This window comes from Trematomus bernacchii, unplaced genomic scaffold (genome assembly GCF_902827165.1).
Source record: "Trematomus bernacchii unplaced genomic scaffold, fTreBer1.1, whole genome shotgun sequence".
NCBI lineage: Eukaryota > Metazoa > Chordata > Actinopteri > Perciformes > Nototheniidae > Trematomus > Trematomus bernacchii.
In genome coordinates, this window is record NW_022987689.1 from 7051284 (window position 1) to 7322597 (window position 271314).

The following is a 271314-nucleotide window of genomic DNA, read 5'->3' on the forward strand; positions in this document are numbered from 1 at the left end:
TAACATTTTTAATTTTTGAATTAAAATGATCTACTAGCTCATTTACTGAGATGTTAGCAGGGGCAAGTGTGGATGAAAAATTATGAGTAAACATTTCCCTAGTATTTTCAGTTAAATATCGCTTTGTGGTTACCTCTTTCTGAACATTTTTGTGAACAGAAATAGAGCTCTCAAAGAAAACACAGGAATGATCAGAGAGTGCAACATCAGTCACCACAACTTTTGAGATATTCAGAGCCTTTGAGATAATTAAGTCCAGAGTGTGCCCCTTATTGTGCGTGGGCTCCGCCACATGCTGAGTCAGTCCATAGTTATCAAGAACACAAAACAGTTCTTTAGCCCCTCTGTCCTGGGGGTTGTCAACATGGATGTTAAAATCACCAACAATGACTAGACGGTCAAAGTCAATACACACTATAGACAGCAGTTCAGTAAAGTCATCAAAAAAGCTTGCACAGTATTTGGGTGGTCTATAGATATTTAGGAACAGAGCTCGAGAGGAGCATTTCAGCTGAAGGGCCACATATTCAAAAGAAGCAAAGTTCCCATAAGATGTCTTCCTGCATTGAATGGAATCATTGAACAAAATAGCAACTCCACCCCCTTTCTTATGCATTCTTTCCTGACTCATAAAACTAAAGTTGGGAGGGGTTGATTCGATAAGAACAGCTGCACTGTTATTTTGTTCAATCCAAATTAAGGAGAACTTTCTAGACAGGGAGGCCGTTATCTTGTGTTTTTGATGTTTGAGATTAATTGGGAATAAAAATGTGCTGAGAGCTAACATAATGTATTGGCTCGTTGTTAATCTTTATTTACTAAATGTAGGTTTTACAAGTTAAGAAGACCTCTGAGCTTGAGCTACATATTTTCCTTTATAGACTTGCCTTTGTTTCCTCAAACACACTCTCTGCTTAACCTGCATGTGACAAACATCATCTCAGCTTTAATTTATCTTCACACCCACCAGATCAACCTATAGTATTTTAACATGGGCCTTTTCAATTTGGTAGCTCGCTGTCAAGTAAATGAGATTTTGTGCGGGCACTATAATTTCACAGTTTTTCTGGCCCCATAAAATCGAGGTTCTTTCCGGGCCAACAACCAGGCTGAGTCGGGCTGAGTATGCTAAACTAGAGAGAGAATCGCTGGCAAGGGGGCTACAACTACAACAAAATGAACATATTTGACCGTGATTTAATTGTAATACACGTTTCAAAATGATGCCGAAGTAACAACATACTGATACCGGTTAGTAAAAACCATGAATTAATGCTTTGACAAGTCTGCAGACAGACGGCAGGCGAAAAACCTTTTAAAATGCGCGTTGTCTAAATGGAGATCGGCTAAGCTAACGCAGTATATGCTCCGACCGTCCACACTCACAACAACGGCCTATACAGACATAAATAAACCAGCGACTGTATTCGCCATGACACAGACAGTCTGTGTTTTGTACTTGTTTAACTTTTGTCTAGTTTCTGAACAGATATGAGGAGCTGTGAGCTTGAGTGCTAACAGCTAACGGCTGATGTTGTTTTTCTGTGGTTCTCATTGAAGATGACGTCACGGCTCCGCCTACACTGCGTTACTTACTATAGATACTACCCCAGCTACTAAACTGTAATTGAAACGCAGCATAAAGTGAGCCAGTCCTAACAAGGCCTAACGAGGCCTAGCCATACCGGGCGAGGCCGAGCGAGGCCCTGTAGTGGAAATGCGCTATAATACGTATAAGTGCTGGTCTAATCAAACCATGGAGGAAAATTCAGGAGCGTGACTGTGTTTTTTGGTGAGTCACATCCAGAAATGTCATAAATCTATCCTTTCCCTAAATATTAAATACACCTATGAGTGAATGTAACTCTTCTTGACCATCAGTCAGTCACGTGCATCCGAATACACCACATTCATGATGATACAGTATGATATCATCAGCAATCTGCAATAACACAGCAATGATCTGTACTGAGCTGTAACCTATTACTGATATCCAGAGATGTGGTTCTTAGATAATATCTGCATGTACTTTGAAACTCTATAATCTAAGATAGAACAACAATAAAGATAGCAGAGCTCCGCTGCCATGCAATTATGCTTATTACAGTATACTGACTATCTGCCATAGATAAGTGGATATAATGCAACAAATGCACATAAGGTAAGGGCTAGAAACACTGAGGAAGATCACAAAGGGTTTGTAATGGGGACGCAGTGTATGAATTATTTCTGTTTCTGATCCTTCTGGCTTGTACCCTCATGAAACCATAATGCACAGGCTCCAAGCAAATTCACTTGGCTGACTTTTAACCTTTCCCTTATATATTAAAAACATATATATGAGGATTTTTTTAACAGTTTAGAGATTCTCAAATTGTATTTTTGTTCACCAAAAACCCTGAGCTGTCACCACAAAGTGTTGAAATCCCTTCAGAGCAGCTTCAGGGGGTTAGATTTATCCACAGAATACACTAAAACAACAACATGAAAATGACTTATTCAGTTATTTTACCATACCTGTGGGTGGGGGTTAAATGAAAAAAAAAAAAAAAAACTGTAAACAAGGACTCTCTACGAACCCTGAAGTGAATATGGAGCAATACATCCCTTTATTTTATTTTCAAGGAGGTCCTGTAATGATCCCCATTGTCTTCATTTGCTAATTGTAACATCTGTACTGTTTTGTATTGATTATTACTGTTCTTACTTCTTGTCATTTCCTGGATTATGACTTGTTTGCAATAAAAAGATTTGTAAAAAAAAAAAAGAATCCAATGAAAATCAAAAAAAAATATATAATGACTTTGTTTCCTTCAGATTATTTATTTTAACATAAATTAGGAGGGAGAAAATAAAATTAATTTTCTTATTTATTTATTTGATGGTTTGAGCAACAAGATTTACATGTGAGATTTTCCCGTATAAGTGTTACAACACAACACAGTGGTGAGAGTGACGGAAGGACTGTGTTGATGAAAGTCATTCTCAAAACAAGACGACAAACCATTGATTATAGTTATTCTGTGCTGAAGGAGGTATAACAGCTCCGCCATTCAACAGTTCTTCCCCAGTGTGATGATGGTTATTTATGTGTGTGTGCATGTTTATCTTGTATTACTGCTTGGAGAACATATTACGTAATGTCTGCCCTTTATGGTGAGTATTATTCAAATAGTACAAAATAGATGTCCCTAATTATTGCAATAAAGATAAGAAACTGTGAGGCACGGTGAGGTCGTTCTGCAACATCGTTCTTCAACATTGGTAATAGATGGAACGGCACAGAGTTCTTTTATAAAGACATAAAAAAAAAACTGTGAAGATTGTCGAGAAGGACCACTTCGACCATTATGGAGAAAATTGAAAGTGAATTCAGTAAAAGTTTGGCAGACTCAGTTAGAAGTGTGGAAGGATAGTTTCCCAAAATGTTATTGCTTTTGTCCCTTTACAACAAGGCAGTGTTCATTGGCAAACTCAATTAATGACAATGCAACCCTGAACACATTTAACTCAAACCACTTTTTTCAACCTCAGACTGCAGCTATATCACAGGGTACACCAACATCAAATCCAATAAACCTGGTCTTTCTTCTGACAGTGACAGATGAGATTTAAAGTGTGACTCCCTCCATCTGCTGCCTTTGAAGCCAATAAAAGAGATTATCTCAAAAGAAAATACCCTGCCCAACAACAAATGAATGTGAAACCACACAGGGAATCAAACCCTTATCTTGATGACATCAAAGGTCACTCTCTGCTACCTGTGAGCAACTCTGAGTAATGAATATGTCTTCCTTTTGTGGCAATTGGCTCTCTCAGTTGACTGCTAAGCAGCTGATTGGACAGTGATCGGCTGGGCCTGGGGAATACAGTTGCGTGATAAGACCTTTCGACTTTGTCCCTTGCAAAAGTCTCAGACATTCTTACTAGACGTCAAAGACACATAGAGGAACGTGGTGATCTGGTTGTGTGTTTTCAATCCTGCAGGATAGTTTCACGTTCATTTCATCAGCTGCTGCTTTTATATTGGAATTATGATGCTGAATACAGGCAAGGTGAGAGACTTTAACTTGACAATTGGGTGCAGCTATTGGTTTGTGTGTAAGACAATATTTCAGTCTGAGTGGTTTAAAAAAATTGTTTTAAAAGGACAGTTCTCCCAAAAATCAAATATATAAATGTTTCCTCTTATCTATAGTGCTATTGATCAATTAGTAGCCTATGGGTTAGGTGTGATTTGCTGAGGTATTCGCCGTAAAGATGTTTGTTTTCTTTTTACTCATGGAAGTAGATGGCTCTCTGCGTATGGTGCTCAAAGAAGAAGAACAAATATTAATTTCAAAACTCATCAGCAAATTGTCTTTTCCGAAATCATGTCCGGGGTACTCAAGATAAAACACAGGCCTTGTTCGGAGCAGTTTCGTGTAGGAACTATTTTCTTTCAAACGCAATACACGAAATTGAGTGAACTGTGTTTTGTATTGAGTAACTGGGTACTGATTTATGGAAAGAGATACTGTTGTTGAATTTTTGGCCAAAGTATTTTTTGGCACTTTGAATACCACAAGCCTAGTGTCATCTACTATTATATTTAAGAAAAGGCAGACCTTTTTAAGGCCAATATCTCCAACACTTGGCAACCAAAACACCAGACATCTAGATTGATAAATAGCACTACAGGAATGAGTCAATTGTGTATTTATAATTCAGAGGTTGAATCATCTCTTAAATAGATGTTTAATTCATATTAAAGGTAGGGTAGGTAAGTTTGAGAAACCGGCTCGAGATACACTTTTTGTTATATTCCATGGAATGCTCTTAACATCCCGATAGCAATGAATATCTTAAGTGCTTTGACAAAAAATCCATAAAGAAATGTCATCTGTGGAAGCCGTAATACTGTAAAAAGCACGACCAATCATTTTAGCCGGCCCGGCTAAAATAACTGGATGGCCTACCTGCCTGTCAGCCTTCCATCTGTGCACAAACTTATCTCGTGCCTTCATTGGTCATGTGTTCGTGTGTGTTGGAGGAGGGGCTCTGTAAGGAAGTGGCAGATTTTCTCCGGTTGTGTATTTTCAAATTCTAGCAATCTCGAGCCGGTTTCTCAAACTTACCTACCCTACCTTTAAGGTAAGAAGTCTTGAATTGGCCATAACTGAAGATATTATAGTTATTTGACAGTAAGCAGTAAAAGCACACAGGCTATAAATACAGCTTTTCCTCAGAGAAACAATGAACACCTCCACTTCCAACACATTACTCAGAGCCTTTATTTGATTCAGGTGCACGGCGGGATTGACCTCATTGACCTGCTGCTCAGGAACACGGATGAAACCACCGGTTGTCACAGCAACCAACCATGGACTATCGAAAATAATGAAGTGAGTATGGAGGTCATCCTTTTGGCTACAGGGCAAACCACTCCGGAGAAAGCGTGATCCCAGCCACAAATATCATTATGAAAATATGAACATGGTCTGTATTCTCGATAAGGGCCGATAAGGGCTCCCCGATCTGTTATCTGGGGAGCTCGTTCAGTTTCATTATGTCTCCCTTTATGGTTGAAACTGAGACTGGTATGAACAAAAATGGCTGGTATGTTTACGTCGTGTCTGTGCTCATCTGTGTCAATTTGATTATCTGATTAAATAAGCTATCGAAAAGTGGTGTTGCCATGGGATGAAGCTTACATACCCTCCTCCTCCTCCTCCTCCTTAGACCCAGAGCCCCAGGGGAAGTTCTGCTGATGACTTCCTGGACGCCCTGCTGGGGGGGAGCGACTCCTCCTCGGCTCCAGCGTCCCCCCTGTGGTCACCCTGCACCATCGACAGCGGCATCAACGAGGACGCCTCGACAGAGCACAGAGAGGGCCTTCCCCCCCACTTATGCACAGCTTTCCCAGCCTTTGACCTGTCGTCTTTCCCACAGCCTGCACTTCCAGAGAACCAGCCATCACCAAATGAAAGAAACTCGGACGTTTCCATTGATCTAGGTAAGACAAGATCAGATAAAATGATTTTTATGAATACTGATAATTAATACCAAAAGAAAGTCTGTTGAACTTGAAAATACAGTGAGCCGTGAAATAATTAGATTGTCTCAAAAGCGAGTTTAAATATCACGTGATGATAAAAACCAGGGTGAACCAGGGCATTGGACAGATAAGAATAAATGAATTTGTGTTACTATTAAAGAATAATGAGAGCTAATTAAAGATAATAGTTTTTTCAGAGAGCAATCATTTGGTTTTCCCATTTTTTTTACTTCATCACGTAAGGAGTTTGTCTTTTGAGAACAGCTAATTGAGAACAGCTTTTGAGAACAGCTTTTGAATGATAGTCCCCTTTCACAATGCTGAATATTGAAGCTTCAGTGCTAAAATACTTTGAAATCGACTGAATAAACCAATTCAGCCCCAACACAAATATATCAAACACAGAAAAAACTGTGACACAACAGCAATCAAAGAGTTATAATTCAAGACAAAGACAAAACCTAAAAATGTTGTGCTTTGTTTGATACACATGGGGCAATTTTGTGAACCACCTGCTGTTTTATTGCTTCAATCTGCAGGCTGGGAGTCCGATGACCTTCAAGAGCAGTTTGGCATTGCACACTACCTCACTACGAGCCAAACCTCCACTCAGACTCTCACAGTGAAGGACCTGCTGCTCTCTAGCCCAGGACAGACAGTAAGCAATGTGCCCCCCAGGGGAAACCCTTGTGTGTTGCATTCTCATAATATTCTGTGTGGTGTTTTAAAGGGGCCCTATTGTGCTAAATGTCAGGTTCATATTTGTATTTTGTGCCTCTACTGTGACATGTTTACCTACTTTAATGTTCAAAAAGCTCTTTATTTTTCTCATACTGCCTGTGCTGCAGCAGCTCTTTTCACCCTCTGTCTGAAACCAGAGCCCAGTCTGCTCTGATTGGTTAGCTGGCCGGCTCTGTTGTGATTGGTGAACAGCTTAGAGATGTCCCGCCCCTCAGCCACGTACAATGTGTTGAAGCACTAGGCAATAGAAGCGCAAGTGTAACGTAGTGATGTCACTATGTTATTGAAGTAAACAAAGGAGTTTGTGGGAGGGAAACTCCCTCTGGAGGGAACTTTGGGATTGTTTACATGCCAAAAAAAAACAATATAACACGCTACATGAAACTTGCAACCCGGTATCACGGCAAGACGTGAACATGTGACGATCTACCATGCTGGGAGACGTGAATATGTCACGGTTTCGTCCCTTCAAACGTGAGAGTTACACGGTATTGTTAACATGGCCCAACCAGTGGAGAAATACCCGGAAGTGCCAAGCAAATGGTCTACCGCGCCTATTGGTCGGTTTTTATTGTCAAAATGAGATGTTTTTAATTTATTTTTTAATCGTCACACTTGATTTCGCCGATTTTCTTGTTGCCCTAGCTGGTCGACACCTCTTTTAGCAGAAACAAAGGCTACATTAATGTATTAAATCGATGTTAATCCATGTGTGTGGAGGTGAGGATGTGGAATTAACGGACGTGACGTTGTGCGATTGCGTTGCCAGGCAACGCAATTTACAAACTCTTCAACTACAACCCTAATTATATTTAAAAACATTTTAGAAGGCCTCACGAAATACTTTAATGTAAATTAAATGTAAATGTGAAGGGGTGTGTGTAATGTGGTGATTGACATTATTCACCCACGGATCTATGGGTTGGGGGTATTGTTCCGCACGGACATTTTAGTTAAACGGACTTACTGTTGATGTGAAATCCGGAAAAAAAAACGTTATACACACCATAACGGTGCACAGCTGATATAAAAGGACTTGTCGTTTTTAAAGATATTACTGATTTTCTTTGAATATAAGAATGTAAATACTGAGTTGAGAGAATAGTCAGGGGATTTGGGTGATGGGAGACACATCTATGGATTCAGAATTCCAATAGCTTACTGTTAAATGACGGATATACCTTTCTGTCTGTGATGTTTTACAAATCAGATATTATAAGTAAAACATGTGAAATAATATAGCAATATCCTGTACAATTATGTGAAAACATGAATAAAACTACACATCTTCAGATGTTATACATACACAAGTGTCCTACACTAATAATACAAAGTTATTATGGCTGTGTGTACCTTGTGTGCACCGCCTAGTGGTTAAAGCACGTTATTGAATTAGTTGTGTATATGATATGTCAATGATCCTTAGAAAATCTTGAAATCTTGAAAGGGATATGCAAAATAGCCATTATATACAGTCTTTCATTAACTATTAGTAGAGAATAACGAGTAATGAATATACTTTATAGGGATCTGCAGATAAATGTTTAGTCTTCTCAAGCAGCAACTATCAAATATCTCTCCTGATTGTTGGCACTTGACAATCACCTTTCCCTGAATTTTACTCAGGTGTAACTAAAGCCTGATTTAAGGGTTGTTTATATTTCACATCATTAATCAGAATCTGCAAAGTAACTCAAATAAATGTAGTGGAGTAAAAATACCAGGTTAACCTCTGAATTGTAGTGGAGTAGAATTGCTGTTTTGTTTAGTAATGGATATTGAACATGGAATAAAGGTTTTGACAAGACCTGGTGTAACAATAATCAAAAAGGACATTAAAAGAGCTCCAGATGTCAATGATCTAAACAAAACAGCACACATGAAATGTATATTTAAATACTTTATTAAGGGCAGTGAATTAGTTTTTTCTGTATGTTTTTCAAATCAATGTTATACAGTAAGTGTCATAGACAGTGTTACATTGCTATTATTATCCTTAAAATATATATAAAACAAAACCATTTATGATCTTTTTTTTTGGGTGGTTTACTAATGACAGTTAATTCTGTTTCTGCTATTGATGGTTTCATTTTTGTGAAAAATAATAAAATAATAAAATTCAATAACGTGCTTTAACCACTAGATGTGCCTTTCTATCAGCTGTGCACCGTTATTGTGTAAATACAGCCTATCTACCAATTGGATCAAATATAAAAGTCAGCCGAATTAGTATTGATACTGCAAGGAGACGTATTGTGTGAAAATAAATGTAAGATGTTGTTTAATTGCTGATATATTTATGATCCACGTCACGTTTTCAGTTTTGGCGGCAGTGCTTCCTGTTTGTCCAGAAGTCTTCTCATCAGGGCTCTATAAATACAGAACTACGGCAGATATGTAATATTTAATGCAGCCGAACCGTGTATTACAATGCCGTTATGTGATGACCTCCAAAGAGAAAAGCAAGCAAACTCGGAATAAAGTATTATTTTATTTTTTTTAAATGTTTTCGGATTTCACATCAACAGGAGTCCGGTTAACTAAAATGTCCGTGCGGAACAATACCCCCAACCCATAGATCCGTGGGTGAATAATGTCAATCACCACATTACACACATTCCTTCACATTTACATTTTAATTTACATTAAAGTATTTCGTGAGGCCGTCTAAAATGTTTTTAAATATAATTAGGGTTGTAGTTGAAGAGTTTGTAAATTGCGTTGCCTGGCAACGCAATCGCACAACGTCACATCCGTTAATTCCACATCCTCACCTCCACACACATGGATTAACATCGATTTAATACATTAATGTAGCCTTTGTTTCTGCTAAAAGAGGTGTCGACCAGCTAGGGCAACAAGAAAATCGGCAAAATCGAGTGTGACGATTAAAAAATAAATTAAAAACATCTAATTTTGACAATAAAAACCGACCAATAGGCGCGGTAGACCATTTGCTAGGCACTTCCGGGTATTTCTCCACTGGTTGGGCCATGTTAACAATACCGTGTAACTGTCACGTTTGAAGGGACGAAACCGTGACATATTCACGTCTCCCAGCATGGTAGATCGTCACATGTTCACGCCTTGCCGTGATACCGGGTTGGAAACTTGAGTAGTCTCATTCCCGGTAAATTTTTATAACCAATGTAACCCTTCAAAAGTATATCGTCTTTTTGGAGAAAAATACAATTAGCCTATTTTAAAAACAACACATTTCATTACACAATTAATTGTAATTAAGAAGTATTGTACATGCAATTTCCCTACTGTCATAACAACATTGTTTTCAGCAAGCCTATAATATACTCCAACAGCAAAAAATAATTAATTAAATTCAGTTAGCTTTTGGTTTTGATGTGCTAGCTCAAGATTTTCAGCAAGCAATAAGAAAGAGTTAAATATGTCTGTGAAATAATGACTTTTTGAAAACTTTCTAACCAATGGGAATATTGAGTAAAAAGTCTCAGTGTTAACAACAAAGGAATAATAACTAATTGAACAGTTCACTGCTATTCTTTGTAATTTGACTAGAGACATGTCTAACTTCGAGTAAAGAGCATCCTTTGCACCAAATATTTTATGAACTGGTCCAGTGTCTTGTCTAGGTAAACTGTCCAGAGAGTCACCTTAAGTGGTATATTCTGTCATCTGGTTCACAGGCGCTGCGATTTCCCCAGCATTGCCTGCATGAGCTTATACTAAATGAGGATGAGAAGAAGCTTCTGGCTAGAGAAGGGGTGAATTTACCCGGAAAACTGCCCCTGTCCAAGGTACATGAGCAAGAAACATACAGTACTGTATGTAGGGCAGACATCTTTCCACATTCACTGCCTCCTCTGTTTCTGGCACACACATGCATGACTCAAAATCTAAATCTGTACAACGTTTGAAAACCTCTGCCAGTTTCTTCCTGCTAACCCAGTTTCCCATCACTTACTCGTTCCTCTTTATTCTCTCGTATCCCTATCCACCCATATGTTTCATCACCCTGACAAGTTTGAAGAGAGGATTTTGAAGAAAATCCGTCGGAAGATCCGCAACAAGCGCTCAGCTCAAGAGAGTCGGAAGAAGAAGAGGGAATATGTTGATAGTCTGGAGGGAAGGTAGGAGCCAGCTGCACTAAAGCAACATCACTTGTTTTCTCAGAGTACATTGGCCTAGAAATTGAACTTTGATCTGTAATAATTTGTTGTGCTCTGTAGCACTCTATAATGAGCCTGGTTTTTCACAACATTACCAAACTGCTGCATGGATTGGATTGGAACATTTCCATGAAAAGCTTCTCAGACTCGCGGAGAAACTCAAAGCAACAGCATTTGCTGGTTGGGAATTTTAAAATAGACAAAAAGCTGAATGGCAGTAGCTGTGATGGCTGAACTAACCTAAGAGACTCAGATACTTACACAAGGTTTTTCAAGAGAAAAGGGTAATAAAGCTGTACCCAAAGTAAATGGATAACTGGGGAATTCAGCACAGAAATATCAGACTTATGTTGCCAAAAGCAAAACACAAGAGATATGGAACAATATTTGTTCTAAAGTATCCACATATATTTTTAACAGACACTATAAATGTAAATTAATTCAAAGCATACTCTGGTACAACTGAAAAGCTGTGTACTGTCCCTGCCAACATCTTTTAATTATAGCTCTAGAGCCACAAAAAGGCAGATGTTTCCAAAACAAACCACACATGTATTATATCAAGTGCTGAATAAAATAAGTGAGAGAATATAATGAGTACAAAGGCCTGTTTGTACTAGGGCACATTGTTAAACGCAACTTATTTTAGTATTTATTTAAGGGAAATAGAACATGTTGTGGATTGATATATCTATAATACAAACTAACAGAAAAAGATTGTTCAGTCTGAGTCTAGTGAGGCCAACATATTCATACTTCTGAATGTGGAGGAAACTTCTGTGTAGTAATGCATGGAGTCACCGACTCAGGAAGGAGACACGGTGAGAGTTGGAGCTTTGATGTCAAACACTGATGGGTTTATTCAGAGTATTCGGCCGGAGGATTCACATCACAAATCAAAGAGTCAGAGGTTCTGACCACACGGTAGAGTTGCCACGTCAATTCTGAAGAACCTCTCTCTATGCTAGACCTTTTAACAGGTTCACAGAGAATCAACATCTCTGAAGGAGTAGACTAAACACTGAATCATCTGCGTCCAACGCTCATGGCCTCAAGGATTTCACATCCGAGAGCCCACAAACACCGATAAAGAAATGCTTCAGTGTTCTCACAACAATTACCCTACGTGCCAGTCAAGTTGACCGGTCTCACACTGGGGACAACAACACATATGGCACCAAGGCCTTTCCTTAGAGGAGATAACATATGTCAGAGTAAAAGGTTAGATATCTAGAAGAATTATTCCTTAACAGTTCCTCTCTTTTTATCATTTTTGATAACCTTAAAACATTAGTCTAATAATTCTGGTCAATACTTAAATCAATAGGCGTCTTCAGATTCGAGTGTGGTCTCACCTTACATTCAATTACATCACAAAGTAGAATAAGATTGAAACATTCAATCACAATGATTGATACAGGCAATCATAATAGGAAAAATTATCTCTCATCAGTGTTTGGAGCATCTTTTGTCAAAAGCATAATAATGAACACACATAAAACACAGATACATAATAGCAAAATATTTGTTTTAAACTAATATCTTTTATCATTTAAACCATTAGTTAATGTCATTTATCAAACTATAAAATCAAAACCAGAAACAGCTTAAAGATTTGCTTTAAGGCAATCACTAGTCAAAAGCATTTAAAACTTAGGATCATAAGAGATCCAGCTAAGGCATAAAATTCACAGTGGTGATTTGATCAATCTGTAATCCACAAAGTTGCAGTGTCCTCAATTTTAGGATTACTTTACGTTTACTTCATTACGCTTTAGTCAAGAGTAAGGCACTTAGTCTTAGAAAAATCAATACATTCATTTTAATCAAATACATTGTTCAAAATCTGAAAAGGAAAAGTCAGATATTTGTCGTGTAGTGTAACAACCTGAAAGGGAAAAATTAAACATTCTTAAAACTTTAATTCATACATTTGTAAATGCTACAACTGATCTGTACCAAATTAAGTCTATCAATTATTCTTATTAGCCATACTTACCTGAACATCTACTTATGGTACTTGGAAAGGGTTCTTCTGTGTTTATCTAATGTTGAATATAGAATATCAATTTCTTTAAATTATAATTCTCTAATTTGAGGATCAAATATGCTACATAATTGTTATATGAATTATTATAAATATTTGTTTTGGGCCAAAACTGAAATTAATCTAGTACTTGAAACATCATTTTATGTCTGTCTGTGCATGGGTAATACATTACAGAGTTGTGTTGTTAAGCCTGATTGCTGGATGATTAAGGATATTAACATTATCTGTTATAATATTAGAAATACCTTATTCTTCAATACCTTATAATCTGAGAATATTTATTTATTAATTTTGTTTAGTGTGAAAATCTAATCTGATCTGACTAAATATATTTATCACCACTACTTAACACATGTCTGGTCATTGGAAATATAAAAAACAATCATTAATTGTACATCTTTAAACATCTGGTCATTCAATTCAAAGTTCATCTTTGTACGAGAGCTGGAAGAACATGTCCGTCAGGCTTCCTGACTCGTTCTCCTCCTCCCTTTATGACACCGAGTGTCTGGTGTGTAAAGGTATCCTGATACTGTAGATTAGCACTGAGGTGCTGATTGGCTCAAACTCTTCTTCATCAGAGCGCCATATTTCAACCCCCCAATTGCTCTGCTTTTGTGTGGCTCATTCAGTGAGCACTGTAGCTGACCCCCCAGTGAGACGGAGGCTCATCTGCCGGTATTCCTTCTGCTATCTGCTTGAGTACAACTGCGTATTCCTGATGCATCCAGGTGTCCCCCCCGTGATGGGAGAGGTTAGGAAGACATCAAACTCCTCCAAGAAACATGGAACATTGTATTATAGAAGCCTCTGAAGCCCTCGCTCGTCCTGCAGGGTTGTCTGCTAGAGCCCACCGAGCAGAAAGATGAAGAGAAGAACCCCCTCTTAGCAGAAAGGTGAAGAGAAGCATCCCATCTTATCAGAAAGGTGAAGAGAAGCATCCCATCTCGAACGACCTCGTGCTTCCTTGCACGTGGCTGGGGGTGCTCTCTGCACCCGGAGAGTGTGACCCTCTCTCTCTGACCCTTGGCCTTGAGAGCTGTCCTAGTTATTGGGTTAACACTTGATAGGGATGTTTTCTGAGTGAAGACAACTCAAAGTAATGGATTAGTACATTATCATTTAATTACAAAAATAGGATAGGCCCCTCAGAATTATTTGGGAGCCTTCCTGACACATGCACATTATCATTTTGAAGGTTTGTGTTAGTCATTGAACATGCAAGAATCATATACTCATCAGTCCATAGCAGAGAAATGTTATTGTAAGTTAAAGGTGAGCTAGTCCCTGTGGATATAACCCCTTCTCAATGATTCTAAAAGGTATATTAATTCACCATTTACCTTTTGATAAAATATTAGTTTATCAGAAATATTTAGTCTCTTCCATAAAACATAGGTTTGAGAAATAAATTACCCAATATAAAATCAATTACTCAATATAATTGACTCTTCCCTCCCTTTTCTTACATATGGTACATATGAAATAATAACTTAGGAGTCTATTTAAACATGGTATAGTTTATAATCTATTAATCGAGAAGACTCAGTATCACCTGTGTGCAGCTTACAAAAACCCATTGTGAGAAACATATATTATGCAGGAAATTGATACATTTGTTGAAAAACAAAGCATATCTGATTTGGGAGGAAAGGTTTCATCCCTTTAACATCTGAGTTATTACTGAAGGCATAGCAGGAATGATAGTGGGTGTCTGAGGGTGTCATTACTGAGAAATGTCAAACAAAATCAAAACCTTACATTTGAAAACAGGTTTGCATTCCTCCACTGAAGGTGACGTTATCATTGGAAACAATAAAAGCTAATTGTTTTGATGTAGAATCTATATATTGAATCGATAGAGCAGAACAGAATGGTTGTATTGTAGCCTGAGTTTTGTGCAGCCTTCAGTTTTACCAGGTGGAAACATTGTCTATATAATGTGAATACATGTAGAACTAGACATTAAGAGACCCCTGACATTAGGCCTATTTGAAACAATAGTAGGGGCTTTTACCAGCTGGCCAATTTACAGGCATCCTCTGCATGGTAGTATGAATAGCCTTAAAAACAACCCACTCTGCGGTAACGAGAGTCATGTATCTGAACCAAATGCCCTAAGTGAAGCCGTTAGTCTCATCTGACTGACCCAAGGGTTGGTGCTGGTGTGACAGGGAGGCTTCCAAGTGTTCATAGCAGATGTCATGCTTTCAGGTCATGGCTCAGTGGGGGGGGAGCAGACCCATGTGAGACAGTATCAACGGCTGTAATGTTCAGTTTGAGGAGTGTCATTCTCTCTGGGAGCAGGAAATGGTGTCCATTCAGACCAGACCATTAATGTCATGTAGAGCAGCCATAGCATCTCTGTGACTGCACTCAGCCGGACTGCAGCAGGGCAGAACTGGGTGACTTTTAGTGAAGCCGTCCAAGGCCATAGACAAAATGGAACCACGTACTAACAAAAGGGACACAAGGTCATCAATGTCTCTCTTTACCTTTGGCCTAATTGTAAAACAAATTAGTGGAAGAAATGTGGAACACTAATCCATCATCATGTGACATTTAGAGTTAATTTAAATAATTACTTATGGGTTGAAGTCAAATTAACATTAACATTAGAACTAAAGTCAGTCAGAATTGGACTTGCACGGATCAGAATCTAATCAATACACCATTTCCCCAGCTCTGTAATGAAAAAGATATCAAGATTAGGTACATTACAGGAGTGTTAAAACATCCAAACATGCACACTTATCTTATTCTAGTAGAGATTAGAGGACAGGTCTAATGTTGTGAACAAAATGATCAAGTCAAGTTATTTTATTTATTTTATCTTATGTACCACATTTAATTTAATAATTAATCTTAAATTACTAATAACTTTAAAGAAGGCAACAATTTACAATGTGGATAAGGTGACTACTTATCCAAAGTGTGTGTGTGGGTGTGTGTGGGTGTGTGGGTGTGTGAACAGCTTGTCTGCCCAAGGTTAAAACATTTGGGACAGCAGTGAGAATGTTATGAGAAACAATTTGTTGCTTCGACTGAACTCGCAAGAAGCTGAGATTAGAACATTTGAAATAAATCAAAACACTTGTACATTAATTAAATACATTTGACATTTAGCTTGAGCTGGGTTCAATACTTTCTTTATGGTATTTAAATTGGGCTCAAGTAGAACCTTTACATGGATTTGGCTTGCAACACAAAGTGATACCGATCTCTGTCTGTTATGATTTGAAAGTCTCATGATTTAAAGTGTAGGGCTGTGAAGGAGAGGCCCTTGGAAAACAACCTCTACTTCTTTGTTAACTGTAATTACTTATTGTAAAGAGATTGCAACATTATACTTTTTAAAGAATTGCTCAATTCATTTAACACATTTATTATGCACACTGTAATGAAAACGTCAACAAATATATTGATCCTGGCTTAACCAGCGACCTTTACTCTTTTGTTCATAAATCGGTTTCAGAAAACTTGTCAGTAGTTTAACAACTATTATAATTTTAGTAATGTCTCTGGAGACCAATTGGTTGATACGAGAAATCATTTGAAGCAGTTTAATAAAGAATGTTAAACTATATTTAAAACTGTAATTAAACTTCAACTTATATTAATTATCTGAATCCAGTGGCCAGTTGGAATAGATAATCAACAAAGTTTCCATTTTGCAGCAACAGCGCAAAAGGTTTCAACAATAATTTGTATTATGTCTGAGTCAAGTTCTGTCTTATCAGCTTTGTTTCGGAATGTGTTCAATACATTACGTTTTTATTACCATACAATACATAGATTTAAGAATAAATTAAACAAATAATACAATATTGACCTAAAACAGCAGACAGATTTTGCAACCCTGACCTCCTCAGGCAGGGTTTTTTACGACCAGCAGTGATGCCTCTTAGGGTCTCAGGGTGCAGGACGGGGCATAGGGTTTATAAAAGGTCACAAACATATCTTAACATACCAGCAATACAATTTAAGAATGTATTCTTAAAGTAATATAATCTTCTCTTCTTCTTACACCTACAGCGCACACCCTGAACAGTGTGCTCCTTGTTTACATTTCCTCTGCACACTCAGATGCAGCGCACACCCTGAACAGTGTGCTTCTTGTTTACATTTCCTCTGCACACTCAGATGCAGGACATAAAACACTCTTTTGCTATTTATTTTCATTTTGCAGCACATCTATACTACCAGAATTTTGCAAAACACTATATATTATTTATCTTTCTGAAGTCATTTACTTTTGGTGAGTTAACTAAAGCTTAGTTTATTTTACCCTGGCTATGGACTGATTCATTATTAGTTGTTACAAAACATGCACAAGACGGCGGTTAGACAAACCAATATAGACCCCTGATACAAACAATCAGACAAACAAACATGATGAACTCATAATAAACACCAGCGTGACAGCAAAAATTCATCCAGCTCAATTTAGTCCGGATTAAAGAGGTTTCAGAGGGGGTAGGGACCATTTGATCTCTCCCAATGGGAACCCAGTGGGGCACCTTGACTCGTGCCTCCACCCTTGTACACAAGTCCTTAGATCGGTGCCTGAAGACCGTCCAAGAGCAATAACTAGCTTATCCTCTTGCGACTCCACTATCCCTGCTCTAGTGGTGCTATGCCCCCCCGATCAAGAGCACATAGACTTTTTTTCCTCTACCCTTTCTATCCGAAACCACACAGTTAACTGTAGTCCTACTTGACCAGCCTACACACCTCCCATCATGCTCATCCCAACGATGAAACACAGTTTTGCTCTACACTTGCATACCACTGCCCACCCATGATCAATTAGCCTATAATTTTATGTATGCACCCCGGACCGACATCAGCTCCTCCAGCAATGTAGGGAGCCTGTCGCATCAGGTAATGCACGCACCTCGCACCGGCCAGCACGTCGTAAACGGCCACAAGCCACGAGAGTGCTTTTAAACAGTCTCGTTTTTAATAGAGACGGCGGTGGTGTGAGTTAAAGCTATAGACAAAAGCTGTGATTTTCTCCCTCTGAGTTCACGGCACCAGCTCATGCAGATACGGGGAGGCATTTGACACACATTCCCCGGAGCCGCAGCAGCTGGAGCCGTGTTTTTTTTAGAGGCGCTGGGGGTAATATCTCTGGCTGCTTTAGTTAACTGCTAGTGTTGGCCGCTGAAACCCCCGGAATCTCGGCGATTTGTTCATTACAAATCTCTATTTTGATTTCACACAGAAGTTCCACTTTACTGCTGCCCTCATTAAGGTCTTTTTAAACATCTCCGTGTATGCCTGCACGGCACATACGTCCCGAGCAGCACACACAGAGGGAACCAGCCAAGACAGAGTCCCTGGATGATCCCCTGGGGTTACTAGCCCCAAATGTTCATTAACCAAAACGAAACGCAGCCGCTTAGCTTCACAGATAATTTTAGGATACCGTCAATCACAGATTCTGGTAAGGCAATGTCCAAATGTAGATTTGAAATCACACTTACCAGTCTCTGAAGATATGTTGGTATCCTGCCGACAACGCCAATTTGTGGAGGAAACTTCTGTGTAGTAATGCATGGAGTCACCGACTCAGGAAGGAGACACGGTGAGAGTTGGAGCTTTGATGTCAAACACTGATGGGTTTATTCAGAGTATTCGGCCGGAGGATTCACATCACAAATCAAAGAGTCAGAGGTTCTGACCACACGGTAGAGTTGCCACGTCAATTCTGAAGAACCTCTCTCTATGCTAGACCTTTTAACAGGTTCACAGAGAATCAACATCTCTGAAGGAGTAGACTAAACACTGAATCATCTGCGTCCAACGCTCATGGCCTCAAGGATTTCACATCCGAGAGCCCACAAACACCGATAAAGAAATGCTTCAGTGTTCTCACAACAATTACCCTACGTGCCAGTCAAGTTGACCGGTCTCACACTGGGGACAACAACACATATGGCACCAAGGCCTTTCCTTAGAGGAGATAACATATGTCAGAGTAAAAGGTTAGATATCTAGAAGAATTATTCCTTAACACTGAATATTTCAAAAAACGGTAGCTCAGGGCTGACATATGAGTATTGAACAATCTCAGAATGTGTGGGTTTTCCAGCACATCAGAACAATGTACATACACAGTGCAGCTGTGAGCTTTCTTTGTCTGATTTGGGGACACTTGGACAGAAAACAACATGTAGTATGATAGCCAGAAGCACAAAAGAGCAGCTGTGCTCTGTGTTGGATTAATTGGAAGTTGAGGATGCTGCTTGGTTGCAACAGACCCCCAACAGAGGTGCAGGAGGTTTTGCCAAGAGTTCAGTAAAGTCCTCCTCCTCCTCCTCTACCTCCTGGCAGTGAAGATCAAGTCTTGTCACAGCCAGCCCCACTAAATGTGTTAAAAATGTCTTTACATTTGTTAATCCTGCCTTCCTCCCCCTCATTGGCTATTTCTTCCCATCACACCTACAGAAAAACAAGGTTTCCCATGACAGTGACTCATGTCAGAAAAGTAGGGTTACCCTGAATCAATTAACATTTAGTTATAATTACATTGAAAGTCTTAGAACAGTATTTGTGTTTCTACCTTTGGTCAGACACAAATGCATATTTGCGCTGACAGCAGGGCCTCAAAGTGGCCAAACATACCTTGTGCATGTCACTTTTTAAAATCGTGTTTATTTTATAGGAGCTTTAAATATCTGATAGAGTGCCACCAACACTAATTTAAGCATGAGCTTTGTTGTCGCTGGACGTCATGAGGAGATTTTCACCCAATGAGCAGAGTCAGCATATGTTGGAAATTATTCATGCAGAGCATAAAACATGGCATCATCATCAGTCGTGGTTCAGCTCAGATAACACCATAATAGAGTGTGACGCACTGTGATAAACAAAAGCAAGAGCAAACAGCAGAAGAAGAAAAAGGAGGGTGTTCGCTAGATGACAGAATGAGATGCGAGATAACCCTCAGCACACGGATATTGGCATTGGACAAACATAGGGGGGACCATCCAACATCATAACAAAAATATGATATGTTTTTTTTATATTTATATCTCCCCTCTTCTCTGCTGTCTCTTTCTGTAGGATGTCCGCATGTAGTGCTCACAACCTCAAGCTGCAGAGAAAGATCCAGCAGTTGGAGGAGACCAACAGGTGAGTCCTCAAATCTTCTCATAAATTGTTTTGTCTGACCAACAATGCAAATACATTTAATCTATGGTGAATTAGAAGCAAACTAAATCAGCACATTTCCAGCACATTTCAGAGGCTCAAACCATTAGCTGCTTGTCTTTTTTGTTTAAAACTGGCTTTAAGAAATATGCTACCATCTGAAATTACAAACTCCCCCTCGCAGGTGTAAGCAGATGCTCCAATTAATAAAGCTAACCCTAGCTCCTTTTTTGGATACGTTTCCAGCTGACTTGTTTTAATGAAGACCCAGTAAAATGAGATCTTATATGTATTTCATGGTTTCATATGGTACCTAAAGACTGAAAATGAATGCCACAGCTGAAAAAAAAAACAGAAATGTCAGAATTACATTAATAAAAGCTGGTCAAGACCACATGTTGTCATGACACAAACTCCTAATCTCAGCCGTCCAGGTAGAGGCTCACCTGTGATTGGACTGTCACTGTTAGATGGGAGGGGTTCAGTTAACCGTCAGTTTACCTACTGAGCCAACTGCAGCTCAGCATCCTCCTCCAAATATTCCAATTACTGTCACAGAGACACTCTGTAATGGGCATTTTCCTGAACACAGGAAATAAACCGTCCATGTTTTATCTTTGTTTTTGCCCTTATTTCTTGAAAGCCATTGGATTTGTTTTTATGTAGATTAATTAAATGCCTCTTTTCTGCCTTTGATGCGTTTTGGAGTATATCTTTCAGAGTTTCATTTATCTCTATTTTGTCCCCTGCCCCTCGCTCTCCAGAAACCTGCTTATGAAAATGTTCAACTTCTTTTCAAACAAGACTGACTAGGCTAAGGGCACATTTTCCAGAATAAAAAGCTCATCCAATTATGCAGTGAAACCTCACACAGTGTTCTCTGACTTTTCTTTCTCTCCATCCTGCCAACTCATTATGCTGCTTTCTTTCTGAAGCTGGCAGAGTGATGCGTGAGTTGAAACAAAACGTGATGAGAGGTCGTGTTCCTGCACTTTTCTGCCACACGCTGTTCTACTTTCAGTTTCTTTTAAGTTGCCATTGTTCCCGGACACTGAAAAAAATATGCCTAACAAACTCCCAGAAACATGCAGGTCCGCTACAACTCTTACTACTTTTAAATCCAGGCTGAAGACTTTTCTTTTTGCCGCTGCTTTTAATGGATATATTCAGGCTTAGTATTTTTAGGGTTAAAGTCCCCTACGTGTATTGGAGTTAAAGTCCCCTACACAGTAAATTTCTCTGAGTAAAATTGACTCAAATTGAAGAAAATTTTACTCTAAAAATATAACATTTGGTCCCAACCTATATGGAGTAAAATGTACTCTTTGTTCAGAGTTGTATTTTTAGAGTTCATTTTACTCTATTATGTGCTTAGATTTGACTCTGCTTAATGGTTATTTACTATGTAGTGTATATTAAAAACAACTCTACTGCCATTTTACTCATAATAGAAGGTAATTTTACTCCCAATAGAAGGTAATTTTACTCAGAATAGAATAAATGAACCATAATGATCTTTACAATAAAAAAGGTCAATAAACCAAAGTGCTTAAGGAACATGAGTGGGCGTGTGTGAAGCTGACCATTGAGCGGCCCGACCAAGCAAGGAGGCAGAGGCAGAGAGTTCAAATACAACCCGGTGTGGGCATTTATTCCTCTTTGTGGTACAGGATACACAGCCTCAATATGACTGTCTCACGTGAACACAGTCACCAGCCACCAGGACCTCACACACACACACTAACAGGAAAACAGAACCTAAATACACACAGGACTAATCAAACCAACAAGACACAGGTGAGGAGGGAGGAGAAACACAGGGCACCAGGTGAACGCAATCACCAGCAACAGACAAGACGGGAGGGGGAACACTTTTCAAACTAAAACAGGAAACAGAGACAGACAAACTAAAACATAGACAGATCGTGACAAATATATGCATAAATGACATATAATCACATGCTTCCTGTGCAATGTTTTAGCGTGGAACAAATGAATATACTTCGCCAATAATGAAGCTATATAATCCGTAACGGAGACCGAGATCTATGGCCCCAGAGATCACCTCCGTTACAGCGTGGTCATGGTTTAACTCCAGTAGAATTGACTCTGCATTTTTGATCGCACTCTAGAAGCTATGAGTAATAAATACACTCCAAAATGATTAAATATCACTATTTCAGAGCAAAATAGTAATTACTCTGGAAAAAATACTCACCAATATTTCCTGTGTACGTGTGCCGTTTTGGTTTCAAGACCCTGGTTCGCGGAGGACACCCACAAAGTCCTAGAAAAGACAACTTAAACTTAACTAGGCCTATGTGCATTTAAAAAAGAGGAATAGTTTCGGTGAAAACCAAAAGTTACCATGGGGTCAGATTATAATTTTCCAAAGGGGGGTTCGTTTAGCATGAAACACTGGAAATAACTAAAGGACACGTTAAACAAGAAAGTAGAAAGAAAGGGAGGTGATAGAAAACTATTGCTGCAATGATTGAGAGTCAGACCTAAACATTTCAGATGTGTGTATCTCACACTGCACTCTAACTTTTATTCATACCTTTGCTTTTAAATGAGTGTTTTTAAATGTCATTTCATAATATGTTTCTTCATGCTCTTAATGTCTTTCATTTTTGTAAAGCACTTAGAATTGCCTTGTGTTGAAAGGTGCTATATAAATAAACTTGCCTTGCCTTGCCTATTTTTCAAAAGAAACCTGTGTCCCCTAGCGGGAAACTTGTACAAAGTCTCAATCTTCTTCCTGTGTGTATTTGCATTGCAGTGATCTGCTGGAGCAGCTCAGCCGCCTGCAAGCTCTCGTTCCTAACGGCTCCGGCAAAACACACAGAGGGACCTGCATCCTGGTGAGATATATTACTCAACATTACATTAGTTTATACCACTGACTATTTGCTCTGGTGGCATAATCTGCAAAAACTAAATAGTAAGATACAAGTAAAGATATATACCGTATTATCTTTTAGACAAAATGTTATATAGGTTATGCCTAATACGTTGTAAATCTATTTAAACAACTATCAATTTTTGTTTTCCCTTTGCATCCTGTAATTTCCCTCTGTCTTCTGTTTTGGCCTGCTCTCTTGCTTTATGTCCAGGTTTTGCTCCTGTCCTTCTCCCTCCTCATTTCTTCAAATCTTCAACCAGACCCCTACAGTCAACCGAGCCAAGGGGAGTACACACAAACCAAAGGTGTGTATACACTACTCTCACTTTCTCTAAAACACACATAAACACCAACTCTCGCCACATCTCTGCCCTCAGTTCCGTCCCGCAACCTGCAGTCAATGGATGAAGGGCAGGGAGTCCCTCCTGTTTCTCTCTTCTCCGTCTCCAGGGGCGTTGAGGCCCTGTGCCGGATGATGGAGAAACTCTGAACACGCTGAACACATCCCCCCATGATCACAAGCATGGGGAAAATCACTGATCTACACGGGACCCCCAGGGGGAAAGACGAGCAATAGAAAAGCAGACTTGCTTGCATGCGCAGCATCCAGATGAGCAGTCTGAATAATTGTCAGCGTCCATTTCCCACTGCAGAGACTGAATGAAGTGTTATGGTGCGCTTGCCATCTGCTCCAAAACACAAGTAGCTAGTTAAAAGATTTAACTGATATTCACCCTCTCACTCAGATTGAGGTCGGCCAGGAGGTCATTTAAACATTCCTAATTATTTTTGCTTTGGAAAATGGAGCATGTATTATATACATGATACTGCAAAATGTATGACATTAACATTGTGTACTACCACTACTGTATTTGAATACTTACTTTGAATGTATATGTTGAAATGGTTTATCAGAAATGATTTGCATTTTGTAACACTTCAGTGCAATGCTGACAAAGCACAAGAGAATTAAAAGTGTACTGAAATACATTTTTTGAGCCCCAAAAGGGGAGTATGCCATATGTCCAATTTGGAAGAGATTTGAATCCCAAAAATAATGAGGGAATATGTGAAAAAAATGACATGTCACCAACAAATTAATTAGATGATGAGCAAAAGCTGCTCGATGAATTCAATACACACATAATAGTAAGATTTACCTTCATGCCAGCTTTTAATTAGGGAAAGTTTACTTGAGTTTCTTTTAAATAGTGAATATAACATCTCAATTTTAGAGCTGAATTCTTTGTTGTTATTATATAAAGTATAATTATTGGCTGTTGCCTGTTACATTCATTAGGACAACACTTCACTGGTTATTCTTGTGCCTCACACAATGTTCTCTGCCCATGGACAGAACATACACGTTTTATCTCATCTCAGTTTCTGTCCAAAACATCACAATTCAGACAGACATCTGTGTCTAGTGCACAGGATCGTCTGGGTAGGATCTCAGCTGTACCTCGACTACAACATTTGCATCAAACGAAAAGACAACTCAGGATTCAGCTATTTGTGCATTTTTAAGGGCCTAATGGTTAAATAAGGGCTTAAGTGTTTGTACTGTGAAGATGATTATTTATATTTAAAAAAATCTACTTGTTTACAGATGTCTAATGTTTTAATTCTATAGCAGAAAAAGTATTTTTGAGACCAATGTCATCATATGGCGGACCAGGACGTTGTAAAACTACATTATTGGCCAATCCGTTAGCAACATGGCTAATGTAGCAGCCTGGCTAACGTTGCTGTGAAAAGCAAGACGAAAGAGCAACCACAGAACCAGAAACCCCAATCTCAGTCCTAAGTAAAACACCCAATAATATTATAAAGTAAACACATTTACTTACTGATCTAGCTTAGTAGCAAGAACGTATTTTGTCCCTCTCTAAACCTTCTCCGTCAACATGGCTCTTTTGCAGGTAAAGTTTTTACATTTGACATTATTACAGTTGATGCGCAAGCAGCTGTAGCTATTTTGTAGGTTTTCAGTACACCCAAACTTTCGACTCCATGTATGAATTATTAATTAGGTTGCTTTAAGTGGTAAAGAGGAACAGATGGAGGTAGAAGAACATCAGAATGTTGATCATTAGAGCAGTGATGCTTCTACTTTTAGGGGAATCAAGCCTCAGGAGGGGAAAGATCACTGTTTCATGGGTTGTTCATTAAAGGTTCCACAAACATTCATGCAAAGAAGCCAGAAACGTATTAAATACTGCAGTCAAGATCTGTAAAAAGTACAGGGTGCAGGCTAAACAATGATAAACATTCAGAGGATTTTTCTTTTTTTAAACGATAAAGCAATTTTGAGAAAAATCTAGCAAAGATATTTTTTTCTTTTTAAACTGTAACACTATTTTTTTTAACTTTCGGTGTATGTATATATAATATAGATACTGTATATATGTACTGCAGCTATATGTAATACTTTCAGCATTGCAGGGGGACTTACTTAGAGAGCTCAATTAAATTGTCTGCATTGCTCCAAAGAATAATAAAAAAGGTGAACACTAAATGTCCTTGGTCAGCCGAGAACCTATAGAGAAACTGAAAGTAAAATAAATCTGGTTTCTAATAAAAAATGATTAGAAAAAACTACAAAGGCACAAAACCTTTTAGTCTTTCTTCTGCTGTGGTTAAGACTAATCATTTAGCACTTTAGATTGAAAAAGTCTTACATAATCCATGCAGGCTAGTAGCCTATCAAAAATAGATGTAGGCCTACTTACTTTCCATGCTTTACATTTTTTTAAAAAGTGTCTGGTAAAGCTTCAGCAAAATGCAAATGAGAAGCTTCACAGCGAGTCAGACTCAAACTATATCTGCATTTCCATCCATCTCAGTAGGCCTATAAAGAAACTGTCAACAAACTAGTATTTTTTAAAAGTTGCTCCTAATCGCTTGGAGCCAGATAAATAAATGTGGATGAGAACAAAAAGCTTCCAACTGTCCTGAATGGATTTCAAATCAATCAACATACAGTACATCTTAAAATGCAAGGGAAAGATTTATACTGCTTGAAAAATGTACTCTTTCTTACAAACGGCTGACAAAAGCGGGGCGTTGTGTGAATACCTAAAGTGACTTTTAAAAAATACATATCAGAAACACACATAAATATCTCTCTTTTGCTGGCACTCTCCCAAAGACTGAACAATGTTTAAAATAGAATATATCATCAATCATGAAACATCTCTTGTATACCTTTCTAAAAATACCATCCTGTGTAATTTACCTTAACATGCAGGAATATTGAAGGGGATATTTGGACAACACATCAAAGAGGAGGATTAGCTTGTTCCATTCAAAATGTGAAAACAATAAACCATATGGCAAGCATATAGCAAACACCCACACAAAGAAAGCACTGCTTGAATTAGGCACTGGTTTTATCGTGAGCAACAACATATCCAACAATCCATTCACCTTAGAGCACATGTGTCAAACTCAAGGCCCGGGGGCCAAATCAGGCCCTTGGTGGATTTAATTTCGGCCCGCAGGATAATTTCGAATTACTATTAGATCTGGCCCTCCGGTATATTGCACGCACACCTTCACTCAATCCTGAGGATTTCCTCAGCTCAGAGCCTGACCCCAAACATTGATGAACTTGCACCCAAGATGAGATGCCAAGTATCTGGCTTGAACTAGCATCACAGAGCAGCACACTGAGTTTCAATGGATGTTTCCTTCTGCACTTTTTTTCTTGAGACAACAGGGCATGTTTGTTTTTTTCTTTGAGGGAAATTGTTTTTTTGAAGCTGTTGTTGGCCTGTGGAAAAATGTAATCATAAGAAATGACTCCGGAAAGGCTGCAGATAGAGCCACAAGAAATGAATGCAACTGATTATTTAATGTTTAATGTTGTGTTTATAGGCAATAATTTAAGCTTTGTTAGTTCCAGGTTTAATATGTGCAATAAGTTCATTCAATAAGTTTTGCAATAAACATTGAACCAGTCCGGCCCTCGACTAGTACCCATATTTTAATTTTGGCCCACTGTGTATTTGAGTTTGACACCCCTGCCTTAGAGCAAACAGAATTCAGAAAACAGACTTTTTTGGTAATGAATCAGACTGCTAAAGTGTTTTCTTCAGAATACAACAAAATCTTTCCCTTTGAAAAAAAACAACCCTGAATGTACGTTTTTTTTTGTAATACTTTATTTTTAAGTTGTTAAGACATTACAAAGGAAACAACAAATAACATACAAGTCACTCGAGTAATACATCATCAATATGTGCTCAGCAATTATTCTTGTGATATGGGAAGATCTCCCTCACAACGGGTTCACAACAAATCTGTGTGAAACATAGGCTAGTAGCAAAGTTATGCAAGAATTATAGACTAGTGTACCAAAAGGAGTAAAGCAAAATAAAATAAATATCTCAGGGTTATGTGACCCCCCTCTTCACTGAATGTACGTTTGAATAAAAACAGATCAGAGAACTGGCTTTAAAACCAGTTTTATAGTTAGTGGAGTTTCATTTGTACCCGGTATCGACTGTAATGATCATACCACTTGTTGTAATATTGCGCGCTCATGCAGTGCACCGTCGCGCGCCTCGGAGACTATAAAAGCGTCAGGATGCTGACAGCATCACTGCCAGAAGATGTGGCTGCATAACGGAACACTTCAGCTTGTATGTCATATGTCAACCTTTTTGAAAGTAAAATGCTAGTAAGTTAATAAATCATGCAACTCTGAGGCTTGACTAACTACAGGACAAGGGGGATTTATGCATCCACACCTGCGCACCACCTGGAAGTAAGTGAAAGAGTTGGATAACACCGCCGCCAATACAGAGAAGCGGTCTCTTGCGCAGCAGCATGCAGAGCAACAGCAGCGCCTCCGGACCGCTGGCCGCTCTGTGCGGGGCAGAGGACGAGAGCGAGATCTCCAAACTTGTGAGCCTTTCGGGAGCAGCCTCTAATCTCGCAGCTTTTAACCTCTCACTGAACTGCTGGCTCCACATCCTCTCCAAGGAGTCCTCGCTGGACCTGCACGCAGACAGCGCAAACCTGGCAGTAGGTGAAGCTAAGGATTTCTTATAAATATAAATTAATAAGATAAATCTATAATTTCATTTCGCACGAATCACCTCAGAAGACCATGCACAGGGTAACAAAGTCAAGGTCACACTGAACTAATTAAAGAAATACAATGAAGTAGCATTAAGGCTACTAATTGGTGAGGTATATTTTTTACTACTAAAGATATAGGAGCCAAATTAGTATTTAGCCGTTGTTTATTATTTATATTATTATAATTTACCTGGGTGTGGTTAATGGAATTACCTGTGGTGTGTTGTTGACAAAGAGCATGACTGCTCAGATATTATCTGTTGACCACATGGTCCTGCATTAGTTATTTTTTTTTTTTTAAACATCTTAAAACTTTGACTTTAGGACCTACTCTTCTCTGGAAGGCCTCACAGCAATGAGCAGAGTTTAGCCTCGTGGTTGCTATAGAATCTATAGCAACCTATAGAATCTATAGCAACCAAGTTTCTATAGTAGATACACTATAGTTATTATAAATGTCAATTTACTTGACTGTACTATTTTTACAACTTCTTAAAGAAATACTGTATTTTAATTATATTTAAGGTGAACTTAAAAGGCATATACAATCTTATTCATTATAATGTATTAATGTATTATCTACATATTTTTGACTGCATTATGAATATATTTCACATGTTTTAATAGTTATCGGAAAAATGTATTGAAATATATTTGTTCTTAAAAAGGTACTGCATTTGTTAGTTAAATGTGTACTTATATATTCAGTCAACTTAAATGTATTTCATCATATCTTTAGTAGCACTAATAGTAGGCCTACATTTAAAAATAACAAACTTTTAGTACATTTATCGCGTGCACATGGAAACAGCTACAAATATTTCTTAGCCTTGCTATTGATAGAAAGTGCTGAGAGGATGCATGTTATTTTTGATTTAATTTCCTTGTGTGCACTTTGTGTGAACCAAAATAAAAATGATTCTATGTGTTTGTCAGGTACGAGTTGTCATCGCCTTGGTGTACCTGGTGGTGTGTGTCCTGGGGCTTGTGGGTAACCTCCTGGCTCTGTTCCTGCTCCACTCGCGCCGCTGGGGCCAACACCACTCGTCTATCGACTGCTTCGTGATGAGCCTGGCGCTGACAGACCTCCAGTTCGTGCTCACCTTGCCCTTCTGGGCCGTGGACACCTTGCTGGACTTCCGCTGGCCATTTGGCCGGGTCATGTGCAAGATCGTGAGCTCGGTCACCACCATGAACATGTACGCCAGCGTCTTCTTCCTCACCACCATGAGCGTGACCCGCTACCACTCTCTGCTCACCTCGATGAAGATGAGCAGCCCCAAGGTCGCTAATGCTCGTGCCAGGTGGGCCAGTTTAATTATTTGGGTGGTGTCACTGGTGGCTACGCTGCCTCATGCTTTCTACTCCACCACAGTCCAGGTTTGTTGCAGTTACACTTAGACCGATTTAAATTGCAGCAATACAAACTTTTTGTTCGAAAGCTTTCATTCAATTTAATGGGCGTTATCAGTGGTTATCAGCCACATACAGGTGGTTCAAAAGGGCCTCCTCAACCAACTATTGGTTGTATCATCTATTCACACGGTGTAAAGAATCACCATTAAAAGAAGGTGACCCTGACCACTAGCGACCGTATTAACAATCATTCTGTTGCCTAAACTTAACAAAGTTGTTTTTTATGTTGGAAATGTGACTGTTAATTCAAATTGAAGTTACGTTTCGTTTTTGAGTTTCACTTCACTTTACAGCGTAGCAGGTGTAGTTTGGCCTCTTGATGCATTATAATGGTAGCGTTAATGACTGAAATCACAAATGTAACTGGCTGTGTAACGTTCAAAATATGTGTTCTGTTGGAGGGAGTTAGCAAACCTGTTATGTTGTTTTTGTGTTACAGGTGTCTACAGATGAAGAGCTGTGCTTAATGCGCTTCTCTGACTCCGACTCAGGTCACTGGGATCCTCAAGTCCTGCTTGGACTCTATCAAACACAAAAGGTTCTCCTTGGATTTGTAATTCCCTTGACCGTGATCTCTGTGTGCTACCTCCTTCTCCTGAGGTTCATCCTGAGCCGACGCATCGTAGGCAGCATGGAGAGCGGGACCCTCACAGAGAGGTCAGAGTGTGAGAGAGGACGCCACCGCCGCCACCGCCGCCACCGCTCCAAAGTCACCCGCTCCGTTACAATCGTAGTTCTGTCATTCTTCAGCTGCTGGCTGCCTAACCAGGCTCTCACTCTGTGGGGGGTGCTGATCAAATTTGACTTGGTGCCCTTCACTAAAGCCTTCTACAACGTCCAGGCCTACGCCTTCCCCCTGACTGTGTGTTTAGCTCATGCAAACAGCTGTCTCAACCCTGTGCTCTACTGCCTGATCCGAAAAGAGTACAGAGCAGGACTGAAGGAGCTCCTGCTGAGCGTGTCCCGCTCCGTCCGAAATGTTTTCAATAGGGCTCTGAGAGGGAGGAGAGTGGAGGACATCGTCATGTGATTAATACAATTCTTCGCTTGCTTGCTGAACGTTGAGAAAACTGATACCAACCTCATGTTTGTAAGCTTAATATGATGCTACAGCCAGCAACTGGTTAACTCAGCTTGACACAAAGACACATTTGGTCTCATTTGGTCTCATTTGGTCTCATTTGGTCACTTAACCCTTGCAAAAACGAAGCGAAAAGATGACAATCTGTCCAATTACTGTGACTGTGCATTTTTGCCTCTCTCTCTGTGAACAAAGGCCACAGCTAATCATGTTCCCGTGTGACACTATTGTGTCATTATTTTACATTTGCACAGAAACCTGAACAGCAGGGTTAGGGTTAGGGTTAGTTAATTATTTCCGTTTTCCCACTTTGGAACTGATCTCCTTCATGACAACTACATTCTTGGAAACGATCAAACCCCTGATTGAGCCCACTCTTAGTGACAATGGCAGCAAACAAAATACCATGTGTTGTTTAAAAAATGTTAACCTGTAAAGTTATTTTTCTACTTTGCATCTCAGACGCCTACATATGCCATCATTAGGACGGTATGTTTGTTCATTTTCACTATTGATGTGTTTAATATTTGTGTAATTGTTGCTAAGTCAATAAGGATACAGTTAAAGCATGAACCTGCCGTCTTTCGTGTCTCTCTGCCTTGCCGTGCCACCGTGAGTCGTTTTGTAACTGCCCAGATGTAATGTGACATTAAAAAAATTAGCGGACAAAAGAGTCTAGTGACGTCTCTGGAAAGTTAATCTTGTCTGAACTCAAAACAGCCTCAAAACGTGAAAACAAGTCACACACACAAAAGCAACCCTGCACCTTTGCCCTTTTGCAACCTTTAAAGTCTGAACAAGAACAAGAACAAGAACACACACACACACACACACACACACACACACACACACACACACACACACACACACACACACACACACACACACACACACACACACACACACACACACACACACACACACACACACACACACACACACACACACACACACACACACACACACACACACACACACACACACACACACACACACACACACACACACACACACACACACACACACACACACACACACACACACACACACACACACACACACACACACACACACACACACACACACACACACACACACACACACACACACACACACACACACACACACACACACACACACACACACACAATGCCTTTCACCAGAAAGGATATGATGACAATTGTTTACCCCCCAAGGGAAATAAAGGACCAATTAAGTGAATGTGGTTCACATTTTAAATATCACGCCTTTGGCCTTGATTACTTTCTTCCTCAGGGACGATCATAACTGAACAAGGAGCAGTTGTAAATAGATTGAAAACAACCATCTTAAAATAACACAGGCCTTAAAAAGATATTCAAGGACTCCGCACTCTGGTTTCTGATTCACTGAATACTTTGTCTCTAACAACATAGAAGCATGAATTCAACCCAGTCGTCCTGCAGCAGACAGATCTGACATCTTTGGCCCCAGCTATTGTTCTCACTGGCCTTAAAGCATCCAAATAAGTGCAAGTAAAAGTCTCTCAGGCAGCATGAAGCTGCCACCTCGTCATGTAAAATGTTAAATTAAATCATTCTGCTTTTGGACAGACCTAACCCTTTGTGCCGGCCTCAGGCTTGCTGTCACTTCTCCTGCCGAATCTCCACCTGCTCCCAATCTGTGGCATTAGAGGCCATGAACACGATGCATTATCCTGCTGGAAGTATCCAAGTAAACTCTCGCCTTACAACCCTATTTGAAGCACACGGTCATCAACAATACTCAGGTAGGCTGTAGCATTAAAACCATGTTCAATTTTCATTAATGGGCGTAAGTTGTGCATGCAGTTAAAGAAGTAACCCCAACTGTTGAAGCAAGCCTAAAATAGATCCATGTTGTGAAAAATGATTGCCCCTCACACATACATGCCTTTTCCCCCCAATCGTTCACTGTCCAGTTTTAATGAGGCCTGTCCACTGCGATGTGACGCACATTCAGACCGGCTCTTCTGCGTAACACTATTGTAACACTGTTATTTGAATTACTGTCACTTGTAAAAAATCCTTTGTATCAAACTATATTACACCACATTAGTAATTTACGCAGAATCCCATCAGGATGTGTTTGTTCCGCTGCCTTTATAGTTTCATATTGAGTCTATAGGCACATTTACTGTATATGCACATGAATGCAAAAGCTGCCATGAAAATGTTCAAGTCAAAGCCCTATTACATATGCATGCCCCAGGTTTGATGAACGCTTTGTAAAAAGTCAAAGTTCAGCCTGGCCAACACACAGAAATATCTTCATTCAAATCCTCATTGCTATCACCGGTAAAGTAGGACAGTATTTGTGTCTAGACTGGGCTTTCTTGTACAAGAGAATAAAAAACAATAGAAAAATCAATATGGACCATTACTGTATAATTATCCTTAAATGATGTTATAAACAAGTATGGCATTTTGAAACATGATGTGCAACAATTTTTACTGTAATTTGTGTGCATTTTGTTGTTAACTAAGATGATGTTATGATTTATTTTTTGTTAGTATGCACGTGGACGCTTTGGACATACCTGGAGAAGGAAGAAATGGGTCTTCGGAATGATGGGAGTTAAAGACAAAAGGCAGAGACTAGTGTTGAAACTAGTGGAGAAACCATCAAGAGGCCACCTTGTCCCTCTGATTAGACTCTGATTCTCATATTGAAGTTCTAACAAAGAAATTGAAATTCACTCTTGGCTTCCTTTTCAGACTTAAATGTTGTTTTTCAACTTCATCCCGTAAAAGGTTGGTCTCTGGCTTATTCCTGTCCCAGCTGGACTACGGTGATACCATTTATAGATTTGCCTGTCCCACTGTTTTGGCCAAACTTGACCCACTCTACCATGCTGCACTGCGTTATATATCAAATGCACCCTATAGGACTCATCATTGCAAACTGTATAGCCTAACTGGATGGTCCTCACTTAGTATGCGTAGGATGCAGCACTGGTTTTTATTAATGTATAAAGCCATTTTAGGTAAACTTCCATTGTACATATGTGCCAGATTTGCTCCAGTTTGCGACTCTTACAACCTCAGATCCAGTGCCTGGGTACGGTTCCAGGTTCCTGCTGTACGGACTGAGGCTGGAAAAAGGAGTCTTTCTTATTATTGTCCTTGGTCTTGGAATGACCTTCAATCACGCCTCAAACTGAGGGCACTTGTCTCAATAGCATGTTTTAAATTGAAGTTGTCTGAGGTCCTTACCACCAGCTGCTCTTGCAGTAACAAGTAGTGTACCTTTCTTACTGTCCTAATGTGCACAATGTAGTGACTGCTTTTTCGTCTTTTGTTTTCTAAGTTATGTTCTCTGTATTTTATATGTTTGTGTTATGTGTTATGTGTAACGTTGCTGCCTTCTTGGCCAGGTCAGCATTGAAAATGAGATTTTATCTCAATGCTTTTTTATCTGGTTAAATAAAGGTTAAACAAAAAATAAAAAAACGGCATGTTAAGTCAGGAAGTAGCATTATTAGTGATGAGTGGAGGGCATACAGGAGAGCGCTGAGAGGAAACCGTACAGAGAGTTTGTTGGAGGAACACCTCAAGGTTCTTGAATGGTCATCTTGGCTTGGCTCTGCTCACCCTGATGGACTGCTTGGACGCTTGTTCAAGGATATACACAAAGCCTTTCCAGTCTGAGTACCATTATGCCTTACCAAGTCTTTCACTTATGTCAGAGAAAAGCTTTTATGTTTAAATATGTGTATCAGTCATACTAAACAGTCATTATTTAGATTTTCTTCATGTGTGAATAAAATGTTTTGCTTGGCTCTTTTGCATCTTACTTTGCATTTCATGTGAAAATGTGTATTAGGTCAGCGTGAATGTTATAACTCATTCATATATGGAGATGTGTATTAAACTTAAAAACAACGCATCACCCTTTCAGTAGTTATAAATGTTAGTGACTCATCAATAGATTGTGATGTGTTTCACACTTTACAATAAGGCTCCCTTTTGGCAGTTATAAATGTTAGTAACTCATTCATAAATGGTCATAAGAGATGCCAAGAAACATCAAGATGGAAGGGGGGGAATCAACTCTGTGAACAACAGATACCAAGGATGCTGGCTGATGAAGAAGATAAAGTAATCTAAGTAGCCAATATAAGGCTTAGCAGTACAGATAAATGTGGGCTCACTATTTGGCAAGCAACCGGTCACAGTTGCCCTGTTTATCTCATGTCTTGTAAAAGCTTATTAATGATTTATAAAGTGTTCACAACCTAATTAATAAATGAATTACAAACTATTCGTAAACCCTTTATAAGGGTAGTCTTATTGTAAAGTGGTACCGCAGGATCTTAATGTGTGGATTGTGAAAACGTATGTTTTAAGATCGAAAATAACAGTAAAGGGACTTTTTCCATTAGAGTAAAATGCCTTGTTCCCGAGATAAAACAATTTCCCAGAAACGCCCAGAGCGATAATGGTCAATGTGCAGCCATGCAGCAAGGGCTCCATTTAAAAGAAATACACAGTCTCTAGAAAAGGTAAACGCTTCTGCACCATGAAAGAAGTAATACAAATGCTATGGTTATTGTTGGGTTTAGGGTTAACCTCAATTTCCCTCAGGTCTATGAGGCTAAGATAAGATAAGATATACTAAGTTATTCAGACCACGAGATGTTCTATTGATAGATGTTTTGAGAAGTATCAAGATGTCTTTAAAGGATAGATCTGTAGGGAAAAGATCTGAAGTGCATGATTTAAATTGAGTTTTTAATTAGAATGCGCAACACACCTCATTATAGGCCATATTTATAACTGTGTGTTCCCGATCTCACCTCAAAGACATTAACATCACATACTGTGTATTAGTATGTTTACTTTTAGGGCATGTTGTTTGACAAGAAATAAAAAATAAAAACACTCCAAATGAGGTCTGCACCACCACGTAATGTTTTTTTATTGTCATTGTGGTGTCCCCTTGTGCAATAAATGTATCAGGAAAGACTGCACTTTGGACTCAGGAATTTCAAAAGTGAGCAAGAGAGTAATTGTTTCACTTTAAAATGTAAAATGTAACTTTTAAGACAAAAAAGGGTTCGAGAAACAGCAGTGTTCTTTTCTTTAACCTTTCTTTCTTGTTGTATTTTAGCCGTAAACTGAAAGCAATGTGGAACTCAGGACACTGAAATATCTGTTCATTTATCGCAAGTAATATCATAACTGTGATATTCAACATTATATTCCATACCTCCTCATATAAAGCCATCTTTTTACCTTAAACACAATCTCCTAGCTAAACTTGCTCCATGAGGATGTCAACTTTTGAGCTTTCAGCTAAGGACTCAGTTTCACATTTCTGTTCGTCGTAGATGTAAGGGGGGGGGGGGGGATGTATACAAAATGGGATTTAAAAAAAATACAGTACAAGAGAAGTCTTTGTTTGAGAGGGTGTTAAGTGAACAGAACCTCTGTCCTTTGACGCGGATCAAACCGAGCACCCTCGGTTGTAGAGTTTTTTCTGGACTGTTTGTGTTGTGAGGAAAGGTACCTGAGGCTATTTCTCTTCACTTATCTCCTCCGGAGGGTCCGCTCTCTCCCTCTTTACCGAGACCGCCTCCTCCTTAACACTCCCATCGTCTGCCAATGCCGTTGTGTCTCTGTTCCTCTCCTCCTTTTTCAGGCACTTTTTCAACTTTCTCTTTGCTGTGACTGCACGTGGTGGTTTGACGTCGACGGAGGACTCAGAGGGGTCTCCGGAGCTCTCGCAGATTGTCGGACCCTCCCACTTTGGGATGTCCAGGCCCAGCAGCTCCATCAGCTGTTTCATGACCTCGTCTACGTAGTTGTGGATGAGCAGGTGCGCCTGCTTGTGCTACAGAACAGAAAATCATGACGGTGAAATAGTGAGCAAGAAGAAGCCGGACAGGACACAGGGGCAAACATAACATAAATAGAACATACATGGAGATGCTTACATAACTGCACCTGTTGTACACCAGGGTTAATCATTCATGCCCTCCTTGGACACCAAAAAGACATATATACAATTTCTTGATGCTATCGATTTTCATATTGTGCAAACATTATCAACATATTACAGACATTATCATTCCCCCTCATCAATAAAATGATCGCACAATACCTGAACCATTATGTTAGTAAGAACCAGTGCTTTACCATTCAGATGAAACAAGTACAAGTGCAGTGAATACAAATAAATGAAAATAAATAAATAAAGAGGTGCTGCTAGAATTCTGGTGTTACTTGTATTAATGGGGACAATCTTTCAGCTGTAGTCTTGATTTTTGCTTTCATTTGTGCCGTTTTTTTCATATATATGCATCAGTTGGTGAGGCTTGATTGAGACTCACATGTTTTGTGCGCTGCAGGTTGACAATGACCAGTTTCCCTCCTTTGCGTTTTGTGATGAGTGGAAGGTCTCCGCTGGGTTTGATCTGCAGGGAGGTGCCGAGCGTCAGAGCCAGGTCCGCTCGTCTGCAGACAGCAGAGAAATACGTCACATGCTGTTCACATTTTTTATTTGCCTGGTATTCATGGTTGTGCGTTGAATGTATTGTTACACATATTATCATTATATTTGAGTGACAGCTCTAAGCATCAGTTTGAAAAAAAGAAAGGTTTCTGGCAACATTGGATAAACCAAAAGCCTGTTCACAAATAGTCTGTTTTGAAGGTATTCCCCAGATGTTCTTTATCAAGATTCAAACAAACATGCATCTGAGACAGTGGAATCTGTGAATTACAACTTTATGAAATAATTCCCAGAATTCCCAAAGGCTGTACCTGAATTTGCCTGACTCTCAAGACGAGACAGAGTCTAATCCTGATATGTATCTTAGTTGTTATAAAATACAATACAAATATTAGAAAACAAATCAATATAGCAGCATTGTTGTCAATATTTTCTTTTACAAATATGTATATCTGCCATGTTTGTGTGGATTAGAAAAGCAGCTCAAATCGGGGTTTTTTGGAAAAGAAGAAATATTATTTTATCCGGCTGGATAGAAAGGTTTTCGAAGATCCTGTAACTAACAGCAACAGAAAGTGCTTTCAAATGATTGCCCGGTAGTTTATTTTCAGATAAACGGAAGCTGAGCAAACGTGAAAGGCACAAACGGCTGCTCTCAGTAACACACATCTGGCAAAACCATTTCCAATATGTCACAATGAATGTAAGAGCACTAACACAGCATGGTATGTAGTAATTATGCTTTTTGTGTATAGGTCTCTGAGCCCACCAAGGTGAAACACCAACATGTATTTCATACTGCTGTTCAGAAGACACTCGATAAAAGCTTTTTAAGTCTTAAGGATTGAATGGAAACATTGACAAACAGGAGGGAAACAATACCATTCAAAAAGGTAGTTTAGATGTTTTAAAGTGGGGTTGTATAAAGTACTTATCCAACAGTGTGTTTCCTATGGTAGATGGTGGACGGCAGGACACCTTTTCAGAAAAACAATGTACTGCTGTGGATGGGGGTTGCACGTTATTAAAGCACTTAAAACCATCAAAATCAAATGTAGTGCATGCTATATTTGATATCCTTTTTAACCCTTGTCATCAGACGGCCCTTCTCTGATAGGAAACTGAAGTAGGTACAAATGCTCGTGCCAAATCCAGACTCCATTGACAGAAACAGAACAATAAGCTTGCAGGAGATGAAGGTCTATTGCTGCCTCTATTGGTTTGTTTGTGTGGAAAAACAAAGACTATATAGCCTCTTGACTGCCAGGCACAACTGTCAAAATAAAAAATAAACTGATTGATTATTTTAGGTGGGCCTTTTTCAGGTTGATAATTCCTATTTTGCTCCAGTTCCTGTCCACAACAGTACATTGCTTAGCTTCCTGCAGTAACTCCCATCTGTTATATACTGACTGTTAGAGCCAGTATTTTGTTTTTATAAGAAAGGCCACCTAATTGTGACATCTGTAGTCAACACACTATAAAAGGCTACAATTCCCACGGGCGCCCGGTCTAAAGTGACAGTGATGGGCAACCTGCTAGAAAGACGCCGTCGAGGCACACTTTTTAACCGTCCAATTATCCTTTAAGTTATCAAGTTATATAAGCCTTATCAAGAAAGAAAGAATACCTACTGCAAGTTGTTTGTTATTTTATTTGAGTTTTGCCTATTTGTTTTGAATATTGTAAAGGCCTCTTTTCTTTGTTGCATGTGTAAAAGTTTGTTATTTTATTTTGAGCAAACACGTCGCATAACATCATCCAAACCATCGGAGACCAAGCAACTCTTCAACTGTAAGTAATATAAAGGAAAGAAAACGAGTTAAAAATGTCTGTTTAAGGCGTCTAGTGGCTTGAAAGAAAAAACAAGGAAGTAAGCCACGACATTGACTATGGATAAGTACCTCATAGAACCCCACTTCAACACATCTGAACTATCCCCTTTAAGCAGGCTGTGAATCATTTGCATGTCAGGACAGTTGACAGTAAAGCCACTCAGAAAGCAATTAGATCCCACATATTATTTCCCACGTTGGATCTGTGACTTGTACTATTTGGCCGACAATGAAACATGGGTGTCTAAGGAAATCAGGATAGATGTGTTGTGGGTCATCATGACAAAAAAAATAATTGCTGCAATTTGGTCTGACTCCCCCACCTGCTGGCATCTTCTGCTTTGTTCAGGTCTCTGTCCGGAAGAGCATCCTCCCAGTCCAGAATAGTGCTTATCAGCTTTCCTCTAGTAAAGAAGAATACACATACGGTCATACTAAGGAAAGGATCGTGGTTCAATATTTCCAAATGCACTGAAACACGTGTTACCTGCAGGCTCTGAGTCCTCTGGATCGAACCACATCACAGTAACGTCCCGTTGGCTTCAGTCCCATCACACCTATCACTTTTTCTCTGACATACTGCCTGGAAAACCAAGACTCCTATAGGTTACTTCTTTGTTCAACTTTAGTACAGTTACAGTTTAGAATTAAAGGCTGCCTGAAAGCACCATTGTCCATTTATTAAGAGTATTTCAATCAGTTAGCACCACCACTTGGTGTTGCTTTAGCCATTTCCTGCACATTTAAACAAAAAAAGAATAACACAGATATCCAAAGACACTTGACTTGCCTAATTCAAAAAATGGAAAAACAACACGGTAACACATGTCACTGAAGAGCAGCTGCTGAGCGATTAGCTGCTGCCTTCATCTATGATTCACCGCAAAGGTAACTTATTCCAATAATAACTGAAGACTGAGTAGGGGAGTGGAGGGAAATGAAGTCACAGCATGTGCTTGATGTATGTGTGTGTGTGTGTGTGTGTGTGTGTGTGTGTGTGTGTGTGTGTGTGTGTGTGTGTGTGTGTGTGTGTGTGTGCGTGTGCGTGTGTGCGTGTGTGTGTGGCTGTTTCTCAATGTCGAGTACATCTGCTGCAGAGCCACTATGTCAAGTATACTACGTCATAGAGTGGCGCAGAATGCTGGGCATTTAACATGCATTTAAACAGTCCTTCGGCGCCACTCGACGATGTAGTATACTTGAAATAGTGGCTCTGCAGCAGGTTTACTCGACATTGAGAAACGGCCTGTGTGTGTTTTTGTGTGTGTGTGTGTGTGTGTTTGTGTGTGTGCACATACCTGCCACACTTCTCACACTCCTCCACAAACATGTTTCCATGGAGCTCTGATAGCTTATCCCTGCCAGAGAAAATTAAATCAAACACAAAACCAGAAAGATCACTTCAAAAAGGTTCAGACTATTTCAGAATTCCTCAGTTCATTTCTGCTTTCAAATGTCTGCTTTACACAACCAGTTTACTTTCCCAGTTTGTTTGCTGTCTCAATGATTTCCTCAGAGAAATAGCATTTCAATGCCTGGCCTCGTCTACCCTGACTGATAGAGGGAAGAGGAAGAAATGCAAGACTTCCAATTAAAGACAAGGCTGGGCTATGTGCTGAATGCTTAAGTTATTATTATTATTATTATTATTATTATTATTATTATTATTAAGCAGTGTTTAAAGATCTGGCGCTGTTACAGCTGTTATCACAAAGCAGCAGCTTCATATTTAAATAAAAAATTAGTCACACTCCAACATTTAACAAACCGGCATGAAACAATATGGTTAGCTCAAACAACTTACTGACAAACAAACTGATAACAATTATAAAACTTACTCTAATGTGGCCAATTAACGTTGAGGAATTCACTGCATTTTCGGACACATTGCATTTCCTCTAAATAAGTATCTCACGTCCACTTGTCATTTGTTCATCCTGCACAGGGAGGTAATCTAACCGGATCTAACATGTTATATGTATGAGCAAACGGAGGACCTTTTTTGACATTTGCTGCAGGTATGCTGTAAACTAGAAGACCCCCTGACTCTGCAGCCCCCCTGTACGCTGCTCTTTAGTTACTTTGAGATCATTGTTTTGGTTTTAAGGCCAGCATCTTTAATGTTTTTGCAGCTTAAGAGCCATATATTTCCTTCAGGAATGAATCAGGTGGACACAGACATGTACAGAAAGAAAGTAATGCTAATGTTGCCCAGTGTCTGCTGGGTGGCTATCTCAACGTATGTGATGTGTTGTGGCTGCAATGACTCAATCAACAGAAAATGTATCAAAGCTATTTTGAAAATCGGATTAAAGTAAAAATTGTGATGGTTCTAGCATCTCAGAATTGATTAATTATTTGTATTCACTTAACACAGTAAACTGGCTCACTATGGGTTTTTGACTATTGGTGAGACAAAACAAAAAAAATTTAATGACACAAGCTTTTGTTCCAGTGAATAGAAAAGGGCAATTTCCAAGGTTATTCGGCTTCCAACATGAGGGGGATTTTTCTTCCCCACTTTGAGTGCTACTAGACGCTTTGTGAATTATCTGTGAAATCATGCATTGCTAGCTACTCAGTGTGTAAAATGCTTTATGTGTAACCATCATGCTGCAGAACAGAATTACCTCGGGAAGCCTGATCGAGCATGAAGTCCATCCACATTCTGGCTGATGAGATACTTGAGGTAGCCGGCCCTCTGAAGCCCCAGCAGGGCCAGGTGAGTCAAGCTAGGCCGGGCCTCTTCGAAGGTGGTGTCAAAGTGAGGTGACTCACCATTTTGCTCCAATGTCCACACCCCCTTTGGACCCCTGAAAGAGAAAATATGATTGAAGTAATGACTGACAGGAGTTATAATCAGGAGTTGACAGGCGGTAATGCAGTGGGTGGGCAAGCATTTCATGTCCCAGCTGGTGTGTGGGTTTCTTTTCAAGGCTGAAGTGAGTGTTAGGTGGATATATTCTGCAAGTTTTGTCCACGAAACTGAGAAACTGCAGCCACATGCTGCACATCTGAGACCACTGGAAAATTGGAAATATGACCCAAAAAAAACTATGTATAAAGAGTATCCTACAACAAATAATATAGATTATATGTAGAATAAATTACATTCTACAAAAACATCCTTATGAGCATTTTATAAAAATATCTAATATGTCTAAATTGACAAGAATAATGTTAAATACAAACACTGACAGGTTTTCTAACTAAAATGTATAAAGTCTGCCCACCAATTAGCTAAGAGTGTCTGAATGATGAATAAACATGGCAGTACTGCTGCTGTGTAACACCCGAACAGTTGCCATGTTATTTCCATAGTTAGCTCAATTAATGAGTCAAAAGTTCTCAATTTTAAATAAGTGCAAAAGCTCAGCTCTTACGGCAAAACAAATTCTTTCACTATAATGGAAGACCACAATTTGATTTATTTAAGTGTGTGTGGTTGTTTACAAAGAGCTGAATACAACAAATAATAAGCAAGCACTGCCCTCAACTGCTCATACAGTAGTACTGCAAGAAAAGAGCAGGAGCTTAAGTCGAAAGGTCTATATTATACCATCCAGAAATGGAGAAAATAGAGAAACGAACACAAAGTGTTTTTGTATTAGTGGCATAAAGTTGGCGGTTGTCCAAATTTTTTCCCCAGGATCGTAATGTTTTCTAATCAATTTACCAACTAATTCAGTCACAATAAAATCAATATTGAAGGTTAATACACAAAAATATATATAGGGTCATATACAAATTAACAGAAAGAAACTGTATGGCCTGCAAACACTACTGTATATGGGCACACATAAGCAAGAGTGTGCTAGATGTTCAAACCAGTCCTGTAACAAGTTGATTAGGAGCTTTTAAACAAAAAAGAAACTTAAACTTTACTTGGGACTGTGTGAGGTCACTGTGCAGAGAGAGAAAATCAGTATGTGTCTGTGATAAAGGGCTATCGAAGCTCTGATGACTCTGTGCCTCACCTGAAGTCAGGGATGCCTGTTGAGGTGCTGATTCCTGCTCCAGAGTGGACCACCAGGTACTGAGAGTCTCTGATCAGCTGAGCGAGGGTCTCCACATTCGCCTTGAGCTGCTCAGGACTATCAAACACCTGCAACAGAACAGGAAACAGCTAGTTTAAGAACAGTTGGCAGATACTGACACAATCAAATATCATAATATGTTTGTAACAATACCTAAATATCAAGAGTACTTAAGAATGACAAGGGGTTGATAAGGGATGCTTTTCATACAGTAATGTTGTATCTAACACCGGGGTAAGTGGTATTGTCTAATGTGGGTATGATAGACCTTTCTCCCAATTAACCCTGAAGCCAAACATACATAAACATGGTAAATATTATGCAACTTTTCAATAAAGAAACATTTCACAAGGTAGCAATAACAAACGTTCTAATTAATATGTTGTCTGTCTTTGGGAATTCCTTTGTTGTAATCTGGACATTTTAAATGTTGAGTTTGTTGTGGTGTTGCTTTCTGTTATTAGCTAACATTACCGTACATTTCGTAACATTTGTACATGAGTAAACATAGGAATGTATAACTCTGTCTTGTCATGGAGGATTTTTACATTGGTGTTTAGCTTTTCTGATGTATTTTCTATTATTTTTAATTGAACTGAACCTAAAAAAGCGTCCTCTTCTGCTAAACTGCTAGCAGTAGATAAGCTAACAAACACAACCCAGCGTTAGCTCATGGTCGTTATTTTTTACCTCAGGAAGTCCGCAAACACCTTTGTCTGCGTACGGCGAGAGCCCAGCAGCATAATTCACAGACATTGCTGTTGTCGGTAACGTTGCTTGACTCTATTATATTGTTTTTAGAAAACTGTTCAAGTATTAAGAAGCTCCAAGGCGGTTCTTCAATTGTGGTGTTGAACTGACGTCATCTCTTAGCGACGATATGTTCACAACAAGGATTTCCCATGGGATTTCCCCTCATCCAATCGGTCCAGCCTGTACGACGAAGCCAGTTCAACAGACCCTGGATATATTTGGCCCAATTCCCTCCGTTTGCGACCCTTATCAAAAGGTACATTTATTATAAAGGGGGACCCTTATCAAAAATTAATTCGATTTCAGAGATTCCTGTGTGAGAGAAATTAAGCACTGTCTTCGCCAATCCCTTTTAAATCAATCTTTGAATGTTAAAATAAAAATCTAGATGAGCCAATTTAAAATTGTCATACATTAGATATATTTGTAATTCAATTTAAAGCTCCCATGACATAGCCATTTCTACTGATCATAATTCCATTGTTGAGGTCTTCTAGAATATTATTTACATTGTTCAATGTTCCAAAATCACATTGGTTTCTCATACTGGTTACTTCTCTGTCCTAAACGGCTTGTTGGAGAAAAAGCTACATAACACACAAGGGGACGGGTAATAACCGGAATAGCATGACATGAGACCTTTAAGAGAATTAATGTTAGAAGTACAACTAATCCAAAGAAAGCAATAAATAAGCACATTTTTCCCCAATAAATCTTTATTTTTCAGTTTTAAATAGCCGAAAAGAAAAAATAAACACAGGTGAATAAAACAATACGGTGTTCACCTATACAGCTACATGTGCATATCAGTTATGGTTCCTGCTGAAGCTTTAAACCAACTCTGAAGACCACCTAAGAGGGAAATTGTATAGTTTTTTTTTATATGTAATTCACTATCCTGAGAAATTCAGTATGAAGTTCTACTTTAAGTAAATTAAACAATCAATATTGCTGATGCAAAAATACACAGAGACCCATGCACTCTAAAAATCATATCAAAACTACTCTCAGCTGAAACAAAGAATAGAAATGATGATAAAACACGGCAGCCTTTTTGCTCTTACTTCACTTCCGGGGGTGAAAAGCATTTTGAAATTTGAATGATACTGCAACAACAGCTTTTGACAAACACATTTCCTACATATGCTTTTTTTGCCAATCAAACCTAATCATTTCATCACATAAATAAATCTCAAGCAAAAGTTTTGCAGCCATAATGTCTAAACAAAGTAAAGAGACTAAAATAACAAAGCCTGCAAGAGAGCAAAGACAGGAATACAACAGACAGTCAGAACATGTTTTGGGCTTTCTTTTACACTGCTTTACGTCTTTGGCTCCCTTGGGCCTCTTAGAGAGAAAACCTGAAGAGAAATACAATTCAGATCAGTAATTAGTTCTGCTCCCCCCTGAAAAACGTCCCTTAACGACTTTTAAATCTGAGCTACTTCAAATAACATAACCCCACACTCAAAATGACACAGAAACACATCCAACAGTAACCAGGAGAAACACAGCAAAATATCAATTTCTTGTTACCAAAACTGTTCACATCAGGATTTGACCAACTGACGCCAGCCGGTTCTCCAGATACAGAGTTCTGTGGGATCTCAGTCAACTCGACTATTTCTTTTCACCAAGCTGATAACGGATAGTGACGTAGGTAAACAACTCGTAGGTAAAAGGGACAAAAAGCTTCTGATGTTCTGGCATGCTCGAGAAACATCGCCCTGTGACATCCCCTCGGATTGAAGCGCAACAAGATTGGGAAACTCAGAAATATCTTTTTTTTTTAATGGATTTGCAGTAGATCATCCGGTACAAAAATGCTGCTTGAAGTCCTCAATCTTCTGTCAGTCACTGAAACCAACTACTGCTGAGCAACGATCACTTACAATTAGGGAAATAAAGATATACGAGAGAAATGACAGGCTGAGCAAAGTTTGGAAGTGTTTGCAGTTGCACCAGTGCAAATGTTGCTATTGTTAAAAGTGGTATTAACCCCACAACACTTTATATTATACATGGGACTGAACAACTCAATAGGATTAAGTGATATTCTCTCAAAATAAGGTTTTAGGTGATAATGGAAATTCATAATATCTGAAGAACTTGGTGACTTTTGTGCTGGTGCAAATTCTACCAGGTCTGACCCTTCCACAACGGTGCAACGATTTACGCCTCAGAAAATAATTCAAAGGCTCAGGAAAAACTGCTCTTTTCATTGGTTTAGAAGTGGGAAGCTTCAAATCTTTCTCAGTTGAATGTGGACCGAGAATTTCTGGCAACCCTGACAGAAAAAACGGGTAGCGCATGTCAGCTAAATTGAGGATGCGGCCAAAAAAGCACGTCACGACTCCTCGTTTCCCGAGTCATCTTCGTCGTAGCAGCAGTCTCCGTCCTCGCCCTCCACATCGTCGTCGTCATAGTAATAGTCATAGAAGAGGTCAGAGCCTTCGTCGGGGGCCGGGAGGCGTGTGCGGACGCAGTACTCGGCCAGCGTGGTGGGCACCTTCACACCGTCACGCTCTGCTTCTACCTTGGTGGCCAATACCTGTTTCCTGAGCGGGAAGTAAAATAATATATACTGTAAAGATGATTGACACTTGAAGAGAAGGAAGGAATTTAGTCAGCTCTTGTGATAAAAGCGTTGTGAATGACGATAATAAAGTACGTCTGTTTACCTGATGATCTCTTGATATTCTCTGTCCTTGCCCTTGCTGTCTCTCCATTTGCGGTACATGACGGAGGCGTCCACATTAGCGGGAGAGAAGGTGTTGGGTTCATTCAGCAGCGAGATCACACTCAGCAAAATTGTCCTGGAAGTGAAAACAAATGTGAGTAAAAAAAATATCATCCAGAAATTAATGATGTAGTAATTTGAACCAATATTATAGCATTATGTATAAAGGATTGATCTTTTTTCTGACTGAGTAAGAATTTTAGGGGTTCTATTATTGTACATTGTTTACTTTTAGGCAGTGAAGGTGAAATTCCTGATAGAGGCTTTTTATAATTGTTTTGCTTCATTCATTATTTGGAAGAACAGTGCACGGACACAAATCCACCATAAAGCACTTATGGAGTTGTAATGCCTCCACATTGTGTAAGTCCACTATTTCACAACAAACCAACATACATGTTGTACTGACCAAAAACAGATCACATTACACGATGTTTAATACCACGATATGTATTCAACGTCGGAAGAGACTCCACTGAAGACAAATGTCATGTGCTAAGGGTATGAGTCAGGTCAATCAGTGAAGTGGTTGAGAGAAGACAAGGAACGGAGGATCCCAGAAAGGAGAGACATTTGAAAAGAGGTAATGGGGGAGGTACTAACCGGACATTCTGGGTGGGATTCCACCTCTCTGAAGGCAACTCTCCGCTCTGCGGGTCGTCCACTGGAGGGTGCAATATAGAAATACACACATCTCCATTCTAAAATCAGAGGAAATAAACTATTTTATTATAAGATGCATCATTCGTCAACAGAGAGATGTTAAATATAGTGATCAAGTACATGAAATGGCATCACATTTTATTGTAAAACAGAATCAGGGTGTGTGATAAGTCACCTCATAGATGTTGGGGTGCCACATCTTGGTGAGGAAGCGGAAGGCAGGTGGAGAGTATGGGTAGTCGATGGGAAACTTGATCCGAGCCTGAGAGGGATACACAGCAGGTCATTTACATGTAACAATGCACAGTTACATCACTACAATATAACGCATGACATGTGTATATCTGTTGGTAAATCATAGATGTTTCAGGTGCTAAATTCAAAACAAAAACATTTATTATTAAAAAAGGTTTTATTGTTGTTGTTGCTAAATCATTAAAAAAGGTTTCAACTGCTGTAGGTCTTCCTTGGGGCTAAAAACTGAAATAATGGCAGTTGTCAATACATGTTTTTTTCTTCTTTTTAAGAGTTCCTTCCGCATTTTAACTTGGGGCTGCTGTCATGCATGTGGGGAAGTTATATTTTGTTTGTAGATTTATCTATAAAGTTGTATTATTTTAACAATTCCTACTCTAAGTGTTTTGTATGTGCTATATGTAAATGTTTTAATGACCTGTTAATTCGACAAAGACAATGTCTCACGTTGGTGGAGAATTCTTACCTTAAAATACCCCCCTTCATAATGAGTGTTTGGGGGTCCGAAAATGGCCACTTCCCAGTTGTACATATCAGCCTCGTCCACCAGTGTGATTTTGAATCCCTCCACAGGCTCCTCCTGAAGGCTCTTCATCTCCAACATGAGTGCTTTCTGTGAACTAGCTACATGACAGTGGTCGTGTTGTGCCATACCGGAATAGATAGCTGGCCTGTGGTATAATCTGGAGTCAACAGCTGACTGCTGTGTTTACACGAACACGGCTGAGTTGGCCAACAACCCACTGACAATGAAAAAAAACCCACTAGGTTGTTTTCGATGTTCGCAGACAATGAAACAGGCCAAAGCAGACGGGTTGCGCTGTCAAACAAAGGTTGCGTTGATGTTTCCTCAAATTAGATGAAATATTCACCAATGTCATTACCCTGGATTTGGTGAAATGACCAAACCATTGTGGCTGAGCAGCGCCTCTTTAGTTGATCTACCTGGAAGCGCAGCCACGGATATAAGCCGTAAATCTACTGGTAGCTGCTGGCTAATGTAAACCAGCTAACAAGCTGTACCTTACGGAGCAGCTGAAGACGAGTTTACCGAGTGTGCGAGTAGGTAACACTCGTCACCAGAGCCAGATTAAAAAAGAAAACAAAATTCTTGCTCTGAAATGCGAGGAAACAAAGATGTTATCGGCATCAGTAAGAAATGCAGTTAATATGTATCGCCCCAACAGACAGCTGGGTAAAGAAGAATGTTTCTGAAAGGAGTCTCCTCTCCCCTTCACACAGGCAATGGCGCTCTGTGTTGTCTGGGATTTGTAGTCCACGAACCATCTGTAAACATGACTTCTAACCGTTAAAGCAAACAATAAGACACACAAGGACGTGGTAAAATACTTGTTTATATGAATACAAAATGAACCAGGGGTGATTGGATGAGCAATGACAGTTTTAGTTTAAACTATTAATTTAAGAGTGAATGAAGACAACTACATTTGCCAGTTGACTGACGTCACGAAAACACGAATGTTGTTTGTGTTTCTGAAAAGCAGCTTTGACCTAATTTTAATGTCACTGTATTTTAACAATTTATTACATGTAAATTATGTTAAATATATTTAAGATGTCCCATGTAACATAAAACTTCAATTAGATCATTTGTATTAATTTATACTTTATTTTCTCAAACTATGCTCATGACGTCTAGAATGTGCGCCATTATTTTTTAGAAAGACCCCTTCAGATGGCTACCTACTGCCAGATCAAATCATTTTAAAACCAGACAATTTACCGCAATTTTATGATGACTGTAAGTGAGAGAATCAGACACATATGTCCATGTAGTTAATTGAATGTTAATTTAAACACTCTATACTACTACGCTGTGAGGAGAGCAAACGGTTTTCTTTGTTACCTCTTATTTATGCGACAGAGCGCACTCCAGACCCCGCATAGACGGAAAGTTCGTGATGGGTTCGAAATCACGACGTCGGTCCCGCTCGAGGTCCAAAAGCCCAAGCAGAGACCGACGAAATAGATCCAGAGTGAGCCGTTCTCACACACCGGAGGGAAGGAGAGGCCGCAGTCGGTCTGTGGAAACAAAAAGAGCCGTGCGAGGACGGGGCCGCTCGGGCAGCAGGAACTCCAGCGATGGCTCTCCAGGTCGGGGTCGGCCTCAAAACAGGGACCGTCCAGGTGGCTCCAGGAGCAGCTCGGAGGGCGACAGGAGGAGAGGACCAGCAAACAAGACCAGGAGCAAGTCGAGAGGTCGATCATCAAGGTAACCAACGTTACTGTTATAATTGAGCCGTAACACTTGTTGAACGCTAAACACACATACAAACCAGTCAACACTAGACAACACTTTGTGACGACATTACCTCATACAAAAGTGAGTTGAATTAGTACTGTCCGTGTTAATCCAATAAGTATGTGTTTAAATGGCAAATAAATTAACCTGAGCCAATCTATGTACGCATGACATTTATTACACGCCTGTCCGTCCTCTGTGGCTCAGGGGTTTCCTTTATTTCCCCCCAGTTAAATATGATTTTTTTGGGGGGGAAGTTTTTCAGTGTGGCCTGCAAGGGTCCAAGGATAGAGGATGTCATATGCCCCTGAGACAAATGTGTAAATTGGGCTGTTAAAAAAACATTTGATTTGATGTTTCCCACTGTGTTATTGGTATTTTAAAAGTTATGCAAATCAACAGGCGTATTATTATTACACTCTGACATGTATACAGATATCATTGTGCAATTAACTTGCAATTGCATCTGGATCTAGGTTTTAAAAGTGTTTACTGAAAAACCAACACTAATTCACAAGTCTGCCGTTTCATTTCAACCCACTCACATTCGCAAGAGTAAAAAAACACATGTAATCCTTCTCTCCAACACATTATGGATCATCCACTAGCAAAAATGTACTTAATCCCTTTTTCTTTCTCAGTTCTGATTCAGGCCATTCCAAAGTGAGGAAGCAGGAAAAAGAAATGGAGAATCGCAGAGGAACATCCCGAGAAAAAAGGAGGGAAAGGTCCCAGTCCAGCTCTGACTCCCATGAGGAAAGCAGCGACATAGAAGGGAGAAGACAGAGTAGTCCAGAGAGAGGGAGTCCAGCCAGAGACAGAAGAATGAAAGAGCCAGACAGAGACCGAGAACGGAGGGGGAGCAACAGCAGAGACAGGGAAAGAAAAGGAGACAAAGACAAAAGCCTAGAGCGCAAGAAGAAGAGTGAAGACAGAGAGCCAGGGAAGAGTAAGAGTAGCAAGGGTAAAAGAGACAAAAGGAGACAGCGCTCCAGTTCACCTGACTCGTCTGATAGCTCAGGATCTGATCGTGGAGGCCGTGTAGTCAGAGAAAAGGAGGATAAGAAAAAACAGACAGAGATGATGAAGGCTCTGGAGACACCAGAGGAGAAGAGAGCCAGGAGACTGTTGAAGAAGGAAGCAAAGGAGAAGAAAAGGAGAGAAAAGATGGGCTGGAGTGAAGAGTACATGGGCTACACCAACGCAGACAATCCCTTTGGTGACAACAACCTATTGGGCACATTCAAATGGCAGAAGGTGAGTTAGAGAGAGGATTTTAACAGCATGGAAGGAGATTTCAAATGTAGCTTCCAGTCCACCTTGCTCTGAGTATTGTAACTCATTTAGCACGTGCCAAACGGCTCGCTGCACCAGCGCTGCGAGGGGGACCCAAGTTCCCATCAGCAAAAACACGTCGGTTTGCTATCCTGGCTCCAAAATGGTGGAATGAGCTCCCCATTGAAATCAGGACAGCAGAAAGCCTACACATCTTCCGGTGCAGACTGAAAACTCATCTCTTTCGACTCCACTTCGAGCGATAGAATTACTAACAAAGAATTACTAACAAAGCACTTATATACTAACAAAGGACTGGCTTATCTAAAGCCAGTTGAGTAGCACTTGAAATGTTTTGGCTCTATGAAACCTGATGTACTTATATGATTCTGTTTTCCTCAAGTTTGTATCTTCTTGGTCGAATGCACTTATTGTAAGTCGCTTTGGATAAAAGCGTCAGCTAAATGCAATGTAATGTAATATAATGTAATTTAAAAGTGTTGTGTTTTTGTGTTTCTTTCAGGCATTGGATAAGAAAGGCATTGGCCATCTGGGAGATAAAGACCTTAAAGACAGAAACAAATGTATTCAGGAGGAGAATCGCAGAGAGCTGCAAAAGGTATGAGCTGTGGAGTATTTATTTTATGGCACTATATTGTTGAGTGTTGAATATCAGCCATTTTCTTATTTATACAAACTTTGTGTATACAGGTAAAGCAGCTGCGTCTGGAGCGGGAGCGAGAAAAGGCCATGAGAGAGACGGAGCTGGAGATGCTGCAGAGAGAGAAGGAGGCCGAGCATTTCAAAACCTGGGCCGAGCAGGAGGACAACTTCCATCTGCACCAGGCCAAACTGAGGTCAGTGTGCACACCACCAAGAGGAACAATATACCGTGTATCCCTTTTTGATAGTGCAGGGTGTTTTTGTCATGGTTCTGTTTGTTTGCACACTTCCAGTTAAGTTTCTCCCACAAACTGTTCATTAATAGGACAATTATATTCACTGTCCAGGTCCAAGATCAGAATCCGAGATGGTCGAGCCAAGCCTATCGACCTTTTGGCGAAGTACATCAGTGCAGAAGATGACGATCTCGCGGTTGAGATGCACGAGCCCTACACCTTTCTCAACGGGCTCACGGTCACAGACATGGATGACCTGCTGGAGGACATTAAGGTGAGTGGTTATGGGTCTATTCTAGTGAAAAGGTTTAGTTAAAAAAACATGTCTGATTGCACGTGATGCTTTTATAGGGAGAGCTAATTATTAGTTGATTAACAAAAAATGATCGCCACCTTTTTTATAATTGAATAATTGTCAAATTAATACTTGGCAGATGTTTTTTTTTCATAATCAGAAATATGGATATTAGCTGCATATTTTCTGTTTCAAATCATATTGATAACGAATATTTGGGGTTTGAAAGGACAAAACAAGATGTTTAAAGATGTCAGATTCATCATAGTATATGATGAGTTATATATTTCCTTGCTGTCTTTTTACTTTATCTGCCACTGAGGGGTGCCAAAACAAAACATTTTAGACATCCAATCTGACTTTCACAGTTGAATGTAACTTTTAACTAAGTGGAAAATGATTTGTCAATACAAAATGTGTCTCAATACAGACTCAGCATGATGAGTTTAAACAATAAACCCCCCCAAATGGTAAATGGAATGTTTTAGCTCACGCAGATGACCCTAAAAATGGCTCACAGGCCATGTTTTAATAGAAGCTTCAACTTTAAAAGAGCTCCATCTTTGTAATAACTGAGTGTTTTTGTGCTGGCAGGTGTACATGGAGTTGGAGCAAGGGAAGAACGTGGACTTCTGGAGAGACATGACGACCATCACTGAGGACGAGATCGGCAAACTGAGAAAACTGGAGGCCTCTGGGAAAGGACCAGGTACAGAATAATCCCTGCTTTACTGTGACATGTAAAGTTACATTTCCAGCAGTGTTTTTATGACAAAATCAGGGGTCGGCAACCTTTTTGGAAAAAAAAAAAAAAAAATCTGATTAGTGTGCGACGCTCGTTAACTGTCAACGGGGGGGGGGGGGCGCTCTTAAACTGTCAACTGGAGGGCGGGGGGAGCCTCGCTGCGGGGAAGCTGTGGACCTCTGTCGCTTGTCAGCGCAACTTGCATGATGCCGTTTAAACACATTTAAATAAATAAAGGGCGGTGCCGGCCGTCAGCGAACTGAGCCCGGTCGTCAACGGCCCGCTGACGACCGGGCGTAGTGCGATTCTCCAGAACACACAGTTAGCCAGTCCGCCCCTGTGTAGCATATTATTTTCGATGACAGATGAGCAGATCGCCACTGGGTTTTCAACTAAAGACACAGCCACGCAAAATAGCTCCTTCTGGGTACTGCAATGTGTGAAGTGCGCTATGCCCCTGATCGTTTCACCATGAATGAAAGCAGCAGAAAGTCGACTGGAGTTAAAGAGAGCTGGGCTAGAAGTTATCCTTCTGCGCTGCATGGCGTGCATGGCTTCCTTCTGCAGGGGGAGACACGCTCTGCCTGCGGTCTCGTTCAGGATTCGAAGATACAATTAAAATATTTTTGCACACTTATTCCTAGCGTGCCTAGGGTTGCCGACCCCTGGACTAAATAATTCAACTCGTAGCTGTCTCTGATTTGTATGTACTAGAAGCCCAACAACATTTATTTGACCTTTTTATCTCCAGTGCAATCTTTTTTTATTCTCAGGTGATCGTCGTGAAGGCATCAACACAGCTGTGACCATTGATGTCCAGACGGTGTTCAAAGGAAAGACCTACAGCCAGCTGCAGGCGCTGCACCTGAACATCGAGACCAAGATTCGGGCAGGAGGATCAAATCTTGATATCGGTTACTGGGAGAGTCTGCTGCAGCAAGTCAGAGTCTATCTGGCCAGAGCAAGGTACACATTTCTGCTGTTGTACTTGCATTATAAATTCTAAGGACAGCTCATTATCGGAATAAACAGTGGAGAAATTGAACATTTAAAGATTCAATTGTGTGTCATAGATTGAGAGAGCGACATCAGGATGTTCTGCGCCAAAAGCTGTTCAAGCTGAAGCAGGAACAGGGAGTGGAAAGTGAACCTTTGTTCCCCATCATCAAAGAGGAGGCGAGGAGCGGTGATGAGTAAGTTATATTGAAACGACACATGATACACATCCTGATTCCCTGGGGACATGAAGGCTTAGGTAACCTGGGGTTTAACTTTCACTTCTAAATGTTAATTCTCGCTTCTGTGTTTAAAAAAAAAAAAAAGGGACCCTTCATCCTCCACCAAAAATAAAAAAAGAGACACCGAAGGGGATGACGAGGAGGCAGGTCCATCAACATCCGGTGCGGGCAAACCAAATGAGGAAGGAGGAGAAGAGGGCGACAAGAAAGACGAAGAGAAGGAGGGCGAGGTAGTGGAGGCCGTGCTGACGGAGGAGGATTTGATCCAGCAGAGCCAGTCGGAGTACGACTCGGGCCGCTACAGTCCCACGCTGCTCACGTCCTCCGAGCTGCCGCTGGACTCGCACACCACCACAGCAGAAGAGGACACAGCCAGGCTGGAGCTAGCACGCCAACAACAGCTACAAGTCACAGGTATGAGATTATTAACACACAGGGCACTAATGCCTGCAGAAGATGTAGCAGCACCTACCATTTTTGCTGCACAAAATATGTTGTATGCAGAGGTGGGAAGTAGTGGAGTACAAATACTTCATTACTGTACTTAAAGGTGGGGTAGGTAATTTTGGAGAAACCAGCTCGAGTGCGCTAGAATTTGAAAATACACAGCCGGAACAAATCTGCCACTTCCTTACAGAGCCCCTCCTCCAACACACACTAACGCGCACATGACCAATGAGGGCACGAGATAAGTTTGTGCACAGATGGAAGGCTGACAGGCAGGTAGGCCATCCAGTTACTTTAGCCGGGCCGGCTAAAATGATTGGTCGTGCTTTTTACAGTACTACGGCTTCCACAGATGACATTTCTTTATGGATTTTTTATCAAAGCACTTAAGATATTCATTGCTATCGGGATGTTAAGAGCATTCCATGGAATATAACAAAAAGTGTATCTCGAGCCGGTTTCTCAAACTTACCTACCCCACCTTTAAGTACATTTTTCTGGTATCAGTACTTTACTCCACTACTTATTATTCTGACGACTTGTTACTTTTACTTCTCACATTTTTAACACAAATACCTGTACTTTCTACCTCTTACAATTTCCAAACAGGCTCATTACTTTAGTTTTAATCTGTGTTTGGTGGTGTGATCATTATTATTTAGAGTCATTGCGTGCCTATTGATTTTAACACAATCCGTGTATCTATCATTTCCTGGTCTTCTCTAAAGAAGAGGGACCAATGAGAACTTTGTCATTTTGCCGTTATTCAGCATCGAAACATTCATTAGCTAACAATGACATTATTGTTCTATTAATATAAAGGGAGGTCAGTTGCTCTTTAAAGCAGATGGTAGTTATGGGTACTTTTACCTAAGTACATTTCAAAGCCCATACTTCTTTACTTTTACTTGAGTAAAGAAGTTTAGTCAGTACTTTGAGTATTTTAAAACACGATTATTTGTACTTATACTAAAGGATGTGTACTTTTGCCATCTCTGGTTATATGTATTGTTTCTCCCCACTTATTGTTGCTTCTTTGACTTCTCCATCAGGTGATGCCGTTGAGACAGCCGAAGACCTCTTCATCCGTCGCGCCAGACAGGGCATGGGCAACGACGAGGCGCAGTTCAGCGTGGAGTTCCCCGTCACAGGGAAGATGTACCTGTGGGCGGACAAATACCGTCCCAGGAAACCACGCTTCTTCAACAGGGTCCACACAGGCTTCGAGTGGAACAAATACAATCAGACCCATTACGACTTCGACAACCCTCCGCCCAAGATCGTGCAGGGTTACAAGTTCAACATCTTCTACCCGGACCTGATCGACAAGCGCTCCACCCCGCAGTACTTCCTCGAGCCCAGTCCCGACAACAAGGACTTTGGGATCCTAAGGTTCCACGCCGGCCCTCCATACGAGGACATTGCCTTCAAAATTGTCAACAGGGAGTGGGAGTACTCACATCGACACGGTTTCCGCTGTCAGTTCGCCAATGGGATCTTCCAGTTGTGGTTCCACTTCAAGAGGTACCGCTACAGGAGATAGAGACCACAAAGAGGGACGGACCAAGACCCCAGTCGCTGGGTTTTAAGCATAGACGCTATATTATGTAGGCTGTGCAGTCAATGTGGCTATTTTCTATTGTTTTGAGTTGCTCTCACTAAGAGCAGTTTGTTGGAGCTACATTACTCTGTACTGTTGTCTGAAATGTAAGTTGTAACGTAATCAAAATTACACAATAAAGATTTTTTCCCTTTCTTACTCTTTGCAAGCTGCCACGTTTTAATGTTTTTTCCGTCGTGAACACCAATTTTAAACATTTAATTTGAGAGTTAAAAAATTGAATATTTGAGAGTTAAAAAATTGAATATTTGAAACTAGGTCAGTCTTCAGAAAGACGAGATGTACATACACGAAAGGACAAAGATGATTCATAACTGCAGGCATCTTCCACATCTGTTCTTCACATTCTTTGCAAGCCCAGTCTTGTTGAAAACTAATAAACATTGTTGTCTGTATTTAGATACACAAGAACCAGGTAGAAACGTTTTAATACAATAAAAGAAAACTATGGCAGGCAGCTAGTGGTAAAATAAAAATGGCTCATTTTAAATGATTTTACATTCCCTGTGAAAATCAAAATAATTTTTACAAGACATGCTAAATCTATGAAAGGGATTGAAAACAATTATTAGGAAGCTAAAACACTTTAATGTACACACTTATAAAACAAAAAAAGCAGAAATTCAAATGTCTCAAACGTGTATAAAAGTCTTGTTCCAGAATCTTTAGGTGTGTCAAGTTTCAATCCCTTGGAATGTTTTATAGTCCCATAAATTGAGATTTCTCTCAAACGTTGGAGCTGAACTCATGAATCCAGTAGTTCTGCCTCTTAACAAATAGTTTCCGTTATTCTTGTTCATTTCTCAAACTTTTTTAATTTGCTTGTCATTTTTAATTTTCGTTCTCGTCATCAATATACTGCAGAGAATCTTTGGGGTCCTCATTCTCCCCAGCGGCCTCCCCTCCAGTGTGGTTATTTCTTCCGTTATTTGTTCCAGACACCAGGGGCTTGCCCTCTGCCGGTACGGGCCCCGGTGCATCCTGGTAGGTCACTCCGGAGTTCAGCCCCCCCTGCTCGGGGGTCTCTTGGGATTGCTCTGTATTCTTCTTTCTGCAGTTCCAGGGCAGCGGTAGATGGCCTTTGTAAAAGTTCCAAGCCAAAAGGGCAAGAAGAGAAACTACAAGGAGCCCGACTACGACCTGCAGTCCAGCCACAGAGGGGCCTTTAGTCTGAGCCTGGGTAGACCCTGTGTCCCCCGGGTCAGACAGGGCTGTAGCCTGGTACTCTGCCACGGTGCTCGTGTACTGGTCAGCTTTGGAGAGCTCCACGGACAGGCAGCGGTACAGACCACTGTCGGACTCTGTGGCGTTCAGGATCAGCAGTCCGTCCTGTAGAACCTGAATGCGAGCTGAAGGGGTCAGAGGCCGGCCGGCCCACTCCCAGCTGGTCTTTGCCAGGTTGGAGGGAGGAAGGCAACGGAGATTCAGGTTTCCCCCCTGCCAGAAGGACCTATTCATAGGTTTCACAGGATCTGAAAACAAAACAGGTCCTTCACTTAAACACAATTTCAATTTACCAATCCACAATACACCTCAATTATTGTTATGTAAAAGATTAAAATTGGCAGTAATTCATATTTTTGTTCTGGTGTGATTTGGCCACACCCTCTTTACTGTCGGTGACTGTTAATGCTACACCTCCTACGATACTGGGGGCATCAAAACACATTTAAATAAAGGAGTTGGCTATTAAAAATTCTATATTTGCTCTCCAAAAACGCAAAACAATTACAGATGTTTTGCATACACATTATTGATGATCAATAGTAGAAACATAATGCATTTACTGTGACTTCTAGATTATAAAAGTAAACTTGTATTTTAGCTGTACATTCTTTTGAATGTGAAGCTGCATTATTGGGAAAATGTTTGGTTTGCATTAGCTGTGCCTTAATACAGCAGTTCTTCCAGGAAAGTCGCAACAGGCATCCACTTCTTAATAATATCAATATTTGTTACAGTATTTCTATTACAGTGGTAGTGTACACTAACTCACCAGCATCAGGGCAGAGAGAGGCATCTCCTTGTTTCACACTTTGGATTATTTCTCTAAAGCAGAGGATACAAGAATGACCATTTAGTTTTGATAGACCAGATATCGACATTGCATGTACTTCATGTTGGGAAAGATGCCTACCTTTTCACATCAGAAAGGACGACACATTTCCCGTCAGCTTTGTCCCAGCCGCAGTATGGGTCTCTGGCTAGAACACAGTCCATGCAGGATAGGGACCTCCAGCAGGAGGCCAGCGGTATCTGTGCTGCCCCCGAGTCTGAGCCTGCATAGAGCTGACCCTGTACACAGTGAGACATCACACAGAAACACAGAGCCATCACACTGATGTTGGTGCTTTACCGTCATATACAACAAACACACACATTCAATTATTTAAAGAAGCAAACCATTTATAGGGGCTACGAAAGAGTTTTAAATTACCGTGACGTGAGAGAATTTCAGAGTCTTGATTGGCTCTGGAGGCTGGAAGAGTTGCACTTCCTCTATGATGAACATCTCGTCATCGTAGTTCACTGCTTTCAGCATTGTGCCTTCCTCTTTTTAATAGAAATATAGAAATATGCTTTATTTATATACTGACACTTATCACTGTTGTGATGATATCAAAAGCTGCAGAGGGAAATAAAGAAAGGAAGTGGCTGTCAGCTGAACTGAGACCCCCACCTGTGCCTATGAACATGACATGGTACTTCTTTCCGTCTGCGGCCTGCACTTGGTTGACTATGATGCGTGTGAATGTGGCTCCCCTTCGCACCAGAACAGGCTTCTCCCCTATTGGCTGGATAGCTTGGTCCATGAGGGGCCTATCTTTGATAAATTGAAGGGTCCGGTCTGGGAGGTCCAGAGTCTGATTTATGCCCGCTTTACGAGCCTCATTGTCTATGCACTGGCGAGGGAAGAGGGGAAGGAAAGAGAAAAGAGAGAACAACGGAGTCAGAATACAAAAGGAATCAGTTTCCTGCTGGGGCACTTGTAAAAAAAAAGAGTTGCCTTTTGAGTTTTGCCTTTGTTTCTAACACACGCACACACACGTTGAATTCTGGGCAGACTCACAGCTCCGGGCCGAGGGACGGGGACATCTCCGCTGTACATCACCCACTTAACAAAAGAGGTTTCTACGGGGACTGGGGTCTTGTACTTCCCCTCTGCAAACACTTTGCTGATGTCTGACACGCGGTACGCACACACTGCAGACAGATCTGATGTATCCCTGAAACACACACAGAAATGTGAGCCAAGTGGTGAGACCCTGCTCCCTCAAACACAAACACGTTTGTTAATTCAAACGTACGACTGGGGTGTGAAGATGGCGTAGAACAAACAGTCCTTCCAGTGCTGCTGCGGGTCACACAAGCGGTAAGTGTCCTGGATAATATACGGCAGCTGAGACTCCAACACGGGACAGTCCATCCTGGCCTTCAGGAAGGATGTCCATTTTTTCTGCAAGGTCCTCAGACCTCCAAGGTCCCCCTGTGAGCACAGAAAAAACCTTGTAATGCCACATTGACAAGTGGAAATACACAAAGAGAAACGGGATGCACAATCAAGCAGCGGAAAGGCCGGACTGAGCGCCACTGAGGAAGTGCTGTTTACGGTCGTTTTGGGAAATGGACCTGCGGCAAATAATAAGTGCATGCACGCTAAACTCTTTTTCACCTTGCAGACCCGGGCCACGCGGGAAACCACCAGTTTGTTGTAGCAGTCGCACTCCACAGCGGACTCACTGAAGAACAGGTAGACCTTGTCGTCATCTCCCTCCTCACTCTGATCACTCTCTGGCATCTGAGCCATGGAAACAAAGGTGGGCTCTGGTATTGAAAGAAGAAAAGAACAGCAACTTTGACTGAGCTACTAAGAAATCATCAAGATGAGACTGTTCACCTCAGAGCAGGAGTGTACATTTTGTCAGCTACATTTTTGGTTTAGTTTTAGTCCTGTGTCAAATGTCCCTTTTAGTTTTTCTTATTACATTCAGTCAACCTCATCCTGTTTTGTATGCCTCCTTAGTTGACTTAAAGCCAGGGCATTGTACTCTGTAGAATATATAATCAGTCAAATAGCCGAAGTTTGACCTTGTGTCTTCCTCCCAAGCTACTGTACCTTGCTGGTATTGTTTACTTTAACTTAAGTAAGTAAGTTAGGCCTAGTGCCTGTGACTGTACTATTGATTTAGTCCTGATATGGCAGCTACACAGGAAACAGAACTGCTGGAAAAAAGAATCTGATTTATCTGAATCATTTTAGTCTTTTAGTCAACAATAAATAATCACTGCAAAATATAGTCAAAGTTACTCTATAAAGACGTTGTTGTATTGTTGTCATTGTCTTGTCTGAGTCATGGAAATAAAAGGGTTGTTGACCAAGTTATTTACTTATAGTTTTCAGTATGAAATATAACACTGCTTCAGACAGTAAAGCATTTGCATGAACGCCATCTTCAACATTAGGATAGGATCATATGTTACCATGAAGCCAGGAGCTCTTGAACTCAGTGCGTATGGAGACAGGGGAGCTGCGCGCCAGCACGGGTTCAGAGCCCAGGAAGTTCATTGAAGTGGCCGAGAATAAGTTGTTTTCTGGCAAGACACAACAGTGGGAACAGAGATACAAATTAAAAATGCAGCTTTACTAATTCATCATTCATCCTCGATTTCTTAATATATAACCGCTACTCACCAACCATGATGGAGGCATATCTCTGAAAAGGATCAAATGGACACTTCCCTTTGCCATCTTCTGCTTTCTTCTCTAGAGTCAGCTTTCCATCTGCGTAGGACTGCAGAGACAATCACAGAGACACTGAAACTCACAAAGTCTTTAAGTCCTATAGTTATGTTGCACAAATTGATGAGAATAGTGATGAATAAACTATACAGCATAAATGTATGCAGTGTTCAATAATATACATTTAGATAAGCAAGCACACATCTCACCATGTAATCACACTCAGGATCAAAAGCATTGGTTCCACACACATACATCCTGTTATCCTCCGTCTGGTGCAGGATCCTGATGTAGTTCATGCACTCCGTCTGTAAAGGCATTCAAAGAGCAATGACTACATCTTCTAAAAACATTTAAAATAGAAAAAGCTAAAACGGGACCCACCTCAGGGTCTTTTCCTTTGTTTCTGCATTCGTCTCTTTGCTGTTGTGTCACTTCCCATTTAACCTGAAAGAGTGAAAACACCATGTTTGAAATGTTTCCGTTTTTTAAGGTTAATTGTTTTATGATTGGTATCACACCGATGAAGAAGTACTCTGATATATTACTTGAGTGAAAGTAGATATACTGCATTGTAAAATAAATTATGTAACAAGTTAAAGTCTGCAGTCCAAAAGCAACAAAAGTGCTCATTATGCAGAATGGCCCATTTTAGGATATTATATAACTGAATAATGATTATTAATGAAATCATATGTACATTACTTTATGCTGCAGCTCTTAGCAAGGAATTCAAGGTGGCAAAGAATAAATACAATATTTTTCCATAATAATACATTACTTGATTATACTTTGTTATCTGTTGAATCTGAAGCTGCAAAATAACTAAAACATAAAATTATCCAAAATGGCTTGATTTAGTTGTTAGGAAGCTACAACTGTGGAGAATAAGTAAACATGTCTTTGCAAATTTAACTGAAGAAGTATAACAAACGTAAATCAGCCATTAACTTCCAGTAACACTCGTTGGTTTAAGTATGTGTTGAGTTAGGGCTTCATTCAGAGCAGAGAACTTGGCACAACACACAGAATGCTCTTAAAAATGTGCTAGCCCTGGGCCAAGAAACTCAGATAAGAAATGTTACGACTAATGCTAACAGAATTATTTTAATGACGTTGGTATTATCAGTGTTCTTACTGAAGCAAGTTTCTTGGTGATGTCTTTCAGGTCAAGAGCATACACTGCCTCCCTGGCCCCGAGCAATAGCAGGTCCAGATCTTCTCTCAGCAGCATGGTGGAGTAGTTGAACACTCCCTTCTCATGAAACAGGTGAGCGTTGGCCCCTAGACACAGAACATGACTGATTAACTTTGGCAAACACCAGTGATTCAAGCCTGTTTCCTCATGAGTAAACCCAATTGTACTCAAACTATATGAGCCAACACAAGCTGACACATTGTGAGCCAACATTAAGCAAGACAGAAAGCAACACTCACTATGGGAGGGCACGGATCTGCGAGGGACACAGTCCAGGGGAGAGTCTTCTTCTAGCGTCAAGGCCAGGGGCAGCAGCCAAAAGACACAGAGGGCCAGCGGCGGATGCATGGCTCTTTTGTTCAAACTAAGAGGAATTTAGGCTTTATTGTTTCCTAAACGGTCACTCATACAGGGGCAAAGACAGCGAGTGGCATCTATGACGTGATGAGGTCTGTGCTGACTGAAGGGCACCGGCCCCTTTACTGGCCCCGCTCAGCAGGCTGTCCATGATGAGATGGATGGCACAGACCAAAGAAACAAAGCCGAGCAGGACTGAAAGAGACAAGGTTGTATGGATATCACAATCAATTCACTGGACCTGAGACCCGACAGAAAAGAAGGTTAAATATGTATACCAAAACATGTGGAAAAAAACATCAACCTGTGGAGAGAAATGTGCCAAACACAAGTAGGAGAAAACAAAGCAAAAGAGTAGAGGAATAGCCAGAAAGAGCAGAGTGAGCTAAAGTCAGCACGGCAGTAAATCTGTCAGTGCCATAGTGATGTTAATGCAGGGCCATGAAAGGCATTCAGCAGGGTGCAGGGATGTCAAATTCAGCTCTCCTGCTGCACCAAACACAAGCACACACAAAAAGAGATTCACAGAGAGGGCCAAAGTCTGTGCAGATGAGTGGAAATCTTGCAAGAAAAGTGGTTAATTCACACACACAGGAAACATTGTTGGTTTGCATCATCACCACCGCTTAACCCAGTTAAGTCTGCAAACAGAGTAACATTTAGCCTGGGCTTGCTTCTCCTTTAATTACAGACACAGCTGTTGTTTTGGGTAATTTTTTGCAGCAGTTTTACTACAACCTGCTGTGGGAGTGTAGGTGATTCTTTCCTAAGAGAGGTGTGCTGTTGTGGACTGATGAGCTGCGGCATGTCAGAGAATGCAGCCCTGATAAGATGTTTCACATATTTGGCCCTTGGGCCAAAACCAGCTTCTCTCAAACCAGCTTCTCTCAAAACACACACGCACGCACACGCACGCACACGCAGTTAAAGGCAATGTCAGAGGAAGCCAGTGAGTTGTTTCGATATTTTTTGAAGAGAATGTGTTATTTAATGTCAGTTTTACAACATGTAATACAGTTTTAAGGAAACTGGCACCAACGCAAGCAAATTGCAGCGCAATCTGAAGCAGGTTAACCGTCAACATTTCAAAGTTAATCACTTACCTGCTCACTGACACGCCCAAAAATGCTGAGGCTTGCATTTAAATAGTTCCAACACCTGTTCAAACGTTATTTCTAATCCTTTAACTCTTAATTTATTAACAGTCAAAGTATCTGGTACTTTGTATAAACGGAGAAGTGTATTATGTCCCCCACACGTTGCTGCTGCTGCCCGTACGCTGAGATGTAAAACACTGATTCGCGGTAGCTTGCAACTTCCTTTAAAACGTCTGCCCCGACAGCAGGTTCACCTTTTCTCTAAAACTTCAGACTGCAGCAGAAAAAAGCGACTCTCTAACTCTTTCTCGGTCGGGTCCTCTCAAAGTCACAGCAGTCATTCGTTATTGTAGAGACACTCACATCCCGCGGTGAGGAGGGTTGAATGGCTGCTGCTGCCCCGGTTGGCCACAGGTTGTTTCTTTTCACTCCCTCCTCCTAACTGCCGTTGAGGCGGCGTTAGGCGCGGATCTCAGATCTGATTAAGTTGCATTGTTCCGAATATACTTTGGTCTGATGCAGGACACACAACTGATTCAAGATGGGCGAGGTTACATATAGAATGCCCGGAGGGTGTTCAAGTTTGTTTTTGATTTTACTTGAGCATGTCCAAACAGGAGTGATGGAGTAACATTTCTCAGTGGTGTGGGACTGTCTGTCCTGCAGGGGGTCCTCCTATCATCGGATATAATGGATAAATGAATTGTTCTTTTTCTTTTATAACGAATATAATCATATCCTTTATAATAATGTTGCATGTGCAGTGACATATACATATATAGTCTTATACTACTTTTTATTTTACATAATAATAGGCCTACTTATTTATGAAATATGAATTGGAGTAGGCAACATAGATTTAGAAGTTATATGTGGTTGATAAAACATAATCTCCATGTCAATCTTTAAAAAACCGTTGCGAATGTTCCTACACATTTTTTCTGGTCTTCTATATTTCTGTGATGGACTGATAGCTTTGACTTATTCTAACATTATCCAATTTCCTTATTCTCCTGTTGGCACTCTTGGTTTTCAATCAATGACTGGATCAACTTCTGACATTCTTCAGTAAACCAAAAAGTGGTGCACTGTTGATAAAGCATAAGCTATCGATTCACAAAAAGGACACATCTCATCCATGCAAAAAACATTTAATGCACTTGATATCTAACAAACACTATTCTTTGATAGTGATCAAGTAGACACAACACATCATGTACAAACATACAAGAAACTGTTCATTTTAAGAGGACACTTATTGATCACAGTTTGCCACAAATATTCACGGACTTCAAATATACTTGCAAATTGACATAACAATGTCAATGTAGAAATACATGTTGTTATTGTTTAAGCTCCTTCAGACCTGTAATAAATTGTAATTTCATTATTAAAGGTAGAGAGGTAGGGCATGGCAACATATTGTGATAAAGCCAAAAGTCTTTGCTGGGTTTAGACTGTAACATAAAAAAAATGTACTTCATATCCAAACACTGTGCTTTTTTAGTTTCTGCCGCTTGAGTTAAAAGATATTCCACTAGAGGGCAACCTCATATTAGTACAGTAGATAGATTTTCTTGAGAAAGTATTGAAATCATCTGGAATTTCCATGTCCATTCATAGCACCATACAGTAGCACAAACACATTGGCAGAGAATAAGGAAACACTTTAAAATAAGCACTAACAGCATGGTTAAAGTTGAGTCATTGATGAGCCACAACAGTGTCACTGAATCAACAATACATTAATGGTTGCTTATATATCACAAATAGCACTCATGAGCAGCAGGCAGAGATTGTGCAGTTTTCTGGCCAGCTGTTTTCTGTATTCAGACAATATATTTTTTCAGGCATGTTTCATATGACGAGGTGAGGGAACAGAATTGCTGAACTGAAACCTGATCATGCCTGGCTTATTTTACTTTCAGAGCAGACAAAGAGTCTCAGGTCAGAGTTTGTTGTTTCGGTGTTGATCTCGGCAGTCTTAGGTTTGCTTGTGTTCTTAGTCTCCAGTGGTGCAGCAGTCACATCAGCAGCTCAGACAGGGGCTCAGACGAGAAAACATCAGGCTCAGTAGGTGGTCCGGTTTGTGTCAGTGCTTCTCTTTTTTTTAGCTGCCAGTCATATTGAGTCAGTGTGGGCTGTATTCTGAAGGGAAATAATTTGTTGTGGCACTATTATTTTTGCTCAGATGCAGTTTGTAAACAGCTTTTTGCAAGTGGACAAAGCACCAGTGGATTGTTACCCCAACCAAGGCATTTTATGAACCTAATCCAGTGTTTTCCAGGCAATCTTGCTCTTAACAAGCCAACTAAAGTCCATTTAATCAGTCCAACGTTTTGTATCTCCCTTAGAGAAAGTGGCAATATTTATAGTCCCTTGTCTTCCACCTAGAAGGCACAGGATAAATACATAGCTGCGGTAAGAAGGGTTTTGGCACTGAAGATTGAGTATGCGGTGACAGAAGGTTGTTCCTCATGATGAGTCAATCACTCCTGACTGGCTCGTCTCTTCTCCAGCTTCATTTTGAGTTCCTCATTGAAAGCTGTGGAAAAGACAGAAGATATGGCAGGTTTAGGTACTTTTTTTGTGCAGTATATCTATTTGTTTTTAGCAGGTCTGCAAAGAACATAAATGACCATACATTTCCATATTTGAGTGCTGGAAAACAGCACTGTCTGCCATTTCTTCCATCCATACTTTAATCAATTATTTAAATACCTGGCAATTATCTTTCTGCCTAATGAATTCAGCTCTAGCTCTTAGATAACTAGATGTAATTGCATGATTAACTGTATTGCTCCTCAGATATTGAATGTGATATTCTTTTGTTGTTAACTGTAAATCAGGATGGACTGCAGCAGGTTGGCTCTTCGTTGTCTACTCACTCTGTGCGAGAGGTGAAGGGGAGAGGATGAGTCTTCTCATTGGGTTGGTGGGTGAGGCCGGCACTGATGAGGTCAGGATACGGCGGTCTGGGGCGGGTGACCTGTTCAGGGGGCTGCTGGGCCAGCGATCTGCACCAGAAGAAAAGCAAGGATGAATACTTCTGTCTGTCTGCGAGTGTCTGCATGTTGTTTTTTGTGACCAAGACAAACCTTGTTTTGGAGGCAGGGCAGGAGCCTTTGGCAGGGGGCTGGAGGGGGCAGTGTGGAGGATCCTTTCTCCATTCTCATCATTGGCAGAAACATATGCTGATGACACAAACAGAATAAAAGGTGGTCAGCCTCTTTAAATACTCGTAATAAAGTGCTAATGAAGACAACAAATGAATCTTGAGAATATCTTTGTGCTGCATGTTTTCCTCACTGATATTTTCTTCGTAAGGCTCCTCCAGGAGGAAAGGCTGCAGAGTTCCTGCCGTCTTCTCTACCAGAGCGTTGATGACCTCGTGAAGGGTAGCACAGGGAATCTGGAAAAGGGGATCCATTTTATTATACACCTAAAGCTGCTGGTATATGTCAAAGCTGTTTTTATTGAGTCTGAAACATTGCTGATTGCTATCATCTCAAAGCATGTTCTATATTAACTCCTGGCTGATGCCATTTCCCAAACAATCCTCTTAAAAATTGAGAGAGAAAATTCAGGATAGTAGCTATATTTACTTTTGAAAAATTGACAGTGGTCAGTGATCCAATATGTCGTTTTTGTATTTGTACTAATACAACTAAGCAGATTTTGGCCAGGTATTAGCCATGATATAACTGATCCACATTAAATAATGATTATTTAATAGTGTTATTATAAAAAAATGTGTTCATGGAGTGATTCACATTACATAAGTCAAGCGTTGGACTGAAGAAAAAAAACAATGAAAATACAACAAAACATTAAAAACTGAATAATAAGGTAAGTAAATAAAAAAAATGATTAGGACAAAATAATTTCATTTTAAGAAATGTAAGACTTGAAGTGTATGTGTTTAATACACTCACAGGATTTTCTACATCAATGATGTAACCACCTTGGTCCCTCTGAGTCACACGGTAATGTCTGAACACTGACCTGGAGCAAAAGAGAGAAACACACAAATCGTGTAACATTTGCAGTACATAACTCTGATATTTAAAGCCATGGTGATCAGATGTTCAGCAGGGGTTTACCCATTGAGGTCCTGGCGAGTCGTGACAGCCAATGAGCACCCGTCTCTTCCTGGACGGAGCAGCATGTTGCCACAGTCTGGGTGTCTCTCTAAAAGGACTTCAGCCTCTGTTCGAGACACCGGTCGGAAACACCTGCATGCCACAAACACACATTAAAAATGGGCATATAGTCACACATTAAAGCTACTATCCTCTCAAGGAGAACTCACGGTGGGATTTCCCCTACTAAAGGCACGGAGAGGGGTGAGGGAGGAGCGCGTGAGGGAGGAGCGCGTGTGGGGGTGCGGGTTCTCCTCCTGGATCTTTCTTTGTCCACCACCTCCTTCAGCATCTGCAGCTGGCCAGGCAGCAACGTGAGATAGGATGGTACATTCAGCTGTGATTGGAAAGAGGAGAGAATATTTTAAAGATGGCACAAGAGAGAGATAAATTGATGCAGGTGTACAAAAGATGAATAATTACATCTACAACGGAGTAGAGGAAACCTTTCCACAGCTCCCTTGATTCCAAGTTAGGGGCCTGAAAGAGACAATAGCATTGTTACACCTCGTAAAACGTATTTTAATGTCAGTGATTTGGTGTGTTAAATAGTATTACTGTGATTTTGGTCTCTCCATCCTTCATGCGCAGGATGAGTCTGGCTGCCTCCAGGTTTCTGTCCCGGCTGCAGTCGTCCTTCAGGGACACAAACCCACTGAGGTCCAGCTTCTCCACAAACTGTAACACACATATAAGCATGCATCAGTTTCAACACACTATGATGCACAAACAACATAGTGTCCACAGTCTGAAACTTACATGGCTGTCCTTGGCGTTATTGAAGAAATACAAAGAATTCCCACACAGACAGGTCCACAGCCGCCTGGACGCCTGTCACACAAAGACACAAGCAGAGATGTGAAAAGCTGTGTTTGTGTGTAATGGATATTTCCCTTTTTATCACCCCCCATTTCCTGTCCCAAGAGATGAATAGGAAGTGAGTCACAGCTGCTGTCAATCTGTGGCTATGGATCAGAGCAATACCCTGCACCTGAGCCAGGCTCACATTACATGTCTATATTGCATTAAAATGAGCCTAATGAGAGGGAAGAGCCTGGGGGGAGGGTATCCCATTCTGTATGTATCACTTTATATATCTATAACAACATGCACAAGAGAAACAATTTTACTGTGTACAACTTTCTATTTGAGATAGTAAAAATGAACCTAATGGATCAGGCTGTCAGAATATGGTAAAATAAGTCAGCATTACATTGTAGGTGAGTGAGTAATTAAGATAAAGCCGCTAATCGTTCAAACGATTTCAATGAAATGCAATGTTTTGACAGCAGTCATGTTTACACGATTCATGCGTCTAAATTCGATCATAATTCGCTGCATGTCAGATTGTTGCTAAATCATATTTAGCAGCACAACACACGGCATGTCAAGAATCCCCACCAGCAGTGCAGTCTCGCCTCGCCCATTCTACACCAGGAGGAAGTTGACAGCTCTCTGGGAATGGGGGATCAGCCGGTGTCATACTGACCACCGCTATCCTCAGCATGCACAGGAAACAACATGGCACTGCGCCGGGCGACCCTACCTTCTCCTTCGGTCCTCGCTTTTCCAGGTATCCTTCGTAGTAGCAGGGCGGGAGCTGCGCCCGGGTTCCCCCTGGCCCGGAGCGCTGCCTGACGGGTGCAGCCGCCATGAGTGTCGCTGGCTGGGCACCGATCGAGGACAAAGGGGCGCTGGGTAATTCGGGGAGTGACACGCCTTCCCCGATGAGATAGAACCGTGGCAATAATCCAACAGCTGGCTACTGTGGCCTGCTGTGTGCGGGGATCATGCGGACGGGTGGAAGTGCAGATTAGAAATTGGATGGTTGGGGGATAAATGTCTAAAGTAGATATGTCTATTGAGTGAAAATGAGCAGTTGAGCATATATGGATGGATAGATTTAAATGTAGGCCTATAAATGAGAAAAGAGAAAATCCTATGATGTTTTCTGCATCAGTCATCATACTTTATTATAAATCATATCAAACTAAAACGTCCAATTCAGTAGAAGGGCTGTACAGACACACTGGTCGCAAAATTACTTAATATTTATTTGAAGAAGCAAATGAAGACCATCCATTGCCTTTTACATAACAACAAAAATATACAATACACAGAAGATTACATTTAGTACAGAGGTAATCCATACATCCTAAAAGATAATCCAGGATAATCCCATTTTTAGTCTCCCCATAGCATCACAGTTACAAAAGTAAGGCATTGAGTAAGACACAGGAGCTGTAATGAAGACACATGCAGAGCAGTTACATTTTTACAAAGTTCCATTACGATTGTGCACAATCAAATAAAGCCTTAAAGTCCAATAATACTTAATTCAGCAATATTGCAAAGACACTTATGGTTATGGATGCAATACAGCCATCATATAGAATGTAGTGTTGCAATAAATGTCAGCTGCAGCGTTCAGACAACTATTTCAGATGGGACAGCAGCAGCACACAAAAATTGATCTTAGTCCTTTGTTCCACAACATTATTCATTGTCAAAATTATACAGGATGCATAATAGCTCCACCTGAACCCCTGACCCTCTACCCCCCCCCCTCTCTCAAACTCCAGGCTTTTCATTTCGTGTAATGAGGCATGTAAACCCACACCTGAACCACACGGTTACTACCCAGCACAGCCGAAGACCCCGGCCCTATACTTAACAAGAATAACATAGGAGAGATACAAACATAACATTTAAGAGGCACATATTATGATAACAATGAGAAGATTATTCCAGGAGTGGACCAGGAGACTCCAGAGGCACAAAGGGATTGAGTTGGGGCAGATAATGAGAAAGGAGGCAGGGGTAAAGGGGCAGGTGGTGAATAAAGGCAAGTGGGGGAGGAAGGGCATAATCCACTGCTGTGTGCCCTTCCCCGCTGAAAAGACCTGTCTGTTCCGCTCCCGGTCTAAACAGAGATGGGAGAGATGAGTGGGGCATGGGGCGGTCTAACAAGGGGATCATGACAAGAGGAGAAAGTTGGTATTTAAGTGAACAGCACAAACCCTCACAGTTTATAGTCTGCTTATAAAAGACTTAATTGAAACTGAAACCGGTCATTGTGTATAGGCCTTCCTCATTATTACTATATTCTTTACACAACGGTTCGGAGATAGTTATGGAGCATTTTCTGGCAGGTCTAGTGCACAGTTTCAACAGAGGCAGGTCCAAAAATACCCGAAACACAACACATCAGATTAATTTTCATACTCCAAATTATAGGTTAGAGTAGTAAAGCCAAGCTTACCCCAGCACTTTGGAGAAAACAAATCAAAGACTGAAAATACATCGACAAACAGTTGGATAAAAGCCCACAAAACATTGTGAGCGACACTGCCAGCAGTATCAATACAGCCTGAGAAAATTAAGCTGAAGGGCACTTATGGCTTTTGTGTAATGCTGAGTCATGTTACATGGTTGTGAGTTTCACTGGAATGGAAACAAATGTCTTTACAAAATGTCAAATAAATGTAAAACCCGATGTTTGCAAATAATAATCTCGAACATTTAACAAAATTATGCAGCATTGCGCGCATGAGGTTGTTTCAATTTTATTTGCATGTCAAACAGCAGTCTCAACCAACGTGGGAATCAGCTGTAAGAGACAGTGGAGTGCAGTGAGGAACTCTGGATAAATTAAATCAATAATAACGTGGCAACAGTTAGTGTTATAAAACTAGGCATATTTATGGTCGCCCTCCAGCTCTTTACAATCAACTACATAACCACTTATTTTGGTCTCGAATATATATGCGTTTATAAAAATGTCAGTTTCTCTGATCAGCAGGGGGCAAGAATGAAAACATGTTCGATACAGCAGTCAGTCAATGTTACCGGCTGAACTGATATCAGCGATTATTCAAGTTTTATATATGTTTTCAAGAAACGTTTTCTACCTTAAACAGACATGCCCCCTAAAACAAGGATCTGGTCAAATATTGTTTTGGTTTGTTTTGTATCTGGTAAAAGATAATAGAGGTTGTGTGACAGCGCCAGTAGCTAAGAATGATCTCTCGGTCCACTAGATGGCAGTAAAGGATAGTCATAAACACCAACAGAAGGCAAGCAGTCCTCCATGTTAACTTACTTACAAAACTTAAGCCTGAAGGCACAGTGAGAACTGGGAGTGTAGCTAATAGTGTTTGGAAGAATGCATGCGTATACATGCCAGTATAAACAGTACATAAAACAAGAAATGTAGTCTTGTAAATATAAAGTAGGTTAAGAATGAAAGAATAAAGTTGCACGTCTTAGTGTTTGAAACGGCTGCACGTCATTACAGATGTCTTTCTTGTCTCGATTTTTCTTCATCAGTCCCGGTAATGGAGGTGTAGTGTACAAAGTGCACAGGTGCATTGAGAGTGAATGTAAATACTTAAGATATTGTAAAGGCAGTCACCCAATAGTTAAGCTGTCACTAAAAACCCCTCTTTCCTTACTATTACAACTAAATGTTGACATAATCTGACAGAATACAAAAAAAGCTCTATACTCAATAACTCCTAGGTACATATAAGGTCTTTATCTTGAGATGGTTATGCGATTACTACAATAAGGAGAAAATATCTTTTGGTTTTTTGCAAGTTTGAAATCACTACCTCTGCCACTATTCACCCTCTCCGTTCTGCAGTTCTCATCTTGCCTGGCTGTTTTCAGTGTGGCAGAGGCACCACCACTTCCACGTAGTTGTTGGGGAAGAATCCTGATTTGCCGCGAATGGCTCCCTCGAACCAGTTCTCATCGATTTGACTGACCAAGGTGATGATGTCGCCCTCGCGGAAGCCCAGCTCGCCTTCGTTCTCTGGCTCAAAGTCATACAGGGCTTTACAACAAGGTTCAGCTGCACAGAAAGAGAGACAAAGGTGGGGATTAAAGGAAGGAGAAACAACTAATAAGGTCACTTAATTAATTTCCCTTCAATTAGATTAGTATTTCCTGTGTCACCAGTATGTTTTCCAGTATGACTGTGGAATAAACCAAGTTATGAGTTAGTCAGCAGTGAGGCAAAGGAGAATTGTTCTGAACCTTAAGATTGAAATCAATGTCATGACAGCCAAACTAATTTATTCCAAATATAACTTTTGTCAAGTCTAAGCCAGAGGCATTCTACCGTTAGATTAACCCTGACTATATCTGTATAGTGTGGCATGTAAAGATTTTTCTAGAGGTTCAGAAGCTTTATCAGTTATTAGACAGGCATACATACAGATAGATACAATTCAGCAAAACCGTGACTGCAGGTAGTAAAACTATAACATTTTAGATTGAACTGACAACTTTGATTAACTACTGCAATCACTGATCACTTAAAACACAACTTGAAAGTTGTTTGCTGACAATTATATGCATCTGCAGCCTTGGACAGACAGTTATAAATCACACACAACAACCCCTGTTTTGTCCTGGGACCTGACCGACTGGATACATTAAACACCATTCAGTTATGTTAGTCCAATCCTTGAACATGACGCAGACATGCAGACACCTCTGCGCCACAGAGATGTGCTCCAGTGTGAGTGAGAGTAGTGAAACTTTCGAGTTCCCTGTAGGTGACACGTTATCTTTTCTCACTCACGCGCTCTGCTCTTGACGGAGGTTCTTTGGAAGGCTGGACCTGGATATTGTGCTGGGGCTGGTTAATGTCGCAGAAGGAAAGACACATCAGTCTTAAGAATGAGATTGACTTGCACACATGCCTTCTTGGGAGTAGGCCTTGTGCACATATACACACACACACACACACTCTCACAACATATTTAAAAAGTGAGTTTACCTGGAGAGTAGGCTGGAGGGGTTGATGCAGCTGGTGTGTATGCTCCGTTAGAGTTCTCCACCTCTCCATAGTCATACACTGGTCTGGGTTTGGGTGCATATTCGCGCCTTGGACGAGCCTGAGCGTCAGTCACCCTGCACACAATCAGAAAGAAAACACATCACCAATACAGATACAGGCAGATCAAATAAAGAGATACAATTACTACAAGTAAATTAGCAGAATCAAAACAAATCTACTCTATTTATTATTTAGTAAAGATCGTTTTTCATTTCTGTAATAAGGGAAAAGTCAATAATAATTCGTCAGTAACTGCTTTTATTCATTTTTGGTAAAAATAAAATGGTCCTGAATCTTCACATGTCACAAGCCAGAGGACACGGCCTCGACATACATAAGGCATGATGTATTCAAATAGGTATGTTCAAATAGTCACGCCACTGACCTTTCTCTCAGCTTGTCAGAAAGCTCCTCGAGGACCTGCGCCGCCTGTTTGTGGTACTGCAGCAGAGACTCCACAAAAGAAGACAGCTGACTCACCTGCTCCACCTACAAGCAGACACAATCTATTTTAGAACAAGGCCTAACACACAAACAGCAGTGGTCCTTAAAAACAGTCCTTACACATTAGCCGTTTCTATTCTCTCATCATTCTATTTGTTTATCATTACAGCTGTTGTTTATCAGAATGACTTCCCTCTTGTAAATCTCATCATAGAATGTGTTAAAATGGTAAACACTAAGCAAAACCAGTTCGACAAGCTCAAACTTCTGCAAGTCACTGTGGAAAAGAACAAAACATGTCACCTGACACATACTGTTCTTAAAAGGATTAACACGTTGCTTGCTAGCTGAGAGGCTGTAGGAATAAAGCATGGAGCCAGAATTTATATTATAGCAGGTACTCAATGGACAAAATATCAAACAGTTTACATTTTACGATTGTTCAGATATTGTTTCATAAGGTTCTAATAGTGATTCTTAGGGGCAATTGAATCAGATGCGATATTAAATACACTAAATCTATTATGGATTACTGACACTGGTCATGTTTTCTTTGCCTACTTTATAAACCAGGTTATTGCAGTGTTTGCATCATTTTATAAACAACTCGAGTAGCTTTTAATGTGCTGTCTGCATTGCAACAAAGATCAGTCTCCGCGTTACTCACATCTGTTTCCAGCAGGTTGTGCATGGAGCCTTCTGCCATCTCTTTGGACTCGTGGAACTTCTCCAGAGCCACCCTGAGCTCTTCATCTGGGATTTTACCTTGACGTTTCTTTTTATAATCATAGTCGAGACGGCGGCCCTCGAGCTTCTTCAGGTGGTGCTGAGGGGCGGAAAGAGTTGGGATTGGGAGGATGAAGTATCACATGAAGATCTAAGTATTTTCATGATAAAATTGCATGATTTAAATTTAAATGTGAATTTAATTAAACCCTTATGTACCAGGACAGTAAATATTTGTTTTACTATTGCAGCTGACACACAGACTGCAGAGCTTATTGTTCACTGCCTGGCCTGTACAGGAAGCATACCAAATCTTAGACTCTACCTGAATGTCTTTGATATCCTTCTCAGCGACTGCCTGTAGCGGGTCAATGAAGTTCTGTTTCACATCAATATCCAGAGAGTCTTTGACCTCGGCCATCCTCTTCATTGACTCCCCAATGTCTACTAGAGCTCCACCTGTACGTTCACACACACACACAGGCATTATTGAGAGATGCACATTAATAATAATCATTGGCACTATACTAAACAGATTAATGGTCAAACCCTGAACGAACATACACCATAAAATACATATTGTTTCCACCCTATATCCCATCCTCTAACTGCCTCTGTTCTTACCAAAGTTGGTGTCTTCGCCCATATCCCGTCCATACTTAGTCATGCACTCCCCCAGGAGCCCCTCAGGCTGGGGGTATCCCGGACTCTTGACCTGCCCGCGCATTTTGGACACCGTGTTGAGCATGGTAAGCTTAGCTCTTGTTGCGGGGTTGGGCTGGAGGTACTCTGTTGTTTTATTGATGACTTCAATCACTGCTTTGCTGGTAACATCGGATTTCTGGTGGTACAGGATAGAGACAGACAATAATCTATATGCCCAGATGTATGCCCTTGTGAATTTGCGACACAACTTTTAGTAAAACAAAAGAAAATATTGTTATTCTACATGTTTCTTAAGGATATATTTTTAAATGTATGTAACTTACCCTCTCGAGGTCCCTGAAGTCTTCATCCAGTTTGGTTCCCTCTGCACCTCCAACCTTCTCACTCACCAGCTGTGAAAACAGAGATTCAAAAGACATGAAGTTAACTGAAGGATAAATACTTTCCTTATTGTGTACGGTAAAAATATTGTTTAATATTTTGTAATACTCATTACAATATTGTTAATATATTACCATCTTTCACTGCATTTCCTATTGGAACGCCAATTACAGAACATAACATTATTGAGCTGATGAAGGATAAGAACAGATATCTAAATATTTTCTGTCATTTACTGATTTGTTTTAACAATGATGATAAAGTATGAAGGCCATAGTATATTTTGACAGATATGAACACTAAGGGCCCCTAAGGGTCACAGAGGGGTGCCCAGGTTTTAGGGGATATTGAATAGATCCTTATTTTCCAGGCCTGGTTAACACAGTTCTCAAATTCCAAGCCATACCCATGTTTTCCGTTAACGGAGGAACCTCAACTCCTCTCTACTGGGAGTCTGCGTTCCATAATGAATTCTGCTAAGGGTTTTCACTTTTTGCCCAATCAGGTAAGCACACACATTGCAGTTTCCTACACTACAACCACATCCATAGATGCTTTTACTAAACACACACCATACATTTATCTTCCTCTCAATTAATATCCTGATTCACACAAGGCACTCTATTTCTCCCTCAGAGCAACAAACCTTAAAATCCAGTGCAGTTGGCTGGCAGGCCAAACAGAGACTCATTGTGTGTGTGCATGTGTGTTTTCGCATTTGGTTCAACTTTGTGCAGCTGTCGGCACCATACTGCACACAAGACTCTATGACCAGATGGATCAATCTATCTCTTCAGTTTATACAATGCACAGGCTTGGTAAAGTTATTTTGTAGGAAACAGTCAGTGGTTCTTAAAAAGCCCAAAGCACTGATTCCCAATTGATTCATGGGCGATAATTCAGCCCCACATGTTCCCAAATGATGAAGTCTAATAAACAGCATTTTAATTGCAATGAATGAATCTCTTGGTACCAGATGTTAATTTGTGCCATGTAGAAACACACTTTCAGCATCTGGCTTTATAATTGCCAGCACAGGATTTTGTCCTCCATGACTAATAAACCTGCCGATCCTGGTCTTACTATGCAATGTAATCTATCTTGAAAAACTTGTGTTTCGATTGTAGTTTTAGGAGAGGGGTTAAACAAATTAAACCCATTTAATAAAAAGCATTTGCGTTTAGTCTTGTCTCTTGTTGACAAAAGCAAAACACAAGAAAATGACAAAAGACACTAACATCTCTATTCCACTTTTTTTTTAAAGTATTTGTATTTGAATGTCTGAACACACTGCTGCTTCTGTAACGAAATCATTTTGGGATCAATAAAGTATCTATCTATCTATCTATCTATCCATCCATCTATCTATCTATCTATCCATCTATCTATCCATTTATCTATCTATCCATCCATCTATCTATCCATCTATCTATCTATCCATCTATCTATCCATCTATCTATCTATCTATCTATCTATAACATGATGCAGAACATTATGAAACAGCAGGTGCAAGCACCATGTGTACAATGTCAGCTTTATATGTTTGGTTGGCAATTTAGCTGAAGACTATTTAAAATTATTTATAAAATCCAGTTTTTTTTATGGTGGTATGACTTGGAGTAACCAAGGCAACTAACTTACAGAATGGATTATACTCCTCCACCCTGTTATAAGACCCTGTTTATTTGAATGACATCTGTCTAGTTAGCATAATGACTAAAGTTGGAAGCTGGTTTAGGCAGAGTATTCAGATAACTAAGATTCCATTACACACCCATTGAGAAAGGAGGTGTCACCAACCAGTCACATAATGCCAAAGCAAGGACCTGTTGCAAGGCAAGTGTCATCAAAACATAGGCCACTGGTTTTGCAGGCTATGTGTTATTGAGCTTCATGTTTGTAGTGGTGTGTTTATAGTTTAACTGTCTTGAGAGCCAACAGTTATCTTTTTTGAACAGGTAGGATGAGTGCAACTTCCATATTGAACGCACAAGGAAACCCAGATCAATTACTACAAGATAATCAGACTACTGTGAAGTGTGAACGTCTGTACACATCATGGAGGCAGTCAGACTTTGGCAAGTCACTCCCATTTGAATACATTTGACTTGCTTCTCTTAGTTTAAATGGCCTGATGTCAGTGTGAGCACATGGAAACTGTAAGGTTCATATTGCAAATGAGAAAAAAGTATGGCATTTAGATGATAGCAAATAATCCCTTTCCCTGCATGACTTTATGGATCTGTTTTATGTTAGAGATAAATAATTGACTCTATGTTATGCCTTTTCTTTGATAAATCCGAATAAAAGAAATGTAAAGATAAATAAATATACATGAAAAAAAATCTCAATGTCATGAGATTAAACATGGCTCAAAGGTCAGCTCAGTTCTATTGTTGGAAACATAGGGGACACTTAAAGCTGAGTGATGACAGAAACACGTGTTGTGAGATTTGAGCCATAATATCACCACAACAAATTGAGTAATTTGTCATGTGTTTTGAAAACATGACGAGATAGCAAACATGAACATTACTTTGAGGTATTACAACTTAAGTGACAAATCTACCTGCTGGTAAACCAACCCAAACTAAATAAAAAACACGATGAATCCACCAACAATCATAAAAAGTATCTTCCTCAGACCAGAGACTCATCCTTTCAATGCCTGATGTATGAGTCAGTCATAGCGTTAGCCTGTAGGCATACTTAAACGTTGGATACGGGAGAAATACTAAAAGTTGGACTAAATGTGGCTTGAAACTCGTTTATCAAATATTAAAGTTGACTAAGTTTACCATGTTTAACGTTATGCAACGCTCTACAAAAGTATTGCTTCATTATCGTTACAATACGTTAGGGCAGAAAAACGACAAACTAAGCAAACTACAAAAATGCATTTTTAACGTTAGTATCATTCAGTGTTAAGTTAACTAGCTAACTTTACGTTACACACGTCAAAGTCTTATCACTCTAACGTTACATTGACATACGTTAAGAGTTAACGTTGACGTAACCTGTGAGCAAAAACACATTTGACAGTTGTTGAAGAGTTTAATAACAATATAACTAGACGTATACCGTATAGTGAAACCGTTTTATAAAGGTTACGTATATAAATCCAAAAGCAAATACATCATATTTTACAAAGTAGGCCTGCCAATTACATAAAAGTAACGACAGTTAGCTATCGTTAGCTTAGCTACCAGTTAATGTTTGTTTTTTTTCAACAATAAAATCGCCCTTTTACCTGGCTCGCTTTGTAAAATTGCTTCTTAAATCCCGCGACGGACATCTTGCACCGTCAGTGTTGTCACCTGGACCTAGACGGGGAAATAAAATTTTCTGTGAGTTTGTACTTTACAGGATCCAGAAAGCAGCCGAGCTACACGTCTTCAAACTTTGCACCGTGGATGTGAAACTTGCTAGGCAACCGCAATTTCCTGGCCAAGCTTCATGTGGGAGGATCCATCCTGGTGGATAAAATGGGTCAACACACCCAACACACACATATACACACACATATATGGGGCATTCTACCGAATTAGTACAAAGTGCGGTCCCACAACAAGTAAAACGATTTAACAAAACAATTAAGTATTCAGACATAGATATTTACTAAGAATATGTTATGGTCTATTTAAACATAAGGCATTCAATTAGATAGTGATAAGCTTAATATACAAAAACATCATTTATAGGGTACTTTCTATTGGGAAGTAGCTGTCCCCAACCCTGACATCTAAATTTCAATTTCTTTAAATAACACTTAAAACATTTTTTTAAATTTTGTTCAATGGTGTATTTAGAAGATCTTTATGATTACATTCAAACAGAAGTTGGAATATTTAGATTTATTGTGGGTATCATTTTTTTAATAAAAAAACTATAGACCTACTCAAAAAATCATGTCCCCAGTTTTCATGTCACTACCGAAACACAAGGGGTTTTAGTCCAATGGCTGAGCCTGGTTTTTAGCAACAGCCCTGCATTTTTGACAAGGCAGTGACACTGCATCCCTGTCCCTCATGGCTGAATGGCAAGTAGCTATATCCCATACTTTTGATATAAATCTGTTCCAAAATCTGAAAATTGGCATGTAACCTTAAGAATTGTCACTACCGAACACATATTATCTTCAATTAAGTAAACTTTTTCAGGGTTTTATGCAAAGTATTAGGTTTTTATGTGTGTAAACCTCTTCAAAGACGTTTATGCTAGCCATGCACTTGCTAGCACTCTTTAGTTATGCTCAATTCTAGCTAGAATCGTCACTACCGAAACATATGGTTAAGTTTCGGTAATTTACATGATCGTTTCGGTGGTGACGAAATTGAATAGTAAGCAGGTAAATCCCATAGTTTTGAAATAAATGTGTTTTAAAGTTTGAAAATCAGTGTGTTACTTTAAAGGTCTCTTATTATACTATTGTTAGGCATATATTATAGGTCTCAGATATATAAAAAACATGTCTGAAGTGTTTTGCTCAAAATACCAAACAGATCACCAATTCTAGCCTCATTCCCCTCTATTTCAGCCTGTTACTAAAGTGCTGATTCTGGGTCAGTAGCTTTACACATTCACACTTCAACATAAGGCATGTTATGAGTTAAGATTAAGCAATAAGGTTGAGGGAATATGATACAACCTTGAGAACAAAATACTGTGGTCACTACCGAAACACTGGAGGTTTTGTAAAAAATTAAGTATAGCCTATTGACTTATCAACTAAAATGATATGATACTGATTGGTTTAATGTATGTTCAATTTCAACAATCATCAACTCTGGAATCAATATGATCAGTATTATGCATTTTACAAAGAAAGTTTGCATTATGATTTTTATGAATTGTATAAATTGAACTTTGAAATTTGATTACAAATTAAATTGCATTGATTTAATTGTGAAAACCCTCAAGAAATATTTGTTAAAATACTATTTAGAGAAGGGAAGGTAAAACAATCTTCACAGGTTAATATAATACTTTTTTACTACAGTGTATTTACTATGTTTCGGTAGTGACCATTTTTGGTAGAGGAAGAACATTCCAATACAGTCTGAAAATACGATATACAAATGTACGGTTCTTTTACAAGATATGTGTAATTTAGATATGATACAAAATATATATGGACAAAGTTTTGGGGAAAAAAACATACAAAATGTCAAAACATTTCCAACCTGACTTTGGTCCAATTCGGTAATGGAATCTTTGAAAGTGTGTTAGTTATTAAGTTCATCTAGGTTTGCAACTAATGATCATTTTCTTTATCAGTTTGATCAAGGTTTTCTCGATTAATCATCTGGTTCAGAAAATGTCATAAATTAGGGGGGAAAAAAACGATCACAATTTCACAGAGCCATAGCTAAATTGTTTTAAGTTTGTGAGAGAAAAAACCTCCATCAAGGAAGAATTTAAGAGCTGGTTGCTCCCGAAAAGCTCTGGAGGAAGCCTGTTTTTAAAGACTTTGGTTAAATCTTATTATAGCTATTGTTTACAAGGTAAACTTGTACCTCAGGTTCAATTATATTTAATTTGTGATATGGAGAAATGCATACAATTATCATATTGGAAAAGTTGCAACCAGATAATTTTATTTTAATAATAATACATTATTACAATGATCAATATTTTAAAAGAAACATTGGAGATCATTTTTTTGTCAATTGAATAATTAACTTAATGTTGCATTTGTAAGGTTATGGCATGTAAGGTTATACAGTGTGTATACTTTACAAATGCTAATCTGTGATTCAAATCATGGTCATTTACATTTGAAGGATCATAAAATGAGATCATTGATTGAAGACTGATTAGACTGATAACTCAACAGTATGCAAGTCCTGTCAAACATGCAAATCGACAATCAAAGTCAAATAAGACTTAATGACACATTTTCAAAAGAAAAAAAAACATTTATTACATTCTTAAAACCACATATGTATCCCATTGGACAACAATATATATCAAGCTGAGTAACTCAGTTACTTTTGGACTAGTAATATACCTCTTGTACATGTTGTCATACAGGCAAAGAAAAGGGAGACAAACGACTATTTTTTGTTTGTGACTTTCTCCAAAACAATTGATCACAGACTTTGCAAGACGAAAAATGGAGACAGATAAAAACGGTGAATAAAAGACTGTCAAATAACTGAAAATCACAGCAAAAAAGACAATTAAACCCTAATAATCAATTAATCTTAAAGTTACATATTTATTTGCAGGGTTCTTGTTTACTCCTATGTTTTGTAAATTTGATTTCACAATATTAGGATAAAAGGGAAAGGCTTTGACACTTTGTGAGCAACATTCACAAAAATAGAATTTACGTCCACAGTGATTAGGGTTAAGGGTCTCATCTTAGGTGCAAAGGTGTCAGGATATCAAGGCTAAAAGACAACACTGGTAATAAAGCGACAGCTAGAGACCACAGCTAGCAACCTGAGCGGCAGGTCCTCAGACTCTGCTCAAGAATTTCACATCACCCCGAGTAAGACATCATCATCATCATCATCCATAACAACTTTCAGAGAGCGTGTTATTTATGTACGTGAAAAATGGAAACACTTGGGGGACCATATATGACCGATACGATAAAACAGATTGGCTAAAAATAATGAAATCTTCAAGGGGGCAGCTGTTAGCTCTGTCGGGCCTTAGATTAGTGTCCAGTGAGGAAGAGGAAAAGTGTAAGTGCTTGGTGTTTGGACAAGTGTTGGGATAGGGACAAAGTGAGAGGGACAGCAAATGTACAAAATACTAGTTGCTCCAACCAGCAAGGATGGTTTATGATACATTTTATGGATGAGTGAAAGACAATTATACTACACCGACTGTACTAACTGCTGGTTAGAAACAGCTGAGCAGACCCTGTGTATCCCATTTTATTATACAGTTCGTAAAGTCATCCTTTGTCTTGTCCTTAGGGTCCTTGTTTGTCCTGTTGTCTCTTCAGGCAGGGCAGAAAGACAAAGGCAATGATTTTCTTCACCTTTGTTTGCCCCCCCCTGCTGTGTTGCATTTGCCACAAATGTCCACCCCGTTGCTTGCGTGATGACCGCGACTAACCCAGCTGGATTTCAGCGTCAGGGCAAGAGGGGATTGTTGCTATGGAAACCTGAGATCACTGTCAGGAACATAAGAAGTCCGGAAAACGATTTGAGTCCGTATATCGGCTTTCCTGAAATATCCATTTTCTCTCTTCTTCGTCTTACTAAGCATCTTTCTCTCTAAACTGAACTCACACATTCCAACTCTCTCAATATACTTATATAGTCATCTATTTACATCTCATTTAAAATATTTGTTATAAATGTGTATATAAATTAAAGATAATTTCATCTTTTCCTGTCTCTAAGTGGCATTTACAAGGAAAGGGGTGAGTGGGATTGAGGTTTCTCATTGCATTACATGAGCCTACAAAAAGGCAGCACCAAATGCTGTCTACATGCGTGTGTGAAGCTGATGATTAAAAGAGATCAGCCTGAGCCGTGAATCATATCTGTGTGTTTCTTTTTATATCAGACAAAAAGAGTCATGATCTTGGTCCCTAAGTGATGGTCAGTACAAGGATATTGTCTGTAAGAATACGCAGGCACACCATATTGACTGAGAGATGTAATATTAGTGAGACCTATGGATCAACACGACTCATACCTTGTGTAAAACCCTGCATTAAAGTGGCAGGGTTGTACATTCACTGTTGTTGGGTTCTTACTCTGTGCACTGGTGCTTATTGATGAGGTACATTCATAAAAGGTTAGGTGATCCACAGTGGATCTGATGTTAAATAAGTGTCTGAGAGCTTGGAGCTGTATCATGCTTTATGGGCTTTTATTATTACGATGCCCATCCGCTTGTTGTTAATGCTACAATATGCAGAGACCATAAGCATGTGTGGTCTGTAGTGTAAGGTGCTTTGCCTGCTGGGAAAGTGGAGGACTACTTTGGGATCATGGGAGACGGAGTATTTAGTCCTGGATTGTCTCTAAACTGCTGGTTGCTGAGCTTTCTTTATCCTTCTCTGTCCCTCCTTTTTTCGTTTCCCTACCTCTTAATACACTCTCTACATCTCTCCTGTTTTTTCTGTCTAGCTGTTGGTGGAGTCAGGCAGAGTCATATCGCTGCCAAACACTTCCCGGTACAGTGGTGGAAAACTGAAGGCGGTCTCCGGGTGGAGCAAGCGGAAAAATTCCAGTTTATCCGCATGGAGGTTACAGATTGACTTCATTATGGGCAGCTTGGACACCATCTGTGGGGACAGAAGATATACAAAGGTAAGTTCATGTACGTGTGTCTTCATGTGCATACATTTGTATGTGTTTGAGAATAATTGAAACTGCTTGTCTTTACCTTGTCCAGTTTCTCCTCAAAAGCCCCACTCTTGTGTAGACTGTGCTGCAGAGCCAGGTAGACCTTCTCCTGGAGTTTCTGAACCTTTTGGCCTTCTGTTAGCCAGGGTCGACCTACAGAAAAGAAAATAGGCATCCATTAACATACAGTTATGTTCTCCTTTAGTAGCCTTAATCCACATTGTCAGACAATCTGTGTTCTGTGTAAGCACAATATGACAACTCAATCAAATGGAAATTCAGTAAAATTGTAAATATTCCTACACAATTCCCCAAACATGTAAAACACTTGATTTAGTTTGATAATAAGTTACATTAGCCCTATCTTCACACTACACATTGCTGCTTACATAAATGTATCTATGATGATTTTCCAATAATATAACTTATAGAAAGAAAAATAATATTTACCAGGAGATAGCAGCACGGCAGCACTGAACAAAGCCATCTCTTCGTCAGACAGCTGTAGACGACAGAGTCCTTTTCCCAGGTCAAACACTGCGCTGACCAGGTCATCACAACCTGCATAGACAGGAAATAAATACATTAATTGTCAGCATTAAAAACTCCTGTTTAATTGAAGTAACTGATCTTGGACCTTAGAGATACCTTGGATGATTAAGGCTTACAGGTTTGCTATATATGGTAATATAGCCTTATTGGCTTGGAAGGGTAACTATGGCTCTTCCATGGTGGGAAAGTTATATAACGAAATTCCGATCCGATTGTTTTCACCAGCTCACAGAGAATCTGACATTAACTATCTTTTAAAATTACACAATTTGTTTTTTTCCCACTAGTCTGCATTGTTAAACAGATCTGGTGGTACTAAATAGTCAAGACAGAAATAGGAAACCAACATCAAGCTGGAGGCTTTCCATTACATCTCTTCAAAGCCAGATCTGGCTGGTGACAGGACAGTACTGTCTTATAAGGTAATCAAGAACAATTACCAAAGTTAAGTCATTTAAGATAATTGAATGGTGATTACTGCACAGTGTGTCTGAAAAAGACTTTCACTTACATAAAGAGCCAGACAGATACAAGGCTTTCCTCTGTCACCCTGTCAATTATGTGAATGCATCTGATCCTCACCAAGTGCTTTGAAGAACTGAGCCGGGGCTAACTTTCCGTTGAAGAAAATGGAGCTGTTGTTTACGTTGAAAGCTCGGCACATACGTATCAGCAGGACCTCAAGACAGCCTGAAAGGTTAGACACAGGAGGAGACAGAGAGAGAGGGAGAAAGAATAGGAAGGGGGGGACGGAGGGACAGGAAGGGGCCAAAATGCTCCAACATGCACGAAACACAACAAAATTATAATAATAATCCAGATTAGTGCACATTTATGAACAGATAAACAAATCAACAGGATACCATGGATATCCACATTTATTTTTTTAAATTCAAAATATTTAAATATATGTATTTCATGTTACAGATACATATGTGTTGATCAGATTAAGAAAGACAATGTCATGTCATGAATGAATGTTTTTTTCCCAGTTTTTAACAGGGTATGTGTAATTTATTACAATAAAGAAATGGATGGCAAAAAAGGCAAAGGTAGAGGGTTGGAGAAAAAAAACAGGAAGGAAATCAAGTTAGCAAGTTTCAGACACGGTTTACTTTTCAACAATTAACTATGTAAATAAAGTATTTGAGATGTGACCCATGTTAGATTGTGCACTGACCTGCTTTCAGTAATATTATCTGATCATTCTGGCACAAGTCCATGAAGCCAGCAATGCGTTTGGCAAACTCCACTACATACTGGATGGCATTGGTGATGTGGTGGGAACACTGCTGCCACATCCACTCCGCTGACTGGAAAAAGTGACACAAAAAAGAGTGTTACTAGTCCATTGGAAACACTGCAGTGTTCAACATCAGATCAGGTTAAAAATAATGCCTGTGTTTATGTGTGAGTATGTGTGAGACTTTAAAAATATCAGCACAGTGAGCTAAATTAAGTCAGTTTAAAAGTGCATATTTAGATCTGATATAATATCTTAACACTGATACACTAATCCAAAGCAAAACACTCTACATCTCTCCTGTAGTCCAGAGCAACAGAAGACTTTACACACACAGGGTTAAAAGCGTGAATCACATACCTTGTTTTGGAAAGCACGTGTTTCCTCAGGCGCGTATTGTACCCAGGTGAATCTCTTCATGTCTTCAGCGCTGTGCTGACACGTCTCCAAGTGGGACTTAACAATACTCTGAGTGATGCGCTCTGTCAAAACACAAAAGAACATACACAGATAAACAACAGTGTTTCCTCACTCAGGTTGTTTGTGATGGCAGCAGGTTTTATATGTAAGAGTGGTGTTATTTGCACAACCACAGATCATGGAAACCTGATGCTTTGCACCGTTCTGCTCTCACTTCTGGCACCGATGCCCGGACAAGATAAAGGGTTAAGGCTCATCGACTCATTTTACATCCGCAGCTGTTTGGCTCTCTTCCACCTCCTGCACTTATAAAACCCACCCGTCACAATATTTACTCATTGCTTCGTTGAGAGGTCCCAAGAGCTCTATTAAAGCCTCCATGCAATGGTTTGGTGATGCCAACAACCATAAAGATGTCAAATAAAAGTATATATTCTTCCTCAAGGCCTCCTAAAAATGCTGAGCTTTTCTTACCACCACACCATCATCCCTTCATCTGTCCCTGTTTCGAGCTGATACAGATCTTACTTTCTGTTTTGCTGCACTATCCATCTGTAGTGTATTATTCTGGTTCTACCTGCTTATAACAGGGTTCTTACGGTCATTAAAAACCTGGAAAAGTTATGGAAATTCAAAATGCTAATTCCAGGCCCTGGAAAAGTTATGGAAAACAATATTTTTCCCAAAGTTTTGGAAAAGTCATGGAAATGTAACTAAAGTTGCATCAAATATAATTTATATTTGATCTAATCGCCGAAATAGTAATACTATAATGATAATAAATACTGTATCGTATAGTAATGAAACGTAAAATGGCAGGTATTTTGCTGGTGAGAGATTTTAGTTGCTTTAGCCTGTAGAAGCTAGTAAGCCTATTGGATTTGTTTTAGATAGGCACAACATGTTTCATAATGCAGACCTTATTTTCCTGTTCCATGTTAAAATAAAGCATTTTCAGTGGTACCGCTGAGAAAGAGTAATTTCTTTGGTCATGGAAAAGTAGGTAAAGGTCATGGAGAAGTCATTGAAAATCATTGGTGAAAATGTGTATGAACCCTGTTATAAGATATGTCCTAAAAACCTAATCTTTGTGGGGGTTTTCTTTACAATTGTTTTGTTTTAAATTACATGTGCCCGCATCATAATTTACTGTACATTTGAAAATAGAAACATATAATGGCCTGGCAGTACAACAGTTACTATATTTGTATAGAATTACAGTGCAACATGTTCATATCAATCCTTCTTTAAACATTGTTCTTTGTTCAGTGAGCGATTTAATGTGAAACAGACAGTTTCACATTTTCATTAAAAGCAAAGAGCAAGAAAATACATAAAACTAAAATGGGACAAAACATAAAAAGTTGAACCTCACAGATAATTGCCTCTCTTGCCTCTTGCCTTGTCTCTCATAATATCAATTATTTATTAAAGACCTAGTTTCTCTTTATTTAAGTACATAGAGTTTTAGTTATTGTCATAAACTCTGAGACTCTGTGTTTGCACAAAGCGATTAAAATAAAGAGGAAATAGTTGTCCTTTATCATGTCAGTACTTACCGAGTTCTGTTATTGAGCAGTCATTAGGCAGATGGTCCAGCAGTGCATGTGTGTGAGGATGCAGAATCTGGATCCCGTTGCTGTCGGCCCCGTCCAGCATAGTCTGCTGCGGGGAATTCTGATTGGACAAGGATGGGGAGGAGGAAGAGGAAGATGAGGCAGAGGTGTTCCCCGCACTGGCTCCACCGCCGATCAGTTCCATGCTGCAGTAGTCGCTGGCCTCCTCGGGGGTCAGCGGCAGGTCGAACAGGTCCGGCAGCGTGGCGATGTCGTCCAGGTCGCTGAGGGTGGAGCTGGAGCCCCCGCTGCTGTAGGACCGGCTCAGACTCTCCTTGCCCCCCTCCCTGCCACAGACACCGTCCTCTTTGTGTAAGGACAGAGCTGTAGCACCACCGCCTGCAGAGCCCAAAGCCTCCTGGGCCTTCTGGTGTTTCTGCACCTCAGCGTAGAGACTGTCACGCTGCTTCTTGGACATACGACCAAACTTGACAGCTAAAGAGATAAAATGCGTTTTATTATAGTAGACAAACACAAAAACAAAACAATACTTTTTTTGGCATAGTTTTTGCAACCAAAATACATTTCACCTCTATAGCCGTCAGCTCAATCAAATTAAAACGTTTTATTGTTGTACTTCTGCCACCTAGTGTTTTTTTTCTTAAACCTACAGAACAGGTTAACATGTGGCAAGCCTTGTCAGGATAGTGATTGTGAATTCTCCTCGTATAAGCTTTTCATTAAAAGGACCACATGTACTGGGATTGCCAGAGAAACAAATCTATTAAATGTTGCCAATGTAAGAGAAAGTTTAACAAACCCCATCTGTGGTAAATAAATGAGTTTAAGGCTGAATCACATGGTAAAAGGAGGTGTGTAAAGAGGATGCAGTGTGGTTTTTGTTTTTACCATCTCTGCTCATGCCTAAGGCCAGACACTTCTGCAGGCGGCAGTGCTGGCAGCGGTTACGGTTAGTTCGGTCGATCAGGCAGTTCCTCTGGCGGGAACAAGAGTACATGGCATTGTTCTGCTGGCTGCGACGGAAAAAACCCTAGGACACACAAACACACATGCATACAAACACTTTAAACGACAAGCACATTTTAAATGAATAAACAGGTTTGTTTAATTTATGTTTGGTAGCCAGGTTTACTCTGTGTTTCCTCCTCACCTTGCAGCCTTCGCAGGTGATGACGCCATAGTGGATTCCTGAGGACTTGTCCCCACATATCTTACAGGGGATGACCTCGATCTGAGCTGCAGGACCAACCAAAACATTGAAAGAAGAGGTCAGATTCAGGTACAATTCGAAACTAGAGATAAGAAAATAAGTCAACATCTACTTTGTGAAGTTCAGCGGTAACAGCTATTGCTTATTTGATATTGTTGAGACATACTGGGAACTGTTGCCAAAAGACGGTTCAAATCTAAACACTAACTTAACATTGGGTAACATGATACATTATTTTAGACATAACAATTTTACAGAAGGCCATATTTTACATTGATTTAGCGCCACTTGTTATCAAACATTTTTCGATAGTAAGCACATGCTAAAGCTGCACACTTACTTCCACTTAAACCTGTTTTTAAACTTTTGTTGAAAGTGCTGATGAAAAAGTAAGCCAGCATTATTCCAGGCATGAGTTTTGTTCCTTTATGTTGTGAAATTATCTTTTTTCCCAGAGTTAAACAATGGCCAAAATGTGCTCCTTTGCATCTTCTTTAAACCTTGAAACAGTCACCCATGTAATAATAATAATACATGGGATTTGTATAGCGTTTTTCTTAATGCTCAAAGACGCTTAAACGCTATAACGCTTAAACGCTATAACTCTGAGCACTATTACAAGACAATCTCTTTGCCTCCAGCTGATGCAAATGTAGCGGATTTTAACAATCTATTTTTCTGTGAGTTTTTACAGGCAATGTTAGAAAGGTTTAGACACGTTGAACATTTTCATGTCAGTCTCCTTAGAGTCTGAATACAGTCTGTGGTCCCGTCCCAGGTCAGATAAAAATGGGTGCCGTCTTTTATTTGGAGGCCTTTAACATAATTATCTTATCTCGCTGCCTTCAGAACTTCACCGTATTCAACAATTGTTTGAAAAATGATTAACACACTTGGAAAACAAACAGAGACAAATCCTGTACTTTGCACCAGAGTGTGGTAATCAATGACAAAAAACATTTCTTGCAATAGGTCCAGTGAGTGGCATCAATAAAGTCATGTATGTTTATTACTTTTATTACTGATGCAGACAAACTGTCTCACAACAAGCAGTACAGGAGAAGATAACTTGCCACGAAATGTGTTTGTCTGCACCCTTCATGTGGCCCCAATGAAGGAACAAAGTACACAAACAGATAGGAATCACATGACGCCTGCACACAGGACATACAGTATACACAAAATACTCTTTTTCTTGGCCAAGGAGAAAAACAACACCTGCTTATATCATCAGATAGTTGTTGCTCAGCCCTGCAGAGTACAATCTTTGACCAATTTACAAACATGTATGGAAAAACACTTGAGAAGGAATTGTTGCACCCATATCTGACAACAAAGAACTGACACAGACGGACCCCGACTGTTGCGTCGCCTCGCATCTCTGCGTTTTGGCCATGTGTCGCACTGGAACACACCGCAAAGACTTCAGCCGACGGCCAAGAAGCACGTACGAACTGCGCATGCGTGAGTGTCAATAACTCTCCTTACAAGCAGGCGGCGGTAGTGTGTATTCGTCATTCGAAAGAGACAACAACCGGAAGACAGACTGCGTGATAACCGAGAGAAGAATCAGGTTTTATTTATTTATTTTCTAGTCTATTGCTTTCTTTAGTCTGTTTTTACAGACTGCGTGATATAAACAAACAACAAATAGCGTGTGCGTTCCATTTTCACTCTACAACGAGAAGCTCATGGGGCTTTCCCGAACCTGTGTCGAGAGCTGGAGTTAAATGAAATCTCAGATTTGCCTTCTTAATAGTTTGTTTGGGTCCCTCACTTCCGTTTCGCTTCTCATGCACTGATTCGCTAGCTGAACAGCATCACAGTGATTTCTTTTGCCGACTGCCCGCCGGTTTTCTGCCGACGGTGCGGGACACACCAATCTGAGTAGGGCGTGTCGACGCTCATCGTCGGCCTGACGCCCACCGACACCGATAATTGGCCTGGTGTGTCCGTGCCTTAAAGGAAACCGATCATGCTATATTTAAATGATATATTGTAGGGCCATACCTATATAAGGTATATTTATACGTTTCTGTTTTCGAAATACCAAACAGATCATGCATTTTAGCCATGCCTCATTTCGCTCTATGTGTTGTTTGCTGTCTACGGGTCTGATTTTGTGAGCTGCAGCTGACCACGCCCCCCTGCAGGAGAGGGGAGAGTGCTCTGATCAGCTGCTGGAGAGGGGGAGAAAAAGAGATCTCCGTCCTCCGTGTTATTATAGGCCTATAGAGTCGTTATTCATTTGTTTTAAGGCCCTGACACACCAGGCGGTCACCAGAGAACTCGCCGACACCGACACCGACACCGACACCGACAGTTCCATCGACGAGTTCTCCTGCGTCTTGGCCGTGTGTCGCACTGGAACACACCGCAAAGACTTCAGCCGAGCACGTACGAACTGCGCATGCGTGAGTGGCAATAACTCTCCTTACCAGCAGGCGGCGGTAGTGTGTATTCGTCATTCAAAAGAGGCAACAACCGGAAGACAGAGAAGAAGAACAGACTGATATAATCAAACAAATAGAGTGGCGAAGTCCCTCCCCTTCCGGTTGAGCCCCATGGGACCTTATTTCGGAAAAGTTATGCATTGAAGTCAATGGAGAGAGAAAGATTATCTTTCGATCCCGTTTGAATTGTGCCACGAATTACACATATGATGTTTGTCAATTTAAAAGATAATTTTGCAAGGCAAAAAAAAAAAAAATGTGTCGTAAAACCGTGAAGTAACACATTTGTTTGTGTGAACCGCTCAATGAACTACATCTCTGGTCAACAACAACACACGTCACCAAGATGGCCGTCACTACTGTCTTGTCAACAATACGATTGACTTCCCTCACTATTACCACAATGAAACACGTCCTGAAGAATGTCATACAAAGCTGCCTGCCTGCCTTCCTTTGATTCTCTCTGAACTGCCTGGTCGTTTTAATGTTTAATGTCAACCATTTGTGCAGATAGCATGAAGTAGAGAAGATCGCCGATGCTAACGTTAGCGTTAGCATTTCTCCCCCGGGCTTAAATGGTGTATTATAGAATGATCACACCGGTGACAGTACTATTCAAAGGGTTCACGAAATATGACTACTACTCTTACTGTTTAACATTTTGGGTTACTTAATGTTACTTCATGTTAAGGCTAATAAAAATGACAAGGCTGTAATGCTAACTAACGTGCTAGCTACTAGCTAGGTAGCTAACTTGATCAAGCCACTCCTGGTCCTTTCATCAGACGGGAAGCAAAAGAACGAGCAAGACCCATTGCTGGTATAATAACAACCTGGTACTAAGCACACAGGCATCTTGTTAAAGTTATCTTATCTTAGCCAGCGCCATATAGATAGATTATATCTATATGGCGCTGATCAAAACAATTGTGACATCACTTACGCGACTCTGGGATTTGTAGTCTTTCTAGTTACGTATTTTTCATAGTCTTATATTTCAACAGTTTTACGACAAGTTTTTGACATGGAAATTATTTTTTAAGATTGACAAACATCATATGTGTAATTCATGGCACAATTCAAACGGGATCGAAAGATAAGTTTTCTCTCCCCATTGACTTCAATGCATAATTTTTCCGAAATAAGGTCCCATTACCTGGAAGTAAGTGGGCGTGACTTCGCCACTCTATAGCGTGTGCGTTCCATTTTTACTCTCGTCCATCGAAAACATGTTTTAGAATATAAAAATACATGAATGATGAAATGAGCACATAAAGTGCAGACATACTATAAAATCACAGTTAATAGACCTGCATCTGATGATCGCAGTGTTCTGGCGGGTGTGTAGTTTATTGAGTCAGCAATGTAGTAATGTAATAATGGCCACTTCTTGCTAAATTTACATTTCCATGTGATGCTTTTATCCGAGGCGACTCACAATAGGTAAATGAACAGCAGTAGACAGTATCTCATTTACTTAGACACTGTACTTAAGGACAATGTTGAGGTACTTGAGACTAATCCTGCAACTTTATACTGACAAATAAACCGATGACATGAAAAATCGGACTTGACCAAACAAATCACGGAGCTCTCAGCAGAGGACAGCCGGGGACGCTCCCGCCGATATCAGAGATGTCCCTGCTATGTGTGGGAGGTAAGAGAGGACATTTAAGGGCTATGTTTGATGTCTTTTAAGTATCACCTGCTGTCCTGTGCCTTTTTTAATCGTTTGTTTACGTCCCTCACTTCCGTTTCGCAGCTGATCAGAGTGGTTTCTTGGACCGATAGCTTGTGTCCGTATTTTGGCCGATTCAACACGGCCGAGGGTTCGGGACACACCAAATTGACTTTGGGCGACAAGGAACGCGTTGTCGCCAGACAACCGAAGACGGCCGAATACGGCCGAATACGGCCTAGTGTGTCAGGGCCTTTAAAGCTCAATAAATAACAAAGAAGACCTTTGACCGGCACTTTTCTAATTTTGTCCGGAAGATTTAAACTTTAATGGACATCTTGACCGGCGAAGGAAACTGAAACTGAAACTCTGCCGCACGGTCCCCTCGTTCCTTGGAAGAGGCGGAGAGGTGGGTGCTTGTCATCTGCTGGTGGACTAACCGGAGAAAATTACAGTGCTTGCCTCGACGGGGAGGGATTGCATTGCAGCGGGCGCAAACGCTTGCCTCGGGGAGGGAGAAAGAAAGCCACAGCGGAGAATAAACAGAAGGGTAACCATGGTAACCAAGTCTTCTTCGCTGCTTTTGTGGCAGACTACAGCGCCACTTACAGGCCTGGCATATGTACTACAGCGTCTCCAGCGCTTTCGAAGGGCAATGGCCGTGGCTGTCTCCTCCTGATTGGTGGAGTTAGCCCAATAGCCGTAGCGCCACTGTCCTGACGTCAGTAAAGTGTTCAAATCTGGATCAGTTTTTATCAGATCCGTTGCAGCCCCTTTTTTAGAGATTTGGGTATGGAGGAAAATAGAGAGGGTTGTGTTTTCTGACACTTGGTGAGTTCCCTGGAACACCGGGACACATATTCATGTATAAAAGACGTACAAAAGTGCATTTTGCATGATAGGTCCCCTTTAAGGTACTGGAAAACACAACTTTACACTTTTCCTCGATAATGACACAGTCAGCTGTCTCCTCTCTAAAACTGTTACCGAAAAAACTCCAACTGATCAGGGCAGCTGTGGGCATGCAACGGAAAAATATCTCCCTCCCTTTCTCTCTTTTACTCATGTTCCCCTACCACCTTTCCTTCATCTCAGGATTATATAACTCAAATGCGAGCATTCCTCACAACAGTCATGGAGCAGGCTCACTCGAGCAACACTGATGCCCCGCCCCTCCTCAGTCTCTCTCTTTCCCATTGGCTGAGTGCCGTTCACAGCCAGGTTGGTATTGGCTGAGTCATCTGTCACTACAGCCTGTCAGCCCATGTGGACATTCTGTCCCACTGACACACTTTCCCACTGCAGGGGGAGAGGGAGGAGGGTGGAGAGCACCATCCTGACTCGCCACAGACCAGTTTTAAGGTGGAGCCAAACAATGCTCAGACTTCCTCATAAAACATTTCCCTGAAGGCTTGTAGATTGGATCAGAAAACTGGCCATGTAACATAACAACAAGATATGCCAAGAGGGCTTAGAGAAACCGCACTTACCAGTTTGATTACACACCTCACTCATCACTCAAAATGTTTTGTCATATGGAGTGATTGCTATGCAGATATTAAACCCTGTGCTATTCTATTAATGAGAAAGCATTTGATTTGATGGTAGGAGCTCATATTGTAACCGACAACAATCCAGTCAAAGCAGAAAACATCTGAACTTCAATGTCAGCAATTCAGCCCACTCCCCTCTCGCCAGACTTTGACATTGAGCCTGTGCTTAAACCCAATCTATTTCTGTGCTGTGAGCCAGAATTACAGATACCGCCCCCCCACGTTGTTGCTGCAAACACACATCCATGCTTTCTCACTCCTATTCTCTGACATTCCAGGTATCGAGAGAAAGTCATATATTTATATCCTTTATTTTTCCATTATTGAATGTGATGGTCTGTAACTGCCTGGTTAATGAAAACATACCAGCCCTTTAAACCAATCACCTACATACGTACTACCAAATATTAGCAACGTCATAAAAGACTTGTATCACTGACACAATAGAGAAAAGAAAAGCGATGGCTACAGATAATAACTTTGATTTACTCAATTCAATATTTTATGAAACATTTGAAAATAGTGAAAAATGCCCTTAACCTTAGACCAACTGTCAAAAACCCAACACTATTGTGTTTTTTATACACAGTAAGACTCATATATGCATCAGGAGCTGGAACAAGTGTATTTTATGCATTATTTCTTAAAAAGTTACTTATTTTTGGTCAATTTACCAAACGATAAGTTAATTCATTTCATTTTGACAGAAAACATCACTGTAATGAGATGAACCCAGTGATATTGAACACACTCAAAATATATAACAAATTCAACAGCTATTACATTTACCTTGAATCATTACTGACCGGCGCTGAACAAAAATTATTAGACATCATCTGAAGCTCTCTAAAGAGTCTGCATACCAAAAACATATATCCTAATCCTGAATTTTGCTACCATGATAATATCATGATCGGCTGTCCCGAATACCATTTTTCGGGCTCCGGATATTCGGTAGTAATCAGCAGCGAATATTCGGCCCGCGCGGGGGGGTGCGTAGTAATCGGCAGCGAACCGCTTCAACACGTGTATTTCGGTTTATTCACAGCATTCATTTTGTTATTCTACAGTATTGTTGTTTTATAGTTATTTGTTAATGTAACCCAATTTGTGTTCTTTGAAATTGAAAAGGATATTGCTTTGTGTTTGTTACTTTCGTTGCAGTTGTATATGTCTTAAGTGTAATTTGGCTTGGCTTCCTATTTTGTATGGACATGCTTTTATTTTGAAGGAGAGTTAGCGCTGTTGACAGGAAGTTGTTGTTGCTATGGAAATTAACGGAGAAAAAGTAATATCTACATATAAAGACGGAGAAAGTAAACGATAACGTTTATGGTTAAGTGTTAGCACCCCCCGAAGAGGCACAAGCTCTTACGTTGATATTGGAGTTTTCAATAAATTCTATTTGGCAGCCGCAGTGCTCGAATATCCGAATAATGAAATTGAAACCCGAATAGTACTCCAACGAACGAATATTCGGGTACAGCCCTACATGATAAACAAAGGCTGCACGCAGGGCTTAACATTTTTCACACACTAACACTCCCGAGTCCGAAAATGTTAGCGTGAAATGTAATAAATTGCTGAAAATGAAGCCAGATGCAAACAAAGAATGGTGTTAGAGCAGACTGCACATCCAAGCCTTTTCACAAAGAAAACTTGGAACAGACATTTAACACTTCGGCTACAAATAAATGTGATAAAAGGCTAATTCAGTATTGAAGGGATAGAGAGAGGTACAGACAAATCACTGAGTTTTTGCTTTCGGCTGTTCGCTTCCTGGAATTTCATATGAACCACAAACAACCAATAATCCTCCAGCAGGAGCCCCCTGGCTTGTAGGCCTACTTAGTCAGTATGACAGTGTTTCAATATATTTAAAGGAAAAAAATAACATTGCTGACCCTCCACATGTTCACAAACATCATGTCTCTGTATTTTAAACGTACAATCTGTTTTAACCCAAGTACCGGCAGTTCACTTATTTAGCAAGTCACAATGACATGCAGACTACAACTAAATGCCCGTTGAGCATCAGAGTGATGGAAGGCTCTATGGGAGCTTGTGTTCTTTTAATTATTTCCATTACCTCAGCATAAGAATGACTGACGGCACAAGAAGATACGCTCAGTTGGAGGTGAGGGGCCTGGTGCTTGAGTTCTTCACTCATTAGCAAAGCTGAAGCACTTGTTGTGTCATGCCTCACAGTTGGGTGTAAACTAACAGCGCAGCACAGAGCCGTAACACAAATCCACTGTGGTTGCCCTTGTTGTCTCTTCCATCTTTTGAAATCATGTTTACGGGAATGTTTTTCAGATTATATTGTTTCCAAAATATGTGTTTGCAAAGCCTCAAGGCCTCAGAGAAGAACCTGAGGAGATCAGTATATTCTTAGATAGGGAAACAAGCCCCTGTTTGTTTTCACACCCTGTGCTTGTTTCTATGAAGTGTCTTACTGATTACACTTGACACAGCGTAGCACACAGCCCCATTCTCTAATACGCAGCTCTCACTAAATAATTAGATGTTACTGTCTAAGGATGATCCTACTTGACAAACAAAACGGATGAGACTTCACTCTCAAAATGCTTAAACAACTTGGCTGCTTGGCTGCTGGTGCACTCAAATCAAGGGGCTCTATTTTTAAAAGATGCAAATACCAGAGGAGGCCAGGCTGAGGCACACTAAGGGGGGATTAACAGAGCAAAACATTCCATAGGCCTCTTCTACCCACCGTCAGTGTGTGTGTATCTTATGCTCTTTCACTATGTCTTCATGGAATAAATATTAAGACATGCTGCAGTAGCGCTATCTTGTATCACAGGAGGTGTCAGATATGACAACAGGACATAAATTAAAGCCAAAAGTTGTTGCAATTACTATTTAGACAACTGGTTCTTATACCAAATGTTTGTATGCATGTTCAAACTGGAAAACAAATGCTGACCTGCTTTTCTAGTGAGGAAATGGCAGGTTGGGTGACTAACACACATTTTCAGTGCAGTGAGCTAAGGGTCGTGCTTTGTTTACATTTGGATATCCTGCCAGAATTGGATCCTCCCTTCATGAGAGGCCCCCTCAGCTTCTTCCTCCCTCCCTTAAAACAAAATCCATCTCTGTCCTCCCCTGCCAAAAAAAACTTTTTGCAGCTGTTCTGCACAACAAAAGATTGTAATGTAAGACAAGGAAACCGAACTTTAGTTAACATTGAGAGAAGGATTAGTTTAATTGTAACATACTAGGTCTTTGTTTGCAACTAAAACTGCTGCATGAATGTGTGTTTTGATAAAAACTGTGATATGTTTACAGCAAGATCTGTCTTTCTGGTAGACAACACAAAACAAATAATAATGTCACCCAGGCTATGTAATGCTGAGAAATATTTGCCTTTTTCCCATAAGAAATAGGGCTATTGAAAAAACATAGTTCAATGTTACAAACAATAGGAATCAGATGGCTGTATGTATGTAAACAACTTTTCTCTGCTGCCCTCTACCCAAGTTCATCCTCGGCCTGTGTCATGGAGCCACAAACTGAAGGCCGAGCGTCAGTGCGCGGCTGTGCCCGCACATGGAGCTGCACGCCCGGCGGCACGGCAGTTCCCACAGCCTCCCCCCCTCCCGCCGCTGCCTATGCTGTATAACGTTGGGTGACATAACTAGGTCAGTGGAACAGCCAGATCCTTCTCCCTCTGCGCACTCACACGGTCAGCCATGCTGGCACAGCCATCACATCACAACAACATCACACCACTACTCCAACACTGCTCACATGCATGTTGTAAAGTCCAAGCTACAAGGGGAAAGTTAGCAGGAATCCTCACCATTTTTTCATTTTTAAAAAACATATTTAAATGTAAAAATAATGACTAAATAAGACGTTTGATTGATAGTAAATACCAGTACATGACTTAATACATTAATGTGAATGTTTGCATAATTTCACAAGATTTTCAATTAATTTGAAACCTGATAAACTCGAATAACGTCTCTATTACATAATTGCAACAATCTTCTCTCATACCCCTCCCTCTCCTTATTGCATAACTCCTAACATGTATGTCCAAGCAACATTTACAGAAGGTAGCCCAGATGAGACTCACATTTCCTCAAAAACAGACACATTTGGCACCGCCATGATGCATAAAATAAACAATTACGCATGTGTGCAATTAAAGTATTGGCCTGCTTTCACCACAAACAGACCTAAGAGATGATGCAAACTGAAATCATCTGCTTGAGACATTTCTCCTGATTGAACAATATGCCTCCTGCTGTTTATCATTGCATGCTGAACTTCAGCGTGGAGCATGCAGCCTGGGGCTCTGTGCAGCCATAATCCAGTCATGAGGGATTAATGCGCAATGGGAGAAAAACAAGCGCACTCAAATCCCCGTTAGCACACATGTGGCCGTTCAAGACCCACAAACCCCCCACTGTGATCTTCACCAAGTTCAACTGGACAGATTTAATGCGAAAAACTATCAATTTACCTCTCATTTTGATGTTTTTCTTTCTCTTGGCAGAACGGTGTAAAAACCCAGCGACACGGTCGAGCAGATTAAGCCGCTGGAGCCAGAGTGAACTGGCTTCGTAAATTAATTTCGCCCCGGCTGCAGACAGCCTTCGTAAAGCACGACCAAAAAAATACTGGGAAAAAAACTACCCGAAACTCCTCTCCCCTATCGCTCGGTCAAGTCCGAGCGAAATAAAAGAGTGCAGAAAGTCGCTACGGATTGCATCGTAACCTCTCGGTGCATCGGCGTAGATATTTAGCAAAACTTTTCTGACATAATAGTCCCACGGTCACAGTGGACGACCGGTGATCGGACCCCCCCCTCTGTGCTCTGATTCTCCGCCTGCTTTCCTCTCAGTCTATCCTGCTAACCTACTTTCTCATCTCCAAGCGTGGTGGACTCTCCCATGATCTCACCGCCGACAGATCCTCTCGCAGCTCTCGCGGGATCGCGCCGTCGGGGGCGAGTTTAAAGTGGCTAAGCAAATGATTGACTAGTGCTCTGTTGTCATGAGAAAATAATTATGATCCCTACCAGGAATGTAATTAAACCTGCAATCAGTTCTGCTTTAAGAGACATGCATACTGTATGTGCTCTCATCTCACTCACACCTGACTTAGATGTGGCAAATAAACCTTTGTAATGTTAGCAAATTAGATAGAAGAAGCTATAGGAAACTTGCTCTTTGTTTACCAGAAAGCTTACACCTTGTAGATTTTATTCATTGCACTCATTCCCAACCTGAGGGAAGATACCTGGAGGTTGGTGGAGTATGCAGTTAAAAAAACGTATAAGCTAAAAGAAAGCAGTTCTAAGTAGTATCAGGGAGAAAAACAAAACTACACAAACATAATCTCCAACTATTACTTATACATAAGTAATTATTCAGGCAAAAGGTCAGAACATGATATTATCAGCCTCTCAAATATGGAGATTTCCTGCTTTTCTTGGTTATGTTTAAACTAAATATCTTTGGATAATGGAATGACAATACAAAACATTTGAAAACATGACCTGGAGAAACTGGAATGGATATTTATTTTTCCTATTATCTGACATTTCAGAGACCAGTCTTTATCTAGAATATAATAAGCAGACACGTTGATAATGGAAGTAATCGTTATTAAAATATCTATTTTCCCCAATAAACGAGAACACACATACATTTTCTTCGGTGACAACATAAATACTGTGTAGAGTTGCTGCAGCGTCTCAGAGATTCATTTCCTGGACCTGTAAAATATTCATAGAGCCATTGTACTCAAATGAGCTTTGGTCCTGTGTCTAGTGTTATGAAAATATGCCTTGCTGCTCTCCCAATGATTGCTCACCACCGTTAAATTTAGTTTATACCCAGTGACAGTGCACAGTTGTATCCATTGTAGTCTGGTTCCTGTTGGTACATTCACATTTATGCACTACACTTGCAGGAACATATCACAGGAATAGAGCTACTTATTTCTATCTCAGTATTATGTCATCCACAAATACCAAATGTGTTATTTTTGCTTGTACATTTTTCTTGAACATTTTAATGGGTGAGACATTACAGACAGTGTGTGATAGTGGGGGCTGATGAAGAGGTGGATGGTTACTCAGGTGTGGGGGGTAGCTGTAGGGGCGGCTTTGTGATGCAATACTCTGATAGCGGTGTTCTGAAACAGCATCAAGGCAGAGATTACTCAATCTAGGTTAGTGGAGCAGTCGGGCACCTTCAGCCAATCGCTTTTATTTATACACTTCATCAGATTGATTTTTTTATTCATGCATACGTGTTCAAATCCTTACGTTTCTTCCTTCCTGCACAGCTTTTTCCTATCAGACGTTTGTGTCTGCAGTTTTTCCCTCTCTCGCGCCCCGTGCACATCTCTTCTAAAGCCCCTCTGTTCTATGTCTCCCTTGACAACGGCAATGACACTTTGACCTTAGCTCTTACGTAACCGCTGTGCAGCTCTGTTAGACAGCAGAAGAAGGGAAAAGAGAGAGGGAGTGGGAGAACAGCTTCGGCATAGCTTCTGCATGGCAGACATTTTGTTGCCCAATGATAAAGCAAGAGGTGAAAGAAGAAGGCAAGGAAGAAGAAGAGTTTATAGATGGAGAAGGATTTTGGAAGGTTGCCAGCAGCAGCATAACAGGATGGGAGAGCAGACGGGGGGGGGAAGACGGATATTTACATCATAGACTCTGTGACAACAAGCAAATCTGCAGCTCACAAACAAGGAGCAAAACAAGTCCCCTTTGCCTCGAGTCAGAAAACTAAACACAGTGGTTTGAACTGACAGCCCTGTGGTGCAAGTAATAGGCATGAATTATGTCTCTGCAGAGAAGGGTTGTGAGATATTTCCAGTTAACACCTTTCAGGATTATTCACATCCCTCTCAAATAAAGTGTATTGCAACAGAGTATCTTATTAAAAAATGCAACCAACTCTCTTTGATTACTGTACATTAGAAAATGTGGGATGCAAGGTACAGCTATGGGTAATAGTGACATTTGTAGCAGTTACCTTGACCAGTCACATACAATATGTCTGTATTTAGTGAACTGATTTTTAGCTACCACATGACTCCTCCAACACTTTCAATGTCAGGCGAGCGGGTATTTTGTTGTTGTGCAGAGGGCCCTTGTTGTGAGGAACGGCATAAGGTTTCTCCTGACTCAGATCAAAGCCAGTGTAGCCTTGTGACTCCCCGGGGTTGAATTTAAAGGCCTCGCTCACATCAAAGAGTCTTTGTAGGGATGAGGGACCAACTGTAACTGATTGGCTGCACATGGTTTCAGTGGGGCCCCATGGCCAATCTCTCTGCTCTAGCAGCATCAACTCCTTACATTCCAGTCTATCATCTCACGTGCACATTGTAAAACACTTGCATGCATTTGTATGGGAACATCTGTAATTTAATCATACATGACATTCACCACATCCTGTCTTTTATTTCATAATTTGTTCTAATTTGTAACTACAAACAGTCAAACACACACATGTACTCGACTGTGCCAGTGAGTTTGCTTGGATTATTTCAGGCTACTGCCATCCACTGAGCTGTAATCCCTCACTCCCTTTTCCCTCATTCGATTAATCTCCATGTTTTCTCTTCTCTGGAGGCACCATTAATCCCTCTCTCCTCCTCCCCGCAGCCCCTGCTCTGAAATCTGGAGCTGTGAGCTGTACAGCGTCACTAGGTCAGTGTGTCAGATGGAGTACAAACAGTTTTCCCTCCTGTCACAATGTAGTCATCCTCCTCCACTCAACTCCACTTTGCATCCCTGCCAATCTCCATATTTTCTGTGTCTCACCCCAGGCTCTTTTTCCCCCCTTCTTTTTGTTATCTTCCCAGATCCTGTTACCACTCTACACTGTAGCACATCTGTTTCTTTTATTCTCTTGGTTTCTTCTTATCAGTTTCATTTTTCATACACGGTGCAAATTTGATAAAGCGTGCAGAATAAATAGAATGAGTTCAGTCTCAGGGCATTAGATACAGATTTATCTCAGCACTCACACCCCCCTCTCTCAGGCATTACAGAAATAGAAAATGTATTCTTGCTGCATTATACCTAGTCACAATACTGATAATGAGCTATTGTTAAGTCTAATCATATTTGTACAGTTAAACATTTGGATTTACACATCAATAAACATTAACACCTGTTTTGGTGGTTTAGCAAGTTAAACTTGAATTTAGCTCTAACCTAAACAGTGAGAACAAATGCAAATCGTCTTCACATCATAATCTGTCAGATATACATTTGTAACCTGAACCCAAGCTCTGAGCACTGCAATGCAACTAATAAAGATTTCCTGGGGATTTTCGGGCCTCTAAATTAGGTGAGAAATTGGATCCTAAATAAACACACACACACTTTTTTTCTTCCAAATTCAGAACAGTTTGGGTGACTTCGACATTTATATATTTCGTTATTATTTGAGCTCTTTTCACTTGTTGGCTTATACTTACTTCCTTCGAACAATCTATAAACAAACACAATTTGAATAGGAACCATTGACAGTTGTTAAATTGTTTGGTTACTGTTAATAAAGCGTCTAGACCTACACAGATAAAGAAGATTAGCTAAGTGTAAGAGTCTTCTTAAATAACACTATATCTTTTTTATTGTAATATGACCTTTTTAGTCATTAGTGTTTTTTTTTTTTTTAAACCAAAATACTTAAAATGTGGTTTTCAGTTTTCAGAGGCATAAGGTTAATCTATAGCTATAAATAAACAAATACACAGTAACTGCATGAACTCAGATACCTTATGATGTATATTGTTGTAAGAAAATGCCTGTTTTCTGTACACAAAAGTACAATGACTCCTCAGATCTTCACAGTGGAACCATCGCAATTCATAATAACATGCACATTCCTGTTCGAGGGCGCTCTAAATTAAGAACCGGATAGGGGAAGTATGGTTCTTCTCTATTTGCCCTGTTCAAATACTCCCATGCAACCCTCTAAATAGGAACTCACTTCTCTAAACATCCACAACACATTTAGTCTTTAACCATGTTGCTAAATTCAGTTTGCACGTCTTCATGGAAATGTTCTTCATGGCTGTTTGAGTTTGTGAAAGACATGCACACATATGTTTACATATCTATAGTATGTCCAGACTTGTCTTGACAAACACAGTCAGCAGTAAATCCCTCTCTGTCAGTCACTGTCTCCCTTTTATTTCCCCTCACCCTTCTACATCTCTCTTTGTTTCTCGCTAAGCAGGTTCAACATCCACACCCACAGTCACTTGAAAAGAAGGGAGTACTCTGAGTGATGGCACATTCACATTACAGAGCCTCTATTTAGTTAATACCCAACCTCTGATTACACATTAGCGAAAATACAAAAATACACTCATGATTCATTTAAGGTGTGAACATGTTTTTAATCAAAAATGATACAGCACTCTTGTTTATTAAATGCCTTTACTCTCAGTGTCGAGAAAAGAAACTGCGCAGCTTTTGTCTATGTCAACATTCAAATAGGAATCTGATGCAAATACAAATATGTGCCATGTAAAGACGTGGTGAGAGTAAAAGGAGGTTGCCAGAGCAACTGGGCTGTGTTTATCACCAGGGTGGTCAATGTGCTTTGCCATGTGAGCATGACCTAGTTTCACACAATTGGGTGAGACCACATGCAATCACACATGCACTATCACATGCAATCACACATGCACTATCACATGCAATCACACATGCACTATCACATGCAATCACACATGCAATCACACATGCACTATCACATGCAATCACACATGCAATCACACGTGCAATAACACATGGTTTAACATTATGATATTTCCATTCACTCTACTGTAAATAAGCCCAGGGAGGTGCAATAAGTTATTCCAGAGTCCTGCACATTTTACTTAACATGCGGCTACTTCCGCATCTGTCTTGTACCACCTTGCGTTCTCCATCTTTGGCTTGATGACCAACTTTATTTGTGCACGATCTGCAAGGCACTGCTGGACCCCTAAATGTCTTATCTCACTGCTCTTTCACCCTCCCATATTCCCTTCCTCTATTCCCTTTCACTATAATGCAAGCCCAGAGCCCTTTTTTTGTGATCGTCCCTCAATGATGTAAGCAAGGAAGAATGGAATTACTTAATAATCCTTTTGTTGAGCAACCCCTATTCTTACATGAGACATCAGTTAAAAAACTCTGAACAATGTTTACATTTTTGTTTTATTGTGCAGCCTTGGTTTGGTTTTTGAAGGAGTTTAATCACATTCACTTCCCAGCTTCTTGCTTTGTGTTCAACACATGCAACACACAGTGTATCCTGTATCTCACCTCAGGTAGTTGTTCATTTAGATAAACACCCTGCATTTGAAAATCAGGCATGGTTGAGCTTTAGTTTTTAGTTCATATAATGTATAACTGCCCAGATGACTCATCGCAACACAGACAGCATAAACAGAGACATCCAGTGTTGGGATTGTGGTATAACAGGCCGGGTTTATGTAATACTTTTTTGCTTTTTAACATCGACCTTTCGTGATTTTGAGTCACATGATGTCTTTCATGGGGTTCAAGAACAGCAGATGGATGCAATTATTGTTGTCTTATTAACTCTGACACACAAACGCACGCACGCACTCACGCACGCACGCACGCACGCACGCACACACACACACACACACACACACACACACACACACAAACAAACAACCTTTTCAGAGCGCGCTCCTGCACAGTAACACTGACACACTTTCTGAGGTCTGCACTACACTGCCCCTCCAAATGTGCCCGATCACAGATTGAGAACCCACACAAACATTATGCAACGCCAGAACATTACGTAATGCTCCATCACAAAAAAAAAGTTGGACCAAATCATTAAAACTCTGGCCAATGAACAGATCCATATGGTGCAGCTGATTCATTCAACTTCACTGGCATCTGTAAAGAAAAAAAATGCAAGCTGTTTTACACCAATATGTTTTTTTTCCTTGATGCTGATTTAGGAGGATGCATCACTGTCATCAATGAAGGCTGTGTTGTGTTTTTGAGAGTCTGGAGGTAATACAAGAGAAACTGTGAGAGTCTGCATTGCGTCACAGCAGAGGAAAACAGATAGAGAAGAGACCGAGAGCAGGGGCACTGTGGGGGAGGGAGGGCTGTGTCTGCACTGACCTAGTTAAAGCAATGGAACCCCCCCACCCCCCCTCCCATCCACCAACCTACATCTCTTCTGACATGTACAGGGGCACTTTCATACAGTACTAGACGGGGAGGATGAATACAGGAAGGCAGGAAAAGGAAGATAACCCAGTGGATAGAGAGACAGGCCCCCTGCTTGACAGCCAGACGAGAGTCAAGGAAAGTGAGATCTACAGGCAAATATATCAACAAGGACATACACGAGCCGGGGAGATCTGGGAAATAACTTTGCGAAAACAATATAAGCCTGAAGGGATTTAAAACAAATTAACGATAACAACAGGCCACTTCATATCCTGTGTAATATTAGATTTCTGCCTTTATTTTCAGAGAATAGCATCTTTCAAGTATAAACAGATTTGAATAAAATCAGAGTATCGCTAAGAAGGCAATTACTGCGAAAACATAGTAATTCCTAATAAAACACTTCATAACAAGATGCTATTTAACATGTCCTTGCTTTTCAGGGTTTTAAGTCAAATACATTCTAATGGTCGTTGCAATTTAAAATGTGTTGGGATTAACGGATACATATACTGAATACATTATAAATATTTCTCTTAATTATGCCACTGTTCCCCCAGTTTTGCTTTAACACTAAAGGTCAAAGCTTAATTCAGCTACACCTGACCTCCAGTCTTTTTCTAATAGGATGATTGTTTCCCCTTTCTGGCTTTAAATATTCCCAATTTCAGTTTGCGTGTTGCAGTCTTATGAAAAAAGCTGAAACTTTCCTGAAGCCAAACCGTCTTAACTCAAAAATATGTTTAACTGTATACAGTATAAAAGAAAAGTAAAACTTCAGACTGAAAACCTTTCTGCTCTGTCATCTGTTTTTGTTTTGTGTATTCTCAACTGTTCCATTCAGCCAGTCCAAAACTATTTCCAAATCAGATTCTTTAGATTTCCATTTCCCCTCGTTCAATCGTTCTTTGTTTCTTTCCGTCAGTCCTTTCCTTCCCTGCACGTTCAGCTCTGCATCTGCATTCTGATGCTGAAGTCTTTCCTTTAACAAGAAGACAGACACTGGGATTATTCGTATCTCTGCTCTTTGCTCCCCTGGGCTACCTCATGAGGATGTGAAAATACTTTGGTGGTTTAAGTTTTTGATAACACTTTACAAAACCAAAACTTGATTTTGGTCTATTCCTACTTTTAAACCAGAAATCTTTTTTTAATATTAAAGAACCATTCAAAGAAAGTAGAACAATAGACCTTTAATATGCTATGTTGTCCTCCTTTACCAACAACACCATCCTATTATTACTCTTTAATTATATTCATGTCTTACTAATAAAGCTGACCTTTTCCACTGAACATCCAAGGCCACAAAACAGAGGAAGCCTTTGTAAACAATGTTGCCAAAAGCCATATTCCAAATACTGTTTTAAATGTCCTTTTCATTTGTTCAACAACTCTGTTTTTCTTTTTTCGCAACCATGACCTCGTTATTCGTCCTAGCTGAAAGCCTCTTTTGCCAATCATTATCTATACTTCAGTGCTTGAATACAAGCCCAGTGTTGGACCCATGCTGTACAAAAGATTATGATGCAGGCAATGATTCATCACCGTAATCTCGTTAAGATGTGGTCAGGGTTCAAGAAGATTATTGAGGACAAGGACTTTTGGAAAATCTTTCATTATCCAATTTCCACTCTTTCTTTCTCCTGATACAAAGTATATAATACTGAACTACAATATGACATTAGTTGAACATTGACATTGTGTTCAATCAATGTCTGGGATTTTGTCCCAGCTTATTCACACTGGTGAATACACACCCTCTGCCACAAACAAGTGAATCACACCAGAAAACAAGCACAGACAAACAAGCCTGTATCTGCTGTAAGACCTAACTGTAAGCAATAACAAAGCAGTTATAGCAATAATTGTGCAGTGTTTTGATTGATTGAATTGATTGATTGAAAAGTTTATTAACAGCTTGTATATTGGGTACAGTACAGTACAGCTCAAAACATACAATTGTTAAGGGGATGCAGACCAGAGAAAGACTTCCGTCTTGTTTACATCAGGGTCCCCCATGTATGGTGTGTGTGTGTGTGTGTGTGTGTGTGTGTGTGTGTGGCAAACAGTGTCCTGCGTCCAAGCTTCAAACCGTCTGTCGGAATGGATTGAGACACTTTGATGAGGACATGTTGAAAACATACCTCGTGTACACAGAGCAGATGTGCCAGAACTGCTTGAAGGCAAAGTAGACCTGTAGATGTCTTGATGATTTCTCAATCTTTTTTAATTATGTTTGTCATATGGATTTTCAGAAACGTATTAACAAAGGTTCTTTCATAAACAGAGCCAGAGGCCTGTGGCTCTTTGATTGTGACTGTCAGTTGTTGACAAGTTTATCGGAAAAGAAACAGGCTATTTCTGCTTTTAAGTTGATATGTGAGAATTGAAAATAATGTATGAGACACACCTTTTTCAAGTCCCATTACCATTAAGGTTTTTGTCCCAAAAAGCTGTTCGACAATAGAGAGGTTATGCTCTCAATCCAGCATGGATGATATTTATGTTTCAATTTCTTTTCCCTGTCTGTCATAGTCAGGTTCTTGACCTCCCACTCTCACCTCAACCACAGTGTGGCCTTGTTTTTTTCTGCTCAACACCTTTGCTGAAAGTTACCACTGAGGTTTGCAGATTTAAAAGTGTAAATACAAGGATAGCATTGACTTAATCATACAAAAATGACACTTTATTTGCCCGGAGGTAGTGTAGTTAGGACCAATATTCATCCCTGAATTGATCATTTGTAAATCAATTACTCACCTTGTGTTACCTTCTTGTTCTGAGCTTGTTTTTCTTGCATGCCTCCAAGGCAAACAAAGAATCCAAAATCCTGGAAGATGATTTATGAATTGAACATAAAAGAAAAAGTTTTAAAAAAGCAAAACTTTATCAAAAGATGTGATCACAAACTCTCACACAGTCTAATCCATGTCCTATTTGTCCAATCATATGCTCTCTTTCTATTTTTTTTCAAAATCCTTACCTTTTCAAACACTTAACTCGCATAAAGTGAAACTGAAAAGAGCGTTTATTTAATGGAGCCCCTTTTTATGTCAATTCATCCAAAATGTAGCAGTTTTTAGGATTCTTTGTTCATCTTGGAGCCATGCGAGTACAAGGTAAAAGGGGGTGGTTTATTGAAATATAAGTCACAACAAGTCCTTCAGTCTCCAAGCACTGCAAAGCAACAAACACACACAAAATGCTTCAGTTTCATATCACCCACAAATGCAAACCTATACACACATTTTCCACGCATTAAAGTTCAGCAGGAAACTGTCATCTACACGACACAGGGGGAACTGTTTCTGTGTTCTGCTTTTTGTTTGAGGTGTGCTATACTTTCAGGTCTATTTGACTTGTCTTGCATTTTAAGCCACAAATACGTGACCAAGAGAGGAAATGATGCAAATGTAGTAGTGCTTCACACAGATATGCACTTGTTTGAAGACATGCTGCTGCATCTTCCTTAATTCAATAAAGTGTATGCCATTACATCTCGTTTGGTGAGTTTTGTTTTAATTGTATTATTATTATTATCAACACAAAGCTGATGTGTGTTTTTCTGTCTTCCACTGTTTTTAGCTGTTTATGTTATCAGAATTTAGACTTTTTTTTTACTGTTTTGTGAAAATGACGACGCACCACGGTTTCCAGTTATTAAAATGTTTCCTAAAAAGGGAAGTTATGTTAAGTTGTAATCGACACAATAGGTTCTGCTTTGATAACATTTTAGTAAGGTGTTTTTCATAAGAACTACAAATGATTCAAACTGTTGAAGGCATGTGAGTATTGTTTAAAGACAACTGTTAACCTATCCTTTGATAAATTAATACGCTGAAAGCTGAAAAGATTAACCACTAAGAATAGTGTATTTACTCTACTTAACTAACATTATGTTTCCCTCTGACACAGAGAAACCTCTTACAGATAGGTATGGTTTGCAACATCACCAACACCACCGACACCACCAACTCTACTTGCAGGGTGGACACCCTTGAGGGTTTGGCTTACTGTCCTCTGTTTCTCCTGGGTTTCTTCCTCAACGCCGCTGCTCTGCGCGCCTTCTTTGCCAAACGGGAGTCCTGGACAGACACGCACATCTACATGCTCAACCTGGCTATAGCTGATTCTACCCTCATCCTCTTCCTTCCCTTTAGGATCTATAATGCCTTCATCTGCCTACCAGTGAATCACTTCTGTACTTTCCTTATTTCCACACATTACATCAACATGTATGCCAGCATTCTGACCACCACAGCCATCAGTGTTCAGCGCTACCTGGTTATACGTTTCCCACTGCAGGCCAGATCATGGCGGAAGAAGAAGGAGGTCGCTTTTGCAGTGTGTTTGATCCTTTGGGGACTTATTTTGACAATATCTGCTATATTTCATAAGGATAATCACCCAGAAAAACTCTGGACCTGTTATGAAAGGTGTAAAAATATCCACCTTAGTCCAGTGTTTATTGTCATTATGGTCGTTTGTGGCTACCTCGCTCCACTCTTGATTGTTGTCTTCTGTTCCAGTCGCATCATCTCTATTCTGCGAAAGGTAGATGACAAGTTTGAGGACAAGAAACGCACCATTGGGATAGTAACAGCAAATATGATTGTTTTCATTTTCTGCTACACGCCAATCCATGTTGGCTTTGTTGTCAACTACGAACCACCAGTAAATTGGCAGTTTGAAAGGTTACCTGTACATTTCTATTTACATGTAGCTGAATGGATCGCCTCCACCAACTGCTGTTTTGATTCTGTCAGCTATTCTTTTCTGCTGAAGAGATTCTTTTGCAAGTAAATGAGAGTACAACCATTTATTGGTCATTATTTTAATTTGCCTGTATATTGTGCCTTGGCTTAAGACTTGAACCGTGTTACGAACTGGAGGTGTGGGGTTTCAAATACGCTATTGAGAGGCATTATGGGAATTGTAGCAGAGAGCTTGAAACATATAGGGACTAAAGGTCAGAATATCTGAACCATTGCTGCTTTGTTTATGATATTTTGTTTAAATACTCCTGTGTCTCTTTTCCAAGTATTTAGAAGTGCAATATGACACACCGGAGTAATCGGCATTTCTCAACAACTTTTCATGATTTATTTTAATGAATTTTTTGACATTTATAATTGTTTTGGTTTATACAATTACGTGTAAAATGCAACATAATCTGTTAAATCTTGCTTGGCCCATATCGTCAAGTTTCTCTCTGTCTGTTTTGGGATATAAATACCTGTTATGTACCTGTGTGATGTTCTAAGCATTATATGAAATCAGAGAACAAGGGTTATTTTCATCTCTGCAGCAGACCTCTCTACAAACCTACCGTCTGTGTCTCAGCAGCACACTCAGATGATGTGAAGTCAATACAGAGGCACCCATGGGAGTTCAAGCCTTACATTGAATGAAGGCCAGTGTCCAGCTCCCTCTTGTGGCCCGAAAAGTAAATGCATGATAGATTGTATTTCTGCTCTGGAGTGTTGGTTGCTGTGAAGTTTAAAACTGCCCATCTCATTACAAATATGTCTCATTTATGGAAAATAGACTCGATATTGACACACACATTACTCGAGACAGCTGTGAGGTAATTGAACTGCTTTTGTTAATGTGTGTATATGCGTGGGAACCATATAATTATATACATTTATTTCAATGAGTGCATTCGGGAACCACACTTGACAACATTAGCAGTCAATTATATAATGCCATTTAATAGCAGTACTCCAAAGATCGATGGTTATTATAACAGCAGTATCTTAGCAACTGCAGAAAAACTCGGCAGGCATCAGTCAAATGAGAAGGCTCAGTTCTGGCTGAGATCAGGCCTGCGACTCTACTCTAATAACAGGAAACAGCTGAACTCAGCTGTCAGCCAAAGTCACGTAAATACTGTACATACATCTTATTCACAGCATTGTCACCAAAGGAAAAAAAAAACTCACACTTCAAACACATTCCTGTCTCAGAAGAGCAAGAACGATCCCTCCAAAACTGAAACACTATACCTTCAGGATGATTATTTACACTATTCACATTACAGAACAGCTCTGTATTCAAAATGCAAGAACAAAAAGAGAAAAGGTTTTTTGTGCTTTTCCTTATTACTGCACAGTATAATGATAAGAAACAACAAAATAATGAGTACATTCATTCACTCACGATTCTGACAAGTATTTTCAAGATCCTCCAGTATGGCAGTTGGTTGGGGATGACAGACAGACGATCACAGACTACAGACTAGACAAGACGTTCAGGATCAGGACAGATATGACACAAAATGAGATGCACAGTATTCCCTTACAGCAGTTCAGTCCATTTGAAGGTTTGCTTATGAACTAATTATATTACATGTTGGATTTGTTGTCCTAAAGACAACTCACGTTAGGGCATCAGTGAATGCATTACAGTATAATCATAAAGGGCATGACAAAGTGTCTGTTTTCCTGTGTACATATTTACAGTATAGTAAGTGAATGTAGTTTATAAACAGACCCTCAAACGCTGCTGTTAGCATTCAGTGTCAGTGGCATCAGGACAGACAGGGGGAACTGAAACAAATTATTTCAAGAGTACAAGCCCACATCTAAATAAAAAAATAATATATAACATTCAGCATGTAGTGGTAAAAGGCATACATATCACAAGTATACTGCAACAAGTGAGTTCTCCGACACCACTGAGGAGCACTGCTGACTGAAATGGTCATCATGGCACTTTAAAACAAGTTTTTTTTGCTTCAGTAATCAGGCATCGGTAAATCATTCGCGGTTTTGGCACAAAGATGTAAAAAATAGAAGAAAAAGACACTAGTAGTTTTCAGTGTCTTCAACCTTGAAGCCAGTTGATAGGAAAACAGATTATCATACATGAATAGCTATAGTGACATGATACATTTTAGTTTGCAAGCTAGTGCCTGATGACATTTTTACTTTTTGTCTTACATTATCATTTGTATCTAAATTAAAGTTTACTATGTACAGATAAACCATATATTGCTGCTGACAATAAGGTCAGCACAAACCAGAGTTCATTTGTTCACAACTGACTAAGCATGAGAATCATCTGGTCACTTGTAACACATTCTCGTTTTAATCAACAGTCTTTTCATCAAGTCGTACTTGTCTTTCACTTCTTTCTTCTTTATCTTGTCACTTTTGTATGACTTCCACCTCCTCGTGAACATACTTGCACCATGTTGTGATGCTCTAAACTCCGACCAGTTCATGGTTTCGGACACTTTGATGTGCTGAATATATAGTCCCATTTGCCTGCTGGGAACATTTCCATTACGCCTATTGGCTTTGCGTTAGGCCACAGGTTTCAATCATCTCCCCTGTAACTGTCCCTTTATTCTGTATCACGACTGTGGGACCTTGACCCACTGTGGGTTAAGGGGGTACTTTTAGCCACCCTACTGTGGTTTATAATTTCCCAATAATGAATGTGTTGGTGTATACCTGTATGTGTGTTTGTTTGAGTGTGAACAGTGAAGCACAAAGTGTTCATATATTGCATTGCATTCACTTTGAATCCTCCAACAACATCTCTGTTTCCTCCTTTCAGTCCAGCTCTGATTAAAGACAGTCCAGTGTTCGGGTTGCAATCTCCCCAGACGTCTTTGTGGAATTATTGGTCATTAAAGAGTACATGGAGTGTAAGGAGGCAAACGGATAGCGCGATGGACAGCTGAGATGCCGTCATTACAGAGAGCATGCAGTTGGCAGAAAAAGTGCTGACATTTCAGTCCTGCACTCTGCTCTCCAAAGAGTTATGGTCCCATATCGCTGTGAGACTGGTTAGAGGCATTTGGCACACACATCGTGCCTCTCGTACACATGGAGTACTAAATACCATCCCTCACCTGTACAAAAACATCTTGTGTGTGTGCAGCAAACAGGAGAGAGAAAAAGAAGGGATTTCCTCATCTCACTTTGTGTTTTGTTTCAGATCATTTACAAGGTTAAGATTTTGCTATTTCACTTGAAATACCTAGTTGGCAATCAGACAACAGGTAATGTAGTGAAGAACAGATGGGTGGCAGTCTAATGTTATCCAAGAGGGAAAACATCCCACTCCTGTAGCAGTATTTGACTGGCTCTGCAGACTCAGTTAATCTGCACAGAGAAGACAGCCTCTAAGTGCCATGTCCATCTTTGTCTCTGTCGTCTCGGCCCCCCGTTCTGCTTTCCACATTCCCTCCTCTCTTTCTTTACCCTCCATCCTCTCTCCTCTCTCATCCCGCTGCCGCTGAGTAGCAGGAGAGAGAGGCAACTCTGCAATGCAGACACAGCAACAACCTCAGTCCATCTGACCAATTAGTGTGAGCCCGGATATGAGTGGCAGACCCAGCAGCCAGTCATAAAGAGAGACTCATCATGGGGGTAAGGGAAGGAGGGGGTAGCCTATGGAACTGGCAGATCGGAGGGGGGGGGAATGACAAGTAAAGATGTAGGGAAAAGAGAAGGGAAGGGAGAGGGGAATGGACAGAATGAGGAGGAAAGGGTGAAAGAGAGATCTTGGTAAATAAAACAGAGAGTTATGGTCATGGAAAAGCTCTCTTTCCACTTTACTTCCTCGTGAGTCACTGGCCCGCCTGAGTCCTATCGCTGCAGTTCTTCTTACTCATGAACTGGCTGAGATCCACCAGCTCGCCCAGCTCCCCTCGTTCCAGGGCCCCTCGCAGCAGGGCCCTGCTCAGTGCGGGGGTGTGCTGCTGGGACATGTACGCCTGGCCACTGGGGGCGGGCATGGAGGGTGGGGGCAGGGAGACGGGCACCATGCCGTGGCTGCTCAGGATGTAACCTTCCGGGGCTTGCCAGCGCAATGGCATGGGCTCGCTGTACTCCACGGGGGCGCTGGGTGCTGACACCACCCTCCGACGCTCAGGCGAGTCCTGGGGGGTCATGGGGTACACATATTCTCCTGCAGACTTCCTGAGGGGGGCTTTGGGCGTCCCCTTCATTCCTTTTTCCTGCTTGCTCAGGCAGACATAGTGTTGGCGTGGTGCGTCAATCCCACGGACCTCACCATTGTGTCTCCCGCCTCCCCCCTGCTGGAAGAGTCTGGTGGTCAGGTAGACGGAGGGGGGGATACGGCAGGGGGAACCCAGCCCCACGGAGCCTCCGCCCAGGTACGTCTGGCTGGTGTCCCACCCTCCAGAGTTGGAGTCAGACAGTCGTAGGCCTCTGCGTTTCTGCTGAGGCGTGTGCTCCGGGGTGGGCAGGAAACCCGGGTCAAGCTCTCCTGACTTTACCCAGCCGTTGGGCATGACAAACAGGGTTTCCCCGCCCTGAGTGCAGGGGCGATCCCCGCCTCCCTGCCGCGTCACGCTGAGCACAGAGCCTCCCATCCCGCTGCCATTAGTCAGCAGGCCTCTTTCACGCCGTTGGATAGAGGACTGGGAGGTGTTGCCGTGGCGACGGTTGGCGGGCTTGTGGGCCATGATCCAGCAGACGGCGAGACCGGAAAGGGCCGCCCCGATGGTGAACGCTGAGACTGCAGACGCCACAAGTAGGTTGAGCGAGACCAAGCTCTCTGGTTCAATCAGCAAACTCTGCTGCAGAATTCCTGAAGAGACACAATAAAGAGGACAAAATTAAGAACAACGTCCTCTCTCAATGTCCAGATTATCATTAATATTACATAAGTATAGTGCTCTGTTACTTGTACTTAGTGCTTTTCCCATCACAAGATGTATTATGTCATGATAAATCAATAACTGCAATAACACCAGGGTTCGAGTTATGTGGGAGCCAATGGGAGCTGAGCTCCCATAAGGAGGGGTCTGAGCTCCTATGAAAGCAGTGAAATCATACATCTGTGGGGGTCGCTAATACATTACCAACAACCATTATTTTAATCACAAATAATGCATGTTTCAATGTAAAGAGTATTATTTACATTAACGAGGTAAATAGGCTAAAAGAAAAAAAAAATTCCAAAAGAACTACGCATCGTATTCTCACTTGAATGATAATATGCCTGCACTTCACCTCCAAGGTGTGCAATCAATTATTGCGCAATCTATGCGCGTGTGTGCGCGTGCATGTTTTAAAGACCCCCATAAAGCTCAGATTATAACTCGAAACTTGAATAACACTGATCGTTGCTAATGATGACGTTTAGCATACGGACGATTGTGTTTAAACTGAGCTTCTCTCCAGTCTGGCCTTGGGGCTCCGCAGGCTCCATGTTCAGAGAGGCCTGCACTTGTCATCAGCACAGCTCAGACCACAGCAGCTGACTCTCTTTTTTCTCTTCTATCCTCTCCTCACACTTTCCATCCTGCAGCCCGGCCAGTTTGTGTCTCCATGCAGACAGCATAGCATTACTTCAGTGTTTCCACCCAGCTTTAATCACTCCCATCTGCAGACACAGCAGCACATGCCTGGCCCTGGCTCGGCCTCTGCTGCGCTTTCACTGCTCCGATTAAAGTCTGTCAGGTCTGCAGCCTGGCATCACTGACTTTCTCTGCTATCACTTTTTGAGTGCAGGGTAATATTAGTGGCCAATATATCAGTTTTAAAAAATGAGTGTGAGAAGGGCTTAGATTTATATTTCTGTTTGGAAATTCAGATCTGACTGAGTAAATGTTATGACTTTGAAACTGGCCTGAAGCAATTCAGGAGGAATCTGCTGGAGAGGAAGTGACTTTTTTTTGGTTTCCACTGACTTTGTACATTTCAGAGCAAGGTTGAAAGAGGCCCTCTCTGGTGCTGCTGCAGTGACATCTGAGCCTCTCTACAGAAGTGACATCAGTGTTTTATACTAAGCTATTTCCAGCTTGCTCACCGGCTACCCTCGGTCGTTCCTCCCTCAGATGTTCAGCTTTGAGAGAACAAAGCGTAGTGACCAGGAGCAAGTTGCACTTCCCATCCTGCAGTCTAATGCTTTTTTCTAGCAGTAGTTAGACCTCTCACATCCTCTCTAATCAAACTGTCTCACACTGGGAGCGTTTCGATCTGTAGGGAGTGAGTTTGAAAACAAAATCCTAGTTCCACTCCCCGCTCATTCAGCTCATGTATGAAAAAAAACAAAAACTGAAAAACAATTGCTAATATTAAGGTTAAGAGGATGAGCTGGGAAGGAAATCACATTATACTAAATACTTATATTACATATACTGAATAGACAGATATTGTCAATCTCAGATTATCTCTCTATTGGTGGTATCAGAGGTGTTTTTTCAGGACAAACTGTTCAGTGACAACTAAGCAGGTGTAATGAGGGATTGAGCCACTAGGCGGAGTCTGCCCATAGTCCGCTGCACACAGCCACAAGCATCCATGACATTTTGCTGCAACCTACCATCACAGTCTCCTAGATGGGAGGTGGTGTTCCCATATTCCACATCTTGTTGAAAAGGCAGCCTGCAGTGACACAGAGATCAGCAGACACTTCAATACATCTCTTCATATACAAACAGCATAAAGTGTGTTTTTGAGTGCCATTAAATCATAGTTGTGTGATCTGATCGAATGATGTTCTAACATAATAAAAATAAATGAACCTTTTTGAGAAAAACGTGTTAATGTAAAATTGTCGTTTTAAATGAACATTTGCATAGAAATGGTACATTAATGAGGACATTGGTTGATGGTAATCAATCAATTTGATATGGCACAAATTGGTGTGTTGTTCAGTGTAATGGGATACTCTATTGATCCCATTATTGATTTCCCTCACAGAGGTAAGAGGTCAGGGTCAGACAGAGCTGAAGAGGATGGGCTTTGGAACTGACAGCGATACTGGGTATAACGTTTCACTTCGGTACCAATCAATCCTTATATTGTTTTATAGGAATATTTAGTTGAAAGAGGTAAGGATAATATTTATTTATTATTATTTTCAGACTATTATTATCAATGAATATACAGGTTGAAATTGTATACTAAAAGCTAGCTAATACTGTATATGCTAGTACATATTCAACTACATTTAAAACATAAAAAGTAGAAGTAAAAATAAATAGCGCAATTTAATGCTTTACTTAAAAACTATATTTTTTACTAGAGTAGAGTAGATTCTGTGTAGCGGATTATTTTAAGTAACTTATGACCATTTGCCATTTGAGTGTGTTTGAGTTTGTAATAGTTCATATGTTCATGACATACAACATTTATTTACTTTATTTATTCATCATTGTGTTCCTTTGCCCACCTATTTGATTTCAATTACTTGGTAACACGTATCTTAAACTATTTCTAATCCTTTTCTGTTTTTTTGACATGTTTTAGTATGGGCATAATTGTCTTTTGCATAGTGAAATGAACACATATTTAAAGATGTTCTTGCACACACAGTGTCATGAATCATTGTCTATTAAACTGCATGAACATTTGAGCCATTGTTTTTATTTAACATATCAATATTTCATGATAAAGTGAAATAGCATACTTCTTCAACTTCACCTTACTTACCAGCCCTTCCTGTGTACAACATAGCCTAAAGGAATGTGGTAACTTTGCCAATAAAACTGTCTCTGAGTATAATAACCTCTCCTTACATTGCAGGCAGCAGGTCTGCAGCGGTAGGAGACAGTTTACAGGTTGGTGTGTGGGGTGTGTGTGTTTGTTTGTGTGTGTGTGTGTGTTGTCCTCACCGTGTGCCTGGTCTCAGGAAGGAGCAGGTGCTGCCTCTGGTCCAGCCACAGTATGGGTCCCTGGAGGCTAGACAACTCCTGCACACCAATAAAAAAGGAAAAAGTTAAGAAATGCAAAGGAATGACCTGATTCTCATAGCGGACATTTTTATAGCAGGGAACTCTCCCTGGGAAACTTACAGAACCTAGGGACAAGTGTTACAGCTATGAATTAAGCAGGGACGTTAGCTTGCTTATTGTTTATCTGGCTAACAAGTTAATAAGTTAGGTTTAGTGGGCTAATAAAACCATACAATGTAGAAAACTGTATATGATTTGAAATCCTCATGTGGTATTCATCTTCACACACAGCAGTCACACATATGGAGTTGCTTCTTGTTCTCGGTTTCCTGAACCCAACTGTGTTGAATGGCTGCTGTGGGACTCAGGTTCATAGTGTGGGGTTCTACTTCAAAAGATCTTCACCATCTGTTCAGTAATAAACAAATGCCGTCTTGGTATTTATAATATATCATCCATTTTATTACAAACTTAGAAGAGGATGGTCTTGAATCTGCTTGTGTTAAATCGTATTTTTCAGGGAAAGAATTCTCCCAAAATAGAGAAAATACCTGTAGTTTAACAAAAACACCTCATCTATCGCTTGCTGATTGAAGCATTAGCAGAATTGCATTGCATTTTATTAGGAGAACTGCGCTAATAGGGAGTGAGAGCACAAGGACAAAAACTAAAGTTGGCAAGTCAGTCGTACCTTGGATAATGGCCACTGCCACATTTATACTGACCTCATTATCATACAAAGAAACATTAAGGAAATTATATAAACTCTCCGAGGCAAAAACAATTACTTCATGCAGCGTGAGTGCAGGTGGCAGCGAGAGGTGGGCATCCGGACCAGACAGGCGGGGAAGGCCAGCAGCAGAGTGTGACTGCTCCAGTCCAACGACAGAGACAAGAGCTGCCGAGCCTGAGGAGTGTCCTCACCACACCTGAGACAGAGAGAGAGACAATGGTGAAGACTGGAGGGTGAGGAGCCAGCAGAGGAAGGGGTTCGTTGGGTCCGAAAAGTTACAAGTGAAGGTAATCTTGGGAATTTTGGAATGTTTGCACAATTTCAATTAAAAAACAACCTTATAATTTAACAACAGAGTGAATATATGTAACATTTCTTATGGTATGTTGTTAAACCACTAGATGCCAAAGCATAGTGCACAGTTTACAACCTGTTAACGACTTCTGCTAGTTTTTACTAGCTAGCTATTACATTGTGTGTCAATGTATGTCTCAAATCATGTTGTGACAGGGTCAAAGGCCTCATCTGTTTGCACTTCAAGTCAGACAGAATCCATATTTTTCAGCCACCATTTTTTGACAGTCAGGTCTTACACAGTAACACACATGAAAATAATTACATTTAAGTTGTATTTTACTCTGCTGCTGCTAAAAACATCAAAATAATTTGTATATATCATGATAAATACAACAACAAACAGTCAAAAAGTACTGAGATGTTGACTTGATCAATCACTTAGTCAGAATTTCTAATAGTATTTATCATTTTAAACCAAAACACCACACATTATCTTGTTGAGCTTCACAAATGTGCACCTCTTATGCTTCTCTTTTTTGATTTGATTTTGACTGTTACTGTTGTTGATGTATTTTAAGACAATTTTAATGACAAAATTATTTTTGTATTAATTAGGTGAACAATTTGAAGGAATGTAAGTTGCAAACCTGATATCAAAGTGTGTAAATATGAATGTGCTATTACTGTAATAGATACAGTAAAGTCAAGTTAATACCGGTAAGTAGTAGTCTTTTACTTGGCTAAAGAGGATGTTTGTGCACACTTTAAATAAGTTCACTTGAGCAAGCGTGCATATTAGTAAAGCACACATGGGATTGACTTTAGCATATGTGCAGGTTTAAACCTTTTTTTGTCCATGTCACCTCCAGGGCTCCGTTGTCTCTGCTGCTCTACAGTTGTCAGATAATGGCAGGCAACATGAGCCATGATCTACCTGGAGCAACTTGTCAAAATGTATAACTTTATGGAGATCAAGGACAAAGACTCCACTCCTACTCACTTCTCTGGGTTGAATCCTTCCACCTCCTCCAGAAACACACTGCGGTGGGAAACAGGCTCTCCGGTGGGAATCATTAGAAACTTCAGGACGGTTCCCCGGGTTGAGCCCAGGAACAAGACGGTACAGTTCTTATGGGGGCCAGCTTCAGTGTCCACCACCATGGTTGTCAGCTGGTACCTAGAGATACAGAGTGAAGACTTGTTTTTTTTCAATCAATAGTAAACATTTCCTATCCCTATGATGCATATAGTCAGGTTTACATTTCCGTTTTTCAGGCAATAAAAAGTTCCTCTATACATGGATGAATTATTGTCCTAGCCCAGGAGCCTCCACATGCAAATACATATTAAACAGACAGGTACCAACCACAAAAAGATGCAAAACAACCACAAAGAAACAAAAAACAACTACAAAGAGACATAAAGAAACTGCAGAGAGGTACAAAATAACCACAACAACATCTTTGTCTACATCAAAGACACAACATGAGACTAAAGACCACACACAAACTGAACAAAAAGACACAAAACAAAATGTCTCCGCTGGTGCCATCAAATAACAAGTCAGTGTTCGTACCGTCCCATAGTCTTGACAACCCAGGGTCTGTGCCCCATTAGTGGGACGGTCTCGTCCATCAGTGGATGGGTCTTCACAAAGTTCAGCACCTCATCCGGCAGTGTGTTGGAGGAGCTAAATCTAGATCCCTGCACCGCACATCCGCCTGGCCTGCAAGAAGAGAGAAAGACAGAAAATAGAGAGTTCAGGGGTAGAAAAATAGGAAAGACAGCATAAGGAGGCAGAGAGAGCAAGAAGAAAAAAGCCTGAGGAGTTTTTGTTTTGCGGCTTATGGAGGCTATATTAGAATATTTGCTGAGTGGTAGTGAAGTTTCCGTGTGATTGACAGTTTGAGCTTATAGCAGGGGAGTCAGTAGACATTATATGTGAGACAGATGCTCAGTAAAGCAGCAATGCAGTATTTTTCCCTAGATCAGCTCACATACACTTTGCATAACAATACCTTGGTTTAGGCACCGCTTCGTCCGGCACAGGAGTCCAAATAGACTCTGGGGATTTCTGCTCTTTAAAGCGGCCATCAAAAACATGAGCGAGCTGCTGCATGTCAAACACACACACCGCAGAGCCTGGGATGCTACCATAGAAAAACGAAAAACAAGACAGTGGTGAGAAAAACAGTGTTTGTGCTAGTTTGTGTTCACATTGTGTGCATCTCGCTACCTGTTTGGTGGAGTGGAGAAGAGACCCAGGACGACGTCTCGTCCCTGCATGCGGATGATGTTGCTCGTGGCGTGCAAGAGGTTGAAGTAAAAGTGTGAATCTCCTGGGACCGAGCAGTTTAGACGCGCTTTCAAAAAGGTGGTCCACTGTTTCTCGAGGACCCGCTGAGAGCCGCCCAGATCTGCCTTACACACACGAGCTACACGGGACACCATCACCTGGAATACAACAAGCATGGATAAGTAAAATGAAAGAAAGAGAGAAAGAAAGAAAGAAAGAAAGAAAGCACCTTCTCTAAATGATGAAACTCCATTGCCATCTCTCTGAAGAAGAAGTAAATATGAGGCCCCCACTCCATGGAGCTGACAAAGTAGGGCTCTGAAAATAATATGAGAAAAACAGAGTCAGACAAACACACTTACATACATACAGAGCAGTAGTGATGCAGTGCCGGGGGGCTAAAGCAGCGCTCCGCAGTCCCTGACATGAAGCTGTAATAACACTAACATCAACACGCTGTCCAAGGGCCTCGCTCATCCAATATTTATGTCCTGTTTAATTTATCATCATGGACAAGAGGATACACATTATTTATCATTTATTCATCCAGCACTGTTGCAGCTTTGACCTGCCTCGGCTTGTTTGTGTTCTCTATGGAAAACAGACTTAGCTGTTCAATCTACGGCTTGTTTAAACCGTAGGGTCCAACTAACCTCAATACATCACTCTGTCTAAGCCTGTGCCACTTATTATGAATAAATGAAATCAGATGGTTTCAGTAGTTTATTATTGTGCTTCACCACCTCATGAAAAGACAGCCACAACAATGATTTCATTTACTGGGAGTAAACTAAGATAATGGTTTCTGTTATCTGCTTCCTGATTGTCTATTGAAGGTGCCTGACTAAGGAGAGCCATTTTAATGCGTGTGAAAAGTACCTCTGAACCATTTGGAGTCGTGTTTGACTGTGCGGAGGGCGGGGCTGTCACTGAGGCTACGATAGATCACCGCATCGATGGCCAGGAAGTCTGTCACAGTGCCGGTAAAAAGACTCCCATCTGAGAGCAGGAGAGACGCACAGAGAGAGGAAAGAAGGAGATTAAGAAGAAGAAGAAGAAGAAGAAGAAGAAGAAGAAGGAAGATACAGATGGAGAGATAGCACAAGGTCAGGAAGATTAAAACCAAACAAGCAATGCTGCGAGAGGTCTGACTATAAATCTTTTGTAAAGCTAAACACAAGGGCACAGCCGTTTCATTGTCTGGAGCTGAAAATTGAGTCTGATGTCTGCTAGAAACACAGAATTCTTTATTTTAAGTGTGCAAACATAAGATTTTACCTGCAAATAAAGCCACATTGGCATGTCGTGGATCATATGGGCATCGTGCCATCCCACTGACAGGCTCTCCCACCATTTCTAGAGTGTCTTTCTGCAAAAGAAACAACAATGGTATAGATAAACGAACTGGCAAGCACACAGAGAATGACCAGCTGACAGATAGATGGATACTAACAGTGTAGTTGGCGCACAGCGGGTTGAAGGCGTTTGTTCCACATACAAACAGGCCACCATGCTGTCTGAGCAAAACCTTGATGAAATTACGACACTCTCCCTATAGACAAAGACACAAAAGGACACGATTAAAGAGGAGAAGAACATCACAGGGTACAGGGCGACTTTGTTGAACCAAAAACTTGCTGTTCGAGCAAGGAGGCTGCAAGTGTGAAGCAAAAAGAAAAACAAAGCTTAAAACAATCCTTCACACCCTCAACCATCTGGAGGACCAAGGACGGGGACTTTATAGCTGTCTTCAAAGTGGAGGCTGCTGATTGAGCTGAGATTTAAAGCCGTTTCCACCATATCTGAAACCTGATCACACAGGTCAGCCCCTCCAACCCAACCTGGCCCCTCTGCCCTTTTTCTGATTCTACAACAAATCATGGTGACATGAATTTGCAAAGACCATAATTGATGGTTCTTTAATAAACCTGTGAAGTTTAATGATTGTATTTGGATTATCAGTGGCTTTGTTCAGCGCCCATTATTGGTTTTGAATGTTGCTAGCTAGCTACTAGCTTAAAGCATGCGCTGACAAAGTTAGCATTTGTTGTAGGATATTTTAGTTACTACTCGAGTGGTTTGTTTAATCCAGCAACGTATGAAATAAACAGATTGTCTTGTAACATATTATTAATTAGAGTTAGAGAGGATTTGTTAACTTTGGTGACAGCTCAGCTAGCTGTTTCACCCTGTTTTCAGTCTAAGTTAGGCTAACGAGCTGCTGGCTCCAACATAATTATATTCGATGTGTCTTCTATCGGTCATCTTGGTCTAGGCAAAAAAGTGAATAAGCATATTTCCCATTACATTATCCAGTATTGATTAATCACTTCCGTATGTGCATTTCCTGCTATGCTTAATTAAGAAAGCCTATGAAAAGAGTATACAGAAATTACTCTAAGTATCAATAGAAGAGCTACTTACCAATATCATTAGGCGAAACAGTTCTGCTTGCTTATTTGAAAATAACTAACACTGTTTAGCCTCTGCAATTCAAACACATACTGTATACTACAGTTGATAAGCGTTTGTGTAACTCAATGCCAGGAGCACCTTGTGGTTGGCATTTGGCAAATTATATTTTGATGTTAAAATAAAGCTGCTTCTGATGTTAGAGCTGAGATGACCAGCTGCTGGCTCCAGCTAAATATTTACCATACAGATGTGAGAGTGGTATCGATCTTCAAAAATATTACTCTTGGCAAGAAAGCATATGAGTGTATTTTCCAAAATATATTCCTTCAACAACTTAAATACATTCAGGTGTTGCAGTTCAGGTATTGCTGGCTTACTGGCACCCTTATATATAATGGAGCCATCGCAAATGTTATTAGTTTCACCTGCGCTTTCCCTGCTGTGACATTTAGCTGTGAAATATGTCTATTTTTGGACTGTCACAAGTTTCACTGCACACTTACCTATTAGATGCTTTAACATATTAAAGCTTTAGGTCTATAACTGTAGCGCATGCCAGATAGTTCACAATTGCACCATTTATTCTGAACAATTTGATGACTTCATCCAAGTTTGCAAGCTTTCGTTTCACCGTACAGTCTTTTATCCTCTTCCTGTTATTCTCTCCACCTCTCCACCTAGGGCATGTCTTTCTCTCCCTTTTATCAAAGTGATTTCATTTTTTCTTTTTGTTCTTCTTTCATTTGTGTTCTTTGAAGCAGCACATCTTTTCCCTTTGTAGTTTCTTCACCTCTTTCTAGTACCTGGTGGCTGCACCTTCACATCACATCCTTATAGACACCTCCCTTTCTCAACTAATTTCAATTACCGTTTCCTCCCAGAGGCTGTGTCACTCTCTCTGCTTGGTTTGCTTTTTAATGTTTCCTCCTGCCTCTCTTTCCGTGAGTTACGCTCAGATTGGATTTTGCTGGTAGAACTCCTACATCTATTCAATTAAACTTAAAATGTATGTAACAACCATCAAATCTTTCTCTTCACATTGGTCAACGATTACTTTGTTAACCCTAAACCTACACACAAATGTAATTGTCCGACTCTCTTGTCTTTTCTGAATGACAGATGGATACCTTTCGGCCTTGGTAACGTTTCACTGAGCCAGTGTGATTCGGTGATGCACTGATTCTGTATCAACAAGATCAAATTTGTGTAAATACCATATGCAGGTGCACCCCAAGGAAATAAGGTTCCTCTAACAGCTGTTGTGTCTGTCCAAGCGTGTGATACTGTAGATAGTGTTGATGCATGAGAATGGATCTCAAAGTCAGAGCATTTTGCCTGAGCACCTTACCTCATGTTTGCCCTTCATCCGGCACACTCGAATGTCGTTCTTATTGGATTCCCATGTCCTTTTCTGAAGAAAAAAACCCCCATTTAGAATACATTTGAAATCTGTGTGTGTGGGTATCATCAGTTTTGATATGTGTGTGTACAAGACAATGGGACTAACCTTGCTGTAAAACATCTCATCACCTGCCATGTTATCCAGCTCCACTCTGTACAGGTCATCTCTACAAAACAGACAACGAATCAGTGCTGATGCAATACTATAGGATAGAAAATAAACAATGTGTATTTTCAGCACTGTTTCACAATGGGCTAATTTTCTTTCTTATAATGTTCAAATTGAGATGCACACGGCAGAGAGTGTGGAACCTGCACAAACGGCATTTTAATTAGGAAAACTTGGGAACCTTGTACCATTTTGCATCCTAACAATACAATAAAATAGATTAGGGGTTTGCTTTTGCCTTGTGGTCCACACCTACGTTTTAGTTATGGCTCTCCAAGGGGAAAAGTGTATTTTATTAATTGATTCAGAAACAAAATGAAAACATTCTTGTTTTCAGATTGTATATGATGGCCTTTATACTTCTCCCATCAGTAAGTAAGGGTTTACAGAGTTACAGCAGCCAGGGTTATTACTTATTTGTCAAAGATAATTAGTATTGCATGAATGATCTATGTTGCTCATAACAGTGGCCTGCTTCGTTTATGGTTTAATAAAAGTACTGCTGTTGTTTTTCTCTTAGTAAACATTTTTGCCACCTGTTTTTTGTGTTTTTTTTCGTGACTCAAATCTGTTCTAAGATATTTAATTAAAACTGTGTGAAATTGTGAAATGTTTCATTTGCATGAGGTAGAATATATAATTTATTTGTGTTATTCATTTTGTAAATTTTTTTATTTATTTTTCCTTCTGCTGTTTACTATTTCCCATACATCGAGTATAAGACTAATGTGAACGAACAGCTTTCACTTGACATTTCACAACATGATTGAATGCCTCTGCGCCACAACAAGCTGAAAATATTTTCTACAGAGTGACAGCAGATGGGAGCTGTGGCATTAAATAAAAGCGAAAGGATATTAATGCAGGCACGTCAGTAACACACAGTTGGAGGCGGTTGCCGTTGGTTACCTGGCTCCTATGTACAGCGTGCGGTTGACTTGGAGGACCGTCTGGATGTGCAGCTCCTGTCTCTGAGCTGAACGATGCGGTCTGCCCAAAAACACTGGATACCTCCGCACAACTGACACATGTAAAGGAGGAAAAAACATACAAAAAAAGAAATGAAGTGCCAAGAATGCATTGACAGTTAAGGACAGAGCGAGTACTTTTACCATCTATATTTACCCTTAACACTTTTCTACCCTTCACTTTAATAGTGCCTTCACTCATTCTTGATCCTTTGTTGAGGCAAACAAAGATAATATGGAGGAGACGAATGGCGCAGCAGTTAAAGTACACTGAAACACTTTAATCCTCTTAGTGTTTTTCTTTGCTTTTGGTGATGCATGCAGCTCCATAATGAGAAAAACTGTGTGGAACCATTATTGTAATTTTATGGTAAAAAAAAGGCACTCTCTCACCCTCCTCCCTACATTTCAGATAAGTGGGGGAGAACAGATGAGGTGGAGAGAGAAAGCGGCAGTTTCAGAGTACGAGAAAGTTGCGAAGAGGAGGACGACGGTCTCCACAGGGAGCCCTCATCATCAGGCGACAGATTGGGACAACGTCTCATTGTCCTTGACTGTAGGGGAGGGAGAGAGGAGCTCATAGCGATCCATCTCCACCCGTCTCCTCCCCTTCTCTCTACCACCTCTCAGCCTTCTCCTGTCATTTGTATCACCCCATCCAATCCAATTGTCTTTCACTTTTTCATCTCCCTGCACCTCTCAAAATCCATAACAATCATTTCTCTCCCCTTTTCTTTCTGTCTTTACATCTCTCTGTCCCCCTGATATTTATCAGTCTACTATACTGCTATTGAGAGACAGACTCTTCTCATTCATCTGTATGCCCGGGCAGTTAGAGAGCAGCTCCACACCAAAGCTTTGACCCTTGACCCGGTATTTCCGCGAAGTCATTTATCATCAATGGTGCTCATACAGTCGCACAGTCAGACACACACACACACACACACACACACACACACACACACACACACACACACACACACACACACACACACACACACACACACACACACACACACACACACACACACACACACACACACACACACACACACAGCAGGAAGGAAGCATACCCTCTATGGGGACGTAGCTGAGAGGACTGGGTTCCTCTGGGAACGAGGCGTCCGCCAGTTGAAGCAGCAGGAGAAGAAATGTGAGGGGAGGGGCCACAGTCGCCATGGCAGCAACACACATGAACTGAAAAAGAGATGGGAGAGAAAATGTCATTGTTGTGTACGCTTTATGTTTTCAGTGTGTGCATGTGCGAGAGTGTACGTGAGAGTGTGAGTGACATTATGACATTATGATTTATTATCAATAAAGTGTGTGTGTGTGTGTGTGTGTGTGTGTGTGTGTGTGTGTGTGTGTGTGTGTGTGTGTGTGTGCGTGTGTGTGTGTGTTTGCGAGGACCGGGTCAGAAGTGCAGCAGGGTGACTGCTGCCACCAAACTTGCTGCAGCGGGAAGCTTGTGCGTTTCTATTGTCTGCTCTTTGGTGTAATGGTGATCCATTCTTGGAAATGTCAATCCATTGTCAAGCTGTTTGAATTGAAGGGGATTCTCACAGTCATATAACACTTCAAGAGACAGAACAGTCACGTGATTACAAAGCCACTTTTGGTGGTAATGTTCCTTTCTCTAATTGTGTTTCTGTATGGACATATTACTGGTGATTTGCGACAGTTGTCTTTATAGAGAGTGAAGTATAAGAAGAGGTGAAGGGAGTGACTCGGGTAAGCTGGACAATGTCTTTCTAAAGGTCAAAAGTCAAGAATGCTCTAAATCATGAACAAGGAGAAGGGGAGTCTTTATAAAGTTCATAGGCCACAAAAGGTTCACACTGTGCAAGATATGACCACACACAGTAAAACAAGTGCAACGCTAGCATTTCAGCACACTGTGGGTTGCGGGTGCTAGTGGAGCCTCTTAGATGGGGGTGCTGCAGCCCCCTCAGCATCCCCCCCTTCCCGCGTCCATTCGCGATGTCTCGCTGTCTCGCAGACCCCACGCAGCAAGCAGGAAGCCGCGCAACGTCCCGCCAACACGGCACCCAGACCCCACGCAGCATTCTCATCTGTTTGTCCTTACTGGTGTCATTTTCTGGTTGCTAACGCCATTGTAACACATAATCACTGATGTTCCGCTGTAACGGTGGTAGACCATAGTGGTAGACTCATCAGAACAGAGTGGGCGAGCTGACCAATCAGAGCACAGTGGGCTCACAGGGAGGGGGGGGGGGGGCAGGAGCTCCAACAAGCCGTTTAGGACAGAGAGTGAATACACATACTATATAGAGATGCTGTATGAGAAACCAATGTGAGTTTGGAAAATTGCACAATATAAATATATTCTAGTAAACCTCAACAATGGAATTATGATCAGTAGAAATGGCCATGACATGGGACCTTTAAGTAAGCAAAAGTTAATATTTTATGAGTAGGATTGTTTTTACTTGCATCCAAAATTCACAGATATGGAAACAGCTTAAAGAATCCCTGCACTGGGAATTATGAAAGATTCAGATTTGGTGTGATGTCGTGAATTGACTTGGCTTACACGCAATCATTTTTCACATTTGACCTGTAATCAAGTGTATTAGCAGTCTGTTATTTGCTTTAAAACACAATGGATGTCTGTGGCTGAGATAATGTTATTTCCTGTCTAGGTATTTGGTCATTAACAAAAGCCAAGAAATTGCGTCTGTAAGATTCATCCAGTGGGGACTTTGAATATCTTTACACATTTTAATGGCAATAAATAAAATAAGTCCACAAATATTTTTTAGTTGTGACGAAAGTGGTGGATCAACTTGGCAAACAGACACACAAACATGCTGCTAGCCTGGCAAAAAAACGACAACATAGAGGGGTAACAAATATGCTTTGCAGCCTCTCTTTCACCTATAAAACCAAGACAGTAGAATAACACCGCTGCACATAAGTTACTACCAGTAAAAAATGGTAGAAGCCATGCCATCAATCACATTAAATGTGGATGTTCTCTTTGTATTTCCTAAAAAAGCCTGTGGCTGATCTGCACAGTCTTTGATGTAAGAATACTTTGGAAAAAGAAGAGGATGTACAAAGAGAAGGAAAGAAAAGACAAATGAGCAGAACAACAAGGGGGGAGCTCTGAGGATTTTGTCTTGGGTTGCTGAGAGTGCTGTTTAAATCCTGGAAAATGTTTGATTGAACACAAATGAAAAAAGGTTGAAAAAAGCAAAAGATGTGAAAAATATAAATGCTGTTCCCATCGAATCAACCTGAATACAGTGTTCCATGTTTCCCCCAACCCCCGCTTATTTCCTTTCATCCTCAGCCTTTCTCCCTCCATCACCCACCTCCGCCCTTCATTTCTCTTTCTTTATACCTCGCAGCTTGTCTGTTCCAGGATGAAAACCCCACGACTGTTGTCAAAGATAGAACAGATAGAAAGGTAGATGTGCCAGTTGCTAAGGTGATGACAACTGCTATTTGAAGCACACAGTTGCATCCAGATGTAACACGCACATATAAATAAGCATGATTACCTGTGTTTCCAACACTTCAGATTGTGCATGTGTGATTGACAGCAGTTTGAGGACAGCAGTAAGGCAATGTGGGGTTGCATACAATACACTGGGGGCCTCTTCCAATGAAATTCTAGCCCAGAGATTGCAGATTTGACATCTCTAAGCCTTCTCCTCATCAGCAGCAGCGGAGGAGCCCTGAGGGGGCTGGGAGGCTTGTTTCATCTAAATCTCCATTGGGATTCCCTGAACTAGAACTGATTGAGTCAGGTGTAGGGTCAGACTCATTTCATTATGGCCATTTTATGAGAGAATCAAAATGTGATGCTTTAAATCAAATCAAATCAAATCAAATCAGGTTTTATTTATAAAGCACATTTAAAAGCGATTTTTGGTCGAGCCAAAGCGCTGTACATGTAATAAAAACACATTACTACAAAACACAATAAACGACAATAAATTACAACAGATATATCTTAAAAAACAAAATAAGAATAAAACACACGGAATAGTCAGGAGTCATGCTCCGCTCTAACTAGAAAGCCAGAGAGAAGAAGTGTGTTTTTAGTTTTGATTTAAACACAAAATGAAATTGTTTTTTCTTGTATGGACTCTTAGAAACGATTAAATGAAATGGAGTGTGTTTTCCAGTGAGATTAGGCATCATGTGGTTGTTGCTTGCGTCAAAACCACAATTTATTTTCAAAATCAAAGTTGAACGTGCAGACATGGTATAAATATTAAAGATTCAGTGGGACTTCATCTGTCTAAGAATCTGATTATCTCTGACTAACGCCTACAAATGTAAATGTATGCACACACACGCACGCACGCACGCACGCACGCACGCACGCACGCACGCACGCACGCACGCACGCACGCACGCACACACACACACACACACACACACACACACACACACACACACACACACACACACACACACACCACACACACACACACACACACACACCACACACACACATTTAAATGGTGCTCTTCATTTATTAAAATGTTAAGAAAATATAGATTATGAAAATGCTGTGGGAGTTACAGCCAAGTACAAAGACAAATATTATATTAGAATTGTCAAAATGCAAAACAATTCAAATGTTGCACTACAAACATTACTTGTACACAGAATAGCACATCAACAATGTTCTGTTGGTTCATATACAGATATGTGTGAGTTAAAAAACCTTCTGTCATACAGACAAAACAATCTCCGTATGTCAGAGATTGTTGTCCAAAATAATTGTTTGGTTCATCTCTGTGTAAGATGTATTACAGTATGTACAGTGAGCCAATTGTAACATGACATTGGTATCACATGGTATCTGTGTCATTAGTGATCAAGAGTCTTAGTTGTTGCGAGCTAGTGTTGGTCAGTGTGGACACATCTGAAAATGTTTGATGACAACCACTCCGGTACAAATCCCAAGTGTTTAGGAACAAAAGAAGGAGCAAGCCCCGAAAGATAATAGTTTGGAGGGCTGAACAAGCTATGGCAAGGTGACCACTATTCTAGCCTAAAGTAATTCTGTAACATAAAACTGCACAACTTATTCTGAAAATCGCAATACATGGCTAATACATGCAGTGATTCTGCTCAATCTTGGCTGCAAGTAAACAAAAAAAATGCATTACTGTAAAGCTTGGGTTTCAAAGCTGGTCATCCCTGACTGTTCCTGTTCTCTCACACCAACACACACACACACAAACAGCCTGCGCATGCTACATACTAAAACCCTGCGGCCAATCATTGATGTGGCCTCCTCATTAGAGTGTGTATTGATTAAGGTTATCGATCCATAAGTTAAACCATCAGATCTGGGCCATGGCCAACATATCACAACTCTGCTGCTGGCCAATGCCATGACAAAGGCACTATTTCTAACGATTTTGGCTATAAAAAGATGTTTGGGGCAGCGCTTTGATGTTTGATTATCAAGAGTTCTGAGTTCTCCCTGCTGAGCCGAGAGACATGAGAGACGGATGAAAGATAAAAGAGGGAGGTGGTTTGAGTAAAGGACAAAAACTGAGAAAGAGAGATACCGGCTGCAGACTTCCAGCTCATCAAGCTATAAAAAACAGACCGCCGGTGACAGAATGAGTATCAGGAAATCAAGGGAAGAGAGACGAGCAAGGGGAAGAAGAAAGGGTGTTATGCTATTCGTGTCAGATCATGTTGGCGTGATAGGATTAAATGGTGTGACACTGACACGTCGCCGTCGGTTATCATGGGATACGTGTAATAACGGTGACAGCCACACAGTGTAATCTTCCCTCATCAGGCAGTCCATTAGCAAATCACCTGCTAACTCTCACATCATTAACCAATCAGCAGGTCATCTGAAGAAGCACCTGCTCTCCCCTTTTATCAGTTTGTCCATATGTTTCATCCTCATCAGCTGGGACTCCATTTGTTAAAATATTCGCGTTCACATGCCACAGCTGATGCGACAGGAGTGACCGGGGGTGAGCAGCATGCTGGGATATCCAACACCACCCCCACAGTAGGTCAGCTAACTATATGAATATATTTAATGATTGTAGATTAAATATTTACTCATGATCCCATCCAAAAATGCCTCAGTGGCCTTTAGTGTATATTGGACATGCTCATGTTTGCACAACGCATCTCAACTATTAAAGCTGCTGGGCAAGATCAATACACCCTCATCGTGCTAAACAGAGACCGACTAAAGAGCAACATCCTTCTCTACACAAGGAGCATTTACTGACCGCGAGGAAACACTGAGACATAAATACAAAAAGCCTCGGCTGTCTGAAGGCACAAATACTAACCAAACCCAACATTTCTGATGCTGTGAGCACTGCTGTCTAGAGGCTTGAGCCATGACCTACGCTGCACCCAACAACAGTGCAGTGTATTTTCGTGGGTGTTGACATTTCTCTGTATGTCATCGTATTTGCGTGCTTTCTGATGCGTTGCGTTAAATCAGTCATTGTGATTAGTTCTGCTGGCAAAAATATCTCTCTTTCTCCCATGCTTTCTCTCTGTCTCACTCCTTTTCTCTCTCTTTCTCGCCCTCTCTCTTTAGCTGCTGCAGCCACTCCACTCTTTGCCTTTGTTACCGTAGCAACCAATAGCAAAGCCAGGCAGAGATGTTCTATTGCAGTGGATGTAAAAGCGAGGAGGGCGGGTTCGCCCTCTAACACCTACATGCCTACATATGTGTGAGCGTACACACACATACTAATGCATGCGCCCAAATCCCAAAGACACAATGGTATGAGTGAGCATGAACACCTATGTGGACACAGATATGGGGAGGTGGGGGTCCCCTCTCTCTCAGCGAGGAGGGGGATGGGGGAGCTGCAAGCATTTTGTTTCCACATTATCCACACACTGGCTGCACAGTACAGCTCATTTGAAATCAATATGTCAACAATGGGATATATGTTCATTTAAACACAACAATGTATTTTCTGTATTACACATACACTTAGATAATATGTGTACTGCTGCTGAGGCTCTTTTCATGGGGTTTCCCCTTTGAATATTTAATATTTAAAGTGAATCAGAATGAACTAACAGGATGATCATTGTTCTGGGTTCATTTAAAGCTGTTCAAAAGAATAACTTCACTTGACATGAGTTTAGCTGTGTTGCCTTTGATTTGATTTGGACAAAAAATAAGTATGTGAGAGGATAATACAATCTTTCTTAATACTTTTTATTAAATGAAGATCTGAGATGTTCTTTGTCGCAATATTATTAAAGGTTGACTCAAGGAAATGAAGAATAAAAGGTGGATAGAAAGTTAACCGTTAAAAGACATCAACACAAAGTCCTGGCTGAGGTGGAATACTTTACATCTTCTCTTTTGTCCCACACTTGCTTCTTAAAGAAGGTATGCAGGCTAAAGCCCGGAATAAAGAAAGCCGGCCTGAGGGTAGAAACACAGACACGGGCTAAACTGGGAGAAGTGGGTCACCTTCACACTTCAGGACTCCACCCTACAAGCACTATAGCTTCATTAATAGACTCTAAGAAAGATTTGCTACAAAATGGAAAAGGTGTGAACATACTGTAACCAAGACAGATATCAGACAGTATTTCTAACTTCTCTATAGTGTTGAACATTAGTGTAGAAGAGTTAAGACAAACATTGTTCTCAACATGAATCTCTCACAGCTTGTCCATTTACAACACCACTAGGTACAATATGTGTACTTAATAAATGTCACTCCGGATGTCACTGAAGCTTAAACAAATTAGTTTTGAGCTGTCAGAGGGATTTGCTTTCAATGAGATGAGAGAAATATTAGCACTTTCACACTGGTGTTAGCATTCAGCTGGACTTACTGCCACGTCACTGAAAACTACAACAAACACATGGATCTAAACCATCCAGAGGGGTTAAAACTCACTCTCTTGCCCAACTGGCTACCAGTATTTTGTACTGACAGTGTTTGTAGCTTGTCACTCTAGTGTTGAACTTGTGAAAGGAATAAATCAGAATGTGAGTGTTTCTTAGGGGCACAGAATTAGACAGACTTAGATGGTTGATACCACCTTATTGTCTGTCAGTTCCATATTATTTGTATGTTTCACAAATCTCTCATATCACGCGGCAACCTCGGTAGAATCACATGCTGTCAAATCAGTAGAAAGTATGGGATACTAACAGTGTTAACCAAACAGATAAATTATACAATACTAATAATGCCTCTCAAAAATAACAACTTGTTGAATGTTGAACTGTCTCTTCTCTTGAATAAACACCTGCTTGGTAACTTCCCTGCTTGATTCGTGGCAGAATAAGTAATTCAAAACATTAAAAAGCATTAAAAAAATTACTGATCGACTTAAGAAATCTTAGTCAACTAAGACCAAAACAACCATTTGGTAGGCCAACCAACAAAAAGGGTGCAGCCCTATTTTCCACAAAAACAGGTCAGAACAAAATGTGTTAAGTGAAGACAAATATATGAAGGGATATGTATTTAGATAGACAGACCTGTTATCATGCACTCATAAACAAACATGGTAAAGAGCAAGTATGTAAACACACCCATTCACACGCAAACTAGGGTTGTAACAGTATTAGATATTTCAGAAAATATCATGGTTTCACAATAGAGTTTCAGCTTGGGTCTTTAAATGTAATACCCCACTATGATTCTTTAAACTAAACTAAAGAATACTTATGTTCATTTTCTATACCACATTTAATAATATGCGTATGTATATTCCAAAAAATACACGTATATATACATGTTGTAATATGCAGCATAATACAGCGTATGTACACACGCACGCACGCACGCACGCACGCACGCACGCACGCACGCACGCACGCACGCACGCACGCACGCACGCACGCACGCACACACACACACACACACACACACACACACACACACACACATAATCTTCTCTTCAGCAGTGGAATCACTGTGTCAAGTCTTTATCTTATCGAGGTGGAGGCGATATGCCCTCAAGTGGCTGCCTGTCTCCTCAGAACAGGTTTAATCAGAGTTAAGAGAATCTGTCTTTTGCTGTTAAATATCCTAAAATACTATTCAATCTACAGGGTCATTTATATGCTAATGCAAGGGTTACCTCTGCATAGGCCTTTGACGCAGCTGTTATGTGTTCGTGTACGAAAGAGGGGAAAAAAACGATAGAAAGAAGAGAGACATAGTGAGAGCGGACAGAGGGAGATGAAAGACTAGAAGAAGGTAGCGTATAGGGAGAGAAGGGAGATGAAGGAGGAGAGGAGAGAAGATACTGAGACACTGAGAGGAAGGGAGATATTCCCCTGGGTGAGTGCCATAGGTAATTAAAATAGGATGGACAGAGCTGGAGTCTAGCCAGAGAGAGCTCCATCTCCCCTCAGACTTAGACTTCTTTCCCAATCAGGGCTTCTGCCTAAAGCCAAATTGCTGCTAGTGACAGACACACAGTATCCTATGGATGCAGTGAGTTATCAGCTTATGCTTAATGGACATGTACATACAGTGGGATAAACACACAGCTCAGAAATGCAGGTGCAAAGCAATCAAACGCTCGCAAATTACTGAAATGAATTTGGGCTACAAAACAGGTAATGTATGTCCTTCTAGAGCTGCACACAAAAACAAAACACACACAAGCACACACACATTTATGGTGCTGTACAAAGCTGCAGCAAGGGCAAACGTTACTAACCAGAGTTTGACTGCAGTAAGCACATATACATTCACTGCACAGCTCTGAGAGCCAGAGGCGAGCGCATGAGTATGCAGTGCACGCACTCAGACACACACTATGAGCCCAGAGTCACACACACGCACGCACGCACGCACGCACGCACGCACGCACGCACGCACGCACGCACGCACGCACGCACGCACACACACACACACACACACCAGTGCGTATGACGACAATGAAGATGCTGTCTAATTACACTACAGTGACAATGTGTGAATTTGACCTGTTTTAATGCTGCTATTATGTTGTTTTGTCACACAGTGGTAATGGTGCATTTTGTACTGTACAAGGTAGTCCATGACATATATCTGTAGGAAGCATCTTTTCTTCTTCTTAATGTACATAACAAAGGAGTAATTTTCTTTCTTTTTATATAAAATAATTGTGAAACCAGCAAGCTTTCTGCTATATTCAAGGTGTGTTTGCTTTCTGTGTTTAACTGACCACAGCCCAACATCTCCCTGCCTGTCATTTTCTACTTTAACAAAGACTATGCTAAATAGGATGTGCTAATATCTCAATGTGGCAGCCATTAGCATATATATTTCATACCCTGTTAGTGGCTGTTCTTGTGCCGCCATAGAAGCAGGCTCAAGCTGAAAGGTACAGTAGCTCATATTCTCGTCATGTTGTTCTTTGTGTGCTATGATCACCAGTAAGGGTAAATATAGCTCTTTTGGCAAAATCCTGCTAAGAGGATCACAGCTCACAATAGGTGGTCTACACACAACAGATATCAAAATGCCAACGAGCCTGCTTGTGGATTGACATGTTCATGCACGCATGCACGCGCAGACACACACCTGCAGCGCTCACACTCATACGCAGAGACGACACCTCCCCTGAGAGCTTTCTCTCCACTTCGCAGGTATAATTGTGTTTCTGCTACACTTTGTTCCTCTCCTCTCAGTTGTGACTGGGCCCCGGATGAAAAGACAAAATTAAAAGAGAAAAGTGTTTGTTTTGCAAAGAAGGGACGGGTGTGGGAGAGGACAGGATAAGGAGGAAGAAAGATTAGCCACAACAAAGCTTCATCAGGCAAAAAAAACATCTCGAGTAACTGGGAGACAAAGGACTCTGATGCGCCTTTATCTCCAAATAAAAAAAGTCTCCAAATCCTTCTGACTAAGCTGCCATAACTAACGCCTGCCGTTGGCTTAGGTGCTGGCTGAGTTTGTTGGACAACAAAAGCAGCACAATATAACAGGGTAGACCAAGCTCCTGAGAAATGTGTATACCTGCATTCATTTTGTGCAAAGAAGTAAAAAGTCAAGTGCCTTAGCGGTGGCATTTGAGAAAAGGTTACTTCCTTATTTGCTTATTTTGTTTCGTGTGTGCGTGCAGTTGTGTGTTAGTGGCTCAGTAAAAGCATGAAGTGGATAGCTATTTTCTCACTTTCCAATTTTGCAATGTAAATGAGATCACAGAAGGTAGGAGATTAGACTAGCTTTATCTTCGAAGTTGAAACATCTGTGATATCACTCACAACCAATTTGCCAGGCAGTTAAAAGGAAGGATCAGCTGAATGCTAAGAGAAGAGGTTCATTTGAGAGATAAACTAACTTTGTCTTCTTATGACCCTCACACACACTTCAACAAATACACTCATTAAATAGTGCATGTGTGGACCCTAAACCGCAACACAGGCCGTGCATGTCACATCATTGTTATTGTATGTATGAATGCTGCGTGTCTTTGTTGTATGTTGTCTATTCTGAATGGTTTGATGGCCCCTTAAAAGGAATAGCTTTGCTCTTCTCGTTGTACTTGTATAATGACAATAAATGCTTCTATATTCTATTCTATTCTATTCTGACCTGATGAGGATGATAAGGAAGAAGGAGCGTCAAAGGTGTTGTTAAGGTGATACAGTGGATAGCGAAATATACATTGCAAAATGAACACACGTGTTAGCCTGTTAAAGCACATGAGGAGACCTCACAATGTGAACAGGGATGAATAAAAAGAGGCTGCATCTCAGGGGAGAAATCAGAGAAGACAGAGAGTCATAAAACTGAAGATGCATGGCCGCTGTAAAGCATAAGAAGGATTTTCTACATTGAAATCCACTGCAGGGCATTATTACATGGTACATGTGGCTGATACAGCAACCAAATCCACATGGAGCAGCCACCTTGGCCGCCTGAGCATCATTTTTCTTATACAGTTTATGGCACCATGGACAATTTACAGCAGAGTTTGCTATGGGCAGAGCTCCTCAACTTGTGTGGTGCCTCACATCTCGCTCCTTTCCTTTTCAAACATCTGGAAGGAGTTGTATTCGAAAAGTTAAGCTCTTCAAAGCCTCTCACATCAACAAAGCGTGTTTTGCATAAGGGAGTTTATTTTGAATTTACCTGTCTCGGGATAAAAGCTACTTTCTGAAAAGTAAAGAAAGTAAGCCTGCATGACACCTGGCACTCTGACTTTTTTAATCCTGCACAATGGCTCACTGCAGGAATAGGTCAACCAGCAGATGCCTGCTCAGCGAGGTCCCTCTGAACTCACCGCCCTGAGGTCTGCAGACTTCTACACAGTTTTTAAAGGTGTTGATTTTGTACTGAAGAATCCCACCAAACACAAACACTGCACTCTGTGTGAAACTAGAACTTCAAAAGAGATTGTAGCTGGCCGCTTTTGAGGAAAATCAGCATTCCTCCAAATCTCCTGAAACTAATCATAACTTTGCTTTGTTTTATGATCAGATTAGTTAATAATCCTGCTTATTTTCTGATACAGAGAGGGGAGGTTGCTTTAGGGGCAGATGGTAGTTGATACAGCAAGTTTTGAAAGTTACTTCAAGTTCATCTGAACTCTATAGGAGCGTTCATTGACATTGCTTAGAATAAAACAGAGCAGTGAGTGGGAGGTATCTCCAGATTGTGTGAAACCGGGAAATCTACAGCAGTTCAAAGCAAGTGACAGTAGTATAAAAACAGTGTCCTGGGGGGCTTAGGTTTGGAGAAAAGAAACAAATCAATCCTGTTGTCTGATATGAAGTAGGAATAGAACACGACATGCTCAGAGCCACAAAGTCAGTCAATGTTCCTCTACTAGAGGTAAAGAGAGGAAATGTATCGCCGATTGTTCAACTTGTTCTCTTGGTCAAAGGAACAAAGAAGCAACATCGCTCTACTTCCCAAATCTTCTGTTTGTTTCATCTCACTCTATTGAACACACACAAACACACTCACACAAGATCTGTCATTCAACACATTTCTAGCAACGTGCTTCTTAGCAACCCCAACACACTAATCTGCCGTTGATTTACTCTTTTTGTGGGAAGGCTTGCAATCCAATCTCATTTTCCCCGTGCTTGAGATGCCCTGTTTGCAGCTTAGCATGTGTGATTGAATAGGGTCCTATGTGATCAATAGAGCTCATTAAATGTCCCTGTGGGCAGTTGTCTCACCCTAAGGCTCTCTTAGATTGCTTTTACATACAGACTGCTCTGCCCTATTACTTCAAGTGGCTCCAACTTTGTTTGGGGCATAATTAATTTTCTAATTGAATTACTCAAGCCTGGCCTTTGCATGCTTTTTCCCTAAATGTAGATTGAAGTATCCATTTGGTTCCCTTCAGTGTTGGCTGTGGGTGTTTTGGGACTTGTGTATGTTTGGGATGGGCGGGTGTTAGACTGCCTTGCAAAAGGAGGCTGAGGAAACAGTGGCTGCACCTGTTGTTCCCTGCGGTTGCTGTGTGGTGGGGTTAGCACCTGCTCGTACGGCTGCTGTGTGGCTGTCTGTGTGGGCAGCGGGGATAACAGGGAGACCATTCACACCCGCTCAGACTGCTGTCTGCAGCCCCTCTCCCTAAACACTCATTCGCTCTGAGCTTTCTGCTCCATCATTTCTTTTTCTGTCTCTTACATCTTCAGCCTACCCCCTGTAGCCTATATGCCAGATTGCTATCTACCACACTTTATCTTTTGTATCCCCAATCTGTCTGTCTGTGTTTCTGTCTCTACCCTCTCCTCCTCCTCAATCCTACAATTGTTTTGGACTCAAACCATCTCTTCTTGCCTATCAACCAGCACAAAAACACAAACATAAACAGCTGCAGCTGGGAGCCGTTATAGTCCTTCTGTGGAGCTCGATAGCTTTTAGTGTGAAGGATGAAGTTGTTAACAATAAATTACATACAGGCCTAAATCACTTCAGTAAGAGCTGGGATGGCAGTGAGTGAGCATTTAACTTGGGCCGTGCAGGTTGTGAGTTTGCAGTGTGTTTATGAGCAATTTAGGTGACAAGTTATTGGTGCAAGACATGTTTTGGACAAAGGATATATAGCCATATTTTAGAGTTTTCTCCCATTTCTTTGTCTGTGGAATTAAGTAAGACTCTGAGAAACAGATATTGGCCATATGTCTAAATCATCTTCCAGAAATAAAGTGTGCTCAGTGTATCCATCACACTGTTTCAGCTGGGAGTTAGTATTGACAAAATCAATTGACTTTCTTGCTTCCAAATCATCACACGTGACCTTTACTCCTATTAACAAGCATAGGAGCAAACATTTAATGAAGAATCATGAGTATACACAAAGGAACAACACAATTAAAAAGAGCCATAAGCCTAATTTAGATCACGACCTATGATCCGGGTCGTGATCCAAATGAGAATTTCAATCAGGCTTTGTGCTCATCGTTGTGATGCAGTGTTTTAATGTGCAAGTATTGTGGGCTGTTTTTGCTGAGACATCACTTCAAATATATTCGTAACGGGATAAACACTAAAAGATACTATGCAACACGTGAAAGAACAATGATATGCAAAAAAGATATGCACAAAATAAAAACATCCAACTCGCAGCAGACACAAAGAGCAGTTCATGTCCACAAAGGTCCAACACAAATCTATTGGCGAACCCGGAGGAGTAATAATGCAGCATCGCGTTTGGTGGCAGTTAAAAAATTGCGCACATGCTGTAGCCTATATACCTGTTCATCCCATCCACCCCCCGTTCCCCTCACATATACATCTCTCAATCCCACCATTTGGCACACTCACCGCACCAGATGGCCAGGTAGGGAGGCGGAGGCAGGTGCCAGTCGCCAACTCGCCCTCTCCGGTCGCTCTTCTTCTTCTCTGTGGAGAAAAGGGTGATGGAAACCACGGCTCTCGGTATCCAAAGCCTCTCTGAAATAACAGCAGCAACCCAGCCGCACCTCACCTGTCTCTTCCCTCTACGGATCCTGCGCGCCGCCGTAGCATCACCGTTTACCGAGCGCGTCCAAAACGCCCATTCAACTACAAAACGTTTTTCTTTCCCTGGAGAGATAGAGTCCGTAGTCTAAACGCGTTAGGGGTAACCTATGTGGCTTTCTGTGATCCTCAATACGTTTTTTCTCCCGGTAGGCTTGTGCAGACTGTGAAATCCCAGATCCTGCAATTGCGGACTGTATTAAGTCTTCTTTCAGGAGCACCGGCCGCTTGTCTGCACTCGGCCAGGCTACGGCTTTGAAATCAGTAGTCAGCAAAATGTAATCCCCTCTTTAAATTTACAGTGGCGAGGTGAAATGTCCAACGCAGAGCAGTCACAGTGACAGCAGGGGCCCATAATTCACACCCCCCGAAACACAGTCCTGCAGTGGATCAATGATGAATGGTGAACCTCTCTCTCTCCCTCTCTCTCTCTCTCGCTCTTTCTCTTTCTCTCTCTCTCTCTCTCTCTCTCTCTCTCTCTCTCAAACACAACACACACACACAACACACACACACACACACACACACACACACACACACACACACACACACACACACACACACACGCGCACACACACACACACACACACACACACACACACACACACACACACACGCACACACACACACACACACACACACACACCACACACACACACACACACACACACACACACACACACACACGTGCATTTTATCGATGGTAAATACTTGTTTAATGATGTTCAGTATGGGGCCTTACACATAAACATAAAGCTGCATAGGGGAGCAATCCATATAGCCTATATATATAATATACAATTACAAAAAGACTGTCCACACATGTTTTAGTTCTGAAAATTATGTACACAATCCTACAGATAAAGAATAATAGACTGACTACCTGACTGTTGCCAAATTATTATTCTCATTTCGTAGTGAAAAGTATCCTAATGTGCATCATTCAAGTATCATTTTAAGGCAGGCAACTTTTACTTTCAAAATAATATTTACTTTTCCATTTTAAGATGATTACTTTATACTTCCCCGCTGGGTCTATATTTCAGGGGAACGATTGTACTTTTTACTCCACTATTTGTTTCACAGTTATGGCCAAATAAAAATATGATTTTGCATTAATTCATTGCCAACAGTTTGCAAAATATGATGCATTGTTTTATATTACAAACTGCCCAGCAGCATATTGTATAACGTAGTTAAAATGGACTCCAACAGCAGCTATAACATTTAATGCTGTTTAGATTTCAACACATCAGTAGCATTGATCACTGACTTTTATTTTTGATACAAGTAGCCTACAGCGGTGATACCACTTTCAGGGCTGTTACTTATAGGCCAACAGAGTATTTTTAGACTGTGGTATGACCTTTTTACTCAAGTAAAGTATCTGAACAGGCTACTTGTTCCATCACTGAATGTGGATATTCAGACTGGGTGAATATATACAAACCCCTTTTCTATATCATTCGTTTTATATATTTAGTTAATATTTAAAGAAGCGTGTTATTTTATAGGTATGATATTTAAAACAGAATCCTATCAAAAGAATGTAAATAAAGCCATCACAAAAGCCTATTTTAGCTTCTACAACCATAATGGTAGACTATATTTACCTTTGAGAAAGAAAACTGTGAAATTCTGTACATTCAGTTGTTTGAAAAATGTCTGCAAACACCTGATAAGATGTTCCCATTGTTTGTAACCTTTTATTGCAATATAAATGGTCATAATACATCACATCAAGGTACATTGTAATAAAGTTTTGAAAAAGGACTATGCCTACGTCACTTCCGAGTTGAATCGGACAGTAGTAAAAAAAAAATCTGGTTGCCATGAATTTCAGCTAGCTACCCACCGACATCTGTCAGTACAGTTGAGAAAAACCATCAATGTCAAGAGAAAGCAAGGATTTCCAAAACCTTGTACCGCTTCTGTGTACGAATAGGAGCACAGCAGCCTGCCTGCCAGCCTACTGTGAATCGGTAAGTAGCTAGCTTTGAGGCTAGCCTGGATAGCATGCTAGCTGCCGCCGCTAGCTGGTTACCCTGCTAACGATAGTTGATAATATTTATCTGTTAGTTGGCATTGACCTGTGTTGTTATTAGTGTGTAATAAAAGCAGTTATTTGTTGTCTTTTTGCATTTCCAGTTGTATGTAATGCTTCGCTGAAACACTGCTCCCGTAATGTTCCCCCATCACTGGCTAACGTTAGAGGTTAATATCGTTGTTAACCATGTAGCTACCATTAGCATATCAGTCGCTCCCTGTATCTGTTTTGAGGGGGTGTTATAATTAGTCACCTGTGTCCACCATCACATTAGGGCATCTGAATCCCTGTAGTCCCACAATAAGATTTCAGCAACGTAAATATATGTATATATGCAGATCACTTCTGCACACATGAACGCTAGTTATTAACAGAAGCTGTACAATGATGACAATAACAACTGACGCCTTAAGCCCTGTAATGAATCCGGGATGTCTTTTATATTTAAATCAAAGTCCTCGCAGCTGTACACAGTGTCCTTGTAGCTTTATTCAGGTTAATACTGCAATGTTTAAAAAAGCAAAAAGGATAGCTTAGGCTTCGTGATATTTATAATATCTCACTTTTTATCAGCACATAGTAGCCATAGAAAGCGCTACAGGCTAACGAGCCGGTGATGCATTTGTGACTATACATTGTGATGTTGTTGCTTGATGTCTGTTGAGCCTTTTTTTTGCTTGTTATTATTTCTTCTTATCAAGACCTTGCTGGCGCAGTGACTAGACCAGAAGACCTTGGCACCGTTGTGCCAGTTCAAAACTCACGGATTTCTGAATCCAGGTACATATACAACAGGGTGTGTGTGAAGGGTTTCAGCCAGGAAATTATTCTAAGATGCTTTTAAAAAAAACTTTTCTTACTTAAAAAAAGAAAAAAAATAGCTTCCCCTGCTGACTTGACCTTCTAATAAATGATTGAAAAGCAAACATAGGATGTGATAAACCAATGAGCCACCTGCTGAGGTGACTACACATCATTTCAACATTTTCCTCATCTATACATATTTGGCCTTTGCTATCGATATAGCAACTATAACTGCTTGATTTTCCCTTAAACTTAGAAAGATACATTTCACTAAAATGTAAAATGTTATTCTGACGATAGTGGACAGTTTGTCTTTTTACTCTCCATGTGTCATTTTGCTGCCACCTAATTACTCTGCCTACCATGTTCATTTTTTTCCACCAGAAGATGAACGGTCTGTCCATTCGAGAACTATGCGGTCTGTTCTGCTGCCCCCCTTGCCCCAGCCGCATTGCAGCCAAACTAGCTTTCCTCCCTCCAGAGCCCACCTACGCCCTTCTCCCTGACCCAGATCCAAGCACTGGAGCTGCAACTGCTCCTGGGTCTGTTTCTGGGGCTACTCAGCCTTCTCTCGGAGCCCCAGGACTGCGTTCCCGGGTGGGCACTGGTAGTGGAAGTGACAAAGGAGCCACTGCTGGACCTGCTGCTGCTGCTGCTGCTGCTGGACCTGCTGCTGCTGCTACTGCTGCTGCTGCTGCTACTGCTGCCGCTGCTGCTGCTGCTGGAAGTGCGGCAGGTGCTGCAGGAGCAAGTGGTGCTGGAGGAGGGGGTGGCGGTGGAGGTGGAGGAGGGGTTGGCGGCAGTGGTTGGAGTGAGGGCAAGTGGAAGCTTCATCTCACAGAGAGAGCGGAGTTCCAGTATTCACAGAGAGAGCTGGATCTGACGGATGTATTCTTGACCAGATCTAGCCGAGGAAACAGGGTGGGCTGCATGTACATTCGCTGCGCCCCAAATGCCAGGTGAGACCCCTACCTTGAGACTGAAGACTTAAAGATAACCCTGTATCTTTTTGTCCGTCTTTGTTTGAACAAATTACAAATATATTTTGCTCATAAAACATCATGTATTTCTATCAACTTGACGTCCAGTTCAGCAGTTTCCCTTCTTAGCCTCAGCCAGCTGCCTCACTTTCTTCTTTTTTCTTCTGCCTTTTTCTCTTAGGTTTACAGTGTTGTTTTCCCATGGCAATGCAGTAGACCTGGGCCAGATGAGCAGCTTCTACATCGGCTTAGGCACACGCATCAACTGCAACATCTTTTCCTACGATTACTCAGGCTACGGTGTTAGCACTGGAAAGCCTTCTGAGAAGAACCTATACGCTGACATTGATGCTGCCTGGCACGCCCTGCGCTCCCGGTAAGCAACAGAAACCATTCCCATCTACACAGAACCCGAAATGAGCAGCCAACCAGCACCAGATGCCAGTTAGAGTGTCTTTGTTGGATAAAACAGCATGGGGAACTTGCATCTCTGGCCAGTTACTTTTTGTGAACTTTTGGTTGGCTGATTTATATACAAACTTTCTCCCTGCTGACCACAGTACCCTTACTCTGACTACCATCAACTCAAATCAAAGCAAAGTAATGGCTCTGTATCTATCAGACTAATGATTGGCTGTTTCAAACTGTGCTCTGCATGAAGCCACTGCATCTGAAAGTTGGAGAATTATTCCTCTTGTTTATCTGCTGCCAGCATGGTTAATGAGCCTCATGTCAGCACACACATATTATTCCCACGAGGAAACACAGTAAAACTTTGAGGCCACTGTCAAATTTAAAACTACAAACATTGGTGTTATAACTCAATTTGAATTTCCTCACTGAGTCCCAGAGTCCCTACTTACAGATTTGTGGAAGTGGGGTTGTGTGAGGTAGTTCCGCAGTCAGGGTAAAGTATATGGTGATTGCCGCGGCCCAAGTTTGGAGAAGCAGATTGTAATCATGGCCCAGAAGTAAAGCAATATACTGCTATGGACAGGGTCAACATAATTAAGCAACATAAACAAAATCCATATCATTTTAAGTGTAAGCTAGTCTTAGAATATTTTTCCACTATACCCTACTGTTTGACAGCTCTTTCCGACTGGGCCATCTTCATAATCACCAGACTCCTTTGCCAAAAACATTATTTTAAGCACAACATGGAAGTTGCTAATCTCTCGCTGCCTCCATTGGTTAATTTTTTGTGTTATTGTGGGACTATAATGTTTTTAAAGTTTAGTTTAGATTCACCGAAGTCACACAGTAAGACAAAGTACCCAATCAATTCAGTGTTAGATAAGCAACTTCTGTGTTTTGTCGGGTCAAATTGCTGTTTTTTTAAAATATATAACGGCTTCAGTATTCAGCAGGAAATAGCTGTTTTACGGCAAGCTTAAGTGGCAAAAATATTCTTAATATAGAGTACACTTGAACTAATATTGATTTTTTTAAATGACTCTCTTTTAATACAACCGTCTGTTTATCCAAACAGCTATCCAACTGTTTTCTTCTACAGGAAACACACTCTGAAAGAGATACTGCACTCATCTGCATATGGAAATCTTTACAGCACACATGAGTCCTTCATCTTGTTTATTGTTCTGTACTGAAATGTTTATGTGTGTCTGTGTTGTCTCAGCTATGGCATCAGCCCTGAGAATATCATCCTGTACGGACAGAGCATCGGCACGGTGCCCACAGTGGACCTGGCGTCACGGTTTGAGTGTGCAGCTGTTGTCCTCCACTCCCCTCTTACCTCGGGCATGAGAGTGGCTTTCCCCGACACCAAGAAAACATACTGCTTCGATGCCTTCCCTAAGTAAGTCTTTCCTTAAGGGCTGTTTTAAGTAGGAAACTCGGAAAGTTACAATGTATCGCTTTAAAAAGAAATATGAAAATGTGCATAAACGTGTCTGATACGTATCTGGAGAAGGAGAAAGGTTGGGTAACGTGGAGATATATTGTGAGGCAATATAAATCTCTTTAGTTGTATCACTGAGGAAAATGTTGCATATCACTGAGTAGGTCTGCTTGACGGTAATAATAGGTTAACAAGACTTTGTTTATTTGGATCCCCATTTGGTGTTACCTTGGCAACAGCTACTCTCTGGGGTTTTTGCTGCAAATGTGACGAGGAACCTTGATTAGTCAGGCTTGATTAGCCAAAAACAAATCTTCCCATTGGATATTTTATCTAGAAATGTTTTTTGAAATAACATTTCTGGATAGTTCGATATATCAAGATGTATTTCTATTTTTTATACATATGAAAAGACAGATTTGAGCACTTAAGTAGACATGCCATCTATGTCATTGATGGTCAATACCGAAAAAATACCCCTTTTTCTCAAATTGCCTGGGTAGCGCAATAATAGCCTCCTTAATTTCTCTTGCAGCATAGAGAAAGTGTCAAAGATCCCGTCTCCAGTGCTCATCATCCACGGTACAGAGGACGAGGTGATCGACTTCTCTCACGGCCTGGCCCTGTTTGAGCGCTGCCCCAAGGCCGTGGAGCCCCTTTGGGTGGAGGGAGCCGGGCACAACGACATTGAGCTTTACAGTCAGTACCTGGAGAGGCTACGGCGCTTCATCAACCAGGACCTGGCTGCGCAGCACGCCTGAGAAACAAGCGGCAGCCTCTCTGCGCTCGTGTGAATGAGATTGTGTGTGTGTGTGTGAACGTCGGCATGTTTGCAAAGTATGTGTGAGAAGTTGACCTAAAACGGTGTGTGATATTTTGTCACATCTGTGTGTCTTTGAAGCAGCACACCTTTAAGTTACTTTTCAACACAACATATGTTTAAATGATTTCCTGTTCGGGTGAGAACGGTTTTTAAATATATCAGTAGCTAGGTGGTGAAACGCTAAAAACAAGAATTGAAGATTGAACAAGATTGAACAAGATTGAACAAGATTGAACAAATTCACAAATCTGTTTTTTATCTTGGGGACATTTATGAATTGCAGCTTTGAAAGGAGTCACGAACATGAATTAGGAAGTAACTTGTGCTTTGTCCAGAAAGGCACACAGATGTCATTTTTTATTATAACGTGTTACTGAATGAGTGAGTCATGGATATAAGAGTTGAGTGTTTATTCATATCTCCATGGACATGTTTGTGTGTGTGTGTGTGTGTGTGTGTGTGTGTGTGTGAAGCAGTGCTGAAAGAAATGAAGGACATCCTGATGACTTGGACAGGTGGAGGAGGCTTATTGAGACTTATCAATTTGATGTTTTTTTTGTTGCGTGTGTGTATGAAGAATACCTCCACAGCTTGACCAGTTCTCTCTGCAGTGGACAAACACTGGTCAAGCATGTGCCCTGCCCCCCCCTGTTTACCTTTTTAATGGACATCCATGTGACTGCCAGGGCATTTCCCAAGTTGTTGTCCAGCTAACACTAACCTACTTCTATTTGTGTGGTTTGGGGGTCCATCTCCTTCCCTTTGGTGTCAGTTACGGAGAAACAAAAGGACTAGTCTGGAATACTGGCATGGCTTATATGGCTGTTGGGTGTCGCATACTTTCCTCTCCCTCATTTCTGACTGAAAAGATCCCAGAATGGCTTCCACTTTATTTCATGGCTGTGCTGTAGCTTTTGCCTTTACCTGTTCACAGAATTGCAGCAGAACCGTACAGGGAATTACTTCCTGTATTGATTTCCCCCCATCAGGTCCTTCATATTTGTGATAGAGACGACGGTGTGGTATAAATGGAAACAGGTCTTTTAGAGCCACATTGATAGTATCTCTGGCATTTTAGAACACATATAGAAGTGAAGGATAATTTAGTCATTTCCATGTCCCATTTAGATGGTTTGGCTTTAAAAAGAAGGCTGTAGCCCTTCAGCATTTACTAATGTGTGACGTTTAAAGGTTGGACAGACAGCGCTGACTTGGTAACAGCAGGATAAATGTCAAGTATGAAGTTATAGTTAGATATTCTGTTTGTTGCTGAAATTAGATGAGAAGATTTATACCACTCGGCTTACTCGGACAAGAAATAGTCGCGCACATAACCTCGCATACAGCAACATTTCATTATTTTTTTGTGGATTACACTAACAAGATACAGCATGTTTATTTATTAATGTGTGAGGTGCTGGCAGGTGGATTTTGTTACATTTGTACAGTGCCAGGCTAGCGGTTTCATCCAGTTTCATGACTTTATGCTAAGCTAACGAGCTTTGACCTTAAGCGTACTTACATGACACATGAGTCGAATCAATCTTCTCATCTAACCCTCGGCAATAGAGCAAATAGGTGTGTTTCCAGAATTGTTAACTCTACCGTTAAGTCTGAAGTGCCACTGTGGAGGTGTGTGAATAATTATAGTCTCTTTTGGTGACCGTACCCTTTTAGAGATTGATGTTCTGGCTAGATTTCTAACGGTTTAAGGAGATCAAAGTAGCTGCGGAGGTAACCAAACTAATGAGGATTAAGTGTGATTTATTCAGAATAATATTTTGCTCCACCAGAATCTCTTGTGTGTGTCTTACAGCACAGTTTTGTTTTCCATTTCCTGCTCCGGTAGCTCTCGTCACCAGGGTTAGTCCGCCTCCCGTTCATAATGCACATTTGTTTCTTAACGTTTTTGTCTTGATGTAACTCATCCGAACTTGTTTGATGTAGTGTGGGGCCGTGGACGGTCTGTCTCAGAACCATGCATGTAGATGTTAGGACTAACGATGTGTTTAGGGTCAGGTGCCAGGACAGGACATCACGCCTACTAATAGCTCTGTGTAACCTCTGTGGCCCTAAATGTACAGGAGCTCTCTTATGGGTGGCAGCACGCTTCATGTCTGACACAAGCCATAATTTGAGCCTCTCACTGTTGGTGTGGTGCAGGTTCCACCACACACACACCTTTGCACATCATCGCACACACGTACACACACATTCAAACACAACACACACACACGCACACACACATAGTTCATGTACTGTAGTATACAGTACATTTACACATTTATATCAGATCAAGCATGACAAAAGCAGGTCTTAAGTTCAGCACTATTGTACAAAGCATCCAAAGTGTAATAAGGGTATAAAATGTAAGTTTGTGTGTCTTCATTATTATTATTGACTGTCTTCTACAGGCCAGCATTAAGAATACTCGCATCATAACTAGTAAAAGACCCTATGTGTAGACGAAAAAAAGTACTGGTCTGGTCCCAACGGTCGCAGGCTTGCGCCGCATTTTCAGATCTACACAAGGTGTCCGCTGCATAGGAGACGCATCAGTTTCAGTGGTAGTAGCTGCGTTTTTTTTTTAAGGGAACATGTACTGAACTAGCACTGATCTGATTACTCCATTGTGGGAGTACAAGTGGGTCTTAGTGAAGGACACTCGCTTCCTGTCATCACTTCGAACAGGGAATCTTTTCATTCTCATCCTGTACTTTGTGTCTTCGGTATTTAAATAATGGAAAACTGTTACCATCGTGGACCAGGGATCTGAGCTGTCAGAAGAAACTGAGAGTTATGGCCTCTCTCTGGAAGCAGAAGTAGGCATCAGTTTCTTTCCTGGACCGGGCGTGTTATCAGGGAAACCACTGGATCCACCTTTCATTCATGGGGTTCAAGAAACGGGGCGGAGACTCGCCGTTTTATTGATGCACCACTATTATATATTGTATCCTCTGGCCCTGAATGTGTATTGATGGGGGTGGGGGGGTTGAACAGTGAAAACTGTATGCATGTCTATTGTGTTTTGCAGAGCAAGTGGGACGTTATCTCTATTATGTATTCTATGTGAGGGTAAAGCTGAACTCATGGCATTGGAACATTGAAGCGCTTTAAAAAAAAAACGGGACTTTTATTTGAATTTTTTTATTGCTGATACTAACTGATGTATTGTTATGAGTTTTGTGCTAGAGTTCAAGCGGGGCAGTGCTAGGGGGGAGGGGCTAGACAATATTAGTGGGCTGTTTATATTGTTACTGTACTTACCTATTCTATTCTTTGTTTTATTATTTGTAATTTTATGTTGCTTTTTTGAACTGAGAATATGATGTAATGATATTAATTCATGGGACTGAATCTTGACCTTTTTATGGACAACAAAATAATAAAAAAGATCACTTATGTACAAAAACGTGAAACTGACTTTTGTTTTTATAACAACCTTTTTTTGTACAGTGCATACATTCATAAGTATGGACATCTGGTAGACAGTGATACAAAATATTGCAATATTTGACACAGAAGTGGGTTTAAAATCACAATATACATATTCATTACTTACTAAAAACATCTCTTCACAGATGGAATAGATACATATATACACAGCTATACAATACAGTTATTAAAATCCTGTATACACCCTGTTTGACAATATTGTATTTGAAATTGTATGGGAATAGTTCAATATTATTTTCAGAATTAAACATTACACTTTGGATATTTTTTTCAAATCACACAATGTTAGAGCCCACCTCCATTCCCTTATGTAACCAAATATATGTTTGCGTTTTTATGTTTACACAGATTTCAAATGTGTGGTTATAAAAATGGTTTTAAAGTCCTGGAGATCATTTGGCCAACATTTCTCGAATCACATATTTTTAAACATCTATCAACAGGACTGATATGGCAACAATTCCAGAGCAAAGGTTTTTTATAAAAACTGTTCTTAAAAGAAATATCAGTGCCTGAATTTATAAGTGAAATCCTGCCTTGGTGCTTCACAGTGGAGTTTAATGGGAGTGACTGCCCTCTGCTGGCGGATTCTTGTCACTAACAGTCTTTATTCTGAAACATGTCACTAGATTCCAGTAGTGAATTTACACAATGTGAACTATCATGTCATAACATAAAAAACATTTAATACCAAGCAAAAATAAAGTGCTTGTTTCACTGTGTTTGTTCCCGCTGCTGCAGGTTGTGTTGATCCAGAAAAACTGCGGCCAAGACTCATGCAACTGCAGCTCGCTGAGCTCAGCGAGTTCACCGGCCAGGAAACAAACATGACTTCAGCAGGCTGCCTCCATATGGCTCCGTGCAGGAGAGCCTCACTGCAGTTTTTGATCTGTCAGCACAGAATAAGTGTGCTCCTCTAACAGAAATATTGGTCCGGTGCTTCTCTGCCAGCACAGTCAGTCATCCGTGTAGTGCACCCCGTGTGGCCTGTTCAGACATCCCAAAAGCATCTTATTGCTGACCTGCTTTCTCTGCAAACATGACACAGAAGATCAATCTCCACTGAGAGAGCATTTGTTTGTGCACGATATTGCAAATTCTACTAAAAGCTGCATGCGTGTCAAAAACTAAGATGCTTTTGGGAGCCTGTCTAGACAGGGATCAATGTTTGTGTGTATGACAGGATGTTATGAGAGTGGTGCACTCAGGCCCGGTTCTAGAACAAAATGACTTGGGGTGCATCTGAGATTACAGGGGGTGCAGCAGTAGTAGGTTTACGTGAGCAATAGTGGCCGGCAACAGCAATGAAAAATAGCATTGATGTTATGGTCCCCAATGAACAGATTATGGCATTTGTTATGTTTTGAAACAAAGCAAGTGAGAACATTTCAAGTGTGTTAAAAGTGCAATCCTGAAATATTACATCCAGTCCAAAGTGGACTATGGTGAAGAAAAGCACAAACGTTTTAAAACCCGTACTGATAAAACAAATGAGAACATATTGTAAATCAAGGCAAATATTATTTGAACCAGCTCATGGTTTGAAATGGCAAGCATTGAAAAGCAAAAGTATTATTAAAACCATGTACTACATCATCACCTTGGTCCCATAACTCTGGGAAGAGAATATTTACTGTGCTTGAAAACTGGTATCACATCATCATGTGAGGTTGACTTTGTGACCTGGAGAACATTTCAGCTGCAACATTAGCTTGTTGATAAGCTTGGGATATGAGATCTTTTTGTAGCCATTCGTGGTGAAGGCATCTGTGCTATTGTATGCATTATTTTTGACCCAACATTTCTACAGGCATGGCAGAATATGGCACTATTTTTACATGAGTATTCTAGCCATGGCCTATTTTTATACCACAAGCTGCAAAATGAGCGCCTTACCCCACTGTACAGGCGAGTTGGGTACTTGTTTATACCTGGGCAGGCTCTGTTTTGCCGTGGTCCCCTCGAGGGGCGGCGGTGTTTCTGGCGACAAAGACTGCTGCTCCGGGGGCGGGGGCGGCGAGTCGGGCGAGATTATGTCAACGACGGCGGGTAACGTAACGTCCCCATCAGTCCTGTTGCTATTGTCTGCAGTAGATGCAGTGTTGCTGGCGTTTAGTGATGGTTGCTTTAACCATTTTCGTATATCCATGATTATCCACAGATGTGTTTCACTGCTGTGGAAGCACTTTGGAAATGATGCACGCGCAGCGGCGCAGGTCACCCACACCTGACACAATTTGTGTTGTATTGTATTCTATTATTGTTGTTATATTTATTATATTTTTCGCTCCCTTCTCTTTTTTGAATAGAGGGTGCATACCATTCAACTGGGGGTGCAATGCATGCCTATGCACCCCCGTAGAACCGGGCTTGGGTGCACTGCATGACTTCCTGGAAGGGTCTGTCACCTGCCTCTGGCTACGTTAGCTGGTACCTGCAAACAAAGAGGAAGCTGCATGAGGAGAGGTCTGCAGTGGAGAAAGCACTAATCCTTTAACTAAGTTTAAGTAGCACCATATTAATACAATTTACTTAAAGTAATACAAAAGTAAAATTGGTTTTTATCAGCAATATAGGCCAACCTAAGTTAAGTGGCTTTAAGCATAGAGGCGTCGTTGAGTAAGCAGAATTTGAGTGCGGTAATTTAATCTTTGAGAAAATGCATCACATTTTGTTCATCACATGGTATGCAATGGTGGAAGAAGAATTGAGTTTCTTTACTTGAGTAAAAGTACGAATACCACAGAGTGAAATACTACACTACAGGTAAACATATTATTTAGGTAAAAGTGCTAAAATATTATCTTAAAACTATATTTATATAGTATATTTCAACTGCCAAAGTAAGTATTGACAGAGTCGCTTCTATGTTGCAGCTTGCAAAGGTAGGTGCTGGGTGGCAAATTCTATAATAATTATATTAATTATAACCTATTTGAAGTCAAAATTAAAATATCTGATATCTAATTAATATAATAAATGAAATAACTAAAGCAACAACATTGTGCTTAGGTACATAGCTTCACTGATGGTATTTATGCAAATCTGGATCTGTCAAAGTAAAACAGGTCTTCTCTGAAATGTAGTGTACACATAATGTATACTCAAGCAGTAAGTACATTCCGACACCTTCAGTAGCTGTACTTCCTTGCGTGTGACTCCGATGTAATCACTTATCTTTTGTCCACGTTGCGGTGGTGAACCTGCAGAACGACTTTTCGCATCTAATCTGAATAATGGATTTTAACGTTTTAAAAACCGGTTTGAGCCATCTCGCCTTTTTTCCCACCAGACCAGGTCTTTCTATGAACACGCCTCTGTATTTCTGTGATTACTTACTCTCTGTGTTGGAAAGACAGCTGAGTCAGCTGCTCTTCCAAAGCGATGATCTTCAGCCCCATGTACCCAGACGCCAAGAGCAGCAGCATCACCCTGCAAACACACAATAAAGACGTTAATGCCTTGGAATTTACACTCACAATGCAATTACAATGCACTTGACCTTGGGCAGAAAGTGAGCAAACGGTCTCAGATGGTTACATACTTAAGAGGCCTAACAAAAAGATAACAGTACATAGAGTGTGAACAATGTGTTATAACATTTCTATAAATATCTCCAAGATTAAATTATTTTATTCTCCTGAGAGCTTGAGGCCAATCCAGAGAGTCAACATACCAAAATGTTTCTCTGTTCATCCATATTTAGTTGAACAATGTTTATTTTAGAGCCTATTAGTTATCTTTAAAAGTCCAAGCTTAAAGAATAAAAGTTCCTTGATCCTCAGTGGCCATCTTCTAACTTTTTCCTTTAACAGGTTTAACTAAACACTATTATGGAGATTATTTACTTCAGTAAAAGTAGCGAATTCGCATCATAAAAATACTTAATTACAAGCAGTGGCGTCGCCTGGCCTGGGCATCCGGGGCTTTAGCCTTTAGGGAGGGGGAGAGGGAGGGGGAGAGGGAGGGGGAGAGGGAGAGGGAGGGGGAGAGGGAGAGGGAGGGGGAGAGGGAGAGGGAGGGGGAGAGGGAGAGGGAGAGGGGAGGGGAGGGGGAGGGGGGAGGGGGAGGGGGAGGGGAGAGGGAGAGGGAGAGGGGAGGGGGAGGGGGGGAGAGGGAGGGGACCGGTGTCAGCATGGGCCGTGTTGTTAGCATCTGGTTAGCTAGCTGCACTAACGGACATAAGGAGCTGTTTGTTCCACAAGAAGCTGGAGGAGAGTCCTCTCCTCTCAGACTGAGAGACTCAGGTGAGCTAAAGGACTCTCTGAGTGTTTAGATAGTTAACTTTAGTCTAAGTTATCTCAGTGGGTCTCAAACGGTTTGGTCACAAATTATTCAAAAGATTATTTCCGCGGCACACCTTCATATGATCATTATAGTTATTAAAAAAAAGAGAATAAAGGAAAAACAGTTATGAAATACTATATGGCAGTAAAACAAGAATAGAGTTTAAAAGGGGAGTGATTAGTAAAATATCCATAAAGAAAAAGTACATCTGTTTACAGTTCTGTTTCATATGGGTGTTGAGAGAGGTATCCATAGATCTCTTCATTTTGCTCTCAAAGTGCACCAGATTGATGCATTTAACTTCAATATTTAAAAAAAAATCTTCCCGGGGGAGCATCCCCCCGGACCCCCCTAGAGGAGGTGAGCCCCCCACTCATAAAAAATACCACTTTACCCCTGCCTATATGTGAGCTGATTATCGAGCCTTCATTGTAACAGTCGCGGGTGTACTGTGTGTGTGCGTGTGGGGAGTGTTGCAGTAAAAAATGCCACTGTAGTGCCGCCGCCACTGTGGGCTAAGCCCCGAATGTTTTCAGGTCCAGGCGACGCCCCTGATTACAAGTTAAAATAATATGATCAGTCCCCGACTAGACCTAAATATGGAGTGTGGACTGCTACTTGGTGAGGTCCCAATTCACTTCCTGCCCTGCCGACCGTGGTGCCCTTGAGCAAGGCACCGGACACCCCCCCACCCCCCTCACTCCCATTGCTCCCCGGGCGCTGTACAATAGCTAGTACTAGACTCCTGGTACTAGGATGGGTTAAATGCAGAGAACACATTTCACTGTGTGTGCTGTGTGCTCTGCATGTGTGACCATTAAAAGAGGGTTTCATCCCTCCGATTCTATCTATCTATCTAAATGTATCTTAAGTGTGTGTTTCATATTAATACTCACAGTAATACGAAGACATAGAAGAGAGCGCTGAGATCCCTGATTTCTCTGAGGAAGAAGAGTGGAACGACACTCTCAGCGATCCTCCTAATCCACCGTACTGCTGCTGGAGAGAGAAATCAGCTTGTTATTGTCTATTATACCCTATGGGTAATAGATGATAAACTGACTGAACATTATCTAATAGCACAGTCAAAACAAAGGTTTTTCTGTTTCGTTTTGAATAAAGCACTATGTGTATTAGATTAAGAGACAAGAAGAATTCTGTAATTCTCACTTATTTTTGCAATAGTTTAGCTACTGTGTTGATGAGACCTTTTATTAAGTTAGGACTTTTCAAACATGAAAATGTAGTTATACAAACATTATTAGTTACATATAGGGCAAAAAAGTCGAAGAGAGCATTTCTACTGTTATTCATGCTCAAATAAGATATCCCCCTTGCTCTGTGTTAGTCATGTAATACAAATAAAAAGGGTTGTCAGTTTGAATTCTTTTTTTTCCTTCTGGAGTTGTGCATTATAATGAGCGGAAGAAATCAAAAAAGAAAACTGGTGTGGGCCCCTACACACACCTGTGCCATCTCCCTCTGTGCTGTTCTGACTGGTGGAATTGCCTTTTGTAGATCCTGAAAGTCACCAATATACAGTACGTTGTTTCATTCAGTGGTACGGTTAAGAACAGTTTCAATATCATCATGCTTAATAGAAAATGGCATTATTGGAAGGAGATTAACATTATTCTGCTACATACAAGAGCCACACTAAGCAATATCAACCAGTGATGTTTAATCGTCACTTCTCCCTGTCATATGTTTCTCACCTTCACTGGACATGTGAGGAAGGTCGTTGTTAAGATAAATGCTGTCCTCTCTGCCCCGATCATGATCTATGCTGTCCTCCAAACTGGAATAACCGGAGGCCTGTAGACAAGGACAGAGAGGCTGAAGGTAAAAGACTTGTCGTGCATCATGAAACTCTTTGTTTGGTTGCATTAGATAAGCAGCGAACATACCACGTCATGGTCAGCTTCATTATCTGCAGAGGAGACATGAGGGCTGCCGTTCAAGTTCTTATCCTGTGTCAGACAAACACAGACGCATGAGCTTGAACTGAAAATGAAAGGTTTGACTGGTTTTATTTGATTCTTTGTAAGAAATTATGGAGATTTAGAGTAGTTCCTACCTGTTCCTGTGAACAGACAGTTTGGAGGAGTTGATAACACATCTCACGGTTCCTCAAAGACACAAAGGTGCACTAAAAAAGAAGACAAAGAGGCAGGAGAAAGGGTTAATCATGGCGCAAACAGAATTATGTTAGGACTACAGATGTTAATTAGCATTTTTGCTTACTAAATCATTTTTACATCATGTATTTAGCACTGTCCCTAAACGAGCCCCACGTTTTGGAGATGGGCATTCAAATGTAATAATACAATCTGTTTCTATTGGCTTCCATCCAACTTCCAACAATCAACTATACATCTGTAAAAAAAAACTATATTTATATAGCTCAAAATTGCAATAAAGAAAGAAAGTGAAGCAAAATAATAAAAGACAGATTTATATGTTAAAGTGTGTATGCTGACCTTATCTCCATCAGCAGTTTGGATAGACAACATGGATAAACCTGAGTTGTGTTTCTTTATCCCGCAGACGCTCGACGCAGGAATCACCACCTGCAATATGTAGACATATTTGATTCTTGTTGCCTTTACAGCCTTAAAGAGGACATTGCAGATGTTTTAAAACTCTGGTTGACCTGAACTATGGATGATTATGGTAATTCCCAGGATAACAAATGTTAATGTTGACTGTTCCTTCTACATCAGTGAAATATTACTCAAAATTAAACACATGTTGGTTTAATTGGACTGACTTTTTCGTGAACAAATTCAGAAAACCCAAGTGGTGCCACCATTGTTATGACAGTTCAGTGTTAACGTGTGAATAACGCTATATTTAAATATGTCTGAGCACGTTACCTTGGTGTCTTTGAGCAGCACTGACGAGTGGAAACACACATAGTTCTCAGATACATAGAGTTTTCCATGATACAGCACCTCCTTCTGCAAGGCACAGGAGAATGCTACAATAGACACAAAGACATTTGTAGTAAGATAAGTGTTTCTCCAATTTAAAAACAACCCAGCAGTGTCACCTTGACAACCGACATGCCTGCAGAATCATGTACTAAAGTGTTTCAGTTTCCCATTCTTCGTGCATCACTTGGCAAACAAAGTATGGGCCAGCACTTAATCACACAGCGGGGACAAAGTGAAAAAAGGTCACAGCGTGATGTCATTTCCATAATCAATATCCAGGAACAAGTAACAGACTCACTGTGTGTAAGGTTCTCCCTCTCAGGGATGTCTGGGAACATTTTGTGGAAGGTTTTGTTGTGCTTCAGGAAGCTCTGTAGGGAAAAATGTGCAGTGAGGGATGTATGTGAATAAAAAACAATATAACAAGCAGGTTTGGTGTTTTAAATCCCTACTTAGTAGCAGCAAAAACAAGTTGACAGTGACATATCATCAGCTCTGTAGTTGAAATGGCAAAGTTGTGAGTAATTGCTAATTTGCATATCTAGCTACGTTATCTGTCTGTCTCTGTGTCTGTCTGCTGTTTGGCACAATGCTTGTAATGTGAAGTGGATTTGAATGTACACGTATGACTTAGTGACATTTAGTGGTGAGGTTGCAGATTGCAACCCTCTGCTCATCCTTCCCTTTCTAAGCAGTGAGTGCAAAACAGTGATATATTTTCAGGATCTTAACCTTGCTTATGTTCCAGTTAGTATATTGTAACATGTGTATATAAAACATGGCTGTTGCAGGCAACAGGAAGAAGGAGGATGTGAAGCGGACTTACAATGTTGCTGATAAAGCCATCTGTTCGATCAATGTTATCCTCTTCTGTGATAGGATCCCTGATGACACAAACAGGAAACATGCACCAAAACAAAAAATTAGATAACATAACAGGACTTTTTCTAGGTACAAGTATAACATTTACGTTTTGGTCTTAATCCGTGGAATACTTGAAGGCAGAATATACCTGATGTACATGTTGGAGTTGATGCTGTGTTTTAGCTCCTGGATGTCCAGTGGGGCTGGGCTTTGGCTAGATTTCTTACTGCTAAACCTGTTGCTGCCTCTTCTTCCACCAAGGAGACCCAATCCGTCCAGGTTACTGTCCCAGGAGAGCAGGAGTTAAATGTCAGACAGATGCAGCTTTTATGTGACGCACACAGGTGGAACAAACATAGAACATAAAGTAAAGATAAAACGCAAATGGATACACATGTTGGTTTTTCAGACTTCACGGAGATAACAACCCTTGCAGGATGATGGTAAACATTTCCTAATGTTCACTCAAACTGTTTTCATCTGGTAGAGTCTGATCTTCCACAGTAAATGCAGTCAATTTCCACAGATATAATATAAATAATGACATAACACATCCACAGAGTGTAACAGAGTACAATGGTAGAAGAAGTGAATAAACTGTTCTTGTTTGTTTCTACATCCAATCTACTATCTCAGTTTGAGAAGTTATTTTATGTAAAAGTTAAACTAGCTCCAAACTTCTTTTTTTAATACCAGCTGTATTGACTTTCTGCCAATGCCTGGGCTAATTGTCATCTGTTTAGAAGTGAAGATAGTCTGCAGTCTCACAGCAACAGCAGGCATCTCCAGAGAGTGGTTTCCCTTTTGTAAACCAGCAGCTACTTTCACTGGAGATATCAGTGTGCACGGCTGGTGCTTAAAGTGTATATATTTATATATATACAAATATTATACAAAGAATTGAGGACAGCTTGAAAAAGTACAAGAGAAGTGTTTCCCTTTGGAACAATGCAAAAGGGACTGAAGGAACATAACATAATAAAAGCAAGATAGGGACAAATAACATGTATGTACTCACGCAGAGCTGTCCAGTGAGAAACGCCTGCCTTTAAGACTCATGGTGCAATATAAATACTTCCAACTTGCACACTTGCACAGATTCAAACACATGCACAGACGCAGTGAAATACTTTCCCTATTGTCTTTGCCTCTCCCTCTTTTAAAAACTAATTGAAGTGAGATTCTAAGCTTTGTTTCCTAGGAGTAAAGAAACAAAAGGCGATGACAGCCTACTTTTAAGAATGGCCTCCTACTGTTAAGTCTACCAATCAGCTGTGAGGGGTGGGGATTCTCACAGAAACTTAACCAATCGATGAAGGTATGGTTAAGAGGCCTCACCTTTTTTGTTCCATGGAAAGGTGCTATGGGTGGTGCTACTTACCCTGACCTCTTGACACACAGACGCACACCTGTAAGCACATGCCCACAGGTATGCAGAGAGCGTCATCACAGCCACAACAATGTCTCCTGACAGCTAACCTGCTCAGCCTGCACAGATACAGATCACAGGAGGAATGATGCTTTGATGTATCACACGGCATGACCTAGCAAAAACTGTTAAGCCTCATAAATCCACAAACTTTCATTCAAAATGCTTTGAAACTAATTGCTTATTATATGCACAGTCATGTGTTGTAATTAGGGCTGTCAGTCGATTAAAATATTTAATCGCGATTAATCGCATGATTGTCCATAGTTAATCGCGATTAATCGCAAATTAATCGCACATTTTTTATCTGTTCTAAATGTACCTTAGAGGGATATCTTTCAAGTTTTTAATACTCTTATCAACATATGAGTGGACAAATATGCTTTATATGTTTGTTTATTATCATTTGAACAATGACAAATATTCTCATGAATATTAAACACAACAACCTTTGAACATTACAAATATTCGCCTCAATTCAACCTGGAACCTCTCTCATACAATAATACTGTGTGTGTGTGTGTGTGTGTGTGTGTGTGTGTGTGTGTGTGTGTGTGTGTGTGTGTGTGTGTGTGTGTGTGTGTGTGTGTGTGTAGACACGGTGATGGATCGTTGAGCTATGTGCAGCTGCTCAAGGCATATATGCTCGAATGGGAGCTGCCTGGACGCTGCAATAATGTTGCGCGTACTATCCGTGCTGACTTTTCGTACAATGTCACACTGTCTGGCTACCTGCATAAAGTCAAGTGCTCGGCGCAGTTGTCGGCGAAATGTCATTGAAACAGCTCCTTATATCCGTTAGCGCAGCTAGCTAGCACCAGATGCTAACAACAACAACACGTAAGGTGTGCCTCGCTCGCGCGAGTCGCGCCACACATACACACTCCCTCCCGGTCCTCCCGATGGCCAGTCCGGGCCTGCCAGTGAGCGTGGAAGTGTGGTCTGCCACAAGCGGGCGGCAGGAGCGGGGCTGTCAGCATCAGCTTGTCGATGGTATTTTACACTCGATGCGCTCTGAAACTACGGCGGCCGAGGACAAAAAATACACATGCGTTAATCGCGTTAAAATAATTAGTGGCGTTAATTTTTTTTTTGCGTTAACGCGTTATTAACGCGTTAACTTGACAGCCCTAATTGTAATACATAAGCTTGGTCCTTGGCAAACAAGGATACATGAAATAAATGCATCACATGCTCAGACTTCTTAGCATGCACACCGCAGCGTTCACACGGCGGCGTGCGTTGAAGCTTGCCGGTGGGCGTGTCTGAAACTCGACCAACAACCAATCACATGAATCTCCCGCCCCGGACACACAAGCACGCGGTTTGATTGGCTAGAGCTTGTACTGGCATATGATTTGATTGGCTGACGCTTCCGTCGAAGCTTCAAAAGTTGAACATTGCTCAACTTTTGAAGCAAGCAATGTGAGCAAAGCGAAGCGACGCTCCCACAATGCAGTTCGGCAAAGTGTGACGTCACCCCATTCAAAGTGAATGGGCAGAAGCGTTGAAGCTTCAACGCACGCCGCCGTGTGGACGGGCCAGAGAAAAAAAATTCAATTCTTGAAGTTTAGCTCGGATGACGGTGCGTATCGAACTGTTCTGATAAAAACGACTCTGTAGCTTGTTGTCTACCTTCCTATGATTGTAAAGTCATGTTGTTTGTATTTTTACAACGTAAATTATGTTCATGAGTTATTGATCCGCGAAATTCGAATCTGTCAATAACTCAGCTCAGAGTATGCTTTGCGACGTGCATGTCCCCTCGCTCTGAGTGTTCTCTTGAGGTGTCTTTCACTTATGTGAAACCCGTGGCCAAGCACTGATGTTGAATCTTTATATTTAAGGCCAAGCTCAAAACATTTATTTTATTTTTTTCAAATAATTGTTTTCTTCTTCTCCATGCCCCCTAGGGGGCTCCGTACCTAGGGGGCTCCGTAGTACGGGTGAAGCAGCAAAGTCAGTCCCATTTATTTTGTACTACGATGATAAAAGAAAGTTTTTTCAATGAAATGGCCAAAATCTTTAAAAAACGATTTAAATCAACCATTCAGAATGAAGTGTTGAATTATATGGATTAATTTATGGCCGATGGTATTCGCACCTGGGTCACTTTAGTGAACAATGCTATTTGCAGCTGGGATGAATACAGCCACATTAGGTATTTACACCCTGGGTGCAACCAGGTATCCATAGCAGACAGTGGTCATTTTTTTGTAAAGGGTATATTTTGTGTATCATGTATCCTACCTTTTACACTTGAATCCTTCACACCAAAGACACACTCTCTCTGAAAAGACATCTTCAACTCCAATTTCGATGTGACTTTTGGAGCATGCCTTGGAACTTATGGCGCGTTTCCACTACAGCCCGCAGCCCGGTTTAAGAGGGCTGTGACGTCAGCGGCCCGTCTTTGGTTGCGTTTCCACTTGGCCTAGTACCGGCCGGCGGGTCCTAATTCACAGTTTTTCTGGCCTCATAAAATCGTGGGGCCAGGGCCAGAGACAACGAGGCTGAGTCGGGCTGAGTATGCTAAACTAGAGAGAGCGTCGCTGGCAAGGGGGCAACAACTACAACAAGATGGACATATTTGACCGTGATTTAATTGTAATACACGTTTCAAAATGATGCCGAAGTAACAACATACTGATACCGGTTAGTAAAAACCATGAATTAATGCTTTGTCAAGTCTGCAGACAGACGGCAGGCGAAAAACCTTTTAAAATGCTTGTTTTCTAAATGGAGATTGGCTAAGCTAACGCAGTATATGCCCCGACCGTCCACACTCACAACAACGGCCTATACAGACATAAATAAAGCAGCGACTGTATTCACCATGACACAGGCAGTCTGTGGTTTGTACTTGTTTAACTTTTGTCTAGTTTCTGAACATATATGAGGAGCTGTGAGCTCTGAGTGCTAACAGCTAACGGCTGTGTTGTTTTTCTGGGGTCCTCTGAAGATCACGTCACGGCTCCGCCTACACTGCGTTACTATAGATACTGCCCCAGTTCCTAAACTGTAATGGAAATGCGCCATAAAGTGAGCCAGTCCTAACGAGGCCCAGCCATACCGAGCGGGGCCGAGCGAGGCCGTGTAGTGGAAACGCGGCATAAGTTGCCTAATTCCACGCTTTACGGCATTGTATGACAAGTTGAGGTGGGTAAGGGGGTTTGGGGCTGGGTGGCTGTAGATAGCCCAATACCTGTGGTGTAGCTATTGTCACCCGGGAGCAAATAGACACTTGGGGTTAATTTAACCACAAATATTGCACATTGTTTGTCAGAATTTCAGACAATCTTCTGTGCTTGGAGCAACAGCAGTTCAGGGTCACATTGACCATTGTGTCTGTGTGTGTGTGTGTTATGTATCGTCATCATATGAGGTTGAGGGAAAATTAAAGAGTATACCAGCATAAAAAACTAACGTTTCCTTTTGAGCATCGAGTTACGAAGCCTGTCTCGACATATCTTAAGAAGGAAATATTTCAGGTAGGTCATGAAAATATTAAAATGACCATAACTGAATTGTCTAGTGATTGACATAAGAGTTATGCTCTTTCTTTTCTTTTTCCTTTTTTTCCTTAGAATACAACTGTGCAGTTGGCTTTGTTAGATTTTGAGGAGGTTTGAGTTGAAAGGGTTAGTCAATCAGTCTCTATATCAACAGAACAGACAGATCATAGTCAGAAACAAAAGGGAGGATCCTGTGTATTTGAACTTTGCACGGACAGCAACTCTTATATAACTTGCAGGTGTTACTGAAAAGTAATAAAATGCAGAGCTTTTCAGGGATCAGATCTATCCAGTGTGAGTTTCATTTTTAGTCAGTCACAGCTGATTTAATCTCTTCACATATGGGTGTGTGCCGGGCTGTACTGCAAACATGATGCAGAGATCAACTAACTGAAACAAAGAAAAGGTAGAGATCCTGAAATGATAAAAGTTGTTTTAAAAAAAAAAGGGAAATACCAATATTCTTTCCTCGTTCCTTGTTCCTGTACAATTTGTGTTCCTAAGGGTTGCAACATTTTGACAAAGGATATAGTGTTTGGGTCAAACGTCAAACATTAAAGCTTAAACTTGAGAGTGGACCTTAGGCCACGTTTACACGGAGACGAAACGGGTTGTATCAGCTACAGTTCTCTATCGTATGGACGGTTCATCCACACGAGGCCGTAACGGAACCGCGGAAACGGAGCCCTCAAACGATAACGGCTCCCAAGGTGGGTAGATCTGCGGACGAAACGCTCTGGGGGGCCAAACGGCTCCGTGTGTACGTCCTATAAGATCATTTCCTGATAAGGATGACGCCATAGCCCCGCCTCTCTCCACCTCTCCTGCTCACCCCCGCGTCATTGCTGATGTGTTTCGTCAACAACAACAACAATGGCGATCACAGGGTTGCTTTTGTGCTCCAGACGCTACTGACCATGGTACAGATGTTAGTGCAAAATCTACAGCTCCTCTACCACAACCATCAGCAACAAGTGGACATGGAGAACTACATGAACTACATGTTGCTAAATCCACCGCGGAGAATAAACAGAAGGGCAACCAGGCAACCATGCTCGGGGGGTCTTCTTCGCTGCTTTTGGTGTATTTTGAGGCGGAAGTACAGCGCCACCTACAGGCCCGGCATATGTACTACAGCGTCTCCAGCGGGTCGAGCGGTCTCGTGTGGACGGACACGTTTCTTGAGCCGATTACGTGTGGACGGAAGACTTTTTTGATATCGACTAAGGTTCGTTTTCGTCTCCGTGTAAACGTGGCCTTAGAGAAAGAGTGAATGCTTGCAGCTGCTTACAGTCCTTGTGCTAATTTTCATTAAAAAAAAATCTCTTTTCAATAAGTGTTGTATTATAATCAGTAGGAGACCAGGGAAGTTATTAAATATTTGTGTAGTGTGTCTTTTCGGCGCTGTATTTTGTATTTACATTGTAATTCCAATACATTATTTAAATCCTTACAGTCTCAGTATTCTTTAACATGTACATATTTACTGTCCCTACCATTCTTCCTATATGACATGAACACTTCATTATTTTGCCTTGTTCATGTATTACTATATTATAATGCTACACATGGAGTTACAGAATAAATTAATGCCATCTCTTTGTGTAGCTCCAAACCAGCATTCAACTTTCTTAATACTCATGCTTAAAAGAAAGGCATAAGTATTTAATTTCAAAACACTTTTGTGTGTAATTGTTTATAATGCATTTAGTTAAAGCTGCGTTCAGTGACAGTAGTGCATTTCAGTTTAGAGTAACTTTGGTCCCATCTAGTGGGCAATGAAGGAAAGAAAAAGAGGAAAGTAACACAAAAATCAAACAGCTCATTGTGCGCTATATCCAATCATCCTGCTTTTAATACAAAGTCAAGATACAATATCTACATCCATGGTTTGAAAGGAAAGAACAGGTACATAAGTGAGGGGGTGAGTCATCAGAGCTGGCCCTCAACACACGTCATATTATGTTTCATGTGAGTGCCTTTATATTTCTCTTGACACAATAATCATTAGAAATCGAAGGAATAACATATTTCATATATGTCACACACTGTCAAGACTTCTGGACCACACATTAATTTCATATCAGAATCATTTCAGATATAAACATTAACTTTAGAGGGTGCATGTAGCTGGCCCATTCTCTGTCAAAAATACACCTGCTACTATGTGCTTTCCAGGAATCTTAATACCAACAGCTTGTCCGAGGTTTTAGTCAACAAATCTGCTCTCTATATGTAATTCTCTGATGCCCTTAAACGTATCACGGAGGGGCGGACCATACCTCTGTTGCGGTGATCGATCACACCGCTGCTGTTGCTATGGAGGTGGAGAGTGGGGGGGGCATCAAAAGGGCATCACTGTAAACTTAAACTAGGTCTCCTCTAATGCACATCTCTAGCTAACTAGTCGGACATCAGTAATCAGTATCAAATAGCACCCTACACAGAGGGCATACTTTATCATAATAAAGCAAATAAAAAAGCACCAAAACTGACCATCGAAAATAAAAAAACAAACAGTGACAATATCATACTTTAACATTGGCTCGCCAAAGAAACAGGTATACAACATCTTATCGGTTATAGTTGGTAGATATCGCAAATAAATAGATTAAAAACGAACATAAAAAGTAACAAAATAGAATAATAAATATCTTAAAAAATCATATGAAATAAATATAACAAAGTGAACAATAACAATAAGGCTTTTTTTGCGACAATAAGAACTACATCACATCCAATCCCACGTTATATCTTGTGCTCAGACGTATGCAACTGTACTGTTATAGGACTCCAATGATAGACTGTATGTACAAAATCTGTGAAACCGAAATGTCTGATTCACCGGACATCGCTGTGCTCTTAAATCACCACATGGGACCAATTATGATTATATGTCAAATCAAGAAAAGATATATATCGATATCACAGAATTGTGCATTTCTACTGGAGCAGACAGGGGGAAACATAATTTGGTTAAGTTGGGATGTTCTGTACAATGTGATTTAGAAACAGAGAGAATTTGAATGAAGTTTATATGAAGGTAGGTGAGGGGAGAGGACTGTTGAAAGTGAGCAAAAAAGCGCTGAATGTTTTTTTTGGATTTCTGTCATTATCTTTCACTGCCAGTAGCCTTATATAGTAAAAACACAAGATTGATGTAACTGCGAAGTCGTGCAATTCAAGTAGGTAAGCTTTAGAGGATGAAGATGATTGGGAAATAACTTTCATCCTCAATTTCAGATACTGTATGACAATAAATGTTAAGCACACAACGCATGAACATTGAGCAGCATGAACACAAGAAATAAGTCAGCGTAAGGCAGAGACGTACAGTAAAAACACACAAAAATCATGTCAGCAGAAATGGGATGAGAACTGTTTTAGCAGGATTGAAGCTTTCATTAGCATCCCTCTCAATGAGCCACTGCTGAGCTGACACAATGGGGCTGACTTCAAGAGGATATGAGCTGGAGGATGAACAAGGACCACAGCAAATAGCAAGCAAGCTTTGTTTGACGAAGAATGCACTGGACTACAGATCTCAGCCCAGTGGAGGATATGACGGGCTCTAATCACTGTTCTGAGGCCGGGCTGTTGCTCAGCGAGGACACCATTGGAGACGAGCATGAACTGATCCTTGGCCAGTGTTTGTAAGAGCGGTCTCTGGTCTGACTTTATGTTATGCTGGATAAAAGAGGCAGTCATCTCTCCTTGTAGGCCACGGTTCACGTTCACGCTGCATGGTTTCTCTTGGCACTGTGCTTTGGGTAAATGAGCATCCACATGCTTCTCCAACAGTCCTCTGGGTGTTGAGTCATGTGCTCTAAACTACGATCAGAGCTACCTGTGGCAACCTTAGACACCTTTGAAATAGACTCACGGACACATAAAAATGTTCACCTTTGCACTTTGTAACCCCTTAGTACACTAAACCAATAGATACAAAGTTGAGGATAAAAAGCCCATATAGGGTGCAGCAAATATCCAGGCTCTTTGTGTTTTTTTCCTTTTTTTTTAATAGACATATAGTATCATAATTCCTGTTCAGAAGCTGTTTGTATTTCACTGGTTCATATTGGAGATAGCTGACCACAACACACATGTATTATACGTCCTTCACACTGGAACACTGAGGTAAGTATATGGATTACACATGGATAGTCTCCACACCCACCAGCAGTGTGGGTGCTGTTAGACACAGATTTATTGTTGCTGTTTTTGTTGTTATCTTTTGTTGTCCTTGTTGGTGTATAATTCATCTTTAAGTCTTGCTCCCAGGAAAAGGTTCAATGTTCACGTTATTTCAGGCTGTCTTTCTCTCGTTTCACTCGTCAGTTTGTTGGTGGACCTCGAAGCAGACAGATGGATGGGGGGTTGTCTCTTTATTTACGTTGCATAGTGGTCGAAGCTACCCAGGTACTCCAGAGCAGCCTGGTAGCAGAACTGATACTCATCCTGGGTGACAAACAGAGGGAGAAATCATTGCTCTGAACAGGAACATACACAGGCTCACAACACCTCTCCAGTCAAATTTCTTAGCTAGAATCATGACGATGGTATGCAACAGAGGCTTAACTCAAATCCTGGCTTTACTGTAGGTTGGGATTGCTGAGTGTCTTATATATCCTAATCTCTCAGTCTGGTGATTTCTAATTTTTCAGATGAATTGAAGGATTAAGTGTCCCTTTTGAGAAAGTTCTCATATTTGAGATAAACAAAACACGAGAAACCCTTTCGTTTATGGGAAAAATGCCACAGTCACAGACCTGTTATAAAATAAAATCGTACATGATATGTGGTTTTCACAGAGAGCGTAAAAGTTTGTATTTGCAGCTACAAATCAGCAACAAATTATTTTCCTATTGATCAAAACTCGTGGAAAAATAAAAAATAAGCACATCTTTTATGTTTTAAATGTCCCATGTCATGGCCATTTCTACTGATCATAATTCCATTGTTGAGGTCTACTAAAATAGATTTATATTGTGCAATTTTCCAAACTCACATTGGTTTCTCATACAACATCTCTGTATAGTATGTGTATTCACTCTCTGTCCGAAACGGCTTGTTGGAGCTCCTACCTCCCCCTCCCTGTGAGCCCAGTGGCCGTCTGCGAGACAGCGAGACACAGCGAAACCCAGCCCGAACACACACACACACCCGCAGCCTGGCTGTGAGTCTGTGTGTGTGCTCACACACACAGACTCACAGCCTCGCCGCGTCCCGCCGTCTCAGGGAGGAGAAATCGGCGGAGCTGCAGCTGAGAAAAGATTGAGTGTGTGTGTGTGAGGAAGTCCGCGGATTGGTCCAAATGTAACGGCTCCGCGGACGTAACGTAACGGCTCTGCGGATTGGTCCATTTGGAACAATCCGCGGAGCAGTTACGTTACGTCACTATACCCAAATACGTCACTGTACCCAGGAAGAAAAGAGAAATCTCCAACGAGGCGTTCTGGGGCAGCATAGACAGGTCTTTTCTGTGTTAGAGTTTTACTCGCTACAGGGTGTACTTTGAGGGTTTGTGACTCTGCAGACCGTTTACATAAAAAGCTACATAACACACAAGGGGACGGGTAATAACCAGAAAAGCATGACATGGGACCTTTAATATTAGCATGCAGTTGGAAATAAAATAGCCTCATACATATGGACGAATATAGATGTGTTTTTTAGGTGGTATAATGCATTTTTCTACAGCCATGATGGGAGGTGCAAATATTTTATATTTTTTCAATTCGCTCATAATTAATTACACATGCTTGATAGAAAAGTATGTTTAACGGAATAGCATCATCATTAAAAAAGGAAAATCAGAGTGTAAGACAGGTTGAGGTTAGATTAATATATAAATAAATAATATATAAATAATTAAACAGTAAAAATATAACCGGATTGATTAAAATATTGCTTTAATCATGACCAATGGTGTGTTAGAGCAGTGATTCTCAACTGGTGGATCGCGGACCCGTTTCGAGTGGGTCGCGGATGTGTGAGTGAAGAAAAAATAGAATAGAATTTTTTTTTTGATTTTTGGGGAAAAAGTCAAACTTTTATTTTGAAGGCCCGATTTTCTAACGCTGTGCATGCAGTAGGCGTTGGACTGGAAGTACCGGAGACCATAAACGTTTTTGAAAACTTCTGTCACGTAGTGATCATCTTCTCAATAAAACATCTTTGCTGATGTCTACCGTTACCCACAATTTATAGTAATTCACACAGACTATCTCCTCTTTACTCTTCTCTCTGTGAGGAGCAGCAGGTTCAGCTGTCAGAACAAAGTGAAAAACAAACAATGTCATAACATATTATTAATATGTCGGGTAGTAATAGATTCATTTATTTTCTTCTCAGAGTGTACCAGAATATATATAAACATATGTAGTTTATATGTAACTAGACTTGATTCCATCATCTCATTAAAACTTTTTTTAAAGCATACTTTAGTTCTGTGAAGGGATATGTGCACTGTACTTCACTTTAATTAATATTGTATGCTGAAAAGCGTATATATATTACAGCACGATCTTTTGTTGAATAGATTTGAGTGGTTCAAAATGTTGGGTCGCGATTTATTGACAAAGTAAAAAGTGGGTCCCGAGGCCTGACCAGTTGAGAACCACTGTTATAGAGCGCTTTACTTGTCTCTGCCCTGCTTTATGAATCACTCAGCCCCACATCGTGTCAGTATTTACCTCAGTCTGCACCATGGCCGGTCTCTGTGTGCGCAGCATTTTGACGGTCTGGAAGATGTCCACTGCCCCTTCGTAACGCATCCTCTCCAGGACGATACTTAGAGTGATGAAGACACCGGTCCGCCCCACGCCAGCACTGCAGCCATAAAGGGAAACATGACTATAGTTAACAAAGTGTCTGAGCTTAATGTGCTACACCTACTGCCGTTATTATGCAATTACATGTACTTTTAATTAACATTGAATGGTGTCATCATTAGTCACTGAGATGTCATGCTGCTTACCTGCAGTGAACGCTGATTGGTCCATCCTGGCCAAACTGCTCCTTGGTTTTGTGCACTTGGCCAATAAAATCGATGAAGCCCTCTCCGGATTTGGGCACGCCTTGCTCTGGCCAGTCGGTGAACTGGAACTGACGCACTGTCCGTGATTGGCCGTCCTGAATAAGTGAGGTGATAAGGGGGTGAAGAACGATTAGCCTGAGTTGATAAGAGAGTGTATCTGATGCATCTTCAAAAAGCATCAAGATGTTTATCCTTTAAAGATGTAGTTAGTGTTTGTGCGTGGTTGTTTTATTCCACAAAAAGATTATTTAAAGAGATTCTTCTTCTATTGACTGAGGAGTGAGACGCTGCCATGCAATATCCTTTTCTTCCCTTCTAATGATTACTGTTATCTGACCCTGGATCAGTGGCTGTGGTTAACTCCAAGCTGTAACGTCTGTACGTCTGCCATTGTCAGCCACTCAGTGGGCAATTACATCTTTTCTCTTCTGCTCAGCCTTTCTGACTCCCCTTTAATGGAGATCAATAGAGCATCTGTCGATGTGGCGTCAGTGCAGGACAGGCCTAACTGGAGTTATCTATGATTGGCTGATATGTGCATGAGAGGATGTGCACACACAGTCACTCACACACACACACACACTATGCTGTCAAGGTGATCTGGAGACAGCACGGTTGAATGAGTAATCTAAGGGGCTACTTACCAATAGACCTAAGCATTCCCATACAAAACACACACTAACCAACACACACTACAGGTCGATAGGACATGCTTTGCATCGCTGCCTTCAAACAGCACTGATGGATTGGGAAAAGGGCAGAAAAGTCAAGGAGTGTAATGTTACGCTTGCTGTTTGGATACAAAATACAGCAGAACATGAACTCACCCTGGCATCCGTGACTTTGAACTCCCGGAGGATGTACTGAGGCATGTTGTACTCAGCCATGGGGTCCACCACGAAGTACTGGTACCGGGCTGAGCGCTCTGCGGGCCAGTACTGGTGACACTTCTCCTGAGAGAGCAGAACAAAATAAACGATTAATGACATTATGAACTGGGCTGACATTTAATGTAATTTCTAGCTCTTTGTCTCTGTGCATGTAATTACCCCTACCCGGCCCATTTCTCTCAGTTTGGTGAGCATGACCACAATGGTGGAATTGTGTTCCCACAGCATCCTCCAGAAATCCTCTGTAGTCTCAGCCAATGGACCCTGGGTGGCAATGTAGCCTCTCTGCTGCCTACACACACACACACACACACACACACACACACACACGTCACAAAAGAGATTTAACCAAACTCCAACGAGAACAGAACAAAGCAGCAAACCATGCTCTACAGTGTTCATACGGCACTAACATCAATCGCATGCACATCCATCTTAACTGTCTAAACGTTAAATACAGGATGATGGCAGCACCGATACTATCTACATGGCAGGTTTAACTATCCAAGAATCAATCGTGTCAATACAGTCAATTAAAACACAAATTAGGATCAGACGTAGGCAACATGAAGGGTGTTTTTCACTCCCCAAGGCAAAAACGCATTTCCTTTAACAAATAGTTGTATATAAAGCGATAAAAACACACTGCTACTACCTTAATTAACAAATAAATCAATGTTTATGAAACAAATAAGGAAACATATTCAAACATCATATTTGTAGGATGAAATGCATAGTTTAAGGGGATTTGCTTTTCCTCACAACTATGTTGAGAAAGTCATTTTTTTAATTGATGGTATTCTCTACTATACCATTTGTCTTATTTTTGCCTGGAATTGTATATGTGTGCTTTCAAATCTGCACCACAGGAAGACTAGTTGCGCTTTAGGGCATAGACAACTAATGGGGATCCTATAACTAAATATTATATAAAATCACCACATGCTGCAACAGCTATTAAAGTGTTTTTATAATATTCTAAACACACACACGCGAGCACACACACACACACAAGTACACACACGCACACACACACACACACACTCTCCCTCTGTCAATCATCAGACTGAAAAGGGGGTCAGACTCCAGGCAAGAAAAGGAACAGTCAAAACATGTGTGTGCAATTGCTCTGAATGCCTGAATCATCAGAAGCCCTGTGACTGAGGCAAGTGCCGTGCAGCAAGACAAATAGCGATTACATGTTTACAATAATGACCGATGTGACAGGACGTGACAGGTGGGAACATTGCGGTGAAAACCCATCCAGTCCATTCACTCAAGCAGCCATCATAAGAGGACGAGGGGATCAGGTCACATTAATGTTCTCTGGACAAAAACATACCTGTATCCGTCTATGTAGCTCGCGTTGATGTAGTCAGAGCCCTCCAGGCCTCTGATTGGCTGGAGGCAGACGCGGGTGGTTTCATAGGGCATGATGTTGACCAGTCGGTTCTTGAATTTGTTGCAAGGCAGGTTGGCTGTGACGAACCGGGATGTGTGGGCTTTGGTGTTAGCCAGCCGCTGCACGGAGAGAGAACATGTAAAATGTGTGAAGATGTTTCTATTTAGTTTTAATCTATATTATTTATATATATATATATTCCAGGAAATCTAACCTGATTTGGCATGCAAGAATGCAGGATTATCAAAGATGTATTCCTAGTTATTTTATGGAAAGGACTACCGTTTTCTAAAGGTTCCCTATTTGGGGGAATACAAAATAATTTGGAAACGTTTTTTTAATTTGTGTTCATGTCATCTCTTAGGTAGACTTATATCTCAAAGGCTCCATTAAGTATGAATACATTTAAACGATTTCAGAAAGGAAAATCAACCACATTTTGAACTGCTCACCACTCGCAACTTGTAACAGGCGATTATAAGAAGACATGATTTTGTTTTAGGTAGCTCAAAAAAACGTCTCTTTGCCTCTTTTCAGACAATCTCTTAAAATGTAATATTTGCGAGACAGCAAATATTCACACCCTTGTAATTTGACCCCTCTCCCCTACCTTGAACTCCAGCTCCATGCCGGTGATGTGCTCTCCGGGCTCCACCTTGGCCAGCTTCTGCATGTAGGAGTAAAGACTCCTAGCGGCCACCTCAGTGTTCCCACAGGCCACGGCCTCCAGCAGGGCCTCGTGGATGAAGCTGTATTGATCCTCCGTCTGCACCATGTAATTCCTCTGTGAGCGCATCAGGGTCACGTGACCGTAGATGTCCACAGTGCGCTCTTGTCGAATGCGCTCCAGCATGGCATCGATGACAATAAAACAGCCAGTGCGACCAACGCCGGCACTGATAGAGGAAGAGGAATAAGTGTTGACCAAGAGGGAAGCTTTTTCTGTTTCCTACTTTCATTTAAAGGAATAGTTCAACATATTGAGCTTTTTTTTGCCTTAATTTGGCTGAGAAGATACCAGAGATAATAGTGGTATCCTTATTCTCATCTAATTTTCAAAAATGCATATTTACCAAAATGAATCCATTTAAAGGTCCCCTATTATACAATTTTTCATCAATAAATTATAGGTCTCAGATATATACAAAACATGTCTCTGAAGTGTTTGGCTCAACATACCAAACAGATATGGTTGTACACAAGCCAAACAATCGTTATGACCTCATGAAGTGGCCAAAATCTGATCAGCTCATTTTCTGACAGGTTTTTATATAAATGGATCAGGACAAAAAGTGAGCGAATCTTCTTTCCTGTAACTTTCAGAATCTCTTTACACAGAGGGGACACATGTTTATCTATAAAAGACGTGAAAAAGTGGATTTTGCATAATAGGTGACCTTTAAGATAAAATTAGGTGTGTGTGCTGTACCTGCAGTGAGCGATAATAGGTCCGGCGTCAGGAGGGTTGCAGGCTTTGACCCTGCGGAGGAAGTTGAGGAAGGGGGTGGGATACTCCGGCACACCGTGATCTGGCCAGGATGTAAACTGGAACTGACGCACCTCTCGCCGCTCACTGCTGCCACTCTTAAATAAGACACAAGCAAAGAAATTGGCTTTACAGTCACTGAAGACACATTTGTCTGAACATGTGCATGTGTTAGATGTTTCACTTTATGCATTATTGAATGTTCTAATATTAAACGTATTCAGTAATTGAAGGGAAATGACAACATTTCCAATTGGTTTGAGCTCAGTTTCTCAGATATATCTCCATCAGTTATGATGATGTAGTTATTGCCAATCATAGAAGCCAGGACTGTTTTTGATTGATTTGTTATGCTTTTATTTATAACGTCTGTGCTTTTAACTATTGCCTGCCTGTGGACGAAATGAAAATAAGCCTTTCTTGCTAAGAAGAAATGTTGCACTGTCAATATGCGCTCTCACTGTCATATACATTTATATACTAAACTAAAATAAAAAATATATATCCAAGAAGCTTTTTAATTAATGCAATCATAATGATTCCTACACACACTGTATAAAATAGTTTTAGATAATGCAGTTTGAAGACCCCAAATATTCTTACATTGTGCAAAATATACACAACAGACAGGAATAATACTAGGATAAGTAAATATTGCATGTGTGTTATTCTCCACTCTATGACAGATCTCGTAGCTGGACGTTTGATAACACATCACAACATTTGGAGAGGCTGTGCAACACTTGGAAGCGAAAGTTGGCCCAGTTTCTGTATTTGTAAGTAGGCCACAGAGACAGGCTAGTCTGCCGGTCCTAGATTAGTCCTGCGCTATAAGAAAGTGCTCTGCTTCCAACAGTGATCAAATCTCAGCGTCTGACACAGCGGGGCTGGCCTGGTTTGAACACTCCATGAAGCCGAGAATAATCTGTCCTCCTCCGTGTGTTCACATGCGCGACTCGGCAAGTGACAGTGGAAATTCGTAATTACTCCAGGTTCCGAACGGTCAATTCAAGACATCAAAGCAGTTTTCAATGACAGTAATTACTAGAGGAAAGGGCAGAGCGGTGAGTCAAGGGGTGGATTCAGATGGAGAGCGAGCAAGAAAAGAGGGCAATCATTTTACCTTGTGCAGGGAAAGGGTGCGCACACAGAATGTGGCCAGCTCCATTGTGTCCAGCAGGGTGACTTGGATCGTCCCGTACGTCTCTGTGCCGCGACTCGGCCAGTACTGGTCACACTTTATCTGCACGGGTAATGGAAAAGCATCATCATTATAACTATTATGGTTTTCAGACTGAATTACAAAAATCTGTTTCCCTATATTTAAAGTGGACCTATCATGCTATATTTGAATAATATAGTGTAGGACCATACCTATATAAGGCATATTTATACTTTTTTTTTTTCAAAATACCAAACAGATCATGCATTTTAGCCATGCCTCATTTCGCTCAATTTGAAAAATGTTAGCTCTGTTTTTGCAAGGGCTGATTCTGTGAGAACAGCACCATCTACAGGCCTGGCATATGTACTACAGGAAGTGGCAGATTCTTTCCTGCTGTGTATTTTCAAATTCTAGCGATCTCGAGCTGGTTTCTCCAAAATTACCTACCCCACCTTTAAATGAGTGTTTTGAAATGCCATTTTATAATATGTTTCTTCATGCTCTTAATGTCTTTCATTTTTGTAAAGCACTTTGAATTGCCTTGAAAGGTGCTATATAAATAAACTTGCCTTGCCTTGCCTTAAAGGTTTAATTACATTTGTAAAGCAAACAGGCTAAACTATAAATTACGGGTAATCTAATATGTGTATTGGGGGTCAGTGTGTGGAGGTTGGACTTCCTACCCGTGACTTCTCCTCGAGGCGCGTCATCATGACCACAGAGGCGGCCCGCTGCTCCCACACCTTCCTCCAAAAGTCCCCGAACGTCTCCGCCAGTGGCCCCTGTGTAGCGATGTAGGCATTCTGTTTCCTGTAGCCATCAATGTAGTTGGCGTTGATGTAGTCGCTCCCCAGGATACCTGCGCAGACGAGACACTTGTAAGGCTCTGATGCTAAACTGCATCTGCATAAGCAACATAATAAATTAACCTGCGTGTATGACATCAAACAGCCTAACAAAACTTGTTTGTATCTGGCAGCCGCGCCTTACGACAGACGGCTGCTAGGTGACTAGCGGACGACAACAAACAAACGACACTCTGTCTGTGTAAATTCATGAGCTGAAGATCAAATCCATTCCCCCCCTTCTTGTTCTGGAGGAGTGCTGGCTGCACTTGAATGCACTGGCACTGTTTGTCAGTCTCATGCCACTGCACACAGCTAGTCCTGAGCACTGTTTGCAATTTCACATTTCATCCATCATGCAGTTCTCCCTCTCCCACCTCTCTTTGCTTTCAACCCTTTAAACACATCCGTACTCCCACTCTCACATGTCTATATCTAAACATCTTATTTTTCAGCTAATCCTCACCTTCTAGGGGAGCCAAGATGACTCTGGTGTGGTCGTACGCTATGACGTTAGCGTAGCGGTTTTTGGGCTTGTTGACCTCCAGGTTTGAATGCTCCCAGGTGAACTGCTGACTAGGGTCGATGGACTAAGAAAAAGCAGCAGCAAATACACATTAAGAGAGTGGCATATTGAGTAGTGTACTTGAGGATAATGGAAAGAGCGTTCTGTGATGTAGGCAAGTTACAGCAACAAATTGCAGAGCTGAATAAATCATGAACATATAATCTGCACGCATAGATGGAAATGTTAAATAAGGTTGCTTTATGAAGCGAAGGCTTAACAGGCTTAACATCTTTAAACAATGAGGATACATATTCATTCTTATGGAAAAATCCCGTTTTTTTACCTCGTACTCCTGGGAGAGGCGCAGGTTGTCGTTGGCTTTCAGCACCTCAATGTGCTCGGCCAGCTCGTTGATGGGGATGGTGGGGTGGCTCATCATTCCTGCGTGACAACAACAGTCACACGCTGAGTTACCCTAAATTACTGCAGGTCAACATCACTCATATGCAAAGAAGTGCAGATAATAATACAATCAGAGAACTTCACATATCATTAAGGAACACGCTGAGGCAGAAAATCAATTTTGATCCATGTGCGAGGACAAAGTCAGGCGAGTCTTGTTTGTTTGTAAATTGTTTTTCTTTGATAAATTGCTTTCTCTGTGATCAGAGGAGCAACGATTCAGAGAAAACAAACACAGACAGAACACTAATTAGGAGGGTTGCACAAACGTACACCCACATACACACTCAAAGGGAGCAACCTATGCCTCGTACATCCGTTTCTGTTCACAGCTGGAGTGTGAAAAGTGGAGCTTTTGCGATCTATTGTCCATTCAAAAGGAAAATAGTTACAACAGCAAATCAAAGAGAAACACTGCTTTGTACACAATAAACAATCTATCTCAGTCAGAATGCGCTCTCCATGTGTCTTGAATTGTAATCCATGTCGATACACTATGAAAAGCATTTAAGATATTCTGCTGCTACAGCTATTAATAACAGGCTCATGCCGTATCAACGGTTATTTTTTTCCGCCAGCATGGCACTGCAGCACCCACAAGTTATCACGACAAAATGCTCCTGTCACGACCAAAACGACCTCAGATAGCATCAGCTGGTTAGGTTTGAGACAAGTTTCATCTTTGTTGAGCATCTCACAAATCTCAGGAGAGAAGAAGTGGGAGCTTCAGTTATTCTGCCACATGAGAGTAAAACAATCATATGATCGAAGAGACGAGCTGAAGCGCTTTGTTCTGTGGGTTTTACTTCGCTTCCCACGAACACGTTAAAAAAAACTCCACCTTAAACTATGGATTAAATGAGAAAGCTTGCAAGGTAAAACCTTTCTTCACGATGACACATCTTGCTACCTTTTCAACACCGACTTATTTATGAACTGCACTCGTGACAATATGGAAAATACTGTCATTCAATCCCTCCAGGCCATGTGTTTTTGGATGCTGTTAATTTAAAGGAAGGAGAGAAAGTAAAGCATCATCCGCCTGATGCCTGGACCAAAGCAGCTGTTTTGTTAGATCTCGCTCTGTAGGAGGTGGGCAGCGGCCAAATGCCTGTAGTTACATCACAGCAGGGTTTAAGTTGGTGAGCCAGAGAGAACAGAATTAATTCCTTTATGAATTATCACAGTTAACCAGCAACTCACCTTTTGATATATAATTTTGACCGTTTAATTTGGGAGTGATAAGACAGATATCTGTGTGTTCTGATGTGTTATCTGCAGCCTGGCATGTGGACTGTGGGCGAGAGGAGATGATCTGATTTTGTCACACCGTTATGACTCAGCCGTAAGCACTGACTGCAATACCTGGGCAGCGGACATTTTGATTCTAGAAATGACTGGAAGCTGCCAGGTGGGTTGTGATGCACCTTCACAATCTTGTCTGCATAATCTTACCAAAGTTAAAAATAGTGGCATGAATATTTCATCGTCAATTGATGAGCAATCGGAAGTACATTTTAGTATGCAATTACGAAGTGTTTTTTCATACCTGGAGTCTGGAAGTTGATGCGTCTCATCTCCACGGGGTCTGTCGGGTGATGGGCTATCCTCGTTCCATCTTCGTTCTCCAAAAGTCTCTTGGTACCGGGTTCAGAGTCCTTGCGCTTGCTGCTCAAACAGCATTTAGTCAAAAGAGCAATTAGTAGATACAAACAACCAAGGAGAAAAAAAACAGACTGACTTGTGACACATCATTAGCATGGCTACTTGGATTGAGTAAATAGTGCATTAATAAAAATGGTGTTTCACAGCTTTGTACAAGTTCCCCGTACAGCATCTGGTATCATGTAATTGCTGTGGGTTAAAATGAACAAAGAGCTTGACATTGGTTTAATCTTACCTGTCAGGTTTGCTGCTTCCAGTGAAACAGGAGCAAGGGAAAGAATAATTAGGGGGAGAAAAGGAAGGAAACAGACAGATTGTTAGAGAGGAAAATCAATATGTTCCATTAGTATTCAAAACGCTTGATGGCATGCAGCAGATATCTAAGGACTAAAGCAGGGTCAGACTGTTTCGTAGGGAGAACAAACTTCGTAATTGGAACAAATTTCATAAATATACGGCTAAGAGTTGAGCATTTGTGGGAGGATAGTCAAACATTAAACAATCCCGGATATCAGCAGGAGTTGCTTACAGAATGTGAGCCCAAAGCATGGAAGATAGAAAGGTAATGAATCTTAAAAGAAAAGGCTGAAATATTAAATGTGTTTTAATTATTGTAAAAAATACTCCCAACAGACAACTAAGAATTAATTGGTCTTACAGTACTAAAACACATTGTCTGTTAAGTCGAAGCTTGATAGAACTTATTTATCTTTTTACCCTTGAAAGTATATATTACATTCAGGGTAAATATGGGCTCGGGGAGAATCACTTCCCACTCACTTTTTGTAAAGGAGGATAGCAATGACAATGCAGATGATGAAGACCACAGCCAGGACGGGTCCAACCACCCAGATCAGACCGTCGCCTGCATCGAGGGGCTGGGGGTCTGAATCTGGGGCAATCACAGGGTCTGTGTAGGGGCTCGCCACGTACATTTTCTGTAAACAAACACACAGGCATATAGTCAGAAAAACAAGAAACTGGAAAAGTGTTTATTTTTTTTTATCTCATTGGAAAAACGAACATGAGGGCATGGCACAAAAAAATTATAATTGCAAAAACTAAACACACAATAGCCTTGAAAAGCATCAGTGCCATAGCTCTTTCTCCAAGTCTTTACAAAGCGTAACCCTGCACCTCAGTAATGAGCCGTTGCACTCGATTGCATTAGATTGAGAGGACATTCCTGTCATTGTGACCAGGCTGCTGCACGACTGGTTTTATGTGCATGTGAGATAATATTCGCTGTCTCTGCATTTTAGACGACACAAAAAAGGATCCACCTGATCTTACTCACAGTATATATAACTGCAATAAACTGAATAAAGTGCATTTTTATTAGTTCTAACGGACTTTTGAAGAGCCTCCCCTAGGCTAAGTCTTAAAAATAAAACACATCTAATACAAAATAAAATCTATCCTAATTCAAGTCATATATTTACAATTGTTTTAAATTCAAATGCACATATATACGGTCCAGTGCAGTGCACAAGGCAATATCTCTTCCACTGCCACAGTAGGTACACTCACTCTTTATTAGCAGAGGTGATGGAAGTACGTGAAGGTTATTGCCTTTTGCTTACAACACTTTGACTGACGTGCATTTTATTGTTTTAGCAGCGAGGCCGTATTGATTAGAATGTATAGTGACAGCCTGCAGCAGAAAAACACAGGCAGCGAGGAATGAGGGAGTGGTTATAAACGCAGAAGCAAAGGAGAAGTGAAACGGTGGCTCTCGTACCCCCGTTGTGGAGTTGAGCTCGGCCAGGATGAAGAAGACGTACTCCTGCCCCGCCTCCAGAGCTCGGTTCTCAAAGCCCCCGTAGTCCAGCTGGTCCCCCAGGGTGAAGAAGGCCGGCAGCGTGGCAGGTGTGAAACGGGCCGTTATGTAAGCCCGCCGCAGGTCCACCTGCTTCTGCTGCCGAGAATCTTTCTGCTTTTGACTGATGTCTTTTAACAGCTGAGAGATGGCGAGAGGAGAAACAGAGTGAGGGGAAGACACAAACAGGAAAAATGAGACGTTCCAATACCAATGACTAATGTTTAAACACTGATATGGAATCAGAAAGGGTAATTGCTGCCAGAATCCTCATCAAATCTTATTGTGTGTGAGTTTATGGGTCTTTTCCTTCTCCCAGGAATATACATCAGAGGGTGCTGTCATTGTTGTGGTTCTCACCTCCTCTAGGTCCATTTCATCTGGACTCTTGAGGTGTCTGATGACGCCGCGGGCTCTCCTCAGTGGAACCACGACAACATACACGTTCCTGTGGGTGCAGAGGAGGAAAAACAACATAACACCAGGTGCACTGGTACAAAAGGAAACATGTCTAACTACTTTCACGAGGTCTTGACAATAAAGACTGTATTTTCAACATCTTGTCGGATAGGTTATGTGGTGTTATCATCATGCCCCACACCTTTAGATATCATCTGACCTGAGTGCAGCAAGTCTAGGAAGGCCAACTTTTTTTATACCAACATCTTTAACTCTATCTTACTTGACGGGGGAGCGATTCTCCAGCGACGGCAGGATTATGGTGACGGTGGTCTCGGTGTCACGGGTGTGGTCAATTTCAGGGCGGCGGATAGTAATTGGTGGGGAAGTCTTGGCGGAGATGCGATGGCGAAGGCCGCCCATGTTTCCCTCCGGAGCCGTGATCTTAAAGTCGTAGCTCGTGTCAGGCTGAAGGTTTGGGATGACAGCCTTTTTCAGACGAGCGTCCACCTCCATCTTCTGTCTGTTATACTCCACCTGGAGGAAGGGAGAAGGTGAGAACAATAGGTAAAGGCAAATATGGCTGTTTGTATAATGTACTGTATGTTTATAGACTGTACATTTGTATCAGTTTATCCTGGAAATTAACCTATTTTCAATTTCTATTTTAAAGTCTCAAGGATGTAAAACAATTTTGCACTGTCAAATTCCCCCACCTTAACCATGATTGACATTTTTGGGAGATATGGTTATTAGAAAATCTTGGAGTTGGATGAGAAAATATGTACCGCACATGTCTAGGCTTGGCTAAGCACAAAGACTGGAATTTAATGTGTTAAAGTGTGAGTTTTGCAGGTACTAGTTGTCATATTTTAGTATAATACATGTTTATTTCAATGTTACTTTTCATTGTTCTTAAATTCTGCATAAAGCCAGCCCCCCACAGGTAAAACAACGGGTGGTAAAAAAACACTTCCACAGTTGCGGGTATTGTTCAAGTTCAAGGTATTGTTCAAATCTATAATATTGTGAGGTATTTTAACCGACAGTATCCAAAGATATTACGGTATTTATAATTTATTAAAACATAATCTTAGACATACGGCACCACACAGGTACATGCACACGCCATCGACATACCGTAAAGCGATAGGGGTTGCTGCTCTCTGGAAACTCCCAGGTCAGCAGAACACTGGTCTTAGTGGCCAGATTGACGGAAAAATTCCTCGGCACATCTGGGGAAGGAAGGAGAACCAAGAAAAACGGCGTCACACATGATGAAGCATTTTATTTAAACCAGCATCCCCCCCGCTGCTTTCCTACTGCAAACCTGTAAAAATGTAAATGTCAGTCAGATGTGTTACTCGGAGAAGTATGCATTGCATGATGGTAAGGAGAATGGGCAGGTGATGAGGAGAGTGAATGGTAAGAGTTACAGTAGAAATAACATTCAGACAGAGTAATGTGACATGCCACATTCTCAGAGTGTAAGGTTGTGTTTGTTAGACTCAGATTCAGCATGTCAGCAAAGGCTTTGGAAAAGGTGGAAGTGGAGGTCTATCAGATAAAAAAGAAGCTTACCTGCAGATACAGCACCAGACCAGTTTCCCCCCTGAATTCAGACTGAACACTTACCTTCCAAAAAAGAAGCTGTATATCAAGTCCTGCATTGACTTTTACCTGAGGGTTTGTGATAAGCAGTGCTCTTGAAGCAAACATCCATTAACATTCAGCCTGCTTCCACTGGTGGTGAAGGGTAGGTGATGAAGGTATAAGTGAGTGAGTGGAGGAGATTGGGGGGGGGAGTAGTCGTGTTCCCCTGGACTTTGCAGTTCTCGGCCTCTCCGAGGTTCACAGGTGAATGGCCAACCTGTAAGAACTGGCCCAGACTTCATTTAGTTTAGTGGTTTGTAGTGAAATCCACAGTAAAGGGAGCGGAGATGTGAAGCTGAACCAGTGCTTAGGCCTGAGGCCAGCCCTACCTGTTTCAAAGGCCAGGGTTCGGCTCACCAGAGGTGGGCTGAAGGGGCCTGGCCCCGCCTTGTTGTGGGCTCTTAGCTGCACCACGTAGGCTGTGCTGTGATTGAGGCCCAGGATGGTGAAGCGGAATTCACTCGCTGGCAGCGTGATCAGCCAAGGGGGGGCAGTAGGGGCTGGTACTGCTGACGGGCCGGGGTCGGCAGAGGGTTTGGGGGCCGTGGCTTCTCTGTACGATAAGGTGTACTCTGTGATGTCACCATTGCACTCTTCCTGGGCAAGGGGCAACCAGGAGAACTGGAGGGAGCAGCAAGTGGCATTAACAAAGTCAATTATTTTTGGGTATCCCAAGGGTGGGAACATGGGAACTTTTATCTCCTGCTGCACTACGTCTCCGTATCCTGCTCGGCTCTTAGCAGAGAGAAGAAAGACGTAGGAGGACCCCGGGGAGAGGTTTCTGATAGTGACGTTTCTCTCGCGATTTGTGAAATTCACTGTGGTGTCTAAGGAAGTATTCTTTAGGCCAAACTGCAGGCGGTAACCCCTGATTTCCAGCGGAGCCCCCCGGCTATCAGAGCACTCCACTGGAGGAGCCCACCGCACCACCACTGACGGACCAGATCCTGGATGCACCCAAAGGGAGGGGGAGCCGGGCACTGCAAACAACAACAACAACAAATTGTAATGTATATATAAAACGTAGATCATGTAAAATGTTGTGGAAGAATTCGAATTGATTTAGCTGTTTATTTACTGCCTGCTGGTACAGCTTAATGGAGGATTTTAAGTACAGTGCGTTACTCAATCAATTGCACTGAACTGTATACTTGGCATATGCTTACCAATCCCCAGGGTCTGCACCAGCTTTGCTTTGCTGTGCGCTCCATCCCCTTTGGTGGTGTACGCTGCCACCGAGATGGAGTAGAAAGTCTCTGCTTTCAGACTTTCTAAAATGAGCTCCTGTGGGGGAACACACATAACAGAACTATTAAATACTGGCAACTTATTACTTTTAATATGAGACAACACACAGACCTCTTGCTTCACTTTCTTTATAGTTATGCATTGGCTAAACAAATCTCCAGTGGTCAAATTGTCTCTGTGTAATGTATTGGATGCATTGCGCTATAATAGTGCATTCATTCATAATAAAGAGCCGATGGGTTGTCTGCACTCACATATTGAGTCGAGTCATCCTCCTCCATCTTATCCAACAGATGAGACACACCCAGCAGGCAGCCAAGACGGATGAGAGAGGGAGTGAGTCAAAGGACAGAAAACAAAAAGGTGTGAGGGAGAATGTTAAATTATATAATAAATTAAAATATTTAATTAATTCAGTTATGACTTCACCTGGGACTCGTCCAATAAGAGGTCTTTAATGCGGGGAAGGTTTCGTGATTCACCGCTCTCAGCACGGCCGAAATGAACTTGGTAGCCACGGATTTGGCCTTGCCGTAACCGTGGCAACACAGACCTCCAAGTGGCTCTGATCGCTGTGGAGTTGAGCGGCTGGAGGTCCACCTGACGAGGGGCTGCACCAGGAACTAAGCACACACAAATGCAGAATGAATGAAGTGACCAACAGTCGAGCCAGTAAATAATCAACTACACAATCAATACTGTTTAGGTCTGATCTATGGCTCACACTCTTACCGTCCTCATTAGTTCTGCAGATCACAGCGAGGCTTTTGGGTCCAGTCCCCTCTGCAGTGAAGGCTGCCATGGAGATGTTGTACCAGCTCCATTTCTCCAGCCCCTCTAGCACTGTCTCCCCCTGCAGGGCGGGGATAGGAAGCCCCTTCCCCTCCTGGCCCTGACCTCCGCCTCCTGCCCCAGAAACCCTCTGGTATCTCAGCTCATAACCTGCCAACTCTCCATTGTGACCCTCCATTGGAGGCGGCCTCCAACTAACTCTCAGCGAGCTGGAGCTGGCACTCTCGCAGGACACACCCTCAGGTGCTGCTGAGGGCTCTGATTGGACAAGGGGCGAGGAGGGTAAAGAGTTTAGGAAAGACCCAAGAGAATGGGGTTGAAAAAGCAAGAGATAAGGATAAAAATGGAAACAATAAAAACTAAGGTGAACTGTTATGCCGGGGAAACAAGAGAGGCACAAAATGGAAGCAACCACATAATGTAAAAGCATAATGTTAGACTAAGAGACTAATGAAATAAACCAGAGACACCAGTATCGACCCTGAGTGGACAACTTAATTATACCCAAGGAAAATGTGCATCCGATACCCGATGATTATATTTGATCCTTTAGCCATAGCAAGTAGAAGAAAAGGAACTCAGATTTGTGAATCAAACAGATAAGTCTTTCTTTCTGAAGTGAGGATGTTAAGCTCAGTGAAAAGGAGAACAGACAAATACACACAATTCACAACATCAGCCCCCCCATGGTGGCATAATCCCTGAGTCCTCGGGGTAATAGAGTGGTTTGAGACTTTCCACTGCTGACTAGGAGAAGGTTTTGGGCTTTACAAAAGGAAGAAAAAAAAAAAACTAAAACAGATCTCATACAGCGCTGAAAGGATTTAGGAGGCAGGTTTAGAAAAGAAAAACGAAAAAGACCAGGAGCCTGGGAGAGAAAGGCACTCGGATATTGAAAGTCAGGTAAGAATGATAAATTGCGGACAATAATTGAATCAGAAGTAGGCTAGGATATTTACTGTTACAAACAAGTACAGAAAGGAAGCCAAGAATCACACACCTTTATCATCACAGATCTGAACTGTGGGTATCACTCACCCTATATAATGTTACTTATAGAGCGAGCGCACAGAACCACACAGCGCTGAGCACAGTCTTGTGTGTGTCTGGGAGTGTATAGCATGTGTGTATGTGTGGGAGTGTAATAGTCATAGCTGACAGGTTCAAGTATCTATCCACTCAGCCGTACAGCCACTGTTCTGTTAGCCTCGGGGGACAATCTAGATGTGCACCAAAGCTTGGCGATAACAAAGCGCACATAACCTCCCAGGGAAATGAATTCTGCTGCATGAAATAGTCTGCTTATCTGGCACCTTCCCTTTCCAACTATAGGTCTCTTTCTTTTTGGGGGTGAAAAGAGACCCGCTAAAAGTGTTTAGCTCTATTTGTACCGATTGTGAACACCCAGTATGAATCTGTGTGTCTGTAAGTGATTGTTAATACTTGCCAAAAACTTACCGCTGAGGCGAGAGCCACCATGAACTGAAGGGCTTCCTTTTTTCTCGACTTAATGTATTCTTTCTCTTGTATCTCAATTTTTCTCTGCATTTTCTTCTTGTTGGAAGATATGAAATGCCTCGATATGTCAGGGAAAAGAAGTAGACCTTATTTGACCCTTATCAGGTATCAGTGTGCAGAGAAAAATTGAGAAAAAGAATCCATGTTCAGATAAAATACAGACTGGCTGACACTTACCTGACAACACTGCAAGCCAGCCACCATCCTTAATGCGGCTCACTTCTGGCTGCTAGCCAATAAGTGGCAGACAGTTTCGTCCTTTCAAAGACATTAGACACCGATAGAGTGGAAAAAGTGAAAGGAAGGTGAAAGAAGGAAGAGTGTAACATTAATCGTTGCTCCATCTCCATCTGTCATGATGTGTTGGCTGTGTAAGAAAGCGAGAGGCTGAGGGGGAGGAAGAAAGGCACACTTAGATGGATGAATGAGAGGTGGGGTTGATAAACGAGATAGATGGAGAGATTTGAAGATGGGGTCCCAGATTTTACCAGGTCAGGATCTGATGTATTGTAACCTGTGTGTGTTGGTGTAGAGGACAAAATATTTGCATTGGATTTGTTCACATGACTGAAACACAATACAATTTACATGTGTGGCATCTGTGCATCCCTGCAGGTAAAGCAGGTGGACACAATCAAATTGAGACGTACTGGCTTGTAATGTCCTCTGCACCAGTTCGTTGGTGAAAGCTCCGATGCCTTTGTTTGAGATGGCGGCCAGGGAGAAGGAGTACTCTGTGTTGGCTTTCAGACCCTCCACTGTGTACGAACTCCTCGGCCCGAATGTCAGCTTCTCCTATGAGAGGGAAGAAAGAGGAGCAGAGGACAGGACAAGAGGTTGGGATGAGTGAGAAATAAATTATCAAAAGAGATGAGACTGTCACCAGCAGACTCAGAGGCGCTGAACGCTGGGGTTAATCTTTTAAACTTCCTTCTTTTATCGGTCCTCTCAATCCGCTCGGCAGAAAGGTTTATAAAAAGAGAGTTAGGGGTCTTACCAAGCTGCCAAACTTGACAGGTCTGTAGAGCAGTTCATAGTTGACGATGCCCTCCTTTGTGTAGGCAGGTTCCCAGGTCAGCTCAATGTGTGTGTCGGCCACCTTATTGACTTTAAACTTCCCCGGTTGGCCTGGGACTGAAGGAGACAGGACAAAAGAGTCAGACAGGAGTTTGGGTTATCTTTATCAGATTCTTTTGAAGTCTTGTGCACTTTGGTTTTGCACTGAAAGGTCCTTCAAAAAAAGTGTATTTATAATCTTTTTACTACCATATACTATAATATTATGATCTGCCAAAGTTTTAGTGATACTGTTTATTTCACATAATACTCCAAAAATACATCTTTAGAGTTACTTCTTAAAAAAACGATTTTACTGGAAGGTTTTCTTATTTAAAAGCTTTTTATTGTGTTCTGTTTTACCTGGGTTGCGGTCGTATAATCCAAAAATCAGCTCCTAACGTCTAACCCTATCGTCTATCCCTTGACCTCTGAGTGAAACGTCACGGGGTTAAGGGATAGTGGATAGGAGAATTCAAAAGGACTTAGGAGCAGAGACTGCGGTACTTAGAATCCGACTGCACTTTCACTATCCGACGTGTTTATGATGCGCCAGCGGACGTCATAAATGTGCGTCTGCTGCTGTGGGGAAACTATGGAAACTACAGTTTTCTATACAGCGGACTACAACATGGATGTTTAATAAGAACGAGGGACTACTGTAAACTCATCTAGAGACTCTGCACCGTGCTCTGATGCTGTTGTTTTATGCTTTATGAACGGGGACAACAGAGAAACATATTCTTCATGACCAAAGTTGGAATTGAAATAAAAAAGGAAAGTGAAACTTATGCTCGTCACCCTCTCCCTCCGGTCCACATTAATACAAATGATCCCAATAGCCTACGTATGATTGTATGAAAAGATATTAAAATCAATACAAATGTATTTATTATAAACGTTAGTCCTTAACATCTATCACTGTGTATATCACCATTCAAACATCTTAAAAGTTGAACAAACCCCACACAGCTCAGTAAAGACTGTGAAATGTTGACTTTATTTGATCATTTCAGTAAAAACTAACGTTCATATTTCTCTTTTTGATTATAATACTGATGAACGTTCAAAACAAAGCATTTTGGAAAGTTACCACATACGTTTTAAAAAGCTTAATAAGCACCGTAACTTTCATGATATAATTTCTCGTTCATAATCGGTTGTTTCCGTGAACGGCCGACTGTTGTGTGACGGCAAATGCTGCGGCTGCAAGGCATTGTGGGGCAGCATTTTCTTCTTTCCTTTCGTAAAGGGAGGTCCAGTGGTTCCTAAGCTAAAGGAGGTTTTAAAGGAAGTTTGAAACCTCCTTTCCTATCATCTAGAGAATTCGAACGGCACTTATCATGGCTGCCACTGAGGGGCTTCCGGGTCATTTCACTCCGTTAGGAAGGTTCCTAAGCTAAATGGACTATTCGACTTCAGCCCTGGTGTTTTTCTTTTTCATTTTCAAGATTCAAAGGTTTTATTGTCATATGCACAAAGCTACAGTGTAGAAATGGCAATGCAATTCTTCTGACCTGAGCTCCTCCAACAATGCAACATATATAATAAAATATAAAAATACAAAATAAAAAGTAGTGCAAAAAGTCTATATACATGTCATTTCTTTATGTCTTGCTTTGTTTTGAAAAGCACTTACTGTGTTTGGATAAGTGCTATTCTTCTGAAATAAGGTGTTGACATCAATACTATTAGTATAAGAATGGGAAATATGTTTCAAGGGAAATGTCACCGTCAGTCAAAGCTGATCAAACCTGATCAAACCTGTTGGAGACTGTGTGGGTGTGCAGTTTCGTTTTATAGTGTTGACATATATATATAATGTATTACTAAGCATGGTTGTTTTGCCTTACTTTAACCTGACCTCAGGTATTTTAAGTTGAATAAAACATGTTGTACTAATTATTAATGTTATACTGGACACCCATTGATCCATAAATCTTTAAAACCTATGTCTTTTCATGCCTTTTAAATATAATCTCTTTCCTTTTGTATGCTGGAAAATTGAAGACTTTTAACAGACATCTGATGCAGGCTACATGGAAATTAAAACAGTAATACCATCACAGTAATTATCTGTTGTCCCTCCCAACACATTAAACCGGCCACTTCACAGCAGCTGTCGCAGTGACACGGACAGCGCTGAGGTAAGAGGGACATTTTCGGGTATTAATCCCCGCTTTCTTTTCATGATTCTCCACACTTCTGTCCCAGCAGGTACAATTTATTCTGTTTGAAGTAGCCATATTTCCTGACAGGTTATTTGCTAAGCAAATCACAGAGGATTGACTCACAAACTTTACATACACCCAAATAAGCTACTTATCTTTGTTAACACACACACACAAATAATGAGTCATTTGTGCTCTGTTGCATGTGCACATCTGAAAAACAAACAAAACTAACCTCCTGCACATGAATATTAAAGACCACTAGTTAGCCGTTATTCATGCACCAGCATGCACAAACAGCTACCGATGATTAGGTTTTACAGACACACATTCACGCACCTCCAGGCATAACTTTAACATGGACGGGGTCTGAGAAGGGTCCGTCTCCTACAGAGGTGAAGGCGAGGACCTGGATGGTGTACGTCTCCGAGGTCACCAGGTTCTGGATGGTGGTGATCACGCTGTCCTGGACGTTATGGATCTGCCACTCATTCATAGGCCGGGACGGTTCCATGGTGTAGTACACACGATATCCTTTCACCTAAAATATAGAGAAAACAGTTAAACAACTAAAACACAGTGTCAACTCTAATGGTATCCGACCCTCAAAAGAGACGTTACATTATCAAAATAGCTGACCACGGTAAATATTAAGAAAAGCAATGATTTATTGACAGACTCCGCAAGCATAGCCTTACAATCGAGGAAGGTTGAGGTAAACATTGCTGGAAGCAAGGAGAGAATCTAACCCTAACCCCGAAACCAGAGTGTAAGAAATACACATTTTCCCAAAATAATTAAATACACCCTGAATTTAAAAACATAACATAATGAGCAGGGAAAATGCAAGATTATTGCAGGAAAATCATCCAATTCAAGGAAAGAAACCCAAAATGATATTGACTTCTATATTATTATTATCTTTTGTATTATATTAGTTAACCTAGATGGTATGCCTACTTATCTTTTTATTATTTGAATTGACTATAGTATGTGATTTGTAATTTATTGATTACATTTTGCTCATATAAATCTTAAATAAAGATTATTTTTTCATTGTTGTTGTTGTTACTATTTGTATTATTATTATTATCGTTACTTTTTAATATGTCCTACCTTAACATGAATACACTTCAGTCTCTCACAAACATTCTCACAGAGCAAAGGTTTATTGTTTTTCTGATATTTTCTTAATTATTTTTCTCCGTCTTCTCAGTATTGCTAGACACTTTTGGCAATATTGTCCTTCATGCCAATAAAGAGTATTCAATTGAATTGAGAAAGGCCTCTAGATGGAGAGTTTCTGGATTTGCACTGTATTGTAAGGTTATGAGTGACTGTACTGTATTAAATGATGTTCCACCCATAATGATCCATAATACCATCTTTCATACCAAAGCCATCATTTCTCACAGCTAAGGTCATCACCTCTGTTTTCTACTTAGGTCCAGATGGTCTTGTGGATTTGTTGGTTCAGTGTTTAGCAGAGGTCATTGTCACAAGGTGGTTTCCCCACATCTGTTGCGCAGTTGACCCTGATAAACTAATCTCACTCTAAAGTTGACAACACCAGCTCCAATACAAGCCTTCATATAGTAAAGCGTAAAATATAATCACTGTACCTCCCCTAACCGTCCAGTGGGATTTGTTTATTGGTATTGAGATGTAATCCTGCTGCCATGCCCTTACTCTCCACCTCCATCACCTCTCATGGTATTACTCTTTAATATCTATAATCCCCACCCTCAAAAGTCTTGCATTTTTATGAACCCATATACAGTTATAGGCTAGAAAAGGAAATAGGTCTCAAGAGGGATTGCTCTTAACTTAGAGCAGACAGTCCAATTACCTTTTCTTTCTTTAGAAGGTGGGAAAGTAGCGAGGGAGTTACAGAAGGGAAATCTCTGGCAAGACACAATCCCTGCAAAGGACATGAACCTGCACACTGGACAAAAAGCTCCCAATGGTGAATTTTATTAAGGCTTAAACGTTTTAACCTCCTGTGAGCCTTTGCGAATTTTGAAATGTTGACAGTGCATAGTACGAGAGGGTAAAGGTCATTCAGTTTGAAAAGACTAGAATGTTTCCTTTAATCAATCACTGTAGGAGCCCCCCAATGCCAAATCATTGTGCAGCAGGAGAACAGCAAACACAAGCACAAAGGCATGACCATATTTTAATGTTAAATTGTAGTGATAAATAGTAAAGAATGTAAAAAATTAGGAACTTGATGATCATATTCACTGAATGTTGCATGTCTTCCAATAGACTTAAATGGTAGATGGACTTTATTATTTTGGCGCTCAGTGTGTGTACACTACAAGCCAACATTCACAAACACACACACACACACACACTCTGATGGCAGCGCTGCCATAAAAAGGGGCCAAACTGCTCATCATCTAATCTAATGCTCATTTACACACAGTCACACACCAATAGCTGTGCCTTCGGGAGCTATTTATGGGTTTAGTATCTTGCCCACACTTTTACTTTTTAAATTACTATAGATATCGTTATAATATTGTTATTGTGAATTCTCTTGGTCATGTAGTGAAATCTGATATCTGGACAGCCAAAGCAGTTTTTTCCAGAACAGACAGGATTTTAGTTGATCACCAGTGAATTTGATCACCAAGTTAAGAACGTTTTTTCTGTTCGGCAGGAAAATGTAAATGTTTGTTTTCTATGACTGATAACAGATCAAAATGATAAAAGGGTCAGTCCTCCACCCACCTGTCCATTGGGTTCCTCCGGCTCCTCCCAGCGGACCATCACAGTGTTCTGAGATATAATGTGTGCCTGGACGTTTCGGGGCGGGCTGGCCGGGGCCTGCTCCCCTGTGCGGGCATCCACACGAGTAGAGGAGGGGCCCTGGCCGATGCTATTGAAGGCCGACACTCTGATTTCATACTCAGTGTTGGGGTAGAGCCCCCCGATGCTGTAGCGGGTGGTGGTGATGCTGTCCACCGTCTCGTACTTGCTGTCCGGCCCCTTGGCTCGGTACTGGATGATGTAGTAGGAGACGGGGTCTGGGTTTCCAGAGTCCCAGGTGATGGTCACACTGGTGGCGGTGGTCTCTGTGACTATGGGGGTACCAGGAGGCTTTGGCAAAGCTGGGGATTAGAGAGAGGCAAGAGGAAGAGAATTACATTTTACTATGTATTGTTTTTTGTCCATTTGTACATTGTTCTGTTTATTTGTAAATATCTCAGTGATATCTCATCCTACTTATCTGTACTTTATAAATATTATACCAAATATGCATGTATCTATGATACTAGACTGCATTTTGTTGAACAAGTACTCACTGTGTGAAATGACAAAGTTACATTTAGTATAATCTAAAATAACTTTTTGAGAATAAACTATTGACATGAGAACAGGGCTATCCTCAACTATACTGGTTCTTCGTAGACTAACAATCAACAGTTTTGTCGACTAACTTATTCGTTGATATTATCAAATTCGTAAAACTTAGTCTGTCCACAAAGATCCTGCAAAAAGCACCACTGAAATTGTTGTGTTAATCACACATGTGTACAAATGTATTATGAACAAATGAACTGAGGTATCTTATAAGACCAAAGCAACCAATGGCCAAACTAATTGTGTAAGAGAGGGGGTGTATTTTCGTTCAATGACAGTATACTAAATGCCCTCATAATAATAGGGTTGCCTTAATTATATTTAATATGAAAAATTGTTCATGAAATTACGGCGCAGATTAGCTTGGCAGAAGTGATATTTGACATGCACACATTTTAAAAACATACTGTTTATCAAATAAAAAGTGTCTCTTTTACACAACAAAGTAAAAACGGAGGCACTTTTTCCAAACAGTTTTCTCTCTCTGAGGGCCGACATGATTAATTGTGTCACTGGAGCGGCTCTTACTCTTCACTAAGACCTGAGCGGTGGCCTCGATGATACCCAGGCTGCTCATGGCCACACAGGTGTAGTTTGCAGACTCTCGGACTCCGTTGAGCTCCAGCACGTTGCGTCCGATGGGCATCTCGTCCTCCGTGGTCAGGTCCTCGGTGCCCAGCATCCACTTGACGTAGGGCATGGGCGAACCCACGGCCACACAGGTGATGTTGACGCTCCCTCCTGGCATGATCTCATGGTTGGAGGGGAGGATGGAGAAACGAGGGGGCACACGGCGCACTGGGAAAGGAGGAGAGTCGGGGTAGAAAAGGAAGGGGGGGGGGGTTTGGGGGGTGAGGTTGGGGTTCAAGAAAAGTGGGGAAGGGAGTGAGGAGAAGAAAGGCAGAGAAAAAGAAGGAGGGGGGAGGGGGAGTGAGAGAGAGAGAAAAAAGAGAGCCAGGCAGAAAGCAAGATGGAGATTGAGAGAGAAAGTAAGGGCCAGAAAGATAAAAAGAGAGAGGAAAGAGAGGAGAGGTAACAGGAAGGGGGAGAATGAACTTCAGGGTTTTTACAGAAAATTACAAAGGGATATTTCAAGTTTAGTCCCAATTACTTTATGGTACTGATGATTCAAACAGAAAGACACAAATCTAGTGTTGAGCTCGACCATTCAGTGAGCTGCCTAACAAATAATATAGTGACACACTCTTGAGTATCAATTCAACCAGGACATGACACCTATAGTCAGTTTCTCATAAAATAAATGGTTTTCTTATTGGTTATCATTTAGTTAAGCAGAAAAGTAAAACCTTCTGATTCAGGTTTTTCAGTATATATTTGTATTACCATTAAAAATCCTCCTCCAAGCAGTGACTAAACCAGTTCAACTTCACCAGAAATGTCAGTGAAAAACTTCACTTCATTGAGATTTCTGTGCCTCGAGGAGCTTGTGAATTATATGGGCTCTTTTTAAAGAGTGTATGCATCATGGGGGCCGATCAATAGGCCCTGCCAGCTATTTGTGTGCCCATAAGAAGAACAACTAAAGGGCCAAGTTATATCCAATACTGCATCTGCCGGAGCTTGGTTGGCTATATATTAGGGAGAAATGTATCGAGAGACTGAACTCATAGGTCACTTGCATGCCTGGGCGACTCAAGAGGGATAAAATGGTGGAGAAACACAAAGAAGAGAACGAAGAACTGAAGACTGAGAGGAGAGAAAAGCCAGACAAGAGCAGGAGAGACAGAGGGATAGAATAAGTACAGATAGAGAGAAAGAAAGATAGAGACAGAAAGAAAGAGGCAGCTCTGCTTCTCTTCCAGACAATGACAGGCAATGTAGCAAAAGACAGCCACATTGTACAACAAGATACTGTACAATACATAGGATTCATAACTGATACAGTGTGTAATCAAATGAATTGGAAATGTGGACAGGAGTGGTTTAAGGGGTTCTAAAAGGGTGTTGTGGCAATTACAGAGTGATCATTGGCAACACTTAGTAAAGAACACGTAGACAGCATGAAGAGGCAGAACAGGAGAGAACGAGTGCGAGCAAAAAGAGAGATATGTGAGGTAGTATGTGCATGTTTATAAGTTAATAAACTTATGTACATGTGTCTGTCGCTCCTACACATCAGGGTGCAGACAGAATGCAGAGGAAGAAGAGAAAAAAAGGGGGGGGGAAAGGGAGGGAAGTGGAGATAAAGAGAGGGTTAGAAGAGGGTTTTAGGGGAAGGAGGGAAAAAGGGGGAAGAAGAGAGGAGCGAGAAGAAGAAAACACATGGATCTATTTAAAAACAGCTATATACCAGAGTCAGGCCCATTCAGAAAGTAAGGTGCTTCAAAAGTAAGAGAAAAAAGACCAGAGAGAGATCGGATGTTTAGAGAACAGAGGAAGAAAAACCCCAGGGTCACAACACAGGAAATAGAAAGAGACAGAGAGAGTAACGGACAAACATCTCTGCACGAGAGAGAGAATGAAAGGGAAGGCAAACAGAGAGCAGAAAACATAGTCCAGAAACTCAACTCAACACTACGAAGCTTTTACGTATAATAAAGCATAAAACAACACATCTTCTAGTACAAAAACAAAAAAAGTTACTCTAAAAAACCCTAGATTTTTTTTTTATTACTTGAAAATCCAGTAGTAATTCTAAAATATATAATATAAGAAATTAAAATAAATAATGTAAAAAAAAGAAAGAAAAAAGGGTACATTTGCTGCATAACCTCCACTCCTAAATCTGTAACATCATTACTTGGAATCTTCATGGGCCACTCCCCCCTACTCAAAGAATCTAGAGACAATTGGATAGAAGTTAACATTTTTTGCATGATTTCAACAAATTGCTAAAGAAACAAAACTTAAATAGTCGCAAGATACCCAGAATTGGATACAGAAGTTGAAGACAAGAAAGAGACAAAGAGACAAAAACAGTTAGATCTGTTAGAAAACAGACATGATTAGGCAGGCATCTCCTCATCTGAGCATGCTGTTCAGACAGACAGACAGACAGACAGACAGACAGACAGACAGACAGACAGACAGACAGACAAGTAGCAGGTGCAAGGCAGCATGACACATCACAATAACTTTAATCCATTCAGTTATTCTAACCCATCAATAAGCAACACAAAAAACAACTTAAAAAACACAATAATTAAGCATATGGAATTGTTTAGTAATTTGAGCAACAACAGGGTGAAGGTGAAGACTCATGATGATTGGTTAGTAATTTAGAAAATAAGAGACTGACGAATCCACGACGGAGACAAAGCCGAGTACCTTACAATAAAGGGAGCTCCTAATAAGGGATAATCCTCCTCATGCTCTCAGAGCCTTTAGATTTAAGTTCATCGAGCCGGGCCCCATGATTCCCCTCCATTTTCTATACAGTGTGTGAGAGCCAGGAGCTTCAATCTTTATTAGCGCGGCTATCATTAGTCCCGTCCTCTGCAGGGAGTCTGGAGGCTACAGGCAGAGAGACCTTGGCACAGCCATAAGGATTACCGCTGCATCTCAGCTCTGCTTATACCCGTTCAGCACCGTCACTGAGCTGACATTTACGCAGCACCATCCAGTCTGTCTCAAGGACACCACTTTCATTATCCACTGTAATAAGAGGGAATCATTAATATCCCCTCGATATCTAAAAATGAGAATGGGTATGATTAATTTCAAATGTCAGTCAATAGAGCCGTATCGGAGTGTTTGGTGAAGATAGCAACAGCCAGAGATACAGCACAGGCTGTGTTACAGCTGGGATATTGTTATACCTATAATATATTGATAGTTAAGGGTGATGAAATACAGCATGAAAAATACTCTGTGACAACTACAATTCCTGGGCTGACAATAAATCTTGTAAAAAAGTAATTTATAAAAGTTTAAAAAGTGATTTGTAGTATTGGTGTAAAGTAAAAGCAATGAAGCTAAACAGTTTGATGTGAGATGGAAAAGGGACACAGGAAAAACTATAATAAAAAAACGACATATACTTTAAGACACTCGCCTTAAAGGTAGGGTAGGTAAGTTTGAGAAACCGGCTCGAGATACACTTTTTGTTATGGAATGCATGGAATGCTCTTAACATCCCGAGAGCAATGAATATATTAAGTGCTTTGACAAAAAATACATAAAAAAATGTCATCTGTGGAAGCCGTGGTACTGTAAAAAGCACGACCAATCATTTTAGCCGGCCCGGCTAAAATAACTGGATGGCCTACCTGCCTGTCAGCCTTCCATCTGTGCACAAACTTATCTTGTGCCCTCATTGGTCATGTGCGCGTTCGTGTGTGTTGGAGGAGGGGCTCTGTAAGGAAGTGGCAGATTTTCTCCGGTTGTGTATTTTCAAATTCTAGCGATCTCGAGCCGGTTTCTCAAACTTACCTACCCTACCTTTAACTCATCCTTATTTCATTTTTAAAATGTAATTTGTATATATTTTTCTCTGTTACCTAAACATCTTAATCATTATTTGGAATGGGGTATACTACAGTAATTTGTATAAATACATTTTATACTTTTTTTTTAACTTACTTTCTGCAATATAACTACAAGTAAGAAAGGGGTCACAATTGACCAAATAAGAGAATTGTACTATTAAATATTTTATAATTGCAAAATTAATATTGATCAATGAATTTTTACATTTCATTTGATAGTTGTAAGTGGTAAACTCGAGCTTTTGTAAAGAACTTCATATACTTTTGCGTAGTTTGAGCTATAAAGTGTTTTTATAAGAACTAGCAACAATAGTATATAGTCAGTTCATTGCTTGAGTGAATATAATTAGTTACTCTCCACTACAGGTGATGTGACGGTTCTCTCATCATATGGGGTTCATGGCATGAATCTGGCTAAGATGCTTATTTTAAAACCTGCGCAGCACATATAACACAAATTGTATATAAAGCGTGAGTGCGAGTGCAACATTTCCACTCAATGCAACAAGTGCAGGACTGCAGCAGATGTGATGGAATGGGAGCTGAGACACAATGTAACACATGATGCTCGAAAAAATAAATAAAAATAAACAGTCAGCAGCCAGACAAGACAAGACCGCAAGTTCAATAATATCACGATGCGAGCGTATCAATAGGTGTGAACACACACGGTGCCATGCTCCTGTGTCAGTCTGTCAGTCAACAGACATGCAAGCGGTGCTCCTTTCTCTTTCTCTCTCACTCACTCACTCCTTCCATGCAAACATCGGCTCCTTTTAATCTTCCAATTCTTGGGTCTCCATGACAACAAGATCATACCATGCAGAAAACATTGATCGGGGAGTGAAGGCAATACCAAGGGTTCTGCACACAAGGCCTCACAATGCAGTCAATGCACTCTGCTGCGTAGGCAGACCACTTCATCACCGTAGCAGCTTTAGAGAAATCAACTCGCTTCATTTTTGGAGACAATATCATTTCACTTCAAATCTACTCCGGTGTCCTTAAAATGTCGTTTTTTTTTCTTTTTTGTTTCTCTCTGTTTCAATAAGTGAAGCTTTCTGAAACAAAGGAGTAACAAAAGAAAAGAAAGAGCACACCAACCTTCTCGAAGCTCTGAGGGATGAGAGGGGGTTGATGCAGTACACAATGACGTGAGGGGGGAGAGAGAGAACGGGGAAACACAGAGAGAATAAAAACGGCCAGCGCAAAGCCACTCGCTCCACTGCATCACACACACTCACCAACGCTCACACGTTGCATACACACTTCTTAAATAGCTTAACATAGAAACGAGAACTTCTTGGTCGTGTTCTTTCAGCAATAAGCCAGTGATGCACCAGCACCCACAGTCCAGAGGCTACTATCCGTTAAACAGGGACCATGTGGGTGCAAAATGGCGCCAATATTGATAACATATTTAAGAATAATTTATATTTTCCAATTTCATCCTAATCTCCAATCAAGTCTGTGCATCTCTTGTGCATCATCTTCCTCTTAATCTGCCTCTTGTACAGAACCATTTTAGTAGACAGGTCAGTGATGTTTCCATGCAGTTAAACCAAGGTGTGTCCCCATGTTCAATTTGATCCCACTGGGGGGGCTCGCACCGAGGTTTAAGGAGGACTTGTTAAGGGTGATTGTGAGAAATAGCAAACAACAAGGTCAACATATATTGTAGACAATGGATGGGTTAGTAATACTTGTTTAAAAGCATAGACATGAAAAAGGCTTTATTATTATCCAAAGTGCACCTTAATATGTCTGTATGTGCGTGTGTGTGTGTCTGTATGTGCGTGTGTGTGTGTCTGTATGTGCGTGTGTGTGTGTCTGTATGTGCGTGTGTGTGTGTCTGTATGTGCGTGTGTGTGTGTCTGAATGTGCGTGTGCGTGTGTGTGTGTGCTTGTGCGTTTCTGGGTTCAGGTCCTACCTCGCACATAAAGGTTGGCCGGGGACGAGTAGCGCACGCCCTGAGAGTTGGTGGCCACACACTCGTACTTCCCTTGGTCCGTTTCCTCGCTGTTCTCGATCTGTAGCGCTCCTGCAAGACAGAAATCAACAAAGATAGAGAAAAAGAAGAAAGGAAAAATATGTTAGGATGAGTTTTTCTCAATGTATTTCTGCTGACTTCCTCCGCATCCTCTCTTTTTTGAGGTTTGTCGGTTATGTTTTGACCCTGGGGTATGCTCTTTTTCTATTGCTTCCTTCCTATAAAGTCAGCTTTGTTGTTTTATCTGTGAGGAAGCGTCTGAATTGGCTGTGCTCTCAACTAGCAGGAGTATTTTTAAGAAAGCCATTTACTTTTTCACGGCATGATGGCAACACATTCAAAGTTCCTTCCGAAAAGTTAGGGAGCCGAATACAAGTCTCAAAATGACTTTTTATAAACTTAGATGACACCCGAAGGACCTTTTGTTTTATAAGCTATGATTTCTCTCCTGCAGCTGGCTCACTGCTGCCATGAAGAAAGTCTGTTCCATTTTCTGCAAGATTTATCCGACGGCAGCAACCTCAACTTCTCAACTTCATTCTTTTACTTCCTCAATTGTTATACTCCTATCCCGGTCCCATCCTGATAAACAGTGTCTCCCTGAACCTGCTATAATTACACACAACGCTCCTCAGGTATTATTCTGTGTCAGAGAGTGCTATTCTTACTTCTGTTTAGTTTCCTTTCTTTCTTTTGAATTACCAGCAGGTTTTTTTTTTTCCTTTTGGCTCTGGCATATTCATCTCATCTGAAACTGACTTTGACATGAAGCCTGAGGAGGAAGCACAAAACCATGGATTACACTCTGCAGGAGGAGAGGAAAAAGACAAAAGTCAAAACTCAGATGACACACACACACACACACACACAGCTAGTTTAAGAGTGACACAAAGCACAGTGTTTTGTATCAGATCTCATGTGAGATAAAAGGGTTCTGACTTCTAAGAGCTGTATGGAGATATAAAAAGAAACAGACTATATAGTATGCTCTTGACTTTCTCACACACACACACAGAAGTCAAAGAAGTTCCGATTTTTTACTTCAGTAGAAGAAGCAATACCACAAGGTAAAAACACTCAATTAGAAGTATCAGTACAGCTTTCTGAGTCACAAAAAGAACAGTTTATAGGTATAATGATCTAATATAGGCTACATTAAATAATAATACGTAGCGGTCTCTTTAAGACTATAAAATCATCATACATATGTTATATAACTGCATTATTATTCATTAATTAACATGCTAGTAGGATTTGTACACTGGTTGTGTTAAGTCCCACATTTTAAGGGGAATTTCACTGCGATCACAGCAAAAACTGAATTTGTCGCAATGGTATTGTCTTTTGTTAGCAGTAGAAACAATGAATATCTCAAGATATAACAATTACAATAAATACATAATATATTGGTTGGTGTAATTTGGCTGCTTGTTTTTGTTATTTTTCTACAACTACTAAATCTAACACTTAAGTTAATCCACCTATTAGCTGCTCTCCAGCACTGTATTCACGTACAAACAGTGTGTTATCCTAATGGCAAAAAAAGCTTTTAATTATAAATTCTTAAAGACCCGGCCAGTTAAGCTCTAAAAGATTCCACAGAGAGAGACAGTGTGTGTGTGTGTGTGTGTGTGTGCGCGCGTGCGTGCGTGCGCGTGTGGGTGTGGGTGTGTGTGTGTGTGTGTGATACACAGTTTACACAATAGCAGTATATGCAGAAGTTTGAACATGTTTTTGGAAGCTCACAGGAGGAAAGTTTGACTTGTTAGCAAAGGGCACAAGTATGCGTTCTTTGTGTTTGTGAGCTGAGGCCCCGCTAGCTGAAGCTGTCATCCATTTGCTTCTGTCTTCCGCAGCTATGAAAGGAAAAGCAGCTCGTGTCCTCCTCTTTCCCTCCACTTTTCCATCTCTCATTTCCCCACGGTACGGAGCAGAGTTAGGAGATAAACAGGAATAAATTATCTGCTCTACAAGCAGAGCCTTCTCTCCAGAAAGAGGTGGAGGCAGAAGGAGAAGAGAGGGAAAGACAGAGCGGAGGAGAGATGGAGCTGGACAGGTGGAGCTCTGCAAACAAGAACTCATCTGACAGCTGGAAGAGGCTCATATGGCTAACCATCAGCACTAATTTGAAATGGGCGATTGAAATCTTCTTTTATGCAAACCGTGTTGTTATCATACATGGAAAGAGACAGGTGTTCAGAATATATGCACGTCAAAAGGTCACCACATTGATACATACAGCGTGGACAGGCAGTGGACAAATATAATCACAGTCGGAGAGGAAAAGCAGGACAAACAGCTGTAAAAAGGAAAGTGAACGATAACGGAGAGGAAGAGCGAGAGCTGCTGACAGACCCAGAATGAGATGTGACTTCAGTAAATTGAGCTGCTGTGAAATCGCGGACGGTGTTTAATGTCTGCTGGGCTGATCAGATGACAACAGATACTGCTAACCTGATAGCTCTGCCAGAACATCTAGGTCAAACAGATCACCTGGACACCGGTCCCCCACCAGGGGGACATTCACTTTAAAATGGGTCATCACAATTAAGACACAATGTCGCTATTTTTACCATAACACAATGTACTTAACACAATTGAAAATTAAACTGTTGGGACGTTTTCCCTAAGACAATTAAAAACAATAATTAAGGTTAGCCATACAGCCATACGGTGTGAGTCATTTAGAAGATAATAAATAAGTCCATTAATGGATTGGGAGAAAATAAAAAAACAGCAATTAAAGGATTTTCTTTCACACAAATTGACAAATATACACTTGCTATTAGTGATCAGGTGTGAGCATTCTCTAGTGCTTAAGGCTTATATTATACTAATGAAACTTGAATATTATATAACTTTGAGACTGACATTTCAGGATAGCACCTGCGACAGTTTTTCACAGTTTTGATAATCAAATAATTGTGAAAATAATAATAAGTTGCTACCCTGTATTTATTCTTTGCTGATTTATTCGTGCCAATTTTATTTGAAATTCATAACAAATCTCATAAAACTATGTAAGCAAGTAGATAGTATAACAATTTCAGCAGCAACCACTTAACTCCACATTTTCTGTCACTGAATATGATCTGTAAAAGGATTAGTCTATACAGCCATTTTAATTTAAGACATCCTTTTTTTTTTATATCCTGGATCTACACCAAAAACCCATTACTTGTTTATTTGGCCAGTGTCCTAACTTCCTGCCAAATGTCATTGTTTGTCTATTAGTCAGCAGGATATCTCAAACACAGATGTCAAATAAACAGGAACAAAAATAACTGCAGTGGCTGAGAGATTTTATGATGCACCGGCTTCATTTTAAGACGAGAGAGCCTGCCAAAGACAAAAACAGTCATCAGTTTGAAGGATGCCTGAACAAAAATATTTGTAAGGGAAATCAAATATTTGCAGTGTAAAACCTTTTTAAGGAAACTAAAGAGATTCTTTCTTTTCACATCACTTTCCTGTTTGCTTTAGATACACCTGACCTAATCATGACCGTTACCATGGCCACAACCTTTGATCAGATCGCAGTTTTTGGCCGAGACAGGTCCATCCATTACCCAGCAGTCTACCCCAGGGTCCATATTGCGAGCCATCTGTTAGAGTGTAGGTCTGCGAAGGCTGTGAGTGCTTAAGTAAACTCCCAGATATCAGTCCCAAATGTCAGAGACAGACAGATAACTTGTCATGGCTCTCCTCACGCACACCTAAAATGGTGCGGCATGATGGCATGGAAAAATTGATAGCTGCCTTGGTTGAGGCGTAAAGATCTTGTGAAAAGGTTAACTCTCTGTGCTATATGTTTTGTACCCTAAGGAAAACGGATTAGTATGTGTGTGTGTTCACAACTGCCGATAGGACAGTTACCTGCAGTGGGAGGACGCCACAGGTGACGGATACTTATGGGCTGTGAAATGGCTAAAAGCCGTCTTTTGCGGGATTCGAGTGCAGTCATTGTTGATATCATTTTTCATCCTGACCCTTAGGGGCCATAACAATATTTCAAAGACCCAACAGAGAAAGAAAAAGGAAGAGAGCAAACAGTAATTGTGGCCCAAAACAAATCCCTGGCCGCAGTCCAACGCGAGCTGGCAGCCATCCACTAAATCAGAGCCATCGCTTGGAAGGTGCCCCCGTTAAACAGATTTTAAAGGAGGGTTTCATCCATAACACATCTCCGTGCTGTTTTGTGCCTAGCTCAGGTGTAATTGATTTCCTCCAAGTCATTTCTCTGCAGTGTTTGGTTCATTATACAGCACATTTTGTTGTTCAGCTTTGCGATGCTTTTGGTGATTTGAAATCCTATTAAACCCTGCGGTGAATCTCACTGAGCCATTTGTCTTGCTACTGTTTCATTGATGTGATAGGTGGCCTCACGTTCTGTAGCGGTGAATCAGTGTCATGTCTCTGTGATACCCTACAGAGGACGCAATGAGATGAAACTTATCATGATAGATACTGTATACCAATGATATTGCAGCTCCTACTAAGAGGGTAAACATAAAAAGAAAACAAACTATTGTTCCTAGAAGAATGGAGAGGGAGGTTCATTGCTATTTTGTTGCCCCAAGGCCACCGAGGCTTTCTCATAAATTACAAGCAGAGAATAGAGAATAATTTGCATAGTGTTTATCGCAATTATGGATCACTACACTGCTCCTTCTGGCATGTTCCTGAGGTTTCCACTGGGCAGCTTTAAAATTCTCTCTTGTTTTGTTTTAAACAGAGTTTCTATTTTCTCACATGCATCGTGCAGCACCAACACTGTCTGGTGACTACATTCCACCCAAAACCACTGCAGAGCTTTTTACACAGATGCAATTACACTTTAGGTGTTCTGTTTATCACAGCGGTGATTATCCATTTTGACACATCAGTAGGTTACTAGAAATTATACTAGGAAAGGGTGTGGGACTGTCTCAGCACAGAAAATGGGCTACATTTACCGGTTCATTGTAAAATGCCCCATCCAGGTCTCACCCACTGTACATGGATGACACTGTATCTGAGTTTGGGCAAAAGGTAACGACTCTATCCTTCTCATAATCGGATTCAATTGCTTTCGAGCAAGCCCGACCAAACCTGGTGTAATAGCATTATGTATGCCAAACGTATACTCATTTGGCTCATAAAAAGTGAAATTATAAACATAAAAGCTTAAACATTTCCTCTGCTGCTTAAATAGGGCTAATCACTCTTCCTTGCAATGCAAAACAATACTGCACCTGTACTTCCATATCTTTTCGCTTTACTTACTTAACTTTGAATTGGACATTTAGCTTTGCAAAGAATATATGTTAACATGAAATGAATATTTGAAGCCGTTTCATGAGTTTCTAGTTATGATTCAGCAGGAGACACGGTTTCCAACTAACTCCAAGAGAAAGCAATAATTATCTAGCTGATAAAAATCTGCTAGATACAGCTGTCATTTGAGCTGGCTATGAATCTTGATCTTTGCTATGAAAAACGTGCTTTTGTCCACTTCTATGTGAAATCACCCATTATTCCGATTACTAAGAGATACGTTCAATTTTGCAATGTTGTCATTGTAAACTGCGTCCATGTGTAGAAACCGTAACAAAAAATTGCAAAAGTGCAAGTTAATTTGCAAACACAAGGTTGACAGAGGGCGCGAGTGATCAGTGAGGAATTCTGGCTGACAGCAGGCAGATATCAGAGCTGGCAGGACGGAGGAGCACAGAGAATATGGATAAAGCAACAACAAAATGGTTTCGCCTCGCCATCACTTTCATTCCCCCTGAGGACGGCTGAGTGGAAAAGACTGAGAAAATAAGATTCTGCCTACTCCGGGAGACACTGTATCATCTATTCTATACAGAAGAGCATAAACAAAGCTGAACAAACTGTCCTTAGCACAAGTTGTGATTCTTCTGTTCCTCCCTCCATCTGTCTGCACGGAGACACTTTTCTGCTTCCCTCCCTCCTTCCTACTACTGTCTCTGGCAAAGTGATCCATTCAGGTTTGAAGACATTCAGCTCATTTCACACAATTCTAGGCTAGGCGGGTCTAAAGATAAGAGGAGCATCAGTTAGATCCCTAATGTGGAGAAATGTCTATCTGTATCTATTGATTTTGAGAAAAAGAGAATTATGGTGGTTATGGGGTAGATTGATTTTTATATTAAGCATTAGTTTCAAAGTGGATTAGCTTTATAATTGTGTGTAAACTTTTTCAACCCACTTGTAATACGTGTATACGAGATCTGCCTTTCTTTTAAATTGTGTGCTCCTTTTATGATTCACAATATAAAGAGGTTTGAGCCTTTAAAGTATCATCTTATACTAATCTTTCTCCAAAATAATTAAAAGTTAATAAAAACAGCATTTTATTTTTCTTGGCTTAAGAGCGACACAGTTATCCTTTTATGAAATTGGCTTGAAAAAGGGTTTATATCCCCCAAGGATGTAGATCCACTCAGAGAGGAGCATGTAATCCCTCAATCAGAATTAAAAAATGATTAACATCAAATTTAGAGCAACAGGGACTTTACTTGATAGCGATGCTAAGCCTTAGATGCTGTGTCTGTTTACTGGTTTTGGAATACAAATATCTGATAACTCCTTGTCTCTCCCACCTGATCGGAGCTGTTTGATGCGACCCTGGCTGCTGAAGGGGTCCACGGGCAGGAAGTCTTTGAACCAGGAGATCTCCGGGTCGGGGATGCCGCTGGCAGCGCACAGCATGGTGGCCGTCCGCGTCCGCTCCACCACCTTCAGCTGGGGACCCATGTCTATACTGGGGAAGCCGAATGGCAACAGGTCCTCTGGAAGAATGAAGAGAAGGAAAGAATATATTCAGCATAAGGAGTCAAAACACTGAGTAAGGCTGAGGCTAGATATTTGCAGATACTGTATTTCCTCATAAGAGTTGGACAAATAACATGTTAGACCTGATGATGGGGCTAAAACGGTTATGGAATTAGTTTATGAATGCAATTTATCCTCAGTATAACCAGAGGTGGGAATTAACCTACAGTAGTACAATTACTTAAGGTACGTGTACTTTACTTAAGTATTTCTATGTAATGCTACCTTGTACTTCTACTCCACTACAGTTCACAGGTAAATGGTGTACTTTTACTCCACTACATTTATTTAATTCCTTTAGTTACTTTGCAGATTTTGATTAATGATGTGAATATAATCAACTCTTAAATCAGACTTTAGTTACACCTGGAGTAAATTCACAAGCTACCCTGCAGTATACAAAGTCACTCAAACTAGTTGCACCTTTACCAGCTTTGATAACACTTTAATGCCTCAATAATTATAATCAAAACATATATATTATTATTATTCTGAAATGGGCCAATCTTTTACTTTCGGTGCTCTAAGCATATTTTGATGCTAATACTTTTCTACTTTTACTTGAGTAACATTTTTAATGCAGGACTTTTACTTACTTACTTACTTTACTTACTCGGGTACTTCTACTTTTACTCAAGTACAAGATCTGAGTACTTCTCCCACCTCCGAGTATAATATTAATGTTGTGCTAGGTCTCATAGCAATCCATCCTGTAGTGGTTTCACTCATTTTACTCAAACCACAACTGAAAACGTCATGTCTTTGCTGAAGGAAAAGTTATACCAAAGTCATTTGTATGCATCAATGGAGGACCCTGAGTTTTCTGTTCAAAAGTTCTAAGTGCAAAAGTTCAAATTCAGTCCAGATCAAAGTGACGGACTGACTCACTGTCGGACAGACAATGCCACACCTAGAGCCTCGCGGTGAGCTGAAGAGAGGAAGTGATGAAGAGGGACAGAGACAGGATCGTGGTCTGAGATCAGATGGGCTTAGACAATGTGAGGATTGCTCATGCTTTATATCAGATCAAATCTACTAGGACAATAATGAAAAAATATGTTTACCCCTGATTTTTTGTGACAGTTTATCTGCTTGCACAGAGACAGAGTCAACCCTGTCATGGTCCAAAACCTTCCTTTCTTTCTTCCTGTGGTGAAACTTAAGCCTTGCTCACAAACACAGTGATATGAGAGCCACTGCTCTACTACCCCCCCCCCCCCCTCCTTTAACTGCAGACCCTTGAAAGTGGAGATACTGGGGAGGACAGCGGATCCACCCTATCCTTCCTCATCAAAGCTGGGTGATTCTTCCTACAGCCAGTCATTACGTGATCTTGTAGGCGGCCCAGGCACAGCTAGGTTTTTAGTGTGTGTGTGTTTGAGTGTGACAGGCTGTTTTCTACAGTATAAACATACCGCCCAGTCAGCAGGAGCTTCTTAAGTGCTGCATACACACATATATAAACACAGCAAGCCACACACATACATACACTCCTAACCTAGAAACACAGGTGTTTGGTGGCAGTGGCAGTGAACTGTGAGTTTTGTTCCATGGTGGGGGCTCTGTGCTTTGTGGTTGTCATGATTCCTGTCTAATAACTATGCAGAGAGCTGCTCAGAAACAGCAGCAGCTATTAGAAGCTGGGATCAAGAGGAGGGGCAGGGCACTGGGGGTAATAAGGACTTGTTAGCAGTAATTGTTAAAATGTACCCACGATTAGAGAGGCCGATCTGGGATGTGTCTGCATAGCGTCTGGATATGTCTGATTATGTTGGGGCGAAGTAGATAAGTGTGTGTGTGTGTGTTGCCTGTGAGTACATATTTGTTTCTATGGCCATGTTCTATTTAGCATTTTCACAGATTTATGCGGAAACAATGTACAGAGACAGGTCCACACATGTCCAGGGAAATCCAGGTGTATACACACACACACACACACACACACACACACACACACACACACACACACACACACACACACACACACACACACACACACACACACACACACCACACACACACACACACACACACACACACACACACACACACACACACACACACACACACACACACACACACACACACACACACACACACACACACACACACACACACACACACACACACACACCACACACACACACACACACACACACACACACACACACACACACACACACACACACACACACACACACACACACACAACACACACACACACACACACACACACACACACACACACACACACACACACACACACACACTCTTATTAAGCCTCTCGGTGACAACAGTCCAGATGGCCAGACACGTAATCAAGCATCCATCAGCACGGCTGCTTCCTCCTCTCCTTACCCTTTTAACCACTTGATCCCTCTCGCACATACACCTCCCCCATACCTGGAACTATAATTAAATATTTCCTACAGTAGAAAAGCAATTATCAAGATGCCAATTCGCTTGGATAATAAATCAAACTTACACCTGATTGTCAAGCATGAAGAAGGAACCCTAAACGTTTCCTCGCTCTGAATGTGCATCACTGACAAATCTGACTCCAAACAGAGTCCAGGACGCAGACCATGGCCACATCAACGGCTCCTCTCCTCCTCCGGGCCCCCGCTACCTAACCACATGACAGACGTGTACCATCTGTTTCCACACACACTCTGCGATGGGGATGAGAGGCTGAGTGGAGATACGATCCATCGCTCTCTTCCTTTCTTTCCACAGTCATCAGCTTTGGAGAGACCCATCCGATAGGAATGTCAAGCCGCTGCTGATGGCACGGATGAGAGGACGATGGAGGGGGGGGAAATGCCACAAAAGGCAAAAGAGCAATCAGAGGAGCGTCTGGTGAGGGGGCTGAGTCTCTGGTTAGAGCTCAGGTGGTGATCAGGCCTCATAGCAACCATCTGATATCAGCCAATTGAGACCCAACTGGAATTAAGGGACCCCTTTCCCCCCTCTACTATCCCGGACGAATCAATGCTAATGATCCACCTGAATGGAGGCCAGTGGTACGGTCATTGACGAAACAGGCAGGAAAAGAAAGGAAAAAGAAGGGGAAGATCGATGGGGGGGTCGGAGGCGGGCTCCCCTGAGGCGAGGAATATGCCAGGCCTACATCTGCTCCCCTCTGCCCCCTCCCCAACCCCACCCCTCTCCTGAGAGGGTTCAGATGGTCTTTTTAACACCCCGTCGGCTACTACTACTACATGGACTCCCTGGCTGTTAATTAGAGCGCCCTGCTGCAGCGGGCTTGGGGTGTGTGTGCATGGATGTGTGTGTGTGTGTGCCGTGCGTGTGCTTGTAAGGGGGGGTGGGGTGGGGGGGGGTCTGGCTCTGTATTCCAGTGAGGTCTTTATCGATGCTGCAACCAGAGGCTGGGTGGACCTTGGAATTAAACATCAGAAAGAGGTAGGGGTAACAGGAAGAGAGATGGATGGATACATATATTCTTAGATACTGCCATACACCAATGCCATACAAATGTGTTGTATACATAATTTAAAAAATATTTTAGCTACCTGTATTTCTTGTTAATGGCTACAATTAATAAATAACACATGTTCTAATTACTTTGTCTAAAAACATGCCCATGTATGCCCTTTTACAAAATATATAATTTGATGTCATTCTAAAGGGTTAAAAACCCAAAGTGTATTGTGTCTGTTGATTGTGTATATAGGATATACATATTTTATACATATTTTTATACATATCTGTATATTGTATAATTTTATATTCGGGATTGTCGTCATTTCGATCTCTCTGTCTGTAAACACAAACCGAGTAAGATTGACATTAAAGTTGACTTTGACTTGATAAGCCGCAATTTAAAAACAATATATCATTTAGTACATATATGGAAATAAGTAAGTACAATTGCCTACAATTTGCACAATCACCAGTTGAATATTTATGGCTGATTTAAACTGATTATTTTGCCGCTTGTTTGAATACATGTCGTTTCAAAAACATTTATGAATTGCTTCAGTGTCATGCACAACAGTCCATTCAATTGTCAATATCTGTAAGGCATACATGCTAGGAATATCATTACATTAATATCGATTTTTTTTTTTATGGAGTATGGATTTTTTGAAACATGTTTATACAACAGAATCATTCTGAGCATGGAGGAAGCTGTCTTAGGTAAGTGCCTTCCTAAAGAAGAAGGTTAAAGATCCATGATGGCGTGGTGACAGAAAGACAGCAGAATAAGGGAAAAGGCAGTAGAGTACAAAGGCATAGAGCTTTCTCAGATAAAATACCGGCCACAATTGTGGACCATGCAATTATTCTACAATTGCAGAGGCTGGTCACCGAGTGCAGCCTAAAGTATTTCATGCTACTGTGTCTTCAACTATCCAAATACTCAACAGGAAATACCGGAAAGTCCTTGTTCATGTTTCGATGGAATACCATTATTCCAGTTGTTGCAATTAAAGAGTTAACGTAGAAATAAAGTAAAGATGTGAACATTTCTAAAAGTTCAATGCACGTCTGAAACTCATGATATAAGAGATGCATGAGGCACACAATACAGCACAGTAAAGTAATAAGTATCTATCTGTGGATTTCAACTTGTAGGACTTAACTACGTCCTTGTACAGTCTTTTCATTTCAACAAGAGCAAGAGGTCTGCAACATGATGGGAGCAGATAATGCTATTACACTAAGAGTTTCAGAGAGAAACCTTAGAGGATAATGCCGTCTTTCAAAATTATAATTATGTCAGCATCTTTACATCAGTGTTGAATAGAAACCAGATGACTATGTAACCGCTCTTTAAAAAGGTACAGTTTGTGAGAAGCTGTGACTGAGTGATGGTGCTGTGTTACTACAATGTACAGGTAAAGAGAAGTGTGCACATACTTTAATTCAAGTTTAGGGTCTTCCTTAATTATATATTTAATTTATATATAATTTTTTGTAGTACAAGCCCTGTTTTTCTGCTGGCTTTACATAAAATAAATAAAAATACGTTTTGGATTTAGTTTCTGTTCTAATATTTAAAATAATTATTGGCATATGAGCTTTACATATCGTCTCATGAACTCCACATTAAGTGTCCTTTTACTGTTAATGAAGAATGCAAGAATGAGCTAAATTACAAGTGATAACATAGTATGTGAGGGGTAATGTGCAGCGAGCCGGTCATCATTGGGAAATGAACCCCAACAGGGCGAGCAGGACCCAAACGCAGAGCTGAGGAGTGTTGAATCGCCCTGAAGGGCTTCGTGTCCTCTTTTGCTTTTCTTTCCCGTCGGCAGTCCAGCCATCATGTATCCAAATTGTTTGTGAACTCTAAATATATATCAATGAATATTTAAACTGTTGCTGTTTGCAATCGGAGGAAAAGTAATGTGTTTTCTTGACACAGCTTACCTTGTTACATTTATTGTATTTCTTTCTGATTTCTGATTGATATGATTAGACGTGATCCTACAGACTATGTTTATAGCATCTTGCCGCATTTTGTTAAAAATAAATAACAGACGATAGAATGTTCACCAACAGCAACGAGTATTTAACTATTTAGCGTCATAACTTTCACTAAGAGATAGCCGCAGACACACACTCTGTTCTGCAGACAGACATCGCCCTGCAGACAGTTAGTTGTACTGGGCATTTAAGTACAGTTCACAGGAGAGGAGAGCAGGGAGCTTCAGGTATTCAGCCAGGCTACTGGATGAGTCAGCGGCAGCTTGAAATAGATACTGCAGGCATGGCCTTGATCACACTTTCCCCCAAATGAATCATTTATCAAACACAAACACTGCCGCACAAAAGTACCGCTTATGCCTCATCTCCTGTTTAAATTGATAAGACAGCCTATGGAAAAATGCGCCATGTGTGTATAAACACTGTGTGTGTCAACAGCTTTCGGCGGAACATTGGCAAGGACCAACCAGCATTGTTCCCTGGAGCTTTGTGTTTGTGTGTTTGTGTGTATCAAGAGGTTGAGAGCTTTCATTTTGGCCTGGTTGTGTTTGCAGAAGGGCAATCAGGCCTGGCGCCCAAAACCAGTCGGTGGAGCCAACCGAATCTGGGCAAATATGCAATTCATGCATCCGCGTGCACGCACACACAAACACACAAATACTAGGACATTCAGACACACACAAAGTCAAACACATAATGCATATGATGCAAACAAACAAACACGATTCCAGGTTTTCCTTTCCTGTCTCTCTTTGTATTTCCCCTCATTCAGCCGAAGACAGATACACCCACGCGCAAACGCTCGCTCCGCCACAGAAAATCATCATTTGTCCTGGTTAAGAAACAGGTTGCCTATTCATCTTTCAGTTCATTTCAGCGGGGAATGGCCACGTGGATGAAAGAAGCCTAAATAAAAGGCGATCTCAGGGTGCCTGATTCAGGATTAATCTGCCAGAGCTCGGCAGTCCCCAGAGGCTGTAATGCTTTGACTCCTATAGACTGCAGGGTGGCTGAAGGGGAGCACTTTAAATGCTAATGGGGCTTTATGATAATAGATCACAACACAATGCAGAATCGGACTTAGCATCGTCAATGAATCCCACCAATAACCAGCGTGTCCCCACCATTCCCTACTCTCCTCATACATATCCATCAGCCGCAGACTACACACACAAAACGAGGCCCCACACTTAAAACTCTATTACAGACAAACATGCATGATTATTACACTGCAAGAAAAGGATGAAGGGAATACAAACTGAGCAGGGGTATACTGTATATGATGAAAGAGCCAGTTCTCTACTCAAGGAGTGTAATCCTCTTGCAGGCTGAGTTGAAACTCTCAGCTGCTTCCATACCAAAATGCTGCTTGAGTTTACGGCCTGCCAATGCAGCCTGGGGGGAATCACTGATCTGACTCTGTTGTTCATATGAAGGGTGTTTGCCGTGGTGGCAGAACATCTCTCCTCCCCCTTCTCTCTCTCACCCCCTTCCTCCCCCATCCCTCGCCTCCCTTTCTCCTAAAATGGGACACTGGAAGTGAGTATAATCAGGATTACCCTGCACAAACCAGTCGTACACACACGGATATTCGCACACACACACACACACACACACACAGATGCTCATAAACAAAGAAATCCATGTGCATGCATTCAGACACATACAGAGCTGCAGTGATGAGAATCTCTCGCCCACCAGAGGTTTTCAAACATGCAGAACTGCAGATATTCGCATCTCCTGAAGGCGAAACAACACAACTGCAGTGTATAGAAAAGAGCAGTTCTGGTGGAAAAGGGGATGGAGCGGATTCAGAGGGGGAGAGGGTGGAGGGTGGAGCAGCAGAGAGCCTCTACAAATGCAAAGGGGGTCGGAGAGAGAGAGAGTCTGGATAGACAGTGAGGGACAGGCAGAATGGATGGCAGAGAAAATGAAAGAATGAATAAAACAAGAGAGATGAAATTAGTAACGGACATCGCTGTCGGCCAAAGAGGAGGCTGCTAGAGTCAAAGACAGACACATATAGTCAGGGGAAAGAGGAAGGGAAAGAAGAGTAGGTCATTGGATGAGAAGGGTGATGGGAGATGATGAGGGCACAACAATTCTCCCCGACCATAACCTACCACAACCTACCACATCTCCGTCCATTAGGCAGTCTACAGAGCAGCAGCTCATATCCTGTGGCCAACCACAGGGCCCTTACATTGTACAACACTGCTATTAGTGTTGGTCTACCATTATAGAAAATGATGAGCTGAAACACATCAGGGGATGAAAAGACGTTTCAAGGCTTTGGTCAGTAATGGAAAGCCCCCTCTCTGCTCTAGTGGTTGGTGGACCTTTTATCCAATGAACCGTGTTTTGAAAATACTTTTCTGCACTTAACAGCATTTTTGGCTGACGTGATCTATCATACAGTGAAGCCCTGCGCCAATAGTGAATTGCAGGAGTGTAGGGCTTTTGGAGCATACTGTCAAATAGGCAGAAGCATTGAGTTATATTTTTTCAGGTACAGAGTTGTGTGAGGGAGGGTTTCTCGAAGGAAATGTCCCACTCTTTTTCTCCACATGTTTCTGGTGGCTGGCATTTGGAGCACTTAAAGGATTGAACATGCTTGAAATCAAAAATCAAAACATGTGCTTTGCTGAGGAAAAGTTAAAAGCACAAGCCTTTTAACATGAAAAATGTAAGTGGACTGTATTTATATAGTGCCTTTTTTCCTTACCAGACAAAGGCGCTAACAGTAGACTAGAGCAGGCATATGTTAAAGGGCCCATGTCATGCTTTTCCGGTTATTACCCGTCCCCTTGTGTGTTATGAAGGTTTTTATGCATGTAAACGGTGTGCAGAGTCACAAACCCTCAAAGTACACCCTGTAGCGAGTAAAACTCTAACACAGAAAATACCTCCCCAAAACGCCTCGTTGGAGATACGTCATTGTCCATTTGATTCTTCCATTTCGTTGACAGTTGGGATCGCGGCGAAATTCTCGAAATTCTCTCTGCAGACCCATTCTCACAGCGTTTATCAACCTTTTTCTTACTCAATATCAAGCCACACTTATTGTTTTTACTTCGGTTGTGACTTTGTGTGTGCTCAGGATGAGTTTGGCTGTGTATCGCTAACAAGGAAACAACACCTCCACGGAGCTCAGCGCGATTCACAACGTCCCGACCAATCAGAGCACACTGTGCTCACAGGGAGGGTGGGGGCTGGAGCTATTGGAGCTACAACGAGCCGTTAAAGGCAGAGAGTGAAATTCAGTGAATACACGTAGTTTACAGAGATGCTGTATGAGAAACCAATGTGAGTTTGAAAAATTGCACAATATAAATCTATTCTAGTCGACCTCAACAATGGAATTATGATCAGTGGAAATGGCCATGACATGGGCCCTTTAAGGTAAAGCTTTTTAGAGACATAGATACATTCAGCAGTCTAAACGTTTGGATTCTGAATCAATCTCTGGTGCATTTGATAAGTTGTTTTGTTCCCATTGTAAGAAGGCTAACACTATAGAACTCTCAATGTATCAAGGACAGTGCTGCCTGTGTCTCTATGGCAACACATTTTGATCACCAAAATGACACTACGGTTGTAATCTGGGGTAATCTGAACATAATCCTCACAACATCAATATACATTATGATACAGTTTTTTTCGGTCATATAAAATGACCACAAAGTAATGTCTGCTTTTGGTGACATTTGGTGAATTAAATCGATATACAAATCATAAAACAGCCCAGCTCCTTGATTTGCAACATTGCCCACAAAAACCCACTCACACCAAAGATACCTAACACCATATGTCAAACTCTGTTGGTTGACTTTTTGATTTATATTTAATCTAACTAGTTTATATAATATCGCCCACCACACACTGTTGCTATCTATGTGCTATTGGTCTGCATTGCAACATATAAAAAGTATTACAGTATGGCTACTAACTCCCAATCTGGGTGTTGCTTTGGGTCAAATATTGTTTCATCCATCACAGTCTTATATTCTATTTCTCAGTTGATTAGGAATTGTCACAGAGGCAACAGGGGACGTCACGGTACACAGATCTCAGTAAGAGAAAAGTTTACACAAACAGGAGGAGGCCCACACGGCCACACACACTGAGAGGCTTGCCCTCGAGGTGTACTTTGTGTGGTAATGTGCTTTAGATTGGGGCTGTGTGTGGAGAGATGACGGCAAGGTAACAGATGGACAGGAGTCTATTCCCTGGGCTACAAGCCTTCTGCTTACCACACAGCTCTGCCAACTCCACAATCCTCATCCATCTCATGCACTTCTACACTGCCTCCACCACCACTCCTCCGACATCCCATTTCATCTCTATTGTTTCACACCATCCTGTTGTGTTATTTAACTCACCACCACCTCCTCATCCTCCATCGTACTTTTTCTCACCTCTTTTCAACCTCTTCCTCAATTTCCCCTGGCAGTAATGCGTGATGTGCCAAACTGAGGCCTAATTCCCTGATTTTCCTTCATGTAGTAACAGCCCAAGCCGTCATCCTTCTATTTCTGCTTCCTTTCCAGCTGTGCTGGTCAGAAGCCAAGTGCTCAGATCCTGGGCTTGCAGCCACATGCTGCAACTTTACTTCATGGCATGTTGGAGCACCACATTAGGAACGTTTTTATCCAAGAGCACATTAGATTAACACCCTTACTCTGCCCAGGAAGCGCAGTGATTACAGAACAAAAGAGATGCTGAAGTGCCCGTCAGCTAGCACGCTAGCTAGCCCTCTCTGTGGCCAGATCACGCTCTGTCGCACTCAGAGGGACTATAAAAAGAACAGTGCACTGCAGCCTGCTGTGAAGGCAGGGTGTGGCATGGCTCCATTGTCCCATCTACAGCTGACAGCCAGGGGGACCAGAGAGAACGGATGAAACCAGGTTTGTTTGTGAACGTGGAAATAAAAGTGCCACTCGAGTGGAAAATAATGGAGGTGTGTGTGTGTGTGTGTGTGCGTGCGTGCGTGCGTGCGTGTGTGTGTGCGTGCGTGCGTGCGTGCGTGCGTGCGAGGGTTTGTGTCTCACCTCTAATAATGGCCAGCTTTGCAGTGACAGACACCTCCCCTTCACTGTTGCGTGCCACACACTCGTAGATGTTCTCGTCTCGGGGTGCTCTGAGAGGCTGGATCCTCAGCACAGCACCGGCTCCCTCATCAAACTCTACAGTCTGACAGCCAGAGAACCACAGGAAGAAGGCATTAGTCACGGCACGAGTAAACAGATGGATTATTATAATAACTATAATGTTTAGTATAATGTATCATCAATTTAGCATAGTACTCTGTTACCAAAATAATGTGATATTAATCATTATAGTGTAATATTCTATTGATTGCCTTAAGGAAATTATTTTTATTTTTTTTCCTTTTTTACTTGCCCTCCCCTTCACGAGGTCAAACACAGCTAGCGTTCCTGGAGCTGCCGGAGATTCAGTGTCTTCACAAATACACTTTAGCGAAGTAGATACTTACTTTTGGCCTCTCATGAGATTGAGCATTGTTGAACAGCCTGCTTGATTGCATATAGCTCAGGGATAGCAATATGAGCAAAGTATCATGCAATCTGCTTCATATTTTTATGTCCATTTTGAAAAGTGCCCTTTAGCTCATTTGCAATGAATAATCTTCAATCATCATTGATTGAATTTTTTTTTTTATAACTAAACTATCATTTTGTAAACTGCCCTGATTAGCTCTTAATGCAAAAATGTGCTAAAAAGACTGACACAACTGTTGTGTCTGTGCTTTATCTATAAAAGCAAAATCAAAGGGTTAACTTAGCTTAGCAGCTTATTGGAAGCATAGCCATTCCTCTGTAATGCTATGCTAAGCTAGTCAACACACATACAGTATATTGGTACATACTCAGTTTACAGACAAGATAGGGATATCAATCTCATGAAACTGAGCAAAAAAGCCAATAAACCTATTTCACATAAACTTAGAAGGTAGAATGCAAAACCGAAATCTAACAATTATATCAAAAGCAATAGCAGATCTAGCATAAATAAAAACATATCTACTGAATCATAATCTAGGCAAAGTAATTACAGCTGTTTTCATTCACACATCAATGCATCTTGATTACTGAATAAACTGCTCTGTATTCATCATGCTGCTACAGTAGGAGTTGACCATTGCGCATTGTGACAACCACCTCGATACGCTGGGAGTTGACCTTCTTGCCCTTCTTGTTCCAGTAGACAACAGGCTTGGGACTGCCACTGGCCTGGCACACAAATGATGCCACACCCCCTGACACGCCGATCTGGTCTGTGGGCATCTTGGTGAACTTTGGGGAAGCTGAGAGTCGGAGAGAGGGAGGGAGAGGAGAAAGGAGAGAAAAACAAGCATGAAAATTGATACCCTTACCCTTACATCAAACTGACTCCACAGCTGGCAACAACCCCCTGCTGACCACGCCCCAATTCACTGTCAGTGGCCAGTCAGGCTGACTTGTGCTCTTATGGCTGCGTGTTGTGCTTACTTCCTGGGTATCATCTAGAGGACATGTTGAAGGACTTCCTGTGGGTCATAAATAAAAGATGGGGTTGGGCTTCAGAGGAACATCTCTCTCTCCCTCCCTCCCTCCCTATCTCTCTCTTTGCCGCTCGCTCTGCTCCAGGGCGGGCTACCCTCGTACTGCATGCAGCAGGCTGTCATGACACATGAGTGTTTCACAGGTAGGCGAAGTGTTGGCTGCAGATTCACAGCATATAATTGGTTTTAATGTATTAATATCAGAGGTGTCATTTTGTGCCTGCACAGTCTAAGACATTTACATCTAAACTTCAGATTCTGATGATTTTAGGAAATACAATGTATTCCCCAAAATTAGTTTAGTTCATTAATTTCCAGCTTTGCTCTAGAGAGGGATGATAGGAGAACAATTGTATCTGTTATGATACATCTGGTGTGGGTTGAATAATCACAGCAGTTGCCTTCTGTAAGAAAACAGCAGTTTCCGAGTCAGATATTGAGCCAACAGTACTGAACCTATATTTTTCACAGTGGCTGAGTCAGATCAATCAAACAACTTCATGCACCCACCCTTGCTATCCGTCTGTGGCCTGTTGCCATGGTGCCCAGCTTAACTCCTCCTCAGCTACAGATTCACCGCTATCCATCAGGGTGAAGTCAGGATGACCCTTACCATAGCAACCTGGATCCCTCCTCCCACTCCCCCAGTGTCTGGGTGGGTGAGGTCCTACTGCGTTGATTCACTTCAACTCTGAAGACAGAACAGGAACAAAAACCCGCTATCAAGCAATCGCTAGCAGATTCAAAAGCCTGTTTCCGCCCCTGCTCACTTTAGTGGCTAACCAGCATGCAGACTACCTTATAGTTTCCCTGCAATGCCTTATCAGTAACTGGAATAACACCGTGCCAAGGCTTTTCCTGCGCCTGCTACAATGTGCTGTGGCTCTAAAGACCTACTCTGAATGTCAGCAATAAAGTGGTTTCATTATATGCTTACCATAATCCTCAACAGGAAGCTGGTAACGTATAGTCAATCAGAACAAATGTATGCCCAACATTTTAGAACTCAAGAGTGGGATATTTCCTGCCTGTAAGACTCTTAGAAAGGCTAACAGGGTATTGAGAATTGCCTTTTCCCCCTGCCAACAATGTGAGAATGTTAACTATCAAAAGGCTAAAGGAAATGTCATGGCTGAAATCGGTCTTTTCCTGGCTATAGGATTACGAATGAATTTAGTGTGCTTCTAACGGCTTCTACATGGGTTTCAGTGGCTTCGTGTCCAGAAATGTGTTCTCTTAAATGCGCTTCAACACCAATCCTCATACAAACCTGACCCCACTGGAAATGTTACCACTTAAGCTTCTTCTAAAAGCCAGGAGGAAAGCACTGCAAGGCACCGGATCTGGATGGATTTGCTCCGAACTGAAACTTGTTATGATCGGCAGGTTCTAGAAAAATGCCTGGAAAGTGAGGGCCTAATGAAAAGCTCTGCCTCTTTAATAGTAGGTTTCACTCTGTTGAACTGGAGAAGGCAGGTCTATCACTGGTCTGCCAATGAATCACCTTTGCAACCTGTAATCATCTGTCTGACGGACTGAATAACGCTGGGACAGGAAGGCATAGTGTAATATCGTAGTTAGGATACCATTTGAACAAAAAAAGTGTTTGGTACAGGATTCCTTTGTCATTTTGGAAAAGTTATTTTAGGGATATTATTGTAATTCATGCTGAAATGTTGTATTAACTAATGCCTTAAAGAAGCAATACTGTTACCACAGCTGTGGTCTGACAAGCCTTTAAGCCGCTTTGAATAATGCATCCCTTCCTGTTTTTGTGTCTTTGCTGTCAAATCTGCTTGCATCTTACAGCCAAATGTGTCCAACAAAACAAATGCTGTGATTCAAAGATGATGAGGACAGTTGGAGGATGCTGTGTCGTTGAAAGATGGACATTTGAACACACAAGCGAAACAATTGAAAGGAACTATTCCTAGCTTAATTTGCATGCATTTTAACATTGTTTGTGTTGAAAAGTTAAAGTAATAGATCATTTTAATGAGGGAAATATTAGAAATGTTTTGCATACATTTCCCACACTTAAAGGATCATGTCTGAAATGAATTAATTCATTTTCTAAAAAGGTGGAAGAGATGTGATTTTAGTCGTTTAATTTACAGAGACAAGAAAATCTCACAATTGAGGACTCTGAGCTCTTATTCTGTAAACAAATATTCACAAAAGGGTAAAGTTGCAGGAAGAAATAACAACATTGAGCATGAGCAAAGCATTTTTTTGAGGGAATTATATATTTCTGCACTTTCATTTACAAGCTCTGCAGGAAAAAATGTTGTTATTGGAAGAATTTTTTTTTTTTTAGTAAAGTACGCTAGGGAGATATGGGAGATGGAGCTTTTAACAGCACTATCTATTCTGCAGGGATACACATAGGTAGTCTAAAAGCAGAGATATTCAATCCTACAACCTTTTAAGTTATTTGTTGTGTTATTCTACCTCTTCACTGAATATTAAAATGTTTCAAAGGATCATGGCCTCAAATTGCTTATATGGATAGAAAATGAAAAATATATTAGACAGTCCCCATTCCTAACTGTGTGAAGTGCTATCTCCATCTTTAGCCTGTATCCTCTTTCCATGGTTATATTATTTTCAGAGCGGTGATGGCGTATCTGTGTGTGTGTGTGTGCGTGTGCGTGTGCGTGTGTGTGTGTGGACTACTGAGGCAGGAAACGTGTGGAAATGTTGTAATCAAGGAGATGATGAGAAACATGCTGATGGGACCTCCCGGCTTATCAAAACATATTAACAACGGCATAGTCCAGAGCTGATTTCAATCCTCAGGTACACACACACATACAAAAGGATGTGCATGCATACACACACTTAATACAAATTCATACCTTTATACCTCACATATACTGCTTTAAAATATGCAGCTCTACTTGAGAAAAAGAGACAACAAATTATCTTACTATCTAACTAATTTGATAATCAATTGAGTAATCATTAAATAAAAATGCTTTCTGCAGAAATAGAAAATACTGTTTTCAGCGTCTCAATATGAAGATTTCCGGACCTTCTCTGTTTTTATTTTTTGGGAGGGACATTTTTTTTTTAAATTCACAGACTAAACAAGAAAAGTTATCTGGAGATTAATGTATAATGGAAAAAATCAATAGAATATTTAAAAATAACATGGATGGTTGGATAGACAGTCATACCTGGTGCTCCACACACACTGCTCAAAGGGCCGGTTAGCAGGATAATGAAAGGCAGCAGCAGACCCAGGGGAGAGGGGCTAGAGCGGAGCCCCAGGATAGGCCTCCTGCATCGGGCTAGAGCTCCACCTGTCCTGGACAGAGGCATGGCTCCACCGTAGGTTGGTTGGAGATGACGTAGATACGGGCTTCACTCAACAAGGGTAGGCACTCTGCTGAAACAGAAAAAAAACATGAAGGTCAGCTGAAATGAATGAAAGGCAACTCCTCCACCTCTGATTCATCGTACTGCTTTTAGAGCGACATCTGAAATGTCAGTGCACCTAGAGGAAAAGGAAACACATACAATATTTCATACAGATATAGAGAAAGCATCCTCATGAAGAACATTTAAGACAAATTCATGCTAATGCAGGATTAGGTCTTTCGATTTAGCCAGAGCACTTCTGATTTGGGATTAACAGCTCAAGCAGGCCAGCCCTGACTTAACTAATACCAGAACAATAGAGCCACTGCTCAACAACTAAGAACAAGGAGAAGACTGAAATAGTTTTCGCCGTACTGCTTCTGTATTAATAAGTCTCCTTTTCTAGTGAGCCGTGAAATGAGCCGAAATGATACAGTTTTAAGAGTTGTTTTTTTCTCCCTGAGACAACCCAATCATTTCATTTAACTTCAGCTTCTTAGCATTCAGTATTTTACTGCGCTGGTGGCACGTAGAAGTGTTAATGCAATAATACATCCAGACTGTTCTGCCGTAATGGAAAACACTTACACAAAGAGGATTGAGGGGTCAGTAGCAATGCAGCAGAATTCAATAACACCAAATGTATCAGAAACGGCTGCTTTATTGGATATTGCCCCTCGTGTTAATCCTGAGCCTTCGGGGAGATCGCCGTCAGTATCCTCTCTCTTTCCTCTCATCAAGACACTCACACGAGGAGGCACGCATCTGGAAGTCTGAACATAATTCAGCTCTGTCTGCTAACAGAGACTTAGACAAGCTGTGTAGAAGCTCCCTGTCTGGGAGTCAATAAGTTCACAGTCCTATCGAGCTCTCCCGACCACCCCACAGCCCCCCCCCCCCCCTGCCCGATGTGTCAGAACGCAGGTGGGGAGGCCAAATGAGAAGGGAGCCTTTGTTAACCCTACCATATATCACATAAATACACGTCTCCCTTAAGTACCAGCGCAAGATAACATATATGCTCTAAGGGAGACATAACATGCATTCACAGGGGACAGGCCACATTGTGAAAGGCACATGCAAACACCCATGAGCGCGCCTTCACCCCGACACCCCCGATACATGGGCAGAAATGGAGAAACCGGGATGGGGCCGACCTTGATTCGCCTTTACTAAATGAAAGAGGCATTTCTGGTGAGTTCCATATTCAAAGACTCCTCCAAACACTTATTGGGCTAATGACCTGCTCAAACACATTACTGTCTGCCAGCTCCTACACTAAAAATAGCTCATTTGAAAACATGGCCGTCTATCTGATACGGGCTCATTTTCGCGCCGCTTTGCCCTCTTCTTATCAAGCACTGCGTAATCGACGTTGAATAGGAAAGCTTTCAGCGTCCCCTTTTCAATTGAACAATGTGATAAGAAAAATCAGATCAGGGCTCATTCAAGCACTATTGGCAGCATGTTAAGTAAATTCTCCTCTTACGGAAACTCAATTTGCCACCGTTAATCTAACTAGGAGGACTGCTCTGCTCTGAGACATTAGGTACAGCTCCTATGTTGCAGTGTGTGCTTCCTCTGTCCTGTGTTGTGGATTAGCTGGGGCCTTTATATTTCTATGTGACCTCAGTCTAACCATATCTCTCATTCTCACTTTATCCCCCCCACCCTCCCTGTTGTCTCTCACCTGCTGACAAAGCCCTCACTGCTCTACCTCCACTAAAGTCGCCCACTAATCCTTAATCTTACCCACGTCTCACTCCTGCATTAGTCGTCATATTCCTGAAATCTCCTCTTCTCCCGTCCCATCTCATCCTCTCATCTCCTTCTCGCCCCCCCCCCCCCCCTGTTAACCTCTTCTCTCTCTATGCCATCTCCTCCACTGCTCCCTATCATTCATCTCCTTCTCTTCCGATACACTCTCTAACCCCTGCTTGTTTCAGAATCCTCTTCCTCTCCCCCCAGCGGACCTGCTCCAGCTGTTGTTGGTCCATTGACACAGTTCAAACAAAAGGGTTTAGAGCATCCTGCAGCTGTGGATGTTCAGAGAGCGAGCCAAGACAGAGACACAGACGGTCTGGGCACGTCTGCGCTTTGTGCTAATGGCGTTTATCTCTTTCAAACCACGCTCCTTCTCTCTGGACGAGAAGATAGAGAGCAGCCAATGCACTTTGCTTGTCACAGGAGCAGAATTAAAAAGGTGTAAGCATCCTGTGAGAATATTCTTATGACTCACGCCTACCTACAGCCCCCTCATAGTTATAACAACCTGCTCTCCACCATCATCTGGCTCAGCATCCACAGAGAAGGCAGCAGGAGTTGGTCTTATTACCTTTGCAGCATGACAACACAGATGGTCAGCCAGACAGATAGATTGATGGGGGATACATGTGCTATTTATTACGGGGAGGCTGATAATGACACCATAGCTCAGGTGGTGAAATGTACACCGGTTATTGTGCTCCATCACGCTGATGAAATAACATTGTTTGTTTAGGTGGCATCCAACCTGCCCCTGCTCCACTGGGAAGATGACATGTTTTGTTTTTCTCACCTCACCCCACCACCCCCCCCCCCCCCTCCTTTACCCATGATGCTTTACACCACAAGTGGGTTGAGATGGTCTCACAAGGCCTGTCTCCATGACAACGAGCTACGATAGAAAAGACCAGATCTGTTTCCTGCGGCACCATGCTAGCAGTGAGATAGTACACCTGATAGGAAGCTTGTGTTCTTTTTATTTCTTTAAGCTTTAATACTGATCCAGTGCTGAGAGCCTATGTGTGTTGTGATGCTTGAGGGACCCAGCTCAGCAAAAAAACTAAACATCAGAAAACTTTTTTATTTATATTTTAAGGGAACACGATGGAAAGGGGAAAATAAATATCTGTGCAGTGCAGTGCACCAAAGGGTTTGAAAAATAAGATAACATTCATGGTCATTTGTTCTCTAGCTAACTTTTGGAAATGATTCTGAACCCATAACATAGACTTATATATATATATATCATTCAGAGTAAAATAACCTCGTCTTGAATTATGCATGGATTTTTGAGCCATGGAGAGGAAGAAGTTTGGAGCAGTAACCGTATATTATTCAAGGAGGGGCTAGGACTGACATTACCTCACGTTAGTTACGACCCTGAAGGTACACAACACTCACAAAATGTGGACACACACACACACACACACACACACACACACACACAACACACACACACACACACACACACACACACACACACACACACAACACACACACACACACTACACACACCACACACACACACACACACACAACACACACACACACACACACACACACACACACACACACACACAACACACACACACACACACACACACACACACCACACACACACACACACACACACACACACACACACACACACACACACACACACACACACACACACACACACACACACACACACACCAGATGGCAAAGCATCATGGGGGAGATTGGCACTCGCTATCACACTTCCCTTCTCACTCTCTTAAACACACAGCCCACAGACACACACATTTACAGACACACACACATGCATGAGTACACACACACACACACGCACGCACGCACATTGAGGATCAGAAGCACAGGATGAAGCAAGGCTTACTGCAGGCATGAGCTGCACCGCCCTGGTTACATTTTTAGCAGTGAAAATAAACTATCTAAGGCTCGGCTCTAACAAGAAAACACACCTGTCACTCAAATAGTGCGATTCTTTGCCCTGAATATAAATGACTCTGCAGGCTCGGTGCTTCGACTAAATCTCCATCAGTCTTAATGCAGCAGGATGCTTAAATTAGGACTAAAGTCGCCAAATATCCAAACCGATACAAACAATGTTATCATGGGAAGTAATGACACTATCAACAACCCCAAGCGGAGGCAACTATTTTCATCACTGGTCTGAAACTATAAATAGGGGGATGCTGGAGTTTCAATCACATATGACTCATGCAAATTGCAATCTCACACCGACCTGTGGGTACGGAAGGAAAGCCTTTTTATGTCATTACATTTTTATTTACTAAACTAAATCATAAAGGAAATTACTAATTGAACAGATACATCCTTATCTTACTTTCTTCTTCATTTACTATCTTACGCTTCATTTATAACATATATTATTATAGTTAAGAATCATTGTTGGTAATCTGAATTCCTTCTATTGGTCTCCTGGGTCTGGTATAAGGTACAATCATTGAGTCTTTTTTGTTTATAATGTTTTGTTGCATTTAAATGTTTTTTTAATCCATGTTGTGAGGATGCTATTTTTACAGACTTTCCATTTCCTTTTTTGATGAGAATGTAGGTATTCAGGTATTGTGGAGCGTGCACTCTGTATGAGAGCTTTCAAATCTCTCTTTATAGTCCCCTGTGTCTCTAGTCTGGGACGTTCCCTTTTAATCTTCATTATGTGATCATCAGAAAAACCAGCATGATGTTCCTATTATCATGAAATAATGATATCCGAATCACAAAAATAGCTTTCTTGCGATCAGGAGAAAACGGAATGTAAAAATGTTATCCGCCCACGTCCTCTCTCTGGCTCTCTCTGGCAGGGAGTGTGAGCTTTTCTTGAGGCCACATTTTAATTAACTAAACACCTGCAGCTACCAGGGTATAACACATGTTCAGTAAACATTTAAATACATTGAAATGCCTAACTTCTGCTGATGCGAGAGATTTTCTAAACTATATACTTTGATCTGGCAATCCCACTGCACATCAGCATCTCAGTATAATGACACCAGCGTGACAAATAGCACATTACTAAGTAAAACTTTCTTTACAGTTTTGTTTATCACAACTCAAAACAACACTTTGATTCGTGATTAAGGAACAAAGGAATTGTTGGAGAAAGAAGCACGACTCAAACCTTCTCCCTTGTCATCATTTGCCAAAAAAACAAGTTTCTATTTGACCTCAATCTCTGCATGTCTAGGACATAGCAAAGCTGCTGCAGCCCAACAATAGTGCGGCAAACATACACCCCCGCATCTTAAAAGGCACACCAAGGTCAAACAAACCAACACATCAAGAAAGAGGCATCCAGTAATGGGTGCATTGGCTTCGGATGAGCACAGCAACAGATGGACTGGCTCCTGCAAAGCAGGAAATGTATTACAAAATAAAAGTACATATAGGTCAGATTATCAGAGGGGATCAGAACAGAAGCAATGTTGTAAAAGTGTTGTAGGCCGAGTGAAAGTCACAGTTAGAGCTGCGATGAGGAATCCGCTTCAGTAAATCTTAACCCTTCATTTAAATTAGACACCGTTATATCACACATGAAAACATTTAGCCATATTGGTGGTAATATATTATAATGTTCATTTAAATTACATTAATTATTCTCTAACCATTATTGAAACAACTAATGGTCCTTTAATTTATCTCTAATGTAGGGCCACCTGTTTTCTGACTTGCTGCATTCAGCCACTGACTGCTATGCACACCACACTAAAAGGAAGTCATTTAGACTAAATCTAAACTAAATGTTTTAAAGAATAAGAACAGCATATAATGTATCAGCTATAAATACTATTTCAAGTCTTGCTTGGAAAAACAGGCCCAAATGTACATCACAATAACAGTTGAATGGTGTGTGTTACATTTTTTAAACTTAGGTGAGAGAAAATAAAGGTATGAAGGAGTCAGTGTGAATGTGCTGACAAAACATGTCCCAATTTTGGTTTGAGTTGGAGCTCTGCGTCACCCTGTTGGGTAAAACCTCACAGCCTCTATTACGGCAATTTTCACGCTTTGAAATAAGTTGAAGGATTACTTGCTCCTCCAGGAGCTGAGTCAATTTTTTAGCCCCCTTAGGCTCATAAACCTCTTTTAAACCCCTTTGGGTAATGCCAAAAATGCAATGTCATCCAGCTAAATCATGGCTGGGTTTTCTTTGATGAAAAATAAATTGACATTTTGCAGATACAGTTTCACCTGACAGGCCGAGGTTTTCCCCTGACAGCATGTCCACATGCAGACACCTACGCAACGTTCATTCAACTGAAACGACGACAAAGAGCTCACAAACACCCAAACATATTCTGTAATTCCTTCGGAAACCTCTCTCCATGTTGCCCGCACTTCAGAGGCAGCCGATCTTTTCTGCAGCGGCTCATTACGCAGGCTGATGGTTGAGTCCTTGTCAACTCACTGTCCAATTAGCATATCTAAGGCTGGCACAGACTCTTATCCTTGCAGGAAAGGGATAACTGTATATCCATACTGATGTCCACATAGTTATGCACTTGCATGTACATCCCTAATTGTTAAACAGCTCTGACATATGAGAGGGGAAGCATTGTGTAAATGTTGCGATTAAGGGGCCGGTCCTTAATTGAAATGTAAGCAACACTTTTGCTTCTTTACATGAATCAAAATCACTGTCAAGATAATTAATTAATTATCACTGGTTACGTTTTGTTCATGTCTGAACTATGTAAGTAACATACCTACCTACCTACCTACCTACCAACCTACCAACCAACCTAACCTCCTTACCTACCTACCTACCTACCAACCAACCAACCAACCAACCTACCTACCCTCCTTACTTACCTACCTACCTAACCTCCTTACTTACCTACCTACCTAACCTCCTTACTTACCTACCTACCTAACCTCCTTACTTACCTACCTACCTAACCTCCTTACTTACCTACCTATCTAACATCTGTCTTAACATGCAGCTGTCATCGCCCAAAGCTTCATCATCATCATTTCTTAATGAAATGAATGATTAAAATTCCATGGAGCAGCGCACACACACACACACACCCAAAAGTGATGTGTCTTGCCAGCCACGACACACCGCAGCCAATTAGTGAGCTTCTTCTGGAGCAGGACTAAGGCTCCCTGACAACGGAGAACACCTTCATCTTCCTGGACGTCATTGTCATCATCACCATATTTCAATTGCGCTTCATTAATGAGACATGCCAGACATTTTTCCCCTACCTATTTCAGCTGTTTGGCAAAACCTACACATCAGTCGGGAGACATGTCGGGTATGTATAGCAGATTTGGGGGCTTATGTTAAGCTCGTCTCGAGACTGATAACAGTCGCCTTGAGAAAGACAGTGTTCTGTTTTAATAACCTCACATTGATTGATCATTCACATAGAATCATCCAGTGGGGTGTCTTTAATGTAAGCTAAGTAAATGCACTTCAAATGGATTCATCCTTTTATGGATTCATATGAATAGCTTTCTTTGCAATAACACAACAGACATTTGAAATGCCAACACGCAGCAGACTCAACACCAAACAGCTTTAACTGAACCGCCCGTTTACTGGTTCCCACTCAGGTGCTGCAATTTTGAGGCAACACTTTATTCATTCTTTGCTTATGTAAAATACCTCCACCCCCTTTGGGAGCTGCTTATTAATTTTCTGGAGACACACTGTTGTGTTTGCCCATGATCCAATTCTCTCCTGTGTATTTGCGCTGCCATGGTATCACCTGTCTGGATTGGTCACATGATATGTCGTCCACTGAGAGCTCATTATCTGACAACTGCAACACTGCTCTGCAACAACACTGAAATCATCTATAGAACATTCACATATGTTTCACACACCTTACTGTTTGGTATGCAGTATTTAGTAAAAACCTATTTCATCTCAGAGAAATAGAGCCAGAAAAAGGCTGATTAAGTCCAGGATAAGCAACGAAAGAGAGATATAGTCAAAGACAATGAAGCAGTACTATTATAAAAGACTAAAAACCATAAAAAACGTTGCAATAAGGGGAAATCTTTTCATAAAGTAGGATAATTTAGATGAAAATAAAAGCAGTTATGTAAAGCCATAGACTTCTGTAATTAGGGAAGATCATTTATTGGATACATTTATATGATTAAAATGAAAAATAAAGTGGAAATTCTTACAGTTAAACAAATACTAGAGGTTGGGAGGCTCACGATAAGTGGTTGAAATGGTGAAAGTGAATATTTTTTTCAGGATTTACTGACACCATACATGATCATTAACCTTAAGAAATCACTGCTGAATAGATGCATTACTGATTTCTGACGCTGCATGTGCTGCTGAACAAATCCTATTTGCTACACAGACGAGCAGCCTTAGCAGTTCTGTCACTAACCAGCCATTGCATGGCTTCCTGATGGAGATGAGATTTGTGACGCCAAATGAATTTCTCCTTGAGGGACGATAAAGTTGTGAATAGAATTGAAAAGCGGAGTAATGGGGTAGAAAAAACGCATTTGTCCTCCTTCTCATTGCCGAAATCAGACGGAGATTGTGTCTCGGGAAGTGAAGAGATGAAATGCTTGTCAACGGTAACAGACTTGCGCACGCATGCTTTCCACCAATGACTGGCCATTACTCTCACTTCCATCCAACAAATACTTCATCCAACCTGACATCCTTCAGCACCGCGCAGACAGAGCAATCATGGAATGCCACAAACAAATGTGGGGCTGCATTCAAGAGACATGTCAACCAGCCCCACTTCCACCACCTACATACACACTCACACAGTCACATACACACACGCACAGACTGCAGAATGAAAGAGTCTAATCTTCTAGCTTTGGTTTTTCTATCTGATGATGGAACAGATCTGTAAGTTTCCTGGACAGTGTCCATTTTCCATCCTGCATGGTTAAGGTCTTTCAGTAGAGCAGAGCTGTTTCACTGGAGCAATAAAGATGTTCTTTCACTAACTGGCATACGGAGGCGTGCCAAAACCTCTTATTTTCTTGTATCTATAGAGCTGACTGCAACACAAACACTTTGTTTGTATAGGCGGCACAGGTAGCTTAACTAAATCAAACATGTTTTTATAATTTAATCTTATCAACTTTCTTCACTGGCCTATTAAGCCTTACATCATTTGTGTGACAAACAACATGAAACATGGAGAAAAAAAACATGAGTGAAAGTGAATGCTTACATTTCTTAACTCCATCTAAGTTACGCACAATAACATGCTAACATTTCCCTAAAAGCTGATATGGTTTCATAAAGTTATTACAAATCATGCTAAGGGTGACATGAATGTCTGTAAAATGCTCTATGGCAATCTATTCAATAGACCAATGGGCTAACCAACATTCCTAGAGCTGCACTATAGCAAGGTTAAAAGATAAGACAGATTCCCACTAAGAGCTATAAAAACCTAAGCTAACGTAATCTGCTGTACTTTGCAAAACAACTTTTGAAGCTTAGTCTTTATGCTTCATTCCTTCACAATAATTTTTCTCTCACTGTTCCTATTAATGTTCAAAAGATTACGTTTCACGTTTTAGTTCAACCAAACCGTTTTTTCTGCAATGTCTATCAGCCATGTTGCTGCTTCAAAACTATAAATTGGATCTCCCCTCTGCCATCAATTCAGGCGAAATTGTCGCAGCCGTCCTCCACCCCATTCAACTCCAGTCCATCAAACACAGTGCTCAGGTTGAGCTCATCAGAAGACCATTCATCATGACATCAGGATCTTCAATATGTCCTTCTTCCCATCGCTACTACCAGTGTCTAGACTCTATTGACTGGTGTTCTACCGCTTCACTACCCCCTTAAAACATATAACGATGTTATATATATATATATATATATATATATATATATATATATATATATATATATATATATATATATATAATCGCTATGACTTTTCCCAGAGACACTTTAGACACAGACATACAATGTTACTGCCTACAATATAATTCATATGGCCCTATCCCAACCGATAAAGCAAATCCAAATGACATTTATATTTTACAACATATTGAAAATATCAAGCCCAAATGAATCCACCCAGCCAAGCATTCACCAAGGAGGAAGTACTCACTCCAAGTGTTGAACATTGCTGAGGACTTGCCAAGCACTTGAAGCAACGTGCATCAAACATTTTTTAGTACATCTATTAGCGGCTAAGTCTATACTTAAAAAAAAAACGTTGACCGCTCTTACTCCAAGTTCTGATTAGGCAGTTTTTCTTCTGCTTTGTCAGCCATCTTGTCAGTCAGAACCTTCCCTTCTAATGACTGCTGTCAGTCAGGGATGTAACTGTCAAACCGAGTCAATGGCTGCACTTCCCACTCCCATGATTGGATAATGAGATGTGTGCATCAACACATTAAGCCATTTTCAGTGCAAATGTCAGCCGAATGAAAAGCTCACAAAATATGTTCCTGTGTCATTGTGCATAACATTTCAGCAAAAGGGACTCTATAGAACTTTAGATGACAATGGATTCAACACTGGGTTCTTATTCAGGAGGAGAAGAAGGAGTTGAAGTAGAGAGGAGGGTTGACCGGAGGACAGCGAGGCAGTAACAGCAGCAATGGGGAAATTATACCCTCTTTTGCATAAGGGAGGAGAGGAGGTGGAGGAGGGGGAGGGGTGAGAAGGAAGGTGAAGATGTCTTCAGATGTGGCAGTTGTGATGAAAAGAGAGGCGAACGACTGAAGACAAGAGGTGGAGAAGAGAGGAAGAGGAAAGAGGTGGGGGGTGTGTGAATTATTCATCCCTGCTGACACATCAGAATCTCTGATTCATCTGGAGAAGGGCATCAGTCAAGTCACAACCTATCGCTTTGCCTTCACTCATATGCACACACAGAAACACGGACACACCATCAACACACGCACACACATAATTGCAAATGACCTCCCTGTGACTTGAGTGTCAACAACAGACTGGGATTGATCTCTGCACAACAAGGTTATCAGTTTAATATTTCAATGGAAATATACATGAACTATTTAGAGCTAAGGAAAACAAACCAGTACAAATAGGCTAAGAGGTAGACTTTTACAAACACGGTATTTAGAATATTATTGAAATAATTTTCGCATAACTTAAATGTATCTTTTAAAAAACGTTGTTATCTTTATTATTATCTTTGCCAAACAAACTGAAATTCAATGTTAAGAACATTTAGAATTTTTTTTACACCATTTTTAATGGATATGGCTTTGTGTAATTGTTGTAAATTGACTATGTTTTCCCATATCAAATTATAGATTGGTTCCTGTTTAACATTGATAAATTAATCATTCATTTAGCTACCAGAATTTGGAAAAACAATAATACAGAAAATTCTATTTACATAATACAATTTCATTAAAAGTCCAAAAACATTTACTGGTGGTGTATTTCCTCATTAAGGATAATGAATCTCCAGGGTCTTTTGGTTCAAATTGTATTTGGATCAAAGTTTTAAGCAATCAAAAAAAAAATATTTCAGTATCTTCACGAGTATTTCTCCTTTTTTTGACCCGCTGTTTTAATAATGAACTGTATTGCCCAGCGCTAATGGGTTCCTTCTGCATGCTGTATGCCTTGTTTTCAGCAGCCCCTGAATAAACAAGTACAGAAGCGCAGCAGACAGTAGCTCTCTGTTTGGAAGGCTTTAAAAAGGTCAATTAATATCAATGGCTAGACAACAACAACTTTCTGTCTGCTTGTAATACAGGTGGCTACGCTCGCCGCATCAAAGCCTCCTTCTTTCCAGCTGACTGGTGCAACATAGCTAATGGGGAGTGTACACAGAGATTCTGACAAAACCCATGGATGGGCATAACACGAAACACAAGAGAGGAAAGTAAAGAGCAGAGCTGTTAAGGCTAATGCTGCTGCGAGAATCAGGGAATAAGACTTCAATAAGGCCTTTGACGTGAAACCAAAGCTGCTCCACTGGGAGCGCACGTCATTTGGCATGTTGAATTCTGGGTGGATCTCAGCAGTGGTATCTGCTTAAGAGGCACTGGAAACCATTGAGACCCATGGTTGAACCCTGTGAAAAGCTATTTAAGAGAGTACATGGCATCACACATTTCATAAGCCACTGCTCCTAAAAGTGCCTAATACCTGTGGGGCCGAGCATCTCATGGCTCAGGAAAGAGCCTATTCGATGTGTTTCTCAGAGACTAACAGAGGAAGTATGCCAGTTGAATTATTCTACCTCCACATAGTGACGTTTCCCTGTCATAATAATCCAAATACCTTTATCCCCAACCCTGGTCTTCAGATGAAGGTGGTTAGGCAGGGGGAATGTGAAAATACAGAGGAAAAAATATGTAAACTGCTAAAAAGAGGAATCCAAGTGTAAAAATGACTGATTAAAATAATTAGGGATGTGGAAATGGTCTGGAACAATAACCAGCAAATGCATGGTGCCCCAGGGAAAATCTCCCATCTGTGTGTGAGGAGGAAGACCTCCCTCAGATTCACCACGACAGTGCGATGTTCCAGTTTACACAGGCCACGCAGCGGAAATACAGAAAACCTAAACAGGCATTTGAACATGATTAAATCCCAACAAGCAATAGCCCTCGGAAAATGTGTCAGGATGAATCGATGTATCATTAAATTACACTCAGCCTGTACGCTTGAGTGGCTGCTTTAACTGCAAATCCTATGCGTATAATTATAGACATATGAAAGGTCTATGGACTACAAAACAAATCTGCCTATATGTGCAGATGGGATTGTTTTAAGTAAAGCCTGGGAGTAGCAGATGCAGCAGCTATACTCTATTGTCTATAAAACAGTCTTGTTTAATTAAATCCATTTGCTTTGCCACCTGGCACCTTCCATAGAAGAAAAATCTCTCTTAAATTAGAATAATAGCCTTTATGGATTAATAATATGCCTTTGATAGCCCCCTCAAAAGTGACATGACATTAGCATAATGGGATTTCTACTAGGCTGTGAAATCTTAACATCTTTACAATAATAATACCAGGACTTCCGCTTTTTAAATACCCTTGACAATCTATAGGATGCAGGTGCTGTATTTATTTATTCATGAGGGTTTTGGTCCACAATGTTTTTATCTGTATTGTCTTTTTGATCGGATTTAACACCAGACTGATACATGGAGAGTGCTTTAAAAAGGGCAATTAGACAATAAGCCACTTTAAACGAGAGTGGATGAGGAACAAAGGCTTTGCCAGTCTGCCCCGGTCCCTCATGCTGCCCAGCCAACAATAAGGAGGGGGGTGAGGGGGGGCGCGCACTCACAGCGGTGATGCCAAGCAGCCTGCTCTGCACAACCCCTCGGTCTGATATCACCCAAAACTCTCCAGTGATCCTGACATGAAAAAAAAACAAAAACAAAGAAGAATCCGGTCACCCTTAGCAAGGCTTAACGTTGAAATTGCACCCGGGCAGGGATATACAATTACCTCCTTATAGTTTCCAAAAAGGATATTCGATAAGTGCAAATAACCCGCCTGGGTGGGGTAACATTAAACACTGTAGAGGAGGAAAGATGCTGGTTACCTGGGTAGGAAGTGCTCCGTCTTCTTTACTGTCTGGTAGATTCATGTGGGTGGATTTGCAGCTGGAAGCTTCCTCGGAAACAGCAAGGATGAATGTAATCCGGCGGCAGCGGAGCTCCAGTCACAGAAAGGTCTGCCTTTGTGGGGGATGCATGCACACATCGCCGGTGTTTCTCCCCTCACCGTGCTGGCTGTCGACAGAGCTCTCGAAAACGCAGCGGGTCACGGGCTGCTCCTCAGCCCTTTTTGTCGGGAGAGCATTGCCGGTCGAGCGGCCTCAGATACTGCTGGTTGATGTCATTGATACTCCCTGCCTTCTTCCTTAATGCCCTCCTCCTTCCCTCCTGTCCTCTCCTCCCCCTCCCCGCTCTATCTATCTCTCTCTCAAACACACACCGGAGCTCTCCCCCCCCCCCCCCCCCCCTCCCCTAACACATGACGTGATGCAGGAAAGATCTCCAATAGCAACCGTATCCCCCATCACCCCCATTTCCAGCCCCAGCTCCTCCAGCTCTGGCTGCATGCTGACTGCTGCAAAAGAAGTAGAGCTGAGGTAGGCCGGCCCTGTGTGTTGGACTGATTTTTACACTGTGCTCCCCAGGGGCCAAAATGAAGATAAGCACCTTGAAACCCCGTAGATTCCCATAATATAGTGTCTAATTATAGCTGCTGGCAGGAAGTCAGAGCCCATATCTGCTCCTGCAGAGCACATCTCCAAACTACATTTCAGCTGGACACTTTTATAAATGTAGGGTGAACACCACTCACGGTGGGACATTGGGGGAATATATTAAAAACACAGGAGGTAGATTCAAGTATAGGATAAGATAAGGTTACTTCTTTTGAGGACAATAGATGAGAGGATAACCTTACCGTTTGATGTGCTCAGTAGTAGTCCGTTTATCAGGTTTGCTCAAAACTAATGCAGTATATTACAGGAGGTCTGCAGTTTAATTTGATTAAAAACATGTTTTAGAAATGTGTTGATTCAATTTCATGGTCATTTTTTGTCAATTATAGGCCTACTGCCTCATTCTCGTGCACCTCATTTATATCAATGAAAGTATAGACCATTTTTTATAAATCCTCATATGGTGAATTGCCCCTAAAAACGCTTCTTAGGTGTTTTTATTATTTTTCTAGAAATGTGGATCAGAATGGTGTCTAAACATGACCAATAGATTTTCAGGGTTGGTCCCTTCCTCAACCTAATTATATTAAATTGCCATGTGATCACTACAATACAATTACAATATTTGTCCTTTTGTCCCATTATATTTTGGCAAAATGTCCAATAAACTATCAAATATTTTGGCAGCTAGTGAGAATGCATTAAACGGAAATGGCTTCAGGCAAACAAAGGATGACTGACTGTAATTGCCAAGAAACACATTTTTATTGAGTGTCTGACCTTTGCCTAATGATATGAACAGCATGTTAAAAATACCGACCATATTTCCGGATGGAATCTATTACGAAATAAAGATGAAATAGAAAAATGAATAAACAACAAAGCCGTTTTCTTTAGCTCTAAAACATGGTATATAGAGGAACAAAGCCTTTTGTTTTTTAAGATGGGCTCCTATTTAGGTCACACAACATGACAGAGCCGCCACAAGGCCAATATCGAAGGTGTTGTTTGTGTGTGGTGTTGGCATGTTGCTTCGGGACTGTGGAGGAAGGAGGCTTCATTCTAACTTATTTGCTGATCCTCAAACAGCGCTCTGTAATAAAAGGCTCAGCAAATCTGCCTGCCTGAATTTCTGTTCATCCAGAGACATTACAAATGTGTATTCAGCCCTCTCTAACAGCTTTGTAAAAATCACTAGTAACAACTCGTGCTCTCTGTCTTTGTGGCTCTCTGACACCATGAAAGTGTGAGAAAGAGACAGGGGAAGTTAATTCACTGCCCTCACTTGGGAGGCTAATTGGGAGCTACAGTTCTTGAGTGTATGGATGGCCTTTAAGACACAAAGGCTGCTGCACCTGTTTGACTTTCTTTGTTGCTAGTGACATCTAGTGGTTACTATCATGTGATGTTGCATTTACTTGAGATTGGAAGCATTTTTACAGGAGGTTAAATAATCTACCATCAGGTGAGACAGTTCCTTTTGTTGCTCTGAAAAAATATGTTTTAACTGAATGAAACTAAAGACAAGCACTGAAATTACAACAAATAATTTGTTTCTGTCTATAATGTATGCAGGATTGGACATACAGTATTTTCTCTCCTGTTTGTACCAAACAAAAACAATTGTAGCTGTCTTTGACCCGTTAACACCTGTCCTGCTTTTAATAGAAACTTTTTAATTTACATCCAATGTCTACCTCAATCCACTTGCACCCTTTACAGAAAGGTCAGAGGTCAGCGATAGGGGAGCTCTCATATGTATGATCTTATTTAGGAGGGTAGATGTACAGAATGTCACAGGGACTTGAACCCCTCCTTACCAGCTGCGGTTTCCCCCATACTCACAACATGACACCAGTCACATGTACAGTACAGTAACAATACCACATTATATATATTTTTGTTGCAGCTTATTATCCCAAAAGCCTCGACTATAACATAAGCAAGATCTTATTTTGTCTGTTTCCTGTCTCTGTTGTCTGTGTGCAATCTCTGCCAGTCACCCTGTGACCTGTCTCACTGTATAGCGTTACAGTATTCCCATTTCCAGAGTTTAAGCTAGGGCAAAGATCCCTAAAATTAGCAGGGTAAGTAAGTGTCCTGTCTCTACCGCTGCCCTGCAGCAGTGACGTTAATTGCAGTCTATTTATACTTTCAGAGTGCGGGACTCAGAAAGATCACGTTTCTGTTATGCTTTATTTCTGTGCCCTCAAGTTTAAGTCTGCAGAGCAGTGGAAAGCCCATGTTTGGTATAAAGATCTGAATTAAAGAGCTGCCATTATTTTTTTGATATCCTGTTAATGTAACACTTTGTATGAACTCTAGACTAACTCTAAATTAGATCTTGTTATAGACTTGGCTGCTCCGTCGGGTTCCTAGGGTTTTTATGTTCTGCTACTGCACCCATTTCTATCCATCCAAATATATTTAATGATGCTCTTAATGCAAATGCTGCCATTTTAAGCAAAAGCACTCAAACTGAAGAACTAGTGACAACCCTGAGGCACAGAAAGAGAGATTGATTTTCAGTTTTCAGATACTTAATGATAATTTCCCATATCAAAAAGATATTACACATGTATAAAAGACACAGCAAAACCGAGTTCACCCACACATCACGGAAGCACACAGATTATGTTGTGATACTGAATTTTATTCAAGTATCTGCAACTCACTTTTGTTCTCGAGTTACCATCAGCTAAACGAATCAGTTGAGAAAGAAAAAGGCAGCATCAGTTCAAAGCCTGAATGCGAGTTGTCCATTTTGGATTTAGAGCCTCTCGGTGTGCATTCAACTTGGTGGTGCTTAGCACAGACGAATGACTGACAAAACATTCATGATAACACAAGATGAACAAAAGAAAGTATTAAAATAAGACTAAGATGCAGGAACTGCCGGTTCCATTTCTGTGAACTGCATCTGAGGTTAAAGGGAAAATTCACTCCAAACCAGAATTTACACATGATCTCAGACAGTTAACATGTGGCTTTAACCCCATAGAAATAAAACAAAAAGGGGCTTAAGCTGTTTTATCTTCACAAAATGGCCTAGTTCTGAAGATGCTTCTTTGACTGAGTGAACTGAATATCTTTGGCGACGTTGAAATAACCCAGAAGAGATGTTGGCACATCTTTGGGCTTTAGTTTAAAAAGTGCTCATTCAGACATAGGCAGAAGTTTTAAGAAAACATTCATAAATTAAAAAGATAACATTTCCTCATCAAAGAGGCCGCCCCAGGTTAGAGCCAAATACTGGATAACAATCCCATGTAAATTCTGTTAATGTAGTGAATTCTTTGCTTAAAAACATTGGCTCTGTTTGGAATATCAACAAACTGCATAGGTAAAGATGTGTGGAGACTGGAGAGTGTTCGCCAAACAATAAATACAAGCTCTTTGTCCTTTCCGAACTTGAGTTCCTGATCCTTATGTCATTACTTTTGCTCGTAAATAATAAGGATAATAACTTTGGTGCTTTTCATTTTGCCATCACTTTGCAATCTGTAACGGAACATAGCTCCATGGCTGACATTTGGCACTGCAAATTCAAACACCTTCCAATTTCAAAGAAAAATAGCAGATGGTTTATGTAAATAAGATGACCTAGCAAAAAAATACCAGCAAGGAAGTTTGGGAGGACGATTTTGTCAAAACACATCCTTTCTGAATGAATTTGCAAAACCACAAATGAGATAACATATTCACTATTCATCTTCATGCATGTTATCTGGCTGGTTTGATCAGATGCAGTACAATTTAAACATCTTTCATACAGTCCAGCCACCACTTAACACACACCAGCACCACCAGTCTCCTTTTTAAGGGAAACAATAGGGAAAATGCATTAAAGCCTATAACAAATTGAAGTTTCACCCAGCTTTAAATAGCACTAAAAAAATGTAAAGTCCATGTGACTTAAGTGTTACAATTGAGTGATAACTGACCACAGGCTAGATATGTATTGCTATGGTTTGATGTGACACAAGGTTGGTGGGGCCAGGAGCAAAGCAGGGGCCAAAAGGAGACAAAGATGAGGAGATTGGTGTGGAGCGGGAAGTTTGTGCCAGGTCATAGTGGACAACAGGAAGAACAGTGCAGGGGTTTCTCATCAGGGGACAGTAGTGCAAGTCAGTGCAGTTCAATGAAAGCCTCCATCTCCTCAGAGATGAGTCCCCTGTAGGGCAGTCTATGCTTTTCAATTGCACGCGCCGCCAGGCACTGAAGGGTGACGTAGTTCAGTGGGTAGAGGGCCGGGTGCCCGCTGCTCTGCTCATCCAGCAGCTCGTAGGCTGTCTTCCTCTGTGCATTTGTAGCGTCAAAGTGAGCCCCGGCTTTCATAAGTAGTGCCATAATCTCCGGACAACCGTTGTTAGCAGCAATGTGCACAGGCGTGTTGTTTTCACTGTCACGTGAATCAACATCTGCGCCACACTCCAGGAGCAGCGCTGCCACCGCCTGGGAGGGGAAGCGGCCCACAGGGTAGCGGCCCACAGAGGTGGTCTCTTTATCTACAGCCATGTGGAGAGGAGTAAAGCCGCTGCGTCCTCGAGGGTTCAGCTTCAGCAGGCGATACACTGTGTGCTTCTTCTGGTGCTCCTGCTCTGGGGTGCACTCAAGCTTCTCAAGCAGAAAGATGAGGTGCAGGATGATGGAGAGAGCTTTGGTGAACTGAGGAGCCTCTGGAGGGTTGTCCCTCTGGGCCACCGCTCTCTCCACTTCCCTCACACTTTTCACCAGCACTGTCATGAGATCGTGGAAAGTGACGCGTGTTGACAGGGTGCCTTTGGCCCGGTCTTGAAGTACAAAAGAGAAAAGCTCTGCAAAGGATAGGAAGCTGGAGGCCGTCATGGGACTGAGAGGGTCCAAGTTGCTCTGCTGCATGTCTAAAGCATATTTCCACAGGCTGATGCAGCGTTCAAAGTTGCCGGAGTCAGCATACACAGCTCCTCTGTAGCGGATGTAGTATGAGGTGTCTGGGTGGGATGGGCCCAGGATGCGTTCTCTTACCAACAAAGCCTGCATCCTCATTTCGTCAGGATCTGTGATCAAGGCTTCCAGTTCCTCTGCAGTGGTCACCTCCTGTGCACAGCCATAGGCCGGGATAGGAGGGCCAGGTGGGGGCTTAGCTAGGGATCCACATTTGTCCCCTGGTTGTCTCAGCTCCATGGCCCTTCTCCAGTACCTCATCGCACCCAAAAGATCCCGTTTTTTGTCCACAAAAGTAGCCCCAAGGAGTTCGAGTGCATCGATTCGTTCCTCTCTGGAGGTGCGAGGCTGGTGGGCCAGATATTCTACAATGTTGGTGTGACCTGTAACACTTGCAGCGAGGAGTGGGGTCATTCCATATCCATCTCTCTCCATGCGAGCATTGCACTTTAGCAGCATCTTCATGATGTCCAGACTGCCTGACTCCGCACAGTCGTGCAGGGCGGTGTTCCCTTTGACACTCTTGCGGTTGACATCTGCACCGCGGTCCAGGAGGAACTTGGCTATCTCCTTGTGGCCCTTGTAACAGGAGATCATGAGGCAGGTATGGCCATGGCGGTTGGCTACCTCCATGTCAGCTTTGTGCTCCACCAGGTAGCGGACGATCTCCAGGTGGCCGTCAAAGCAGGCAGCTCGGAGCGGCGTTGAGTTAGTTAGTGTCGCGTTGTTCACCGAGGCACCGTGTGTCAGTAGCGTCTTCACCACAGGCAGGTGACCGGCGGCAGAGGCTGCCCACAGCGGAGGAGCCCCCTCGATGGTCTCGCCGTCAAAGTTAACAGCCCCCCCGAGTTCAACATTTGCTTTACAATGTTCAAGTAGGTAGTCAGCAACTTCTAAGTGTCCGTATCGAGAGGCTATCAGCAGAGGAGTTCCTCCCTGGGTTTTCTCCTCGGCTAAAGCCTCCAGCTCCTCAGGAGTTTTGTTGCTCAGCAACTTCTGGATAAGTTTCAGCTTACCATCTTTCGCCGCGTTGAAAACCGCCGTCGGTATATCCATTTTACTGGCTGTAAACTGCCACGTAGAGCACCAACCCCATAACCACTCGTTTATGGAAAAACTGGCGAGTGCTGTTTTAAATAACAGACAGCAGGAATCTTAGTTTGGACTCGGTTTCTAGCTCACATCTTTCTGCCATTTTGAGGGTGCTGTCAAGATGGCGTTTGTGTTGTTTGACAGGTCTATGTTTACGGTTGCTGCGAGGCATTGTGGGTGACGTAGTTTTGATGGAATTCCCTCTTTCTAAAGCAGAAGGCGTTTTCCTTCATACAGAACTTCATTTCCCATGATGCATTTGACTTCAATGACCTAACAGCTGATGGGTTCGTTTGTTATGGTTGTTCAGATGGACAGAGAGCCAGCTGATTCGCGGCTCACTGATCCCAGAAAGTACTCAATTTAGGCGGTAAATTGGTTCCCATCAACAAGGATATGTATAAACTGTCTAACACAATAAAAACAATTGACATTCGATCGAAGAGAGTGGGGTTCCTATGGATATCCCTGCAAGTGATATTCAAACAATTATACAATAATGTTTGATTAGGCTTCGAATACATTAACAGATACATTTTATTTCAAAAATGCATTTTGTGGAGTTGTTTTTTCCTGTACAAAATATAATTTCTTCCAGTTACATCATGAGCAAAAATGCAGAAACTCACACAAATGCTCATTTTATTGTTTATCACAAATTACCCAAAAACAACATTTATAAACAATCCCTATACTTAATATAGTTTCAGTCATGAGTCAGGCTAAAGAACAGCTGAAATGATCAACACTGTCACCTGACACAGAGACCTCATCATCTGCAAATAATCTGCTTGCAACAGCCGAGAGGCTTCTGCAGTCATGTCACAAGAATAGGGCAGTGAATAACAAGGTGGCTGCACCATACTCCCTCATTAAGACAGGACCGTAATATTGTTTTGGTAGCATTGTCTATGGTGGATTGAATGTAATTATGTAATTGTAGGAAAGAGAGCACAGCATTTTGGTGATTATTTTGTGTTTGTGCGACTATCGGGAAGTAATTAGTTTCCCTTTAATGTACTGTGCAATTCCAATAGCACCTTGATAACTATCTCATCTTAAGAACACTATAACAAAGGAGAGAAGTTTAGAGCAAATAAACATAAAGTAAGTTTATGTGGAATTAAGATGGGAACATATATGGCTGATCTTGAGGAGATCACCTTAATCTATATTACAAACCAGTTGCCAGAATATTGACTTGCATATTGACTTGAATATTGATGTGTATGATGCCGGGACTAACATTCAGTTGAATGGGTATTTTGACTTTTTCTTCTGCATCTCAGTCTGCTGGCCAACATCATCACAAAGATCAGGATGGCAATAATGTTCAGTTATAATACTCCTTGAAAAAATGTAAAATGTGTATGTAATATTTATATAATATAAAAAGATTTCTGAAATACAAAGTCAAGCTAAAACTAAGTCTGCTTAATTTAAATAGAGTAAAAATAATGTATCAGTGGAAATTCAGACATCAAACTACTGAAGGGTTAAAATAATTGCTTTGCTGGAAGCAAGAATGTGTGATATTGATCACATTTCCTTGTCAAATAGCAGATGTAATTGTCACTTCTAAATGGCCTGGGAAACACCTGAAGTTTATCTTTAGCAAAGTATCAATTCAATCTGTCAATATCACCTGTCCTGACTGCTTAAATGATAGTGTATGAAACATGAGAAAATCAAGCTACTGATTTGTCTACCGTTTGACCCAAAGAATATTGGATTTAACATAACATCAATATTTCCAACTGTGACCTGAAAAACAGAACAGACAGAAATATTTGATGTTAATTGAACCAAGGACAAGTAAGAATTGAGAAAATACGTTTTCAGCGACTTTAATAACAGTGGGGGGAAAAAGTTGATCATGATTATAGGCTGATTTTATGTGTAATTCAGACATTATTAGACTATTCATTTTATTTTTTATTGAATTGCCTCACCAAGTCCACAGAGGCAAAACTAATTACAAAATGTTTTTTTCTTGTTGCATTCAAGACTGTGGGAGATAAATTCAAATTAAATAAATGTATGAAGCCCAGAGATGATTGCATCCCACATGGGTAGTTGTGGTGACTTGTTTTCGTGTGGTACAAGCAATTGATATATTAAATCTATTTTTCTCTCTTTGTCAGGGTCATGAGAGTGCCTATTGCATATGGACAGAAGACGGGAGACACCCAGGTTAGTTCACCAGTCAATAAGAAATTGCCAAGAGTATATTTTGATGCTTTGAATGTACTGAAGTGCTTCTAGGGTTATTGTGAGGTGTCATTCTGATGATTCACCAGTAGAGGAGGCATAAGATCCACTAATGCTTTAGGCTAATACTCATTGGGACAATATGTTTTGTACATGTTTTCCCCGAGGCCAAATTCATTTACATTTATCATCCAAATTATTGAACTTATAAATCAATACATAGCCTCACTGTACACATGACTATAGAACAGGAAAGTTTTCATTTTAGTAACCACGATTGTCATCTTTAATAACTATTTAAACCTCACTGGAGGAGAGCCTGAGTAGCAAACATGTTTTTAAAATTAAACAGGGAGTTTGAATGCACAGATAGATAATATTGCGTGCAGAGGTCTAGGATAAAAAGCTTCACATATGACACCCATGCCTGTGTCTGTCTCAGAGGATGAAGCCTCGTACTTGTTTACAGAAGGGAAAGGTTAGGGAGCATGGAGGCTTTATAATAAATTCATAGGGCTTTATTTTGATCCAGCAAAATTATTATAGGACACAAGCACTGAGAAAAAGCTGCAGGATAAAAAAACATCAGTGAGAGTTTAGTGTTTTTATTCTTACGTTCAAAAGCATGTCACATAACAACAGTCATATTAACATAACACCCACTAGCAAAATGCATTTTCCAAATATAAACTCTTTCAACTACACAGAGGCGTTATTATCTTCCACAGGAACGTGCAAAACCCACACGTAATATTACTACATTATTACAAAAACTACAGCTCCAACCCTAACAAGATCATCACTGCATCACAGCTGACATGATATTGAGGCACAGCATTACAATGCTCATGAGAGAACGCAACACATTATGTAACTCAATACTTCAAGAGAATACAAAAAACAAGGACAATTTCTCCACTTTTCACATTGCTGATAGACTGGTAATCTTTGTAGTGAACCAGGACAGTGATAAAGTGGGAATTTTTATTCTACAGGGGCTTGAGTTTGTCTCTTTATGTACAGTACATAACACAGTGTGCAAGATTCAACTCCCTTGTCATCGGTAACTTTTACCCTGCCCAGTATTTATCACATATGTTCAGCGTGATAAAAGGGTAGCCAGAGAGAGAGGAATGGCCCCTTAAGATTTGGAGCTACTTGTTTTCACCCGCAGTCTTGACAGTGGCTCCCTAGAGGCCTGCCAGCAGCTCACTGAGCAGCACTTCCCTTTCTCCTAGAAGCACGTTTCTCCTCAGACTGGTTCCTTTGTTCACTACCTTAATCTTCATGGCCAGGCTCTTTACTTGTGCCTGGGACAGCTCTTCAAAAAAGAAGTCCTCGTTGAAAACTGGATTCCTGCTATTCTTGATGATGGTGCTTCTCTGTTTTTGCTGCTTGCCAGGGTTCAGGTAGAGTGCCACACAGCAGTTGATGCTTTTAAGGTCCGTCTGCCTGTCATAGAGGGCCTCGGCTGTCAGCACGCGCACCCTCAGACGAGATGCCTCTGGCTCATAGTGTGTGCTCAGCCTCAGTGACCCCCCCTTGTGGAGGTTGATGGTGTGCTCGCGCTGCAGGAGGTCTGAATCTGCAGCCCTTGAGCTGCGGCTTTTACATCCACGAAAAGCTGGAGAGGGGGGGCAGCGCAGGCGGCGGCGCTGCATGTTGGGACTATTGTCTGCTGAACTGCATTCATCAGTGGAGAGAGAACTGTGGCGTGCCAGAGAGCGCTTGGCACGAGACACCTGGAGGGAGAGACAAAAAGGAACTGGTAAACACACATAAAGTAGCCTCATGGTGAATCAAACAAGGAAAAACACTTGTGTAACACATTTCAGCTTCATGGCAGCCATTCCTAATACACACTTATGCTTAAAGGGCCTGACCTTGGCTTGTGTCTCCTGGGTGATGGAGCGTAGGAGAGAGGCAGAGCGGGACAGGAGAGGGGAGGTAAAGGGGGACGACTCTGCTGAGGAGCAGGTGTCGCTTTCTCCACCGCTAAAATAGCGGTAGGGGTTGGAGTCAGATGGGGCCAGAAGGGTCCCCCCTTGGGTGCGCCTCTGGGAGTTTGGGGAGGTGAGAGGGCTGCCCGGGTCGCTGTGGAACAGGCTCTCCTTGCGGCGGGTGTGAGGAGACTCCACCAGGGTGGAGAAGCCATATGAAGTCTGAGCTTTGGGGACATACGGCAGAGACATTGCAGTCTGTGACTGAGGGTCAGCATTCGTGTTGACACTGGCCCTGTCCCCAGATGTGGCACCTGGCTCATCAGCACTCTCTATTTGGATGATGTGGCGGTTGGCTGACCTCTGGAGGTTGCGTGTGTCCCCTCCCAGGCGTGAAAAGAGGCCAGGGCTGCTGGGGTTGTTGCTGCTCCGAGCTTTGGGGCTCTGGCTGCAGATGGCATGGTCAGACACAGAGGGTCGTAATGTGGAGCAGTTCTTAGACTCTCGGATAAGAGACTCCTCTGGTGGGCAGCAAATAAGTTTGGGGGGGATGAAGAAATCAGGGATCTTTCCTGGAGTGAGTACGTTGGCATAGACAGAGACAGGAATGGCCTGTGTTGTGTGTGGGGACTTCGATTTTGTCCCACTGCTCTCCACAGAGCTGCGGAGCTTCTCCAGAAGCCACATGCCCACTCAGACGCCTCCGCCCACAGTTAACTCTGTTGACAGAAAAGTGATGCGCGAAGAGAAAAAATGCACATCAAACGATAATAAACAAACAAACTCAAGAGAATTACAGCTTAGTGTTGAGGTTTACTAAATATCAAAATGAAAATGTGTTCATGAACGTGTTGCAGTAAACAATATGTTGAGACATGCAGCAACAGGTTACAGCAAAAGAGAGGACTGAAGGTTAAAGGGGCAAACAATTATTTCACAATTTAGATAATGAAGAAGTTGAGCATCTCCAAAAAGCACTTTAATCCAATGTTTAATCAATGCGCAAACACAATGAGATACAACATAAATAATCGTCTAAGTGTCCTCTAAACGATTTACACGATCGTTATTAAGATATGTTTCATCTTCAACGAAGTCAGCTTCAGGAGCAAATCAATCTTATTGTTATTTAAATCACTTTAACTTGTTGGAATTTCAATTGATAATTGAAAGTCGTCAATTAAATTAGCAAAGGCGAATCTGAATAACTTTGTTCATCAAACAAAGCATAACCTCCTTCGCGTTTAACTTCTAACATGAAATATACCAACCTGTTGGATGTTTAACTCTTTTTCTCCGAAAATGTATCGCCGCGCTGCGCTTCTCTCCAAGTGCTCTGTGCGTAAAGGGTATTTCTCCGTTTGTTCCAAATCGCTTGCCAGCGCTAAAAGGCTGCTAGATCAGACACGCGCGCTTTATAAGACGGGGTCTCTGACTTCTGAGCCAATGAGAGGGTTGTAAAGGCTCCCCATGATATTTACCATTAAACTATTCCCTGTGCAGGCACGGGAGAACAACTCATTTAAAGGCTGTTGTTTCATCACCCACAAAGGCTTTCAAATGATGTTTTCATATCTCACGCCTCATTGATTTTTAGAGGGAGCGTCATGGTGATTTAATTATTCGTTCACGTGACTATTCTATCGTATTGTTATCTGTAGATGGTGCAAACAGACAGGCACCTTCATTTGATTTCCTGGTGGCAAACTGATAATGATGTGGAGTGACAATATGCTTTGTTCATATACCCTCAACTCATTACCAATTATAGTGGAGCAGAAATCTTTAGTCTTTACTCTTAGGAGGAGAGGATTCTGTACAGGCAGTGAACAGAGTAAAGTGATACACATGACAAAGAAAGTTTTATCACATTGGAAAATAAAGCAGTTATCTTAGGTTGCTAGCCAATGCCTCTGTTTTAAAAAAAAACTTTACTGCACTGCAATACTCTGTAAATAAGCCTATCAAATCATTACAGCTAGTCCGGAAAAAGGAAAAAAAGCTCACATCAGCCTGCTGTGCCTTTGAAGTCCCCACACTTGCTTTCAGTTGGTTTTGGGATTGTTTCCTAAAATCGCAGTATTTGTCCATAAATCTTGTCATAGACGTGCCACTGACTTTGATACACTGCCAGGATTTGTCCTTTGTTGAGCTGTCACATCCAAAGAATCTCAGCTGCTTGCTACACCCAAAATGACCAGAGACCTGCAGGGAAGCTGCCGTTTGTAGAGTTGGACCCAGTCTCTGGAACAGACTCCCTGTTCATCTGAGGACATTGGCATCCAATTAGGTGTTTAAACTCCCACTGAAAAGTCATCTTGTAACAAATTAATTTATTAGCTGATATTAAAGTTTATTGGTAATTGAAATGTTTATCTTTTTACATTTTTCTTTACAATTCCCTGTTCCAGCTTCTCTAATATTATTTTACTTATCTTTCTATTATGTGAAAGTAAACTTAATGTCTGGGTTTTGGAGAGTAAAAGGGGCTTAAAGGTCCCCTATTATACTGTTTTTCATCAATATATTATAGGTCTCAGATATATACAAAACATGTCTCTGGAGTGTTTGGCTCGAAATACCAAACAGATCGTGCATTGTAGCATCCCATAAACCCCTCTGTTTCAGCCCTGTTTCAGAAGTGCTGATTCTGTTACTTTAGATGAAAATAAGGAGCCACTCCCCACGCCCCTCTGAGAGATATCTGGTTAAAAAGAACACAATGGTGCTCTAGGAGAAGATTCAGGCCCCATTTACACGAGGACGAAACGGGTACGTATTCACATTCGGCTCAATTAACGTGTCCGTTCACACGAGACCGCTCGGCCCGCTGGAAACGCTGTAGTACATATGCCGGGCCTGTAAGTGGCGCTGCTGCCGCCACAAAATACACCAAAAGCAGCAAAGAAGACCCCGGAGCATGGTTGCCATGGTTGCCCTTCTGTTTATTCTCCGCGGTGGACGGCGTGTGCTCCTGCTGTAAATCTCTCCGGTAGTCACCAGCAGATGAAAAACACCCACTTGTCCGCCTCTTCCAAGGGACGAGGGAACCATGCGGCAGAGTTTCTGTTAACATTTTTTTCCGCCAGTCAACATGTCCGTTAAAGTTTAAATCTTCCGGACAAAATTAGAAAAGTGCCGGTCAGAGGTCTTCTTTGTTATTTATTGAGCTTTAAAACAAATCGATAACGACTCTATATAATAATATAATAATAATAAACGGAGCCTCTCTCTTCCTCCCCCTCTTCTGACAGCCCAGCAGCTGATCTCTGAGCAGGAGACGTGGGGAGAGGGAGACGTGGGGAGAGGGAGGCGGGGCTATTTCATCGTTATCAGAAAATGATCGGATAGAGGCGTACACACGGAGCCGTTTGCCCCCCCAGAGCGTTCCGTTTGCAGATCTATCCACCTTGGGACCCGTTATCGTTTGCGGGGACCGTTTCCGCGTTTACGTGTCGGCCTCGTGTGAGCGAACGGGCTATACGCGAGAGAAAAGTAGCAGATACAACCCGTTTTGTCCTCGTGTAAACGGCACCTCAGGTGATAAAGTGGGCGGGTGTTACCTTGGTTGGTGATTGGCTAATGGTTACACAAGCCAAAAAATCGTTATGACATCATAAAGTGGCCAAAATCTGATCAGCTCATTTTCAGACAGGTTTTTATATAAATGGATCAGGACAAAAAGTGAGCAAAGCTTTTTTCCTGAAAATTTCAGAATCTCTTTACACAGATGTATTTACATGTTTATGTATAAAAGACATCAAAAAGTACATTTTGCATGATAGGTCCCCTTTAATATCTTTGAATATTTTCTGATATTTAATAGACCAGAAGATTCATCAAGAAATTAATGAGCGGATACGTTGAAATATATGTTATGAAAATCATGTGTGTTGCAACCCTAGTGGTATTATTATTCAAAAAATACAATCCCTTTGGTTCTCTGCATTAAACTCTTTGGCAACATTTTTCAGCATATACGCATGTAGTTGTAAGCAGATGTAGTGTAAAGCAAAGTGTAAAAGTGTTACAGATAATTTTAAGTTGTTTGTACTCACATTAATCATCCAGGGCTGCATTCCTTGTGTGAAGGAAGACCTAACACTATTGTCACTATTGATTTTTCATTTCAGTAAGCCAAAACAAGCCAAGCCTAGGCAGCATCTTTTATGAAAAAGCGCCAAAATGACATAATATGGTAACGGGGGAAGACTAAAGAATCATGATTACACACCAAAAACATTATTTCCATTCATTTAAATGCAATGTAACAGAGATGCACAATGCTGTGTAGGATCATAAACCCTGAGCAACTATAAGTTTTGATAAAAAAAAGTCTTTGTTTTCCGTCTGGACCAGTTTCTGTGTGGAGAAAGCTGAAGAATGTGTACAACCCACAGTGTCTTTTACCAGGTGTTAAACATGGAGGTGGATCTGTCATGGTATGAACAGCCATCTCGTAGGAGTCACTTGGACCAATTTATGCTGTCCCTTTATGATATTATTTCAACTCAATAATCCCCCACACCTTGCCAATTACATATTTTTAGCTTTTTTTTAATATTATTTAGTCCAATTCAGAAATATTATGTTTGTATGTTCACACATATGACAGGATCATTTAAACGCTGTTGTTTATATTCACAAATATATGGCCTCTGTGTGGGTCTCAACTCTGATATTTGCTTATCTGCTTGGCTGGTTGCACTTTTTCCATTTTCTTTCCCTTTTGGTTAAAGTGTTTTCTCCCGTTTAAAAAAAACCCACCTAAAACTTATCCAAAAAGTTGAGTATGTGACCACAGAAACAGGAGAAGGTGACTGAATCTCTAAAATAGAACCTACATTTTGATAAAAACCTGTAAATACCAATTCACACAGCCAACCTAATTGAGTTTGAGTGACTCAAAACAGGTGTATGAACCTGGAAGACAAATACTCAAGAAGACCTTTAGCTGTAATTGTTGTCAATGGCGATTCTACACAGACCCACATAAAGGCTCAGAATACTTATGCAAATTAAACCATTCATGCTATTCTTCTGAAATAGACTGAAGTCAATTAAAGATTAGTAATGAGCCATTAGATTTCTGCATCAGGGCTATGATTCATCCACTGGGCGGCCATCCATTAAGACATTCGACCTGTCAACTATTTACCGATTCCATTGAGAAATGCCTACCCCCTTTGCTCTGATCTAACTACACTAATTAACTGCAACAATAAGAAAATAAGAAAATGTGAGTATGTGATGCTTATGACATACCATTAAAAAATGAACGGATGAGAATTAAGTGACAAAGTTGCTATTCTTAGATTCATAACACCACTATTATGTTCAAAAAACATCCTCACAATTTGCCTAAGATTAGCATTCTATTTTATCTGTATTACCACAAAATAAAAAGTATTCAAATATCTTTGAGATTACTTGTAATATTATGAAGAATTATTGAGATTGTGGCGTGCTACCTTTAAAATGTAAAAGTAAACACTACATCACTTGAGTCAATGCTTATGCTAGTGCTAATGGGGATCCCAATAAAGAACAAGAACATGCTGATAGTGTGTCATTTTCCTCATATATTATTCATATTTTACCAATTAAATCATTTATTTATTTATTTAATCGTTTATTTGGCAGGGACAATGCACAGTAATGAACACTTAAAACATTAAAATGTATCAAGCGTAACAGTGCCAGATTTAGCTTTAAGCTCATTTCCATCCGCAGTCCCTCACATAACACATTTAATTAAGAAAATTACATTTTACAAACATAGCAAAAACAAAATACATGATATGCAAAAAGTGCAAAAGAGCAAGAGCAGCAAACACAAGTATTTACCACATGGCAGTACAATCTAGCAGCAACGACATATAACGTGCAAGAGAAGATACAAGAGCTACCTAAAGTGCAAGAGGAGATGCCCCTGTGTTAAAGTGCATTTAGCGGTGATTGCACGTCTGTTTGTTTCTCAACCATTCTTTGAGTTGACCTTTAAAGCTATTGAGAGTGGGACAATCCCGTATCTCAGTTGAGAGGCTATTCCAGAATGAGCTGCCTTTAATGGAAAGGACCTTTTGTCCAAAAGTGGTCCGTCTACGGTGGACTTCACAGTCTCCTCTGGTCTCTGACCTAGTGCAGCGTCCAGTGTGTTTTTGTGGATGAACTCCCCTAAGGGAGGGGGGGGGCCAGTCCATGTAAACATTTATATAAAAAGCACATACTTTTAAAAGACTTAAAATTGTCATAGCTCAAGAAATTGTGTTTTTCAAGGATGGTACAGTGGTGGTATGAATAAGGAAAGCGCCACACTTTATTAATCTCACCTTGTTCTAAAATTGTGTAAATGTATACACTTGTCGATTCCAATGATTACGTAATGATGCAGTTTTATATATTTTTTAAATTATATTTCTCTCTCTCTCTCACACACACACACACACACACACACACACACACACACACACACACACACACACACACACACACACACACACACACACACACACACACACACACACACACACACACACACACACACACACACACACAGTTAAGTGACTGACAGCTTTTATTGGCTCTAGGCTGGTGTGTTTCTGGTTTTAATGAGGCCTTTCACACTTCTCATCTGATTCTTACAGTAACTACTTTTATTGACACACATACCCGTGCACGTCACTGTAGCTGACCACCAGCTGATCCAATTATCACCAATCCTGAAAAGAGGTGGGAGAACCCGTTAGTCTTCTCTGCCATTACTACCAGCCATGGAGTGTTCCCCCCCTTCTGCAACCTTTTGCTGGCTATGGGTTTTCACAGGCTATGTACAAGGTAAATGTAAAGATTGCAATAAGATTTGGGAGAGACACTCATAGTGCTCAGAAGAAGAATCCTATGCTGACGTTAGATTTATAACTGTTAATTGATCCAGAGAATGCAAAGCCTTATGATACCTCAAAGGAGTGAATGTGGTCCTTATTGACGATGTACAACTCATTTGTGGCAGAAATCTGAGAGGAAATAAAGTCACTCTGGATTCACAGGTTGTCCACTGGTGTATTGATATTATGAAATGTCATTAGGTTTGGCCTAAACCTGATTGAATGTACTTTCTGTATTTGTCATGTCTCATAACATTTCCTCCCGGGGAGATTCAAATAGAAATCTTTGAGTGGTTGCTATGAGCTCTTAACCGTTCAAAATCTAAAAATAATCATTGATAAACAACTGTGGCTGCCATTTTAAAGTGACATACTGTTCACTATTTTAACATTTCATATGCCCACCTAGAATCACTCTGTACCCGTCAACCACTCACATTATTACTGGAACATAAAAACCTTTGAAAAAAGTATAAATGTTGGTATTTTTTATTTTCTTGGTTATCAATTGAGAACTAAGGTACTGTGTATAAACAGGACACAGGGTACAGCGGGTTGGCTCACCACTGGATATTCTTTGGTTTCTTTATTAAAGGCCTTTCGGAAGAAATTGATCCCACATCAGAGGGAAATAGCAGCTTCATTTCCCCTTAACACATTTTTTTTCCCCGCACAGTATGTGCTGGTATTGTAAACGAAAGAAGCCATTGATTTCAGTACTCCTTACTTGCAATGTTGGGGGTTGAGTTCCTCTCTGAGAAACTGAAAACTTAAAGTAAATGTCATACGAAATGTCGAAGGGATTACAGCACCTACAATATTTTGCACCTGTGTTTTAGAACATTACCATTCGAGATGATCATGAGACACATAAAATACATTTTTCATAGTATTTGTTTATTGGGGGGAAAAAGTGATATTGACCAATGTTTTCTCATGTGTTTTAAATCAAAAGTAATATTTTGAATAGTGATAAGAGTTCAGTGTAATCTTCATTAATGCATAAATCTAAGTATCGAATACGTTTACATTTGAACTTCTCCAGGTTTGAACATGAACATTAAATAAGCCCCTTCTTCACTAGCTTTAAAATCAAATCAATTCATTAATAATTACAATCGAGTGCATGATTCTGACATTTTTTATTTAGCATAATTACCACATTTTCCTCCTAAATGTTTTTAGGATCAGATAAAGCTCTATGGTAGTGAGTCATGTGGATGCAAGAGGATAAGATTAAGTTAATACAAAATAAAACAAGCACCTTTTTACTCCATTACACCGTTCAGCAAAAAGTTAAGTTTATCCGGCTTGATATTACTTCACGCTAAATGCTTTTTTCCAGATAGCATTGCACAGAGGAAGTTGATTCTGCTGAACTATGACCTGTTTCTGAAATTTGACTCATACTCTTTATAGAACGTAATAGTTGACTAAATATCGTCAAACTATTTGTCAAACTCTAACAATATAACCATAAACATTGGTCTGATTTTTGTCAAGTCAAGTTTAAAGTCATCAGATGTTTGACTCGAATACATAAATAAGTCATGTAGCATAAATCCACACCACTGGCAGATACAAGTAGTGTTGTCCTAAATGAACATTAACATGTCCTGTGCTTCTTTTTCTCTGCTGACATCACTTGCTGTGGAGGATCTTGTTCATAAACCTTTTGTTTGTTTCAGAGTGCAGAGAATACACACAGTTTAATGGCAGTGTTTTGGTTGGCCCGATGCTCATTCTGCTGCCAAACTGATATCCTCTTTATGGCTTGGAGACAACCGACCCATCTGGTTAGGGGCCGGCGGGCACCGAGGTAAACATTCAGCTAATCAGAGAGTGTATACTGTGTTGTTCAGCGTTGGTCCTCGGAGTTGTGATGATAGTGTTTGAGGATTATCACATACACAGACCAACAGACCAGAAGCCACGAGTGTACACAGCACTAGTAAACACCACAAACATGAAAAAAGAGGAGCCAGATGGAGAGGGGGTAAAGATGAAGAAGATGAAGTATGTACAAAGTGAAGAGTTGACCTGTACCATCTGTAAAACAGTTGCCTGCAGGATAAGGGAACAAGAAAAAGAAAAACACTAAAAGGAGTCATTTAATTTTATGTGCCACTCTGAGCCCATTCAACACATAAAACAGAGGTTCTCAGCTCAGTTCAAATCATTCAAATCCTCTGAAGGCAGAGCTTTCAGCAACCGCTTCTTCTCCTCATTTGAATGAAAATGCTCTTTGCCCATAACGTGTGGAACCAAATTGACCAAAATATTTCAGAAATGCAAATTCTGTGCCTTTGAGTTTATTTAAGAGCTAACTCAAACTGTAACTTGCAAAAACCCTGACAGCATTTAATACATTTATCTGCATGGCTGAAGACCTGCACAAAAACAATTAAGCAGAAATATTGTTGAATGTGTGGGAGGAAACAAATGACAAACCCACGTAAGTAACAAGCAAATATTCCATTTCAAATGTTAAAAAATGTTTTAGATTCCAAATGTTGTAACTGTATTTAGTATTTGGTGTGGCGTGTTTGTCAACAATAGTATTTAGTTGTTTTATTAGCCTATGAAAGTAACTCAGCTTAGACCAGGGACTTTGTGTACATGCTGTGAACATATGCAGTTCCATTTCCAGTACACGACTATCCTCTGTAAACATAAAGTAAGCACAACTTAAACGTATCAGCTGCCAATTCAATAATTCTTATCCCCATCCTTCAGTCACAGCAGACTTAACCATGCTCACAAACATACATTGAACTCTTCCATTGTGCAAGCATTAACACACCATCAAATAGGCCTATACCAAACCTAATCTCTGTTTATACAGTACCGTATGCCTACAGCTTATATGAGATCCCTCATATGGAGCAATCACATATGCCACATTCTGAATGACATTCTGTGGGTCGTTTGTTATAGACCTGTGATATTTCATCTGCCACACAAGAACAGTACGTTCACCTGCAACTGCTGCTCTCATTTGTGTCTTTAGCTGTTCCAGATGTGTTAAAGGTCACCTATTATGCAAAATCCACTTTTTCATGTCTTTTATCCATAAACATGTGTCCCCTCTGTGGAAAGAGATTCTGAAAGTTTCAGGAAAAAAATATTCTCTCTCTTTTTCTCCTGGTCCATTTATATAAAAACCTGTCTGAAAATGAGCTGATCAGATTTTGGCCACTTTATGATGTCATAACGTTTTTTTGGCTTGTGTAACCATTAACCAATAACCAACCAAGGTAACACCCCCCCCCCCCCCCCCCCACCCCACCGTATCACCTGAATCTCCTCCTAGAGAATGGGTGATCTGGTATTTGGAGCCAAACACTTTAGAGACATGTTTTGTATATATCTGAGACCTATAATATATTGATGAAAAATAGTATAATAGGGGACCTTTAAACTTTGCTTACAATAACTATCATCAACTGAAAATGACAATGTTAAGTCAGCGAGTGCATTAACTTCAACACATGTTTTTATTTTTTCCTCAGCAACTCCATATTCCAAATTCCAAACTTTCCATGTGGCAAAATATGGCAAGTTTGTTTCCCATTTTTGTATTTCCTGAAACAAAAATTCTTCTCTGATGTCTGTGCAATGTTTTTGTAATGTATGATATAAATGTAGCATTAATCCCAGTATTTATTTCTTATACACGGAAACTCTTATAAAGTAGCAGCATTCTACATTTATTGTAGCATATTGCATACCTCATGTTGCATCTGATTTTGCAACAGGCACCGGCCAAATGGGGACAGTGCCTACGCAAAGCGCCTCAGGTTGTGAATCAGTTATATCTATCAGTTAAATCTTTACAGCTTAGGCTAAAATTGTTATGTGTGTATCATGTGTCAATGTTGGAACTAAACTTAAACTGTGAGCATAAACAAAACTAAATGCTTTGCACAGAAAATGTGTTCTAGTCAATTAGTTACCAACATAATTTAAATCATGCCAAGTCACGTTTTTACAGGACATACAATATAATATGTACCTATTCTGTCACTCTGTTGTCTGATAATGTACTTTTTCAATGTCACAAATTATATGTGCTTTTGTTTTGCATCCTTCAATTACATACTTCTTGCTAAACTCCGCCTGCCTTTCTTCTCGTCCGTGAGTGTTTTGCGAGAACATTTTCTCCATCCCTTGTCACGGCGTGGCATTTTGACAAGTGGCTGACAGTCAAATCTGTCAACGGCAGCATGATGAATCCTTACACAATATGCTGGCAATGAACAGTGTCTCTTCGACAGACTGAGAGAAAAGAAGGGACAACCAAATGGTACGCTGTATATTCTTGACAAGAAGCTAACACAACAGCCTGAGTTCATCACAAATACAAATAAATCAATGAATGAATTGATGGCAGATGCTGATTGGCTCAAGGACAAGAAAAGCTTGATTAGTTCCACAATCAACAGATGTCAATACTTCTTGAAACTATTGACTGGTATACGCTCCATTACCTCTTCCTAGAGTCTTACCATCTCCTTAAGCAACGAAAAGACAAGTAAAGCATTTTTTATTGTATGATTACGTAGTGTTTTTGACATAACACAGAGTTAAGTTAGGAAATAAAATACTTTGGAAAAGAGACAAATAAAAGATGGGGGCAGGGTAGCATTTAACTTGATTGGGGGACAATTTGTCTGTGGCTGCAGTTTCTTTGTTGTTTTTCTCATGAAAATATTTTGTCGTGTGTGTATAGCCTATTTTTTATTCTCTCTCTGCTGCAGAAAATACATCCCACTGCCTCTGAATGTGTTGTTCAGTTTCAACCCAAAGCCCAATACAAGGGGAGAAGAAGGGAATAGCGGGAATAAAGTACTTTGCTAATAGGAGGAATTAAATGAAACAAGGAACCCTTAAGGCTCCTTTGTGTAGTCTCTCTCTTGAGTCAATAGACTCAGGTCTCCCTTGAAAAAGAGATCAATGATCTCAAGGGATACATCTGGATAAATAAAGGTTTGAAATAAAATGAATACACCCTGAACAAAATGTTTATAAGGGCAACATGTGGATGACTCATTGCCCTGCATCACCATGAAAATGTGAATGATTGCTTCTTACGTGGTGAAAGGTAAACGGGGCTGCTCTCCGGAACTAAAATCTATAATTGGTGGCTATTGAAAAGTCATGACACAAATTGGCTATTGTTACATTAGAAGTCAATCTCAGTCAAACCAGGTCATGTTAGAATAAAATCACTTCCATTTCTTACATCTTGACTTATTATGCCTATAAATTAACTCCCTTCACTGCTATACAAGAACACTTCTATCTTTGTATTGACATGTGTTCTACATGTTTCCCTAATTAGAGAGGATGCTAACTTTTTGTGGTAGTTTTTATCTTCCTCATGTGCCTTATTAGCCCCTCAGTTTTTGAATCATGAAATGCTAATTTAAGACTCCTTTCAGAATTATTTCACAGTGGCCCAGGCCCCACGGGAACGAAAACGGGTTGTATCCGCATATTTCTCTTGCGTATAGCCCTTTTTGCCACACGACGCCGTAACGGAACGATAGAAACGGACCCTGCAAACGACAACGGGTCCAAAGGTGGATAGATCTGGGAACGGAGCGCTCTGGGGGGTCCAACGGCTCCGTGTGGTAGCCTATACGGTCATCATTTTCTGATAATGACGACGCAATAGCCCCGCCTCTCCCCACCTCTGCTGCTCACCCCCGCAAAAGTACACTGCACACTGAATTCAGATTATTTATCTTTATCTCGATATGGACATAAACGCGAGTGAAGTCTAATCTGACAGGACGGAGACACGCAGCTCCTCCCGCTGTGATGCAGCGGGAGCAAAACACACACTTCAAGTCAGATCATCACCCTTAGCTATTTTAATTACCTCTCAAACTACCTAAACTAGTTATAAATATGTTCATTTTTACTGTCGAGTCACTCATTACAGGATCAGCTGCTGCATGAGACAGACACTGACGCTGTCAGAAGAGAGGAAAAAGAGACAGGCTCCGTGTATTTTATTATCATATATCATTATATAGAGTCGTTATTCATTTGTTTTAAAGCTCAATAAATAACAAAGAAGACCTTTGACCGGCACTTTTATAATTTTGTCCGGAAGATTTAAACTTTAACACACGTTGACCGGCGAAAAACTCTGCCCGGTTCCCTCGGCCCCCACCGCGGAGAATAAACAGAAGTGCAGCCATGACAACCATTCTTCTTCGCTGCTTTTGTGGAGGAAGTTGCTGCTTTTGTGGAGGAAGTTACAGCGCCACGTACAGGCTCGGCATATGTACTGCAGCTTTTCCAGCAGTTGGATCTAAACGGAGCTGTCTCGTGTGGGAAGCATAGACTGTATGGGTGTTTCTCAATCGCGAGTACGCTTGCTTGGTAGCCAGTGGCGGCGCCAGAGCATTTTTGTTGGGTAATCTATGGTAGGGCTAAGCCATACAGTGGTGGTGCTCAAGTCAGTATTTGCAATCTAATTACATACACGCTATATCACCCCCCTTGACAGTGAAACGCCACGCATGAGGTTTAGATTATTTCCCTGTCTCAATCAAAATGGAACTGTATGAAATAAAACGGCACATTTGTCTTGTAGTAAATAAAAAGGGATCACTGTGAACGTGACGTATGATAGTACACGTTGAAGATCCAATGGGGATACTGAATGGCGGTTTCGATTGATCTCAATCAATAAGGCATGACGCAGATCCAACGTTGCGTTGCTCTGATTGGCTGTAGGTCTATTCAAATTGCATTCGGAGGCATTCTGATCTGACCGCGGCCGCGCTGATATTATAACGCCAGAGAATTTCCACACCCTTAGTGTATAAAACTCCCCCACTACTTAGACTATTCCTTGCACCCCTCTTATAGCATAAGCCCGAATGGTCTCAACCATATTGCATCAGTAACGTGCACTTGTTGTTACAGCAGGATCAGTTTGTGTGCTGTGGACACGACCCGTATATTTTCGCAATCCGTGTTCTCAACATTTAGCATTTCGCTTATTATTTAATTGAATTTGCATCACTTTTCATGGTGGGGCTAAGCTATTTCTTGGTATGGCTGTAGCCTACCCCAGCCATACCCTGGCGCCGCCACTGTTGGTAGCACATGTCTGCCGAGCATCTTGCTTCAGAAGCGAGGCAAGAATACTTCCTGGCATTCGGAAAACAAAGAGTGGAACAGGCTAGCAAGTGTGCAGGTGTGCGTCATATGAGAGACCCCGCCTTACATTATCCGTCACATATTTGGGGAAATTGGTCCGTGCGCAAAGCATTGTGGGGATTATAAGACCGCGGAGTCTACTCATGTGCAGCCTCGATATTTCTCCAAACGGAGTACGCCGGGCTCGGTAGATTTCCAAGTATGCTGGAGATTGGAACAGTACTTCGGCGGCACTCGATGACGTGGTATGCTTGAAATAGTGGCCCTGGAGCAGCTTTACTCGCGATTGAGAAACACCCTATATATAAAGGTGGGAAGACACTATCCGGTGTATATTGCGTGTGGGCGGAAGCTTTTTGGCGATTGCGTTTGCGTTAATCCTATGCGTTTTGCCGTATGCGTTCCCGTGGGGCCGGGGCCTCAGAAACATAGCCAGAGACAGCCATAGCTACCATAGCTACTATGAATTTAGAGTGGTGAACCTTCTCACCATTAACCGAGGGGGAGAAGGCAAGCTTAGCAGCCATAAGTAAGGGGGTTAGGGGATTGTTAAAATGTCCTCCCACCATAGGGAGCTATAGTATTGAAAGAAGCAATTTTGTCTGATGTGAAGAAGCGTGATAAAACCCTGTAAACCATCTCACTGGCATGCCCCGTCAACACACAGAGGATTCGCCTTGTTACAGTGTGCGTGATGTAACGGTGAGAAATGTGACATCTGTCTTGAGATGCTGTAAGCTTGAAGAAATCCTTTGGAGAACAATTATGTCAAGAGAATATATATCTATATATATATATCTTATATCTACAGATAGTTGACACAACTTAAACAAATGCCTGGCTTTGACTGCATTGTATTTCTGGCTTGCTGTACGGGCTTACTTCCAAATGAATTAGTGTTTGTTTTTACATGAATCACCAATGCTAAATTATTATGACTTAAAAACAAGCGTGAACACTCGTGACCAGCACGGCCCCTGCTATCTTGCGAACAGACTTCATATAAAAGATCAGCATACTCACTGTTTTCTAATTTCTTGGACCACCAAAGGTGCTCACAATGGCATCATTGTGGTGCAATAAAGGAGACAATAACAGTTCACATTTAGCAAGGGTTTATTTTTATCGTTAACACTCCCACAAACTACAGTTGGAGACTTACCAGCCTCCAGATAGTTGGATACAGGTGCCAACTAACTTGGATGTCATTAGGAATCCATTGTCCTTCTGTTTAATCTGAATAAACAAATACAATGAACTCTTTATAACAGTTTGAAAGCATAGAAAGCTTGGATATACAGATTCAAACAACCTGTTACTGTGTCATTCTTGTCGTTATGCCAATGATCAGTTATGAGCCAATAAAGGATGGACTTCAATGGGACAGCCACCCACACAGCTCCCTCAGCGATTATCACCAAATATAATTACTCAAATACACCTTTATTACATTTACAGGTATATGCCTTCACGCAAATATGGTGTAGGGATATGTAACCCCAAGAAAAAGGTAGTGAGGCTCTCTCTCTGTTGCTAAAGCAACGAGGACATGTCATGCTCATACTGTATACAGCCCACTGAACTGAAACTGAGGGGGAAAGAGAGGGAGATCACATTTACATCCATAGAATCCACTGTGTCTGTTCAAACCTGACATTCTCACCTAAGGGCTTCTCCTCCAAAAAACTCCAATCCTTTCTAGTATTTTGTCTTTTGTAAAATGTGGACATTACTGAAAAAGAAGAGTATTGATTAGCAAACATGTCAAAGTCTGACAATACAGTGAAAGGACTGTTTCAGTGTATGTACTTGTAATTGCTCAATGTGATGAAACTTCCTGTCATACAATTATCCCTTCAATCAGGTGTATTTATAGCATGGCAGATATGCAGCCTTAGTTGGTTATGCTTCATAGCCACAGGAGTGTGTAATTACTCACGACGGTATGGGTCTGATCGTTTCCTCCTTTCAGTCTGAGCTAAGCTGACGACAAGTCTCAGAAATGTCTTTCGTATCAAATCACAACAAAGGTATGAGGATAAAAGACATATTGGCTCATTGTGATTACGGAAATAGAGAATTGTTGTTCTGTATGAACTTCAATCTCTCTTTGTGATAACAATGATGCTGTACAGCAAAGGTGGTAAAGAACAAACTCTTTTTTAATCAAGTGCAGTACAGCGTGGGTACTGCAGTAATTGAATCTTCAAAAATGTCCAATAAAAAAGTGTTTTACCAACACACACACACAATATTTAAAACATGGATTTGAATAAAAAACAGTATAACATTTTGTTACAGCACACCACATGCATTATTTAGCTCCCTTAATAATAATGCATTATCCACCACTGTGTTGTAATGTGTGGAATATACGCACTGCTTCTATCAATGTACTAGCTTTTTTCTGTCCTTATCTTCCCGTCACATTGAGAATCCTTTAAAAGGGCTTTAGGATCTCTAAGCCACAAAATGATAAGTCAATGGAGGTTATATGCTGAAAAAGGCCTCAAGGATCTTTTTGATTTACCAAGTTAATTCCTTTAGGAATATCCGGAAAGGTCTTAGAAGATTGCAAAGGGGATGAATCGAGGTGGGGAGATGACTTTTTCCTGCCATCCAATGTGTCAGTATCTCGTGCGAAGAACCCAGACTATTATCTAGAACAAAAACAAGTTAAACGGCTTCTTCATTGCATTTATCAGTTTTTTTTTTCAATCTTACGTTTTGCAGACTCAGTCGATGCAAGCAACAACAAAGGCAGATATGACCAACAGTGTTATATCTCATTCTTACAGAAATGCTGGTGAAACACAAACTAATTCAGCTTATCTTTTTGCATTTGTGCGCTTGTGCAAATGAATTGTATGTAGTTAAGGAGGAGGAACCATTACACATAACCTAATTTGCTTGCAGGAAGGACAGGAAACACAGCAGGGTGTAGACCCCAAAAAGATAAAGTGTGAAAGGGGAGGGAGAAGAAAAGAAAGATGCAGAGGTAGACATAATTAGGAGAAGAAAAACAGAGAGACATTAAAGAGGAATGCCTCTTCTAAAGACAGCTGCTGAGTATTGATGTGAAGCAGCAGGTGAACAGATGTATCTTTCTGATATTTCTAAAAACACTCATCACACCTTTTTTGAAAGTACATGTAGCAAAGGTGTCGTGCTGCGATTGCCAGCAGTACATCATACAACTTTAAAGAATGACATAAAGACTAACAAGTACATTCTGTTTATTTTCTCTGGCATGACTCATGTTCCTCATCTCTCCGGAGAACACAACCTTAGTGAGTAGCCATATTCATCTGTTCATTTACTTTTATGAAATAAATGCAGCTTCTGTTCTTTGAGTCAATTCTCCATAACAAGCTGTGTCGGAGCTACTATTCTGCTGGAGCTTGTTCCAGTCATTTTCATGTCATTGTGTGAATGTGAGCAGACTGATCCATAAGGAGATCTATAAACAGCCGCCTTCACCTTTGCCAAGTTAGTAATCAAACACAGCTCATTTGACTTGCCCCATAGTCTTTCAGCTACTGCTTCCTTGAAATGTTGTCAAAAACATCCACAGGATCACAGGTAAGTTAAAGCAGAACCTTTTCACATACTTTTAATGTTTTTCTTTCCTGCCAGGTAGCTCTTTTTCACTCTATGTCAGATTAAAATGGAATATGGGCATTGTGAAATGTTCTTTGGGAAAGCCATACCATCGCTCAGGCACAAGCAGACTTCCTCCAGAAGTACTCAATTTTCTTTACTGTTCCACTTGGAAATGCCCTCAATTTAAAAGATCACCAAATGTTTTAGTCATACATAGCCCGTGCTGAAAAACATGCGTTCTAAAATATTACGAATAACTGGTAATTATCAAAAAGTAAATATTGCTTTGAGGTGATGCAATACAAGCCATTATGTCCCAATTGGTTTCCTCCTCTCTGTACCGTGTACTTTTAAACTCCAAGCCTTCTCATAAATTACTCTCAGGAAAATAAGTATAGATGAAGGATCGATTCCACTCTGTTTTTTAACCATGTAGGAGCAAAGGAGGTGATTAGCCTAGCTTAGCATAAAAAGTGAACAGCCTGCCTGGCTGGTTCAAAAGTTCAATAAAACGCCTACCAACACTTCCAAAGTGGTATCTCCACAGTAACATGAGTAGCCTACTATTGATTTTCTCTTTCAGTGAAAAAACAAACAAGTTATTTTAGTAATTTAAAAGACCATGCCACTGCTATTTGGCATTTTGAGTGCAACAATATCAATGGCATCGCATCGGGATAGCCTTAGCTAAGTGGTGATTACAGCACATGCCATATAACTGCCATGGGTTCTTTCAGGCCTTGTGAGCTTTGTTGCATGTCATACTCAAGTCAGCTGTGCCTAGGATCAAGTCCTGGTTGACATCACAATACCATCCCAGTTTTTAGCACTCTGATTCACATTACATTGCATTTAGCTGACGCTTTTATCCAAAGCGACTTACAATAAGTACATTCGACCAACAAGATACAAACTTGAGGAAAACAGAATCATATAAGTACATCAGGTTTCATAGAGCTAAAACATTTCAAGTGCTACTCAACTGGCTTTAGATAAGCCAGTCCTTTATTAGTATATAAGTGCTTTGTTAGAAATTCTTTGTTAGTAATTCTATCGCTCGAAGTGGAGTCGAAAGAGATGAGTTTTCAGTCTGCGCCGGAAGATGTGTAGGCTTTCTGCTGTCGTGATGTCAATGGGGAGCTCATTCCACCATTTTGGAGCCAGGATAGCAATTCGACGTGTTTTTGCTGATGGGAACTTGGGTCCCCCTCGCAGCGCTGGTGCAGCGAGCCGTTTGGCCGACAAGTGCACGTGCACATGCACCCTAAAGATGTGTATTTTCTCATGTGTATTCTTATGAATATTGTGTCTCCCATTCAAAAAAACTACTAATTGCAGCTGTCAACACAAGCTCTTTCCTAATTATTAGTACACACGCACTGAGATTTGTCACAAATTGTAAAGCACTCACACATCACTGTACCCTGTATGCCAAGGCAGGTTTGCCATCACTTACTGTACGGAGGCTCAGTCATTGGTACACGTTTATTTATAAAGTTTTGTTGGGTAAACTCCCATATTACATCTGCTCTCTGATAACACAGAGAGTTGCAAGCAGCTATTGTCTGAGATCGCATGATGTAGTATTGTTACATGTGCCAAGAGCAAGGACTGTCTTAGGTAAGACAGCTTTTATGTGCGCAGCTCTACTTGCTTGGAACAATCTTCAGCAAGAATTGAAACTGAGCAATCTCATTCCTCTGCATGTTTTAAAAACTAGGCTAAATGAAATGCTCTTTGATACTATGGGCACTTGTAAATGTCGATAACTATGTAAATGTAACCTGTAAATATAATGTATGATGTCCTTTATTGTTTTATGTTGTTTCATGTGGAACCTATTTGCTGCAGGTCTCCCTTGAAAAAGAGATCTATGATCTCAATGGGACCAATCTCGTTAAATAAAGGTTAGAAATTAAATTAAATTAAATTAGGGTTTAATAAACTATGCCTGCTCTCTACCAGATGTAAAACTTTCTGAAACAGTTGAAGAGTTCTGTTCTTGTTTCAACAGAACAAATTATATATTGTCTAAAGTTTATTTTTCTGTTTGTGACTGCACTATTCTTAAGGCATGTTGAGGTTTCCCAAAAAGCTAAAATATAGTCTTCTATTTATTTAAGGTTCAAATGGTTACAAGCAGTTCAGGCAGTGCCGGTTTGGATTTAAGAGCTATGGGGGAATGATGTAGTGAGCTGCCAATTGCCTGTCAGCCAAACACTGAAGCTTTGAACACAAGGCGTGCCTGGTCTTACTTGCGTTACTCAATGAGGATGGAGGGATAAGGAGGCTGATCTGGACTATTGAGACGCAGTCATGGGAAACAGACTGCAGAATCTGTTGCCTTGCCAACCAAGCCCCTCAGAGTTTAAGGGTTAAATGTAAAATAATCTCTGCCAATGCAAATATAGTTTGCCATCTGTTTTCATTACACTCTAAGTTTCATATTCTAAAACATGCAATAATGTGGTAGGTGTTCAAATCAATGTTTTTGTCAGCATGATGCTTATTTGATTTTGATGTGAGAGCAATATGCATATCCGGATATTAATGAGACCATCCGTGTGCCTCTTGAGGCGTTGAGATATTATAGCAGGCATAGGCTCCTCCTGTAGCACATCTGTTATTGCCATCACAGCAGGTAAAATATGTTATTAACATCATTTCATTCCACCTATGCACATATTTATATAATAATACAATTGAGTCTTCTGTACAATATTTATTTTAACATTCTGTTTTATATTATTCTACTGTATGTGTTAAATATATTTTATTCATGCATCTTATTTGCAATAATTTGTCACTTGCACTATTGTATTTCTTTATTCTTTTATTTATAGCTACTGTGCATAAAGCCTTTGGATCTTTGCAAAAAGGTTCAGGTTGTTCTGAAATAGTAGCGTTAGATTGCACTCAATGTTGTTGTGCTGATTGTAACTGTGATGTTATATGAGTCATTCCTCTTTAGTAAACAAGTTAATGGCAATAACCACCTCCAACCTAGAGTATGCCACAAAGCAGTAATTCTTAAATGAAGAAAACATATATTTTTCTCCCCGCCAGTGGTCCAATGCAGCTTGTGCCAATTTGAACTCTGCTTTGAAATATAAAACTACTGATAAAGTTTTGTGGTCAATTTAATTTCTGTCTCTGACTATTAATCTCCAGCTGAGCTGACGGAGATAGGGGAAGGCAAGAAAACAGCAAAGTTGTTGCTAAGGAACAGTAAGAAATAACCCTAACTTATCTTGAAGCATCTGATATCTCCCATGGTGTGCATAGCTCCGTATGTGCGTGTTTGTGTGGTGGGGGTGGTGGTCGGGAGTCAGGTTTAGCAGAGGTTGTTCCTAGGCAACTGTTGTTGATTTATTGTTGTTTTTTGAATATTAAACTAGATTGTTTTTCTGTGTTTTCCATGTGTTCCTATTCATTATAGCCCGCCTCTTCACAAATACACTTTCTCATCATTTAAACCGGGTTAACTGACTCTCTGGTGTATGACCCTTCATAACTCTTTGATGAGAAAAAAATGAAAATAAACAATAAAGCTTTCTGCCATCCGGAACAGGTCCATACGTTCATTATAGCATGATGAATATGCAGCAATTTCCAGTGAAACAAATAGAGAAGTAACCTGTCCTGTAAGCAGACTTTCATATTATCAATAATACACTTTACCAGCTGGAGGGAAAAAATAACACGTACACTCTCAACCCCTCGTGTGTCCTCTCCTCATTTTTGTCCCAAACTTATGTGTGCAATTATTATAAAAATGTTTAAAGGTCCTAAGTATGCTTTGCCTTACACATGCCTGCATGCATGACGTGATGTTTGCACACATTACCTGATAGATTACATATCTATTATCTATTACATAGATTACATTAGCTATGTCAGATTGACAATAAAGAACCTTGAACCTTGAAACAGCTGTTGGCTTGCTGGGCAGCACTGCCACAGGTGGGGTGAGTTCATTAAATTACAACAAGTCAGCTGTGTTAAAGTAAACAAACAAACAAGTAAATAAACTTTTTTCCTTGGGATTTCAAGTCATATCAGACCTTTTGTACAGTTTTTCACAAAAGGGTGTCATGCATCAGTTTGAAATGTCATCTTGTGACCTTATTAGTCTCATCATTTGAATAAAAGCAAAACATGACTCGTGTGCGTGTGTGCATTAATGTGTGTGTGTGTGTGTGTGTGTGCGTGTGTGTGTGTGTGTGTGTGTGTGTGTGTGTGTGTGTGTGTGTGTGTGTGTGTGTGTGTGTGTGTGTGTGTGCAACAGGTGCACATACATTTTAATATTATTTCAGGGTATTTGTACAGCCTAACATGATGCATTAACACAAAATGTTCTCAGTTTCACAATGTATTATGAATAAGAAACACTTAAAAAACACTACTTTACTACAGCAACAAAGTACTGTGTCTGCCTTTTACCACACACACACACACACACACACACACACACACACACACACACACACACACACACACACACACACACACACACACACACACACACACACACACACACACACACACACACACACAGACTGCAGAATGAAAGAGTCTAATCTTCTAGCTTTCGTTTTTCTATCTGATGATGGAACAGATCTGTAAGTTTCCTGGACAGTGTCCATTTTCCATCCTGCATGGTTAAGGTCTTTCAGTAGAGCAGAGCTGTTTCACTGGAGCAATAAAGATGTTCTTTCACTAACTGGCATACGGAGGCGTGCCAAAACCTCTTATTTTCTTGCATCTATAGAGCTGACTGCAACACAAACACTTTGTTTGTAGGCGGCACAGGTAGCAGGTGTATTTGATAGGATAATTTAAAATTATGTTGTAATCATTAAGCTCAGTAATTGAACATATTTAGATACCTTAGGTTCTAAACAGCAGCTTTAACTAAATCAAACATGTTTTTATAATTTAATCTTATCAACTTTCCTATTAAGCCTTACATCATTTGTGTGACAAACAGATAAACAACATGAAACATGGAGTAAAAAAACATGAGTGAAAGTGAATGCTTACATTTCTTATCTTCACACACACATTCACTCTTTTGCAGTAGAACCCCTTCCCTATGATTTTTAATTGGCTATATGTGAGGTGTTTAATTAGGGGCTTTGAACTGGATGTTTCAGGTGGAAACCTGTGGCAGTTTCTGTGTTTTGTCAAACCCTAATTAAAAGCCTCTTCCTTGGAAGACATAGCCTCCACATCACCTGAGCACACTAACTGTGCGTGCCAGCATGCATAATGTGTGTGCTAGAGGACTGACGACCAACTGTTACTAACAAGCAGCTTCCATTTAATTATCAAAGGTCTGGCCTAGCTGACCCAGACAGTGCAGTGCAGAGCGGCTTATCAACCTCAGCGATGATGTATAATAACAAGTAAAACTGAACAAACCCAACACATGTATATCAATAGTTTTATGCTCAAATACTTTGATAATTAATCTTGAGGCATTTCATACAAAAGTATTATATGATGTTATTTAGTGTCATTTTATAGCTTTTCAAATTTACTCTGAGTATTGATTGATCAAATGATTCACAGTTATAGCTTTTTAGTTCCTATTGTCCAATGTTGCTTTATATCAAACACTTAAACAGTCTGGGTGAATTGTGTACACCAGTGACAACAACTACAATAAGTAAAATAAGATATTAAATTGTATCCACACAGGAGTAATAGGTGTGAGGCACCAATTACTTATTTATTTATCCTTTCTAAATATTAGAAATTGCCTTTCTAAATGTACCAACTGATCTCCTGTTGCTTTACACGTTTGAGTGATCCCTTAGTGTGTTATGTCCCACTCCAATATTTCTTTTCTGCAGGGATTACATCCAATGAGAACAAGGACATGAACATGAATTTGTCCTTGGCCTAGTTTAAGTGCAATCAAAAGAAGAAAAAAATATGCTTTGGTTTTGATGGTTTTTAATAAATGTGTGCAAAAGGAAAAAGCACAAATCCTTACACTGGTTTCACTTTGTAGGGCCTTCATAAAACACATATCCAATGCAACATGTGCATAGTCTATCTTCTCATAAAAATCAACTCCATACATTATAGATCTTTCTAAAATCCTTATCTCGCCCTTTCTCGACTTTGTTTTGTTCAAGGATATAATTCTGTCCTACAGTTAGATGGTGCCCTCTGTTGGAAGAAGAACTAAACAACAGCTTTTCTGCATTTTAAGACCAAACCCAGTCAGATTTCAACTACAGTAAAACTACTATATTATTATTATAAATACTTACTTTTGACACATCAGTAGCATATAATATACTCAACTTTTACACCAATAAAAAATATTGCTTCTAAATGTGCTTATGTGCAGTATACATAATGTACTGAGCCATAAGGGTGAACTTGCAGCAACAAATGATAGAGTATTTCATTTCCTAGTGGGTAGGGAGAATAAACACATGTGCGGGGTAACTGTACGTCTATTCCTCTCAGCCTCTCCTCCTCCACCAGGCTCATTAAAGCCAGTCACAATCTCCCTTAAT

At 41.0% G+C, this 271314-nt stretch overlaps 15 protein-coding genes and 1 long non-coding RNA gene across 31 annotated transcripts; 5 read left to right on the top strand and 11 right to left on the bottom strand.

Moving 5' to 3' along the window:
- Positions 1–3968: 3968 nt before the first annotated feature.
- Positions 3969–24265, top strand: LOC117488657 (cyclic AMP-responsive element-binding protein 3-like protein 3-B). Its single transcript, XM_034137679.1, has 10 exons — positions 3969–4055; positions 5286–5384; positions 5722–5995; positions 6577–6695; positions 10441–10551; positions 10778–10884; positions 20045–20113; positions 22914–22995; positions 23248–23341; positions 23414–24265. Exons 1-10 carry the CDS (start codon positions 4035–4037, stop codon positions 23524–23526), a joined length of 1089 nt encoding a protein of 362 aa, XP_033993570.1. The 5' UTR covers positions 3969–4034; the 3' UTR covers positions 23527–24265.
- A 3341-nt stretch (positions 24266–27606) lies between these two features.
- On the top strand, positions 27607–31280 carry LOC117488652 (relaxin-3 receptor 1-like). Its single transcript, XM_034137672.1, has 3 exons — positions 27607–28067; positions 29061–29504; positions 29980–31280. Exons 1-3 carry the CDS (start codon positions 27870–27872, stop codon positions 30568–30570), a joined length of 1233 nt encoding a protein of 410 aa, XP_033993563.1. The 5' UTR covers positions 27607–27869; the 3' UTR covers positions 30571–31280.
- Positions 31281–35529: 4249 nt separating this feature from the next.
- Positions 35530–43844, bottom strand: sirt6 (sirtuin 6). The gene is made up of 8 exons (XM_034137680.1): positions 43658–43844; positions 42908–43035; positions 41561–41743; positions 40229–40288; positions 39418–39513; positions 39254–39334; positions 36974–37097; positions 35530–36474 (listed from the first exon to the last, which is right to left on the bottom strand). The coding sequence occupies exons 1-8, from the start codon at positions 43721–43723 to the stop codon at positions 36157–36159; spliced, it is 1056 nt and encodes a 351-aa protein (XP_033993571.1). The 5' UTR covers positions 43724–43844; the 3' UTR covers positions 35530–36156.
- A 574-nt stretch (positions 43845–44418) lies between these two features.
- LOC117488664 (ubiquitin-conjugating enzyme E2 R1-like) lies at positions 44419–48605 on the bottom strand. The gene is made up of 5 exons (XM_034137688.1): positions 47845–48605; positions 47299–47385; positions 47064–47161; positions 46402–46536; positions 44419–46278 (listed from the first exon to the last, which is right to left on the bottom strand). The coding sequence occupies exons 1-5, from the start codon at positions 48028–48030 to the stop codon at positions 46068–46070; spliced, it is 717 nt and encodes a 238-aa protein (XP_033993579.1). The 5' UTR covers positions 48031–48605; the 3' UTR covers positions 44419–46067.
- Positions 48606–49263: 658 nt separating this feature from the next.
- Positions 49264–56305, top strand: cactin. 2 transcript variants are annotated; one of them, XM_034137658.1, is made up of 11 exons: positions 49264–49611; positions 50283–50488; positions 50519–50898; positions 51440–51535; positions 51628–51773; positions 51927–52089; positions 52705–52819; positions 53629–53821; positions 53929–54048; positions 54179–54507; positions 55593–56083. In XM_034137658.1, exons 1-11 carry the CDS (start codon positions 49301–49303, stop codon positions 56081–56083), a joined length of 2550 nt encoding a protein of 849 aa, XP_033993549.1. In that variant the 5' UTR covers positions 49264–49300. The 2 variants fall into 2 exon arrangements, with proteins under 2 accessions (XP_033993549.1, XP_033993548.1); XM_034137657.1 differs by having other exon boundaries at positions 50283–50898; positions 55593–56305.
- Positions 56306–56570: 265 nt separating this feature from the next.
- sema4e (semaphorin 4e) lies at positions 56571–64088 on the bottom strand. 2 transcript variants are annotated; one of them, XM_034137662.1, is made up of 15 exons: positions 63918–64088; positions 62340–62652; positions 62041–62186; positions 61287–61349; positions 61112–61210; positions 60855–60954; positions 60644–60754; positions 59835–59986; positions 59470–59648; positions 59232–59388; positions 58842–59064; positions 58599–58714; positions 58299–58456; positions 58158–58210; positions 56571–57633 (listed from the first exon to the last, which is right to left on the bottom strand). In XM_034137662.1, exons 2-15 carry the CDS (start codon positions 62446–62448, stop codon positions 56993–56995), a joined length of 2307 nt encoding a protein of 768 aa, XP_033993553.1. In that variant the 5' UTR covers positions 62449–62652; positions 63918–64088; the 3' UTR covers positions 56571–56992. The 2 variants fall into 2 exon arrangements, with proteins under 2 accessions (XP_033993553.1, XP_033993552.1); XM_034137661.1 differs by having other exon boundaries at positions 63561–64088.
- Positions 64089–64689: 601 nt separating this feature from the next.
- Positions 64690–69480, bottom strand: stap2a (signal transducing adaptor family member 2a). Its single transcript, XM_034137675.1, has 11 exons — positions 69243–69480; positions 68456–68527; positions 68255–68374; positions 68120–68176; positions 67867–68033; positions 67658–67789; positions 67490–67559; positions 66864–66966; positions 66653–66748; positions 66443–66571; positions 64690–66099 (listed from the first exon to the last, which is right to left on the bottom strand). Exons 1-11 carry the CDS (start codon positions 69348–69350, stop codon positions 66044–66046), a joined length of 1110 nt encoding a protein of 369 aa, XP_033993566.1. The 5' UTR covers positions 69351–69480; the 3' UTR covers positions 64690–66043.
- Positions 69481–69640: 160 nt separating this feature from the next.
- Positions 69641–79201, bottom strand: LOC117488656 (endophilin-A2-like). 2 transcript variants are annotated; one of them, XM_034137677.1, is made up of 9 exons: positions 79013–79201; positions 75704–75772; positions 75339–75555; positions 75040–75173; positions 74656–74814; positions 73930–74033; positions 73485–73618; positions 73287–73343; positions 69641–72551 (listed from the first exon to the last, which is right to left on the bottom strand). In XM_034137677.1, exons 1-9 carry the CDS (start codon positions 79055–79057, stop codon positions 72364–72366), a joined length of 1107 nt encoding a protein of 368 aa, XP_033993568.1. In that variant the 5' UTR covers positions 79058–79201; the 3' UTR covers positions 69641–72363. The 2 variants fall into 2 exon arrangements, with proteins under 2 accessions (XP_033993568.1, XP_033993569.1); XM_034137678.1 differs by lacking the exon at positions 73287–73343.
- A 2458-nt stretch (positions 79202–81659) lies between these two features.
- On the bottom strand, positions 81660–99680 carry LOC117488668 (nuclear receptor ROR-beta-like). Its single transcript, XM_034137691.1, has 10 exons — positions 99259–99680; positions 89023–89108; positions 88761–88902; positions 87855–88346; positions 86236–86357; positions 85813–85945; positions 85215–85322; positions 84531–84641; positions 84121–84233; positions 81660–84019 (listed from the first exon to the last, which is right to left on the bottom strand). The coding sequence occupies exons 1-10, from the start codon at positions 99263–99265 to the stop codon at positions 83858–83860; spliced, it is 1476 nt and encodes a 491-aa protein (XP_033993582.1). The 5' UTR covers positions 99266–99680; the 3' UTR covers positions 81660–83857.
- A 9365-nt stretch (positions 99681–109045) lies between these two features.
- LOC117489008 lies at positions 109046–111445 on the top strand. Its single transcript, XR_004556561.1, has 2 exons — positions 109046–109484; positions 109894–111445. It is a non-coding gene; the product is annotated as an uncharacterized LOC117489008 (long non-coding RNA).
- A 220-nt stretch (positions 111446–111665) lies between these two features.
- LOC117489007 (semaphorin-6B-like) lies at positions 111666–142213 on the bottom strand. The gene is made up of 17 exons (XM_034138227.1): positions 141663–142213; positions 127995–128118; positions 126863–126974; positions 125891–125951; positions 125732–125794; positions 123422–123520; positions 123247–123337; positions 122848–122967; positions 122198–122286; positions 121909–122126; positions 121691–121822; positions 121249–121398; positions 120673–120849; positions 119431–119571; positions 118583–118660; positions 117289–117350; positions 111666–115548 (listed from the first exon to the last, which is right to left on the bottom strand). The coding sequence occupies exons 2-17, from the start codon at positions 128113–128115 to the stop codon at positions 114563–114565; spliced, it is 2700 nt and encodes an 899-aa protein (XP_033994118.1). The 5' UTR covers positions 128116–128118; positions 141663–142213; the 3' UTR covers positions 111666–114562.
- Positions 142214–143657: 1444 nt separating this feature from the next.
- On the top strand, positions 143658–151787 carry LOC117488429 (alpha/beta hydrolase domain-containing protein 17A-like). Its single transcript, XM_034137312.1, has 6 exons — positions 143658–143839; positions 144606–144684; positions 145093–145667; positions 145870–146064; positions 147328–147507; positions 148085–151787. The coding sequence occupies exons 3-6, from the start codon at positions 145096–145098 to the stop codon at positions 148308–148310; spliced, it is 1173 nt and encodes a 390-aa protein (XP_033993203.1). The 5' UTR covers positions 143658–143839; positions 144606–144684; positions 145093–145095; the 3' UTR covers positions 148311–151787.
- Positions 151787–161105, bottom strand: LOC117488430 (GRAM domain-containing protein 2B-like). Of its 3 annotated transcripts, XR_004556522.1 has the most exons (14): positions 160934–161105; positions 160064–160198; positions 159878–159935; positions 159350–159422; positions 158992–159095; positions 158596–158685; positions 158193–158264; positions 158023–158085; positions 157831–157930; positions 157583–157636; positions 157012–157114; positions 155168–155260; positions 154149–154262; positions 151787–152859 (listed from the first exon to the last, which is right to left on the bottom strand). XR_004556522.1 is itself a non-coding variant. In XM_034137315.1 (13 exons), exons 1-13 carry the CDS (start codon positions 161023–161025, stop codon positions 154247–154249), a joined length of 1050 nt encoding a protein of 349 aa, XP_033993206.1. In that variant the 5' UTR covers positions 161026–161105; the 3' UTR covers positions 151787–154246. The 3 variants fall into 3 exon arrangements, 2 of the variants coding, with proteins under 2 accessions (XP_033993206.1, XP_033993205.1); XM_034137315.1 differs by having other exon boundaries at positions 151787–154262; positions 157012–157111; XM_034137314.1 differs by having other exon boundaries at positions 151787–154262.
- A 5576-nt stretch (positions 161106–166681) lies between these two features.
- Positions 166682–236646, bottom strand: LOC117488819 (receptor-type tyrosine-protein phosphatase S-like). Of its 11 annotated transcripts, XM_034137945.1 has the most exons (34): positions 236308–236646; positions 222824–223035; positions 219262–219407; positions 218131–218272; positions 207394–207582; positions 200726–200836; positions 194875–195144; positions 193714–194093; positions 191317–191518; positions 188748–188884; positions 188401–188545; positions 186173–186490; positions 185870–186063; positions 185359–185476; positions 184522–185172; positions 183680–183774; positions 182823–183076; positions 182501–182588; positions 182063–182281; positions 181102–181259; positions 180557–180568; positions 180206–180324; positions 178538–178635; positions 178153–178276; positions 177525–177700; positions 176800–176919; positions 175620–175774; positions 174801–175086; positions 174131–174309; positions 172954–173080; positions 172726–172851; positions 171839–171993; positions 171555–171690; positions 166682–169317 (listed from the first exon to the last, which is right to left on the bottom strand). In XM_034137945.1, the coding sequence occupies exons 2-34, from the start codon at positions 222966–222968 to the stop codon at positions 169249–169251; spliced, it is 5844 nt and encodes a 1947-aa protein (XP_033993836.1). In that variant the 5' UTR covers positions 222969–223035; positions 236308–236646; the 3' UTR covers positions 166682–169248. The 11 variants fall into 11 exon arrangements, with proteins under 11 accessions (XP_033993836.1, XP_033993828.1, XP_033993837.1 ...); XM_034137937.1 differs by lacking the exons at positions 184522–185172; positions 185359–185476; positions 185870–186063; positions 186173–186490 and adding an exon at positions 196461–196475 and having other exon boundaries at positions 172948–173080; positions 219259–219407; positions 222824–223032; positions 236308–236640; XM_034137946.1 differs by lacking the exons at positions 184522–185172; positions 185359–185476; positions 185870–186063; positions 186173–186490 and adding an exon at positions 196461–196475 and having other exon boundaries at positions 236308–236640.
- Positions 236647–239569: 2923 nt separating this feature from the next.
- Positions 239570–243080, bottom strand: fem1a (fem-1 homolog a). Its single transcript, XM_034138033.1, has one exon. The coding sequence runs from the start codon at positions 242917–242919 to the stop codon at positions 241066–241068; it is 1854 nt and encodes a 617-aa protein (XP_033993924.1). The 5' UTR covers positions 242920–243080; the 3' UTR covers positions 239570–241065.
- Positions 243081–245773: 2693 nt separating this feature from the next.
- LOC117488918 (C2 calcium-dependent domain-containing protein 4C-like) lies at positions 245774–248464 on the bottom strand. Its single transcript, XM_034138078.1, has 3 exons — positions 248378–248464; positions 247050–247825; positions 245774–246908 (listed from the first exon to the last, which is right to left on the bottom strand). The coding sequence occupies exons 2-3, from the start codon at positions 247791–247793 to the stop codon at positions 246357–246359; spliced, it is 1296 nt and encodes a 431-aa protein (XP_033993969.1). The 5' UTR covers positions 247794–247825; positions 248378–248464; the 3' UTR covers positions 245774–246356.
- Between the last annotated feature and the right edge of the window lie 22850 nt (positions 248465–271314).

Excerpts from the sequence above, each read along its gene's own strand:
- cactin (XM_034137657.1), top strand. The coding sequence starts at position 49,301 with ATGGGTTCGAAATCACGACGTCGGTCCCGCTCGAGGTCCAAAAGCCCA. Across the intron at positions 52,090-52,704 it reads ACCTGCTGGAGGACATTAAG|GTGTACATGGAGTTGGAGCA; the intron begins GTGAGTGGTTAT and ends TTGTGCTGGCAG. Across the intron at positions 54,049-54,178 it reads GAGGCGAGGAGCGGTGATGA|GGACCCTTCATCCTCCACCA; the intron begins GTAAGTTATATT and ends AAAAAAAAAAAG.
- LOC117488429 (XM_034137312.1), top strand. The coding sequence starts at position 145,096 with ATGAACGGTCTGTCCATTCGAGAACTATGCGGTCTGTTCTGCTGCCCC. Across the intron at positions 146,065-147,327 it reads TGGCACGCCCTGCGCTCCCG|CTATGGCATCAGCCCTGAGA; the intron begins GTAAGCAACAGA and ends GTGTTGTCTCAG. Across the intron at positions 147,508-148,084 it reads TGCTTCGATGCCTTCCCTAA|CATAGAGAAAGTGTCAAAGA; the intron begins GTAAGTCTTTCC and ends TTTCTCTTGCAG.
- LOC117489007 (XM_034138227.1), bottom strand. The coding sequence starts at position 128,115 with ATGTGTGTTGCTGCCATGGCGACTGTGGCCCCTCCCCTCACATTTCTT. Across the intron at positions 126,975-127,994 it reads CAGCTACGTCCCCATAGAGG|TTGTGCGGAGGTATCCAGTG; the intron begins GTATGCTTCCTT and ends TACATGTGTCAG. Across the intron at positions 119,572-120,672 it reads GAAGGATTCAACCCAGAGAA|GTGTGGTGAGGACACTCCTC; the intron begins GTGAGTAGGAGT and ends TCTCTGTCTCAG.
- stap2a (XM_034137675.1), bottom strand. The coding sequence starts at position 69,350 with ATGGCGGCTGCACCCGTCAGGCAGCGCTCCGGGCCAGGGGGAACCCGG. Across the intron at positions 66,749-66,863 it reads GCCTTACGAAGAAAATATCA|CATATGTTTCTGCCAATGAT; the intron begins GTGAGGAAAACA and ends TTGTGTCATCAG. Across the intron at positions 66,572-66,652 it reads TGCCCTGCCTCCAAAACAAG|ATCGCTGGCCCAGCAGCCCC; the intron begins GTTTGTCTTGGT and ends CTTCTGGTGCAG.
- LOC117488430 (XM_034137314.1), bottom strand. The coding sequence starts at position 161,025 with ATGTGTTTGAATCTGTGCAAGTGTGCAAGTTGGAAGTATTTATATTGC. Across the intron at positions 159,423-159,877 it reads ATGGCTTTATCAGCAACATT|AGCTTCCTGAAGCACAACAA; the intron begins GTAAGTCCGCTT and ends TTTTCCCTACAG. Across the intron at positions 158,686-158,991 it reads TGCTGCTCAAAGACACCAAG|GTGGTGATTCCTGCGTCGAG; the intron begins GTAACGTGCTCA and ends TACATATTGCAG.
- LOC117488819 (XM_034137945.1), bottom strand. The coding sequence starts at position 222,968 with ATGCCTCTGTCCAGGACAGGTGGAGCTCTAGCCCGATGCAGGAGGCCT. Across the intron at positions 195,145-200,725 it reads GGCCAACCTTTATGTGCGAG|TGCGCCGTGTGCCCCCTCGT; the intron begins GTAGGACCTGAA and ends CTCCTTTCCCAG. Across the intron at positions 172,852-172,953 it reads AACTGAGAGAAATGGGCCGG|GAGAAGTGTCACCAGTACTG; the intron begins GTAGGGGTAATT and ends CTGCTCTCTCAG.
- LOC117488657 (XM_034137679.1), top strand. The coding sequence starts at position 4,035 with ATGATGCTGAATACAGGCAAG. Across the intron at positions 5,385-5,721 it reads GGACTATCGAAAATAATGAA|ACCCAGAGCCCCAGGGGAAG; the intron begins GTGAGTATGGAG and ends CCTCCTCCTTAG. Across the intron at positions 22,996-23,247 it reads ACAGAGGGACCTGCATCCTG|GTTTTGCTCCTGTCCTTCTC; the intron begins GTGAGATATATT and ends CTTTATGTCCAG.
- LOC117488918 (XM_034138078.1), bottom strand. The coding sequence starts at position 247,793 with ATGTGGCTTCTGGAGAAGCTCCGCAGCTCTGTGGAGAGCAGTGGGACA. Across the intron at positions 246,909-247,049 it reads CCCAGGAGACACAAGCCAAG|GTGTCTCGTGCCAAGCGCTC; the intron begins GTCAGGCCCTTT and ends CTCTCCCTCCAG.
- LOC117488652 (XM_034137672.1), top strand. The coding sequence starts at position 27,870 with ATGCAGAGCAACAGCAGCGCCTCCGGACCGCTGGCCGCTCTGTGCGGG. Across the intron at positions 28,068-29,060 it reads CAGACAGCGCAAACCTGGCA|GTACGAGTTGTCATCGCCTT; the intron begins GTAGGTGAAGCT and ends TGTGTTTGTCAG. Across the intron at positions 29,505-29,979 it reads TCTACTCCACCACAGTCCAG|GTGTCTACAGATGAAGAGCT; the intron begins GTTTGTTGCAGT and ends TTTGTGTTACAG.
- fem1a (XM_034138033.1), bottom strand. The coding sequence starts at position 242,919 with ATGGATATACCGACGGCGGTTTTCAACGCGGCGAAAGATGGTAAGCTG.
- sirt6 (XM_034137680.1), bottom strand. The coding sequence starts at position 43,723 with ATGTCTGTGAATTATGCTGCTGGGCTCTCGCCGTACGCAGACAAAGGT. Across the intron at positions 41,744-42,907 it reads ACAGGCATCCCTGACTTCAG|GGGTCCAAAGGGGGTGTGGA; the intron begins GTGAGGCACAGA and ends TTTCTCTTTCAG. Across the intron at positions 39,335-39,417 it reads AGAGGACTCAGAGCCTGCAG|AGGAAAGCTGATAAGCACTA; the intron begins GTAACACGTGTT and ends CTTCTTTACTAG.
- sema4e (XM_034137662.1), bottom strand. The coding sequence starts at position 62,448 with ATGCATCCGCCGCTGGCCCTCTGTGTCTTTTGGCTGCTGCCCCTGGCC. Across the intron at positions 61,350-62,040 it reads TCACCAAGAAACTTGCTTCA|GTTAAATGGGAAGTGACACA; the intron begins GTAAGAACACTG and ends TCACTCTTTCAG. Across the intron at positions 59,065-59,231 it reads CCGTCCCTCGGCCCGGAGCT|TGCATAGACAATGAGGCTCG; the intron begins GTGAGTCTGCCC and ends TTCCCTCGCCAG.
- LOC117488664 (XM_034137688.1), bottom strand. The coding sequence starts at position 48,030 with ATGGCACAACACGACCACTGTCATGTAGCTAGTTCACAGAAAGCACTC. Across the intron at positions 47,162-47,298 it reads GGCACCCCAACATCTATGAG|AATGGAGATGTGTGTATTTC; the intron begins GTGACTTATCAC and ends CTCTGATTTTAG. Across the intron at positions 46,279-46,401 it reads GAATATCAAGAGATCATCAG|GAAACAGGTATTGGCCACCA; the intron begins GTAAACAGACGT and ends CTTCCCGCTCAG.
- LOC117488656 (XM_034137677.1), bottom strand. The coding sequence starts at position 79,057 with ATGTCCGTCGCGGGATTTAAGAAGCAATTTTACAAAGCGAGCCAG. Across the intron at positions 75,174-75,338 it reads GGGCGAAGACACCAACTTTG|GTGGAGCTCTAGTAGACATT; the intron begins GTAAGAACAGAG and ends GTGAACGTACAG. Across the intron at positions 72,552-73,286 it reads CTCCGTCAAGAGCAGAGCGC|CTGAACCTTGTTGTAAAGCC; the intron begins GTGAGTGAGAAA and ends CTTTCTGTGCAG.
- LOC117488668 (XM_034137691.1), bottom strand. Across the intron at positions 84,234-84,530 it reads TGCCGTGCTGCTATCTCCTG|GTCGACCCTGGCTAACAGAA; the intron begins GTAAATATTATT and ends TCTTTTCTGTAG. Across the intron at positions 84,020-84,120 it reads TTGAGGAGAAACTGGACAAG|ATGGTGTCCAAGCTGCCCAT; the intron begins GTAAAGACAAGC and ends CTGTCCCCACAG.